We start from the raw sequence: 288358 nt of genomic DNA, 5'->3' as shown, positions 1-288358 counted from the left end.
ATGTTGTAAATGCGTTTACCGTCACTAAATAACTCAATTAATTACAGAAAAAGTACGTAATTACGGCTAAGACATGCACCCCCTTTACCTGAGGCTCCCAAAACCGTATTTCGTAAACCAGTTTCCCAATACCGCTTCTGGGTGGTCAGTAAACACTTCAAAATTGATTCTGGAAATCCGCTTCTGGTTGTTGGTTTTCCGATTCCGCAATCGATTTTCGCGCCCATGTAAACCATACCGGTCTTGAAACGTGTTTGGGCTGTTAGGTTTCGTCTTGTTTTGACAAATTTTCGGCTGTTATGGACGGAATGGCTTTTCGTTCAGTGAAGGATAAGTATAAATCTTACATTGACGCTATTTACACCTCGTCTAATTGAAGAAAAATAGCGATTATGCTGACTGGGCTAGCAAATCCGCTTCAGGCCTTAACATGTTAATGTCACAGCAAAAAACGTTTCCCGAAATTCGGTTTTCGTTTTGCAGAAGATTTGTCGCATGTAAACGTAGGGACGTATAGCTTCGTCTTACTCTAGTCTGCCAGTAACAGAGCGTTTTCGATCACATGACTAAAACTTGATATTTAATAATTTTTAAGCATTAATTACATAAAAATAAGAGCTATTTTGTGAGAATATTGACTGTAAATGCGATTTGAATCTTACAATCACCCCCAATAGGACCAATCTGAACCATATTTTTAACAGAAAAATAGCCTATTGTGTGCACCTGTCCTACGGTCCTTCTTAAAAGCAGGAATGACCCGCACTTTGCCGCCTGCTGTGACCGAACGGTTCCAGGGGCTTCAGTCTGGACCCGCGCGACCGCTACGGCCACAGCTTCGAATCCTGCCTCGGGCATGAGTGTGTGTGATGTCGTTAGGTTAGTTAGGTTTAAGTAGTTCTGGGTTCTAGGGGACTGACAACCTCAGATGTTTTAAGTCCCAAAGTGCTCAGAGCCACTTGAACCATTTGACCCGTGCTTTCTTCCAGTCACTAGGTACAGTCTTAGACAATAAAACTGACCGCCGGCCGGCCGCCACGGAGATAAAGTCCGAGTCATTCACTTAAGGTGGCCAATAAAACTGACCGCCCCTGACAACTCGTAAGTCCGGCCATCCGCACAATCTGGCAACACTGTAAGATGCGGAAGTGTTAGGAGGAAGTGTTGTCTACTTCCGAGACGTTGTCGGACTATGTGAGCCCGTGGTCTAGTGGCAAGCGTCGTGAGTTCTGAGCTTATAGTCGCCTGTTTGCGTCCAACTGTAATTTTTTTTTTTTTTTTTGCCACAGTCGGTCTAAAGTTATGAGTCTGAGTGAACATCGAAGATAATTCGCTTCACATTCTACCCACCAGCAATAACAAGTATTCCAGAAACAATCCCGCAGGACAGCTCGTGGCTACGCCGCGATCATAACAGCTAACGCTCGAACGTTTCCTCGCGCTGCAGCGGCTACCGGCCACCGGCCAGACGCCACCCGCCGCGCCGCCTGAAATCCGGCGCCGCCACGCTGTCAGTGCATGTATCAACTGTCATTTTCGAATTTGAAGTTCTAGTTGTCATCTTGCAGTTAAGCATTGGATTTTGCATACTTGAAAATCATGAACTACGGTTAAGCATTGTAAAATTGAGTCGCAAGTGGAAATAGGTGTAACATCTGCAACACAACGTTTACTTTTGGTATAACAGAGGGGTGAATGCAGAGGAGGCAGCTAGAAAGATTTGAATTGTGTGTGGAGCGAGTGCTTTTGGGAAAAAAACACTAGAAAAAGATATTCTTGTTTCAACAAAGATCGTTCTGGCATGAATGATTTTCCACATTAAGGAAGTCTCGACTACTGATATATGTGATAGATCACCATTTTACCATCATGCGACATTTGCATTCAACAGGCAAAGTTCAGAAGTCTGGTGTAGGAGTACTGCATGCTCTAATTCGAAACAACAAAAGTCAACGGAGTGACTAATATTGAACGTCATCAGGTCGCTCATTGAGCATTCGTATGCAGTACTGTTACTGGTGACGTGTTATGATGCCTTTATCATTAACTTCCTAAGAAGAAATGAAAGGCTGAGCCCCTCCAAAAGACATAAACTCGAGCAAAGAGTAGTGTGAACATAATATTTTACATCTGATAGCTCCAAAAGTATGTTTTGGGCTACGAATTCTGCCCCAAGGGCTGTGTGCAACACAGCTGGAATTTGTTGCCAACAACTGAGACACCTTTCGGTCACAGCGTAAGAAAATCGAGCAACACAACTACATCACATGTGCTACTGCATGATAACTCACTTCTTGATTTGAGAAACAAAACTATCCAGGAGACTGAAATTAAAGTCGTCTCTCAGGCACTTGTATCGATAGAGAAGTCCTCTCTCAAGCACTTGTCCCTCTCGTCATATATTCGTAAAGTTTTACCTTTCCCGCTCTTGAGCGATCAACCGTCAACGCAATTCATTTCTAGACGAAAATACTCTTAAAACTACTCTGGTATAATGATATCGTTGGAACCAGTGGGTTTCTACTGGCATAGAATTTGTAAACAACTTAAGCATTGTCAGATCGTTTTAGACATCGTGAAAGAAAATTCTTTTGCTGAATAATTTCTCTTTGATGATTACTGTTGCGTTTAGTAAACTAATGGAAAATCCAATTAAAATATTCACTGTACTAATACAAATTAAATTCAGCATACTACAGAAACATCACGACGGCAGACTATCTTAATAAAGCATTAAGTATCTGTAAGACGATTGAGGCTATTTTAACACGAATTAGTAGGACATTACCGACTTATGACTTCGAAAAGATCTGTATTTACTTCATTTCCTGTATCATTCGCAATTATTATGAAAATGTGGCATTTCATAGATATAATTACGTATTCACAACAACAAAAAATATGTCGTCATTATGAATTTGGCAGTACCGTAAGGTTTTCGCTCTGACACTAAGGGTTACTGAAAGTAGCAAGGCGCATTTTGCTAAGCGCTGTCTTACGATTCCCTTATTGCGTTTGTATCTGCCTGCTTGAAGCTAAGCTACAAAAGAATTAAAAATCTGGCTTTCAGCGAGTCTCGAAAGGCGAACGAAAGCAGCTTGCACCTGGTGGCCAAACATGTTTCTTGGGAACAGGCTACTTCCTAAAGTGGGAAGACATTCTTTTGTGGTTGAATTGTTGGCAAATGTCAGTCAGACGTGTGCCGTTGGTCTAAGCGTTTCGGTGTGTTGAATTTGTACCAATGATTTTTCTACAGGTTTTTTCTGTCCCAAATAGAGAGTTGAAGTCTCCCATTAGTATTTTCACGTCATCTTGGTGAATTTTGCTCATAGTATTTTCGAGTGAATATCTTTTATAGGGGCTCTGAATGAGCATAGTCATAAGTCGATTGTTGATGGATGCGATTTCTTTGACAGAGTTGATGATAGATCGAGAAATGCAGTGCCGAAGATTGGTACGCCTTTCGCTACCTTTTGTTGTATTTTTCTCTTGAAGATGCAATGGTTTCCGTGATGCAAGTTTTAATTGTCAATTAATCGTGGTTCTCTGCCCGCATCTCGTGGTCGTGCGGTAGCGTTCTCGCTTCCCACGCCCTGGTTCCCGGGTTCGATTCCCGGCGGGGTCAGGGATTTTCTCTGCCTCGTGATGGCTGGGTGTTGTGTGCTGTCCTTAGGTTAGTTAGGTTTAAGTAGTTCTAAGTTCTAGGGGACTTATGACCACAGCAGTTGAGTCCCATAGTGCTCAGAGCCATTTTTTTGAATCGTGGTTCTTGAAGAGCAAGGATGAGAATTTTTTGGCGGTCGTTTTCTTTTGTGAGATTATTGAGGTTTCTTGTTTGGATCAATGTATCGATGTTTAGTTTTTAAATGAATGTTTTCTGCTTGTAGGGAAATTTACCAGAGATCTTCGATATTCTTTGCCGCGCTAACCTGGACTCCCCAGAGTGCGAAAATCCAACTGCCGCCTATCGGTGGCCAGGTTGTGTACCACCTGGGATAAAATTACCTTTGCTTGCACAGTTAATGTTTTCTTGTGTTTCATTGGTTTGGCCTGGGTGATACCGGGACCAGACAGGACCAGAGGGTGTTGAAGCCTTTGGAAGCAAATATTTTCAGCCAAGCTTATTGAGATAACAGACGGTGACCAGAGTAGCGGTGATTTTCAATCAGATGTGTCTGGATTTTGGGTTCAACGGATTGAGTAGCCGTCCAGGACTGTGTTAGTATTTGGTTCATCCCAAGTATTTGATTTCCTCGGTACCACCCACATGGGGGAGGGTTTTCCCTCTCGGCCACACGGGACTTTTATTATTATTATTATTGTCATTATATGATCAGCAAATCTGATATGGAGTATCTTCCCACCACTGAAATAGATGTGTATTGTTCGATTCCATTTTTCCATCAGATGAATATAGGTTATAATTACGTTACATTGCTGCTAGTCGACATATTTCTCACTTTTTCTTAGACAGTTGCTAGCTGTTACTCCATCATAGGAATTTATGTGCGCAGCATTGTTGCAATACAGACGTTCAAATTATCAGATTTCGGTAATTTCATTTCGATACAAGATCGTCCTAATCGGATTCAGCCAGTCAGTCTTAATTTGGATATCCGACTACAACTCTCATGATATGATAGACTGGGTGAACCACATTCTTAATCGGACTGTTGAATCCAGATCACTTATCTATGACAGGGCCTGAATTCTTAAACACTGTGGAAAATAATAATCCAATGTGCTTATTACAAATACGTTATTTAAATAACAAGGTCATGGCCATATGTCCCTACAAATGCAAGCGACCTTTGGACGAATATAGAAAACGTATGGTGGGAAGTAAACCATCACGCTACACTGTCGACGACTTAATGAAATAAATTCCCCTACGCCGTCGAGAAATCTTACGTAATGATCGTGGGTGGGTTAGTTACTAAAAGTATACTCGTCCACAAAACCCGTGTGGACAATTATCTGATAATCGGTCTAGCTTTGCTTTGTCGCAGCTCTTTAGCATACAACAAGTCCATTTACTTTCAGTCCCCTCCTTCCAATTCTTGCAATGTAATTTAATTGAACAATCTCACCCACTCGACGCCAACTGAGGAACTGACTGGTGCATGTGTTGTTCAACACACAGTACTTGTCACCCTCACATGAATCAATGACTGTTTGTGTGTGTGTGTGTGTGTGTGTGTGCGTGTGTGTGTGTGTGTGTGTGTGTGTGTTAACGCACAATCTGAGTCAATACTATTAAAATTAGAGAGACAACCAACAATAAATATTGCACCAAATATGACTAAAGTATTTTAATGCGATGGGAAGTTACAAATTGAATTTTTACCCATCCCATGTCCTGCGTATTACGTTAAGTAAGATGTATTAACTCCACAGTGTCGTTGGCAGAGACAGTGCGCTCTTGTTGTCGAGGCTCGCGACAAGTGCAGCGATTAGCAGTGCCCAATGCCGCCGCGATTTGTTTATGTTGGCTGAGCGTGGACACTGCGGCAGACGCTTCGCCCTAAACAGAAAGAAATCACCTTGGCTCTGGCTGCAGTGAGCGGATATCACTGCCTGCGTGTTCTTATCGTAACCAACGTGAGACTCCACTCACAGGTGCCATGGAGCAATTGCAACGGGTATCATGTCATTAGTCATCAGAATATTAACCAGTGATGAAATGTCCACTCTATTTGAATCCCAAGAAAATAGGAACCTTCCCACAAAGGAATGTGAGGTGATATCAAAATTTATCCAACACACAAAAATTAACTGCAGAGCTTTCATGTATGCAGTAATAGCACACAAGGAAATATTATGTCTTGGAAGCGTATATTTCATTTCCTCTTCTCATATTAACGCCCTTGTTTTAATATGAAGTGAGAAAATAAACACGAAAAGTTAAAGTTCCTGAGAAGCATAAAAGTCATCTCATATCACAACTTTTGTTTTAGTTTGAAGTAAAAAAATAAAGTTTAGAGTTCTGAAGCATAATATGACACCAGATTCTTATCGTAGGCGCTATCGGAAACGCCAAAAGCAGGGAGCTGTCCATTCTTTTGTCCAACAGTCTGTTTCCTTTCATGTATTACTCCCGCTAGGAGATTCTTATTTAAGGACTTGTGGGAATCAAGTTCTTCAGCAGAACAAGCCTTATGTTATTGTGCTAATTACGGTATGGAAAAAATGCAACAAAGACGAGTTCCGCTAGAGCAGTGAGGATATTTGCACATGTGTGTATTCAGCAATGACTGCCAGCTGCCACAATACTTCACAGAATCCTTGCGGCAGGCAACACAACTGTGCGTGCAGACCTCATTCATTGAGACGTCAGGAGATGATGAAAACGTCAAATTAACGTCGCTTTCCGAGTCGTATTCAATCCAAAATGAGGTGTTATTAAGGTAGTTGAGCGTTCTAGCAATTACACTTTTATGATTCCCATATGAGTATCTCGATAGCCAAAAGACCCCATTAGTGTGAAAGTATCGGAACTGCATTAATATCAGACTGCAAGAACTTGAGACAATACGTGGAATCTTCTCTTCGCTGGGTGACCTATTACTGTTATTAAGCATTCTCTCCGTCTTGGTCGTAATGCAAATGGAACTTCAGAGGCGCTTTCCGCTATTCTTGACAAACATCAGCAACCTGTAATCACTGAGAGTCACAACTGCGTGATGATAATGGTTCAGGTTGTCAGTAGTTGTGGTGGTGTTATGCTGTCAAGCTGCATACAGTAACGTTAATGGTGGCGCACATAATTTAGCGCTGACTCGAAATGGTTCAAATGGTTCTGAGCACTATGGGACTTAACTTCTAAGGTCATCAGTCCCATAGAACTTAGTACTAATTAAACCTAACTAACCTAAGGACATCACACACATCCATGTCCGAGGCAGGATTCGAACCTGCGACCGTAGTGGTCGTGCGGTTCCAGACTGTAGCGCCTAGAACCGCTCGGCCACCCTAGCCGGCTTAGCGCTGACTACCTACTTAAGTAAAGATAGTGATGTGGCGTCATCGCTTGTCTTTATTTGGCCTCAGCTTGAGTAATCCGATTCAACGAACATAGTACTCCAATCGCGGGCTCCTAATACAGTATGACTGCAGAGATTATCGTGCTGGTATTACATTAATTCTGCAACGAAATGCTTAACAAATCTTACCCTCAGCTATGCAGCTGGAATGACTCATTACACAAGTACTCCATGTTGCACTTGGTTAAGTGATCAGTTCGCTGCAATCCTGCTTGTCCGCGCGACTGCTTCGGTCGCAGGTTCGAATCCTGCCTCGGGCATCACACACGTGGTGCCCTTAGGTTAGTTAGGTTTAAGTAGTTCTAAGTTCTAGGGGACTGATGACCACAGATTTTAAGTCCCATAGTGCTCAGATCCATTTGGGGCCAATCCTGCATTTTACTGTTCGTAAATACTCGTATACTTAAGAAATGGTTCAAATGGCTCTGAGCACTATGGGAGTTAACTTCTGAGGTTATCAGTCCGCTAGAACTTAGAACTACTTAAACCTAACTAACCTAAGGACATCAGACACATCCATGCCCGAGACAGGATTCGAACCTTGCACCGTAGCGGTCGCGCGGTTCCAGACTGTAGCGCCTGGAACCGCTCGGCCACCCCGGCCTGCATACTTGTATACTGACCATTCGTTATTTGACTAAATATGAACTACAACCTAATTCGCATGTATATGACATCGGTTAGCGCCGGCACAAAGGTATGGTGCAAATGGCTTGAGCACTATGCGACTTAACTTCTGAGGTCATCAGTCGCCTAGAACTTTGAACTAATTAAACCTAACTAAACTAAGGACATCGCACACATCCATGCCCGAGGCAGGATTCGAACCTGAGACCGTAGTGGTCGTGCGGTTCCAGACTGTAGCGCCTAGAACCGCTCGGCCACCCTAGCCGGCTTAGCGCTGACTACCTACTTAAGTAAAGATAGTGATGTGGCGTCATCGCTTGTCTTTATTTGGCCTCAGCTTGAGTAATCCGATTCAACGAACATAGTACTCCAATCGCGGGCTCCTAATACAGTATGACTGCAGAGATTATCGTGCTGGTATTACATTAATTCTGCAACGAAATGCTTAACAAATCTTACCCTCAGCTATGCAGCTGGAATGACTCATTACACAAGTACTCCATGTTGCACTTGGTTAAGTGATCAGTTCGCTGCAATCCTGCTTGTCCGCGCGACTGCTTCGGTCGCAGGTTCGAATCCTGCCTCGGGCATCACACTCGTGGTGCCCTTAAGTTAGTTAGGTTTAAGTAGTTCTAAGTTCTAGGGGACTGATGACCACAGATTTTAAGTCCCATAGTGCTCAGATCCATTTGGGGCCAATCCTGCATTTTACTGTTCGTAAATACTCGTATACTTAAGAAATGGTTCAAATGGCTCTGAGCACTATGGGAGTTAACTTCTGAGGTTATCAGTCCGCTAGAATTTAGAACTACTTAAACCTAACTAACCTAAGGACATCAGACATATCCATGCCCGAGACAGGATTCGAACCTGCGACCGTAGCGTTCGCGCGGTTCCAGACCGTAGCGCCTGGAACCGCTCGGCCACCCCGGCCTGCATACTTGAATACTGACCATTCGTTATTTGACTAAATATGAACTACAATCTAATTCGCATGTATATGACATCGGTTAGCGCCGGCACAAAGGTATGGTGCAAATGGCTTGAGCACTATGCGACTTAACTTCTGAGGTCATCAGTCGCCTAGAACTTTGAACTAATTAAACCTAACTAAACTAAGGACATCGCACACATCCATGCCCGAGGCAGGATTCGAACCTGGGACCGTAGCGGTCGCTCGGCTCCAAACTGTAGCGCCCAGAACCGCACGGCCACTCCGGCCGGCCACAAAGGTATGACTAAGGGTTGGATGCCGTTGAAGTCCTGTTGCATTGATGGCAAGACAAATGTTCGCAAATCACCTCTACTGCCTCAACAAACAACTGCATCTTAAATATCGAAGGACCGACGACCACACTGTCACAGCGCGTTGAAATACAGCAACTTTGGCAGATGAAAATTTGTGACCGACTGGGCTTAGAACCCAGACCTCCTGCTTACTAGACAGACGTTCTGATCACTGCACTATTATTTTTTTTAAATGTTTGAGAAGACTTTCAGCACCAGGTAGGCGGAGGCAAAGACGGCAGGGGTCGAAGATCCGAGGCCTGGCCACAATGCCTCTCCCATACCTGGCACTGAGCAGCTGCATTATTCCCATGTATTCCATGTTTGCACCCGTACATTCTTTTAAATTGTAGAACAGAATTTAAGTAGTAATTTATGTAAAATAAATTACATATTGCCGCCTCCAATGGCGTGCGTTCCTTGTAGAACATAACTTATAACAATGGAAAGGGTGACGTAAAAATACATAACAAACGTTCATTCAGAAATATGTGTTGTGTGGTCTTCAGTCCTGAGACTGGTTTGATGCAGCTCTCCATGCTACTCCATCCTGTGCAAGCTTCTTCATCTCCCAGTACCTACTGCAACCTACATCCTTCTGAATCTGCTTAGTGTATTGATCTCTTGGTCTCCCTCTACGATTTTTACCCTCCACGCTGCCCTCCAACGCTAAATTTGTGATCCCTTGATGCCTCAAAACATGTCCTACCAACCGATCCCTTCTTCTAGTCAAGTTGTGCCACAAACTTCTCTTTTCCCCAATCCTATTCAATACCTCCTCATTAGTTACGTGATCTACCCACCTTATCTTCAGCATTCTTCTGTAGCAGCACATTTCGAAAGCTTCTATTCTCTTCTTGTCCAAACTGGTTATCGTCCATGTTTCACTTCCATACATGGCTACACTCCATACAAATACTTTCAGAAACGACTTCCTGACACTTAAATCTATACTCGATGTTAACAAATAATGAGGATCTTGCGGCCCTTGCCACCCGCAACTTTGAGATGAAGCTGAAGTTACTTCCGAGGTCAATCACACAACACATCAGCTGGTATCCTTCCTGGCACTATAACTGAAACTTGGCAACAGCGCAGAATATGTTTGGCAACTCTGTGACCGGCGAGCTACTTCCTTGATGGCACAGAACTATCCTGCTAAATTCACTTGATATTATCGTGTCATTTCAATTGAATACTAAAAGTGATTTTGTCTTGAGACGTGACATAAGGATATCAGTTAATGCTTTTGAGTCAACGAAAGTGGTTCCACACGGGAAACACAACTATTCTCGTCTCTTATGTTGCGATTTATTTGCCATAGCGGCTACTGAGCCAATAAGTACGTGAAAGACCCGTACCTGTTCGCTAGCTCGTGGGTAACGTGCTTGCCTGTCAGGTGCACGCTGCCTTTGTTCGCCTTTCGAGACTCGCTGAATGCAAGATTTTTAATTCTTTTGTAGCAGAACTACTAGCAGGCAGATACAAATTCAATGAGGGAATGGTAAGACAACGCTCTAGCAAAATTCGTCTTGCTACTTTTAGTAATCCTTAGTGTCAAAGCGAAAAACCTTACGGTACTGCCAAATCCATAATGCCACTTTCATTTTCTGCCAACATACTTTTTTGTTTTTGTGAATACGTAATTTTATCTATGAACTGCCACATTTTCATAATACTTACGAAGCAAATCATGTGAGGTAACACTTCACCAACTTGTCGGGAAGGTGGAGAAAGCACTACCCTTTCTGGATGCTCTCTGTATCTTCCTGGATGTCGAGGGGGTTCTAGTAATACGACCTTCGAGTGAATGGTTAGAGATGAAGAACCTAGTGGTGAATGAACTCATAGATGACCTGAATGCGGGAGACTACTCTTGAAAAGAATAAGTAGACGATTTATTCACAATAAGACTTAGAAAATTTGATAGTATTGTTAAACCTGTGTGCACTGAACATTGTGAAAAAGTATTTTAAGACAAGCTGCACGAAAATTGGTGTAGTATTATTTATGGGGAAGCATGTCCAGCACGTATACTGAAAAATTATGTTTCTCGATGAAACTTTAGAGAGGGTTGTAGTGTATCTAGAGGTAGCCCTGGATGGAAAACTATTATGAACACCTCACATAAAGAATATATTCCACTGCGAAAGATAATCTTATAAGCACTAGAAGCTGCTGTAGGATAAACTGGGGTCTAAACCCAGTACGTACTGGATATACACCTCTGCAAAAATACCAATGATAATTTATTGTCATATAATATGAACACAGTCGAACAGAAGGTGGCTGCTAGGGAGTCTGGCAAAGTGCAGAGACTGGCCTGCTTTCAAAAACAGGCGGAATTAGCAGGACATCCACTCTTGGGATGGATATTAGGCTAGACATGCCCGCCTTACACCTGTGGCTTAAATGGAGGCCACAGCAGGGACATAAAGGCTAAAAATTGTAAATAACTGGATATAGTTAGAATATACGGAATCCCAAATCAGTATGGCGATGGCTGGGGAAATGCCGACTAACTATACAACAACTTCTAGCTGTTTCAATAAACCTTGCCATGTAACAGTTGGAAGCAGGGAGCAGTGGAAGAACGAACCACTACACCGTTCAGGAGACATAATATAGTGGTATACTGACAGGTCGAAAACAGATGAAATCACCGGGTCTGGTGTACTGCCTAGAATCTCCTTAGGGAAGATGGCCACAGTATTACATAGTATCTTCTATTAGCATGTACACGGAGGAGAATTAGAGTAGACCCTACAAAAATCGTAGCATCTACTTTTATTCAGACAGCCAAGCAGCTCTGAAATCTCTATCAGCCCGTACAACTAGATCGTAGGTCGTTGCAGAATGCCATGAAGCATTTTCTGTCGGACATGTACGAAAGAACAGACACCACACATATATCCATATACAGAGTGTTTCAGGAGGAATATTAGATATTTTAGCAGGTGGTAGTACAGACGAATTGCATAAAAAAATTCCATATAAATGCGTCCACTTTTTATTGTGTACAGAGATACAGCTGAGTACGTAACCATAACAAACTCAAAGCAAAGGCAACGGGGACATTCAAAGATGATTTTCAAAAATTCCCCCACCAACTACAATGCGCATTTGACTTCTCTTGATAACACCACGTGTAGGTCGTCTTTGCGTTCTTTTATGAGGGCTGCACTATTCATAATCCGAACGATCAAATCGGCTCTTGGGTTTACTTTTTCTTTGTAGACTTCGCCTTTAACCATCCCCGCAGGCAAAAATCGAAAGAGATAAGGTCCGGGGACCTTGAAGGCCAAGAAATGTGCCCATATCTAATGATCCATCTTCCAGGAAATGTTAGATTTGGATAATGTGTCACCTGACGACTAGAATGTGGAGGAGCCCCGTCATGCTGGAGGAACATACGCATTATTGTAGCCAAATGAACCTCTTCCAATGACGCTGGAAGCTCATTTTCAAGGAAGTGTAGACAACTGGGACCTGTAAGGACCAACATACGAAACGAAAATGCATTGAACCCAGCTATCTGTATGTTCAATAAAAATTGGACGCATGTTATATGTCATTATTTCAACAATTTGTCTATACTACCATTTCCTAAAATATTTACTATACCTCCTGAAACATCCTGTATAATTATTTGGGTCTCCACGGGTCATCGAAAGTTTTCAGTGCTAGACGCACGACATCGTCCGACCCTCGCGGGAATACAGTGTGGACGCAAGCTAGTGGAACAATGGCCGGGGGGTACCGCGCATGTCGTATGCGGCAAAAATGGGAATTCGCGTATGACGAGAAGCGTGTGTCGATAGGTGCTGCTGAGAGGTTGACTGCTGTGTCATCATAGTGTCCACCGTCGGAGGTTCGAATCCTCCCTCCGGCATGGGTGTGTGTGTTGTCCATAACGTAGGTTAGTTTAAGTTAGATTAAGTAATGTGTAAGCTTAGGGACCGATGACCTAAGCAGCTTGGTCTCATAAGTTCTTACCACAAAATTACAAAATTTTAATACCAAAATACTGCATCTCGGCTCTTAAACTAGTGCAATAGATGCGGACTGGTTAGATGTAACTGAAGAGTCTCCAACTCCGACTGTGGTTAAGAGCGAACCCCAAGCGCATGGCCACTAACAACTGGAAGCGGAATGTCATCCGAAACTATTTGAAGGACCACGACACGACCGGATCTTCGACACCTGCCCTCTTTGCATCCGCCTACCTGGTCCTGAAAGCCTTCTCAAAAATTAAAAAAAAATAATAGTGCAGTGATCAGAACGTCTGTCTAGTAAGCAGGAAGTCTGGGTTCTAAGCCCAGTCGGTCACAAATTTTCATCTGCCAAAGTTGCTGTATTTCAACGCGCTGTGACAGTGTGGTCGTCGGTCCTTCGATATTTAAGATGCAATTGTTTGTTGAGGCAGTAGAGGTGATTTGCGAACATTTGTCTTGCCATCAATGTAACAGGACTTCAACGGCATCCAACCCTTAGTCATACCTTTGTGGCCGGCCGGAGTGGCCGTGCGGTTCTGGGCGCTACAGTTTGGAGCCGAGCGACCGCTACGGTCTCAGGTTCGAATCCTGCCTCGGGCATGGATGTGTGCGATGTCCTTAGTTTAGTTAGGTTTAATTAGTTCAAAGTTCTAGGCGACTGATGACCTCAGAAGTTAAGTCGCATAGTGCTCAAGCCATTTGCACCATACCTTTGTGCCGGCGCTAACCGATGTCATATACATGCGAATTAGGTTGTAGTTCATATTTAGTCAAATAACGAATGGTCAGTATACAAGTATGCAGGCCGGGGTGGCCGAGCGGTTCCAGGCGCTACAGTCTGGAACCGCGCGACCGCTACGGTGCAAGGTTCGAATCCTGTCTCGGGCATGGATGTGTCTGATGTCCTTAGGTTAGTTAGGTTTAAGTAGTTCTAAGTTCTAGCGGACTGATAACCTCAGAAGTTAACTCCCATAGTGCTCAGAGCCATTTGAACCATTTCTTAAGTATACGAGTATTTACGAACAGTAAAATGCAGGATTGGCCCCAAATGGATCTGAGCACTATGGGACTTAAAATCTGTGGTCATCAGTCCCCTAGAACTTAGAACTACTTAAACCTAACTAACCTAAGGGCACCACGTGTGTGATGCCCGAGGCAGGATTCGAACCTGCGACCGAAGCAGTCGCGCGGACAAGCAGGATTGCAGCGAACTGATCACTTAACCAAGTGCAACATGGAGTACTTGTGTAATGAGTCATTCCAGCTGCATAGCTGAGGGTAAGATTTGTTAAGCATTTCGTTGCAGAATTAATGTAATACCAGCACGATAATCTCTGCAGTCATACTGTATTAGGAGCCCGCGATTGGAGTACTATGTTCGTTGAATCGGATTACTCAAGCTGAGGCCAAATAAAGACAAGCGATGACGCCACATCACTATCTTTACTTAAGTAGGTAGTCAGCGCTAAGCCGGCTAGGGTGGCCGAGCGGTTCTAGGCGCTACAGTCTGGAACCGCACGACCACTACGGTCGCAGGTTCGAATCCTGCCTCGGACATGGATGTGTGTGATGTCCTTAGGTTAGTTAGGTTTAATTAGTACTAAGTTCTATGGGACTGATGACCTTAGAAGTTAAGTCCCATAGTGCTCAGAACCATTTGAACCATTTCGAGTCAGCGCTAAATTATGTGCGCCACCATTAACGTTACTGTATGCAGCTTGACAGCATAACACCACCACAACTACTGACAACCTGAACCATTATCATCACGCAGTTGTGACTCTCAGTGATTACAGGTTGCTGATGTTTGTCAAGAATAGCGGAAAGCGCCTCTGAAGTTCCATTTGCATTACGACCAAGACGGAGAGAATGCTTAATAACAGTAATAGGTCACCCAGCGAAGAGAAGATTCCACGTATTGTCTCAAGTTCTTGCAGTCTGATATTAATGCAGTTCCGATACTTTCACACTAATGGGGTCTTTTGGCTATCGAGATACTCATATGGGAATCATAAAAGTGTAATTGCTAGAACGCTCAACTACCTTAATAACACCTCATTTTGGATTGAATACGACTCGGAAAGCGACGTTAATTTGACGTTTTCATCATCTCCTGACGTCTCACTGAATGAGGTCTGCACGCACAGTTGTGTTGCCTGCCGCAAGGATTCTGTGAAGTATTGTGGCAGCTGGCAGTCATTGCTGAATACACACATGTGCAAATATCCTCACTGCTCTAGCGGAACTCGTCTTTGTTGCATTTTTTCCATACCGTAATTAGCACAATAACATAAGGCTTGTTCTGCTGAAGAACTTGATTCCCACAAGTCTTTAAATAAGAATCTCCTAGCGGGAGTAATACATGAAAGGAAACAGACTGTTGGACAAAAGAATGGACAGCTCCCTGCTTTTGGCGTTTCCGATAGCGCCTACGATAAGAATCTGGTGTCATATTATGCTTCAGAACTCTAAACTGTTTATTTTTTTACTTCAAACTAAAACAAAAGTTGTGATATGAGATGACTTTTATGCTTCTCAGGAACTTTAACTTTTCGTGTTTATTTTCTCACTTCATATTAAAACAAGGGCGTTAATATGAGAAGAGGAAATGAAATATACGCTTCCAAGACATAATATTTCCTTGTGTGCTATTACTGCATACATGAAAGCTCTGCAGTTAATTTTTGTGTGTTGGATAAATTTTGATATCACCTCACATTCCTTTGTGGGAAGGTTCCTATTTTCTTGGGATTCAAATAGAGTGGACATTTCATCACTGGTTAATATTCTGATGACTAATGACATGATACCCGTTGCAATTGCTCCATGGCACCTGTGAGTAGAGTCTCACGTTGGTTACTATAAGAGCACGCAGGCAGTGATATCCGCTCACTGCAGTCAGAGCCAAGGTGATTTCTTTCTGTTTAGGGCGAAGCGTCTGCCGCAGTGTCCACGCTCAGCCAACATAAACAAATCGCGGCGGCATTGGGCACTGCTAATCGCTGCACTTGTCGCGAGCCTCGACAACAAGAGCACACTGTCTCTGCTAACGACACTGTGGAGTTAATACATCTTACTTAACGTAATACGCAGGACATGGGATGGGTAAAAATTCAATTTGTAACTTCCCATCGCATTAAAATACTTTAGTCATATTTGGTGCAATATTTATTGTTGGTTGTCTCTCTAATTTTAATAGTATTGACTCAGATTGTGCGTTAACACACACACACACACACACACACACACACACACACACACACACACACGCACACACACACACACACACAACAGTCATTGATTCATGTGAGGGTGACAAGTACTGTGTGTTGAACAACACATGCACCAGTCAGTTCCTCAGTTGGCGTCGAGTGGGTGAGATTGTTCAATTAAATTACATTGCAAGAATTGGAAGGAGGGGACTGAAAGTAAATGGACTTGTTGTATGCTAAAGAGCTGCGACAAAGCAAAGCTAGACCGATTATCAGATAATTGTCCACACGGGTTTTGTGGACGAGTATACTTTTAGTAACCAACCCACCCACGATCATTACGTAAGATTTCTCTAGGGCGTAGGGGAATTTATTTCATTAAATCGTCGACAGTGTAGCGTGATGGTTTACTTCCCACCATACGTTTCCTATATTCGTCCAAAGGTCGCTTGCATTTGTAGGGACATATGGCCATGACCTTGTTATTTAAATAACGTATTTGTAATAAGCACATTGGATTATTATTTTCCACAGTGTTTAAGAATTCAGGCCCTGTCATAGATAAGTGATCTGGATTCAACAGTCCGATTAAGAATGTGGTTCACCCAGTCTATCATATCATGAGAGTTGTAGTCGGATATCCAAATTAAGACTGACTGGCTGAATCCGATTAGGACGATCTTGTATCGAAATGAAATTACCGAAATCTGATAATTTGAACGTCTGTATTGCAACAATGCTGCGCACATAAATTCCTATGATGGAGTAACAGCTAGCAACTGTCTAAGAAAAAGTGAGAAATATGTCGACTAGCAGCAATGTAACGTAATTATAACCTATATTCATCTGATGGAAAAATGGAATCGAACAATACACATCTATTTCAGTGGTGGGAAGATACTCCATATCAGATTTGCTGATCATATAATGACAATAATAATAATAATAAAAATCCCGTGTGGCCGAGAGGGAAAACCCTCCCCCATATGGGTGGTACCGAGGAAATCAAATACTTGGGATGAACCAAATACTAACACAGTCCTGGACGGCCACTCAATCCGTTGAACCCAAAATCCAGACACATCTGATTGAAAATCACCGCTACTCTGGTCACCGTCTGTTATCTCAATAAGCTTGGCTGAAAATATTTGCTTCCAAAGGCTTCAACACCCTCTGGTCCTGTCTGGTCCCGGTATCACCCAGGCCAAACCAATGAAACACAAGAAAACATTAACTGTGCAAGCAAAGGTAACTTTACCCCAGGTGGTACACAACCTGGCCACCGATAGGCGGCAGTTGGATTTTCGCACTCTGGGGAGTCCAGGTTAGCGCGGCAAAGAATATCGAAGATCTCTGGTAAATTTCCCTACAAGCAGAAAACATTCATTTAAAAACTAAACATCGATACATTGATCCAAACAAGAAACCTCAATAATCTCACAAAAGAAAACGACCGCCAAAAAATTCTCATCCTTGCTCTTCAAGAACCACGATTAATTGACAATTAAAACTTGCATCACGGAAACCATTGCATCTTCAAGAGAAAAATACAACAAAAGGTAGCGAAAGGCGTACCAATCTTCGGCACTGCATTTCTCGATCTATCATCAACTCTGTCAAAGAAATCGCATCCATCAACAATCGACTTATGACTATGCTCATTCAGAGCCCCTATAAAAGATATTCACTCGAAAATACTATGAGCAAAATTCACCAAGATGACGTGAAAATACTAATGGGAGACTTCAACTCTCTATTTGGGACAGAAAAAACCTGTAGAAAAATCATTGGTACAAATTCAACACACCGAAACGCTTAGACCAACGGCACACGTCTGACTGACATTTGCCAACAATTCAACCACAAAAGAATGTCTTCCCACTTTAGGAAGTAGCCTGTTCCCAAGAAACATGTTTGGCCACCAGGTGCAAGCTGCTTTCGTTCGCCTTTCGAGACTCGCTGAAAGCCAGATTTTTAATTCTTTTGTAGCTTAGCTTCAAGCAGGCAGATACAAACGCAATAAGGGAATCGTAAGACAGCGCTTAGCAAAATGCGCCTTGCTACTTTCAGTAACCCTTAGTGTCAGAGCGAAAACCTTACGGTACTGCCAAATTCATAATGACGACATATTTTTTGTTGTTGTGAATACGTAATTATATCTATGAAATGCCACATTTTCATAATAATTGCGAATGATACAGGAAATGAAGTAAATACAGATCTTTTCGAAGTCATAAGTCGGTAATGTCCTACTAATTCGTGTTAAAATAGCCTCAATCGTCTTACAGATACTTAATGCTTTATTAAGATAGTCTGCCGTCGTGATGTTTCTGTAGTATGCTGAATTTAATTTGTATTAGTACAGTGAATATTTTAATTGGATTTTCCATTAGTTTACTAAACGCAACAGTAATCATCAAAGAGAAATTATTCAGCAAAAGAATTTTCTTTCACGATGTCTAAAACGATCTGACAATGCTTAAGTTGTTTACAAATTCTATGCCAGTAGAAACCCACTGGTTCCAACGATATCATTATACCAGAGTAGTTTTAAGAGTATTTTCGTCTAGAAATGAATTGCGTTGACGGTTGATCGCTCAAGAGCGGGAAAGGTAAAACTTTACGAATATATGACGAGAGGGACAAGTGCTTGAGAGAGGACTTCTCTATCGATACAAGTGCCTGAGAGACGACTTTAATTTCAGTCTCCTGGATAGTTTTGTTTCTCAAATCAAGAAGTGAGTTATCATGCAGTAGCACATGTGATGTAGTTGTGTTGCTCGATTTTCTTACGCTGTGACCGAAAGGTGTCTCAGTTGTTGGCAACAAATTCCAGCTGTGTTGCACACAGCCCTTGGGGCAGAATTCGTAGCCCAAAACATACTTTTGGAGCTATCAGATGTAAAATATTATGTTCACACTACTCTTTGCTCGAGTTTATGTCTTTTGGAGGGGCTCAGCCTTTCATTTCTTCTTAGGAAGTTAATGATAAAGGCATCATAACACGTCACCAGTAACAGTACTGCATACGAATGCTCAATGAGCGACCTGATGACGTTCAATATTAGTCACTCCGTTGACTTTTGTTGTTTCGAATTAGAGCATGCAGTACTTCTACACCAGACTTCTGAACTTTGCCTGTTGAATGCAAATGTCGCATGATGGTAAAATGGTGATCTATCACATATATCAGTAGTCGAGACTTCCTTAATGTGGAAAATCATTCATGCCAGAACGATCTTTGTTGAAACAAGAATATCTTTTTCTAGTGTTTTTTTCCCAAAAGCACTCGCTCCACACACAATTCAAATCTTTCTAGCTGCCTCCTCTGCATTCACCCCTCTGTTATACCAAAAGTAAACGTTGTGTTGCAGATGTTACACCTATTTCCACTTGCGACTCAATTTTACAATGCTTAACCGTAGTTCATGATTTTCAAGTATGCAAAATCCAATGCTTAACTGCAAGATGACAACTAGAACTTCAAATTCGAAAATGACAGTTGATACATGCACTGACAGCGTGGCGGCGCCGGATTTCAGGCGGCGCGGCGGGTGGCGTCTGGCCGGTGGCCGGTAGCCGCTGCAGCGCGAGGAAACGTTCGAGCGTTAGCTGTTATGATCGCGGCGTAACCACGAGCTGTCCTGCGGGATTGTTTCTGGAATACTTGTTATTGCTGGTGGGTAGAATGTGAAGCGAATTATCTTCGATGTTCACTCAGACTCATAGCTTTAGACCGACTGTGGCAAAAAAAAAAAAAAAAAAAAAAAAAAAAAAAAAAAAAAAAAAAAAAAAATTACAGTTGGACGCAAACAGGCGACTATAAGCTCAGAACTCACGACGCTTGCCACTAGACCACGGGCTCACATAGTCCGACAACGTCTCGGAAGTAGACAACACTTCCTCCTAACACTTCCGCATCTTACAGTGTTGCCAGATTGTGCGGATGGCCGGACTTACGAGTTGTCAGGGGCGGTCAGTTTTATTGGCCACCTTAAGTGAATGACTCGGACTTAGTCTCCGTGGCGGCCGGCCGGCGGTCAGTTTTATTGTCTAAGACTGTACCTTCCGTTGCTCAAGCCATCTAGGATATATTACTGCTAGAACGGGAGCAAGTTATTTCGAATAATCTTTGAACTCTTATAGGTATCTCATCTGATCCCGACGCCTTTACACTGCAAAGGGACTGTAGCTTTTTTTTTTTTTTTTTTTCCTATCGGTTATCTCAGTATCTTCCACTTCGACGTTCGGACGACTATTGGAAGGAAGGGCCCTGTTACGATCTTCCGCGGTAAAACAGTTTCGCCTTCTTTCTGTTATCTTTGGTTTTCGTGCCAGTGTGGTCACTGAGTAAATGAATAGACGATATTGACCCACTTACTGATTTTACATGCGAGCAAACCCTCTTGCGGTTTTTTCTCTGATAGGTTGACGAAGTTTCACTTTCAAAGTCGTTGAACACTTCTCTCATTGCTTTCTTTGTGAGAAGGTTCATGTTCTCGATTCGCTGGAGGTGGTAGAGATATTGGAGCACTGGAATCCAGTTAAAGGCCACAAAAGCTCTGTCTCGCTCTACCTTAGCGACCTTGTGCGTTATATTTATACAGATTGGGACAAAATAGGTGTTAGTAAACTTTTGTCTACTATGACATAATAAGGGGTGATATATTCCTTTTGTCGTATTTATGCTATATCAGACAAACTGAAATTTAATACAGAATGAGAGTGCAGCAATGAGAGTGTAGAGCATTGAACTGAGTTCCGTGAAGACTTTCTGAAGAACATTTTCAGCTGCACGAATGTCTCTGGAAATTGCTGTACGAAGATCATGGAATGCTGCAGGAACATATTTGAAGACTAAGCTTTAGATAACACCGTAAGAAATAATCACACGGGTTGAGATCGAGACTATGAGGGCGCCATTCCACACCATGTCCAATGAATGCTAAAGTGCCCCGGTCAGCGATCCAATGTCTGAATGTCGTCTGAAGTACGGTGTGGATGTGCTCCTGCAACCGTTACAGATTCACACCCTATAAAATTAAGGTTGTAGTCTCTCCACATTGGTGCAATGTCGAGAGGCGCTGGTAGGCTATAGTTAATGAAATTTATAGGAGCAAGGTGTCTTTCGGTCCTAGTGGTCGACGAAGAGGACAGCCTGTGCGATGGCCACTACTATGACGTCAACACTGACATGTTCTGAGGGAGGAAGAATGAATCTTCTTCTCTAGTACTACGACAAAGAAGATGCTACCAACATACTGTGTTCATGGGTTGTCGCAACTGCTTTTCCTTTGTCTTGGTCTACACGTAGTGTCTCAGTTTGGCTGTTGTTGTTGGGTTGATCACAATTCCCTTTCCACTCTAAGGACGTACTGTGTGTGCAGGGTAGATAATGAGAAAAGTAGGGTGTCTCCCCAATGGTCTCACGTACCAATCTTTTGTCTTAGCTTTGTTAACATTCTGTTGCCACTCCACTATTATCCTTCTGAATATATCGGCACGTCATACTGTAAAATAAAGCAAAAATTTTACGGCGTACTTTTTCCTGAGGAACCAGTCTCCAGAATGCGTCATATACTTCCTATGGTACCCTTGATACACAACAACACATCTTCAGAAACTGGTGGCGTCGACGCCCGAAGAACAAGTCCATCTAAACGTTTGCTCTCTTCTCTTATACATATTTTACAGTATGACGCAGCATTACACCAAAAACGGTTTTATTCAAGTGACACAGGAGCCTTTCACCTCATATTTTTCTACCAAATATACAAATTATTTGCGAAGCTACAAATCTTTCTCTTTCTGCATTAGCCTGATGTTACTGCAGGCCTCATACATTATGAATACTTGCTCATTGTTCGATCTGTCGATTTAATGGTATGGAAGAAAAATTTACGTACATCGAGTAAGCTGTAGGTCATATTCCTTTACACAGACACAAAGCCTACGACACGTGTGAAGTTAAAACGTGTATGGATACAGCCCTTCCTTGCATGCAGTACCAAGGGAGGAATTTTATTTTGCTAACAGGTACCGTCAGCTGATACTTCCATTATCCCTTGTTGGGGCTAAGCTGAAAGTGATCGAAGCTTTCGTGAAATTTTGTTTTTTTCTGTTTCAGACCGGAAATGAGACGCTAAACTAAAAAAAAAAAAATAGTCGTTCATGATCAAGGCGTGCGCTAGTTTGACATTAAGTGTGAACGCTTAAGTGCTTGTACAAGCTAAGACGTTGAGATAACCTTTGCCAGAATGTTAATTAATGTTTTTAGAGTAACCTCTGTTCGAGCTATGATCAATAAAATTTCAGGAAAACAATGCAGAAGTTTTCGTTAATTACAAACAAGTAGCTCCATGCAAAAAAATATTCTTAAGAAACAAGAATGCTGTTGACCCTTATGGAACCTTAGATAAGATGACGTTTCAGCTAGAAAGAAAAAGAATAATCAAAAGAAGACAAAGGAATAAAATTCAGCTCAGTTACTTTAACGCAGCAGCAACTGCAGCAGAGGAGCAATCGTATGTCGAATACTGAAATATACTGAAGTTCTTTCTTCCAATTACATTTATTGGATCACAGTAAAGAACGAGACTAGACCTGTTTATTTTGAATGTAAACGGATTGCGGTGAAATGGAAAACTTCAGCGTTTCGACACCTAATGCAGATGTTTGTTATCTGGAAGAAGATAAAACGAAAAATACAACTATTCAAAAAGCAGATAAAGATTCGCTTGACGCCTTCCTTAGAGACAATCTCCACTCCTTTCAAATTAACAATGACAGTGTAGACCGGATGTGGCCTGAATTCAAAGAAGTACGACGGTGGTTTGAAATTCAGAACGGAACAGAAATTGAGTACTTACATCACTGAAACATTTTTTAATTTTCAATGTGGTCTCCTTGTAGATCAATGCACTCTGTCCAATGATGTTCCAGTGCCTTGATCCCATTTAGAAAATTAGTTTCCTCCAGACCTGCAAAATAGTTGTCAACTCCGGCTATCAGTTCTTCGTATAAAGTGAATCTTCGTCCACCAAGAAAAATTTTCTCCTAAAACGGGCCAAAAATTGTTCCGATATGTCCATTCACAAGCGATTTCGATCCAGCGTCAAGGATCGCGGCACTCATCTTGCAGATATTTTTTTTCATTTCTAATGCTTCAGTTAAAATGTGATATACCCTTTCAGATGACATCTGGAAAGTGTGAGCAATTTTACGTTCTTTCAATCTGCGGTCCTCCATGACCATTTTGTGCACTTTTGCGGTGATTTCTGGAGTAGGACACATCTTAGCCGACCACTGCGCGGATCATCATCTGAGCTCTCCCGACCAAATTTAAATTCATTTGTCCATTTGGCAACAATTGAATATAAAGGAGCAGAGTCCCCCAGCGTATTTTGGAAATCGACATGAATGTCCTTTGCTTTCGTACATTTCTTTATGAAGAACTAAATCACTGCTCGAATCTCGATTATTTTCCATCTTCGCAAATCAGTATACGGGAAAAACAACAAGCCACATCACCGCCGAAGCTCTCTTCGAAGAGCACTGACGCAGCACGTATTTACAGGTAACAGTCCAATGAATATTAAGTGTACAACACGTTGCGCTAGTGCTGACCTCTCGTGATGATTCCGAGAACTTTACAAACCACCCTCGTAGTATCGAGAGCAATCGAGAGGTTCATTTCAAATAAATAAACAAACGACGGAGCTGATCCCCCTTGGTACAAAAGACAGGTAAGAACAAAGTTGCAGAAACAACGAAAAAAGCTTGCCATACTTAAACGAACGTAAAACGAAACTTTATCTCGAAACCTAGCAGAAAATGCAACGAGATTCTGGTCGTCTGTAAAGTTTTCTAGCGGCAAGACACAATCAATGTCTTCTCTGCGCGACAGCAACGGAAATACTATCAATGACAGCGCTGTTAAAGTAGAGTTACTAAACACAACCTTCCGAAATTTCTTCACCGAAGAAAACGAAGTAAATATTCCAGAATTCGAATCAATAACAGCTGCCAACATGACTAACTTAGAAGTAGATATCCTCGTATTAGTGAAACAACTTAAATCGCTCAATTAAAGCATATCTTCCGGTCCAGACTGTATACTAATTAACTTCCTTTCAGAGTTATGCTGATGCAATAGCTCCATACTTAACAATCACATACGACCATTCGCTTGATGAAAAATCCATAACCAAGACTGGAAAGCTGCACAGGTCACACCAATACTCAAGAAAGGCAATAGGAGTAATCCACTAAATTACAGGCCCATATCGTTAACGTTAATATGCAGCAGGATTTTGGAACTTATATTGTATCTGAATATTTTGAATTACCTCGAAGAGAGTGGTCTATTGACACACAGTCAACAAGAGTTTAGAAAATATCGTTCTTGTGAAACACAACTAGCTCTTTACTTACACGAAGTGTTCAGTGTTATCAACAAGGGATTTCAAATTTATTCCATATATATAGATTTACAGAAGGCTTTTGACACAGTACCTCACAAGTGCCTGGTAATCAAATTGCGTGCTTATGGAATATCGTCTGTTATGCAGCTGGATTATTGATTTCTGATCAGAGAGGTCACAGTTTGTAGTTACTGATGGAACGTCATTGAGTAAAACGTAAGTGATTTCTGATGTTCCCCAAGATAGAGTTATTGGCCCTCTGCTGTTCCTTATCAGTACAAAATGTGCTGGCGTAAGCTGTCGCTGGCATACCGGTCGGCAAAGATGAAGTGCAAAGATCGATTAATAGCCACTGGATCATGTGCACCTATCAGTAGAGAGACCAGAGACACACCCACAAGCAACAGTCTGCCAACGCCCTCTCGATAGCATGCATTTAGGCCGCTGCTGCTGACCAGGGAGCCTCACTCACTCAGTCATCCAGTTTGGCACCTGTCAGTTTACTCGCAGAGTGTGTTTAGTTCATCACAGGCTACGACAGTATATAGTGACCAGATTAGTGACCGTAGCAGGACTATTACTGATGAACTTGTACCACAAACATGGACTCTATTCAAGTTAAGTAAATGTCCAGTCATGGAAATAACGAACCACATTAATTTATGTGTGCATTTGTGTTGTAAAATGAGGATGCCGGCCACCCGTAACTACATCAGCTCCCTTGCTTCCTTGTGGTACAAGACATTGTAAACGATTTAGGAGACAATCTGAGCAGCGGTCTTAGGATGTTTGGAGATATACTGTCGTTTATTGTCGAGTAAATTCTTTAGAAAATCAAAAGAAATTGCAAAACGGTTTACAAAAGATATCTGTATGGTGTAAAAACTGTCATTTGACCCTAAATAACGAAAAGTGTGATGTCACCCACATGCTATCTGAAAGGAATCCGTTAAACTTCGATTACACGATAAATCAATCAGATCTAAAGGGCATAAACTCAACTAAATACCTAGGAATTACAATTACCAACAGCTTAAATTGGAAAGAACACACAGAAAATATTGTGGGGAAGGCGAACCAAAGACTGCGTTTTATTGGCAGAACACTTAGGCCCGTTTCACAGTGGGATACTGGTGACGGTCACCAGCAACGGTCACTGACAGAGATACATTCGACTGAACTGGAGCATTCTCACCGGAACATTACATTGCCTCACCGAGCCACTGTGACGCTACAGTGACTCACCTCCGCCACATGTGACGGACAAGGTCACTGTGTTCACAGCAGTCACCGCCGGACACGCATTAGTTTGACCTGGGGTGTTCGCACTGGGACGCAAATCACAGAGACAGCGCTACATATTTTCCAGCAGACAGTGACGCGAAACGACCATTGTACAGTACTTTATACTGTACCCATTGTAGCCAAGAGGTTAGATCTGATTAACACGGAAAATTTTATAATTGAAGTAGAAAATCGTCCTGCTATTTGGGATGTAAAAAACGATGACTATAGGAACAAAGTGGTGAAAACGAATACTTGGCAAGAAATTATAGCTGGCCGTTGTGGCCGAGGGTTCTAGATGCTTCACTCCGGAACTGCGCTGCTGCTACGGTTGCAGGTTCGAATCCTGCCTTGGGCATGGATGTGTGTGATGTCCTTAGGTTAGTTATATTTAAGTAGTTGTAAGTCTAGGGGATTGATGACCTCAGTTATTAAGTCCCATAGTGCTTAGAGCCATTTGAACCATTTGAAGAAAGTTTGTGGCTGGTTTCAATGAGAAGTGCATGGATGAAAAAAACTAAATGTGTATGTCGTATGTTCTTTTTTTCATATTTAATACCTTATTTTTTGGACCATAAAAGACTAGCGAAATTTAGTTGCTACGCCTGTAAAGGCTAGGAGGATAGTAACCTTCAAACACATTTACATCCCTCACCTCTCTTCTTTTGCATTTACCAGTATCAAGTGTACCTTTATGTAGTCTCAATGCGATAAGAAGGAACAAAATGGATGAGCATGGAAACCATGAACTCACCGCTACAGGGTGAAGGAAGAAGAAATCTAAAAAAATAATTATATTTCAAAATTTTCGAAACAAATTTAAGGTTGCGTCTTATGTCGTCTTAAGGCGCTCCGTCTTATGGTCCCAAAAATACAGTTAAAATATTATTGTCCATTCCTGTGATTTCTTCTTTCTCCTCTCCTAGCAGTTCATCAAATGAAGTTTTCGACATTCGAAAATACTAACAAAACTTCTTCTCATCTCGTCTCAGATCGACATAAAGAGTATAAAACAATCCTTTCTCCATCCGATCACGTAGCAGTGGATGTACGTGTAATGAACGTCTTGTCTTCATTCTACTCCTCCTCTTCTTGCTTAGAAGTACCAACAAAAGTTCCTCCTCGCTCGAGTCCAAAAATGTTCAAATGTGTGTGAAATCTTATGGGACTTAACTGCTGAGGTCATCAGTCCCTAAGCTTACACACTACTTAACCTAAATTATTCTAAGGACAAACACACACACCCATGCCCAAGGGAGGACTCGAACCTCCGCCGGGACCAGCCGCACAGTCCATGACTGCAGCGCCCTAGACAGCTTGGCTGATCCCGCGCGATCCACTCGAGTCCATTTCACTATGTAATCAGTAGGCAATAACTGCGGTGTCGGACGCCAGTGATCTAGGAGTGTTCATCACAATTACCGGTTACTGTCACTGGTGACTTTCGCCAGTGACCAGTACGAAACGGGCCTTAGAATTTACAACAGATCTACTAAAGACTACACTACGCTTGTCTATCCTCTTTTGGAGTACTGCTGCGCAATGTGCGATTCTCACCAGATAGCATTAATGGAGCACACCGAGAAAATACGAAGAAGAGCAGCACGTATTGCATTATCAGGAAATAGAGTGTCACAGACATGAGATTGGATTCTGGATGGACATTACTAAAATAAAGGCGTTTCTCGTTGTGGCGGGATCTCCTCACGAAATTTCAATCTCCAACTTTCTTCTCCGAATGCGAGAATATTTTGTTGCCGCCGACCTACATAGGGACCTCAGCTGTTTTTGCGCCCTCAAACAATACAAAAACAACACATAGGGAAACAATCATCATAACAAAGTAAGGATAATCACAGCTCGCACAGAAAGATATAGGTGTTCGTTTTTTCCAGCGCTGTTCGAGAGCGGAATAATAAGGAATTGTTGTGAAGGTGGTATGATGAACCCACTGCGAGCCACTTAGGTGTGATTCGCAGAGTATCCATGTACATGTTGATGTATATGAAACGCTGTAGTATTTCTGTTAACATCATGACTCTGTCACAACATATATCAGCAATTTCTATCCGAAAGTGACGAGTTCTTGTCAACTCACATATCAAGGTACACTTCCAAAAGTTGTTCCCAGCTAGTGCGACATCGAGCTGCTCTCTGGTAGATGATCCGAGCGACTTCTACACTCCTGGAAATTGAAATAAGAACACCGTGAATTCATTGTCCCAGGAAGGGGAAACTTTATTGACACATTCCTGGGGTCAGATACATCACATGATCACACTGACAGAACCACAGGCACATAGACACAGGCAACAGAGCATGCACAATGTCGGCACTAGTACAGTGTATATCCACCTTTCGCAGCAATGCAGGCTGCTATTCTCCCATGGAGACGATCGTAGAGATGCTGGATGTAGTCCTGTGGAACGGCTTGCCATGCCATTTCCACCTGGCGCCTCAGTTGGACCAGCGTTCGTGCTGGACGTGCAGACCGCGTGAGACGACGCTTCATCCAGTCCCAAACATGCTCAATGGGGGACAGATCCGGAGATCTTGCTGGCCAGGGTAGTTGACGTACACCTTCTAGAGCACGTTGGGTGGCACGGGATACATGCGGACGTGCATTGTCCTGTTGGAACAGCAAGTTCCCTTGCCGGTCTAGGAATGGTAGAACGATGGGTTCGATGACGGTTTGGACGTACCGTGCACTATTCAGTGGCCTCTCGACGATCACCAGTGGTGTACGGCCAGTGTAGGAGATCGCTCCCCACACCATGATGCCGGGTGTTGGCCCTGTGTGCCTCGGTCGTACGCAGTCCTGATTGTGGCGCTCACCTGCACGGCGCCAAACACGCATACGACCATCATTGGCATCAAGGCAGAAGCGACTCTCATCGCTGAAGACGACACGTCTCCATTCGTCCCTCCATTCACGCCTGTCGCGACACCACTGGAGGCGGGCTGCACGATGTTGGGGCGTGAGCGGAAGACGGCCTAACGGTGTGCGGGACCGTAGCCCAGCTTCATGGAGACGGTTGCGAATGGTCCTCGCCGATACCCCAGGAGCAACAGTGTCCCTAATTTGCTGGGAAGTGGCGGTGCGGTCCGCTACGGCACTGCGTAGGATCCTACGGTCTTGGCGTGCATCCGTGCGTCGCTGCGGTCCGGTCCCAGGTCGACGGGCACGTGCACCTTCCGCCGACCACTGGCGACAACATCGATGTACTGTGGAGACCTCACGCCCCACGTGTTGAGCAATTCGGCGGTACGTCCACCCGGCCTCCCGCATGCCCACTATACGCCCTCGCTCAAAGTCCGTCAACTGCACATACGGTTCACGTCCACGCTGTCGCGGCATGCTACCAGTGTTAAAGACTGCGATGGAGCTCCGTATGCCACGGCAAACTGGCTGACACTGACGGCGGCGGTGCACAAATGCTGCGCAGCTAGCGCCATTCGACGGCCAACACCGCGGTTCCTGGTGTGTCCGCTGTGCCGTGCGTGTGATCATTGCTTGTACAGCCCTCTCGCAGTGTCCGGAGCAAGTATGGTGGGTCTGACACACCGTTGTCAATGTGTACTTTTTTCCATTTCCAGGAGTGTAGATGTACAGTCGTGGACAAAACGAGCGAGACCCCTCGCCTTTTCGTTATGCTGATCCGCACAGCTTTAAAGTCTGCTACACAGCATAACAGGCAAGGCGACGAAGTGCTACCAACATACTATGCAGGTTCGCTTAGCTGCTGTGCTGAGATAGCTAGCACTGGAGAAACTTGTGCTTCGAAGGCGCCACAGCATCGTCTGCAACCACTTCGTGGGGAACGAAATACCTCAAGTATAAGCCAATGTGTTGTATTCACATATCTGTGACTATGACTTGGATCTAAAGTGTGGTTATGGAATCTAACATCATGAATAAAGACAAGGGGAAATGAATTAGGCGTCCTTCCTCTTCCGTAACATCAAATGTACTTTAGTTATTCCATCTTAAATGAACTGCGCAGAAAATCATTCACCAGAAGTGAATAACTTTCCAGCAACACCAGATGATATCAACAGTTTGGCGGCGCGGGTTAGCCGTGCGCTCAACGGCGTCATATCGCGGACCGCGCAGCTGCTTGCGCCGTGAGTTCGAATCCTTCCCCGGGCGTGGATGTGTATTAGGTTGGGTAGGTTGAAGTAGTTCTAGGTCTAGAGGACTGATGACCTAAGCAGTTTGGTGGCATAGTTATTAGAGGCATTTTTTGACTTTTCGCGTAAATTTTCTTCACATAAGCGGCCGTATCTTTAGATTGCGTTGATATAGGTCACTTTTTTACACGACCAAGGGACCGTATACCGCAGGAAGTGCGATAGATTTCCGCTTATTATGTCCACCCGTACTCGAGGTAAACGGGTTTTAAGGGTTGGGTAGACAGACGGACGGTAAAGAAAGTGAGACTAGTAGGGTTCCATTTTTACCCATTTACGTGACGAAATCCTAACAACGAAAATAGCTACCACAGTTACTGGAGATGAGGGCCGCATAATAATTTCCCCTACTTTTTATTCGAAATGTTCCAGTTGCAGTCGACACATGAGCTTATTAATCGTAGCTACGCTTTCGATCCAAATCACGTTTACAGGAATGCAAATAAAATCCATTCGCCTATACACGTGGTAATTCAGATCCCATTGTTAATGCCACCGCGTTTTAGATGTGCGAGCGTTCCCATTGCTAGCTACCTTAAGGAATACTTCGGCTAATGAACGTTTTCTGTCTGTGGCACGTCTAATGGAGAAGTCGAAACATTGTAGAATACGTTTGACATCCACGTCGCCGTTTATTTCCTGGGGTGGTGCAGAATTATCCTACTAAATATACTCGCTAATAACAGTTTTTTGTTATTTCGATAAACATCCCGAATAACTGTCACATATGCGGTGACATGAAGGTAGACAATTCATGTTTTTGAGTCTAGAAATCTCTATGCAACAGAAAATGCAGATCATTTTGCCATTTTCATTGCGAAATTGCCTGCTTATTCATGTCTGGGGTAATAATAGAGGGCTGTTTGTCTGGGTTGTCTGCCAGTGTAGTGAAAGGTGTTTGCTACTGCAAGGGAGGTCTGGTTTGTTTTCGGTTCTAATCTCGATGGAGGCAGACAGACTATCAGTAAAGGAATTTTAAGAAATTCTCGCGCCCCCAATACGTTTTATTGCTACCTTTATTCTGTACCGGCGCCCTGTGGCTGTCGATATGAAACTCTTGTAGAATTTCATACTTGTTACTGCCTACTTTTTCTGCTTCTGTCAATAATTGAATTGACTTAAGTGTGGCACTGAATGATTTTTAACTGAATTTCGTTATGAATCTTTACGCATTGCTAAATTTGCGCACTTGCATGGTAGGTCAGCAACGGTAATCCAGTATGACTGGTCTGAACGTTGACACAGACCGTTTCGCGGCCGAATGCGCATAATATTTTGCTAATTCGTAACTATCTGGGGTACTTTGTCTTACTAAAACAGTTATGTTATCTCGATAAGCTAAAATTCATTTTTGTTAGTACAGTTCATACTAATTAGCGTTTCTTCTTTCATTTATATCTTATATTTAGGTGTTGTGGTTAACACACTAATCAGCATTAATATAGTCTTACACATGACTGAAAACAGTCTGACAAATTTCGTATGGTTTTCCAATTTCACACCTCTGCATAGTACGTTGGTAGCATTTCGTCGCCTTGCCTGTTATGCTGTGTAGCGGACTTTAAAGCTGTGCGGATCAGCATAACGAAAAGGCGAGGGGTCTCGCTCGTTTTGTCCACGACTGTACTTGTGTCATCTGTTTGGCTGCCTTCCCCTATATCTTCTTCTGTTTTTCGACTCCAGTGTAGTAATAGGTTTTCTTCCTTGCTTCTGTGCCGGAAGGGGTGGCCACGCGGTTCTAGGCGCTACAGTCCGGAACCGCGCGACTGCTACGGTCGCGGGTTCGAATCTTGCCTCGGGTATGGATGTGTGAGATGTCCTTAGGTTGGTTAGGTTTAAGTAGTTCTAAGTTCTAGGGGACTGATGACCTCAGAAGTTAAGTCCCATAGTGCTCAGAACCATTTGAACCATTTGAACCTTGCTTCTGTCCCTGTGTCCAGATCGTGTATGACTTGGCTCTTTCAGTCTTTCTCTGTAATTACGTAGCTCTTCGGGCAGTTCTGGGCTGTCCTTTGGTGAATTCAATAAATGTCTGGGTCTCAGAGACATAGGTCAGCACTGGTGGAACACGTTAGTCGCAAACTACTTTCTTCATGTCTTTTTGCATCTTTGATCTGTAAATTTGTCATTAGAGCTTCGTACATTGTAAGATTTCAGGCCTTACATTAGGATAGCCAATAACAGTTTAGCCAAGATGGAACCGTCTTGTTTCTTGAAACATTTCTGTCGTGGAGGTCAACTTACATGTATAAACTGTACGCTTAAACTTTCTCAGCAGTTTGTCTTTGTAAGTCTGGAGCGGCACACGACGAGGTGGCAGGCGCCCTGCTGGACTCGGAACAAGCCGCAACTTGTTTGCTGTCCGTGCGCTACGACTCCATGGAGCAGACCGTCGCCAAATTGTCACGCACAGTTAAGAGAGCAACAGTGCCCAAATTCGAGGCGTTGCGGAATGCGTAGAGACAACGATAGCAGCACGTTGCTATTTGGCAAGGGATTGTGTGGAGGGGGTTTAAACAGTAGCACAGTAGCATGTGTAGCATGGTTGCACCAAGCCAGCGATAGACGATAGTGGTCTGAAAAATACTTGCATTGCTTTTTTCTAATGCCTTTGAGATCCCATTACACCATCATTACCTAGCAGACTTCTTATTATGTCAATAACAATGGATTGTTAATTTTAATTTTAATAATGAACAGCCTCAGTTGCACCGTTTACCCAGAATTTACCTAGGTTTCAGTCGGGATAACGCAGCCTTCTTCAGAATAACAGTATCTATCGTTTGACAATAGTGGACATCGTCAAGCTAAAACTACAAATTCATAAATTATCGTCAGACTGTAAAACTTATCTGGCACTGCTTCGGCCCCACTTCGCGACCGCCATGCGGCAGCCACACGAGTGCTGTAATGGAACACAAGCTTTAATCCGTCACGGAATAACTTCCATAAGATTAGAGGCAGCCGTAGCGGGCACAAATTGTAGAAGACAGAGATTGGAATATATACAACAAATAACTAAGGACGATGAGTGTAAGTACTACTATGGGGTGGAGAGGTGGAGACATCGTAGATAGCGGCATCAAACTCGTTAGCAGACTGACGACTCAAATACAAAACGCAAAAAAGGCAACAAACACTGACATATGTTGAGCGCTCTCACTTAGCTCTAATGTTGACTGATGTCCAATGAATGGTCTGATAGGCGAAGCGTGCAGCAGTTCCGTGACGTCAATGAGACATTCTCAGCATCATGTAAGACTTCCAATTTGCAACTTTCGTGCAGCATGTGTCTTAAATGAACAACGTTCTATCAGGGATAATATTTTTTACTGTTTAGCAGAGCAAGCTTTGCCAAGACACGGATCTAGGTTCGAATCCCTATCTGGCACACAATCTCCAACGGAGAAGAACAATGAATTCATGTCGCTGGACCGCTTCCAGTGTGCGAAGTGGCGCAGTGGTTAGCAAAATGCACTTGCATTAGGAAAGATTGAGGTTCAGTTCCCTGTCTGGAAATCCCGATCCATGTTTGCCGTGGGTCCTTTGGATCTCTTAAGGCCAATGCTGGGATGGTTCCTCTAGAAAGGATACGGTCGAGTTCCTTCCGCATCCTTTCCTAATCCGAACTTGTGCTTCACCTCTAATGACCCAAGTCTTTCTAATCTTTCTTTGTTGCGCCCCCATGGCTGTTACAGCCAAAGTGCTGCGAATACACAATCTGGGGACGTTATCTGTACCCTAAGGAGTGCAATAAAGGACCCACAGTCCGTCTACACCTTCTAAAAGTGATGTCTAGTGTATAGCTCCTCTGGTATGGAAGAAGATGTGATCCCAATCTCCAAAATTCACGGTCCATTGCCAGGCTCCTTACAAGGAACTATGCTCCTTGTAATGACTCTGAAGTATGTAAAAATTACTTGTGACTAAGTATCATGTTCGCTTCATGAGAAAGGCTGACCATCAGAAAGAGAGCATTACTCCCTACACAGTGCCTCTGTCTCCACACAGTGGTAATTTTTGGCTAGCACGCTCTTGCAGCGTCAGGCAAGAAAAGTCATATGCGTGTTAGCCTTTGTTAGACTCAAAATAGCTCACAAAACGCGAATGCAGTTCCACATTGGACGAATTCCTTGATCCATTCCTATGATTCCTTTTGAAAACGAAGTGATGGAAGGTTAAAGTTAAACAACTTGTCGACAGTGTAGTCTTGATAGACGAAACACTTGCTCAGTGCCACGAGGTTGAAACCAGAGATCGGCTGCGGCCGTATCCAAAGACTCATTTAAGCATTCGCCATAAGTTATATAGAGGAACCACGAAAAATTCTCATCTGGATGGCCGGAATATAAGCCTTGTGCTTGCTGTGGCTTACACAATGTTGACGTACAGTAGAGCCGATACAAACTTGCAGTTCACGACACTACTGATTAACAGTTAAATGTAGTCAAGAAATGAGAGCAAACTTCCTTCACAGGATGTCGGAAACCCTATAGAACAAGGTAAAGCTTAATTAAAAGACATTTGGCTTACAAAAGCCTCACATATTTAGCAGTGCTGTGGACATTTTCTATGCGCTGATTCAAGAGCAGTGGTTCCCATTCCTAAGTATACTGACAGGTTTTTGGTACCCAAAAACTGTGTTTTGGATGATTGGATAAATAGTTTTGAAACCAGGAAGATGGTACTTCTAGGTAAATGCCTAGAGAAAATGCCGTTAAAATTGAGCAATTTGCTGCCTCTAGGTATTCAGATATCCCCTGCTGACGTGGGAAAATGATGAAAAACGCTTTTTTCCAGTTTTCTTAAGAACCGATCATAGAAACGGTGCGTCCACAAACCACTAAAGGCGCACCGTAGACCACGTCTAATGCGAAAAGAACTAATAGATTTGCTTCAAGTGCCTAAGATGAAGGAAGTATGTAATATTGAAAAATTGACCCTGTATATAGAATAGTTACAGAAAGACGATTATTCTGTTGTGTATACAACACTCTTGACCCATTCTTTCTATCTCCGACAGAACCCGAGGTACAAGCCCCTGAAAAATCCCGTTTTTATGCGAGGTGTTTCGGAAGATATTGTTAGAAGGATGCTGTCGCATGCGTATCAGTATGGTGTTAACCATTGACGAAGATGCTCAGCACCGTACGTCGACGACCCCTCCATCAATATCCAGATGTCACTCGTTTTTCTGGGTGTTCTCAGAGAAATAGGTTGACAGTAAACCAATACAAGACGAAAGGGTTGAGGAATGGCAGAAATGAGATTGGGAACAAATTTCACATCAAATTTAGTGACCGCACAGCAGACGAAGTAACGGAACTACGCTACCTTGGAAGTAAAATAACGCATGGCGGACGAAGCAATGAGGACTTAAAGAGGCAACGCTAAAAAGAGCATTCCTCGCCAAAAGAAGTCTGCTAACAACAAACGTGGACGTTAATTTGTAGAAGAAATTCTGGAGACTGTACGTCTAGAGCAACGCATTGGACAAAAATGAATCATAAACTGCGAAAAACAGTAAAATAAGAGAATAGAAACTTTTGAGATGAGATACTACAGAAGAATGCTGAAAATTAAATGGACAGATGAAATAAGAATTGAGACGGAAGTTTTGCCCAAAATCCTCGAGGGAAGAAATATGTGGAAAATAAAAACTAGAAGAAGGCACACGATGTTAAAAGACCAGGGAATAACCTCCATGGTACTAGAGGGGGCCTTGAAGGATAAGAAAATTTGGAGATTTGTGGAGATTGGAATATATCGAACAAACAATGGAGGACGCTATGGCCTAGCCATACTATGAGACGAGGAGATTGGCACAAGAGAGTAAATTGTGGTGGGTTGCATCAAATCTCTCTAAAGATTAAAAGTCCCTCTCCCCAGAAAAAGCCCAAAAGAATTGCACCAACTGACATGTCGCAGCAGTAAGGCACTGAACTCATATTTGGGAAGACAGTAGTTTCTGTGCTTTCGGTAAATCTATTAAGGCAAAGATCGGGATGGTTGAAAATGTTCCTTTCATCTGTCCTCGAACTGTTTGCAGCTGTAGCCATATTCTATTTATTTTTGACGATGTAAGTCGCTAGAAACAAATTACGCTATGCTCTGCTCTATAGTTTTAATCAGAAACGTTTAGTGACGGACCTGGATAAATTCTCTGCTCTGCCACATCATTTAATTAGTCTAATAAAGGGTCGTCAGCCTCGCCATCACCTGCTATATAGGGTCAAACTTGTATCTTCTCCGAGGTCAAGCTCTCCAGCTACCTACTGGGTGGTTTTACAGTAATTTAACTGACGGTGTTCTGAGTGCTGAAGTGTGGGTTGTATACATTGCAGGATGATGAAACATCGTAGGTATGTTCATTAATCGGTGCACTCGCGGAGTGTGCTGAAAAAAATCATAGTTCCACTATCTGCCACTAGGTGAAAATATGGCGCTATAGGAAAAGGAAAGGAACACTCACACACATGATAAGACGGTTCTAGCACGTTTATTAGGGCATGGTCACAAGTTACAATATGTATAGAAAATGGTCTCCCAATTCAGCAATGTGCTGCATCTGTAATGTGACATGGCCGACTGTCGCTGATGTAATTACAGCGATATCTCGTCATATGGTATTCTTCAGTTCAGAAAGAGTCAGATAAATTCCTGATAGACACGGTATTTCAGATATCGTCAATCCAGAAGTTACATCGGTTTAGGTCGAGGGTTCTAGAAAGCCACAGATCTTCAAAATGACTAGAGATGATGAGGTTTCCCGAAGCAAACCTGGAAGCGACATGTGGTGTCGCCCCTTCTTGCATGTAAATAGTGGTGTGGACAAAGTTGCGTTCTTGCAAAACTGGAATCACGTGTTCCATAAATAGATCCTTCTTTACATCGTGCAGATCTCACTGTACATCCGACTGGCCTGGGAGCAATCATCTCCTTGAAGAAAAACGGGCCGAGAATGAAGGAGCTTGTGAAACCACACCACAGTCGCACAAGCTGACGAGGGCACCATAGCAACTTACCCTCATCGATTTGATTCATATTGATATGGTGTGTAGGGCATGACAAGCACTTCAACGTATGTAAACAGGAAGGCGCAACTCTCAACAGATTTTGAGAAAATCGACTTTGGAAATTGTAGGCATGGTTATATACCTTGAATGGTCGCTCGTATTCACAGAGTCCGCAGCCTAGCGAGTAAGCGCTTCATTTCGTAAGTGTGAGGTCTCTGGATCGAAACCTGTCCGAGTTGGGGATTTTCTCTGCCTGGGGACTGGGTGTTTCTGTTGTCCTCATCATTTCATAACTATCATCATCATTCGCGACTGTGGCTAATTGGACTGTGCGAAAATTGGGACTTTATATGGGCACTGATGGCCGCGCATTTGAGCGCCCCACAAACGAATCATCATCATCATCTCGATCGAAACTCATAATTGGTTATTTTTTCATTCATACATTATTCTAACAACAGATTCATTACGAGTACAAACTACAAATATTCAATAATTCATTTATTATTTCCTTAATTTTACCCTTAAAAAAGGAGAATAGAAATAAAAAATACACAAGAACTTTCAATTAAATCAGTATCGTCATTTTATTTATACTACTGTATCACCATTTGTGACGAGCTTACTGCGTAACCTTGGAACACTGCACGAGTCAGGATCATACTAATCGTAAAAACATGATAAACAATAGTTACAGCGACATACAGCACATAGGGGTGACCACCAAATTTTTGCATGTGCATAGTCTTTTTCATGGTGTCTGCTGCAAAGCAAACTAGGTTTATATTCATAAACGGTTCTCGGCCATCACGCAATTTCACAGCGTACCACGCATATCGAAGAATATCACCGAATTTTGTTGCAGACAGCTAAGTTGTACCAGTATAGTAATTTTTAGCAGTTTTTCATAGAATCTACTCTCTATTCCATTCGATGCTGTACGCGCGATTTTATAGCCGTTTTATGTTTCTTCACCTACATGAAAAGTAAGCGTCGCAAGGTCTGGACCAGCGGAGTAGATTTTGGAGGAATTACTTCAATACTGCACATTGGAGACCCCCTCCATCGAGGAAAGCTTCGACGTACAAACCCACGTTCGTTTGTCCTCTCCATGAATTGAGGTGTAAAGGAAATTTATGGTTTTCTCTGTCGTAGGGCTTCAAGACGTCACTTACAAAATTATTGTATAATGCTGTATTGAGTCTGCTGGACTTTGAAGATGTTACCGTAACATTAGATATGCATCTAATGTTTTTTTCGCCCTTGGTCCAAATGAGCCAACGGTTTCTTACGAGCCTTTTCTCGGCACGAAGAGTATGAAAATAATAAATGAATTATTAAATGTTGATAATTTGCAACAGTCATAATGAATCTGTTGTTAGAATTACATGCAAATGAGAAAGAAAAGTTCTGTCCATTAGTTCCAATCCAGAGACCTCGCGCTTATGGAACGAAGCGTGTACTCAGTAGGTTGTGGACTCCATGAACACAAGCACTCATATAAAGTATAAAAATACGCCTAAAACTTTCAACGCCGATTTTCCCGAAAACGGCGGAGATTTGCAACTTCTGCTTACATACACTGCTGGTCATTAAAATCGCTACACCAAGAAGAAATGCAGATGATAAACGGGTATTCATTGGACAAATATATTATACTAGAACTGACATGTAATTACGTTTTCACGCAGTTTGGATGCATAGATCCTGAGAAATCAGTACCCAGAACAACCATCTCTGGTCGTAATAACGGCCTTGATACTCCTGGGCATTGAGTCAAACATAGCTTGGATGGCGTGTACAGGTACAGCTGCACATGCAGCTTCAACACGATATCACAGTTCATCAAGAGTAGTGACTGGCGTATTGTGACGAGCCAGTTGCTCGGCCATCATTGACCAGACGTTTTCAATTGGTGAGAGATATGGAGAACGTGCTGGCCAGGGCAGCAGTCGAACATTTTCTGTATCCAGAAAGGCCCGCACAAGACCTGCAACATGCGATCGTGCATTACCCTACTGAAATGTAGGGTTTCGCAGGGATCGAATGAAGGGTGGAGCCACGGGTCGTAACACATCTGAAATGTAACGTCCACTGTTCAAAGTGCCGTCAATGCGAACAAGAGGTGACAGAGATGTGTGACCAATGGCACCCCATGCCATCACGCCGGGTAATACGCCAGTATGGCGATGACGAATACACGCTTCCAATGTGCATTCACCGCGATGTCGCCAAACACGGATGCGACCATCATGATGCTGTAAACAGAACCTGGATTCATCCGAAAAAATGACGTTGTGCCATTCGTGCACCCAGGTTCGACGTTGAGTACACCATCGCAGGCGCTCCCGCCTGTGATGCAGCGTCAAGGGTAACCACAGCCATAGTCTACGAGCTGATAGTCCATGCTGCTGCAAACGTCGTCGAACTGTTTGTGCAGGTGGTTGTTGTCTTGCAAACGTCCCCATCTGTTGACTCAGTGATCGAGACGTGGCTGCATGACCCATTACAGCCATGCGGATACGACACCTGTCATCTCGACTGCTAATGATACGAGGCCGTTGGGATCCAGCACGGCGTTCCATATTACCCTCCTGAACCCACTGATTCCATATTCTGCTAACAGTCATTGGATCTCGACCAACGAGAGCAGCAATGTTGCGATACGATAAACCGCAATCGCGATAGGCTACAATCCGACGTTTATCAAAGTCGGAAACGTGATGGTACACATTTCTCCTTCTTACACGAGGCATCACAACAACATTTCACCAGGCAACGTCGGTCAACTGCTGTTTGTGTATGAGAAATCGCTTGGAAACATTCCCCATGTCAGCACGTTGTAGGTGTCGCCACTGGCGCCAACCCTTGTGTGAATTCTCTGAAAAGCTGATCATTTGCATATCACAGCATCTTCTTCCTGTCGATTAAATTTCGCATCTGTAGCACGTCATCTTCGTGGTGTAGCAATTTTAATGGCCAGTAGTGTATGTTGAAGTGCTGGTCGTGCCACTCGCATCCTGTCAGTGTGAATCGAATCAGAGAAGGGAAGTTTTTAGGGTCCTCTTATGAGTGCAATGGATGTTCCTGTAAGGGTGGCGAAGTAGAACCCCCATATGCAACAGTTCTGTGCATTCATGGCGCAGTGCAGAGTAAAATGTGCCTCATTCATCCAAAGAATATCCCTCAACCACGTGGCGTCCATTTCCATGTGTTCTACAAAACAAAGGGCAGAGTCATGACGTTGTTACCTATCTTGGAGCCTCATTTGATGGACACTCTGAACCTTGTAGGGATGCCAGTGTAAAATGCGCCGCAGAATTTTTGGGCTGTTGACCAGGGGAGAGACAAACTCCGTGACACAGCACGAGCATGGGCTGCAGAATGTGAGGTTTGTGTTGCACTGCTGGCTATAGCTACAGCAACAACTGCCATGGGAATGGGCCTCTTCCCTCTCCCTGCTATACCACCTAAGTCACGGTTTCTTCACGTTTCTTGATCATATTCTTTAGCCCATTTATTGACATGGGACCTCTTCACAGCTGTTTCTGTCGGCGGTATCCCTGCAGTGCAGCACTGATATTGCTGCCGTTCTGACAAAACAACTTTACAAACAGTGCACGATATTTCTTCTCAATAGCCACTGGGTTCTGTATGGAAAACTTCAACCTCCTTAGCCATTTACACCAAAAGTCACTTCACAAAAAAATGTCGCCAAGTGACAAACAGTATACTATGGTCAAAACAGGAACATTTCACATTGTGACTGCTTGCAGAGCCATATTTTCACCTGGTGGCAGAAAGTGAAAGTATTATTTTTTTGCATGGTCCATGAGCACACTGTTTCATTCACATACCTATGACGTTTCAGCTTTCTGTGATGTATACAGCCCACAATGCAGCACTCGGAACACTGTCAGTTTAAAACTAACGACCCGGTATGAGTGAGTAGAAGAACAGAGGGAGAATTGGGGCACATTGCAGGTTGCCTACATCAGGGGCAAGTATATACTCAGTGACAAACCTATTGTTCTCCTTTGACTGACAGGTCCTCAGACTATTGTGTGCTGCTACGAGTGTTATGACCCCCTAGGGATAATCCGTCCTTTTGATTGACAAGTCCTTAACATATTTTTCAGTTAAGTGGTTCTCCAAGAAACCCCCACCCCTCCCCCTCCTCCTTCCCTTCCCCATCCTTCTCCCTCATCCCTCTGAGTACTCCCTCGTCAATACAAGCACACTTTTGATATCAATTTGATTGACTAATTAATTAACTCGATCAGTTAATTAAACCTTCCCCCTAAGCCTTCCCCTTCCCTCTGAAACCTGGAAACTGGCAGAAAAATACTCAATGATTGGCCATTTGGCGGGAAATCGATTGCCTTGTGTGGAATACCATTCAAACAATTTCTGGTAGACAGCACAGTTTATTGAAACAGTTTATGGGATATGAAGCAGTTTACTTCATATAGTTTATTTATTTATGTAAAGAATTTGGTAGGTAACTGATTGCAGTGTATGGAATATTGTTTAAGCAATTTGGACACTGTGTGGAATATTATATATTTAAACAATTTATGGGATACAAGGCGGTGTTTGGACTATAGTTTATTCATTTATTTAAAGAATGTCAGGAAATTGACTGCAGTGGGATACTGTTTATTTAAACAATTTATGGGATACAAGGTGTATACGGAATATAGTTTATTTAAGGTATTTCTCAGGAAATTGATTACAGTGTGTGGAATATTTAAACAATTGCTGCGCTTTTTCATTCCAACTGCGTAAGGAAACATGTAATTACACTACCAGACACCGCTTAAACATATCTGAAAAACGCTCACGTCTCGCTACCCGCACAGGCTGTCCAGAGTTGAGGCACACTGGAGGGTCTTGGAAACGCCAGCAGGCTCGCCGCACCACTGTCAGTTGTCAGCTGCTCCAGAGCTACACAAAGTATCGCGCTAATATCTGAACAAAAGCCTCACTTGGCGGCAACTCGTTGATATTGATACCTGCGAAATTCCTGTTGAAGTATTTGCTCCCTCTCTCTCTCTCTCTCTCTCTCTCTCTCTCATGGAGCCACGTCATGTCACATGCCACTGCTGGGCCTGCAAGTGCTGTCGGTCACAGTTGGAGTGACTGTAAAGAAAGCAGCGTTTACCTGATAAACCCCAGCTGTGGATGTCTTGGAAATATTCCCTCACTCTTGACTAATTAATTAAATCTATACGCTTTCTGTGGGACACTTTTCCCGTGCTTCACATTGTTGGATACTAGGACTGGAATATTCGGTGTGATTCGGTCCAGCAACCATACAGTTTCCAAACACTACTGGATTTGTTCCCCCTTGCCTCCTATCGATGGATACTGACACAATTAGGTCACTTGGTAGGAAGTCCATTACGTTGGAGGTAGCTGAAAATTTCTAATTAATTTGGGGGGGGGGGGGGGAGAGGGGGCTGGACAGTTGAATGCTTGCAAAACAACTATTGGAACAGTAACTCTATCAATCAGAAATTAGACATCGCGAATGTGTTTTTAAAGCAAGACTTCCTAGATTGGTCCTCTTCGCTGTATTCAGAAGGAGGAGGAAGGGCCTCTCATGTGATGGGATAGTAGCAACAAGAACAAATACCTCTGCAAGACAGAGTCCGCTGCAGTGTATTGAGAAACTCTAAATATGACACATTTAAACCACGATGTGGTCCGTAGCAGTAGTTGTCATGGCTAGATATTGGAGATCACTGAAACACTCACACAGTCCCTGCACTCATGTCCTGAGGTCCACAAACAGCGTGCCAATCCTCCTCATACACCATTAGCGGCAACGCTCTGAGGTCAGTGAAAACTACTGCTGCGGCCACAGCTTGTGTGACAGAGTGCATGGCCATGGAGGGCATCTGGAGATAACTGGAATGGTAGGAATTCGGATATTATCAATATGTCCAGTGCAAACACCCGCCATTTTAAATCTTCTCCTATGTAACACACGAGCGCTTCTATCCCCCCTCATTCAGCACACTGGTCGCTTTGCTAGCACCCACTGCTGTAGGAAAGATCAGACAGGTGGCACATTCTTGGTACCTAACTGCTCGTCACAGGCTGTGCTAGTCCGAAACTTCTGAAACTTCTGGTCGCCGAAGCCTAGAGATCACTGCTGCAGACAGCCGCAGCGCACAGCAAAACAAATGCTGCGAGCTGTAGTGCACTGCGAAACAAACAGCTGCAGCTTAGATGTATACAGTAGTTCTAACCAATTCCACCTCGACATAGACCCCCCCCCCCCTCCCCCCCGTCAGCTTACAAAATCCACTTTATTCAATTCGAGACAGAGATGTTGTTCGCCATACAGCTCGAATTTCTCACACAGAAACCAGATTTTTCCCTTTTATTCAGGTTATTTTCGAAGAGGGAAGAAATCAGAGCATACACGCTTTTTCACATCGCTAAAGTATCATTACTTGTTGTGAAAGTCCTGTAACAGTATGGCATAGGCTATATTTCATCTTAGTATTCTCTCATCAGGTAGAAAAAAATCTGTTCTAATCAGCTTAATATCTGTTACATCCTGCATCATGGAACTAGAATATTAAATTAATTTGTGGCTCATGACAGAGTGCTCAGATCTACATTTGTCACAGGATGCGTCCTTACTTTCAAACTCCCTTAAAGTAACCAAATGCTTCGCCACATACGATGTCTCTTAAGGTAACACCACAGAGAAATTGTAAATATCGGGTTTATACTACGTATCATTTTATAAATTCAGTAATACATCTGATTTTATTATGATGGTCGTCTCACCGTGTGTAGGAAGAAGATTGAAATTTCGTTGAAAGATATGAACACAACGAAAAAATGCCAGATTACTTCTCCCATGAATCATATCCGTGGTACTACCAGGTAGAATGACATTGATATAATAGTGATAGGTTAATTTATTAAATTGATCATGAGTCACTTTGCATGGCGAGTAATTTTTTTTTCCAATAGTCAGTGTACACTCACCAGGTGGCTGAAATGGGAATCATTGGAGAGAAAACGATGTTCTTTTCAGGGAACACTATGGAGAACTGACGTTTGAAGTGACAGCAAAAGGATTCTACCGCTGGCAACATACATTTCGTGTAAGGATCGCGATGTTGAAAACACAATGACCATGTTATTGTCACCCTGCATAAAAAGCACTCTTGAATCTACAGGCACACTCAAGATTCGTTGATAGTGTTAGGCTTTCTGGTAGAAATGCTATCTGCGATTTGGAATCAAGTCTGTCCATTCAAGCACATATTTGCTTTGGAACCTATGGAGACGTCTTTTAATGATTACACTCGCTGGTGAAATATATTCGTGCCACTCTCATATCTCGAAATGAGTCAATTCCTGCGCAGTTTTTAGACAACTCTCTGCATCTTGTAACTGTTTCTCAGTCTCTGCTCTGCCCTCCCTGTAGCTCTGTCCACGTGACCGATCCAATTTATGTCAGAACTGAACGAAAGTCAGAGAGCGATATATCCAAGACCCTCTACATCCCGTTGACAAACAGGATGAGCTAAGTTAATGAAACAGGACTGTGTTTTGACCACTCAGTGGAAATGGAAACACACTGTCGTAGCTCTGCCAACCGTGTATGATGTGTAAGGCCAGCACCCAATGAAGCTTTCTCGTGCAACACAAGGTAGTAGAAAAGACAATGCAAGCAGTTACGGCGGTGTTTCTTATTTGGAAAATGAGGAAGACTCCACATCATACAGGAACTGCAAGAAGGACAAGGGTTTTGCTACTGCATTGCAGTGTGTCTCCAAACAGGTACTGCAGTCAAAAGGGTGCATTCGTGTCTGTCACCCAAACATTCTCTCTACCCTCGTTATTTCGTACCATCCAATAGAGAAAAACTATTAACTATAAAAACTTCACTACTGTCACTCAGTAGAGAACTTGATGAGATATTACCAAGTCCCTGTGTTTTGATATATCTAAATCTACATCTACATGATTACTCTGCAATTCATATTTAAGTGCTTGGCAGAGGGTTCATCGAACCACAATCATACTATCTCTCTACCATTCCACTCCCGAACAGCGCGCGGGAAAAATGAACACCTAAACCTTTCTGTTCGAGCTCTGATTTCTCTTATTTTATTTTGATGATCATTCCTACCTATGTAGGTTGGGCTCAACAAAATATTTTCGCATTCGGAAGAGAAAGTTGGTGACTGAAATTTCGTAAATAGATCTCACCGCGATGAAAAATGTCTTTGCTTTAATGACTTCCATCCCAAATCGCGTATCATATCTGCCACACTCTCTCCCCTATTTCGTGATAATACAAAACGAGCTGCCCTTTTTTGCACCCTTTCGATGTCCTCCGTCAATCCCATCTGGTAAGGATCCCACACAGCGCAGCAATATTCTAACAGAGAACGAACGAGTGTAGTGTAAGCTGTCTCTTTAGTGGACTTGTTGCATCTTCTAAGTGTCCTGCCAATGAAACGCAACCTTTGGCTCGCCTTCCCCACAATATTATCTATGTGGTCTTTCCAACTGAAGTTGCTCGTAATTTTAACACCCAGGTACTTAGTTGAATTGACAGCCTTGAGAATTGTACTATTTATCGAGTAATCGAATTCCAACGGATTTGTTTTGGAACTCATGTGGATCACCTCACACTTTTCGTTATTTAGCATCAACTGCCACCTGCCACACCATACAGCAATCTTTTCTAAATCGCTTTGCAACTGATACTGATCTTCGGATGACCTTACTAGACGATAAATTACAGCATCATCTGCGAACAACCTAAGAGAACTGCTCAGATTGTCACCCAGGTCATTTATATAGATCAGGAACAGCAGAGGTCCCAGGACACTTCCCTGGGGAACACCTGATACCACTTCAGTTTTGCTCGATGATTTGCCGTCTATTACTACGAACTGCGACCTTCCTGACAGGAAATCATGAATCCAGTCACACAACTGAGATGATACCCCATAGGCCCACAGCTTGATTAGAAGTTGCTTGTGAGGAACGGTGTCAAAAGCTTTCCAGAAATCTAGAAATACAGAATCAACTTGAGACCCCTGTCTGTGTGCTGGCATTGACCATATGTGATGATCCCAATAAATATACAAGTATTGGTCCACTGGAGCAGGCAACCAGTGATCTAAGTCGCTTGCACAGACCAGTATAAAGTTTTGTCGCCTTTACTATAGGAGGACCATATTCTACAGTCTATCAGTCACAAATAGGGTCCCTGTGTTGTTTTATCATAAGCCATTTGATTAATCGCTTTTTTGCTATAACAACATCAAAGCAGTGTATGACTTCAGCTGTGTACACAGCCATACATTTTGTTTCTTTTTTCGACCATAACTCTGAAGTCTATGTCAGGTGATAAACTGACATTAGCACATTCGATCCATTGGCTCTCACAGAAAACTAAACATCACATGGTGTAAATATGCCACTGCTGCTCTCACAACATACAGGATTACTGAAATAAATGACAGAGGCTGTGTTTCTTATTGACAAAAATGTAGAAGACATCATGACATATGGAAATTGGAAGAGTTTGCAGCATTGTGGTGTGATTCCAAATATCTGCCCAAAAGTGATTGATGACTTCTACATTTAATCTGATCTTTCTTAGTGATGTGGTAGCAGTCGTTTTAGTGTTCCATGTCAATTGATTCCTCATATTGCAGTCATGTATGCGATCACTGTTACTGTGATGGCCATCTCCTGGAAGGTGTTGCTCCCACCAAGTCTCTCCTTCCTTCTCAAGCAAGTGATATCAGTCAATCATTATGTGGTAATCAACAGCATACTAGTGGACAGATGGGATGGAAAAGACACAATTGATATGGGGTGATTTACTGTAATACGCACACAGTTGGTAGTGGGATCAATTTTACCAATTTTTCTGTAATTTCAGTGCTGACCAGTGACATGACAGCATGCGTCCCATATATATATATATATATATATATATATATATATATATATATATATATATATATATATATATATATATATATATAAAAGGATGATATCACTTACCAAACGAAAGTGCTGGCAGGTTGATAGACACACAAACAAACACAAACATACAAACAAAATTCAGGCTTTCGCAACCAACGGTTGCTTCATCAGGAAAGAGGGAAGGAGAGGGAAAGACGAAAGGATGTGGGTTTTAAGGGAGAGGGTAAGGAGTCATTCCAATCCCGGAAGCGGAAAGACTTATCTTAGGGGGAAAAAAGGACAGGTATACACTCGCACACACACACATATCCATCCGCACATACACAGACACAAGCAGACATTTGTAAAGCAGACATATATATATAGGGTGGTCCATTGATCGTGACCGGGCCAAATATGTCACGAAATAGGCATCAAACGAAAAAACTACAAAGAACAAATAATGTCTAGCTTGAAGGGGAAACCAGATGGCGCTATGGTTGGCCTGATAGATGGCGCTACCATAGGTCAAACTGAGACCAACTGCGTTTTTTTAAATAGGAACCCCCACTTTTTATTACAAATTCATGTAGTACGTAAAGAAATATGGAAGTTTTAGTTGGACCACTTTTTTCGCTTTGTGATAGATGTCGCTGTAATAGTCACAAACATATAGCTCACAATTTTAGATGTACAGTTGGTAACAGGTAGGTTTTTTAAATTAAAATACAGAACTTAAGTACGTTTTAACATTTTATTTCGGTTGTTCCAATGTGATACATGTACCTTTGTGAACTTATAATTTCTGAGAATGCATGCTGTTACAGCGTGATGGTTGTCAGGATAGATGTCAGAAGCAGAAAATTGTGGGAGGTGCAATAATTAAAAGTAATTAAGCTTGAATGGACCCTATTTATTCATTAAAGATGGTACATGGATGCCTACGTGGGACTGAGCAGCCCCAAGAGGGGTTGCTGTCTCTTCATCAGGAGGTATGAGGAGAGACGCAGAGGATAGAGATGCAACTACTCGGGGCCGAGGTCTCAAGCTAAGAGAGCGCAGAGCTGTTTCCAAGCCGCCCTCGCTGCTCCTGGCCGCGTCCCCACGTGATCACACGACTAGTCTCTGATTGGAGGGTTGACTCCACCAACATGCCTTGCTAGTACATACCCTCATCAGCACAACCAACTCGTGGGACTAGAGCCTGACCGAGGAGTATATGGCAGGAATGTGCCGACCACGGTCGGCCAGCACCTTCCACCACAGTATGCCCAATCCGGCTACGGCCGTACATTATGAATGGAAAAAATTATTTAATAAAATTTTATCGGCAATGATCCCTCTTGGAGGTTCTCCTCCCTGCACAATGATTACCTGTAAATACCACATTAATGTAATAAATGCTCAAAATGATATCCGTCAACCTCAATGCAATTGGCAATATGTGTAACGACATTCCTCTCAACAGCGAGCAGTTTGCCTTCTGTAACGTTTGCACGTGCATTGACAATGTGCTGACACACGTTGTCAGGCATTGTCGGTGGATCATGATAGCAAATATCCTTCAACTTTCCCCACAGACAGAAATTCTGGGACGTCAGATCCGGTGAGTGTGCAGGCCATGGTATGGTGCTTCGACGACCAATCCACCTGTCATGAAATATGCTATTCAAAACCACTTCAACCGCATGCGAGCTATGTGCCAAACATCGATCATGTTGGAAGTACATCGCCATTCTGTCATGCAGTGAAACATCTTGTAGTAACATCGGTAGAACATTACGTAGGAAATTAGCATACACTGCACCATTTAGATTGCCATCGATAAAATGGGGGCCAATTATCCTTCCTCCCATAATGCTGCACCATACATTAACCCCCCAAGGTTGCTGATGTTCCACTTGTCGCAGCCATTGTGGATTTTCCGTTGCCCAATAGTGCATATTATGCCGGTTTACATTACTGCTGTTGGTGAATGACACTTTGTCGCTAAATAGAATGCGTGCAAAAAATCTGTCACTGTCCCATAATTTCTCTTGCACCCAGTGGCAGAACTGTACATGATGTTCAAAGTTGTCGCCATGCAATTCCTGGTGCATAGAAATATGGTACGGGTGCAATGGATGTTGATGTAGTATTCTCAACACCGACATTTTTGAGATTTCCGATTCTCGTGCAATTTGTCTGCTACTGATGTGCGGATTAGCTGTGACAGCAGCTAAAACACCTACTTGGGCATCATCATTTGTTGCAGGTTGTTGTTGACATTTCACATGTGGCTAAACACTTCTTGTTTCCTTAAATAACATAAATATCTGGTGAACAGTCCGGACACTTGGATGATGTCATCCAGGATACCAAGCAGCATACATAGCACATGCCCGTTGGGCATTTTGATCACAATAGCCATACATCAACATGATATTGACCTTTTCTGCAATTGGTAAACGGTCCATTTTAACATGGGTAATGTATCACGAAGCAAATACCGCCCGCACTGGCGGAATGTTACGTGATACCATGTACTTGTACGTTTCTGACTATTACAGTGCCATCTATCACAAAGCGAAAAAAGTGGTCCAACTAAAACATTCATATTTCTTTACATACTACATGAATATGTAATAAAAAATGGTGGTTCCTATTTAAAGAAACGCAGTTGATACCCGTTTGGCCTATGGCAGCACCATGTAGTGGGACAACCAGAGCGCCATTTATTTTCCCCCTTCAAGTTAGATGAGTTTCGTTCTTTTGCACATCGATTGACACCATGAGTAAGATTAATGCAAATATAGTACCATCCCACTTCTGATTAGCAGCAAATTAAATCAGTGACAGTGTTGCAGGGAGGGTTGATCGAAGATAATGCAACACTGTCACCGATTTAATTTGCAGCTAATCAGAAGTGGGATGATACTATATTTGCACTAATGTTACTCATGGCATCAATCGATGTGTACAAGATCCCTCCAGATGCACACAGGTCGAGGAGGTTAGCACCCCTTAGCAGTGTATAGTAGGTATGAGAATTCTGTGGTGGTATTCACCAGTTTATTGTTTCTGATAGTTGTATTGTGGGCAAGCATTTGTCCAGCCTCTCCTGCAAATTGTTTAAGGACTTAGCATGCAACTAAGCTGAAATCTGAATTTTTCAGCTACCTCTAACATAATGGACTTCCTACCAAATGACCTAAGTGTGGCAGTATCCATCGGTAGGAGGCAAGAGAAAACCAATCCAGTAGGGTTTAGAAACCAGGTGGTTGCAGGATTGAATCCTGCCAATATTCCAATCCTAGTATCCACCAATATGAAGCAATGAAAAACTGTCCCACACAAAGGGTATTGATTTAATTAGTTAGTCAATTAATTTGACTGAGTGAGGGAATATTTCCAAGACGTCAACAGCTGGGTTTACCAGGTAAACACTGCTTTCTTTACAGTTCAGTCTGACCTCACCTGACAGCGTATGCAAGCCCAGCAGTGACATGTGACATGAGTGTCCCCTTGAGAGAGTGAGTGAGTGAGAGAGAGAGAGAGAGAGAGAGAGAGAGAGAGAGAGAGAGAGAGAGAGAGAGAGAGAGAGAGACAGCATATGTTTCAACAGGAATTTCTGACCGATGGCACATGCAGGCCCGACAGTGGCACGTGACACGATGTGGCTCCATGAGAGAGAGAGAGAGAGAGACAGAGAGAGAGAGAGAGAGAGAGAGAGCATGTATTTCAGCAGGAATTTTGCAGGTATCAACATCAAAGAGTTGCTGCCACCTGACACTTTTGTTCTGGAAGTAGCACGACACTTCATGTAGCTCTGGAGCAGTTTACAGCCAACAGTGGTGTGGTGAGCCTACTGGCATTTCCAAGTCCCTCCATGCACCCCCGCTCTGGGCAGCCTGCATGGGTGGTGAGACGTGAGAGAATTTTTCAGATGTGTTTAACCGATGTCTGACAGTGATATTCCATGTTTCCTTATGCAATTGGAATGAAAAAGTGCAGCAATTGTTTAAATAGTCCACACACTGCAATCGATTTCCTGGGAAATACCTTAAATAAACTGTACTCCACATACACCTTGTATCCTGTAAACTGTTTAAATGAATAATATTCTGTGCATTGTCTAGTCTACCAGGAATTGTTTAAACAATATTCCATACACTGCAATCATTTCCCACCAAAATGATTAAGTAAATAAACTATATTACATGCACTGCCTTGTCTCCCATAAATTGTTTAAATAAACAGTATTCCATACATTTCTAAATTGCTTAAACAATATTCCATACAGGGCAATCGATTTCCCCCCAAATGGTCGATCAATTGAGTCTTTGTCCCACCAATTTCCAGGTGACAGAGGAGAGGGGGAGGGTTGGTGGTTTCCCAGAGGGGGAGGGGTTAATTAAGTGATTGAGTTAATTAATTACTCAGTCAACTTGATATCAAAAGTGTGTTGGGGAGGATGTGGGGGAGGGGTGGGGGAGAGGTGGAGGGGGGGGGGCTCTTGGAAAAATACCTAACCAGACTATAGGTTAAAGAAGTGTGAATGAAAAGGATGGATTATCCTCTTAGCAAAACAATACGTTAAGGACATGTCAATCAAAAGAAAACAGTAGGTTTGCCCCTAAATGTGTACTTGCCTCTGATGTAGACAACCCTCAACGTGCGCTGATTCTCTCTATGTTCCACTACTTGAGTGGAGTTGAGGAAGTAAGTTACACATAAGCAACTTGTATTGAATGCTGCCCTACACTTCAGACTGACATAGATACATGACACTATTTTTCAACATAGTCGTGAAGTCTCTGTAAACCATTGTTCAGTCCCTCAATGATGAAAATCCACTCCTCAGTCGTGGCGCTATTGGGGAACCGATGAGTGAATGTCCTCATTATTGAAAAATCTTTACCTTCAGATGTTCTTTCAGCTTGCTGAAACGATGGCAATGACACTGTGCAAAATCTGGATTTCATGATGAGTATCACCCTTGTCCATGCAGTCTTGGTCGAATTGTTAGCACCCTTTCACAATGGCTGGATATAACATTCAATTCAGTCCATGTATAGCGAGAATTTACAGTGAATTTTTGTGCAATTTTGACATTTTGTCTATGAGGATCGTAATGCCCCACATGCTTCAACTTTGGGCTCCCAACCTGTGTTGCACCTGTTTTCCATACTGCAGCAGAACTGCATCTGTAGGAAACACAGTACGTGTACTCTCTTCTGACAATGTGCCACTCATGTTGCATAAAGTCATAGTGAGGGACACGTGTATCTTGTTTTCTGAGGTCCCTAAGTAAATTCTCATATGAAGACTTTGAAATCCAACCACTGGACTTAAATATACACATTGCCAATAGCTGACACACGACCTCCTACTGACTCCTAGGGACTTCTGTCAATAGTCTCCACCACATCAAAACAGGAATACAGTTCACAATTTCCTCTGCCTTTAATTTCTACAGTATTAAACTGTACTAAACCAAAAGCTAGGAGGAATTAGAACTCATGTATTAATTATGTGAAGATTATTGAAGGAAATTAGTTTTACTTAACTTACCAGTTGTAGACCATTATAGTTTTCTTCATCTCATTGGCTCTGTTGTCTAGATGATAAAATTATTTCAACACATTAGAAATAGCTAATTTGGTTTTGCATCTGTGCATGATGTTAATATGAATAATAAAAGTTCATATCCAATTTATTCAGTGATTTTGGTACAACTTCATTTTTAAAGAGCATTTATCCAATCAACAAGTATGTCTTCTCTTTAGCTTGCAGGCAGATACACATACCAAGTACAGACAATAATAACTCAAGCCAAAACAGGTTAACTCAAGAAGAAAAGAGACATAAAATACTTGCAGTACAATGATCTTGTAATATATTGATTCTATATCCACAGATTTTACATGTGATTAATTGTTTCTCTTACAAATTCTTTTACCTGATTACTCAGAATAAAAAACAGGTATAACGATGAAGTCAATATAATTATTAATTCCAAACCTTTCTTCAAATTTTAGAAAACAGCTTCTTAGTGTATTTGGTTTTTTCATTAAGAATAATTCATTGCACTTCTTTATAATTGAATAAGGATAACATATACCTTACCTTTGGTTCACTTAAAAATATATAGAACAAAGTTATTATAATCTACAAAAAATATTTTGTGTATCAAGTACTGTGATTCTTTGATCATACTGAATACCTTAGTTTATAAAGAAAGTGGTCTGCTGAAGTACTGATCAATTCCATTTACAAGTTCAACATCAGTACATCAAAAGACATGTAAGAAAAACACACTTAAATTTCCATGGAAACAAGTGAAATATAAATGCTTCATTTAAATCTCTATAAGGTCTCTTCATTCAGTAAACCTCTATCTCCAGCTACTAATGGCTCCACACTCTGATATATGACTTGTCTTCTTATCGGGCTACACAGAATTAAAAACACACACACGCACACACACACACACACACACACACACACACACACACACACACACACACACACACACACACACACACACACACGGGGACATACTCCCAAGTCTGGTAGTCTTTTCATATTTGAAAAGTAGCTTTGCTCCTCACTAAGCACCAGAGATCACAAATGCACTCTACGAACTCCCTTAAACTCTCCAACAGGGCCTCTGACATCATCTCTGAACTGAACTCACCATCTCTGTGTGCTCGAAGACATGACTCACGAGTCTCTACTGCTGCCCTTATAACTGACAACACACTACTCTAGTCCACTGTTGAATTCAACTAACTGTACTGTGCCAGCAAGGAAAGGAGAGCAAGTGCATGAGTTCACGAGTATAAATGAGGACTTGTGGTTGCTGCTACATGCACATGGTTGGGGATGATGACAATCTATATGTGGTATTACTTAAAGTCCCCAGCATGGTTTTATGTCTGGAAGTGAAGAATAATCTCAGAAACTACTGAAGGGAATCTGATACAGTTTCACTAACAGATAGACTGACTCATGAGGATGATTTGTGTATTTAATATATTGCTGCTTTGCCTGACAAGTTGTCCAGCCATAGATAATTAGTGGCACCCATACGAAAGTGGGGTAGGTCTCTGATTATTTACTGATACTGATCTGTTAGCAGTGAGTAGTGAAGATTGTTTGTTGTGTGTGTGTGTGTGTGTGTGTGTGTGTGTGTGTGTGTGTGTGTGTGTGTGTGTGTGTGTGTGTGTGTGTGTGTGCCGCTATTTCGGTTGCAATGAGTTCATTTATCCATTGCCATTTTTATTCATAGTTCACTGTTACTACCTGAGTTTACATATTGTCATTTTGTAATTTGGAGATACTGGATTGAGCTGTGAACATGAGAAAATGGAGTGCCATGTGGAGAAATCAAACATTCTGATGTATTCTTCTGTTTGAGTTCAGTAGAGGGGTGGCAGCAGCAATGGCAGCCAGAAACATTTGTGCCATATATGGGGATAGTGGCATTGAACGGAGCCCGGCAAGAAAATGGTTTTCTCATTTTAAGGACAATCTTTTTGGCACTAGTGGCTCTCCATGTTTAGGAATACATTTGGTGTTTGATGATGATCATTTAAATCCATTCATCCACAATGATTCACATCACTCTACTTGAGAACTGGTAAGTTTCATGAACTGTGATCATTCCACAATTGAGCAAAATTTGCATGCATTGGGTGTATGGGTATCATATGCTCTAAGCCAAAATCACAAAAATCAGCAGGTGGCCATATGTATATACCTCCTTCCTTGTCATCAATTGGCTCGTGAACAGCACCAAATTTTCCTATCCTGTACCATTACTGCTGACATGACACGGTGTCTTTATGATGATATAAGGAAAAGAAAGGAATGGCTGAGCCCAAAAAAAGTAGCAACTCTCTGTAGAAAGACCTGCAAGCATCCACAAAAGACAATGGTGGAAAAGCAATGGTGTTATGTACTACAATTGCAACCCCAAGGTGTATCCACCATTATTGACATTTATTGTCAATAACTGAGATGGAGTGCGGATACCATCCAAGAATAATGACCTGGAAGGCTGCATAAAATGATGCTACTCCACAATAACCCTTGCCTGTATTCTGCTAGACCAATAAAAGACACTATATAGGAGTTAGGTCAGGAAGTCATTCCATACCCACCTTATTCACTTGATCTTGTGTCCTCTGATTTTCATTTTTTCCAGTCTCTATTGGACAACCTTCAAGTAATTTCCTTTTTGGATGAAAATGTGCTCCAAACATGGCTTGATGAGTTCTTTGCCTCAAAACCACATGATTTCTACAGTTGCAGAATTGAAAAGTTATATCTGCATCAGCAGACTGGTGTAAATGATGAAGGAGAATATATTATTGAACACTAAAATCTCTATTGAGTGTATCTGTTGTGTTTATTAAACTATTACACACACACATAAAATATGCTCTCTATTCATAGAAAGTACCTACCAAGTCTGAGACAATGGTGCAAGGAAGAAGTGGTTTCACTGAGTAGTGGCTAAGTACTAACGTAAATTTAGAGCGGTTGCCAAAAAATTACAGATAATGAATTAGGAATTTGATGGTAAGTTCCTATGGGACCAAACTGCTGAGGTCATTGGTCCCTAAGCTTACACACTACTTAATCTAACTTAAATTAGCTTACCCAAAGGACAACACATGCACCCATGCTTGAGAGAGGACTCAAACCTCTGAAGGGGCAAGCCACACAAACCGTGGCAAGATGCCTAAGACTGCGTGGCTAACCCACATGGCCTACGAATTAGGCATTTCTAAGAAAGTTTTGGAAAGATCATTAAATTTAAATTATGTAATGTCGTAATACAGGGTGTTTCAAAAATGACCGGTATATTTGAAACGGCAATAAAAACTAAACGAGCAGCGATAGAAATACACCGTTTGTTGCAATATGCTTGGGACAACAGTACATTTTCAGGAGGACAAACTTTCGAAATTACAGTAGTTACAATTTTCAACAACAGATGGCGCTGCAAGCGATGTGAAAGATATAGAAGACAACGCAGTCTGTGGGTGCGCCATTCTATACATCGTCTTTCTGCTGTAAGCGTGTGCTGTTCACAACGTGCAAGTGTGCTGTAGACAACATGGTTTATTCCTTAGAAAAGAGGATTTTTCTGGTGTTGGAATTCCACCGCCTAGAACACAGTATTGTTGCAACAAGAAGAAGTTTTCAACGGAGGTTTAATGTAACCAAAGGACCAAAAAGCGATGCAATAAAGGATCTGTTTGAAAAATTTCAACGGACTGGGAACGTGACGGATGAACATGCTGGAAAGGTAGGGCGACCACGTACAGCAACCACAGAGGGCAATGCGCAGCTAGTGCAGCAGGTGATCCAACAGCGGCCTCGGGTTTCCGTTCGCCGTGTTGCAGCTGCGGTCCAAATGACGCCAACGTCCACGTATCGTCTCATGCGCCAGAGTTTACACCTCTATCCATACAAAATTCAAATGCGGCAACCCCTCAGCGCCACTACCATTGCTGCACGAGAGACATTTGCTAACGATATAGTGCACAGGATTGATGACGGCGATATGCATGTGGGCAGCATTTGGTTTACTGATGAAGCTTATTTTTACTTGGACGGCTTCGTCAATAAACAGAACTGGCGCATATGGGGAACTGAAAAGCCCCATGTTGCAGTCCCATCGTCCCTGCATCCTCAAAAAGTACTGGTCTGGGCCGCCATTTCTTCCAAAGGAATCATTGGCCCATTTTTCAGATCCGAAACGATTACTGCATCACGCTATCTGGACATTCTTCGTGAATTTGTGGCGGTACAAACTGCCTTAGACGACACTGCGAACACCTCGTGATTTATGCAAGATGGTGCCCGGCCACATCGCACGGCCGACGTCTTTAATTTCCTGAATGAATATTTCGATGATCGTGTGATTGCTTTGGGCTATCCGAAACATACAGGAGGCGGCGTGGATTGGCCTCCCTATTCGCCAGACATGAACCCCTGTGACTTCTTTCTGTGGGGACACTTGAAAGACCAGGTGTACCGCCAGAATCCCGAAACAATTGAACAGCTGAAGCAGTACATCTCATCTGCATGTGAAGCCATTCCGCCAGACATGTTGTCAAAGGTTTCGGGTAATTTCATTCAGAGACTACACCATATTATTGCTACGCATGGTGGATATGTGGAAAATATCGTACTAGAGTGTTTCCCAGACCGCAGCGCCATCTGTTGTTGAAAATTGTAACTACTGTAATTTCGAAAGTTTGTCTGCCTGAAAATGTACTGTTGTCCCAAGCATATTGCAACTAACGGTGTATTTCTATCGCTGCTCGTTTAGTTTTTATTGCCGTTTCAAATATACCGGTCATTTTTGAAACACCCTGTATTTCTTCAATATCTGAGTAGTATAGACATTAATTAATCTATGTCAGAAGTATTTAACAGATCATTGTTATTGTGAACCAATAAAATGTCATCCACAACATTAGGATACAAAAGACTGCAACATTCAGTAACAACCAAACCTGCTACAATGATGTTCCTTTTCCTAGATCCATTTGAGGTTGGAATATACCATACGCTCTCAGATAAACCTGCCAGAGATGGTAGCATTGTTTCATTTTTCCCTCAGCCAAGAAAATAAGTTACTTCCTCTGCATTTTTTTTATTTTTATTTTTTATTTTTTTGTAGTGGCAATTGAGAGGTGCAACATTTGTAGTGTTTGTTTGCATGGTCCAGACTTCTTGCATACCTCTGCAACTCCAATGGCTGCAGCAGTTTCAATGGGCCTTGTGTACTTTCATGTGAACCATGAGTAACTGGAGAGAACAGATGCCAAAATGTGTAGCAACATTCACTCGTAACCATATACCATGAGCAATGAATATTAAGGTGTACATAGTTGGTCACTCACATAAAATGTTTGCACACAGAACATCAACTCCTTGGGAAACATTATCTCTGTCTTCAGTGCTCAGCATCGAAAGCTCGCGATATGGGCAACACAAAAGTGTTGTAAACTTGTGGTACAAGTGCAGTTTAATCTTAGCATTACTTCCATGCATGTAACTTCTGCAACTTAATTTAAGTATTGCCATTGTATCACTTTGTAATTCATTTGGGCTCAAGTGCTCATCAAGAAGCTTATGTGGTGAAAGACGTACTAAATGTAGAGTTGGATAGTTGATACATTCTAGATCATTATTAGTTTCTTTGAATGGCCTGAGGGACGTGACAAGTTCATTTAGGGTATGCTCATATACATTCTGAAGTCTATCTAACTCTTTTTGTCAGAGAAATTCCTTAACCTCGATCAAAGTATTGCGTTCTGAAACTAGCACGTCTATCAAATTGTTTCATCAGACTTCGATCTCTTGTTTCAGTGGTTTTGTGAGTCTCTTTGAAAAATCAACTCTTACAATATGCCACTAGTGCTTTACGTGAGTTTATTGTCTTTCCTACATGAGTTACTTCCAGCTGCAATGTTCAAAACTCCGACTTAAAAGTGTGTTGCAGCAAAGTGCTAAGTCAATGACAAGCACAAAGAAGTCTAGTGATGTCTACCAGAGCTGCCACAGAACCTTGATCTTTTAACAAAAGGTGCTCAGTTGTCAAGAACTCTAAATGGCAAAGAAGCTCTGATAAAACATTAACTGCTGTTTTTTCCTCATCAGAAAATGGGGTGATAAATGGAGCTCCGTTCTCCATATGCCATGTTTTGCTAATAGTGCTTGCAGTTACTGTAGTGTACATTATTTTATGTATATTCTCCATCCACATCCCAGTTTGAAAAGACACTCCTTTATTGATAATAGCAGCAATAATCCATGGAACCAGCACCTTTCTAATAGCATCTGTGGTTGCAATTACTCTATTCGTAACCATAGTCAGATGAGGCTGTATAGCCTACACATCAATGTCACAATCCACTTAAGCTCCTACAGCTATGAGTACGTGGACTAGCTCTTTGAAACCATAGCCATGAACCGTACTGGATGGTCTAATATCTTTGCAGCACATGAGTGCCACTGAATAACAGATAGGGATCTGTATGGTTGCAGGGAAAAAGGAGTGACATTGATCTGTGCTCAGTTTGCTTTTGATGGAACACTTATGTTTCCTCATTATGGAAATGGAATAAACAAGAAAGCAACCATTTTGTTTGCACTGTACAAACTTTGTATATTTTCTGTCCGCAGTATACAAAACAGCATCAAACTGTTTTCACACATCACTCTTTCTCTTCTGGAGCACATTTTAAATGATGTACAGTACATTAGATCATGTAATTTTTGTTCTACATCCTCTACAGTTTCAGAAGCCACAGCTTCGGGAGAGACAGTCATTTTCGCACAGCACAGCAAGATCGTGCACTCAACTTCTGTATTATGTCATGAATAGACTTACACTCCTGCATGCTTCAGAAAGAAGGAAAGAGTTGACGAGTGTGAAGCAACCACAGCATCATTTTCTCAAACTCATCATGCTCGTGGAACTACAGGGGGGAAGAAGATAGCAGGTATAATACTGAAGTAGCAGTGGTGCCTTGATTTCTAGGGTACGCAGTCCACTGTACGTGGGTACGTACCCACTCTGTTTCTGATCTCCCAACCTGAGTCTGTAATAGGACATCCTTTCCTAACATAACCCTTTTTTATATAGAAGTAGCCGACACCAGGATTAATCTCGAAGGTTGGCATAGGTGAACATTCTCGGCTGTTTGACTGAAAGAATTTCATTTGATTTTGTATACAATGGATGATGTTTCAGGCTACAATGTATAAAAAGAAATTAATTTGTTAGTACTCTGTACATACAGTTAAAATTAATCTTCTTTTAAAAATATTTGAAATTATGAAATTTCTGGCATGCTTAAAATTCATATTATTAATTGCACAATCTAACACAAATTATTAAATTTATTTCTGGATTCGTTTATAAGATAATGATATAAAGTGGTAAAGATTCTACTTTTGTCAAGAAAGTTTGTAAACTCCTTTGTTTTGTATACTCTTTGGAATACTGGGAGTTTGTCAAAATATAGGGAGTAGTGGGCATGCCTCTGATGGTGACAGACGTATTCAAATGATCAAACTAAAATGTCATTTGGAATATTAAGTGGAAATTGTACAAACAGTGAGATGTTTAATAATGTGACAAAGGATAAAATTCAAGAAATATACAGGTAAATCTTCATCAGTTATTTAGTCATCAGGAACCCACAACATTAAATCAAAATTTCAGCTCAAAGATTGTACCTCTAGACACAAGACTTGGGGCCAACAGCAAGAAGAAAAAATGAAGGTAAGTAAGAAGTTTCTCTTTTGCATATCTTATGCCTCTCAAAAATTTTGAAATTAATGAAGACACTAAGAAAAATTTAATTGTGATGTGTGTGGGAGGGTAAGACTACAAGAGTGTATGTCAGCCATGATCTGTTGACTTATAATGATGTTTCGTCTGTTGCAGAAGAAGAAAGGACAATTATTTCTATATTTGCAGTTTTTATATATTAATTAAGTCCCAGTCACTCAACAAAAGAAGACCCGAAAGCTGCCCAACAAAGTCAGATCAACAGTGACAAGATAATATCAACAATGACGGACCGGATGAATTGAAAGAGGACTTCATGACTATGATGAGGGACATGAATAAGAAAAAAGATAAGTACAGACTATTTGTGAAATTTATATTTTTTGGTGGACCCATGTGATTGTTATGAAAATGAATAGAGACAAGGGTAGTGGTGATGAAATGAAAGCTGTAGGACGTAGCCTAGACATGTTTGAACCAAGCAAAAGTGTGGTCAGCAAAGAAACAGTTAAAACTGACGTTATACAGTTGATTTTGGCAAAACTGAGTGCAGTTACTGATCAGTTAATGGAAATATGAACTGAAAACAATGATAAAATGGACAGGGTACAATACCAAATAGACCAACTTAGCAATCAGGTTTTGGAATTGAAAAATGTGTTGTCAGATGGATTAAAAAGTGTGAATGAAAAAGTCGATGTATTAGAAAATAAATTTATTGTTTTGGAAAATGAGTTAGTTGCACAATCCACAAATTAGGATAAGAATGTTAATGACATCAGAGTCCAACAGAAGGCCGTAGGGGAACAGAACTTCAGTAGTTTAGATTAAAAAATTTCAAATTAATGATAACTAAGGTAAATGTTTTAGATAAAAAAAATTCAGTAGTTCAGGAAAATTGCATTCACAACAATCTGTATTCAAATAATGATACTGCGTGGTCCAACATTCCAGTCAAAAGTTTTCCATCAGACAATTTATATCCAGTTGATTTTCTGCACCACTGTAGAGAGAGTTTTGTGTCAGGCATGAGTGATGACCAAAAGATTAAATTTGTTAAAAGATGTCTTGAAGGTGAAGCTCTCTCATGGGTAAATCTAAATTTAAGTCAGTGAGAAACATACCAAAGCTTCAAAAAAAGTTTTTTTTTAATAAATTTTGATTGGAAGCTGAACAAGGTAGCATTAAAAGTGAATTTCTGAATGGTCCAAATTTTAGGAACAGGTATGGTAGACTGAAAGAGTTTTGTAAGAATCAACTTAAGAAATTAGTGCACCTTGACAGGCCATTAGATGAAATGACATTGATTGATGCACTAAAAAGGAGATTACCAGAGAGGTTGCAGTGGAATTTAGTACACCGACTTGACAATTGCCTTGAACAATTTTTACAATATGTTGATAGGCTGGATATGACAGTAGAAAGAAGCATGCACCATAACAATTTAAATGAAAGAGATCACAATGGTGACAACTACAGAAAAAGAGATAATGGTAATTTCTATCAGGGTCAAAATGGTAATAGAGACAGAAATTTTGAACATCAGCAGAATAGAAATAATGGGGATAAACATGAGCAGTGTAATAGGAGAAACAATCATAGAGGCAACTATTTGGGAAATGGCAGTGTGCCTCAATGAAGGTCCACAGTTTTGGGGTTAGAAAACACAACAAGTACAGGACCCCCAATTTACACTTACACTTAGACAATAATAACACTGTTAATAATGTAGCACAGGTATCTGAAGTTGAACAGAAGGAACATCAGATTTCTCACTTATGTTTTGATCAAAAGTTTTGGAATACTATGTTTAATTGTAGTGATGTAGATACTAATCACAAACCAGGAAGTGAGAGTACTGAGGATTTTGAAGTACTGTGTACTAATGATTTCTTCTCTTGGTAGAAAACAGTATTGTTGATATATGTAAAACAGATGATGACTGTATTGGATTTTTTTTATGCAGACATGAATGAGACCTGTGAAATGACTGAGGTTGGTAAGTCTGAGACTGATAGCTTACTGCAAATGAATGTAGGTGAGGTGTGTGACTTTAATGGAGATTTGTATTGTTACTGATGTTAATGATCAAGTAATTTTGGAAGAATATGATGATACTGGTGATGATTACTATCAGGTATTTGTGAAGTTTAAGAATAATGAAGTTTCAGAGTTATTTGTGAATACAGGTAAGGTAAGTGATGTTCGTGATGATGTAAGTGAGAGTCATAGAAGACCAGTCCAGTCAAAGCAGTTTTTCATAAATGTCATGCAGAGTAATGATTCAAACAATAAAGGTGAGTTATCTGCAAGCCTAGAGAAGAAAGGTGAAAGTAATTTGCTTGGGACCAGATTGATAATAACATAGATAAACATGCATTCTGGAATAACTTAGCTGTGGTTAGTTCAAATCGTATCCAAATTGGTGGAATGAAGTAAAAGAAGATCTAAGTAGGACATATAATTTTGACAGTAATATATTTTGTGTTCCTTCTGTAATAAGTAATGTTAGTTGTGCTATGGAACCCATTCAGCATGTTCAATCTTTACCTGGCAATGTGAGTAACCAAAGTAATGCTATTGCGGTGCCAATGAAATCGACACCAACATCGATATGCACCCATCTTTGGACTCTAAGGATTATCTTTGGCTCTTCCGTCATGTTCAGTTCAATTCTTTGTGATCCTTGTATGTGTTAAGGTTAATAAATGAACTACTGCTAAAGGGGTGTGATTATTGGTGCAATCAACCTGAACACACTCCTCACTGGTGACCCTGAGTTGTAACGTCTTCTGTTTTCGCTGTTTTCCTGTGTCCACAACCTCCGCGTTGGTTATTTTCATGTGTATTACATCGACACAGCATTCGAACAATGACTTCAGCCCAGCGCCTAACACCAGATTTTGTGATCGACATGCATCATGTTATGGGCGATGTACACCTGCCAGGACTGCATCACGATGCCTCTCACTCGTTGATTCTGCCGATTTTGCTGGGCGTTTTCGAGCCTGCAACAATAAGTGAGGTTAGGAGTGTGCATGATTCCGGCTGTCAAATGCCTTTGTTCCCACCACATGTGTCATCCCTCATCGACTGTGCAGTTACCTCTTTTGGATCTCTGTGCAGTGCGGGACCAATGCAGATTTCTGCAAATGCTTCGTCGGACAACCTACTACCGCCAGGACAATGATTTGCCATGCTGAAATCCGTGCAGTACAATGCGGATACCTGCCACGTGGCTTGAACTGCTTCGTTCACGGGTGAACCTCCTCAGCGTCCGACCACACTCACGCCTGCCTTGGTTCAGCATCAGCACATGCCTTCCTACTTCAAAACCTCGGCCTGCAACAGGAATAATATCTACATCTACATCTACATCTACATCCATACTCTGCAAGCCACCTGACAGTGTGTGGCGGAGGGTACCTTGAGTACCTCTATTAGTTCTCCCTTCTATTCCAGGCTCGTATTGTTCATGGAAACAAGGATTGTCGGTATGCTTCTGTGTGGGCTCTCATCTCTCTGATTTTATCCTCATGGTCTCTTCACGAGGTATACGTAGGAGGGAGCAATTTACTGCTTGACTCTTCGGTGAAGGTAAGTTCTCGATGATCCTGTAACGAAGCGCGCTGCTCTCCGTTGGATCTTCTCTATCTCTTCTATCAATCCCATCTGGTACGGAACCCACACTGCTGAGCAGTATTCAAGCAGTGGGCGAACAAGCGTACTGTAACCTACTTCCTTTGTTTTCGGATTGCATTTCCTTAGGATTTTTCCAATGAATCTCAGTCTGGCATCTGCTTTACCGACGATCAACTTTATATGATCATTCCATTTTAAATCACTCCTAATGCGTACTCTGAGATAATTTATGGAATTAACTGCTTCCAGTTGCTGACCTGCTATTTTGTAGCTAAATGATAAGGGATCTATCTTTCTATGTATTCGCAGCACATTACACTTGTCTACATTGAGATTCAGTTGCCATTTTCTGCACCATGCGTCAATTCGCTGCAGATCCTCCTGCATTTCAGTACAATTTTTCATTGTTACAACCTATCGATACACCACAGCATCATCAGCAAAAAGCCTCAGTGAACTTCCGATGTCATCCACAAGGTCATTTATGTATATTGTGAATAGCAACAGTCCTATGACACTCCCCTGCGGCACACCTGAAATCACTCTTACTTCGGAAGACTTCTCTCCATTGAGAATGACATGCTGCATTCTGTTATCTAGGAACTCTTCAAGCCAATCACACAATTGGTCTGATAGTCCATATGCTCTTACTTTGTTCATTAAACGACTGTGGGGAACTGTATCAAACGCCTTGTGGAAGTCAAGAAACACGGCATCTACCTGTGAACCCGTGTCTATGGCCCTCTGAGTCTCGTGGACGAATAGCGCAAGCTGGGTTTCACACGACCATCTTTTTCAAAATCCATGCTGATTCCTACAGAGTAGATTTCTGGTCTCCGGAAAAGTCATTATACTCGAACATAATACGTGTTCCAAAATTCTACAACTGATCGACGTTAGAGATATAGGTCTATAGTTCTGCACATCTGTTTGACGTCCCTTCTTGAAAATGGGGATGAACTGTGCCCTTTTCCAATCCTTTGGAATGCTATGCTCTTCTAGAGACCTATGGTACACCACTGCAAGAAGGGGGGCAAGTTCCTTCGCATATTCTGTGTAAAATCGAACTGGTATCCCATCAGGTCCAGCGGCCGTTCCTCTTTTGAGCAATTTTAATTGTTTCTCTATCCCTCTGTTGTCTGTTTCAAAATCTACCATTTTGTCATCTGTGCGACAATCTAGAGAAGGAACTACAGTGCAGACTTCCTCTGTGAAACAGCTTTGGAAAAAGACATTTAGTATTTCGGCCTTTAGTCTGTCATCCTGTTTTAGTACCTTTTGGTCACAGAGTGTCTGGACATTTTGTTTTGATCCACCTACCGCTTTGACATAAAACCAAAATTTCTTAGGATTTTCTGCCAAGTCAGTACATAGAACTTTACTTTCGAATTCATTGAACGCCTCTCGCATAGCCCTCCTCACACTACATTTCACTTTGCGTAATTTTTGTTTGTCTGCAAGGCTTTAGCTATGTTTATGTTTGCTGTGAAGTTCCCTTTGCTTCCACAGCAGTTTTCTAACTTGGTTGTTGTACCTCAGTGGCTCTTTTCCATCTCTTACAATCTTGCTTGGCACATACTCATCTAACGCATATTGTACGATGGTTTTGAACTCTGTCCACTGATCCTCAACACTATCTGTACTTGAGACAAAACTTTTGTATTGAGCCATCAGGTACTCTGTAATCTGCTTTTTGTCACTTTTGCTAAGCAGAAAAATTTTCCTACCTTTTTTAATATTTCTATTTACGGCTGAAATCATCGATGCAGCAACCGCTTTATGATCACTGATTCCCTGTTCTGCGTTAACTGTTTCAAGTAGTTCGGGTCTGTTTGTCACCAGAAGGTCTAATATGTTATCACCACGAGTCGGTTCTCTGTTTAACTGCTCAAGGTAGTTTTCAGATAAAGCACTTAAAAAAAATTCACTGGATTCTTTGTCCCTGCCACCCATTATGAACGTTTGAGTCTCCCAGTCTATATCCGGCAAATTAAAATCTCCACCCAGAACTATAACATCTACTCGAAATATTTTCCAAATTATCCTTGAGGTGCTCAGCCACAACAGCTGCTGAGCCAGGGGGCCTATAGAGACATCCAATTACCATGTCTGAGCCTGCTTTAACCGTGACCTTCACCCAAATTATTTCACATTTCGGATCTCCGCCAATTTCCTTTGATACTAATGCACTTCTTATCACTATAAACACGCCTCCCCCTTCACTGTCAAGCCTGTCTCTGTGGTATACATTCCAATCTGAGTTTAGGATTTCATTACTGTTTACATCTGGTTTCAGCCAACTTTCTGTCCCTAGTACTATATGGGCATTGTGACCGTTTATTAATGAGAGCAGTTCTGGAACCTTTCTATAGATGCTCCTGCAGTTTACTGTTACCACATTAATGTTGTTATTCCCTGTTGCATTTTGCCTACTCCTACTTTGCCGCGTCTCAGGAGCCGTCTTGTCGGGCCTAGAGAGGGAATTCTCTAACCTAAAAAACCCACATGTGCACTCCACGCGTACTCCGCCACCCTTGTAGCCGCTTCTGGCATGTAGTGCACGTCTGACCTATTCAGGGGGACCCTACATTTCTCCACCCGATAGCTGAGGTCGAGAAATTTGCACCCTAGATCTCCGCAGAATCGTCTGAGACTCGGGGTTAAGCCTTCTACTCGGCTCCAAACCAGAGGACCGTGATTGGTTCTTGGAGCGATACTACAAATAGGTAGCTCAGATTCCACCCTGCGAGTGAGGCTTGTTATCTGGGCCAGACCTCCACCTCTGTCCCACTGCTACACCTCAGTGTTTTGTGCCACGACATTCACCTTGTCCGCACACCGTTTTGAGTGGAGTGACTATGTACAGTGAACATTCACACATTCTGTCCCACGTTCGACATCATTTCCCACACTGTGCTTCTGTACAGCCCACACCTTCGCAGCCTCCCTGCAACACAGGTGGCCCCGGCACTGATCATACGTCAAGCTTTCCGTGGACTAACACACATTCTCAAACTTTGAACTTTTTCTCACCTGTCGGCCCCACTGCTGGCTCCAGTCGAACTTCCACTACCATTCTCGGCACATCTCGGTGCCTCATACGTGTCGCTCTTCCATGACGCATCAATCCGAACACACCCGCAACATATTGAGCTTCCGCAACCGCAATTGACACATTACGGTGTCTCACCCACGTCAGCCTTCCGCGTCGTGACGGATCGCACTCAACCACATGTCACCTTCTTGCTGCCATCCGAACAGCTGTTGGTGCCACATCTCCTGGAGGCGCACTCTCCTGGAATACTACAGCCACAACAGCTTGATTCAGGCAGTGCCCCGACGAACTCAACATTCTTCCGAACATTCTACAACGCTTACCGATGCTGCTGCCGTTTAATCCCAACAGAGCTACAACCTGGTTCAAAATTGTGGACGAAATGTTCTACCATTACAAACTCGACAAGTCAACCAGGTTTCTGTGCCTCATCACCCACCTGCACGACCAGGAGGACTTGATTGCTGACCTGGTTGACACCCCGGACTCATCTACCCGGTACACTCTATCCAAAAAGACAGTTTTACGTCAGCTAGCACACTCAGCTGAGGCAGCAATACAGCAAGTGCTCCACGTCAAGCAACTAGGCAATGACAAACCTTCCCAGTTCTGGAGATGGCTACGTGTCCTGGTCAGTGCCGATCTACTCTCTGACACAGCTCTCCTCGCCATCTGGTCAGATAAACTATCTCCTCACATCCGCTTTGCTCTGGCTCAGCGGTCTCCCGAACCTGTCAAGCAAAGAATGACAATTGCTGACAAGCTACACGATGCATCACTGCTCTATTTCGCCAGCCTCTGCCTACCTGACAAGTCTCAGGTTCAGTTTCATTGTCCTGCGGCTGGACGCAGCCGGGGCCGCACTGTGCCGACCATTCCACTCGCACCGGGCCACTCGCACCAGGAAGCAGTAAAAAAGCAACTGGGGCATCACCGGCTCTGACCACAGTCAGGCCCCCTCCTGCAACTGAACCTGCTGCAGCCACCGAACCTCAGCCACCACCACTGGCAACAAACGTTCCGCAGGAAATGCAACCGCACTACCCATACTGTTACTTACACACACTGTTTGGTGAGGCGGCACAGAACTGCAGACCACCCTGCTACTTCTCAAACGCCAATCGTTTCAGATGTCCAGCTATCATCACGACTGACTAGGGCAGACAATTTGAGTCGGCCCTGTTCACTGAGATTTGTAACATTTGTGGCATCTGGCACATCCATACCACAGCACATCACCCGCAAAGTAACAGGCTAGTCGAGCATTGGCACCGCACTTTCAAGGCGGCTCCTCAATGCTACGACTCTCTATGGATGGAGGCCCTTCCCCTTGTGCTTCTCGGCATTCATGTGATCTATAAGGAAGACCTCAAAGGCACAATAGCCAAGTTTGTATACGGCCAGAACATTGTTCTCCCTGGCGAACTTGTGAGCCCTTCCGCTTCTCTCCCTCAGTCTGACCTATCTTCCTTCATGGACCGCGTCAGACGCCACTTCATCAACCACCATATCCCCCCACCCGCCAGACATTCCTGCCCTAAGGTTCATGTCCCGAAACCTCTGGACAATTGCAAGGACATCATGCTCTGACATGCACTGTCCGTGCTCCCCTCCAACCCCCATATACCGGCCCGTACCGCATTCTCCAGTGCTCAGCCAACACCTATGACATCCAGATGAAAGGTTCAGCTGTTACAGCCTCTCTCAACAGACTTAAGCCTGCTCATGTCGAGCCTTCTTCTACCTCCTTCAGGCTACGACCACGCCACTCACTGTCGACACTCTGACCACTCCCTCCACATTGGACTTACACACTCAATCGAGTGACTTCCAGCTCCAATCATCGAGCTCTCCTCTGACCTCGCCCTCTACTCCGGTATCACCCACTCCATTGAGTGACCACATGTTTCCCACGTCGAGCTTACCTACAATCATGCCCTCGCCGCCGGGCCCTTCGCTGATCCCTTTGACCTCTCAGCCCTTCACCGATCCCTTCGACCTCTCCACTGTCACCTGCCTTGCCCTGTCGAGGTTTCTCACGCCCACCCATCTCGATTGTGCCCTCGCTCGAGGTGTTTGTGCCTGTCCCCCCCGGACATAATCCATGACATCTTAATAATACTGCACGACTATACACTGTTCATCCTGTGTTTCTCTTCATCCAGTGCTCATGACACAACCTCCGCCATCCCCTGCCACCTGGTGAAATGTGTTCCCCTCCCACCCGACGTCGACCCGGACTTGCTTCATGTGTTCGGCACGCCCACAGGAGACACCATCATCGTTACTCCATTCCACCCGCAAACCGCCGGCCTACCTGTCACCGCACGACCAGCACGCCCAGTACGATGCCCAGCTCGCTTCAACGACTTCTAGCTTTGGTGGCTGAACCTTTCTTCACGACATCTACCCACACAGCTTCCCGACAACGCTGTCGAGCTGACCGTGGTCCGGCTCCCACGGACCACTCCTGCCGATGCCATAGTCACCCCCCAGCCTTTCAAGAGTACTCCATACTGCGGGGTGGGGGGTGGGGGGGTGGAGGCTAGCAGGCAGGCATGGGGGAGGGGGGGGGGGGGGGGAGGCGGCGGCTATGTGGCGCCGATGAAATCGACACCAACATCGATATGCATCCATCTTTGGACTCTAAGCATTATCTTTGGGTCTTTCACCATGTTCAGTTCTTTGTGATCCTTGTATGTGTTAAGGTTAATAAATGAACTACTGCTAAAGGGATGTGATTGTTGGTGCAACCAACCCAAACACACTCCTCACTATCATACCAGTAAAGTTGATAAAACCCTGTACGAATAGTGTGGGTGTAGCATTTCATGAAATTGAACGTGATCTCTCTTACATGAAGTGTCTAATAAAAGAGATGATGATTTAGATTTTGGATGTCCTTACATTAAGATTAAGATTGATCAGTGGGAAGGGAATGGTTTGATTGGTACAGGTAGTCCTATTTCTGGTATATCTGAACAACTTACAAACAAGATTGAATATAGTAATAATTTTGTGGAAATGTCCATTGTAGGTATAAAGATACAAGGGCTACAGGTAAGCAAAGCAAATTGGTAAAATCTCAGGTACTTCTAACATTTAGTACAGAAGGCAAAATCTTTGAGCATGGATGCTTAGTGATCCCTAGTCTGGAAGAAAATATAATTCTCAGTATGGATTGGATAGTGAAGGTTGAGCCCTTCTTTTGGATGGAATGCTAAAGAATTGTTTATGTTGGAACCTAAAAGTAATACTTACATGAAAACTAATTTCTGTATTTTCAACTGTGGGAAAAGTTGTAACTATTTGCAAAACATTGTGAACCAAGGTGAGTACCTGGTGTTTGATGATGATATAAATTTTGATGAGACTGAGGATCAAGGTTTTGAAAGTGTAGTAGATTCTAAAGTAGGGGAAGCTGCAACTCTTAATGACCTACAAAAGACACAACTTAGGAATTTGTTATTGGAATTTAAAAATGTGTTTAGTGAAAAACCAGGGAACGTGAAAGATTATCAGTGCATACTTTACCGTAAAGATTGTCAGGCTTTCTGTCTCAAGGCATATAATATACCGTTTGCAAAAAGGAACGATGTAGAGAAAGAAATTCAGAAAATGGAAACATGAGGTGTAATTGAGAGAAGTAGGAGTGCTTACAATAATCCTTTCATTGTGGTAAGTAAGAGAAATGGTGGAGTGAGCATTGTTTTGGACTCTAGTCATCTTAATAAATTTATTATTAGAGAGAGTGACCATCCTCAGAACATGGACAGGCTGTTACACAAATCTGATTATGTAAAATACATGAGTAGTTTGGACTTGACCTCTGGATTTTACCAGATCCCACTGGAAATTAATTCTCGAAAGTATACAGCATTTTTGTATATTAGTAAGTATTTTCAGTATTGTGTGGTGCCATTTGGATTAAATGTATCTGTTGCTGAATTCATATGAGCTCTGGATTCTGTCTTAGGAAGTGAAGTGAGTTCAAAATTAATTGTGTACATTGATGACATTCTGATTGCTGAAAAGACTTGGGAACAACATTTGAATCTGTTAAGAGATGTGTTTTCAAAATAAGAATCAGTAGGCATGACTTTGAAAATAGGTAAGTGTAAATTTGGTGTGGAAGAAGTTAAATTTTTAGGACATGTTATATCTGAGAAAGGAATTGCATTTGATGAAAAGAAACTTGATCCTGTTGCTAATTTTCTTCCTCCTCGCAATAAAAAAACAGCTTAAATCATTTTTTGGGTCAACTGGATTTTATAGAAAATTTTGCAGCAGCCAAACTTCGAATGCTCCATGCTTGTGTGAACTTTTGAAGAAGAATATCATTTGGGATTGGAATCAGGAGTGTCAGGATGCTTTTGATGAGATCAAACGACAGTTGTGTCAAAGTCATCTATTGTTCAGACCAGATTTGTCTCTTCCTTTTTGTATTATGACAGACAGTAGTGTTATTGGACTGGGTGCTCATTTGTTTCAAGAAGTTAAAGTTTATGATGTTTTTGAACATAGATTTCTGGCATTTGGTAGTAGAGTATTGCAGAAACATGAAAAGATATACACTGCAACTGAGAAAGAACTTTTAGCTGTACATTGGGCGTTCAAAAAATTTAAAAATCATTTACTATGTCATAAAGTCATCATCTATACTGATCACAAAGCATTGTGTTATCTTCAGGTGTGTAAACTGTACCATGTTGTTGTTGTTGTGGTCTTCAGTCCTGAGACTGGTTTGATGCAGCTCTCCATGCTACTCTATCCTGTGCAAGCTTCTTCATCTCCCAGTACCTACTGCAACCTACATCCTTCTGAATTTGCTTAGTGTCTTGATCTCTTGGTCTCCCTCTACGATTTTTACCCTCCACGCTGCCCTCCAATGCTAAATTTGTGATCCCTTGACGCCTCAAAACATGTCCTACCAACCGATCCCTTCTTCTAGTCAAGTTGTGCCACAAACTTCTCTTCTCCCCAATCCTATTCAATACCTCCTCATTAGTTACGTGATCTACCCACCTTATCTTCAGCATTCTTCTGTAGCACCACATTTCGAAAGCTTCTATTCTCTTCTTGTCCAAACTATTTATCGTCCATGTTTCACTTCCATACATGGCTACACTCCATACAAATACTTTCAGAAACGACTTCCTGACACTTAAATCTATACTCGATGTTAACAAATTTCTCTTCTTCAGAAACGATTTCCTTGCCATTGCCAGTCTACATTTTATATCCTCTCTACTTCGACCATCATCAGTTATTTTACTCCCTAAATAGCAAAACTCCTTTACTACTTTAAGTGTCTCATTTCCTAATCTAATCCCCTCAGCATCACCCGATGTAATTTGACTACATTCCATTATCCTCGTTTTGCTTTTGTTGATATTCATCTTATATCCTCCTTTCAAGACACTGTCCATTCCGTTCAACTGCTCTTCTAAGTCCTTTGCTGTCTCTGACAGAATTACAATGTCATCGGCGAACCTCAAAGTTTTTATTTCTTCTCCATGGATTTTAATACCTACTCCGAATTTTTCTTTTGTTTCTTTTACTGCTTACTCAATATACAGATTGAATAACATCGGGGAGAGGCTACAACCCTGTCTCACTCCTTTCCCAACCACTGCTTCCCTTTCATGCCCCTCAACTCTTATAACTGCCATCTGGTTTCTGTACAAATTGTAAATAGCCTTTCGCTCCCTGTATTTTACCCCTGCCACCTTCAGAATTTGAAAGAGAGTATTCCAGTTAACGTTGTCAAAAGCTTTCTCTAAGTCTACAAATGCTAGAAACGTAGGTTTGCCTTTTCTTAATCTTTCTTCTAAGATAAGTCGTAAGGTTAGTATTGCCTCACGTGTTCCAACATTTCTACGGAATCCAAACTGATCTTCCCCGAGGTCCGCTTCTACCAGTTTTTCCATTCGTCTGTAAAGAATTCGCGTTAGTATTTTGCAGCTGTGACTTATTAAACTGATAGTTCGGTAATTTTCACATCTGTCAACACCTGCTTTCTTTGGGATTGGAATTATTATATTCTTCTTGAAGTCTGTGGGTATTTCGCCTGTCTCATACATCTTGCTCACCAGAGAGTATAGTTTTGTCATGACTGACTCTCCCAAGGCCATCAGTAGTTCTAATGGAATGTTGTCTACTCCCGGGGCCTTGTTTCGACTCAGGTCTTTCAGTGCTCTGTCAAACTCTTCACGCAGTATCTTATCTCCCATTTCATCTTCATCTACATCCTCTTCCATTTCCATAATATTGTCCTCAAGTACATCGCCCTTGTATAAACCCTCTATATACTCCTTCCACCTTTCTGCCTTCCCTTCTTTGCTTAGAACTGGGTTGCCATCTGAGCTCTTGATATTCATACAAGTGGTTCTCTTCTCTCCAAAGGTCTCTTTAATATTCCTGTAGGCAGTATCTATCTTACCCCTAGTGAGACAAGCCTCTACATCCTTACATTTGTCCTCTAGCCATCCCTGCTTAGCCATTTTGCACTTCCTGTCGATCTCATTTTTGAGACGTTTGTATTCCTTTTTGCCTGCTTCATTTACTGCATTTTTATATTTTCTCCTTTCATCAATTAAATTCAATATTTCTTCTGTTAGCCAAGGATTTCTATTAGCCCTCGTCTTTTTACCTACTTGATCCTCTGCTGCCTTCACTACTTCATCCCTCAGAGCTACCCATTCTTCTTCTACTGTATTTCTTTCCCCCATTCCTGTCAATTGCTCCCTTATGCTCTCCCTGAAACTCTGTAAAACCTCTGGTTCTTTCAGTTTATCCAGGTCCCATCTCCTTAAATTCCCGCCTTTTTGCAGTTTCTTCAGTTTCAATCTGCAGTTCATAACCAATAGATTGTGGTCAGAATCCACATCTGCCCCTGGAAATGTCTTACAATTTAAAACCTGGTTCCTAAATCTCTGTCTTACCATTATGTAATCTATCTGATACCTTTTAGTATCTCCAGGATTCTTCCAGGTATACAACCTTCTTTCATGATTTTTGAACCAAGTGTTAGCTATGATTAAGTTATGCTCTGTGCAAAATTCTACAAGGCGGCTTCCTCTTTCATTTCTTCCCCCCCAATCCATATTCACCTACTATGTTTCCTTCTCTCCCTTTTCCTACTGACGAATTCCAGTCACCCATGACTATTAAATTTTCCTCTCCCTTCACTACCTGAATAATTTCTTTTATCTCATCATACATTTCATCAATTTCTTCATCATCTGCAGAGCTAGTTGGCATATAAACTTGTACTACTGTAGTAGGCATGGGCTTTGTGTCTATCTTGGCCACAATAATGCGTTCACTATGCTGTTTGTAGTAGCTAACCCGCACTCCTATATTTTTATTCATTATTAAACCTACTCCTGCATTACCCCTATTTGATTTTGTATTTATAACCCTGTAATCACCCGACCAAAAGTCTTGTTCCTCCTGCCACCGAACTTCACTAATTCCCACTGTATCTAACTTTAACCTATCCATTTCCCTTTTTAAATTTTCTAACCTACCTGCCCGATTAAGGGATCTGACATTCCACGCTCCGATCCGTAGAATGCCAGTTTTCTTTCTCCTGATAACGATGTCCTCTTGAGTAGTCCCCGCCCGGAGATCCGAATGGGGGACTATTTTACCTCCGGAATATTTTACCCAAGAGGACGCCATCATCATTTAATCATACAGTAAAGCTGCATGTACCATAGCAGAATTTATCTTTGGTCCTTGTTTTTACAGCAGTTTAATTATGAAATCAGATACATTAAGGGCACAGAGTATGTTGTTGCGGATGCTTCATCTAGGCTACCTTTAGGAATTGAATCATCTAACAGTTTTGGAGAAGAAGAAAAAAAGTTTAAAATTATGTACTTGAAAGTTGTGAAAGAGAAAAAAGAGATCTTGAAAATTTGCAAACACATCCGTAGGTATCAAAATCATGATCAAAATTGGAAATTGGTTAAGGGCATGTTGGGTAAGAAAGCAGGAGGAAAGACAGAAAAGTTTTATAAGGTACACAAGGGTATTTTATTCAGGAGCCATAAGACTGATGCAGAGTATTGGAAACTACGTTGGCCGGAACGGTGTACTGATACTTTAATTACTTGTACACATGAGAGTTTGGTCATTGTGGATCAACCAAATGCACACAAAATATTCAGGAAAACATCTATTTTTATAACATAGGAAGAAGAGTCAAGAAGATGATTGCCAGCTGTGACCGAGACAGATGTCAAAGAGTGAAGATAAGTAATCAAAAAAGTGGAGGCCAAATGCAAAACATACTGCCTAATAGTAATCTAGATCTCATGTCTGTGGATGTTTATGGACCTTTACCTAAATCTACGAATGGTTTTTGTTATGTTTTTGTGGTGGTTGATGTATTTTTAAAGTTCATAAAGCTGTTTCCTCTCAAGAAAGCTACCAGTAAACAAATCATCTCTAAGTTTGAAAACACATATTTCATCAGGTGGGTATACCAAAGACAATTTTATCTGATAATGGCTATCAGTTTGCATCACAAGCTTGGAAAGATTTTGATGATCATGAAAAAATAAGGCATATTCTGACCTTGGTGTAACCCAACAGAAAGATATATGAGAGAGACTGGAAGACTGTTTAGAACATATTGTAGTAAGAATCATAATAGTTGGATAGATTATGTCAGTGATTTTGAGGATATGATGAACAGCTTACAACATTCTTCAACAGCTTTTTCACCATTTTAAATCACAAACGAGCTAACTTTATTTCTGAAAATGTTGAGTTTCCACCGTGTAAAATTCTGTCACCATAAGAGAGGAAGGATTGTGTTAGGGAGACATGACGGTAAAGGTAGATTTTCTAAGTTTAAGATAGGAGATCTTTTGTTGGTGAAAGACAAAGAGAAATCTAAAGTGTTGACATCTGAGATAAAGAAATTGTTCTATATTTATATTGGACCATTTGAAATTCTTGAAAATCCACATCCTAATGCATACAGACTTGTGTACTAAACCTTAGGAGTTGATTGGATTACACACTATCACAGAACTGAGAGCATATAGACATGAACCATAAGTATCTAATTTTTGTTTGTTTGTTCTTTTTCTATTGTCATGAATTTAGTATGTAAGATGATATGATTTCTAAAGTTTTGTCTTATCTATTGACTGAGTTAAAAATCTATGGTACACTATATAGTTGTGTTCTGTAATAGATGTGTCTTTAGAATTGATACAGATTAGATAAGATTAGATTAGATTAATACTTGTTCCATAGATCATGAATACAACACTTTGTAATGATGTGGAACGTGTCAGGTTAATAAAAGATACCTGTACAAGATATTACATTACACAAAATATTGCATGACACTAATGTTTAAGTTGTCCCCCCCCCCTTAATTTATATCTAAAAATTCAGCCAATGAGTAGAAGGAGTTGTCATCTAGAAATTCTTTTAATTTATTTTTAAATGTTAGTTGGCTATCTGCCAGGCTTTTGATGCTGTTTGGTAGGTGACCAAAGACTTTTGTGGCAGCATAATTTACCCCTTTCTGTGCCAAAGTCAGATTTAACCCTGCATAGTGAAGATCATCCTTTCTCCTGGTGTTATAGCTATGCACACTGCTATTACTTTTGTACTGGGTTGGATTATTAACAACAAATATCATAAGTGAATATATATACTGTGAGGTTACTGTGAGGATCCCTAGCTCCTTAAATAGATGACTGCAGGATGACCATGGGTGGGCTCCAGCAATTATTCTGATTACACGTTTTTGAGCAATGAATACTTTTCTACTCAACAATGAATTACCCCAGAATATGATGCCATACGAAAGCAGTGAATGAAAGTAGGCATAGTAAGCTAATTTACTGAGATTCTTATCACCAAAATTTGCAATAACCCTAATAGCATACGTAGCTGAACTCAGACGTTTCAGCAGACCATCAATGTGTTGCTTCCAGTTTAACCTCTCATCAATGGACACACCTAAAAATTTTGAAAATTCTACCTTAGCTACAGACTTCTGTTCAAAGTCTATATTTATTACTGGAGTTGTGCCATTTATTGTACGGAACTGTATATACTGTGTTTTATCAAAATTTAAAGAGAGTCCATTTACTGAGAACCACTTAACAATTTTGTGAAAAACATCATTTACAATTACATCACTTAGTTCTTGGTTTTTGGATGTTATTACTATACTTGTATCATCAGCAAAAAGAACTAACTTTGCAACTTCATCAATGTGGAATGGCAAGTCATTAATGTATATCAAGAACAGTAAAGGACCTAAGACCAAACCCTGTGGGACCCCGTACTTGATAGCCCCCCCCCCCCCCCCCTCCCCCAGTTTGAGGAATCAGCTGTTGTTTTAACATTACATGAACCACTTATTTCAACTTTCTGCATTCTTCCAGTTAAGTATGAATTAAACCATTTGTGCACTGCCCCACTCAAACCATAATGATTTAGCTTATCTAAAAGAATTCCATGATTTATACAATCAAAGGCCATTTAGAGATCACAAAAAATACAAATGGGTGATGTCCGGTTATTCAGAGCATTTGATAGTTGATCAGTGAAAGTGTGTATAGCATTTTCTGTTGAAAAGCCTTTCTGAAAACCAAACTGACATTTTGTTAGTACTTTATTTTTACAAATATGGGAGGCTACTCTTGAATACATTACTTTCTCAAAAATTTTTGATAGAGCTGTCAGAAGAGAGATTGGGTGGTAGTTGTTGACATCCAACGTATCCCCCTTTTTATGCAATGGTTTTACAATGGCATATTTCAGTCATATATGCCAAGAGACTAAATGAGTAGAACTTTTTGCAATTTGAAATGGGGCAATGTTCATAATTTATACTCCAAAAATTAGGAATAGTATCTGAGCATATCTGTGTGTAATACCTTAATAGTAGATTTTTTTATTGCATTTGACTCAATTTATTAATGTTTCATATGTAAACACTTTTTAATTTCATCTGACATAAATCTCATATAACTGACTTTGAGAAGTTACTAAGGGAAACATAACTCGTGTGATGTGAAAGGGAGTTTTCAACAGCATATTTATTACAAAAAACAATGTTTCAGGATCTGCTGTGAATGCTAGACAAGAAGTTACCTGTCTATTGGAGCATGTGACGAGAATCCTAAGGAGGAAACTGAAAGATGTGGGTGGATCCACTCTCCACTCTTCTGGATGGCTGTACCCTGCTGGACCAGTCAACTTGCAAGAGACTGTGGGTGCTGGGTAACATACTCAAGCATCTGTCAACTGCATCTGTGTTGTGTCTAATATTTGTGAATTGTTACCTAAGACTGCCAAAGGTAGTGTTATTCTGCATAAATGCATGGCTTTTTTTTTAAAGTAGGTGGATTGACTTTCCAATACACTATATAATGTTAAATCAGTATGTATTTTATTTTATTTTTTATCATTTGTAAGTGAATCTTCAAGGTCTTTGTGTACATAGGTTAGTTTGTATGAACAATTGGCAAATAGTGCAGAAGAAATTTGCCAGTATAGACAATATAATGAGATGTATACATGTCTGCTTTCATGCACTGATTTTAGTTCTCAAGCTACTGATTTGTGTCATCATTCAAAGCTATTTATGACTATGTTTACCTGAATTTATCATGAGTATTGCAATATTGTATCTTTTGGAACTTGAGTTGTGGACAAACTCATGATTAACTGTGTTTCGGGTACCCCTGGTCATTGTGACTCTGTGTGTGTGTGTGTGTGTGTGTGTGTGTGTGTGTGTGTGTGTGTGTGTGTGTGTGTGTGTGTGCGTACTCAAGAAGAGCATACAACCTATTATTGAGGGTAGATACTTCTTACAACTACTCTTTGCATATAATTGAACCTATTGATATGACTGTGAACTTTATTTGTTTTGTTGTGTCAAAACTTTTTTTTGCTGGTTTATACCCAGTGTGGTTTGGATTCATGGATTGATCCCCACACAGTAAGCTTAGGCCCTAATATTTTTCTGTTATTTTGTTCCTTCATGAGTCAACATATCCTTGAATACTACAATTTATGTGACTGACTGATTCCTGCTTGTGGTTGAGTATATTCTTCTGGTCTGTGCCCATTGCTGTGAGTTTTTCGAGTTGGCTCACTCATCATACACTTAGGCTCTGAAATTTTTCTCTTCTCTTTTGAAGATTTTGAAGGTTTGATTGTATGGATGTGAACTTACAATTTATAATTCTAGTAATTAATGTTGCCTCTGTAATTTATTTCTACAGTTTAGTAGTGTAATGTTGTAGTTTTGACCTTGCATTATTTGTCTTGTGACAGTGTGTTCCACAGATCTAAAAATCTAAATTCCATATCCTGATATATGTTTAGATTATGTTTTCTGTAATATGTTATGCATCAGATACTTCTATACATCCATCTGTTGTCCTGTGCATCACTTTGTAAACCGTTTGGCAAACATTATAGTCTGAAAATATTGTAAACATACTGTTTGCAAATTTTTTGAGGGGTGATATTGTTATGGGATACCCTTTTCAAACATAACCTTTTTTTTTTATGGAAGTAGCCGATACCAAGATTAATCTCGAATCTGGTACAGGTGAACATTCTCAGCAGTTTCACTGAAAGAATTTCATTTGATTTTGTATATGAAGGATTATATTTCAGGCTAAAATGTATAAAAAGAAATTAATTTGTTAGCACTCTGCACATAAAGTTAAAATTACTCTTCTTTTAAAAATATTTGAAATTACGAAATTTCTGGCTGGCATTCTTAAAATTCGTATTATTAATTGCACAATCTAACACAAATTATTAAATTTATTTCTGGATTCATTTATAAGATAATGATATAATGTGGTAAAGATTCTACTTTTGTCAAGAAAGTTTGTAAACTCTTTTGTTTTGTAAACTCATTGGAATATTGTGAGTTTGGCAGAATATAGGGAGTAGTGGGCATGCCTATGATGGAGACAGATATATTTATATGCTCGAACTAACAATGTAATTTGGAATATTAAGTGATGTTTAATAATGTGACAAAGAATAAAATACAAGAAATATACAGGTAAATCATCATCAGTTATTTAGTCATCAGGAACCCACAACGTTAAATCAAAATTTCAGCCACAAGAATGTACCCCTAGACACAGGACTTGCAGCCAGCAACAAGAAGAGAAAATGAAGATAAGTAAGAAGTTTCTCTTTTATATATCTTATACTTCTCGAAGCTTTTGAAACTAATGAAGACACTAAAAAAAAAAAAAAAAAAAATTAATAGTGATGTGTGGGAGGGTAAGATTACAAGTTAAACACTTTAAAATGTGAACTCCACTGTAGCACCCTCAACTTTCATACCTCACACTTCAAACCCCTTCACCAAATCATTGCCATTGGCCATTTCATACTCCAGCTGATCTTCAGCAATCTCTATAGAATGGATGTTGGAAAACACTGCCTCACTAAGGCCACACCACCTACACCACCACCCATTAAAGAATGAAAGAGATAGACCGACCCTTCACCTTCTGACTGAGCAAAGCCCCTTTCCCCCATCTATAGGAAACTGGCTCTGGCATCCACAGCAGCACATAAAATGATCCCACAACCATGGCCAGGAAATGATGCCTCAAGCAGCTCCCATTTTATGGTGACGGATAAAATAGTTCCTGATTGGGATAGTGCAAATAGTAGAGCTAGAAAGCCTATGTAACATCAAATACATATGGTTACCTGGTGGTGATCAAGAAGCCACATATAAACGTCTGTAAAATGTTGTATGAAGAGGAAAACTTGGCATATGATTCTAAATTACATGCTATTGTATATCCAGGCTGCCATGTCCAACACGTCACCAGCCATATGCGAGTATGTGTGTACCATAGGTTCTGTCAACTCAGGACTGCTAGCAACGTGGAAATCAATGGAAAGAGTCCAGCACTGACACAAGCAAGGTGGGCTGTTTTTACCTGAACCTCCAGCAGCTGTCACCATACCATGTGGTATCAGCCACACTGATTGTGTCATGTGTGTCATGATAAATAGTGCCGTAAATGCTGGCACCACTTCTCTTCCACAAAATCATGTGCCTGCTGAGTGTTGTGCCAATATCCTTCCACTGGGAGGGTATTTAGGATGCCACCTGGCCACTCTACAACCAGTGCACACTTTGGGCTTACACTGGTCATGCTTAGCAACCCAGTAGTTGGAATTCAGCCTCAGCTTCTGACTAACTGGACATCATCTCTGACATCCTTGAGCTAATCCCTCATTGGACTTTACTTTAACCATGCTCGAGTTCACAGTCTCACTGAACTACAGTGACAATGAAAGACTTCCAGTCAAGAACATTCTAGTCCAATGTCAGTGTTGACTTTCAGCCAAACCTGAATACCTGGGTACATCCACTGAAGCTCCCCTTAGACACAAATAGAAAGGTGGTGATATTGGACTTTCTTATGCCTATGATACTTTTTCTTTTCTCTTCACAGTTATTTTGTTGCCACCATGGGCTCATCATCCTCAGTGAGGATGACATTGTGGTCGGATGGTCCCGATGGGCCACTTGTGGCCTAGAGACAGAGTGCATGGGCTCAGCATTTTTCAGATATGGTGTGAGCAGTTAAAACTCCAGGAACAGCAGCAACACTTGCAGCAGGAGCTGATGCAGGGGCTGTTCAGACAGCAGTTAGAATTACTGCATTATTACTCCAGTTTGATGTCATGCTGGGCGCTTGTGGAGACAACTTCTTCTCTGCTGCCTCTGACACTGTTTGTGGGTTTCAGTAAGTCTACAGACTGTGCAGGGTTGTCTGAAGTAGTGCTGCATTCACTACAAATTGCTGCCACCTGTGCCTCCACTGCTGCCTCCACCATTGGCCCAGCCACCGCCACCACTGCCACCACCTCCCTCCACCACCAGGCCTGTTAATGCAGCCTCAGCCACTAGCGACCATCAGTTCTCCCATTTCTCTGGCCACACCTTTTTCCTCTTCTCAAGATTTGTTTTCTGTCTTGCTCACCACTACATTTCATATGGCCACTGTATATACACGATCCAGGGATGCTTCCCTTCCATTTGCTAATGACATTGCTTCACATTCCACTGACTCTGCTGTTCACCAGTCGTTCTTCTCTGTGCAGAACCCTAAGGATTCTTGATTACTGCTCTGTTGCCTTTTGTAGTGCCCTCCTACCCATTCATCGCTGATATTGCAACCACACCTCTGGTTCTCCTACCACTCTACTGGGATCTTTCCCTGCTGGCTGTGGGTCTCACTTTGTCTGAGTGTGATACACTTGGCACACCTAGGCTACCTCCATTGGGTGCTTCTTAAGGATCTTGCAATCCTGATAGTGCAGACACTGAGTCTTCAGCAGTGCTCTCCAGCCGTCTGGTTTTCAGCATACCATGGACACCTATTCTGCCCCATGGTTCCACTCAGCAGCTGTCCTCACTCAGCCATTACATCCCCGGCAGCTGCCGCTGGTCAAGCTTTCCCTCCCACTGGCTGTTGCTGCCTCCTTTACATCTCCAGCAGCTGTTGTTAGTTGAGCCTGTCTCTCATCAGCCATAAATGGCCTACCGGCTGTTGCATTTCCAGCAGCTGCTGTTGGTCAAGATTTCCTTCCCATCATCTACTACCACACTGCCAGTCCCTTTGCATGACCAGCAGCTGACAACGGTCGAGCTTGATACCCGTAAGCTGCAGAAACTGTCATTGCACACACCAGTGTCATTGGTTGGGTCCTCTCTCCCATCAGTCACCAACACCTGATGATTTGCCTCTCTGACTTGTCGGCACTACCCCAATTTGGGCAGCTGGCATTGGCTGAGCCGCTCTTTGACCAGTGCACACTCCAAGCTTATGACAACTGCACTTAGAAGCCCATCAGTTGGAGTTGACACTCAAATCCCCCCTTGCCGGACCTTGTCTCAACTGCCCTCGAGCACAAGCCTTCATCTAAACTGTCCTTGAGTCCCACCTTGCTGGACCTCATCTTGCCCATCCGTGATCTCTCACCTCACAGGAACTCATCTCAATCATCCTTGAGTTCATGCCTCACAGCAATTCCTCTCACCATCACCAAGCTCACACCTCAATGGACTTCACTTCAATCATCCTGAACTCGCCATCTCACTGGACCTCAATACAAGTGACAGACTTCCAGTCAAGAACATTTCAGTGCAACGTCAATGTTGTCTTTCAGGTAAACCAGGCAGTGTGGTCTCACACTCCCAGAAACTATGCGATAGTATTTTATTCATTAGACTTAATAAATATGTCACTGTTCTTGGACATCTGCATACATCAATTATCCGTGATCTCTCACCTCACAGGAACTCATCTCAATCATCCTCAAGTTCATGCCTCATAGCAGCTCCTCTCACCATCACCAAGCTCACACCTCAATGGACTTCACTTCACTTCACTTCTCTTAGCTGCAACTAAAAACATATACTATGTGATCAAAAGTATCGGGGCACCTGGCTGAAAATGACTTACAAGTTTGTGGTGCCCTTCATTGGTTATGCTTGAATTCATTATGGTGTTGACCCACCCTTAGCCTTGATGACAGCTTCCACTCTTGCAGGCATATGTTCAATCAGGTGCTGGAAGGTTTCTTGGGGAATAGCAGCCCATTCTTCATGGAGTGCTGCACTGAGGAGAGGTATTCATGTCAGTCAGTGATGACTGGCACAAAGTTGGCATTCCAAAACCTCCCAAAGGTGTTCTATATGATTCAGGTCAGGACTCCATGCAGGCCAGTCCATTACAGGGATGTAATTCTCATGTAACCGCTCCACCACAGGCTGTGCATTATGGACAGGTGCTCAATCATGTTGAAAGTTGAAAGATGCAATCGCCATCCCCAAATTGCTCTTTGACAGTAGCAAGCAAGAAGGTGCTTAAAATAACAATGTAGGCCTCTGTTGTGATAGTGCCATGCAAAAGAGATGCGAGCTCCATCCATGAAAAACACAACCACACCATAACACCACCACCTCCAAATTTTACTGTTGGCACTACCCACGCTGCCAGATGATGTTCAACACTGACTACTGTAAATGGCAAATGATGTAGCTGACAGTTGCATTTCACAGTTCTTTACTTTCAGTGTTCACAACCCCCCAACATTACACAATTAATATGGCCAGTTCACTATTGGTTAACTTTTGATAAGCCTCATTAACAATTTGCAGGCATACATCGGCATACTGCTACAACAGTTTACCATTGAACATCTATGAGCAGTAAAAACATAGCCACACGGTTCTTGCAGAATAATACGGTTTGTGTGGCTCTAGTGAGCAGACACTGTGATTGTTTTAACACATGGCCTACTGTGGAACACTTTAATTAATGTCGTGTGACTAGGGCCTCCTGTCGGGTAGACCATTCGCCTGGTGCAAGTCTTTCGATGTGACGCCGCTTCGGTGACTTGCACATCGATGGGGATGAAATGATGATGCTTAGGACAACGCAACACCCAGTCCCTGAGTGGAGAAAATCTCCAGCCCAGCTGGGAATCGAACCCGGGCCCTTAGGATTGACATTCCGTCGCGCTGACCACTCAGCTACCGGGGCCAGACTGCGGAACACTTATTTCATGGTTAAGTTGATGCATTGTTGTTGATCTAACCAATACAGGTTTCTCATCTCAAAATGGGCCATGGACTGACTGTCTCAGGACCAAAGATGGGGCCTTTTTGTATCCTCACAATAATAGGTACTAAAGCTATACATAGTTTGATGTTTCATTTACAGAAATTACAATTAAAACATAACTCATTCCATTAACTGAATATATAGAAAAATTCCTTCCTCTTAATGGTTTCTTCTACTACAAGGGTTAAGCCAGATTATTTGTTTAAATGATGAGTTAACAGATATAGTTATACAAACAATACTTTTGACAAAACTGGGCTGGCCTTGCTAACCCTTTTTTTTTTTTTCGAATAGAACCAAATAAATACTTCTAGTACTACTTTTTCCAAACGTTTATAATTATTATAGAATTTATATTTGTTTATAAGTCAACAATAGGATCTAAGTCATGAAACAATTACTGATTTCACCCTATAACAAAAGATATTAACTAGGAATAGTCAAAATAAATTAGGAAATTGATGACATACACAAAACCAAGCACAAAATTAGATCTGGTGCAATATTCTTTAAAATTGAGGGTCAACCTTTCTCTTTTCTGAAAATGCAGATTACACTCATGTATGTTAATGGTTATTAATCAAAAATGAAAAAATGAAATTAAGGAGGCAGATGGCAAAACAAGAGAGGAAGTAAAAAGATCTCAGCTTGCTTCTTCACTATGTCTGATGACCATAAGGGAGACTCCACTTACTGTGCACCAAGTACTTTGTAAGCCCTTCCTGTCTGCACTTGTCATCTGAAACCAAATAATGGTCTCTATTCAACATCCCACAGCATCTTTTGGAGACTGACAGCATCAAGACTAGAAAATTATCATCCCATGCACAGACAGCTGTTAACACCACAATGCAAATGGCTGTGTTTGGTGCCTAGCTGGGACTGGGAAGCAAGGACTGGTGATGAATGGTATTGCATAGTGTTTTGCAACCTTGGTAGAGGTTCCATTACTCCAAAGTTTTGGTGAGGCACCATGGTGTTACTCCTGGCATCATGGTGTGAGAAGAAATTGGGTGTGACTTCTGGTTATAGCTGGTAGTGATTGAGAAAACTCTTATGGTACAACTCAATGTTACAGAAATCCTACATTCTCATTTATTGCCTCCCATTGAAGAATATTGAGATGCCATTTTTCAATAGGACAATGCTCTCCCACACAAATCACATGTCTCCATGAACTATGCCAGTATCCAGGATATTGAGGACCAGTTATAGCAGCTGTGTACCAGCTTGTCTGAGGAAAGGATACAACAGCTCTAAACACCCTTCTCAACCAAATCAGTGCATGCCTCCAGGGAGGGGGGGGAGGAGGGGGGGGGGGTAATGTCATACTTATAAATGGGGTCATACTGCCAAGTTCTTTGTAAATTTGGCTCAATATTGTAGCCACTGAAATAACATCAAAAATTGGTACCCTCTCAACTTGTGATGTTTCCTTTCATTTACTCTTCCCCTTCTGGGTCTTTGCTTTTTTGGTCAGACAGTGTAATTTACGAAAAAAGAACAAATTAAGAAAATGATGAGATACACTAATTGTTCTTCAACAGTGTACCTAGGTTTACTCACACTAGCCATGGCTTCACAAATGAAACAAAACAATACAATACTGACAATAATACATTTCATCAGCTTCAGAGAAGGTACACCAAAAACAACTTCTTATTTCTACAGTAGTACAAGGACAACTGGGCTACAGGAGCTTCTTGGGCACCCTGTACAAAAAGTGTATACCACTTATTATAATTGTATCAGTTTGTCAAAAAAAAGAAATGTGAATTTCCTTTTATTACAGATACAGTCACATTGTACTGTGATTCTGTCTTAAATAAGAGGAAGTTGACGCTATGTCAATCACTGATCTCCTTTGGGGGAATATTGGTTTCTTTTTTCAAAAAAGTAAGAAAAGTTCACATCTACTGTCATGTTGATTCTGTCCCAGACATCATTCCTCAGCAAGTATACTCTCTTTTGTTTGTGGGGAGGGAGTAGAAGCACTTTGCTACATGCAGCCTTCATGCTAACTTCTGTGGACCTCTGGTGCACATGTGCACATGCACAGACCAACACATTTGACCTTGGAGGGTCAGCTCTCATTCTCAGCGCCACCCACAGCTACAGCCCCTGAGTGGCCACCATACTGGTGGTCACCACCATCTCTGCAGCTACCACCATTACTGCAGTTCGCAATGCAGCTGTTGATAGGTAAGCTAATCTGCTACAAAATACCAACAACAAATTCTTGCAAAAAACATATTAAATGTTATTATTGATGGCAAATTTTGGCGCTAATTAAGCACAAAGAAATGTACTAATGTGCTCCATGAAGAAAAGTACCTAAGCAAGGCTCTCCATGAGGCTCTAATGTTTGAAATTATGTAGCCTGTATGTAAGCAGAAATCTTTGTTCTTTCTGATATGATCAAAAGCTAGGAAAAGATGAATGAATACTGAAAATAGTCAAATAGTTTCTTTTTTTAAGTTATTAGTTTTTTTTTAATCTGTGAAAGACAATAGTCATTTGTTAGTGCCTACTACTAAGTCTGCTGTGGTCAGCAGGTTCCCTACTTTACTAAAAAATGACTGTACTACTGGTTTTTAGAGTTCATGTGAACTGCTAGTGTAATTGGTGAATGAGACCACAAATCCTACAGTACACCAAAACCTGCAGAGCTCCAAGTACCATTATCATCAAATGGGTGTTATTTTACTGTCTGCTATAACAGACTTTAATTGGCTTCTGTGTATTACTTGTCCTATTTAACTTTGCACTGCTATCGTATTTTCTCATTTTAAGTGTCCCAGCTTCATGTATCATTTACTCTTTACAAAAAGAAGAAGTGTTGTATTGAACAAGGATTCTAAAAGGGAATTTTGGCTGTTTCAACTCATTTGACAGGATAGAGAGAGAAAAGAATACCGGCTCATTGCACGAAATTGCAAATCAAAAGAAAGAAGCAACATTAGATGTAAGCGTAGGCTTCCGCGGCCGTTGTCTTCTTCAATAAAATTCTTCAGGGTATCAGACCGCATCGTCATAATTTTAAATTGCGCCAACGTTTCGGCCAGCGTTGCAGCTAGCCTTCATCAGGGCCTTACGTTAACGTAAGGCCCTGATGAAGGCTAGCTGCAACGCTGGCCGAAACGTTGGCGCAATTTAAAATTATGACGATGCGGTCTGATACCCTGAAGAATTTTATTGAAGAAGCAACATTAGAGTTCAACACATTATCAGTGATCCAGTCAATGGAGACAATACACACATTCAATTGAACAAACACAGGAAATTAAATAATTCACATTGTATTCAATGGAACAATGCCAGCCTTCAGGGAAAGTAAAGGAAACCTAGTGCAGGATGGGCATAAGTGATCTTGAATACCACTTCTCCCCAGTATGATTCTAGGCCAGGCATGTAAGCCAGAGGAGTTGGTTTTAAAAATCAGTTGGGCTAATGTGGTATAAGTTTCCCATGTATAACCTAAACAATGGAGCTAATTCCTCCTGGGGACATTGCCTTATAGTAGGCACCTTCAGTGCCAGGCAGGAGGGTTTGCATGCCTCGATGAGTGAAGAGCTATGCCAGTTGTAGCATATCTACTGGCAGGGTCACCCAAGCTGGACTGGCCTCAACTGAGGAGCCAGATGAAGTGTGTCCCACAATATAGGGGGGGGGGGGGGGGGTGCTCTATAGGCATAGGGAAGCCAACCTCCTTAGTGGAGTAAACCCTAAAGAAATCCAGGTCCTCCAAGATGGGGGTTGGGTGTGGGGCCAATAACCCCACACTATAAAAATGACATATTACAGAACCTCAACAAGAGCCTCAGATGATGGATGAGACACAAAAAACATGACTTCAGAAAAGAAAAAGGACAAAATATTTGGCAATAGTAACATGGAAAGTTAGAGATGCACTGACTGCCAGCAAGGAAACAATGGGAATCCAAGAGAGATGGACTAAGATGCAGAAAGCGATGAAAGAGGCAGCAGATGATATAGTTGGGATGAGAAGAAATGCTAGAAATGAGTGGTTTGATGACAAACACAGGCTAGTAATAGAATTTAAAAATGCAGCAAGACTGAGAATGATACACAGAGAAATGAGAAGAAACATGTAGGTGTCAAAGAATTAAGATACAATGCCCAAAGAACATGCAAGAAAAATAAAAAGGAATGGCTGAAATCAAAGTTTAAAGAGATAGAAGGATTAAAGGAACAGAATGAAATGAAGAAATTCTATCATGCCATGGGAAAGATGAGAAAAAATTTTCAACCCAAACAAAATGCATGCAAACACAGAAACAGTGAGACAATAAGAGATGAACAAGAAATATTGCAGAAGTGGGCAGATATTTTGGAAGATATGCTCAACAAGAACTCAGATCAGGCCTCAAGAGGTACACAGGAACAGAAAGAGAACATAGAGGCAAGAGAAATTGAAAGGAATGAGGCACAAAACCCAACAATGCTGGAAGTGTTGCATATGCAGATGATATTGCCATTGCGACCAGGAATGTAACAGCACTTAAGGAAATATATGTACAAATGGAAGCACAAGGAAGAAGAACTGGACATACTGTAAATGAAAGCAAAACACAATATATGGTTATGTCCAATTCTAAAGCTAGAACAACACCACTGGTCCTGAAGATCTCTGATAAATGCTTCAGAGATGTTAGATGCTTCCATTATTTAGGTGTCCTCCTAACCAGTGATAATAGGACGAGACAATGTATTAGAGAACGGATACAAGCAGGAAACAAAGCCTATTATGCAAACCTAAAGATACCAAAGAACTCTCTAATTATGAGAACAACTAAGTTGAGAGTATACTATTCCCCTGTGCGACCTGTTGCCACATATTCATCAGAAACATGGACAATGATAGAGGCAGACAGTAACAGCCTAAGGGCATTTGAAAGGAAAATCTTATGAAAAATCTATGGGCCTGTGATAGATGCAGAAGGTTGGAGAATGAGATACAACCATGAAATACGAGAGCTTATACAAGGGAAAGATGTAGTGAATTTTATCAAATCTCAAACAATACATTGTTTAGGACATATGGAGAGGATCACAGAAGACAGGGTGCCCAAACAAATAATGAATGTGAGACTATATTCCATCAGAATGAAGGACAGACCAAGAGCTAGATGGATGGACAATTTGCTGGCTGACCTTGCCGAGATGGGAATCTGTGGATGGAAGAAAACAGCTGAGAACAGAGAGATGTGGAGGAAGATTGTTGAGGAGGCCAAGGCCCGTAAAGGGATGTAGTGCTGAAGAAGAAGAAGAAGAAGAAGAAGAAAAAGAAGAAGAAGGATGGAGCTAAGGGAACAGTCAACATAATCTCAAAGAATTGGAGTACCTGTGTGAGTGGTACAGAATACGTATAAGTGTTCAAAATGTAATGCTTAAACAAGTTAACCAGTGTGATGATAATGGTACTATAGGTCTACCATTCTTTGCCTTAGTACTGAGAGATGAAATGTTGTTGTTGTTAGGAATGTAACCAATAGCATGTAAATCCCCCTTATGTATACTGCCTGACAAAATAAAAAGTGAAGCTCCAAGAATACACATTTTGATGCCAATGTAACTTCATACACATACACATACACAGTATCAGCAGGTATGCAAATGGTTAGATTTACAGTTCTGTGTGACATGTAGAATGGCTTCCAGAGTGCCTTAGAGTTTCTCATGTTTACCAGACCTGGTAGAGTATATAAGGATCATGAACAGCATCAGATACTGAATGGCCACTGTGAAGAATATGGAGATGCAAAGTTTTCATGTCAAGAAACATCATCAGTGCCTGACTGAATTTGAAAGAGACCTTATTGTGGGTCTCCATTTGGTTGGCAGATCACATCATGCAATAACCAGATTTTTGGGGCATTCAGATGTGACAGTGGATCGATATTGGAGTGCTTAGGAGTGTGAGGGCAGGCACACTCTTGTCAACATACCCATCAGTTACATCGAACCACCACAAGGAAGGATCACTGTTTTGTGCATCAGGTGCATCATAAGTCCGTCACATCTTTGCTTGCCATCCAAGAACAAGTAATGGACTCCCCAAAACATTCTGTGTCACCCCGTACCATGGGCCAGAGACCAGCAGCAGCCAGCCTAAGGAATTACCATCTCATGTGTGTGCTGCCATTAACACCACAACACAAATGGCTGTGTTGAAGTAGTGCTATGTTTTGACTTGACAATGCTCATCCACATGTGGCACGTGCCTCTATGAACTGTCTGCAAAATTCTGAGCAACTTCTGAGGCCTGCAAGATCATCAGATCTGTCTCAATAGAACACAAGTGGGACCAGATTTAATTCAAATCTGTCCCATTGACATTATCATCATATAAAAGACCAGTTGTTTGCATCATGAGACAATATTGCTTTATAACACTATTCTAAATCAAATCAGTGCATGCATCAAGACCAGACAGGTGCTAAATCATGCTGATAAGTGAGCTTATGCCACCAAGTTCTTTGTAAATTTGATTCAATTTTGTAATCACTGCAATAATATCACACACTCTCTCACTTTGTTTCTTTCTCACCTCCTGGGTGTTTCACTGTCTATGTCAGGAAGTATATTTTTATACATGTTCTGTTCATAAATATTCACTCAAACTTTGGCAGCTAAATGAGTGAAGGTGCTCATTACATCAAATACACAAGTGGCTATCCAATAAAACCATGAACCTGTGCTCTGTATCCTATAATTATAGGGAACTACATTTAATAACTGTTCAGTAATAATAAGAGACACTTTAAACACTGTCTATAGCACTTAGTGTAATTATATGGCCCCTAATCAGTCTTACTCAGCTCAACAACACACTTGGAGCTGAATTACATAGATCAGTTTCTGTCATTAAGGTCATGCTGGGAAAAATATTAATTACACACCTCAAAAAAAGTTTTGCATTACCTCGGTTCAAGAGTTCTGGAACCTGTAAAGGAAATTGGAATGCAGATCAACATAAATATCATTTTTGCCCTTTTTATTGCTGATGAGAACCACACATTGCCTGTTGTACCACCATCCAGTGAGACCTTCAGAGGTGGTAGTTCAGATTGCTGTATGCACCAGTACCTCTAATACCCAGTATCACATCCTCTTGCATTGATGCATGCCTGTATCCACAAATTCATCAAGGCACTGTTGGTGCAGATTGTCCCACTCCTCAATGGCAGTTTGGCATAGATCCCTCAGAGTGACTGGTGGGTCACGTTGTCCATAACAAGCCCTTTTCAATCTATCTCAGGCATGTTTGATAGGGTTCATGTCTGGTGAACATGCTGGCCACTCTAGTTGAGCGATGTCATTATCCTTAAGGAAGTCATTCACAAGATGTGCATGATGGGGGCACGAATTGTCATCCATGAAGATGAATGCCTCGCCAATATGCCACCAATTTGATCGCACTATCGGTCAGAGGATGGCATTCACGTATCATACAGCCATTATGGCACCTTCCATGACCACCAGCGGTGAACGTTGGCCCCACATAATGTCACCCCAAAACAGCAGGGAATCTCTATTTTGCTGCACTCACTGGACAGTGTGTCTAAGGTGTTCAGCCTGACCGGGTTGACTCCAAACACGTCTCCGATGACTGTCTGGTTGAAGGCATATGCGACACTCATCAGAGAAGAGAATGTGATCCCAATCTGAGCGGTCCATTTGGCATGTTTTTGGACCCATCTGTACCACGCTGCATGGTGTCATGATTGCAAAGATGGACTTTGCCATGGACTTCAGGAGTGAAGTTGTGCATCATACAGCCTATTGCACACAGTTTCAGTCATAACATGGTGTCCTGTGGCTGCACAAAAAGCATTATTCAACATGGTGGCATTGCTGTCAGGGTTCCTCTGAGCCACAATTCTTAGGTAGCAGTCATCTGCCGCAGTAGCAGCCCTTGGGCAGCCTGAGTGAGGGATGTCATTGACAGTTCCTGTCTCTCTGCATCTCCTCCACATCCGAACAACATCGCTTTGGTTCACTCCGAGACACCTGGACACTTCCCTTGTTGGGAGCCCTTCCTGGCACAAAGTAAAAATGCGGATGCAATCAAACCATGGCATTGATTGTCTAGGTGTGGTGGAGACAACATGAGCCATGTACCTACTTCCTGGCAAATTGACTAGAGCTGGTTGGCTGTAGGACCCCCTCCATCTAACAGGCGCTGCTCATGCATGGTTGTTTACATCTTTGAGCAGGTTTTGTGACATCTCTGAACAGTCAAAGGGACTGTGTCTGTGATACAATATCCACAGTCAATGTCTATCTTCAGGAGTTCTGGGACTGGCGTGATGCAGAACTTTTTTTTATGTGTGTATTTTGTGGCGTCACACTTGTTTGTTTGAGATTTCTTCCAGTATCTAAGATTTAAAATGTGGTCACATATGTATGGGACAACTTCGTAACTACTTTCGCAAAAATACTTTCCTTAAATTCTCTTTTATAAGGGCCGTTTTTTTTTTTTTTGTTTCTTTTTTCAAGCTCTGATAGGCCATAAATAAAAGACAAGTTCATAGAAAACAATTATTTTACTACCAAAAGTTCTGCACACTTATGGTTTCTTTTCAACATAATCCTCAAAAATATTGAGACATTTATCATACCTGTGGACAAGCTTTGCAATACCCTCTTCAAAAAATGTTGCCTTCAATGATTGCTAATGAGCATTGATATTGTTTTGAAGATCTTTGTTGGTTTGAAAGTGCTGTCCTCCTAGCCATGTGTTCAGTACAGGGAAAAGTGAAAGTCACTGGGTGCCAGGTCAGGACTGTACGGTGGATGATAAAAAATGTCCCATTGAAATTGTTCAAGGAGCCACTGGGTTGTGCCAGCAGTAAGTGGATGAGCATTGTCATGGATCAACACAATTTCTGAAGTCTAATGCAAATTTGGTCATTCAAAACAAACGAAGAAGAATGCTGACTGAAGACATGGCTAGGAGGGCAGCACTTTCAAACCAATGAAGATCTTCAAAACAATGCCAATGCTCATTTGCAATCATTGATGGCAAAATTTTTTGAAGAGAGTATTGCAAAACTTGTCCACAGGTATGATAAATGTTTCAATCTTTTCAGTGATTGTTGAAAAGTAACCATAAGTGTATAAAAGTTTAATAATATAATAATTGTTTTCTATGAACTTGTCTTTTATTTATAGCCTATCGGAGGATGACAAAAAAATAAATAAATAAATAAAAAATACCAGCCCTCAAATCTCCTCGTCTCAAAACACTTATTATTGCTTTATAACTATTCCTTCCTTAAAACTAACTTTTCATCCACACACATGGGCTGCAGCATGAGCACTATGCTTTACCTCTCACCACCGACAGTCTGACTCCCTCTAGCCACTTGGAGCACATTCCTTTCGACTTGGGAATTCCAGTGTGACAGTACAAAAACTCCAATGTCCAGAATCTTCTAGAATATCAATAAATACTGCAACCATCAGAAAAGAGCTACTAACACTGATTAATAGTAAGGGTATTGATAAGAGTATTGCTATAGCAGCATGGGCATTTGCACCCAAGTATTTACACGCATGACACATTTGGCATCATAAGACATATTGTGGGCTGGTCTCCCATCAGCAAACAAAAAATATTCCCCCAGAATAGAACCTAGTGGTATATGTGCACTGCAAGAACTATATTCTTGTGAAGCTTCCCACTAGATAAGGAAACCATGTGTAAAAGGTCACTGCCATCTTTGGAGATGTGTTGGCTATGCACCATGCAATTTTCGAGTAGCTGGCTCCACTGACTCCAGCTTCTTATCACTCACTCCCAACCACTCATCTTTCTGCTACAGTATGACACTGTGACAGCATGCAATGAAGGACATATTGGGTCACAGTATGAATCATACAGGCTTTCTTGACTCACACACCCACTATGTCATTTCCATTCATCTCTATGTGGCCTGATTCTCAACTGAATGTCACATTCTTCCCTGAACTACACAGGCAGTGAAAGAAGGATTGTGTAGTCTAGACTTAGCTTATATTCTCATCTGCTCAAGTAACTTACAGTTTAATGGACTTCAGAATGATCGATGCTCCCTCTCACACCGGAAAAACTAATTCTAGGTTTCAGAACATTTTAACAAGCTTTGCTGTACGACTACCTTGAGATGAATCTGTAATAAATGTAGAAATGATGAATCCTGCTTGCTGTATTGGATTAAAGTTCATTGTCTCACTCAATAGTAAGAAAGGAGAAGAAACCAAAGTCTCTTTTTTTCACAAGCTCAGTGTTGTTTCTTTTATGAAGAGAATCCAAAGTTGGTACTCATATCACCCAGATAATATCATTCTTTTTATGCCATTAAGATTTTACACATAGTACATCCCAAAGAAATGATTAGGATATATTAATGGAAATTTTTAAGCATTTTTTATGAGAATATTATCCCTTTTCTGAATTTATTTGTTTGATTAAAAAAAGATGGTTCTCCAAATCATTCCACTTGCTAGGAAAACACCAATATGAAATTTTACGCAACACCAACTATCTGTCTCAAACCATCAATGCCTTTGAAATCTTTATGTACACAAACTACAGGACCAACAGCTAGGTTTAAACTCACTGCTGTGAGAAAAAGGGTTTCATGTATGTTTAGTTCAAAAGATATTGTGAACAATCACAGGGACAGAAATATTTGTTTCAATGCAAACTTTATTCATCAGTCACATTCTTTGGCCACTAAGGTCACTGGACATTACTCCACCACTGCCACCACCACCACAACCACCACCATCTGAGGACCACATGCCAGTTTCTGTTCTTTACATCTTGTTTTCTTTTCATTCACTTCCAGAATGCCTTCATGCATTTACTAAGTTTCTTTCTGTTTGCTGTTTCTTCTCCTTGTACATTCTTTCTTTATAAATCTATCTTCACCTACTGAGGATAGCTTGTTGTTGACTTTTTTTGCCATAGCTACTTGAAGATTTGTCTGATTAACCAGTCACCATCTGTTCTATAAAAATGACAAAAAAATAACAATCTCACCTTCTGTATTATTTCTGTATATTTTCTGTTGTTTCCAACGCTATTTCTTAATTTTCAGAAGTCTTATCATTTTCTTGTGAAGCCAGTATTTTCCTTGTAGTTCTTCTTCCTTATTATTATTAATATTATTAGGTGTGGATGGATGAAGACAAAGACAGCAGAAAAAAAGAAAACACAGGAGCCCAATTACTCGCATGAAATTAGGGGCAGTGCTGCGCTCATGAAATTACATGACAGTGTCATTAGAAAAACTGACATACTTTTGCAAAGAAACCAGAAAATACCAAAGTTAAGGATACAAGTCTTGAAAATTTAATTTTTTTCCTGTTGGTTTTCATTGACAAATTCTTCAAGCAGTTATTTATGTAGGTTTGGTCTTTTTTTTAATAACAGAGTAACAACTACAATATACAAATTTTAAGTCAAAATTGTCTTTTTATCGACTCCCAAAATAAACACAGCAGTGATAAAGTTAATTACCCCCAGGAGATATCACATTATACCATGTAACACCACTTCTAGCTCTGATAATGGCCTCAGTTTGGCAATGAAGGAGTCCACAAGTTCCTTTGCATATGCATATCCAGCTGAAGACTCACACTGATTAGATCAAATAGAGGTACAACATAGTTGTTATATTTTACTTATAGTTCCCATTGCTCCAAGACATTTTCTGTATCAATATGATCAGCTGGTTCAGCAATCCAGTTGACATGAAATAGGGTGCCCAAGCGTTTATCAAATGAGGGACATATTTGTACAGCCCTGTGAACATGTCTGTTATCATCTTGGAAGATGGGATTGTCCAAAGCCTGCTCATCTTGAAGATATAAAGGAAAAGGCAACACACAATCTCCAAGAATGTTGAAATAAACATGTTGGTGCATATTCACAGTAATCTGAATGAGTTTGCCCAAGACATGACACAAAAAACACCTCAGATATCACAGAACCACATCCTGCCTGAGCTTCACCCTCCACACACTGTGGCTTATACCCTACATGGGGCTGATGATGCACTCGATACCTTACATAATTTTAATAGATGTATCATCGTGACTCTTTGGACCACATTTCATGCCTCCAGTTAGCTAGTGATCAGTATCTGTGTTGTATGGCCCATTGAAGACAAGCAGATTCACCTACTGCTATGAGCAATGGCCACTGCCTGAGTACCTAACTCCAAATGTCCATTGTGTGCTGTTCTCTTTGCAACATCCACATGAAAGTTGGTTGATACGAACCAGAATTTAGTGGCAGAAGAAATTTCAGTTGGGTTTGTAACAAACTGACACTGACAAGGCACTACACTCATCTCTACTCCTTGTTGGTAAGGATCTTCTTAAGATCACAGTTTTTGCACTGTGTTAGACAGATATGGGTGGTTCACCATTCCTTGTAAAAACATTGGACAGTCCAACAGTGACACACCAAAAAATCTGGCATTTCATTCACGAAGCAGTCATGGGCATTTCCAAATGTGATATCTCCATTCTGTCACTCTGTCACTCTGCCACATCTCCACTCCAACCATCTCTGATAACTAAGAGAAATACAGTAAAACCAGCCACTTTTTTTTGCAGCTTAAGAAGTCACTTGTGGATGATGTATTTCTTCAAGTAATTCAATTGACAGCCACGGAGCTGAACTGTCATTAACACAGATAAATTAATGGTAATGTACTTCTTCCACAGACCAAACTGTTGCATAAACTCCACGTCACTGCCATTACTTAGATGAGTGATGTGGAGTCAGACAAATGCTGACTACTGGATCTACACTATCTACTGTGTTCCAAACTTACCAGTGTGCTCTTTTAAGTAGATGATTACTACAGTGTTATTCATAGTTTCATCCAGAGTTTTAGAAAATGACTGCACAAAAACTACAAGAAATACAGAAAACAGACACATGTAAGTGGATAGAGCATCTCTCCAAGTTTTTAACTCTCATTACTTGTGCTCAACATAGGCACCAACTGTGATGTGGTGAATGACAAGGTGTTTGTGCAATTCAACTGCCTGGGAAGGAGCTACAACAGCAGCTCGTTTTCGAAATTGTTCATTGGGCTGCCTACTTGCAGGGATGAAGTAATTTGATGTGGCAGTCTGGTGTGGATTATTTCTCTACATGTTCTGACATGCTTCCCCCTCTTGTGGTGCACAAAGAACTATGTGACAGCATTTATTATGAATCAAAACTTGGAGAGATGTTATCTACTGATGTGTCATTTTTCTGTAGGATGGTTGGTTGGTTGGTTGGTTGGTTTAAAAGGGGCGGGAAAGAGACCAAACTTCAAGGTCATCGGTTCCCTTGTAGTTTCTGCACAGTTTTCTTCTGAAACCCTGGAGGTATTTCTGAATAACCTTGTATCATTTTCAGTGAGCTTATAAACTATCCTTCACGAAATAGCTTGCACATTATTTATACAAGCTGTGACACTTTCTGCTGGAACTGTCATACAAGGGGCAAGCACTGAGCTGCTGTTGTCCCTGCTGTTTGTAGACTCATCAGTTTGATTTCTGAAGCCAGTCTGCCTTCTGGGTAGTATGCCATCAGCAGCTGTGAAATCTTAATGAATACTGTATGTTGCTTGCTTAATAATGTACAGAACACCACAATTTTGGTTTCACTTTTTCGCATATTTATTATCCTTGATGTCCTATTTTTGAGACAATCACCAGTTTATTAACCCTGTAAGATGAATAGTACATAAACCAGGCTGGATCTCACAAACAACCAAGGGACCCTTGGCAGAATCCATCAGAAAAATTACAATGTTACTGAAGCATAGTTTTTAGAGTTACTGTCTAAGAATCAATAGTAACATTACCAAATCTGCAAAACAAAATGACTGAGTGTGGCAAAGAACATAGTTCATATTTACACCACAGTTCACAGAAAACATACTGTCATGGAGGATTTACCTACTGGCCATAAGAAAATGTCCAATAATGGAGACAAGATAGTTGTGACTGAACAATAATTTATTGTAATCAAATGACACAAATGCATGACTGCCCAGTCACAAGTCTCACACCACACTGAAGCATTTGTTTATTGCACAGATATTCCTGTTTAGCAACCTACTCTCTCTCTCTCTCTATCCAGTGATGCTTATGCCTCTGAGCAGCACTATTGATGTTGATATCCCCACACTGCCTTTCAGTAATCCCTTGAGGAAAGTTACACAGCATTATTTCATCTAGTTCAGTCCTTAAAAAAGTCTCCATGCTCAACAATCACTTGTTACAATTACAATGATTTTCTGATCTTCCTTCCAACCACAACATAATTGCATCAAATATTCACACAAATTTGAATTAAAGAAATCACTTTTAAGTTCTTAGGCACTAGAATTGCAGACTTTTTGTGGCTACTGATATACATATTTTAATTGGTGATTCACACATCACTGTTGCCTACTTTGGGTGATGTCCAGCTATTTAAAGACTGTCATGTGAACAAACTGTTATTTTAAAAACGACATAATCATTTTAAAAACTGCTGGTTGGGGTGGACTATAAGTATTAAGCATAAAATTGTTTATGAAATATGGAGTGGTCCAGAAATTTAGAAATGTTTATGAACCCATTTTATGCAATTATGAGTACAAACACCATATTGAAAATTACAGTAAATTACACAAAATTCTTAATTAATGGCTTAACCAATTAATGAAATATGCCATCCTGTGCAAAAAACATGGTCAATGAAAGTATAACATCAAAGGCTGGTATCCAACAAACACAAAGGCAATATCTGCAATGGAAAATGTAAGTGCTTGTGAACTTTACAGTTAGTTATCTTACAAATTCATTAGTTTCATACAATCTGAACTACATTCCTGAAAAGTCTTTATAATCACCAGTGGCAATAAGCTCATATACGTATTACTTAAGACATACTGCAGTAAAAAGTTAAATTATTCATATCTTTTGATTAGTAACACTCTCACAAACTACATACATTACAAGAATCAATACAGTAAAAATAGCAATCTGAACAAAGAATCTAACAGATAATAATCAGCCTAAATAACACTTTGAAATATTTATGTATATGCCACATATAAAATACGTAACTATTAGGTCTATCATACAATGGAAAATATAGGATGGAATGAAACAATATTATGAAAAGGAATTACTGGCCGAAAGCTTTATTTGTGACAGTCTTTTTGTTGTGCCTATCTGCGACTCAACATCTCTGTTGTATGGTAAGTATTAGGTCAAAACTTTGCTTCCACCATTTTTTCTGTAAGTTTGCGGCTTTATTGCGAAAAACTTACAAAAAAAAATTATGATTCAGAGTATTGGCTATCTCTGGCCACTACTTTATCCCATCTTTTGGGCAGTGTAGATGCCCTGTAGTGGAAGAACAGGGGGTCTTTTGAGGAGACCTATGAATTGATCCAATTTTGCACTTGTTCATATGGCTGGAGATGCTGCTCAGCCAAGCCATGTGCCATTGATTGAAAAAGGTGGTAGTCAGAGGGAAAATGTCTGGAAAATACATCAAGCAGGGTAGGACCTTCCATTCCAATGTGTGGCGGTTATCGACTGCAAGAGTCGACCGCCTTATCTTAGAGAACGAACTTCTTTGAAAACTGTTGAGCTCAGTGTGTTCCGAACTCTGTATTCGAGCGGATGTGTTTGAACTGACATGATCAAAATAAAGTTAATTCATTATAAACAAGCAAATACTTAATGTTGAGTTCCATATTACTGAACATAACATCTCGATCCCCACACTGGTGACCCCGACGCTCACGAACGCCATTTACGATGCCAGAAATGTGTACTGGAACATTACCATGGACAAACAATGCAGCAACCCTTTGTCGGATTTCTACATCCATCGACTTTGCATCACGCCGCATCCGGATGCAGTGTACAGGAAGTGTAATTTGCATGTAAATTCCTGACTCTTATGTGAATTGTGCTTTTTGGTAACTTTTGTTACCTTCTCATACATCGACAATGCGACCGAGGTGCACGCGTCGTCTGTCGAAACCCACTCAACGCGTAGGTAATTTCACTTCCGGACAGTGCAGTGCTCCTTCGCCAATTAATTTGGACAATTTTGACTTGCTTTTGTGTTATGCATTAACTTTGTGCAGTGCTTTGATACCAGACAATCATGCCAAACAATGGACTGCAACAAACGGGGACTATGTTGCAAATCCCAGTTCGCACGAATTCTGAACTATGGCTAAATTGCATTCCTGGTTGAATTCACAGGAACAATTTCATCAAGGACATCCTACTGATCTACAACAATGCACCAATTACACTGATGACAATGCTGGACGTTTCTCAGTGTAACACTGGATGTGCCACGCCTCCCTCTATGCAGCACCTGAGCCGCACCGACTCTGTGCGACTGCTACCAACAACGATGTCACAGCTGCCGCCTGATGGCTCACAGACCTCAACCCAATCAAAACAAACAGCTGTGCGACATGCGATCCTGCCACGGCTACCGCACCCGCATTTTGTCAACAACTCGCCGACACTATGCACGCTTACCGTCTGGCCGTTCACTACTCGATCACACCCACAACTTGTTCACCCACCCCAGAAGACGATTGCAGCCGTATCAATGCTTCATACAGCAGTGAATGTGTTCTCACTCCGCCTCCACCGAGTACTGAGTTTCACATTCGCGATCGCATGCACGATCTCTTCTACTCGAACTGTTACATCAACTGTTATGCCGACCTTGTCTTGTGCGCCAGGTTACCCTTTGATAGAGACAGATTCTGATTTCGACCCCATCTTATTCAGTGATACACAGCAGACTGCGTCACGACATACATTTTCGCCTGAACAACTGCAACAGCTATGTGAGCAAATTGCAACATACAACTTGTTGGTACAAGATCAGTTACACATACTGCAGCAGACACTGACCGAGCACGACATGCAACGAGATGCTCCTGTCATTGTTCCACCTCCGACTGCTGACGATCCTTTGCCGTTACTACCAGCTACAACTAATACCCTGACGATCACGCTACATGGATCTATGTCCCAGATGTTACAACTGTCATCATCACGCTGCTTCAAGTGGAAATTCTACGTTACTGATGTAATACAAGCAACTTATTTACGCCACTGCCACCTTTCCTTGTAGTTCCAGACACTTCGTTTCTGTACCACGGCATAACCAGCTGCATTCCAGTGCCACTTGCTTTGCCACTCTCTTCACTACCTCCGCAATGTACAACCAACACATCTGCCATTTCTGCTTCGACGAGTGAGCATCTTTCCACTCCGACACACGACCGTGCTGCAGTTTCGTGTGAGCAGCTTGCATCCTTATGACTCGACTGCAGCACCGACAGCGACAGCACACACACAGCTCCAGTTCCATCAAACTGTGTCTCCTCTCTGCCATTGACCAGTAGTTCATCTGCCAATTCGCCGTCTTCATGTTCACATTACATCTCATCGCCTTCCTGCTCTGACCATGGTTTCGCCGACCACGTCCACCTTCAACCACCTCTCGCCTCTCACATCTCGTCATTGCCATGCCTTCCGTCTACATCAAAGTCATCTGCCACCAAGGTCAGTCATGTGCAACTTGCTGTTTTCTCCCCTGTTGCGACATCAAGCGCCTCTATAACTCCGTCAGTACCACGAGAGTTGCTCATGCGGAATCTCTAACGCAACCTGTTAAACCACAGTATGCTTGCTCCTTTATGTCATACAGCCAATAACAAACTGTTACCAGACACATTGCACTTACCGCAGCACTCGCCGGCAAATACTTTGGCAATACATCGCATCACATCTTCGACGCACTATGCGCCTTTGATCGGACCAAAACCCCGCTGCGCCGCACGGCCTCGGCAAGACGACGTTCTCCCCACCGACACGCCGCCACCTTCTGCTTCCACCGTGCCATCAGCAGCATGGCACAGTCAACCTGTGGACACCTTCCGTGCCTCCTTCCCTCTGCTGGTCGTGCCTACCAAGACATTGAGAAACGGTCCGATCGCGTCTCGCACTTTCGCCTGCCACGACACAACTGGTCACTCGCACCTGAAGCCAGCTGGGTGCGCACACACCTCTCATCATCCTTACCATGCTCCACACTACCGGCGGGGCTCTGTGGTGGTTATCGACTGCGAGAGTCGACTGCCTCATCTTTAAGAATGAACTTCTTTGAAAACTGTTGATCTCAGTGTGTTCCGAACTCTGTATTTGAGCGGATGTGTTTGTACCGACATGATAAAAATAAAGTTAATTCATTATAAACAAGTGAATACTTAATGTTGGGTTTGATATTATCATATGTAACATCTTGATCCCCACAAATGGTTTCAAATATGTTTCGAAATGAGTTGAGAATTGTCATGCTGAAAAATCACCTTTCCATGTTTGTCTCTATATTGAGGCCACTTGTCTTTCAGTGCCCAGCTAGAATGCATCAGTTGCTTTTGATAATGGTCTCCTGTGACTTTTTCCATCCGTTTCAGTAGCTTCGACAACCTTCTCTCTCCCACCACCATGCAGGTCTTTGACATTAAGATCACTGTTCTTGAAGCACTGAACCCATTCTCTGCATGTTCTTTCACTAATAGGTTTTTCACCATGTTTTACTCAGCACTGAATGTGACTCAGCCGCAGATTTCTTCAAATTATAGCAGAAAATTAAAATCCTCTGTCTATGCCCATTCATACTGACCAATAACTAGGTGGTAGTCACACCAATGTAAAAGGCCAAACATCAGTTACATAACAGGGGGTACACAATGTGTTATTTTATAGGTGGCTCTCCCTTTAATAGGTTATGTTTTACCATTTACAGGGCTGGTATAGGTGGTGGTGGTGAGAGAGTTCACAAGGCAAGTCTTTTACTGTAGATCGTCACAGGGGTAGGAGACATAGGATAGGAAAATGAGTGCAGAAGGAGCATGTGGTCTGACCCTCAGCTTTTCTTCTCACAAGGGAACCTCCCCATTGCACCCCCCTCAGATTTAGTTATAAGTTGGCACAATGGATAGGCCTTGAAAAACTGAACACAGATCAATCGAGGAAACAGGAAGAAGTTGTGTGGAACTATGAAAAAATAAGCAAAATATACAAACTGAGTAGTCCATGCACAAGATAGGCAACATCAAGGAGAGTGTGAGTGCAAGAGCATCGTGGTCCCCTGGTTAGTGTGAGTAGCTGTGGAATGAGAGGTCCTTGGTTCAAGTCTTCCCGCGAGTAAAAAGTTTACTTTCTTTATTTTCACAAAGTTATGATCTGTCTGTTCGTTCATTGACATCTCTGTTCACTGTAATAAGTTTAGTGTCTCTGTTTTGTGACCGCACTGCAAAACTGTGCGATTAGTAGACGAAAGGACGTGCCTCTCCAGTGGGAACCGAAAACATTTGATCGCAAGATCACAGGTCAACCGATTCCTCCACAGGAAAACACGTCTGACATATTCAATATGACTCTGGTGATGACAGGTGCATCACATGACAGGAATATGTTGTCAACCCACCTAGCTTGTACACTTGGTGAATGGGTAAAAAGATTCTTCTACCTTTCCCAATTTAGGTTTTCTTGTGGATGTGATGATCACTCCCAAAAAAGTGATGAAAACATAAGAGTTTGTCCCATAAACTGCAACAAATGAATGCAACAGTTTCACAGTCGCACAGTTTTCCCTGTGCTCTGTCAAAACATATGTTTTTAATGTTTTCAAATTTTTCTGTTTGTAGACCGTCAAATCCTGCATATGTCCAAGCAAATCTGAACATGTCCTGGAATTTTGGAGAGCGGAGTTGATTATGTGTGAGTGCCTGAACTTTGATAATTGACACACAATCACGTAAACAATACTGCTCTGTGTACCTGAGCAGCTTCGCAAAATCATAGAATCTTTTCACAAAGTATTTCCCTTGCCGAAAACCAAACACATCTAATGATTGCACAAGAGGTGTACAACCTGGAAGAATGGTAATCACGTCTACTCCCACACTAAAATTGTCTGAAAATAAAAAATTAAACTTTTCACTCAAGGGAAGACTTGAACCAAGGACCTCTCGTTCCGCAGCTGCTCATGCTAACCACGCAACCACGGCACTCCTGAGCTCACGTTATCCTTGATGTTGCATATCTTGCGCATGGACTACTCAGTTTGTATATTTTGCTTATTTTTTTTCATAGTTTCACACAACTTCTTCCTGTTTTCTCGACTGATCTGTGTTCAGTTTTTCAAGGCCTATCCACTGTGCCAACTTATAACTAAATCTGAGGGGGGTGCAATGGGGAGGTTCCCTTGTCAGTAACAATTATTCATTTGTTTAATTCCTTTTAGTTTTCCACATCTTTTTATTTTCTGACCCATCTATTTTCCCCTCCCTCTGACTCTACCATGTATAATGTACTTAGCATTCCACACTTATTAACTCTTGCATGATGTGTGGTCAGTAATCTCTTTCTTACTTATTACCCTATCTTCCACCTTCAAACTATCAGGTTTTCAAATCTTATCCTTTTGCAGTCCCCAACAATCAATTTTTTCCTCTCATTCTGTTTGGTAAGTCTCCCCTGATCCAGAGTTCAGGGTGACTTTTCTATAATCCTCCCTGTTTCCTGAACCACATCACTCCTTTTCCATCATCCTTCCACTTCAACCCTTTTTCTGAGAGGAGGAGTCACTGACTCCAAAAGCTTCCACATTTCATAACTTTTGTATGCATTTGCTCCTGCCACCACTTTATTATAGAATTTTCACTGTTCCTGCGGAAGGCATTATTTAAAATGTTATATGTGAACTTCAGTGTCAGTCTTCTACAGTGGCTGCTCGAGTTTGATCACCTTCACTGGCGTTCCAAACAATGACTTTCATGTAGCCAATAAATGGTTCTTTTAACCTAGAAACATGTGTTTGTCTATGTCATTTGGTACCTGTACCTGGTCATAATGTTTTCATCTATATTGTATTACAGACTGTATAAGAGAGGAGATCAGCCCACTCATCTTCTTCAGGTGCTACTATGTGCAATGATTTTATCTTGGAACTCTTCCATTTGGTCCATGTTTGCATAGAAAAACAGCAATATCAGAAATTGAGTCTGCCTTGATGCAAGACACCTTTATTATCACAAACTAGTTTTGGCAACAAATATCACCATCATCAGTGGGGTTTTAAAATCTAAAACATGCAGAAAATAGCATGGATATACAAACACAGTAAAACATTATTACATTTTTACTATTCATCTTTTGAAATATAGTTTTCTTTGGATACTTTCATACTACCTTATTTATTGTATGTTACAGAAAAAAAGAGCACAGAAAATATGTTGCAAACAGCGCCAATAATTGCTTAAAACATGCTGTAACATACAATAAATAAGGTAGTATGAAAGTATCCATAGAAAACTATATTTCAAAAGACATATAGTAAAAATGTAATAATGTTTTACTGTGTTTGTATAACCATGCTATTTTCTGCATGTTTTAGATTAAAAAAAACCACTGATGATGGTGATATTTGTAGCTGAAACTAGTTTGGGATAATAAAGAAATAAACAAATAACAAGGTGTTTTGCATCAAGGTGGACTCAATTTCTGATATTACTGTTCTACTACGTGCACTCACTAACTCCAACCAGCAACTGGACTATCTGGTTGAAGTTCAGGCAGTAAATATGCATAGCAACACAACTCACAGCACCTGAACCAATGAATGGGTTAGTCCTTGAAATATTGTTCACTGGCACTCAAAAGTACATTAATTGACTGTTTCTCACTCACTGCATTCTCTATTGAGAAAAATTCTAAGTCCAGCCCACAGAATGTGTCACTCATCATAATGGCGCATTTAGGGGACCTTAATTCAAATATTTCTGCTCTTTGGTTAAACGTCGGTGCCAGAAATCTGCTATGGATGTCATTTGCAGGAAAAATAACATCTCCCTGGCCAATGGTACTCAGTGAAAGAAGTGTGTATTGCAGACTTACGTAGTGAAGCAGGAAGGCAGGCTTATCTACATTCTCAGGTGAGAGGGATCACCGGACACGGTGGTGTAAACTTGTCTGTGGTAATGTTTGGTATAAAGCCTACAAGATACCTGGAGTAGTTGGGGAACTGCAGTGCCTCTGGGAACTCTTGAGACTATTTGTGAACTGCATGATGTAGCATCCCTTTTGAAAAGTAATATTTGTGGTTTCTGGACAATGGCTATTACATAAATTCACCTGGGAGGACAAACCACAGTAGCAAAGTAAAAGGAAGTCAAGTGAGTAGTGGGAGCTTAGTTTTATTGATTTTGCCGAGACAACAAATCAAAAGAGTAAGAAATCAAAAAGTGTGTTGTGCCAAGGGCACATATGTGAAGCGCTGGCAGTTGGAGTTAGAGGGCTGTGTGTGGCCCAAGGATGGACAGTGAGTGAAGCTGTGGTGAGAGATTATTTACTTACTTATTTATTTATTTATTCACCCACTTTTAAGGATTTGCATGCAATTAATCTCACTGTGAGTAATTATAAAAAATATCTTTCACACTGGAATTGACATGTTAGAAAAAACATAGTCTTTTATGTGCAGTAACACATATTATACGCTAAACTACACACAGTAAATTAACAAATGCATATACATGGCGAATCACCTAAAACTTGCACTACAAATGTTGTGAAAATGGAAAGTGCTATTGGTGTGCAGTTTTAATAGGATGGATTTGTTGTCAGGGCTCATATTGTCAGCCAGTAAACAGATTTGACTAATAGTTAGAAATTGTATTTTTTTGTCCAAACATACACTTCTGTAAATGAAACAATGCCTATTGAGATTAAAAAACTAAAAATAAGATAAATTAGAATGTCAGTTGTGTTTGTTGCAGGATTCTAGTGTGAATCATTTTTGAGTATTGTATTTTGAAAAACCCTCATACTTGCACTCGTACAATACTCATGGTAGTGCACACTAAAGAACAACAGAAGTGCATACACTAGTTGTGTGGATTCTGAGCAGTAGCAAGACAGTTGACTGGCACATGTTGTGTTCAAAACAACCATCAGCAGCAGCAATACACATTTATAGTCTGGTATGGAATGACTGCTGCACATGTGCTAGCATTTCAGTGGAGATGTCCAAGCAGGCTGCAGTAATACGTCATTGCGTATCATCAGGTTTAGTTGGTATGTCTTTGAAGACAGTGTCTTTCAGCTTCCCACCACAGAAAAATGTCTACAGGTGTCAAATTCAGGGAACGGGCTAGACAAAGTACAGATCCTCTGTGTCCATTGCTTTGGAAACAATTCATTATGACATGCTGCAGCACTTCAGGCACTATGGGCTGGAAAGCCATCATCTTGCTACCACAGGTTCCTCCTAGTCTGCAGAGGAATCTCTTCTAATATCAGTGGAAGATGGTCTGTTAGCATGCTGAAATACTTGTGTGCATTGTGTTCCATCTATGAAACATGGGCTATGAGATGATGGTTCACTATCCCATACCACACATTTAAACTCCGTGGATGCTGATATTCCACTTGACAAAGTCAGTGGGGATTGTCAACAGACCAATAGTGCATGTTTCAACAGTTTACCTGGTCTTGATTGGTAAATGTGGCTTCATCACTAAACAAGATACATGATACGTCTGAAGTATCCTGTCTTAGTGCCCATGTACAGATGTTTACATGATTCTCATAACAATTTCAATGCAGCTCTTTATGGAGAGAGATGTGATAGGGATGGAACCTGCATCAATGGAAAATGTGTAGAACACTTGTCTGACTTCTGCCACTTCCTAATGTGATTGCATGGGAGCTAACATGTGGATCAACTGTGACAGCAGTGTCGTTCTTTGTTTCCTTCTGTTATGTTGTCTAGGTGTTACACTACCACTTTTACATAACTGGTTGAAGAGGATGATAAATAGTTGCTGAGGTGGTTGACATCTGTTAGGATATCTTGCCACATACACTGTACAAGAACAAACTGCATTCTTCCTACATTCTCCACACAATGAGCATGTCCACTTTTTCTGCATTGGTAACTTCCATCATCCACTACTAACCTATTTGCTTGGTCAGTTACACATTAATTGACTAGGAAGTTGCATTGCACTCAGGGAACACACAATCACACTGTACGCAAACATAATAACATTGTACCTACGATCTACACAGAATGAATGGCACAAGCAAGTGTCCGTGTGAGAACTTTTCAAAATATTACATCTTATAAAGGATTCACCCTAGAATCCTGCAACAAACACCACTGGCATTCTAATCTACCCTACTTTTAGTTTGTTAATGGCAGTAGAATTTTAAAAAAGTGTATGTATGTACAAAAATACAATTTCTAGGTATTATTACAATAAGTTTGTTGGCTAACAATACGAGTCCCTATGTACCAATTCATGCTGTGAAAACTGCACATCAATAGCACTTTCCATTTGTGCAATATTTGCATTCCAAGTATTAGGTGATTCACCCTGTAAATATATAAAAGAATACTATACAAAAACAAATAAATAATTTCTTGAAAGTTTGTGCAGTCAGGCTTACAGATTAATTAGTAATTTAAATCATCATACAATGTAGGCTTTCACGGCCAGTATTGTCTTCACTTAAAACTTCCAGGCTGATAGGCTGTGGTCGAAGTATAAAACTCTCCCCTGACGTTTCGTCTCTGGCTGCCAGAGACATCCTCGGAGGTACAGTGGCGAACTGCGAAGAGAACTCGAGGAAGCACTGATTATATAGGCAGTACAGAGGGCGCCACTGTCAATCACGTGGCGTCGGCTGTGAGATTGTCTCTGGTAATGCCAACATGCACAATTGAAAGTAATCAATCATCACGCTTGCGGTGCAACGCTGACATCCAAATTTCATCCAGTTTAACACCTTCGTCTTTCCTGTTAAAATTATTATGGTGTTTATCAATCTCGATAGCCTCTCTATACATGCGTGCATAATAATGTGAGGTTTTGGATATGACGCTCGTCTCACTGAATTTTATTTCATGATCACCTTCCTGGTAAACATGTTCCGCTATGGCCGATTTATCCGTGTGACCCAGGTGGCAATTCCTCTTTATGTTCAACAAGACAGATGTTCACACTTATCTTTGTGGTACCGATATAAACCTGTCCACAACTACAAGGAATTTTGTATACCACCGTTGTAACCAAAGGGTGTTGTGCATCTTTTGCCGATCTTAAATATTCTTTTATTTTCCTGGTGGGTCTGAAAATAGTTTCCACCCCATGCTTGCTTAAAACTTTCCCAATGCGATCTGTGACCTTACTAATGAACAGAAGGACTTTGCCCTTGGGCGACTGTTGTTCATCGTTGCTCCTGATTCTCTGCCTAGACCGAAGTGCTCGATCTATATCCTTGCTAGAATAGCCATTCTTCATGAAAGTTGACCGTAGATGTTCAATTTCATCTTTTAAATAAACAGGTTCACAAATTTTGTACGCCCTGTCTACCAGGGTTTTCATTATACCTCTTTTTTTGTCTAGGGTTTGAATCTTTATGCAGATAATGATCAGTATGTGTGGCCTTTCTATACACCTTATGGCCCAACATTCCGTCCCATCATTTAATCAGAGATACCTCCAGGAACTTCAATTGCCCATTCCTTTCCGTTTCCATAGTAAATTGGATTTTCCGATTAATGCTGTTTAAATGTGTCAGGAAGGCATCTAACTACTCTGCTCCATGTGGCCATACTACAAATGTGTCTTCGACATGGCGATACCATCTGGCTGATCTCTTACTGGCAGTCTGCGATGCCCGTTGTTCAAAAGTCTCCATAAATAAGTTAGCCACAGCAGGACTAAGAGGACTGTCCATGGCCACCCCGTCAATCTGTTCATAAAAGTTATTATTGCATTGAAAGTAGGTTGTGGTGAGGCAGTGTCAGAATAATACCACAATATCAGTAGGAAAAATATTGCTATGCATAAGATAGCTTCGTTTACCAGAATCATGGTAAATAACAACACAATATCAAAACTGACGAGGATGTCATCCGAGCCCACGCTCATTTCCTTTAACTCGTCAATGAAATGAGCTGAATTTTTAATACGACTGTTTGTCCTACCAACATAAGGTTGCAGCAATGAGGCAAGGTGTCTAGCTAACTTGTGTGTTGGTCCACCTATATCGCTGACAATTGGCCTCAATGGAATCTCAGGTTTATGCACTTTGGGTAAGCCATTAAGTCTAGGTTGGTACGCTTCTGTTTTACAAAGCAGCTTCTTATCATCAGATGCGAATGAAGATGCTTTCAACAGTCGATTGGTCATTCTTAAAATCTTCATAGTCAGATCCTTCTGGAGTTTTTTGTAATTGGAGAGAACCAGGAGCAGAGCAGAGAATCAAGAGCAATGACGACCAACAGTCGCCCAAGGGCAAAGTTTTTCTTCTGTTCATTAGTAAGGTCACAGATCGCATTGGGGAAGTTTTAAGCAAGTATGGGGTGGAAACCATTTTCAAGCAAGTACTGGGTGGAAACTATTTTCAGACCCACCAGGAAAATAAAAGAATATTTAAGATCAGCAAAAGATGCACGACGCCCTTTGGTTACACAGGGGGCATATAAAATTCCTTGTAGTTGTGGACAGGTTTATGTCAGTACCACAAAGAGCAGTGTGAACACCCATCTCGTTGAACATAAAGAGGAACTGTCACCTGGGTCACGTGGATAAATCAGCCGTAGTGGAACATGTTTAACAGGAAGATGATCATGAAATAAAATTCAGCAAGATGAGTGTCATATCAAAAACCTCGCATTATTATGCACGCATGTATAGAGAGGCTATCAAGATTGATAAACACCATAATAATTTTAACAGGAAAGATGAAGGTGTGAAACTGGATGAAATTTGGATGTCAGCATTTCATCGCAAGCGTGACGATCGATTACTTTCAATTGTGCATGTTGGCATTACCAGAGACAATCTCATAGGCAACGCCACATGATCGACAGTGGCGCCCTCTGTACTGCCTATATAATCAGCGCTTCCTCGAGTTCTCTTCGCAGTTCACCGCTGTACCTCCGAGGATGTCTCTGGCAGTCAGAGACGAAACATCAGGGGAGAGTTTTATACTTCGACCATGGCCTATCAGCCCGGAAGTTTTAAGTGAAGAGGGAATTTAAATCATCTTTTGCACTGTTTTCAGATTCAAGTGTGTGTGAAGCCTTTTCTTTCAACCATTTCTGGGTTTTACTTTTGAAGGCTTTTAGTGAGACCTGATGTATCAGTGAAGGTGATTTATTAAGAAGTTTCATAGCCATATATTCATAACTACATTGTTTTTCTTACGTCTAGTTGTACGTGTATCTATTTTTAATATTTGATGAGTATTTTGTTGATGTACAGACTGCTTTAGGCTATACCTGTTACAGTTTTGTTTTCCCTCTAAGAAATGACTGTATAGGAAGAATGATGAAACTGTTAGTGCATTTAACTGTTTGATATAAGGGCTAGAACATATTTTAGTTATGAAAAGTCCAGGTAAGCCCCTGATGGCTTTCTTCCACCAGATAAAATTTGTTTGGTCCCAGAAGAAGTCACAGCAAAAGATAGTGTAATAGGAATTAAGCAACAGTTTCTTTAGGAACCCAAGTGCAGAGTTTACTCAATAGACAAATAACATGACAGCTTCTAGCATGTATATTCTTTATGACCATTTCAAGTTAAGTTCAAATCCAGATATACACCAAGGAGTTTAACACATATACACTCAATGTCATCACTGGATAAACATAACATTCTAAGTCTTTTTGTAGTTCACATAATTCATTAGCTTTAAACAAGGTATTTGGTAATTTAAGTCACTCTTTGTTTTTTTATTTTCAGTTTGTTCACATCATTTTCAAAATTATGAACATTGTGTCATCCGCACAAAATACAGATTCACATCGCATGTTACTTGGCCGGGTATTTGCAAATATAGCAAATACTAGTGCTCCCACACTGATCCTTGGGAAAACTCTTGATTAACGTGGAGGAACTGCGACTTTTCATTTTCTTAGTTTACAATTTTTTTTCTGTTCATGAGGTAAGATTTAATGACGGAGAGTTCCAAGTCCTGGATGCCTTAACCATAGTTTGTCCAATAATATTGCATGGTTTACTGAGTTAAATGCCTCACTCAAATCAATTAGTTATGCTTCAGCAGACAGTTTTGATTCAAAAAAGAGTTTACAATAGAAACAACATATTCAACAGCTTTGACTGTTGACAGTTGAAACCTGAAACCATACTGGGACTTAGTCAAGATATTAGTACTTGACAAATGCAGACATATTCCTTGTTGTATGACACATTCAATTATTTTGGGAAATATAAGAACCAGGAAGGTTGAACAATAAATTGTTATTAATACAGGATTTCTCACTCTTTTTGTTTAGAGGAATAACCACTGTCTGAAAAAGACATTCTGGAAAATTACTACTAATAACGTACACAAAGGATGTCATATTAGCTTCTTTATATTTTTAATTACAACGTTTTGCAAGCCATAAATGTCCTGACTTAGAGCAGATCAAGTTTGCCTTTGATTCAATATCATGTACTTCTACATCTTTCCAGGTACAAATTGTTACTGTGATTGCATATTTTTTATAGAAAATAATAAGATAAGCAAGATTAGGATCACGTTTTGACTTCTAATTACAAGGAGCTGGGGAAACTGGCCTTTGTACCAGCAACAAATAAGAGATTAAATTAATCTGAAGTACTATTAACATCATCTGTAGCTTTTTCACACTTTCTACTTCTACCAAATTCTCCATTTATGAAATTGCAAGGACCTTTACATTTATTATGAGAGTTTTCAATGTAGTCATTTTCCCTATATTTGGCTAATCTGTATTACCTTTTGAGGCAGAGAGATACAGTTGAGTTTTCATCACAAGAAGGGAAATGTACAGTATATTGAGTAAACATAGAGGTTTATGGAATTGTTTGCATTGTCTTATCAAACCAAACTTAATTCTCAGTGTAATGCAAACTGTTAATAAATCTCCACATTGCCTCAAGATTTGGTGATCTTGTTGTTGTTGTTGTTGTGGTCTACAGTCCAGAGACTGGTTTGATGCAGTTCTCCATGCTACTCTATCCTGTGCAAGCTTCTTCATCTCCCAGTACCTACTGCAACCTACATCCTTCTGAAGCTGTCTAGTGTATTCATCTCTTGGTCTCCCTCTATGATTTTTACCCTTCATGCTGCCCTCCAGTACTAAATCGGTAATCCCTTGATGCCTCATAATATGTCCTACCAACCGATCCCTTCTTCTAGTCAAGTTGTGCCACAAATTTCTCTTCTCTCCAATTCTATTCAATACCTCCTCATTAGTTATGTGATCTACCCATCTAACCTCCAGCATTCTTCTGTAGCACCACATTTCGAAAGCTTCTATTCTCTTTTTGTCTAAACTATTTATCGTCCACGTTTCACTTCCTTACATGGCTACACTCCATACAAATACTTTCAGAAACGACTTCCTGACACTTAAATCAATACTCGATGTTAACAAATTTCTCTTCTTCAGAAACGTTTTCCTTGCCATTGCCAGTTTACATTTTATATCCTCTATACTTCGACCATCATCAGTCATTTTGCTCCCCAAATAGCAAAACCCCTTTACTACTTTAAGTGTCTCATTTCCTAATCTAATTCCCTCAGCATCACCAGACTTAATTCAACTACATTCCATTATCCTCGTTTTGCTTTTGTTGACGTTCATATTATATCCTCCTTTCAAGACACTGTCCATTCCGTTCAGCTGCTCTTCCAGGTCCTTTGCTGTCTCTGACAGAATTACAATGTCATTGGCGAACCTCAAAGTTTTTTATTTCTTCTCCATGGATTTTAATACCTACTCTGAACTTTTCTTTTGTTTCCTTTACTGCTTGCTCAATATACAGATTGAATAACATCAGGGATAGGCTACAACCCTGTCTCACTCCCTTCCCAACCACTGCTTCCCTTTCATGCCCCTCGACTCATATAACTGCCATCTGCTTTCTGTACAAATTGTAAACATCCTTTTGCTCCCTGTATTTTACCCCTCTGCCACCTTGAGAATTTGAAAAGAGTATTTCAGTCAACATTGTCAAAAGCTTTCTATAAGTCTACAAATTCCAGAAATGTAGGTTTGCATTTCCTTAATCTATCTTCTAAGATAAGTCATAGGGTCAGTATTGCCTCCCGTGTTCCAACATTTCTATGGAATCCGAACTGATCTTCCCCGAGGTCAGCTTCTACCAGTTTTTCCATTCGTCTGTAAAGAATTCGTGTTGGTCTTTTGCAGCCATGGCTTATGAAACTGATAGTTTGGTAATATTCACATCTGTCAACCCCTGCTTTCTTTGGTATTTGAATTATTATATTCTTTTTGAAGTCTGAGGGCATTTTGCCTGTCTCATACATCTTACTCACCAGATGGTAGAGTTTTGTCAGGACTGGCTCTCCCAAGGCTGTCAGTAGTTCTAATGGAATGATGTCTACTCATGGGGCCTTATTTCGACTTAGGTCTTACAGTGCTCTGTCAAACTCTTCACGCAGTATCATATCTCCCATTTCATCTTCATCTACGTCCTCTTCCATTTCCATCGCCCTTGTATAGACCCTCTATATACTCCTTCCACCTTTCTGCTTTGCTTCTTTGCTTAGAACTAGGTTTCCATCTGAGCTCTTGATATTCATGCAAGTGGTTCTCTTTTCTGCAAAGGTCTCTTTAATATTCCTGTAGGCAGTATCTATCTTACCCTTAGTGATATACGCCTCTACATCCTTACATTTGTCCTCTAGCCATACCTGCTTAGCTATTTTGCACTTCCTGTCGATCTGATTTTTGAGACGTTTGTATTCGTTTTTGTCTGCTTCATTTACTGCATTTTTGTATTTTCTCCTTTCATCAATTAAATTCAGTATCTCTTCTGTTACCCAAGGATTTCTACTAGCCCTCATCTTTTTACCTACTTGATCCTCTGCTGCCTTCACTATTTCATCTCTCAAAGCTACTCATTCTTCTTCTACTGTATTTCTTTCCCCCATTCTTGTCAATCGTTCCCTAATGCTCTCCCTGAAACTCTCTACAACCTCTGGTTCTCTCAGTTTTTCCAGGTCCCATCTTCTCAAATTCCCACCTTTTTGCAGTTTCTTTAGTTTTAATCTACAGTTCATGACAAATAGATTGTGGTCAGAGTCCACATCTGCTGCTGGAAATGTCTTACAATTTAAAACCTCGTTCCTAAATCTCTGTCTTACCATTATATAATCTATTTGAAACCTGTCAGTATCTCCGTGCTTCTTCCATGTATACAACCTTCTTTTATGATTCTTGAACCAAGTGTTAGCTATGATTAAGTTATACTGTGTGCAAAATTCTACCAGGCGGCTTCCTCTTTCATTCCTCACCCCCATTCCATATTCACCTACTACGTTTCCTTCTCTCCCTTTTCCTACTATCGAATTCCAGTCACCCATGACTATTAAATTTTCGTCTCCCTTCTCTATCTGAATAATTTCTTTTATTTCATCATACATTTCATCAATCTCTTCATCACCTGCGGAGCTATTCGGCATACAAACTTGTACTACTGTGGTAGGCGTGGGTTTCATATCTATCTTGGCCACAATAATGTGTTCACTATGCTGTTTATTGTAGCTTACCTGCATTCCTATTTTTTTTTTTATTAATTATTAGACCTACTCCTGCATTACCCCTATTTCATTTTGTATTTATAATCCTGTATTCACCTGACCAGAAGTCTTGTTCCTCCTGCCATCGAACTTCACTAATTCCCACTGTATCTGACTTTAACCTATCCATTTCCCTTTTGAATTTTCTAACCTACCTGCCTGATTAAGGGATCTGACATTCAATGCTCCGACCCGAGGAATGCCAGTTGTCTTTCTCCTGATAACAACATCTTCCTGAGTAGTCCCCATCCAGAGATCCGAATGGGGGACTATTTTACCTCTGGAATATTTTACCCAAGAGGACGCCATCATCATTTAACCATACAGTAAAGCTGCATGCCCTTGGCAAAAAGTAGGGCTGTAGTTTCCCCTTGCTTTCAGCCGTTCGCAGTACCAGCACAGCAAGGCCGTTTTGGTTAGTGTTACAAGGCCAGATCAGTCAATCATCCAGACTGCTGCCCCTACAAGCTACTGAAAAGGCTGCTGCCCCTCTTCAGGAACCACACATTTGTCTGGCCTCTCATCAGATACCCCTCTGTTGTGGTTGCACCTAAGGAACGGCTATCTATATCATTGAGGCACGCAAGCCTCCCCACCAATGGCGAGGTCCATGGTTCATGGGGGGTTGGTGATCTTATATTCTACTAAAAGATAAAAGGGTAATGATTTTGTGTGTCAATGAACTTGGGTTAAGTGAAGATATAAAACTATACGGGCCGCCCTGTTTTAATTTAGATACAAGTTACTGCACATCCAATAAATGTTATTTGAGGTACATCAATATGTTCTAGTACTGAGCTTGGCTTGATGTGCATTATGCTCACTGTGAGATGTAGCAAGTTTGGTGCCACCCATCTTTTATGTTTCCCTCCACCAATAATTTACATATTTGTTTAGAAATTCATCATGTTTCCAAAATAGACATTTAAGTAATTTACAGTGTGGTCAGAAACAGTCTGTAAATCTTGTAAGGGTGTTGCAGGGGAGGTTATGCTGACAAATAACTATTAAGAAAAACAGTTTGATACTTGTATCATTTCTGAGTTATTTAACATTGAAGTTAGCTAAATTCAAACACTTGCACATGCTAAAATGCAATAATACACAGACACTTGTGGGTTCACGTGTTTTGCCACTTGCTGAAATGCTCTTTACCAGTTAAAATGTACCTTTTTTTTTTTTTTTTTGGAACTGATCAATTTAATTTAGGTGAGCAAAAGTTACATCTGTTTGGTTTGAGGAAACCAAATGAACATACTGGGTGATAAGGCCTCTGTCAGGATGCTTGAATTTGTGCGCACGATAACTGGGCCAGGAGAATTTCGGGAGAGGAGAATGTTTTTTAAGGATAACTCCCATCTGCACAGTCCAGAAAGGTTGTTAGTGGGGGCCAGGATCTAGATGACATGGAATCATGCAAGTTATGTTCAACTACATGTTGTGTCACAGGGTGAACTACTTCACTTTTGGCGGGGGCCGTTTATCCTGATGGACAGTTGATTGGTAGCCATACCAATACAAAAGGTTGTGCAGTGGTTGCAATAGAGCTAGTATGCAACATGGCTGCTTTCACAGGTGGTCCAGCCTTTGATGGGGTCAGATAAATCTGTGACAGGATTGGAATAGGAAGTTCTGGGTGGGTGGATAGGACCGGTCTTGCACTTAGGACTTCCACAAGGATATGATCCATGTGGCAAGAGTTTGAGATTAGAGTGCCATAGGTATGGATAAGATGTCATGGATGATACAACACCATTTTATGGGGGAGGGGGGGGGGCGAAGGACCTTGGGTAGACTGTCCCTCATTTCAGTACATGATGATAGACAGCGAAAGCCTTGACAAAGGATGTGGTTCAGTTGTTCTAGTGCAGGGTGGTATTGCTCATGAAGGGAACACACTTTTGTAACTGGCTCTTGTGAGTGGTGGGAGACAGAGGGTGTGTGGGGAAATAGCATGGGGAGTCTGTTTGTGGACTAGATCTGTGAGATAATGCCTGTCTGTGAAGGGCTTCATGAGACTTTCTGCATACTAGAAAAGGGAGTTCTTGACACCACAGATTCATTATTCCCAGGTGGCCAGGCTGTATGGGAGGATCTTTTAATGTGGAAGGGATGAAAGCCATGAAAATGCAGGTACTGTTGATGATTGGTTGGTTTAACGTGGGCAGAGGTGTGGATGGAGCCATCAGAGGTGAGGAGGTGGAAGTCCAGGAAGGTGGCACACTAGGTTGCAGAGGACCAAGCGAAGCGGATGGGAGAGAAGGCATTGAGGTGTAGAGGAATGAGGATAGGGTGTCTTGGCTCTGAGTCCAGGTAATGAAGAAATCATCAATGAAACTGAACCAGACCAGGGGTATGGGGTTTTGGGAAGCTAGGAAGGTTTCCTTTAGATGATCCATAAACAGATTGGCATAGGAGGCTGCCATACAGGTGCCCATGGCTGTGACACATATTTGTTTGTGTACCTTCCCTTCAAAGGAGAAGTAGTTATGTGTTAGGATAAAGTTAGTTAGCTGAATGAGGAACCAGGTAGTGGGTTTGGAGACTGGAGGACATTGGGAAAGATAGTGTTCAATAGGGGCAAGACCATGGGTATGAGGGATGTTGGTGTATAGGGAAGTGGTGTCAATGGTGACCAGCAGGGAACCAGGAGGTAAAGGGGTGAGGTTGGTGGAGAATTGGAGAAGGAATTGGTTGGTATCCTTGACATGGAAGGCTAGATTACAAGCAACTAATTGGAGGTGTTGGTCAATGAGGGTCAAAATCCTTTCACTGGGTGCACAAAAACCAGCTAAAATGGGGCCTCCATTATTGTTAGATTTGTGAATTTTGGGGAGCATGTAGAAGGTGGTGTGTGGGGTGTCATAGGGTAGGAGGAGAAATGGATTCATGTGAGAGATGCTGAGAAGGGCCTAAGTCTTTAAGAAAGTATTGGAGGTTATATTGGAGGACTTCTGTAATGCAATCAATCTGGCAGAGTTTATAGGTGGAACAGTGATTCAGTTGGCAGAGGCCTTCCGCAGGTAATCACTGCAACTCATCATGACAGTTGTGGAGACTTTGTCAACAGGGGGACGACTAGGTCAGGATCTGTTTTTGAGACTGTGTATGACTGTCCTTTCCTCCACTGGAAGGTTGGTGTTCTTAGGAAGAGACCTGGGGAGGGCTGGTAGGAGAAATTGGAGGTAAAGAATTTCTGGAAGGTGACCAGAGGGTGGGCAGATGGTAGGAGGGGTTGCTGCATTCATGATGTGTTTTGTGTCCAGTCACAATAATCCAGTGACAATTTTTGGTGGTCACTTTTAATGGGAACCTGTACATAATATCACTGACTGTGTTGATCTCTAACAATGACCTATCATAGCAGTATTGTTTAATGAGAAAAAAGTCTTACTGTGCATGTCATGTTTGTTGTGGTGTTGCGTGATCCATTAAGTGACTAGATCGACTGATAATTTGTCATATAAAGACATCTGTGGCAAATAAACTCAGTGTTTGGTTACTGCACTCAAACTATATTGTAGGGTATCTGCCTGCTGTAGTATTTGGCTATCCATTTACCTGTATCAAACCAAAGTATGTGAGACCTGAACTAACTGTAAACAATAGTTCAGACAATATCAAAACAATATTAAAGGGTCTGAACTTAAAGTTTTGGTGTGGACTACATTATTGACAATAGCCTGCTTTCACCACAAGATTTGTAGCCAATTTTCAACAGAGGAACTAGCTACTAAGGACCTCTGTGAAATCATCATGGTATAGAACTCATGCAAAACAGTGTACTTACGAATTGTTAAAGTTGCCGTGAACTGTTTATGTACAATGGCAAAGTGATTATTGAGCAGTGAATTATATTTACATGTGGGACAAGTGAACTAAAATTATGTTTAAACTATGGATAGAACAGTGCATGAACAATTATGAGAACAGAGCAAATTTTATTATTTGAAATATGGGCATCAAGGAGATGCCATTACATGGAGAAGACTTTGACCAATAGGAAGACAGGCCTGCCTGGAGTCAACATCAAAACTGTTTTGAGTAGCAGCTTATTAGGTGGAGCCTGGATGACAACACTGCAGATGGACATGGGAATACAGAAAGCATATGGCAACTACAATAGCAAAAGGATACAAACATTATGAGGAGGAGCAGTGACACAGCAACAGTTTCAAAGGCAGTAGCTTGGGTGATGAATTTCTAAGAAAATTTGAAGCACTTTTGAAGGAAATATTTGACAGTTTGAGAAGGACTTTAGAAAAGATATGAAAGAAAGTTTTAATAATTTACAGTCAGAAGTAGATCGAATGGACAGCAACCACAGCAATACAAAATCAGATGTACAGAATGTAAACAATAAATTAGACACTTGACTTAATCATATGCAGTTGATTGAAAATGTAACTGAAAACAAATGTAACAATGAGATAGAAGCTGCTGAATTTTCTTACAACAATTTAATAAGAATTGTTTTTCTGCTGATAGTAATGAAATGGTATTCGAGACAAAGCAAATAGATACTGCTGATATTGACTAGTTAGGAACAGAGCACAAAAACACAGAGTACATAAAAACTAATGGTGAAGGTAGTGATCGAGTTGCAGATTAGGCAAAAGGAAGTAAAGATATGGGTAGTAGTATGGAAGAGTGGGGCACAGAGTATGAGCAGATGAGGAATGAATATCCTAACGGAATACCAAAAATGGTGATGTATGGGATAAGAATTTGTGCAAGAACAAACAAAGCATGGGTGAGATAGATGATATAGATAAGGAGTATTATGTGAAACCTAAGCAGATAAGGAAGGAATGTGAGTGAATGTCAGGGTGAAAGAGAGGGGAGGAGAGAGATTAGAGTTTAGGGTGACAGAGAATGCATGTCGCTAATAAGTGACATGGGTGTAAGACAGGTGCAAGCAAGTGAATCTGAGGTGGATGAGGTTGAAGTGGCACAGGTGCAGATAGTGAATTAAACTGTTGTAAAAACAAATAATATTAAGCAGCGACCTAATGTCAAAGGAGAAAGTAAGTCATTAGTGATTAACAGTGATGTAAATGAGGAGCAGTTAGTTGAGACTAAGGTAGATGTTTTAGTGGAAACAGAGTGTTTATCAGTAGCAAATGAAATGGTCAGGCAGGCAGATGAGCTTACTAAGGAAAAGGTGTCCAAAACTTTGACAATTAGCAGTAATATAAATGAGTTATCAATAACTGATGTGGAAGCAGACAAGATCGACCAACAGTATAGGGAATTACGTGAAACTGTGAATAAATGTGACACAAAATTGTGAATGGTTTTGTGGAACAGAAAGTTGTGGATGTGAATGTTGACATCTTTGTGGATGTTGAGGCAGAGTGTAGACAAGTAGTGAGTGATGTTCTTGACAAAGTAGATAATAGTGTGTATGGATGCAAGATTGAGAAAGAAGGTGGAGATTTGATGATTAGCGGTAATGTAAATAATTTGCAGTAAAGTGAACCTAAAGTAAATGAGATTGAAAATGGAACTTGTCAAAGTATTAAATGAATTGATTAACCAAGTTGATGATCTGGGGGTAGTGCTGACAGATTCTGATATAAGTACAGACACATGTGATGGTGATAGTGCTGGACAGATGTCTGACACAGGCAAGGGGGCTATTATCAAAATGTTTTTGTTGATGTGGAAATGGAGTGTGTACAGTTAATAAATTAATTACTTGTCAAAGTTGATGGTTTTGCAGAAGCAAAGAGCAGGACTTGTCTAATTAATAAAAAGATAACTGAAATGCAATTAGTTGAGAACAATATAAGTAATGTTGCACTGAAGTGTGACTTGCTGAGAGGAGAAAAGTTATCAAAGTAAAGAAAACTGTTCTCAAGTTACCAATGACTGATACATACAGAGCATTAGAGACAAATAAAGAAATGAATAGTTTGCAAAGAGTAGTTTTTGGTGAGAATGCACATTAAGTTATTTTCTGTGTAAAATGGGAGAAAGTAACTTTCAATAGAAATTTTTAAAAGATAAATTTCAGTGCCTCTGTGCAAAGGAAAATTTGCATTGAGAAAGTACAGGAAGCAATTTGAAGTAATAAGGACCAGGAGTTAATTTTCAATGCACATGTCAAAGAAATAAATTTCAGTGTGAATATAATGTGCAACGCATTTGTGTTTTACAGGAGTTTGAATATTCAGATTTTGTGTGTGTGTGTGTGTGTGTGTGTGTGTGTGTGTGTGTGTGTTTTTTTTGCATTGATCTGACAAATGTACTGAAAGATACATGGTGATCTGCAATCAATAGTGCAAAACTAGATGGAAAGGCATGGTGTCAGATTAATTGTGAACCAACCTATAAGTGGGGGCTTCATTATTTGTTAATGAAACCATTACGTGACAATAATGCTTCCCCAAGCTGTGTGGTTTCATACTTATTCGAAAGCCTCAATCTCTTTGACTACTCTGTCAGCAACTTGTAGGTCGACCAGTAAAGGCATTCAGCTTTTCAATTATCTAAGATATAGGAACGTGCAACAGTAAGGTTTGTTTTGTAGTTACATTATACCGGATTAATGATCACAAGTAATGAAACTATTAGAGGATGAAAGCAAGGACAGAATACAGTACATATATGGTATTTGCTAAATTTTGTGACGGGTTACCTTTCTTTGGTTTCTAAGTATAGTAATAATAATGAGGATTTTGTTTCAGCACCAATAAATTTCTTTCACCCAAAAGGTAATGTAAATACGAAACGGAACAGGCATCAGAATACAAAAATGTGGAAATATTTAAAAGTAATACTAAAGATCCAAACTAACTAGCAACCAAGGCACTAGTCACACAACATTTACTTTATGAAATCTATAAAAGTTCTGTATAGCAGCACAAGTAGAGAAATAAAAGACATATTGAATACTTGGTTTAGAACTATTTGTGGTAACACACAAAAGTTTTGTGTTCAGTGCAATCATTTATGGAAAGGTTTATCCTTAGTGAAATGGGTCACATTATAACTCTTCAGGCATCAGTAAAATGGGATAAAGTTGAGATACAGCTGCCTGTAGTACGTGTTGAAAGACTGTACCTGTGTTGCCTTTTAGGTCTGAGTTAAAAGTAATATGATGGGATGTAATAAAGCAATGAAGTCAGTAAATAATATGTAATCTGTCATGTTATGAAGAGTATGGTTTGCCTATATGATGACACTGAAGTGACAAAAGTCATGGGATAGCAATACGCACATATACAGGTGACAGTAATATCATATACACAAGGTATAAAAGGGCAGTGCAGTGGCGGAACTGTCATTTGTACCCAGGTGATCCATATGTAAATGTTTCGGCGTGATTAGGGCTGCACAATGGAAATTAATACACTCTGAAAGCAGAATGGTAGTTGGATCTAGGCACATGGGACATTCCATTTCGGAAATTGTTAGGTACTTAAATATTCTGAGACCCACAGTGTCAAGAGTGTGCTGAGAATATCAAATTTCAGGCATTATCTCTCACCAAGGACAATGCACTGGCCATGGCATTTAATAACTGAGAACATTGGCGTTTGCATAGAGTTGTCAGCACTGATTGACAAACAATACTGCATGAAATAACTGCATAAATAAATGTGGGATGTATGATGAATGTATCAGCTAGGAAAATATGGCTAAATTTGGCGTTAATCGGCAATGGCAGTAGGCATCTGACACAAGTGCCTTTGCTAATATGGTAACATTGCTTGCAGTGCCTTGCCTGGGCTTATGATCATATCATTTGCACCCTAGATGACTGGAAAAGTGCAGGCTGGTCAGACGAGTCCTGATATTAGCTGGAAAGAGCTGATGAATGGTTCAAGTGCGGCACAGACCACATGAAGCAATAGGTTGTCACCAAGGCACTGTGCAAGCTGGTAGTGGCTCCATAATGGTGTGGGCTGTGTTTACAAGGAACAGACTGGTTCAAATGGCTCTGAGCACTATGGGACTCAACTGCTGAGGTCATTAGTCCCCTAGAACTTAGAACTAGTTAAACCTAAGGACAACACAAACATCCATGCCCGAGGCAGGATTCGAACCTGCGACCGTAGCGGTCTTGCGGTTCCAGACTGCAGCGCCTTTAACCGCACGGCCACTTCGACCGGCGGAACAGACTGGGTTCTGGTTATGTTTGGCTACTTGTAGACAATTTCCAGCCATTCATGGACTTCATGTTCCCACACATGTCATCAGGTCTCAATTGTTCATGATTGGTTCGAAGAACATTCTGGGCAATTTGAGTGAATGATTTGGTCACCCTGCAAACATTTACGGAACATATCGAGACGTTAGTTCATGCACAGCATCTTGCATTGGCAACACTTTTGCAGTTATGTAAGGCTGCAGAGGCAGCATGGCTCAATATTTCTGCAGGGGACTTCCAACGATTTGCTGAGTCCATGCCACATCAAGTTGCTGCACTACGCCGACCAAAAGCAGGTCCAACATGATATTATGAAGTATCCCATGACTTCTGTCACCTCAATGTATAGTTTGTTAATGCAGAATGTTATATTCTAGGATTATTTTGTAATAAACAGAAAAATTGTGTGTTTGTAGCCATTAAATGGCATGATGAAGTATAATGGTTAGGTAATAATGTGAAAAATTATCAAGTATATGATGAAATATGTGAACTACAAAGATAATGATGCATCAACAATAAGCAAAATAAAAGTAATGACAAATTTGTGAGGCAGGATACACACAGTTATGGAGCCTGACCTTGCATTAGAGCCAGTGAATGCACTCCTCTAAAGAGTTTGTAAGGAAAGTTATGATGGAAATAACAGACATGAGGAAATATGAAGTGTTTATTGTGTAAATATGTATATGGTTTATGGATAATAAAACATTTTTATTAATTATTAGGCAACATATTAGTATTTGGTATGTGAATTATGACACTGAAAATGAAAAGTTAGCTGAAAGAGTAATATTTTGGTAAAGTACTAATTGTGTACTGCTGCATATGTTATTTTCTTGCTATTAGAAGTTGCTGTTTGTGTTCTGGGCAATGACTGTTCATGGTACTGATAATATTGAGTAATGATACAGTGAAGAAGTAATGCTTTGTTAACTGATTGACTTACTGAAATTTGTAAACAGTAATATGAATATTCTTACAGCATATGCCACTAATGAGATAGGAATTTTGAGCAATATTAAGTAACATTTTCGAAACTTCATTGAGACTGGTTTTTTGGTTCAGTGAAGTTTAGCATTTTGCTTTGAATGATTTAACTTAAAACAGCTTCCATTCCCTTAATTATTAATTACATGATGATGTTATGATAATGGTTCTATTTGTGTGTGTTACACAGAATATGTACTCTGTCATTTCAAATATATGACAGAATATTTTAACATATGCCACAATTGTTAAAATCAATTATATAACTTGCATCAATTGTGGGAAGGAGTGAAGTAAAGATTACCTTGGATTATCCAGTATGTGCCTGGAAAGCAATTAGTTATCTAATAGTTATGAAAAGACTGTAAATATTTCTTTCAGCTAATCCAAAGCTAATGTCGAATCAACTTTTACCAGACTCCTTTGTATATATATCTAGGTACATAGTTAACTTGGAAAAGTCGCATAGAAGTTTTCACGAGTTATTTATCTAACAAAAAAATTACACCCGTCTACTTCCAAAAAACTGCTGATTAACTCCTATTATGCCTTCTTTCCTCATCATCTAAGCTGTGGCAGTCTTCTATGCAATAATTGTCTAGGGGCTACAAAAATTTTTATTTGGCAGAAGAAAGCCATCAGAAGCATCTCTGGGATTACCAAAAACAATAGATCATGTAGGTCTTATTTTCACAGAATTATGGAAGACAATCCCATTTCTTTTTGTATAAACATGTCTTTTGTACACAAATGAAAACTTTAACAATTGCAATCTTAGGCAGTCCATTCATAATCATAAAACCCATTGAATATTAAAGGTAGACATACCTACAACCTAAATTCAACACAAGGTAGCTACAAATATGCAGGAATAAAACTTTTCAAAACATTATCTGTGCAGGCACATGCTGCCTCTCTTAATATCTTTAAAAATAAGACCCAAAACTACCTTAACAAGAATGGTTTCACTCTTAGGAATTTAAAAACTCTTCAAAAGTAGGCCTCATTTACTAAACAATTCAAAATACTGTTTGTTTGTATCTTCTTTCTATGCTTTTTGTCCCCTCTGGTATCTTGTTATATGTATATAGCACATGGGCCAGTAACTACTATTAACCACCAATGGAAATTTTTGTGTGTGCGCTCTACACTTTTACTATGTGAAATATAATAAGTAACATAACAAAGTGTGGAGAAATCTTTATATATCACCTGTGTTGTTTTATCACATATGTTCTTTTATTACAAGTAGTACCATAGTGTCTGTAAGTATTTTTCTAAACAGGGGAATCACACTTCACAAAACATCTTGTAGGCCCTTCATTATTTGTATGACACTGACTGCACGCAAATGCTTAAGGATGGATGGATGGATGGATGAATGAATGAATCACATGACAAACATTTTATTGCAGGTGTATGTTTGTAGCCGGCCGCGGTGGTCAGGCGGTTCTAGGCGCACAGTCTGGAACCGCGCGACTGCTACGGTCGCAGGTTCGAATCCTGCCTCGGGCATGGATGTGTGTGATGTCATTAGGTTAGTTAGGTTTAAGTAGTTCTAAGTTCTAGGGGACTGATGACCACAGATGTTAAGTCCCATAGTGCTCAGGGCCATTTGAACCATTTTGTATGTTTGTAAGTTACTGGTGTACTGAAGTAGGATAAAATTTTTACAACAAGAGAAAGGACATTTTATGCAGAACCATTAAATGAAGTATTTTTTTGTATGTTATATGTAATGCTATTTTCAAATGTGTTTCAGTACATTTTGAAAATTCTGTAATTCTTTATTGTTTCCCTGTAATTTACATTTATGGCCACAGACAGTATTCCAATAATCAGAATATGTGATATCTTTTATGAAAACTTTATTTGGAATTTTATGGTACATTTATTGTTTATCAGCTTTCTGTTTGACCACTGAATTGTCCAGTTAGCTGTTTTCAAAAACTATCTAGTTAACTGAGTGGGGATGGTTGACATGGTTGAGGTCGGGAATTATGAGTTGTTTCAAGCTGAGTCTTCCGCATCAGTTGTTTCCCTCTGCTAGCGTATTTTCTTCCCTGATTAACTAGAGTTCCAAAACAGACATTTATGTAATACATAGTAGACATACGAAAACTTCAACCTAATGGCCAGGCTAAGTTCAATGTACCTTTATTACACAATCACACATCAGGTTATTCTGAATCATTGCTAGTTTGGCTTGAAAATGTGTTAATTAGAAAGTATCAGTACTTGAAAATATTCATGCAGTGTGATTGTAGATTTTATATGAGTTAATAACCATATTTCAATATAATGACCTATACTACTCTATAGTACAATACTCCAGCTTACAAGCAACATATTTTTATTTTTTTTTTTTCGTGAAATTAATTTGAAATTCAGAGAGGCGGCCACTTTTCATTATAAATTCTAACATAACTATTGTGAGATTCCATATCTTGCTTACATACTTCTGTTGTCTGAATTTTTCTCAATAACCTTACATATATAACTAATTAATTACATCATTAATTAACAGTTTCTAATATACTAATATAGTTTTTAATATGGCATATATTCATACAAATGAGGGGACTCACATTGTAGATGAAAAATAGTGTCCATGAATTTTTATAAATTTATAACTAGCATCATTTTCCGTAAGTCAAAATCACTTCGTTATTTTAAATTTTGGACATCTGCAGCCAAATTTCAACATTTTGAATGAAATGGTCCATGCCCACTGCAAAATACTTTTAATAAAAAGTCACAGCCAGTTTAGCATCAATTGAAGATGCATCCTCAGGTCATCTGCATGAAATTAATAGGGATTTTTTTAAGAATCCTTAACAATGGTGTGAAAAACAGAGTCATATTAAAATGGAGTGTTATGTAGGAATACTTGAAGAATACTCACAGATTATTTTTACCAAGTTGTAGCAGAACGGCAACTGCTTTAGCGTCACCCTCCATCATTCACATCTGGTTATAAACAAATAGGGTCAATCCATATGAAGTGGTCCAATAAAAATTAAGTTGGTTGCTTGACCATTTTTAAATATTTTAATTTTTTTATATGTTATTACCTTATAACAGAAAAGTTCAAAGTTTTTTAAAAAATTTTACCTTTCACCTTCACTGAATGGCGGCCATTTTCGTTTGTAAGCGCGTGACGATGTTTCAGTTTAGAGACGTTAGCAAAAATATTAATATCTCTGCAATAGTTACAACATTGCACTTGACATGATTGTTTTTAGGAAAGTGTCCTCTACAACATTGCCTATTACACAAAATAACATACATTCAAAAATAACCAGTCAAAATTGCCTTCAAAGTTTGGTATCCAAATTTTCAAAAATCCACTTTTTAGGCCCAAAAATAACAAACAAGGAGTGATTTATGAGTCTATTTTTTTCCTATAGTTTTATATCAAACATTACTAGCCTCATATAGAGCAAGAACACTTACAAATGTTTCCTTAATTTTTATGAATTTTTGAAATTCGAAAATTTTCATTTTTGTAAAGTTTGATTTTTGCACAGTTTGTACACCTATATGATAGGTATTGTAAAAATTTCAACATAGATATCTGACTGCAAACAAAGATGTGAATTTTTGAAAATGAGGAGATAATTCACATTACTCTACAACCGTTATGTCTGTTACCTATTCATGTGTGATATTTGCGGCATATAATGAATTATGATTGAAGTAATGTACTGAATTATATACAAAAAGTGGAAACATAACTGAAATTAACATTTATATTATTTTGACATAGATAAATAAATATTTCCAATTAACATCCTTCAAGATGTGACTGTTCCTAAACCTGGTAGTGAATGTTAAGAACACTTATTTCTTCTGACAGAATAAGACCTCCCAGTTGCTGTGGTAAATTCAAGCACTGTAAGTTTCCTTAAATTATTTTTCATTGGTATCCAAACTTTGTCACTAGTAGGTTTCTTGAATGATGTTCTTGGGCCAGCAAGGTAGTAAAAATGCACAAAATCATCATTGTTTTCCAAACTTATTCTTTCAACTTCTGCAAGCCACCACTGTCCATCATACACACATGCCACTATATCACTCAATGTTAAAGACAGAGATGTAATTTTACTTACTCAATGATCCTCATAAATTTCGGTTTCTGATGTTACATAGCATCGAACTAAGTTTTCTGCAATTCCAAGGAATTTGTGGAAAGCCTTGTTCCATTTATTGCTATACAGTTTTCAAATCTGGTTTGAAGTGTTGTTTTCATATGCAGAACAACTTCTTTTTTTGATCAGAAAATAGGTAATGCCTTTAATATTATCCTTGCAAAAGGCATATATGTCCCGTATTGTGAGAATTTGGTCTGTGGTTGGTCTTTGTAGGCTAGCTTTACTTACTTCACGTTTTGTTGTATCTCCTATTCCATCACATGCATTTTTACTATGGCAAGATGCAAGAACAAGTGCCATTCAGCATCCAACCCCAAGTCTACTTTGTGGTTGCATTGAAAAATTCTTTTTGTTCTTATACTGACTACTACTTTCAGCTGAAAAGTATATCAGCTTCTAAACATTGGGAATATTTTCTTTTATATAATTTATTACATACTTTTGAAACAACCATGTACAGACAAAGTGTTGTGCTCCAAGTAGTCTGATAGAATGCAAATTGAAGAACTGCAAATTTCATCTTTTTCATTTTTAAAGTACAGAATAAATGGATTCACTGTCGACTGGTCATTGACCCAGTGGTACACTTGTATTGCATCCTGAATCACAAATGTAAAATTTTCTGCAAAATCAGCTAGCATTATGCATTCAGTTTCATGAAGTTGTGCTTTTTTGTCCTTCAAAAACTTACTTTGGATTTTAGAAACATAGTGTTGACTTTTGAGTTTTTGTAAGTTATCAATTAAAGATTCCATATACTCTTCCTGAGATTTAATCACTGTTATCATTTCTGCCCTGCCAGTTGTGACCCACTGTTTGAAGGTTTAATACTTTCTGGCATTTACTCATCATATTCATGAAACAATTCAATAATTGTTTCCTTACCAGGGCATTTATTACACAAACTCGTCACGCAGTCATAACTGTTAGTGTCACAGACCATTAAATCTAGTAACTCTTTGTAGTTAAGATCAACGAGTTTTGCACCTGCAATCATCAGTTTGACAGTTAATATCAAACAAACACATACAGAGTGTCCCCCTGAGGATCCAGCCAAAATACACCACTTAGGGCAGAGGTCACAAAATTGTGACCTTCCGATTTTGCATCCAGGATGAGAATTTTTGAAAGCTGCATAAAGTTCATTTAAATTTGACAGCACTAGTCGTTTCTGCTTTGTTACTTTAACTCTATTTATAACAACTCTTTTGCTGTCTTTGCAACCTGGGCACATTCTACTGTTTTCATCATCTTCAAAAAACTGCTGGATCTTTTTAATTGTTTCTTCACTTATACCTACTCCTTTCTTCTTTCCTAAAACTGGAAGAATGGCTTGCTCTTTCACTAAGTTTCGGGTTAGTTTAACCAAACGATGAGAAACGTTGAATTCATGAACTATTTTTTCTCTTGACCATGAGTCAGGGAGCAAACTTAAAATTTTAACTTTTTCCTCTTTACATGTCACTGAACATTTTTAATTTTTCTATTTAACTCAAATATTCAGTGTCAGATGATGCTGGTGGTAGGTTTTCTTCTTCTTTAGAAGTAATGATGGTATCTATTATTAGAGCATGATTCCAAGTCTTTTCTAATTTTGTCTGAGATTTGTTGTACCTTATTTTCAGTAACTGCTTTTCTTTTCTGCTACTTAATTTTATCATTTTTGAAGCAGGAGATAAATGTCTAACTTAGAAAAAGCAAAATCCAATATGCTAACAGCTTCCTCATTAGGAATATAAATGTAATTAACAATATTACAAGATCCTGGTTCTGGATTCACAGCAAATGTTTTTGAGTAACAATTTGGGCACAGGGAATTTCCTGGAATCACATTACATTACACTTGAGAAGCTGTTTCACTCTCACTTAACAAGGCCAAATGTTCAAACCTTTAGTAATAGGCTTTTTATGAACTTTAAATGGAACACAGCACTTTCTTCCAAAAATGTGGTTGTACTTCAGAATATATTTCTTCTCATGATACTCATACACTGACGTTACAGAAGAACTTACTCGAAATTTAAACAAAGTTTGTCTAACTTCTTCAAAGTCAATAACATTTTTCAAGTTTTTTGAAACTGAACTGTAAACCGTTTTGTGACACACTTCACTTGCTATCTGTCCAACAGAGCACTGTTCGTCCACGTTATTGCATTCCAGTTAATCACTCGAAATTAATAACAAATTACATATAGAACAAAGTACATAATACATTCTACACTCTCAAAGTATGCACATCCACTCTAACAGAGCTTTCAGAACAGACTGACTACAACAATGCCACACCCAGCAATAATGTACTTCTTTATTGACAATAAACCTAAACATAAATGAGCATTTTTATTACCATAGAACAAAAGCAAAAGGTTGTAATGTTTAATATTGCATTATTAAAAATAAATAAACTAAATGAATATTGGGTGATAGTTTTAACTAAATATATGCCACAATTAAATTTTATTACAATGAAATAATAAACCATTTAAATAGGCAACAGCCAGAAGCTCAGTTGTAATGTGAATTAATTCGTACCTTTGTTCGCAGTCACATGTTGTTGTTGCGGTCTTCAGTCCTGAGACTGGTTTGATGCAGCTCTCCATGCTACTCTATCCTGTGCATGCTTCTTCATCTCCCAGTACCTACTGCAACCTACATCCTTCTGAAGCTGTCTAGTGTATTCATCTCTTGGTCTCCCTCTATGATTTTTACCCTTCATGCTGCCCTCCAGTACTAAATCGGTAATCCCTTGATGCCTCATAATATGTCCTACCAACTGATCCCTTCTTCTAGTCAAGTTGTGCCACAAATTTCTCTTCTCTCCAATTCTATTCAATACCTCCTCATTAGTTATGTGATCTACCCATCTAACCTCCAGCATTCTTCTGTAGCACCACATTTCGAAAGCTTCTATTCTCTTTTTGTCTAAACTATTTATCGTCCACATTTCACTTCCTTACATGGCTACACTCCATACAAATACTTTCAGAAACGACTTCCTGACACTTAAATCTATACTCGATGTTAACAAATTTCTCTTCTTCAGAAATGCTTTCCCTGCCATTGCCAGTCTATATTTTATATCCTCTCTACTTCGACCATCATCAGTTATTTTGCTCCCCAAATAGCAAAACCCTTTTACTACTTTAAGTGTCTCATTTCCTAATCTAATTCCCTCAGTATCACCAGACTTAATTCAACTACATTCCATTATCCTTGTTTTGCTTTTGTTGATGTTCATCTTATACCCTCATTTCAAGACACTGTCCATTCTGTCCGTTCAACTGCTCTTCCAAGTCCTTTGCTGTCTCTGACAGAATAACAATGTCATCGGTGAACCTCAAAGTTTTTTATTTCTTCTCCATGGATTTTAATACCTACTCTGAACTTTCTTCTGTTTCCTTTACTGCTTGCTCAATAAACAGATTGAATAGCATCGGGGAGAGGCTACAACCCTGTCTCACTCCCTTCCCAACCACTGCTTCCCTTTCATGTCCCTCGACTCTTATAACTGCCATCTGCTTTCTGTACAAATTGTAAATAGCCTTTCGCTCCCTGTATTTTACCTCTGCCACCTTCAGAATTTGAAAGAGAGTATTCCAATCTACATTGTCAAAAGCTTTCTCTAAGTCTACAAATACTAGAAACGTAGGTTTGCCCTTCCTTAATCTTTCTTCTAAGATAAGTCGTAGGGTCAGTATTGCCTCACGTGTTCCAACATTTCTACGGAATCCAAACTGATCTCCCCCGAGGTCGGCTTCTACCAGTTTTTCCATTCGTCTGTAAAGAATTCGCATTAGTATTTTGCAGCTGTGACTTATTAAACTGATAGCTCGGTAATTTTCATATCTGTCAACACCTGATTTCTTTGGGATTTGAATTATTATATTCTTCTTGAAGTCTGAGGGTATTTCACCTGTCTCATACATCTTGCTCATCAGATGGTACTTTTGTCAGGACTGGCTCTCCCAAGGCTGTCAGTAGTTCTAATGCAATGTTGTCTACTCACGGGGCCTTATTTTGACTTAAGTCTTTCAGCGCTCTGTCAAACTCTTCACGCAGTATCATACCTCCCATTTCATCTTCATCTACCTCTTCTTCCATTTCTATAATATTGTCCACAAGTACATCGCCCCTGTATAGAACCTCCATATACTCCTTCCACCTTTCTGCTTTCCCTTCTTTGCTTAGAACTGGATTTCGATCTGAGCTCTTGATATTCATGCACGTGGTTCTCTTTTCTCCAAAGGTCTCTTTAATTTTCCTGTAGGCAGTATGTATCTTAACACTCGTGAGATAAGCCTCTACATCCTTACATTTGTCCTCTAGCCATCACTGCTTAGCCATTTTGCACTTCCTGTCGACCTATTTTTTGAGACGTTTGTATTCCTTTTTGCCTGCTTCACTTTCTCCTTTCATCAAAGGATTTCTACTAACCCTCGTTTTTTTACCTACTTGATCCTCTGCTGCCTTCACTACTTCATCCCTCAGAGCTACCCATTCTTTTCTTCTGTATTTCTTTCCCCCATTCCTGTCAATTGTTCCCTTATGCTCTCCCTGAAAATCTGTACAACCTCTGGTTCTTTCAGTTTATCCAGGTCCCATCTCCTTAAATTACCACTTTTTCGCAGTTACTTCAGTTTTAATCTACAGTTCATAACCAATAGATTGTGGTCAGAGTCCACATCTGCCCCTGGAAATGTCTTACAATTTAAAATCTGGTTCCTAAATCTCTGTCTTACCATTATATAATCTATCTGAAACCTTCTAATATCTCCAGGGTTCTTCCATGAATAATACCTTCTCACATCATTCTTGAACCAAGTGTTAGCTATGATTAAGTTATGCTCTGTGCAAAATTCTACCAGGCGGCTTCCTCTTGCATTTCTTAGCCCCAATCCATATTCACCTACTACGTTTCCTTCTCTTCCTTTTCCTACTGTCGAACTCCAGTCACCCATGACTATTAAATTTTCGTCTCCCTTCACTACCCGAATAATTTCTTTTATTTCATCATACATTTCATCAATTTCTTCATCATCTGCAGAGCTGGTTGGCATATAAACTTGTACTACTGTAGCAGGCGTGAGCTTCGCGTCTATCTTGGCCACAATAATGCGTTCACTATGCTGTTTGTAGTAGCTTACCCACACTCTTATTTTTTTTTATTCATTATTAAACCTACTCCTGCATTACCCCTATTTCATTTTGTACATATAACCCTGTAGCCACCTGACTAGATGTCTTGTTCCTCCTGCCACCGAACTTCACTAATTCCCACTATATCTGACTTTAACCTATCCATTTCCCTTTTTAAATTTTCTAACCTACCTGCCCGATTAAGGGATCTGACATTCCACGCTCCGATCCATAGAACGCCAGTTTTCTTTCTCTGATAACGACATCCTCTTGAGTAGTCCCCAACCGGAGATCCAAATGGGGGACTATTTTACTTCCGGAATATGTTACCCAAGAGGACGCCATCATCATTTAATCATACAGTAAAGCTGCATGCCCTCGGGAAAAATTACAGCTGTAGTTTCCCCTTGCTTTCAGCCGTTTGCAGTACCAGCACAGCAAGGCCGTTTTTGTTAGTGTTACAAGGCCAGGTCAGTCAATCATCCAGACTGTTGCCCTGCAACTACTGAGATTTGCTGCTGCCCCTCTTCAGGAACCACACGTTTGTCTGGCCTCTCAACAGATACCCCTCCGTTGTGGTTGCACCTACTGTACGGCTATCTGTATCATTGAGGCACACAAGCCTCCCCACCAACGGCAAGGTCCATGGTTCATGGGAGGCACAGTCAGATATCAATGTTGAAAAACTGTAAAAATTTCACAGTCAGATATCAATGTTGAAATTTTTACAGTCTGTTGCTATCATATGGGTGTACAAACTGTACAAAAATCATATTTTTATATTCAGTGGCACCTGAGATAACTAACCCCAAACTTTATAAAAATGAAAATTTTCAAATTTCAAAAATTCATAAAAAATTAAGGAAACATTTGTAAGTGTTCTTGCTCTATATGAGGCCAGTAGTGTACAATATCTAACTACAGGAAAAAATAGACACTTATTAATCACTCCTTGTTTATTATTTTTGAGCCTAAAAAGTAGATTTTTTGAAAATTTGGATACCAAACTTTGGAGGTCATTTTGACTGGTTATTTTTGAATTTAGTGAAATAAACGATGTTGTAGGAAACGTGGTTCTGTACTGAAGAGCCTAGAACCGCTCGGCCACTGTGGCCGGCGAAGATCAGATGGGTAGATCACGTAACTAATCAGGAGGTAATGAATAGGATTGGGGAGAAGAGGAATTTGTGGCACAACTTGACTAGAAGAAGGGATCCGTTGGTAGGACATGTTCTGAGGCATCAAGGGATTGCCAATTTGGTATTGGAGGGCAGCATGGAGGGTAAAAATTGGAGAGAGAGAGACCAAGAGATGAATACACTACGCAGATCCAGAAGGATGTCACTTGCAATAGGTACTTGGAGATGAACAAGCTTGCACAGGATAGAGTAGAATGGAGAGCTGCACCAAAACCAGTCTCTGGACTGAAGACAACAACAACAACAACAACAACAACAACAACATCAACATCTTGATTCATAATCAACTGCAAGTGGAAATTTTCAGAAAAGTGATCCATTATGCATGGTTTGCTGCAAAATTATTGCCCTTGCCTGAAACCTTCACCAACGTAAAAGACATTTTTTCCCAAGGGAGAGCCATGTGAAGAACTGTCACTGTGGCGAACCTCCCTTCTACATCTACATGACTACTCTGCAATTCACATGTAAGTGCTTGGAAGAGGGTTCATCGAACCACAATCATACTATCTCTCTATCATTCGACTCCCGAACAGCGCGAGGGAAAAACGAACACTTAAACCTTTCTGTTCGAGCTCTGATTTCTCTTATTTTATTTTGATGATCATTCCTACCTATGTAGGTTGGGCTCAACAAAATATTTTTGCATTCGGAAGAGAAAGTTGGTGACTGAAATTTCGTAAATAGATCTCGCCGCGACGAAAAACGTCTTTGCTTTAATGACTTCCATCCCAACTTGCATATCATATCTGCCACACTCTCTCCCCTATTACGTGATAACACAAAACGAGCTGCCCTTTTTTTGCACCCTTTCGATGTCCTCCGTCAATCCCACAATCCCACCTGGTAAGGATCCCACACCACGCAGCAATATTCTAACAGAGAACGAACGAGTGTAGTGTAAGCTGTCTCTTTAGTGGACTTGTTGCATCTTCTAAGTGTCCTGCCAATGAAACACAACCTTTGGCTCGCCTTCCCCACAGTATTATCTATGTGGTCTTTCCAACTGAAGTTGTTCGTGATTTTAACACCCAGGTACTTAGTTGAATTGACAGCCTTGAGAATTGTACTATTTATTGAGTAATCGAATTCCAACGGATTTCTTTTGGAACTCATGTGGATCACCTCACACTTTTCGTTATTTAGCATCAACTGCCACCTGCCACACCATACAGCAATCTTTTCTAAATCGCTTTGCAACTGATACTGGTCTTCGGATGACCTTACTAGACAGTAAATTACAGCACCATCTGCGAAAAACCTAAGAGAACTGCTCAGATTGTCACCCAGGTCATTTATATAGATCAGGAACAGCAGAGGTCCCAGGACACTTCCCTGGGGAACACCTGATATCACTTCAGTTTTACTTGATGATTTGCTGTCTATTACTACGAACTGCGACCTTCCTGACAGGAAATCATGAATCCAGTCGCACAACTGAGACGATACCCCAAAGGCCCGCAGCTTGATTAGAAGTCGCTTGAGAGGAACGGTGACAAAAGCTTTCCGGAAATCTAGAAATACAGAATCAACTTGAGATCCCCTGTCGATAGCGGCCATTACTTCGTGCGAATAAAGAGTTAGCTGCGTTGCACAAGAACGATGTTTTCTGAAACCATGCTGATTACGTATCAATAGAGCGTCCCCTTCGAGGTGATTCATAATGTTTGAATACAGTATATGCTCCAAAACCCTACTGCAAACCGACGTCAATGATATAGGTCTGTAGTTCGATGGATTACTCCTAATACCTGGTGCGACCTGCGCAATTTTCCAATCTGTAGGTACAGATCTATCGGTGAGCGAGCGGTTGTATATGATTGCTAAGTAGGGAGCAATTGTATCAGTGTAATCTGAAAGGAACCTAATCAGTATACAATCTGGACCTGAAGACTTGCCCATATCAAGCGATTTGAGTTGTTTCGCAACTCCTAAGGTATCTACTTCTAAGAAACTCATGCTAGCAGCTGTTCGTGTTTCAGATTCTGGAATATTCCATTCGTCTTCCCTGGTGAAGGAATTTCGGAAAACTGCATTCAATAACTCTGCTTTAGTGGCACAGTCGTCGGTAACAGTACCATCGGCACTGCGCGGCGAAGGTATTGACTGTGTCTTGCCGCTTGTGTACTTTACATACGACCAGAATTTCTTCGGATTTTCTACCAAATTTCGAGACAATGTTTCGTTGTGGAACCTATTAAAGGCATCTCACATTGAAGTCCGTGCCAAATTTCGCGCGTCTGTAAATTTTAGCCAATCTTCGGGATTTCTTGTTGTTCTGAACTTCGCATGCTTTTTCCGTTGCCTCTGCAACAGCATTCGGACCTGTTTTGTATACCACGGGGGATCAGTTCCATCTCTTACCAATTTATGAGGTATGAATCTTTCAATTGCTGTTGCTACTATATCTTTGAATTTGAGCCACATCTCGTCTACATTTGCATAGCCAGTTCGGAAGGAATGGAGATTGTCTCTTAGGAAGGCTTCTAGTGACACTTTATCTGCTTTTTTAAATAAAATTATTTTGCGTTTCTGGTGGATTTGGAAGAAACGGTATTGAGCCTAGCTACAACGACCTTGTGATCACTAATCCCTGTATCAGTCATGATGCTCTCTATCAGCTCTGGATTGTTTGTGGCTAAGATGTGAAGTGTGTTTTCGCAACCATTTCCAATTCGCGTGGGTTCTTGGACTAACTGCTCGAAATAATTTTTGGAGAAAGCATTTAGGACAATCTCGGAAGTTGTCTTCTGCCTACCACCGGTTTTGAACAAGTATTTTTGCCAACATATCGAGGGAAAGGTTTAAGTCCCCACCAACTATAACCGTATGAGTGGGGTATTTATTTGTTACGAGACTCAAATTTTCTCTGAACTGTTCAGCAACTATATCATCGGAGTCTGGGGGTCGGTAGAAGGAGCCAATTATTAACTTAGTTCGGCTGTTAAGTATAACCTCCACCCATACCAATTTGCACAGAGTATCTATTTCGACTTCACTACAAGATAAACCAATACTGACAGACCCAAACACTCCACCACCAACTCCGCCTAATCTACCTTTCCTGAACATTGTCTGAGACTTCGTAAAAATTTCTGCAGAACTTATTTCAGGCTTTAGCCAGCTTTCTGTACCTATAACAATTTCAGCTTCTGTGCTTTCTATTAGCGCTTGAAGCTCAGGGACTTTCCCAGCACAACTACAACAATTTACAACTACAATTCCGACTATTCCTTGATCCAAGCACGTCCTGTATTTGCCATGCACCCTTTGAGATTGCAGCCCATCCCGTACTTTCCCGAGGCCTTCCAACCTAAAAAACCGCCCAGTCCATGCCACACAGCCTCCACTACCCGTGTAGCCACCACCTGAGTGTAGTGAACTCCTGACCTATTCAGCAGAATCTGAAACCCCACCACCCTATGGTGCAAGTCAGGAATCTGCAGCCAACACGGTCGCAAGACCGTCTGAGCCTCAGATTCAGACCCTCCACCCGGCTCTGCACCAAAGGTCCGCAGTCGGTTCTGTCAACGATGCTGCAGATGGTGAGCTCTGCCTTCATCTTTTAAGCAAGACCGGCAGCCTTCACCAAATCAGATAGCCGCTGGAATCCAGAGAGAATTTCCTAAGATCCAAAGCGACACACGTCATTAGTGCCAACATGTGCCACCACCTGCAGCTGGCTGCACCCTATGCTCTTCATGGCATTCGGAAGGACCCTTTCCACATCACGAATGACTCCACCCAGAATGCACATGGAGTGCACACTGGATTTTTTCCCCTCCTTAGCTGCCATATCCCTTTAAGCGATACTCATGGTTTTCCAAATACCTGTGTTTTAAATGTTTCTATGATAAGTACAACCCAAGGAAACGCAAAATAAAATAAATAAAAACAATCAGGTTTCAAACATGTGGTGCAAAATTAAAAGTTGTGACGCTATCCACTGGTCACCATTTTGTCTGTGGATGCCACACAGTAAGAGGCACATAAAATACATTGAAATGGAAGTATCTATGAATAACCTAAGACACGTGTTTGCTTATTTGGACTCCTCTTCCACTCAGCGAAGCTCCTTTGGGCAGAAGGGTTGAAGAGGTAGAAAAAGGAATGATGGAGAATGACTAGTGAGGTTTAGGAAATGGAGAGCGCTCAGAAATGTCGTCAAGAACCATGGGTCCAGGGAGATTAACTGGACAGAAAGAACAGCTTGTTATAATCATTCATAACAAACAGAATGTCAAAACTTGTACTGAATAATTCAAACAATGTTGGAAGGAGAGAAAATTTTAGTGACTGGGGAAAGATCATGAAGGGAGGGAGCACTACACAGTTCTGTTTTGGACCCGCTCCTATTCCTTAAATACATGAATGACCTTCCACGTAACTTTGATCAAGCAGAATTGGTAGTTTTTGCAGACAATATCATTGCTATAATAAATTCATTAGAGAGGAAGCAACATATGAGATTGTTAAACATGTTTTTCCAAGATTTACCATGTGATTCTCTGAAAATTGACTCTCACTTATTTTCAACAAACATACAGTTCTGTTCTGCAGAACAAAAAAAAAAGAGTCATACCAACAATCAATGTACCACATGAATAGTAGTCTGTAAACAGGGCACAATGCTCCAAATTTTTGTGTGTACATATTGAGGAAAACAAACTGGATGAAGCTGATTACTGAGCAGCTCAATTAAGTAAAGCTACTTTTGCTCTTTCTCCAGTTGTGAGTCTTGGAAACAAACACATCCTCCTGTACGTATTTTGCACATTTCCTCTTAACCCTTAACATTAAAGCCCAAGTTATTTCGTTTTTATTATTTTAATGGAAGCTTAAAATGTAGAGTACACTTTGGCCAACTTAAGAACAGACCTTCAAAAAAATAAAACCCCACTTATATCTGTTTCAACAGTGATAGTTATGTTTGGCTGTTATAGAACATGTGGTACTACCTATTTAGCCTGTCTGTCATTATTAGGTTGAGGTCGTTGCCACTAGATGATATCTTTCTGTGTGCAGCTGTGGATACTCAACAACAAAACACTTGTTTTCAGAATATCCTGCATTGTTGTTTAGGCAATGCTTATAAAAAAGGACTGCTACAGTGATTGACATTGGATTTAGCAGCTCAGAAAGTGAAGAAGAATGTTACTTCATTATAGACTGAAAGTGACGACAGTTCATCAGTTGAGTGACAAGTGCTCACCAGTGGTACAAAAAAAAATACATTTACTGTGCTGCATCCAGCTCCTCCATGATTTGTGTTCACAGAACAATGTTGTGAAATACTTGGCTAGAGGTCATAGTTACACAGAAACTAAAAAATGACTTCAATTTTCAGGGTATTTTGCTCGGAGTCTACTGCATGAGTATACCTGAGATTTTACACTCATATTCAGAAAAAAACCCACCTTGAATGGCTCAAGATAGGACATTCATATTCACATGACACACACATTAGTATGATCTGCAGAAATGATCAGCACTTCAGTCACCTCAGCTCAGCATGTGTCTTGTTGCCTAGAAGGCAAAGGGTACACCAAAGGCCCTGATAACTTGTTCCATGTATGATAGTATCAACGTGTATAATTCATGAATGGCATACTGTGTGTAGCCATCCAACCAGCATTCACCTGGTTCCAAAGTTCATATGTGGTGGTTGACACTGGGTCACAGTGCTGCACCTATTGTTTCACCATATCTCTCATTATTTTCAACTGACAACAAGTCTGGTGATCTGGTGGGCCAGGGCAAAAGGTTGACACCCTGCTACACCAAAAAGGCACACGTTCATGCAGTGATATGTGGTTGTGCACTGTCTTGCTGAAAAACGGCATCTGGGGTTTTGTGCAAAAAGGGTATGGCTACATGTCGTAGGATGTCATTCACGTAGGTCACACTTGTCACAGTGCTCTGGACATGCACGAACTATGATTTGTGGTTGTACCCAACGCCCCCCCCCCCCCCCTCCCCCACAGCATACAGTCTCGGGTTGGCACTGTACGTCTTGTGTGAATGCAGTCACTGTGATGCCACTCCCCATGTCTGCAGTGAACCAAACTGCGGCCATCATTTTCAAACATACCGAATCTGGATTCATCCTTAAACACTATCTGATCCATTCCTGTCCCCATTGATGTGGTTCCATACACCATTGCCGCCTAACATGTCTCTGCACATTTGTCAAAGGTAGGCGGAGAAGTGGACGCCGAGTACGTAATCCATACTGTAATAAATGGCAACGGGCTGTCATCCCTGATAGTGTACGAGGTGTTAAACTTTTCCACTGTTATGTCAGGGCCAAAGAGGATGCAGATCTGTCCTGCAATGCCGTTTGGATGAGATGTCAATCTTCTTGAGGAGGGGATGTGGCGTGGGTGTTGGGGGTGGGGGAGGGTCATGGTGGTGCAACCTGACACATCTTGTATTCTACGCCCGTGTGTGGAACATTCTGCACACACCCATTGTGCTGGAGATACACTTTGTCCCACATGAGCAGCAATTTCACAGATGGATGCATCACATTCTCTAATGCCAATAATGCACCCTCTTTCAAACTTACTGATTTGATGGTACAGTTTGCACAAATGTCTGCTCACGTCACACTGATCCATTACCTTCGGTTTATAGCGACAATGAGAGCTGCACATCCATTTTACCAGTAAGTGGTGTTCCGCCACCATATCGACATTGACCTTGAAGCCATGTGCTGACGTCGTTAGATGCTAATGTACATGCCCTATGAATAAGAATGTCTGGTCTCTAGTTATTCAAGGTGTTTTTTCTGAACACGAATGTATTATAGGTGATTTTGTAACTCATTATTGTGAGTTTTAAGAGCTGTCTTTATATGTCTGTATGCAGTGTCATACATTATAAGATGTTTCAATTAATAAAAAGTATTTTTGTAACAGTTTGAAAACAGAATCATTGAGTTAAGATGTTAATGTCTTACTGAATAATTTTCAGGGGTAGCTTATCACTTAGAAAATACTGATTGCACAAAAGTGGGCAGCAAGACAATGTGGTGTTCACTCACGGTTGTCACGTAGATTTCTCTTCAAGGAGTTATAACAACGAAAATAATTTTTGACAATATACAGTAAATGCATAGACGAAAAAAATCTACTCCCCAAGTGGTGGCAGAACACACCTATAAAAACAAGGGTTAGATATGCAAGCTTTCACAGCCAGCGGCTCCTCCTTCCGCAGAAGGGTTGCAGTGCAAGGAAAAGGAGTGAAGGAAGAGGACTGGAGAGGCTTAGGAAAAGAGGCAGTCTTCGGTAAGTCACCCAGTACCTGGGACAGGGGAGACTTACCGTACAGGATGAAAAGGAAAGACCTCTTTTTTTTGGCAGCTGTCAAAATGTAAGTACTGTTGTTTGTTAGTAGATTTAATATGGACATAAGTGTGTAGCTGGCCATCTGTGAGGATGAGATCAACATCAAGGAAAGTGGCATGGGATTCAGAATAGGACCATGTGAAGTTTAATCGGGAGAAGGTATTTAGAGATTCGAGCAATTTTAACAGGTCAGCCTCACCATGAATCCCATGTGGCAAAGATGTCATCAATTTATTTAAACCAAACCATGGGCTAAAGGCTTATGGATCCCAGGAAACCATCCTCCACGCAAACCCATGAGAAGGTTGGCATAGGAAGGAGCTATCCTGGTTTCCATGGACATACCCTAATCTGTTTTTGTCTGCCCCTTAAAGGTGAAGTAAGTGTTGGTAAGAACAAAGTTGATTAAGGTGAGCAGGAAGGACGTCAAAGATTTGGAATCAGATGGGTGCTGACTGACTGAATGTTCAACAGCGGACTGACCATGTACACGGAGAATGCTGGTGCAGAGGGAGGTGACATCAATGGTGATGAGCTAGGTGTGTGGTGGAAGTGGGACGTTCACGGATTTCAGACAATGTGGAAATGGTTGGTGTCTTTAATAGCAGAAAAGTCTCTGTAGTATGGGTTGCAGGTGTGGATCAACTGAGGCAGATATACATTCGGTAGGTGCTTTGTAGACAGGAACTATAGGATGGCCAGGATGATTGGGTTTGAGGGTCTTAGGAAGAATGTAAAAAGATAGGGGTGCAAGGTTTGGACGGAGTGAGAAATTATATGGCTTGAGGTGTTAGTTGTAGTGAGGGGCCTGAGGTTCTAAGGAGGGACTGCAGGTCAGTTTGAATCACAGGGATGGAATCTTGAGGTTCTGTATGTAGAGGTATGAGACAGCTGCCGTAGGCCTTCACTAACATACGAGTACTCCTGTCAGTCAAGAACCACGGTGGTAGATCCTTTGTCTGCTGGGAGGATAATGATGGAGTCACCAGCTTTCAGGGAATGAAGAGCTGGGAGTTCTGCAAAGGACAGGTTAGAGTCATGTTATAGGGACCTGAGGAATGGTTCCTTCTCACCCCATTTGTTAAGTTACCTCTAACCTCTGGCAACTTTTCTGAACACAGCCCCCTTTTTCTAAACTTCTCCAGTCCTTTTTCTTCACCCCTCTTCTTTACACTTCAACTCTTTTGCTGGAAGCCACTGGCTCCAAAAGCTTGCATACCTAAAACGTTTTCTTTTTATGTGTGTTCTCCTGCTGCCACTTGATGAGTTTTTTCCTTCTTCATGAAGTTAGCCATTTTAACTGCATCGTCACGCTACATTTATTCACTAACGAAACTCATAATAAATAATCCACCACAGTTTGATAAGAATAGTAGCACCTACAACACTAGAGGGAAAAATGACATTTATTACCCATTATTAAAGTTGTTAGTGGCTCACAAAGTAGTTCAAATACTTGCTCAATCACATAAAATGACCCACAAGTTGTGAATCTAACCTAAAAGTCATTTCTACTGGACAACTCTCATTCCACGGACAAATTTTTATTTAAAAGCTTGTAGCATGTAGAAAAGTACTAGTTTCTGAGTGTAGTTGCACGAGTAGGAGTAAGGAATAATATGTTCATTAATGTTAACACCAATCGTGTATACATATCCTGTAAACTAACTTGTTCTACTCTCTCTCTCTCTCTCTCTCTCTCTCTCTCTCTCTCTCTCTCTCTCTCTCTCTCTCTCTCTCTCTCTCTCCCCCCCCCCCCCTCCCTCTCCATTGCTCCAACATAATGAAAATAATTAATAATTAATTCCTGACATCTTGTTAAGATTTACAATACAACATTGATATCAAACGGGGGAAAATGACGATGCCCTGAATCAATATGAAAGTTAACCAATACATGGAAAAAAAACTAAAGTTCTCAATTAGATACAATAATTTATTTTCCATCTCAACAACAGGCACTACAAAATATCCGATATTTAAGTCTTGTTGAAACTCAAGCTACAGAAGAATAGAACTTTTAGAAAGCTCTCAATGTATATATTATAAATAGTTACATAGGAATGGAGGTATCACATTTGTTGATGTGACAAAGTGTCTAGCTGCAAAAATAGAAATGAACGCACCCACTAATGCCGGAGACTTACCCAGTAATTATTGCTTCTTGAAGCGTACCACAATAATGCCACAATTATGCTTGACACTAAAGTTTGCATGATTCAGGCTCCTTCCAAGCATTGGAAAATTTATATAAAACTGATAGCCCTACTACAACTGATACAATTTTAAGGGCTACATTGGTTCAGAAAAATCAGTGTCAACTGAATAAATAGCTATACTATCACCAGTATCAATTTTTACATCTAGCACTTTACAACAACATTTAAGTAACTATGTCATTGTCATCATTGCCATTATTGCCATTATATTGTCGTCATCACCACCATCGCACTGACCAGTATAACAGAGATCAGTAGAAGTTGTTCCTGGTTTTGTTTTGTTTCGTTCAGTCATCATCAAAAATTTCTTATAAAAAGGGAGGCACTGCATCATTATAACCCATTTATAATAAAATGGGAAAGATAATTACCTTACAATAATTTATTGTGTACAAATTACTGCACATAAGCTGTATCACAAATGTTCATATTACAAATATAAAACAAATGGTTCACTATATACACAACACTTGTAATATGCACTAGTTACTGTCCTGCAACTGTCTACTTGCTGCACCAATAACAGTATATTTCCTTTACTTTCCTGCTGCTACTCTCTTCATGTGATTAAGGGCACTGCCTGCCTTGAACCACTGTATCTGCTGTTCATTCATTGTGTGATTCAACTGTATCTGCTCTTTCTTTCCATCTGCATGTTTCACTTCTGCTGTTACAGGCTGAAACAAACAGCAATATTTACAATTCTGCAGGCATTTAAATATTTTTGAAATGTGTCAATACAAAGAGACAAAAATGACAAATAAATACTGCTGCTAAACTATCATATTTATATGTACATCCTGCAAAACACTGAAGTGCATGTTAAAGAGTACTTCCCACTTATCGCATTAGGGTTGCCTTCTGTTCCATTCACTTATGGAATGCATAAAGAATAACCTATAACCTATCCAGGGTGTAATTTATTTATTAATTTAATTCTGGCTTTCAGTTGCAGGAGAAATAGCCTAAGATGGTTTGCATGAGAAGTTTTGTGATTGATATCCTTCGTAGACTTAGTTTATTTTCCAGGTAACCAACCAAATTGAATGCAATCATTCAATTTCATGCCTTAACAAAGGGTTATTCCCAGGTATTTGTACAAGTTGACTGATTGCAACATCAACGAATGACAATTGGAGTCTAAAGATATTAGATTTTTGCGTTTTGTGAACTGCAGAATTTTACATTTCTGAACATTCAAAGCAATTTGCTGGTCTCTGCACTACTTTTTAATCTTCTTAATATCTGGCTAAATATTTCTGCAGCTATTCTCAGAGAGTACATTATAGGTAACTGTGTAATACAAAAAAATGTGAGGTTACTCTTAATACTATCTTACAGGTCAGGAAACACTGAAGCTGCCTGACTGACTTGACTCATGGCTTTCAGCCACATGAGGTAAGTGGAAGTTGGGATTCACGTAACCGATGTTTTCAGAACCCATGCTGGCCTGCATGTAGGTCTTTCTGATTGATATGCCATTCTCTCTGACCTTACAATATGTTCTAAAATCCTGCAACAGACGTACGACAAGGACACTGAAAGATAGCTTTGTGAATAACTTCTGAAATGTTTCTTATAGACAGGTGTGAGCTTTGCCTTTTCCTACTACTACATACAAACTTTTGGTTGACGAGTCTTTGGTGTATTATGGTTGAAGAGGGGGCTTAAGTCGGTCACATATTTATATCACTACGTGACTAACCCAAGGCACAGTAAACTGGTCCCAGTTGCAGATTGCCTACATAACAGCTTCCATGGGATACACGAACTTTATTTTCAGTACGTCATAATTCTTGACCAAATTTAAAATGCCGCCATAATCTACTGATTAAAGAGTTATAATTTTACATTACAGGTTTAACACAGCTAGACAAGTATTGCCTTTAGAAACTGTGCATACGTCTCACAACCAACAGCATGCAAATGTCCTGACTACATTCATAAAATACTTGAGAATGAAAGGATTTATCAAGTTCAAACATACTGAAAACACACCTACACAGAACTCTTTCTTGCTTTACACTTAAGGTCAAATATTTAATGCATTAACTCACTTGTAAAGTAATCAGACTTTTAAAACTGTTTTATACCTGGGAGCTTTACTGGCTCCGTATAGTGTCTGACAGGGAACCAGTTGGAACCTAGAGCTTGGTTCAGTTTTAGCAATTTCAGCTGCTTCTCAACTGACACAAATTAATCCCCTTTGCAGTGGTGTGGTAATTAAATTGTGACACTACGAATGGAAATTCATGCTATGAGGGGAAGTCAAACGAAAATCTTAAATATTTTTTACTGAACAAAAATGGAATAGAAACGTATAATTTTTGGACATAATCTCCCTGTCGTACAACAACCTTCCTCCAATGCATAGGAAGTACATCGATTCCTCTAGGGGGAAGGGAAACTTTTGAAATTTCTTCCCTCCCATCATCTCTCTGAGAGGTCCAAACATGTGGCAATCACTCAGTGTGAAGGCTGGTGAGTCAAGTTGGATGTGGCAGAATATAAAAGTGCAGGTCATCGATGGTTGCAAGTGTTGCATGGGCAGTACGAGGCCAAGTATTATCATGTTGCAATATAACACCTGTAGTCAGCAATCCATGGTACTTTGATCGTAATGCAGGCTAAACCAAATGACTGTGTCCAAAACTTCTTGGGTTTTGGTAATGTGGAATGGCATGATTCCTTGCCTGCTCTCTCGTTTTGATTTGGTGGTAGTGTAATTACGTTTCATTTCCTGTAAATGATTCTCGCAAAGAAGCCATAACCATCAGCTTCTGAGTGCCGCTCAAGTTCTTCGCAGATGTCAACTTGTTGCTCTTCCAGTTCTAGAGAGAGGTGCTGTGGCATCCATCTAGCAAACACTTTGAGAAACTTGAAGACTTCATATTTACGGCTATTTCATTCATTGTCACATGGCGTTTTTCCATCACCATGGCTTCAACTGCCACAGTAGATGGGTGTCATGATGTGCTATGCCAGACGTGAATGCTGAGTGTCTGTCACAGAAATCGTGCCATGTCTGACTTTTCTACTCTACTCGCACACTTTCAGCAGTAATGGACATGTGTCCCCGTACTAGAACTTCATTTTCTGATGGATTTCAATAAGTTTCATACCTTTGCTGCTCAGAAAAAGTATGACAGAATGCTGCTCTTCCTTGGTGCATGTCACAAGCTGGGAAACCATTTTGAACAGGTATTAAGGACACATTTCACTAGTCTGTAGCATGTTGCCACCTGTAGGGCATGTCTTACATCACTTTGGATAGTGCCACTAACTTACACAACAATGGTACAAAATATATATTTTTAATTACAGGTTTAATGTTTTCACCTGACTCCCCCTTGCAAAATGGGGCATTTGAAGAACAGAATTCAGAATTTCTGCTTTTGCTTTGCTATCCTGTGCTACTCAAGAGAGTCTGGACATTAAACTTGGTGCCACTCATAGCCTTCACATATGATCAGAAATTTTTAGATTTTGTGAGAGTTCTTTAGAAACGATTCTGTCACTGAAGTCTTTACAATTTCCCCTTTACAGAGCCAAACATGTTCCTCCAAGCAATGCTCCATCTATACTTCTGTGCTTTCTCTTGTACCTAGTGGCAGACAGCACCTTAATCTTGCTGGTAATGGGGATGAGAGTAATATTCCCCCTTCTCACTGGACCCTGCTTTCTGTGTACTGTCATCTAGTGACCACGTTATCAACAAGATTATAAAGCCTAATCTTCTACCACCCATCCCATTGAAAGGATCCCTTGACATTGACATACCACTCACACACCACTCTCAGTCAAGTGTATGAGTGGTGACAAATTCTGTATTTCCTGTTATGTGGACAGCATAGTACCTTAGCTGCATTTGGTAATGCATAATGGGGATAGATCTGATGTCAACAATTACCGTCCAATCTCCCTTCTAACAGCTTTATCCAAAATTTTTGAGAAAGTAATGTATTCAAGAGTAGCTTCACATATCTGTAAAAATGAAGTACTAACAAAATGTCAGTTTGGTTTCCAGAAGGGTTTTTCAACAGAAAATGCCATATATGCTTTCACCAGTCAAATTTTGAATGATCTGAATAACCGAACACCACCCATTGGGATTTTTTGTGATCTCTCAAAGGCTTTTGATTGTGTAAATCATGAAATTCTGCTAGACAAGCTCAAGTATTGTGGCATGAGTGGGACAGTGCACAAATGGTTTAATTCGTACCAACTGGAAGAGTGCAGAAAGTTGAAATAAGTAGTTCTCGTAACATGCAAAGATCTGCACATTCCTCAAACTGGGGAACTATCAAGAATGGGGTTCCACAAGGGTCAGTCTTGGGTCCTTTGTTGTTCTTATTATATATTAATGACTTGCCATTCTATATTCATAAAGAGGCAAAGTTAGTTCTCTTCGCTGATGATACAAGTATAGTAATCACACCTGAGAAACAAGAATTAACTGATGAAATTGTCAATACTGTCTTTCAGAAAATTACTAAGTGGTTCCTTGTAAACGGACTCTCACTGAATTTTGATAAGACACAGTACATACAGTTCCGTACAGTGAATGGTATGACGCCATTAATAAATATAGACCTTAATCAGAAGCATATAGCTAAGGTAGAATATTCCAAATTTTTAGGTATGTCCATTGATGAGAGATTAAATTGGAAGAAACACATTGATGATCTGCTGAAACGTTTGAGTTCAGCTACTTATGCAATAAGGGTCATTGCAAATTTTGGTGATAAACATCTTAGTAAATTAGCTTACTACGCCTATTTTCACTCATTGCTTTCATATGGCATCATATTTTGGGGTAATTCATCACTGAGGAATAAAGTATTTATTGCACAAAAGCGTGTAATCAGAATAATAGCTGGAGTCCACCCAAGATCATCCTGCAGACATTTATTTAAGGATCTAGGGATATTCACAGTAGCTTCTCAGTATATATACTCTCTTATGAAATTTGTTATTAACAACCAAACCCAATTCAAAAGTAATAGCAGTGTGCATAACTACAATACTAGGAGAAAGGACGACCTTCACTATTCAAGATTAAATCTAACTTTGGCACAGAAAGGGGTGAATTATACTGGCACTAAAGTATTTGGTCACTTACCAAATAGTATCAAAAGTCTGACAGATAACCAACAAGTATTTAAGAAGAAATTAAAAGAATTTCTGAATGACAACTCCTTCTACTCCATAGAGGAATTTTTAGATATAAATTAAGAAAAAAAGAAAAAAAAAATATATATTAAAAAAAAAATAAAAATAAATAAAAAAAAATAAAAATAAAAAATAAAGAAAAACAAAAAAACACAAAAAATAAAATTGTTATATTAACTTAAGTATGTTGTTAAATTAACCTAATATGTCATGTATTGGAAAATTCGACTCGTTCCACATCATTACGAAATATCGTATTCATGATCCATGGAACTAGTATTAATCTAATCTAATCTAATCTATCCCTGGTACATGTCTCGGTATGTTTCTTAACACACCCATTTGCAGTATGTTCCAGTCACTTGATTTGAAAATGCTTACAGACAGCAACCATTTCAACTCATGCCCAAGAATAATATTCATAGTGGGGCTGCACTGTAAACAACTATAAATTTATTTTGTTGATTATCTTAATTTTGTATCAGTTATAACACAAGTTCCTGTTAAGAACTGATTCAAATACACATAACGTTTCTGTGTGATATACCTCCTTTTGTTTATGAGTATGTAGATATTCTGAACATGCTGTTGCCTACTAACTGCAGTTGGCCAGGTTTATAGTACCGAAACAACTTAACAACTGTTGGTACTAACGCCATTAGACATACTGAAATAGCTACTTCCATCAATCACCATCCCATGGCTCTTTAGAAAGTGAAGTAGAAGTAGTAGTAGTAGTAGTAGTACTACACTCCACTAGTAAGATGCAAGCTGCAGGAGGTTTAACAGACTGGAAACCTATTTAAAGGGTGCAACACAAAGTGTGCTTGAATTGTGATTAACTAGCTATCTTAGATGTTTATCTCCTAAACATATTTAAGACAATATCTTAATTCTGCAGGTTAATGCAACTGATGAATAGTTCACTTTCACTACAAATTTTACATCTCAATACAAGCTAGTAAATGTATTACTCAATACATGGACATCTTCCAGAGATCAAAAATTTTGTTTTTTGTTGATTATGATTAAGTTGTAGGTTATTATTTTACTGATGTACAAATATTTTTAAAAAAATGTGTTTAGAAATTATTTCTACAAATATAAAAAAAGTAAAATAATAAAGTAGCTCAAAATAAGAATCAAACCACTAGAAATTGTGTTGAACATATTCTGTTAAATTTTGAAGTGGTCTTATGAAATTGTTAAATTTATTATTATTTACATAAATTTTTGGGTTATAATTTGAAAAGCATCCTTTGTGTGTGTGTGTGTGTGTGTGTGTGTGTGTGTGTGTGTGTGTGTGTGTGAGAGAGAGAGAGAGAGAGAGAGAGAGAGAGAGAGAGAGAGAGAGAGAGAGAGAGAGAGAGATTAATATGACTGCTTGAATTGCATTTTTCTCCCATGTGCAGTAAATGGGATAAATAGTGAATATAAACTTCTATTTATCATCTTACTTATGTACAAATATAAAAAATATTTTTGTAACATTGCTAGTATTCCATCCTGGATTTCCCATTGTTTAAATATAAACTCCTGCATCTTTCATTACTAATATTAATACACAGTAAGAAATTAGCTCAAAAAATCTTTTGCATGACACGGGAACAATTTATACCTCATCAAAACAACCATGCCAATATTATGAAGAAGATATAATGGAGATCATGAAATAGGTTGAGTTCAAATAATTATTTACAACTTTATGATTGAAATTTAGGTTCAAGTTCTAATATGTTATCTTTCTGCTTCCGCTCTTTAAGAAGTTGAACAGTGAGCCAAATTAGTTCACTATTAAACTTAGGTTTGCAACAAACAATTTTTTGCTGTCCATACAAATGACTAGTGTTAGAAGTTTGGTTTAATGAGGAAGAAATTATAAAAGTAACTAAATCCTTACCTTTCCTGGTGCAAGATTTTTAAGACCAAGAAGTGAGATCTTATCTGTAGGTTGTATCTTGTCATAGTCTGCAGGATTAGCAAATGTGAGTGGCAATAGACCCTGCTTCTTCAGGTTGGTCTCATGGATACGAGCAAATGACTTTACAATGATGGCTCGACCACCCAGATGGCGGGGTTCCAGGGCAGCGTGTTCCCTGCTGCTTCCTTCCCCTGAGAAACATTTAATGTCAAGTCATATAAGGAATAGCATTCTATTTAATTTCTAACACAGAAGACGTGCTTACCCTCTCTCAAACTTTCTTATCTAATATGTGAACACAAAAATGGCAAGAACAGATACGTTTGACACCAGAGATTTAAAATTACTTTGCTGAAACAACAAGCTCTGGATTATGTCACAAGTTCGACATAGACTGACCAGTTTATGACATAGTAGTATATGGACTACCAAAATGATCCAATACTGTTGGAAACAATCTAGCAGGTACACATATCACTGTGAGGAGACAACTCGTTTCGTTTAGCAAAATGAAATTTTCATGGAACACTATGAATACTGATAAATAAATGCTGTGTACAAACTCTTGGAGCTGTTGAGAGATCCCACGGCCATATAACCAAACATGACATCCTTTCACTGTGTTCTTGTCAGTCAATCAGTATCCATTGTTTACAGTAAAGCTTCAGTAAAAGTCCTTCCATTTATGCTGTCATTACAACTGCACAATCATTTTTCATACCTCTATTCAGAATTATTACCTACTGAACTGAAATTAGGGAACTTGGGAGCAAGATTGCCCCATGGTTCAGACTATTCTGTGTGAGCACACCATCACCCCCATAGCTCACAATTATTGATTTACCTCCGTTTCAGCAAAGACATACAGTATAATGACGTTATCCTCAACTCGTTACATATCTGGAAAGGAGTGAAATATTAATCACGGAAAAAAGCAAAATAAATATGACAAATGGAAATTATGATCTCTGTCTCACTTCTGTTTTCCCTCGTGAAGGAAAAATTATCTTGCCACCCCTCTCCTCTACGAAAGGGCAAGAAGAGATTGTTACAGTGTAATGTGAAGGCTCCTGTATGCCTTGTGATGACAGAGAGAAAACAAACTATGTTAAGGAAAAATAACTGGAGTGGATGGAAGTCACTGCAACAACTCATCACCAATTGCTGCTTTAATGCCAATCCACAGCACAGTGTAAATAACGAAGTCGGAAAAGAAATGGATATGGTTTCTCGCGAAAGAGTTCCTGGCTATTATTGTTTATCTCCAGAATTATCTGGGGCACCACTGACTTTTACTTCACAATTTAATAGCTATCAATCTTCTTTTCTTTTTTCTTTTTACACACTGTATATCTTGCCAGCAATACACTATGGAATATGTTATATGTGAACTAGTAGTCCACTTGATTCTTTGACAGCATTAAGGTTTTTTGGGGACAGTCAACTATATATGTCCGTGCTTAACTGATTAAGTGTTGTTCTTCCACATTACTCAAGTTCTGAGTTGAACATCCATAGCACCTAAACGTTTAACACTACTCACTGCTTTCCTTCCAACTACGCTTAGCAGCACAGAACTTACTTCCTCCTGGGAACTGCATCCTAACATCACAACCCATCCGAGTTCTAAGTGACACTATAGGCAACAATATGGGAAGGTTAGATTGCTACTCACCACATATAGGTGGTGTTGAGTCACAGACAAGTGCGATGAAAAAGAACACTAGAAGTATTTCAGTTTTTGGACAAAGTCCTCCTTTGGAAATAGAAACGCATGCACACAAAAACACATATGTCCACGGTCACCAAGCATTAAACCCCTACTGCAAGTGCCTCTGATGTGAGTAACTGTCTATTTGGGGAGCAAGGAAGATGTGTGGAGTGGGGATACAGAGGGATAACAGTGTAAAGATGGGAGTAGATGCTAGTTGCTACCTGTGGGAACATGCAGGAGGATAGGGCTGCCAGATGCAGTGTTGGGAGTAGGAGGAGGAGGCTAAAGGGGAGGAAGGAAAGGACAATGTAGGTGCATTGGCAGAACAGAAGTACTGGGCGGGAGCAGGGGAGGAGGTAGGCAGGTGGAGAACATGGATATTCTCCCTGGTCTTCCAACTGTGTACCCCCCCCCCCCACCCCCTTCTCTGCTCACTTGCTAGTACTACACATGCCTTCTATCCTGTTAATGCACCCATACTGTCCTTTCCTCTCCATAAACCCCCCCCCCCCCACACACACACACACAGCCTCTCAATACCACACCCAGCAACTCTATCCAGTCCCCAGCACATCCCTGGACACACCAACAGGCACCACTAACAGCTTCCCCTACTCCTACCCTGCTATCCCTTCCTTCCCCAACCCATACCTATTCTTCGCTCCCACTCTACCCACCCCATCTAGATTCTTGTTAATATCAGGTTATGTAGCAGCAGCACTTTAGTGCCTGGAGACAGCGGCCATGTGTGTGTGAGTTGTTCTAATGTGTATGTGTTCCCTATGTCTGAAGAAGGAGTTTACGCTAAAGCTGAAATATTTCTAGGTTCTTTTACACTGCCTGTCTGCGACTCAAGGCCTCTTCTATGTGGCGAGTAGTTATCTATCCTTTCGTACTGTCATACCAGTGTTTCACATGATTGCTGTAAAAGAGTCTTAACAAGGTACGAAATACCAGTTAAGAATACTACTCACCGTAATTCTCATCTCCAACAGCTACCCATCTTACACCCTTCGCTTTGTAGGCTCTCGCAACATCTGGGACTGGTCCCCATTCACCAGTAAGTTGATTTTTCACTTTGTTCATTTCACCATTATCAGCATTCACAGCTCTAAAATTCAAGAAATAATCAATCAACCAACCACTAACTTATGTGCTTCATTACAACAACACTACAAAAGTAATTTATAAGGGCCAACCGCAAGTGAAGAACATTCTGCCATACCGAGATATTCTTTAATAATAATACAGAAACTGAATGGACATGTTTTGGCACATACTTTGTCTACTGTTTCACATTGTTGCCTCCGATATTAAGACACTTCTTGTACCTTGACACCACTTTGTGTATACCCTCATTATACCACGTGGCTGCCTAGCTATTCAAGAAGGCCACTACAGCATCCTTGAGGTCTTCATCATTTGTGAAGCATTTACCAGCAACGTTTCCTTCAGTTTTGGCAACAGCAGAAAGTCCGAACATGCCAGGTCTGGACTGTATGGAATATGTTTGAAGATGTTCCACTGGAATTTCTCATACAGGAAGGCTTGTGTCTGCTGGGCAGTACACAGACATGCAGTGTCATGCAACAAAACAATTCCATGTGAGAGCTTGCCACTTCAGCAGTTTCGGGAAGCCCAATGAAAACATTCAGGGGTATCACAGTGTACGTCACTGTTGACTGTTGTGTTGTAAGGCATGAAATCGATGAGTAGTGACCCTTCACTGTCTCAGAATACAGAAGCCTTGAGTTGTTGAGTTGATTCAGTTTGTCTGAACTTGTGTGGCTCCTTTGGTGACTAACAATGATGCCACTCCATAGACTGTCACTCCATTATGAGGGTGTTATGAGTAACCCAGAGTTCTTTTCATGTAATGATCTGTTCAATGAACATGTTGCCACCCCTTTCTTAATATTCCCAGAAAGCTAATGCAGCTTCTATTCCTGCAGCTTTCTCATCAGCTGTGAGCATCTGTGGAACAGACCATGCACAAATTTTGTGGCACCCCAAGTGCTGACTGAAAATTTCATGCACAATTGAACGTTTCCTGACATTCTTCATGCATGTTGCTACTTGTTAATCATCAATTATCTTAAATGATGCAAACCATCTTGTGTTTCAGCCCATCTGTGATGATGAAGGGCCACCCTGATCTATCTTTATCATGAATATCTGTTCTCCCATTCTTAGAGATTATGCATTGCTTTTCGATACTGGTTACATTCATTAAACTTTTGCAGTAAATGATAAATCTGCAATGAATGTCACAGGGTCTAATATTTTCCACCTGCAGAAACTGAATAACACCTTGTAACTCTCAGTTGGTGAGATTTACAGTCAGCATAGCCATGATCACAGCTATCTCTGCACTTACCGTGTAACCAGGTCCTACTCACAACCACATGCAGTGACTGTCCACATCACAATAAACACCAAAAACAATGAGCGCCCGCTGCAACACAGATGCGTAGACTGTGACACAAATATTCTTTAATTTCTGGATGGCTCTTACACCAAAGGTTCAAAAATATAAACCAATGCTTGTAATATTTTTATGTAGTCATTCAACTTATTGAGAACGTATAAAAAGACCAAGAGAAGTGCTTTAAAGAATTTTTTAAGTTAAACTTTTATGAGGCTTGTTTGAGAATAATATATATAAACTCTGCTTACAGGAGAACATTTATACAAAACTCTTCTCCTGTTACAACATTACCAAATGAAGATACATTACAGTCATTATCATTCAACTCAGCTTGCTCAGAAATTGACATCACCTATTTTATTGTGTGCTCCCACAACTCGTTAATTGATACTTACATGTTTGGTTAAGTTCATAAGCTTCTTGTGTAACCAAGATTAATATTGATCTTGACATTTTATGCATCATTGATGAGAAATGAACAACAATTTGCTGCTTTCATCTATTACGGTCCCTTTCTCTCCTTTCACAGTATTGCACAGGGTGTTACAACATAGCTACTATAATTTACTACAAAAAGCACTAAAGTCATGCATAATCTGAAATGCAGCATGAAGCATGAATTACTGCACGCGTGCGAAAGCACACACAGTAGTTACTGCTCTCCCCCCCCCCCCCCCCCCAAAACATTGAGAGGATATTTAAAGTGTGAGAAAATGTAGGGATTAAAACATACTGATATGTGATTCATCCTGAAATAATACTGTTTATGCACCAATAAAATTACATACCATTATCTGTTTTAGTACTGCATGAATATGTGTGTGTGTGTGTGTGTGTGTGTGTGTGTGTGTGTGTGTGTGTGTGTGTGTGTTTTAAAGTAATCTGAAAATGATTGCTGGTGACAGCCAAAATCTGTAATATTGTGAAGTTACTGTGCAAACTTGTTAATGAATAAATTAATTTTTTTAGGGCATTACCACAATTTCCCAACCAACCTTGATTATTGAGCTGCTGTCTTTTCTGAAAGCTTGTTTTAATAGAATATCTGCTTTATATTCTTATTTTTCCTCCAGTTTTAGAAAGAAAGCTAACTTAATGATCTATGAATATCTTACCCTATGAACATGTTATTCGAAATGTTATCGAGATGGCCACGATATTTCAGCCATGGGCCTGCTGCAGAGATGTGATCAGTTGTGCACTTGCCCTTTACCTGTAACAATGAAAATTGTGTCTTTAGCCTATATTGATATTAAGGTCCTTGTTTGATTACAAAAGCAGAAGCTAGTAGAGAAAACAAAAATAATACAGTCAAGCAAGGACACTAGTGATGTATTCAAAATGGTGAAATTATGAAGAGAGAACTGCACAAAATAATACTTCAAGTTAATGCTTTATAAACTGTCAAACTTCAAATACAAGAAATTTATTTATTTATTTATGCACGTTCCACCCCCCTAAACCACTGGACCAATTTCAACCAAACTTTGTAAACATGTCACTTAATGAGTGGAGATAAACACTGTGGGGTACGACCTACCTAACATCAGATGGGCAGGGGTGGGGTTGAAAAGGAGAGGAACAGAGAAGGAGAAATGAACAGTTGGTGTGCCGATGGAAAGCAGTGCACATTGAGCATGAAGCGAAGCAAATCATGAGGAAGTGACAGGACAAAGGGGGCAGAAATGGGTGGAGGGTACGGGGACAACAGTAGGTTACTATAGCCTTGGATGACTTTTGGGAGTGGAGAATGTGTTGTAGGGATAGCTCCCATCTGCAAAGGTCAGGAAAGCTGGTAGAGGTGGGACAATCCAGATGGCTCCAGTTGTGAAACAGGCACTGAATGTGGGCATGTAATGTAAAGCTGCATATTGAGCCACATGGTGATCCATTTTGCTCTTGGTCACAGTTTGCCAGTGCCCATTCATGCTGGTGGACAACTTGGTCATACCAACATAAAAATCTGAGCAATGATTGCAGCAGAGTTGGTATGTAACATGGCTGCTCACACTGGTGGGAATAGGAAGTGCTGGGTGGGTGAACTAGGCAGGTCTTGCATTTGGGTCTTCCACAGGGATATGATACTTGTGGCAAGGCATTGGGATTGAGAGTAGTACAGGGACAGACTAGGATGTTGTGGAGGTTAGGTGGGTGACAGCATGCCACTTTAGGAGGGCTGGAAAGGGTCTTGGGTATAAACCCCTGATGAGAGATGTGGTTCAGTAGTTACAGTCTTGGATCACACCATGTGACAAAGGAGACACTATTTTGTAGCTGGTTCTTGGGGATGGTGGGAGGCGTAGGGGTGGTTGTGGACCTGATACAGGAAATATGTTTGAGGATTAGGTCTGGGAGATAGTGTATCTGTGAAGGCCTTTCTGTAACATTCAGCATACTATGCAAGGGAGCTCCCCGTTACTGCAGATATGCTGTTCCCAGGTGGTCAGGTTGTATAGGAGGGAGTTTTTTGGTGTGGAAGGGATGACCCCTATCTAAATGCAAGTTGTTGGTTGGTAGGTTTAACATGGACAGAGGTGAGGATGGAGCCAGCAGAAAGGAGGTGGTCTGTGTCCAAGAATGTTGGGTTGAGGCTGACCAAGTAAAAGGGATGGGAGAAAAGGTGTTGAGGTTGTAAAGGTATGAAGATAGGGGGCCCAGGTTCAGATCATTAAGATATCATCAATGAACCTGAACCAGAAAAGAGTTAGGGGTTTTGGGAGGCTAGGAAGTCTCATCATCATGCCTATCTGCAACTCAATGTTTCATCTTTATTGCGAGTAGCAATCTATGGAGGAAGGTTCAAAGATTTTAAACAGCTGCACTGTTGTTTGTAGCAACACTGTGACTACACCACAAGAGAAATTATTGTGCGTGTTGGAATTTGTGCAAAATCAAGTCACTGTTCAAGTGCAACGTGCATTCCAACATCAATTCAGCAAGAAGTCATCTCTGCATAAGCAGATTTATGACTGGTATACAAAATTCTTGGAAGTTGGTTGCATACGAAAAGGGAAGAGCACTGGTTGGCGATGCACGTCTGATGAAAGTATCAAGCATATCCGAGATGCGTTCACGACAGGTAGGCGAGGAACTTCAAACTTCCTCAAATGAATCAATGTTTCATTTACTGGGTAAAGCAAACTGCCATAATATAAGAAATTGCGGGTCACAAATCCTGGCATCATCGTTGAACATGAAAGAGATTCACCAGAACTGAATGTGTTTCATGTTGTTTCTGTTCACAAAGTTTATGGACTTTTCCTTTTTGCAGAGTAAACTGACACAGGAATGTAATACCCGGACATGCTGTGAAACTTGTAGTTTCCTCACTTTCACGAAGATTTCAATAATTGCATTTTCATGCATGATGGCGCTCCATTTCATTTTCACCTTGAGGTACAGTTATATTTTAACAACACCATCCCACAACACTGGAATGGAAGAAGTGGACAACAAGATCTTTTTTATTGCTTTTGGCTTCCCAGGTCACCAGACCTCATACCTAGCTTTTTTTTCTGTGGTGGTACATAAAAGAATCCTTGCCCCACCTATGGTAGCTGCTCTTCAAGAACTGAGAAACTAAATTGATGAAGCTGTCCATTCAATAAACACAGACCTGTTGAGATGATGTGACTTACCGAACGAAAGTGCTGGCAGGTCGATAGACACACACACAAACACAAACATACACATGAAATTCAAGCTTTCGCAACAAACTGTTGCCTCATCAGGAAAGAGGGAAGGAGAGGGAAAGACAAAAGGATGTAGGTTTTAAGGGAGAGGGTAAGGAGTCATTCCAATCCCAGGAGCGGAAAGACTTACCTTAGGAGGAAAGAAGGGGTATACACTCGCGCGCGCTACAAAATAGTGTCTCCTTTGTCACATGGTGTGACCCAAGACTGTAACTACTGAACCACATCTCTCATCAGGGGTTTATACCCAAGACCCTTTCCAGCCTTCCTAAAGTGGCATGCTGTCACCCACCTAACCTCCACAACATCCTAGTCTGTCCCTGTACTACTCTCAATCCCAATGCCTTGCCACAAGTATCATATCCCTGTGGAAGACCCAAATGCAAGACCTGCCTAGTTCACCCACCCAGCACTTCCTATTCCCACCAGTGTGAACAGCCATGTTACATACCAACTCTGCTGCAATCATTGCTCAGATTTTTATGTTGGTATGACCAAGTTGTCCACCAGCATGAATGGGCACTGGCAAACTGTGACCAAGAGCAAAATGGATCACCATGTGGCTCAATATGCAGCTTTACATTACATGCCCACATTCAGTGCCTGCTTCACAACTGGAGCCATCTGGATTGTCCCACCTCTACCAGTTTTCCTGACCTTTGCAGATGGGAGCTATCCCTACAACACATTCTCCACTCCCAAAAGTCATCCAAGGCTATAGTAACCTACTGTCCCCGTACCCTCCACCCATTAAAGTTCCATTTTGTTTAAAAGTAGACAGGACTGTTGTGATCAAATCTTCTCTGTAAATATTTTGTATGGTATTCCAATGGCCCATTTCCAAGTTAGTCCACAAGAATTGTCTCCACCGCCCCCCCCCCCCCCCCCCCAATATCTGCTTCAAAACTCTGCATTAACATATCTATCCATGTAACCTTTCAATTCTTTCTTCTGTGATCACATTCCTCTGTTCCAGCTCACTCCCACCTTGATTCAAATTATTTCTGCAATACCTTAAACCGAATACCATACTGGTTGTAACTTGTGCTGGGTATTTCTTGTTATGTTCTTTATCCGTAACCTTTTCTAGTTCTTGAATCTTCTAACTGACGTTATTGCCCAGCACTGGCATTCCCAAAGCAAGAACTGTTCCCATCTCTTCCACGTTAGGTTCATTTATTATCTTGTCAGTGAAACAATAGTTTCAATGCTCTTTCATTTCCTTTCCTGGTAAGGTACAGTGTATGATATTACAAGCAGTCAAGTCAGTGTTACACCAGTCAATATTCCAGCCATTTAAATGGTGTAAACCTGTCATATCTGTTAGGGCCATGTCCAAATTTGTCCCACCCTTCCTTTGTAAGTTCAAAGAGTTCAAGATACAGTCATTATTTTTCAAATGAGTTCAATGATGGTCTCTTCCAGTTCCCTTCTGCTCAGTATGGCACCTCAGTCCCAATACTGATTTTGCATATGTATGTATGTATATCTAAAAATAAAGATGCTGTAACTTACCAAACGAAAGTATTGGTATGTTGATAGAGACAATAACGAACACACACACACACACACACACACACACACACACACACACACACACACACATTTCAAGCTTTCGCAACCCACGGTTGCTTCATCAGGAAAGAGGGAAGGAGAGGGAAAGACAAAAGGATGTGGGTTTTAAGGGGAGGGTAAGGAGTCGTTCCAACCCGGGAGCGGAAAGACTTACCTTAGGGGGAAAACGGGACAGGTATACAGTCCGCGCGCGCGCGTCTACACACACACACACACACACACACACACACACACACACACACACACACACACATATATATATACAGACACAAGCAGACGTATGTATGTATAAATAAGAGACTTCAACTTTGAGAATAACAAACTTCCTGTCAGGGAATAACTGCATGGAAATGGTTGCTGAACTAGTCAAAATTCATTGAATCACAGGAAGACTGCAGATAGAGATGATTATAGTAACACAATGTTGAAATTGTGAAAGATTAGGTTGCTTGCTACTGTTGGCTAACTGTCTGGAAAACACAACAATGAAACAGAAAGCTGTCATCACCAAGATTTACAGTGTGACCCCCTTCTATGATAATATGAAGGCATAAGGCTGTTGTTGGCTTCATGATTTATTAATTATACATGGGAAGGAAGGGAGGAAGATGGAGGAGCAGGGTGGCAAGCCAGGTTTTTCTGCCCACTAACAGCTTCAATAATGGAAGGAGTAAAAGTAATGACTCCTCATATATTTGAGGCATTCAGTGGTCGAAACAAACTTAACAATTTGTAAGGTTCCAGTCAAGATCCTCTTCCAGATTTAGCTAGCACAGGAACCCCCCCCCACACACACACAATGTCAAAGAGGAGAGTGTACGATAAGCAAGAACAAATGACAGCAACTCTATGACATTAACAATTTTTATTAGTAGTGTACACAAAAAAGAAAGAAAAACAGTGTCAGAAATTTTTTGCAGTAAAGGACATACCACGAGGAGAAATTCCACTTAAAGAAATATGATCAGTCCAAGCAAAATTCCATACTATAGAACACTGTGTTCACACATATTATGTTTTACTTGAACACTACTTCATGTTTACCTGTACAGCTGTCTTAAATTATTTTCTCGGAGCTAAGACAAAAGCTCTGTCATTGTTTACTCCCCACCGTACTCTACTATTATCACAGAAAATACAAGTAAAATATTTCAGTATTTCCTTCAGTGTGACTGAGTGAGAAGGCACAGTGATTAGCACAGTGGATTCGCATTTGGGAAGATGCTGGTTCTAATCCACCTCCGATCATCCAGATTTAAGTTTTCTGTGATTTCCCCAGCATCACTCAAGGCAAATGCCTCAACAAAAACAATTCAAGCTTGTGCTCTGTCTCCAATGACCTCATTGTCGATGGGACGATAAACCATAATCTTAGTATATAACACTATGAAGACAGCATTCAATATTTTGTTTTTGTTTCATTAATCCAACACATGTTACAAGCACATTTTCCGTGTGAAGTTTTATTCACAAGGGTAGATAATTTGACAGGAAAACCATACCTGAACTCAGTCACATTAAGAGTCTCTCTCTCTCTCTCTCTCTCTCTCTCTCTCTCTCTCTCTCTCAAGAGAAGTCAACCAATATTTCTGTATGTTTTGTGTATCATTTAATTTTGTCATTCTTCTGTTATGTGAATTACTAGTATAACATGTCAAAGGACAAAATAAATTTTTGCTAGTTATTTTGAAGATAAAGTCCCCCTCCGTAGCGTTACTGCCTACCATGCAGGGGGGCCCAAGCTTGATTCCCGGTAGGGGACTGGGTGTTGTGTGACCATCATTATCTTCATCGTCACTGACTCACAAGTCGCCGATGTGGCATCGTCTAAAGAGGACTTGAAATACGGCGGCCGAACTCCCCTGAATGGGTACCACGGCCAATAATGCCATATGCTCATTTCCATTCCAAGATAAAGCATTCATCTTTACAGGACAAGTGTACATAACTTTTTTTAAACTGTCTCAAAGGACAAGTGAAAGTCAAACATTTAATATGTGGTGAAATGTGATATCTGCTGAAATGTCATATGTGCTGCTATCACTTTCTTCCCAAGCAGTTCACAAATATTTCTAGAACTTTCATTGCATGTTTGGAACTGGCCAAAGATCATGTGAATACAGCAATGAAATAACAACATGGGCACAGTTAACATTTTAATCTAGGTGTTAGGCATTAGATTATCATTGATATGTGCAATTACCTTATGTTGCTATCCACATTGATGACAAGTGGAATTCTGCGAGAGATTAAGTGGGTACGTGATTCAGTACACCAATATGGCCTTATGATTAGTTTTCAAGATTTCCCGTAAGCCATTTCTCATTGATTTTTCCTATTCTAAAATTGTTTATTTTTGGATTAAACATCAGAAAAAGTAAGAGTGCATATTGCACTGGCAGAGACAAATGTCACCCATTATCAAGTGTTAGTTATCTTCAGGTGTCTACATCAACAACCTTCACAGAAATTATCAATGATACAATGTAAGCCATATGCAGATTACACAAGAACTACTTCCATACCTTGATGAGTATTGTCATGTCAGTGAGGTCCTTTCCATCCCAAACATCAAATGGTTCTAGAAGTTGCAGACGCTGGCTCTTAGGATCAACATTAACCTTCAATTTGCCACCATCTGCTGGGGGAGCTTGGTATGTGTCCTCACCCGGGTCAAAGCCTTTCGTTGGTAGTTCATCAGCAAAGGGATCATCCAGCTTAAATTCCTTGCCTGGGAAAAATAATTTCCTTTTAAGAAAATTAGCAATAGCACAAATTTAAAAAAAATCCACACACAGAAATATAGCACATCCACTCATAAACACATGCATGTACAATTGCTCACACAGCAAACCATGGCAGTGATTCTAATTTAAAAATTGATTAAGTGCTCACAAGGGGAACCAGGATCAATCTTCACTTGGGAGAGATTCCCTACACCTCTGACCTGCATTCTGAACCTCATTTTCACTCTCAACTACTTGCTAACAATATTATGACTGAATGTATTTTGGCTAAGTGTGACAGACAGATGGATGTTGTCATTAGTAGTGTCATGTGTAGGGAAACAATATATGGTGTACAAGAAAGATGGACTTAAAAAGTTGCTGTGGGAACATTAAAATTCTGATTGGCTCTACTTGGGGGCAAATTTATACCAGAGATAAATAAGACAGTTCACCCAAATGCACTGGTCCTGGGAGCAGAACAAAGGGGCACGTTAACCACTATCTGGTGGCTCTGCTGAGGACGACGTTGGCAGCATTCACACAGAATATATGCTACTAGTAGTTTCTGCAAAGAGCTACAGACTGTAAATAATGACATGTGTACTACTATCTGTGAAAGCATCCGAATGTAAATAATGACGTGTGTATAAAAGAAGGTAGCAGCTTAGAAATTTACTACAATAAATAATATTGCCAAACACAGTTACATTTCATATGTGTATGATTAGGGTTTTCCCTTTAAAATAGTAACTGGATGATTGAGTAAAATTTGTACGTTTTGAGTGAAAATATGGACAAGGAAATTAAAGTTCGGGCACACAACTGCGCAAATAAAATTTCTTCCACTGATATTTCAGCCGTGTATAGTCCAGCCATCCTCAGAGTGAGTCACAAGACTGATGACAAGGTGCCAAGAGCAGCCTTATATGCTCCACCATGGCAGTACGTGCCTGCGAGTCACAGACACTGGTCAGCAGCAAAGAGATACGCTTAAACATGCGCCGCCTGTGGCGAAGACCTATAGACATTCGATTTGCTTATTGATGTATGTTCAGCAGCAATGACACAATAACGGCTTCTCTGTAATTTAATTATCCCAAGAGCCGGATTCCATTTTTTGTCCAAATTAAAACCATTACCACTTTTTTTAAATTATTACTATTAACTAATCCAATCTCTATCCAACCCTTCCTTTTGGGATTCTGTCTTCAAGGAAGCTATAGAGGTTAGATTAGCTAATAATAATTTAATAAACAGAGATAATGGTTTTAATTTGGACAAAGCATGGAATCCGGCACTTGAGATAATTAAACTGCTGAGAAGTCGTCACAGTGACATCGCTGCCGAATATACATCAACAAGCGAATCGAATATCTGTACGCCTTTGCCAAAGACAGTGCATGTGAAAGTGTATCTCTTTGCTGCCGACCAGCGTCGGTGACTCGGCAGGCACGTACCGCCGCTGTGGAGTATGTAAGGCTGCACTTAGCACCTTGTCAGTCTTGTGTCTCACTCTGAGGATGGGCTGATTATATGCAGCCAAATATCAGTGGAAGAAATTTTATTTGCACAGCTGCATGTCTGAAATTTAATGCACTATTCATTACACCACAAAAAGTTGAAAATGCACAAGGATACACATCTCTAGATGAACATTTCTTGAAGCAGAATTATATGTTGCTATTATTCAGCCAAGTAGTTGTTACCAATTTATGCACAATATTTCAACGACTGGGCAGTCACTGAAACAACAACTCAGTTGTACAACTACAAGCGCATTACTAATCAATAATGTCTAAGAAATCTGAGAGGTCACAGAGACTTAACTTTTCAGTATGTTGAAATAATGACAAAAATTCTGTACTTGAGCTTTACTCCTCTGTGCCCTTTTTCCCTTTTTACTATTAGAACACACAAATTATTAAGACGTCTGTACAAATTCGATCTGTGCCTATCAATGTGGTATTTAATAACTCAGAAGAGCTGTCTTCATGATCCCTTGTACAGGAAGAGCAACTACAGTTTCTGTTGCTTACAACATTAACAGATCTAATAACACTAAAAAACATACCATCTGATCCCTTCAAGGTATCCTTCGTAGGGTCAAAGTCAAGGGTGCCTGCAATGGACAGAGCAGTAACAAGCTCAGGTGATGTCACAAAGGCATGTGTTGCAGGATTTGCATCATTTCGTCCAGTGAAGTTACGATTGTACGAAGAAACAATTGTATTCTTCTCTCCCTTTTTGACATCTTTGCGATCCCACTGTCCTATACAAGGTCCGCAGGCATTGGCCAAGACTGTGCCTCCAAACTGCCTTAGTGTTTCTGCCTGAAAAATTAATAATCATGGTATTAAACATGTCAGTTACCAACAGCAAAATTGTCTAGGCCAATAGGGCTATCGGAACAAAAATTAGTCCAGCAACACTCAATAAACAAATAAATATTGCACTTACAAGTCTTCACATTCCACTGTGGACTTTGAAGTATCATTAGTGAAGCATACAATACAATGAGAATATTTTGTTCCCTTGTTAAACAGATGATTCAGTCCCCAAGATTTCTCATTGTTATGCATAATGGCATACTAACTTTGATTTTTTATTTTCAGTGGAGGGCAAGCAAACCACTTCATGATTGTTGGGGGGGGGGGGGGGGGCACTAGCAAATGTTTTCAGACATTGTTGAATGAGAAAGGGGGTGGGGGGGGAGGGGGGAGGGCTGGCAATAAACCTCACAGGTTTCATCTAATGTGAATTAAGACATATATACTTCAGGACACCCATTAAATAGACAAGTTTATCGGTAGGGTGTGGAAGGTTAGGCAGTCAATGTTATGTTGCTCTATAAAGGAAACAGTTCATTAATATTATGTAAAATAAGGGAAATGCAACCACTCACCTATAGTGGATCAGAGCATGGAGCACAGAAACACACAAAAGAAAACAGCATTCAGACTAGCTTTGGAATATTACGTCTTTTCCTAGCAATAATACACACGCTCCCAAACATAACCACACAGACACCCAAACGCAAACTCCCATGGCAAGACTAATTATTGATAATCTGTTACTGAAATCAATTGCCTGAACTGATAGGGAGAGAGTAGGGAAGGATGGGGTAGTGGAAAAAAGGCAAGTCGTTCCACAGACACACGCCAGCCACCTTCTGTTGCACAATATGAACACCCATGTTATATCGGCCGCCAAACTAAATAGAGCCGTGCTACGACTCCCTGCTCTTGCAGCGACACCACATTTTTGAAGATTTTTATTCCAATGTGGTTTTAACATACCCTCCTCTATCAATTTGTGTTGTCCAGTTTGACTGTTAGCAGATCATGCATGTTTGTTTATGATATCATTGTACAATCGCATGTGTTTCCTACTGCTGTGTGTATAAATTTGCAATCAAACTTACTTACTGACAGGAGCATCTGCTATTTTCTGCAACTTTAAAAAAAATTTCAGAACTTCCTTTGTACCTTTCTATATATTACCTACCACCATAAATTTTCACCTTCTCATTTTCCGTATTTTTTAACAAATTTTCAGTTACTCCTTCTGATGCCAGACCATCCAACCATGAATCTCTGCTCATTCTACCTGTATCAATTCTGAAAACTTTCCTCTACCCTTAAAAAACTACAATGACACATCCTCTTTCTAAAGTCCTGTCTGGCACATGGTATACCAATTAAAGGACTTACCATAAAAACGGTCATCGCAGGGCGTCTCATATCCTACAGCAGGAGGCTCCACCTTTCTCAATGCCATCAGCCTCCCAACCTCACAAATCAGGTCCTTCATCATCATACAATCCAAGCTCAAACCACAATTTAGAGTATACACACTTTTTGCAAAATCATTTAACTCTGTGACCTCAACAGTTGGAATAGCACTCCCACCACCATTCCCAGCTACTCCAGTCCTATGCCCACATGGGACTACCTACAAGCACGAAAAAGCCTACCCCTCTGATCCAACGCCCCTGCCAACCCTCATAGCTCCCTGACCATGCCTTGCAGACTTACTCCACCTTCCATATCCCCAAAAACTTCCATCACTCTCCATGAAACTTGGTACTCCTGAACATCCATCCCACAAAACTGTTGTCAACCTTTCTGCCAGAAATCTGATCCCTCAAGAAATCCCAGTATTTTCTAATGGCCTCACCTTTAGCCCAAATTTAATTTCAACCACACTGGAATTGTAGAAAGACCTTCTTTCCTTTACTCGTTCTTTGCAGGGAAAACATTTTTTTGGCACGCATCCCTATTCATAACAGCCAACTGAAACTCCATATACAGCTCTGTCTACAGTATTTACAGCCTCCCTACAAACCTGATCTTTCCACAAAGTCATTCTCTGGTTATCTTTAAGGAATTCTCAATTTAACTGGCCTCACCTTCCTTTCCTAGATCCCTTTTAAGTACATTACCACTTTTGTGGAAAACACTGCTATCTGTAACCTGAAAAACAATACTGACATTTTCCTTTTCCCATGACCACAGTGGTCATGAATCATAGTTACTGTGTGGCTGAGGGTCTCCACCAACTTTCCAACACCTCTCCATACAAACCTTAAAACCATGATCCAATCCCAAAGGTCTAACATGACCTCAAGCAGTTTCTCAATGCCTTAGGTGCATTTCAAAACCAGACACCTGAATCCACCTCCCTTCTCACAGCTACAACACCCTACACTACTACCTTTTAACTACTGTCCAAACTTTGGAAAGCAATCCCACAGGTCTGCCTACTGGTCACCCAATTGCAGCCGGCTACAATGCTCTCACAGAACGAACGTCTGCCTTTGCTGACCAACAGCCCCAAACTATTGTCCGTAGTCTCCCATCCTACATTCAAAACACTGTGTCACTTCCTTCACTGCCTCTCCATAATCCCACCAGACTCCCTGTTTGTCAGTGTGGAAGCAACATCCTTTTACACCACCAGCCCCCGTGCACACTGCCTTTCCCAAGATTGTCCTCATTTCCTCCCGATACCAAACCTGTCAAATTTTTCCTAATCCACCTGGCCATCCACATTCTGACCCACAATTATCTCATTTTTAAAGACAAATCTACAAAGAAACCCGTGGTACTGCCATGGGTACTTGCATGGCACCACCCTATGTCATCTTATTTATGGGCTACCTGAAGGAACCCTTCTTATGCAGTCAACATCTAAAACCTCTTGCCTGGTTCAGAGTTAGAAATGACATTTTCACGGTTCAGACTCACAGAATGGATAACATTTGCTCTTTCTTACGTAACTTTAACACTTATTTCCAAACCTGCTTAACCTGATCCTTCTCAGCTTGTCAAGCCACCTTTCCAGATATCTACCTCCACCTTCAAGATGGCTCCATATCCAGTGCATCAACCACCAACAATACATCTATTCCATGTCAAAAAGTGTCTTCTTTACAGCCTCGCTATCTGTGGACACTGCATATGCAGTGGAAAACAGGAGCTGCCAAAGTGTGCTGATAACTTTACCAGAGCCTTCACTTATGGACAACATCCTATCTATCTCCCCCATAAACAAGTCTCCTGTGATATCTGCTTCTCAGACAACAGTAAACCTTTTAACCAGCAACTGACCAGCACTCCTCAGCTCACTCAGTATCACCCTGGCCTTGAGAAGCCCCACCACATCCTTCACCAGGACTCTACCTCTTGTCATGGCCTGAGATATGGGATATTCCACCGAAACTCCTGCCCAAATCCCCCAAAGTAGTGTTCTGCCACCCATGCAATCTACAGAATACCCTTTTCCATTCCTGTTCCAGTCCTACTAAAAATCCTGGAACCTATGGATGGTCCTCTTGTCATGGAGCCAGGTGCAAGACCTGTCCCATATGCCCCCCTACCACCTCCTGCTGCAGTCCAGTTTTCCGGTTGGTTGGTATTATTTTTAAAGGGATCAAACTGTGTGGTCATCGGTCCCTTGTTCCATTGAACCAAGTCCATGGCACAAAATGGAAAACAAACAGTACACACCACAGGAATTCTAGATTGGAAAAAAAAAAAAAAAAAAAAAAAAAAAATCACGAAGCTGAACACACTGGGGGCAACAGGAGACAAGAAAAGCACAGACATGCAAGAAACAGACAAAAGAGCTTAAAACAGTGCAGCAGATGTCCCGGGCTGGCTGATCATGAGGATAAAAAAGGGTGAGCCAGCCACTAAGCAACACATTAAAATTTCCAAACTAAAAGTACTAGGGTAGAAAGCACAGGGAGACAAAGGACAAGAACTAACGCCTAACACGAAGAATAAAAACCAGCATCACGTAGAAAACATAAAACCAAGTTAGCCACGGAGGCATTGTCTCCTAAAATCGAAGGAAGTGTGTCAGAAAGATTAAAATTCCGTCTCAGAATGGCTAGATGTGGACAGTCCAACAAAATGTGGACTACTGTCAAATGGGAACCTCAGCAACAACAAGGTGGGGCCTCACGCCAGAGAAGATAGCCATGCGTCAGCCAAGTGTGGCTGATGCAAAGGCAGCAGAGGACCACAGAGTCCCTGCGAGAAGCCTGCAGAGAAGACTTCCACTCATTTGTGCTCTCCTTGATGGCGCAGAGTTTATTGGGCATAACTAAGTTGCACAATTCAGCATCTCAAATCCCGAAAACTTTGTGGCGTAACACCGATCGGAGGTCAGGTTTGGGCAGACCTATCTCCAGAAGCAGCTGACGAGTGGTCTGTTTGGCCAGCCTGTCAACAAGCTCATTTCCCGGAATTCCGACATGCCCAGGGGTCCATACGAAGACCACTGAACAACCAGACCATTCGAGGGCATAAACCAACTCCTGGATAGTTGCTACCAGAGCATGGCGTGGGTAGCACTGATCAATGGCCTGTAAACCACTGAACGAATCACTGCAGACCAGGTAGGACACACCGGGGCAGGAACGAATATGCTCAAGGGCACGAGAGATGGCCACCAGCTCAGCAGTCAAGACACTGCAGCCATGCAGCAAGGAGCGCTGTTCGATATCCGCCGAGTGAGCATAGGCAAAGCCTACGCGACCATCAACCAGTACTTCAGAACCCTGGGACGTGTCAAGGATCGATAGGAAGTGACTGTGGAGTGCCTCAGGAGGAACGGGTCCTTATGGAAACGCGATAGGTCCAGTACTTCAGAACCTTGGGACGTGTCAAGGATCGATAGGAAATGACTGTGGAGTGCCTCAAGAGGAACGGAGTCTTTATGGAAAGGCGATAGGTCCAGCCGTAGTTTCAGTCGTGGCATACACCATGGAGGTGAATTTTATGGATCCACACGGGACGCTGTAAAGGATAGGACTCGAGTTCAGACAATAGGGAACAGACACGTACAGCGATCGTTATCCCTGACTGAGGTCGCCGTTCTGGGAGATGAACCACTGTGTTTGGGAATAAAAGATGGTAATTCGGATGCTGAGGCGAGCTATGGACATGGGCTGCACAGTTGGCGAGCAGTTGGTGGCACCTGATGTGCAATGGAGGGACTCCAGCCTCCACTAGGAGACTGGCCACTGGACTAGTTCAAAACGTGCCCGTTGCTAGACGACCCAACAGTGGTGCACAGGATCACGCAACTTCAATACTGAGGATGCTGACGAGCCGTACACTACACTCCCATAGTCAAGTCGTGACTGAACCAGGGCTTTGTCGAGCCGCAGCAACGTAGAGCGATCTGCCACCCAAGTTGCTCAGTCAGTGGAGGGCGTTGAGATACTGTCGCACTGTCGCTTAAGCTGACTAATTTGGGGGAGCCATGTTAGCCTGGCGTCAAAAACCAGTCCTAAAAAGCGATATGTTTCGACTATCCATAGTGGATGGCCATCAAGAAAAAGAGAAGGGTCAGAATGGACTGTCTGTTGCTGACAGAAGTGCAAAACATAGGTCTTGTCGGCAGAGAAGTGAAACCCATGACTGCATAGTCCGAATGGCTCCCTGTAGTCAACATTCAGCAACACCAATGGTTGACGAACTCAAGTAAATGCAGAAATCGTCAGCATATAAGGAGGGTGACACTGACAGCCCTACAACTGCTGCTAGGCCATTTATAGCAACCAAAAGCAATTGAACACTCAATCCAGAGTCCTGTGGGACCCCATTCTCTTGGATATGGGAGGAGATAAAGGAGCCTCGTCTTGAACACGGAAGGTACGGAGGGAGAGAAAGTTTTGTACAAAAATCTGGAGCGAGCCACGGAGGCCCCACTCATGCAGTGTGGCAAGGATGTGGTGGCACCAGGGTCGTGTCGTAGGCCCTCCACGAGTCAAAAAAGACGGCGACCAGATGTTGGCGCGTGGAAAAAGCTGTTTGGACAGTAGACTCAAGGCACACCAAATTATCAGTCGTTGAGTGGCCTAAGCGGAAACCACCCTGGGATGGAGCCAGAAGACCCCGACACTCCAGGAGCCAACACAACCTCTGTCTCATCATTTATTCGAGTAATTTGCAGAGAACATCGGTGAGGCTAATGGGGCGGTAGCTGTCCAACGCTGCAGGGCTCTTCCCAGGTTTCAACACTGTGATGATGATGCTGTCCTGCCACTAGGACGGGGACACTCCCTCGTCCCAGATGCAATTCAAGATAGATATAATCTGACACAACGAGGCCACAGGAAGATGTTTGAGAAATTGGGAGTGAATTCGGTCAGGGCCAGGAGCTGTGTCAGGGCAATGGGCAAGAGCGCTGAGGAATTCCCACTCAGTAAAAGGAGCATTGTACGGCTCAAGGCGGCGCGATGTAAGAGACAAATGCTGTCGTTCTGCCCGCTCTTTCAAGGAACAAAAAGCCAGTTGATAGTTTGCAGATGCAGAACTCTACACAAAATTCTCAGCAAAATGCTCTGCTATTTCACTGAGTCAGTGCACACTGCCCCATTTTCTAAAATCCAAGGCACCCCAGCGGGGTCGGGTAACCATAAATGTGGCGAATCCGAGTCCACACCTGGGAGGCAGGGGTACAAGAACCAATGAAGGAAACTTATCTTTCCCAGCACTCTTTGTTCTGTCTTTGTATCAGGAGGCAGGCACGGAGCCGCTTAAAAAGAATGAGACACTCCAACAATGGGCATAGCCTATGTCGTTATAGGGACTGTCTATGCTCTTCGATGGCCTCAGCGATTTCTGGCGATCACCAATGCACAGTTTTACGCCGAGGGCACCCGGAAGAAAGAGGAACTGCACGAGGCCCCGTCTATGCTCTTTGATGGCCTCAGCGATTACTGGCAATCACCAACGCACAGTTTTATGCACAAGGAGTTATGGGTGTTGAAGTCCACCAAAAGCAGGAATTGTAGCAGGAGTTGTGAGATCAGAGCAGCCAATTCATTAAGAGGTACTCCCACCATCCGGAGGAAGGTAGACATTGCAGACGCTAATATCCAAGGCCGTCCTTATCCTCATAGCAACAGCCTCTAAAGCTGTATGAAGAGGCAATAATTCAGAATACACAGAGGTAAGGACATACAGATATACTCCACCTGACGCCCTGTTACAATCAGTCCAGTTTTTATAAAACCCCTGATAGCCACAAAGGGCAGGAGTCCGCATTGCTGGGAACCAGGTTTCTTTGATGGCAATAGAGAAAGCACGTGTTGAGCTTAAAATCTGTCTTAGTTCAGCCAACTGGTGTGGGGGGAGGGGGGGGGGACAAGAACAAAAAACATACCGCCAAAATTCCACTGGAGGATAACGCTTTCTGTGTTCTGGGAAGGCATGAAGGGACGTAGAATGCAGGTTACTCCCTAGGGTCAGCTGCTGCCACCGGCGGAGGGCTAACGGCTAGGTGCATTGCTTCAGAGGCATCAGCGAGAGCTAGGCCTCGGGGGACACTAGAAGCACCACCTCATCCTCAGAGGCTGAACTGGTGGGTGGTAGTGGTGGGACTACCGGAACCTCTTTCAGTGAAACAGGTTGTTTCTTTTTCTTGGACTTGTCCTCCCGCTGCTCTTTCGGAGCTTGCTTGGAGGGCTTCCCTGAAGCAGCATCAGGTAAGGACGAAGAGCAGGAAACCCTTCAACCTGCAGCCTGTGACTCCTTGAGCCACTGGCTAACTTCCACTTGTGCACTGTGTGGGGCCCTGGAGGGTAGAGCTTCAAGGGACCCTGTACGTGGGAGAGCGGCCGAAGAAGGGGGGCACTCCTTCAGCTCAGATGTGGGGACTGGCAGTCCCGATGGTCGGGAGAGCGTTGCTCCCGAAGATGGAGTTGCGGGAGCAACAGTGATAGGTGGAGCCCCCACTCTTAAGCGGGCACGTGTGGTCTTGTGGCCCAAAGGGCCAACCACAAATGGCGTCACTGAGGAATGTGAAACATGTGCGGCTGCTACAGCACATTAAGTTTCCACGCAGACTGGGTTTAACCTCTTGAACTTTTTCTTAGCCTTTTTTGTAGGTCAGTCGGTCCAGGGTCTTGTATTCCATTATTCTTCTTTCCTTCTGAAAAACTGGACACACTGGTGAGCAAGGGGAATGCTGTGCCCCATAGTTGACACAGACGGGAGGGGGAGTGGATGGTGCGACAGGATGAGGATATCCACAATCTCGGCATATAAGGCTGGAATTACAGTTGGAAGACATGTGACCAAACTTCCAGCACCACATAGGGGGAGGGATGTATGGCTGAACAACACACTGGTACACTATCACCTTGACCTTTTCAGGTACGGTGTCACCCTCCAAGGCCAAGATGAAGGCACCAGTGGCAACCCTATTGTCCTTCGGGCCCCTGTCTACGCACCAGACAAAGTGAATACCTCGTCGCTCGAGGTTGGTGTGCAACTCATCATCAGACTGCGGAAGGAGGTCTTTGTGAAAGATAAGACCCTGGACCATGTTAAGAGACTTATGGGGCTTTATGGAGACAGAAACATTACCCAGGTGGTCACAGGCGAGGAGTGCCCTTGACTGGGCAGAGGATGCTGTCTGTATTAGGACAGACCCAGAATGCATCTTGGACAAACTGGCCACCTACTCATACTTGTCTTCTAAATGGTCAACAAAGAACTGAGGCTTCAAGGTGGTGAAAGATTCCCCATCAGATCGTGTGCACACTAAAAATCGGGACAAATATGGCTTGTGCCTTTCTGTAGCCTGACGTCCCTCCCACAGTGTGGCCTGGGAGGGGAACGACTTCGGATCATATTTCCCAGCACTGAATTGATGCCTTCCACACTTTGAGACTGCTGGTTGAGGGCCGGCAACAGATGACACACACTGCTTCATTGCGGGTCATCCACCCTGATGCCACCCACTACGACCAGGGGCTCTCCCCACGGGCACCACCCCTCCACAGCAAAGACCAACTGGGAGGATGGCCTTTTCCGGGAGTCCTGAAGCCCCAGGTAGACAGGCATCTACCCCTCAGCATACGTGGGGAGTTAGCAGCTCAGGCACATCATCAGCAGTGTGATCTCTGCGTAGTCAGGGGGTTACCACCAAGAGGGTACATGACGACTCCACCACAATGGGCTGGCTACCATGCTGGATTTTGGGTGTCAAATATTTATTTGTATCGTGAGTGCGAAGAGGGAAGCGCACAACGGAGGGAAAGTATGCTAACTGGGACACACTGCGGTCGAAGTGGCCCGAAGCTCGGTGCAAGTCTGATTCCATGACGATAGCAAGCGTGCCAGGTCTTAGGGCATGATGGATTTATGATGCACCATGTAAGGCGCCCTTCCCCAAATGGTACGCACTACCAGAAAATTTTGAAAAGTGGAGGTCGAACCCCTTAGGGGACCATCACATTAAGGCCGGAACATTTGAGACTCCTTTTAGTCACGTCTTACGACAGGCGGGAATATCAAACGCCTATTCTAACCCCCGAACCCGCAGGGGGGTCATTTTCTGTTGAGAGTTCTGTATTCCATTGCGTCAATCTGCTACAAGTCAGTGGTTGCCTTTCCCTTATTTTTTGTACTACTCCATCAAGGAATTTCTAATACTGTTACGTAGTTCATTAATATTAAAAGTCAGAAATATGGGTCTGCTTTGCTTGTTGGAAACATTTCCATTTCGTTTATTTTTGAAAAAGATATCAATAGCTGGGGACCCATTAGTTCCACTCTTTTCTGATATCAATTATGGACAGTAGTTGGGATTCACTGCAGAGCTCGATAATCTTCCATTCATAAAATAATAATAATAATAATAATAATAATAATAATAAGAACAATAATAATAATAACCAACATCAACGTTGCCGTCATCATTGTTGTAGATATTAAAAACACTGCTTATTGCTTCTTAAGGGAAAAAAGGAAATGATAATTCTTTTTCAAAAGAAGGGATTTTTTAATTTATTTTTAAGAGGCCAAAAATTTAGCTACTTTTCTTTCCACAGTTTGCAAAATAAAACTCTCACCACACCCATAAGATTAATTTTCTCAACAAGTTTTGATGAAGACCAATGAGGAGTAGATGGATTTGACTCGGCGGTGTCACTGTTGACCTAAGGCAAGTTTTTAGACGTCACAAGGTGCTGAATGACCTCTCAGAGGATGCTGACGAAACTGGAACTCTCAATCAGAATGATCAGGCAAATAACTTCCAGAAACCTTGCATTAACCATACAATATCCGTAATCAGTTGTCTTCCAATAGAGAATATATTACACAGTAATACACGACTTGTAATGGTTCACACTATTTTGAGCTGTGCATGAAGGCTGTACAGCCATGTGTGTGTACTCCAAGCAACTACAGCATTCCAGTTGTATAGGTGGAAGATGTGTTTGGAAAGCTGCAACAAATCTCTCTTCAATATAGGATAGATACTTAAGATTCTCTTAGTTGGAACCTTTCACCAGTCTCATTCAGAAAGAGAACACGAATTTCAAATGCATCTTTTTTTAAATCTTTATTCAGGAGACAATTCTGCAAGAACAGCTGATGTTTCTGTGTGTTTCAAGCTCACTGGTATTTTTCTTGACCTTGACGTTTTTGGGTATTTCAGATTTACGTTCTTAGAATGATCTTCAGCTTTCTGTAGAAGCATATCAAACGCTTCTGCAATCCTAAGATTAACAAGAGCTGCTTTTAGAATGTCTGTAGAATGTTTCACTAACACTGCATTAAAATTTGGATTTTGTAAAGATCTAATCAGTTCTTCGCACACACCATAAACTTCGACATAAACAATTTTCTCCAATTTTCCATGCCATTTCAGTTGTAAAACTCACCTAACCGTGTTAAGTAAGCCCTTATGGCAATTATACTAATCAAGAATGTGTTTTATGATCTGAAAATGGCCCATGTGCAGCTAAAACTAGTAACCACATTCCTTTTTTTGCAATCTTGACTAAGCTAGATTTTAAGAAGGATTCCCTCCACGCACTTTTTCTTGCCCGACATATCAACAGCACCATTAAAACAATGGGCATATAGAAATCAGTTCTGGTTAGAGTATTAGAAAGGTGTATTTGCTGCCAGTGTCTTTCCTCTTGTGTCCAGTGGACTGTATAAACCCAGAAAAAATTCTTTTACTTCGAACGTCTCAGATAAGGTGCAACATCATACACGTTGAGTGGACTGCTTCTGACCACACACATCCATCACTGAATCTAGCGCAATTCCTTAATATGCACTTTTTTATTTTTGCAGAATGTCTCAAATGAGTCATAATTATGAGTATTTCATTTTGTATCGCTGGCACTAACCAACTCCCATGGTGTATTCAGTTCTGGTAAATCATTCATCTTCTTATCAAAAAGTGTGTCCTGAAGTTTCCACTGATTATCCCATTACACCTCAGTGTGTTTTCTGTTCTATCAAGGAAACTTAGTTAACTGATAATTGGTAGTAAAGCAGTTCTAGCATTCTCCTGATCAGCCAGCAGAGGTCACACAAGATGGCCACTTGCAGGTGTGCTTTTTTTCCCTCTTTGCTGAAATACTGCGACAGACTCTTGATGGAAAGAGATTCTTCTCGTGTATTTTTAACTTTTATCCAGTTACAGAAACCTTTTTAAAATGGGTGTTTTTTCAGTGGTGTTCTATTTCTCACTCTGAAGGTAGACCTGATGTAAAGATCTTCCATTCCTTCACAGAAACTATTAACAGGACAGGACAGGACAGGACAGGACAGAATGTCGTCGAGGTAGAAGTTATTAATTGCATCTTTGCTGATACAACCACAATTTTTATTGCTGGTTCTCTCTGTAGATCAAATACACCTCTAAGTTAATTTGGGGGTGGGGTGGAGGGCAAACAGAAACTACCCCCCCCCCCCCCCCCCCATCCCCTCAGTTGGTTTTTCTTGCATCGATATAAAATCCTGAAGTGAAATCAGTGCTAAATGAAGAATCAGCCATCACTTCATTCAGTGTACTTACTAGCATGTGTTTATCATGGTCAATAGCAGTAATTCTGACGTTCAAGCAACTGCTTCAAAATATAGCTTTAATGTCTCATCTTCCGCGGGATTCGGTTTTAGTTCATTAACTGGACCCTACACCGTAATTATGAAAATAGGCTAAATCATATGATGGAATGCAAATTACGAAGACGTGTCCAGCTGATATCTTTGTTTTGCTTTTATGATGCTTGTGTATTTATGGCTATTAATCTGCTTATGAAATATTTAATTACAACATTGTCACAAGACAAGCCTTTATAATATAACATTGAGCCCTACTCACAATTCCATCCCTCTCAATTGTTGCCCGCACTTGTTCAGATCCAGGTGTTACATTGAATGGAATCTTTGACTTGAGTCCATGTTTTAGGGCTTGCTTGACAATACTTGCACATCGGCCCATGTCCTCATAGCTAGAATTTGTGCAACTCCCAATGAGACCTAGAAAGAAGAAGAGTGAAGTATCAACATCAAAATGGCACACGAGTGAATGTAGTCCAGGGTACAAAATTTTCCATGTGAAGTTCTATAATGACAACTTTTTTATTACTTTTAGATCATTTACTTCATTTCTGATACTTCATAATACTTCTGAAAGGTATAACAAGTTGTTAATTCTTAAAGACTACATACTAAATGGTTCTAAAGAAAACTTCCGAACACCCAACATAAATAGAGGCATAGTATGAAGACAGAAGCTGTTCCTTACTGACCTAAAATTTTAATTTGTGTAGTCAGTAAATTACTCTTTATAGTGTAGTGCACTACTCCTCTTTGCGCACATCCCACTTCAGCTGTGGATACAGACATTCATAGTAATACGACAGGCACATTCATGTTACTTTTTCACTTAGTCCACAGAGCAAAAAGTAAATATTTTCATTTTTGCTTTTATTTCGTAATAGTATGGTTTTGTGTAACTGAGCAGACTTATAACCACTCTGCTTTCACCCTCACTATTTTATCATACGAGGGTAGTCCCAAAAGTAAGGTCTCCTATTTTTTTCAAAGTACATAGACCTGTTTATTTCTACAATGGTTCACATCAGTTTACAGCTTGAACATTTAGCTATTTTTCATCACAATCACAATTTCTGTCGATGTATTTTTGTAGATGCTGTGGCAGTTTTTGTATGCCCATGTCATACCATCTAGCTGCCATGCTGTTCAGAAAGTTATGAACCTCTTCTTTCACCTCATTGTCAGAGCTGAATCGCTTTCCGGCCAAATGTTCTTTTAACCAAGGGAACAGGTGATAGTCACTGGGCGTAAAGTCAGGACTAATAGGGTGAGTGGGCCATTATGTTCCACTGAAACTGTTGCAGGAGAGCAATGGTTTGCTGAGCGATGCGTGGGTGAGCGTTGTCATGGAGAATGTGTAAGTCCTTGCTCAACATTCCTCTTCTCCAGTTCTGAATTGCCCGTTTGAGTTTTTTCAGAGTCTCACAGTACCTGTCAGTGTTAATTGTAGTCCCAGTGGGCATAAAGTCAACTAACAATACCCCTTTCTGATTTCAAAAAACTGTTGTCATATCTTTACCGGCAGATTGTGTTTGTTGGAATTTCCGTGGCTTTGGCGAAGGAGGATGCCGTCACTGGCGTGACTGTTGCTTGGTCTCAGGTGTAAAGTGGTATGCCCAGGTTTCGTCACCTGTGACAATTGAGTCCATAAAGTTGTCCTGTTTGGCTGCAAGGCAGTGAAGAAATGCGCGGGAAGCATCAACTCGTTGCCGCATGTGCTCCTCAGTCAGCATGCATGGCACCCACCTTGCGCACACCTTCCGGTGTTCAATGTTTCTGTTAAAATTCTGTGAGCGGTGCTTCAGTAAACCTCAGAAACCAACGTGCAGAGATCATCCAGGGTGATCCGCCGTTCTTCACGCTTGCTTTGCTCAACCTTCAACACTGTCTCCTCAGAAATTGATGGTCTCCTACTCCTTTGTTCATCGTGAATTTCGGTCTGACCAACTGCAAACTCTCTACGACACTTACGAACATTTTTGACATCCATGCGAGACTCATCATACACTTCCATCAACAGGCGGTGGATTTCAATCGGCGCAGTGACCTTTGCATTCAAAAACTGAATAACTGCACGCAGTTAACACTTGGCACTAACATCCAATGCGAGCTCCATTCTAAACGGCTGCCAAGCCAAGACTGAGCGCCTCAGCGCGGCGTGCGCATGTTTACACACAGCTCGTGAAGCACTCTTCATAACAGTGTGACCAACTGCCACCAAACAGAGTTCTGTACTTATAAAAAAATAGGAGACCTTACTTTTGGGATTACCCTCTTAAATCATAACAAGAGTGGTTCATCAGCAAATGTTAAATTTGCCAAAGTTTACAGTTTCATATTCCTAAGTGAAGCACCGGGAACAACATATGTAAAATTTTCTGTGTATGGCGAAGCAGCTCCACTCACAATTGCGAAGTGAGGATGGCTAGCAGATGTTCAGCTCAGAAGTACAGGGAACCAATTCCATCTGACTCAAAGAAGTTCAAGGATTTGCAAAATTTACTTCAGTTCATCCAACCAGTGCACCATTCATTTTATAATAGTACTATGTGCAAAAAGAATGGAAGACATAGAAAGTGGTGGTGACTATGACTGCACTCTTAATGTTGACTTAATCTGTGCTTATGACATACATTTGTTTCATATATCATGAAAGCAAGGGGAAACTACAGCCGTAATTTTTCCCGAGGACATACAGCTTTACTGTATGATTAAATGATGATGGCGTCCTCTTGGGTAAAATATTCCGGAGGTAAAATAGTCCCCCATTCGGATCTCCGGGCGGGGACTACTCAAGAGGACATCGTTATCAGGAGAAAGAAAACTGGCATTCTACGGATCGGAGCGTGGAATGTCAGATCCCTTAATCGGGCAGGTAGGTTAGAAAATTTAAAAAGGGAAATGGATAGGTTAAAGTTAGATATAGTGGGAATTAGTGAAGTTCGGTGGCAGGAGGAACAAGACTTTTGGTCAGGTGATTACAGGGTTATAAATACAAAATCAAATAAGGGTAATGCAGGAGTAGGTTTAATAATGAATAAAAAAATAGGAGTGCGGGTTAGCTACTACAAACAGCATAGTGAACACATTATTGTGGCCAAGATAGACACAAAGCCCATGCCTACTACAGTAGTACAAGTTTATATGCCAACTAGCTCTGCAGATGATGAAGAAATTGATGAAATGTATGATGAGATAAAAGAAATTATTCAGGTAGTGAAGGGAGACGAAAATTTAATAGTCATGGGTGACTGGAATTCGTCAGTAGGAAAAGGGAGAGAAGGAAACATAGTTGGTGAATATGGATTGGGGCTAAGAAATGAAAGAGGAAGCCGTGTGGTAGAATTTTGCGCAGAGCATAACTTAATCATAGCTAACACTTGGTTCAAGAATCATGAAAGAAGGTTGTATACATGGAAGAATCCTGGAGATACTAAAAGGTAAGATAGATTACATAATGGTAAGACAGAGATTTAGGAACCAGGTTTTAAATTGTAAGACATTTCCAGGGGCAGATGTGGATTCTGACCACAATCTATTGGTTATGAACTGCAGATTGAAACTGAAGAAACTGCAAAAAGGCGGCAATTTAAGGAGATGGGACTTGGATAAACTGAAAGAACCATAGGTTGTAGAGAGTTTCAGGGAGAGCATAAGGGAACAATTGACAGGAATGAGGGAAAGAAATACAGTAGAAGAAGAATGGGTAGCTTTGAGGGATGAAGTAGCGAAGGCAGCAGAGGATCAAGTAAGTAAAAAGACGAGGGCTAGTAGAAATCCTTGGGTAACAGAAGAAATATTGAATTTAATTGATGAAAGGAGAAAATATAAAAATGCAGTAAATGAAGCAGGCAAAAAGGAATACAAACGTCTCAAAAATGAGATTGACAGGAAGTGCAAAAAGGCTAAGCAGGGATGGCTAGAGTACAAATGCAAGGATGTAGAGGTTTGTCTCACTAGGGGTAAGATAGATACTGCCTACAGGAAAATTAATGAGGCCTTTGGAGAGAAGAGAACCACTTGTATGAATATCAAGAGCTCAGATGGCAACCCAGTTCTAAGCAAAGAAAGGCAGGCAGAAAGGTGGAAGGAGTATATAGAGGGTTTATACAAGGGTGATTTGCTTGAGGACAATATTATGGAAATGGAAGAGGATGTAGATGAAGATGAAATGGGAGATAAGATACTGCGTGAAGAGTTTGACAGAGCACTGAAAGACCTGAGTTGAAACAAGGACCCGGGAGTAGACAACATTCCATTAGAACTACTGATGGCCTTGGGAGAGCCAGTCATAACAAAACTCTACCATCTGGTGAGCAATATGTATGACACAGGCGAAATACCCACAGACTTCAAGAAGAATATAATAATTCCAATCCCAAAGAAAGCAGGTGTTGACAGATGTGAAAATTACAGAACTATCAGTTTAATAAGTCACAGCTGCAAAATACTAACGCAGACGAATGGAAAAACTGGTAGAAGCGGACCTCGGGGAGGATCAGTTTGGATTCCGTAGAAATGTTGGAACACGTGAGGCAATACTAACCGTACGACTTATCTTAAAAGAAAGAGTAAGAAAAGGCAAACCTACGTTTCTAGCATTTGTAGACTTAGAGAAAGCTTTTGACAACGTTAACTGGAATACTCTCTTTCAAATTCTGAAGGTGGCAGGGGTAAAATACAGGGAGCGAAAGGCTATTTACAATTTGTACAGAAACCAGATGGCAGTTATAGGAGTCGAGGGACATGAAAGGGAAGCAGTGGTTGGGAAAGGAGTGAGACAGGGTTGTAGCCTCTCCCCGATGTTATTCAATCTGTATATTGAGCAAGCAGTAAAGGAAACAAAAGAAAAATTCGGAGTAGGTATTAAAATTCATGGAGAAGAAGTAAAAACTTTGAGGTTTGCCGATGACATTGTAATTCTGTCAGAGACAGCAAAGGACTTGGAAGAGCAGTTGAACGGAATGGACAGTGTCTTGAAAGGAGGATATAAGATGAACATCAACAAAAGCAAAACGAGGATAATGGAATGTAGTCAAATTAAATCGGGTGATGCTGAGGGGATTAGATTAGGAAATGAGACACTTAAATTAGTAAAGGAGTTTTGCTATTTAGGGAGTAAAATAACTGATGATGGTCGAAGTATAGAGGATATAAAATGTAGACTGGCAATGGCAAGGAAAACGTTTCTGAAGAAGAGAAATTTGTTAACATCGAGTATAGATTTAAGTGTCAGGAAGTCGTTTCTGAAAGTATTTGTATGGAGTGTAGCCATGTATGGAAGTGAAAGATGGACGATAACCAGTTTGGACAAGAAGAGAATAGAAGCTTTCGAAATGTGGTGCTACAGAAGAATGCTGAAGATAAGGTGGGTAGATCACGTAACTAATGAGGAGGTATTGAATAGGATTGGGGAGAAGAGAAGTTTGTGGCACAACTTGACTAGAAGAAGGGATCGGTTGGTAGGGCATGTTTTGAGGCATCAAGGGATCACAAATTTAGCATTGGAGGGCAGCGTGGAGGGTAAAAATCATAGATGGAGACCAAGAGATCAATACACTAAGCAGATTCAGATGGATGTAGGTTGCAGTAAGTACTGGGAGATGAAGAAGCTTGCACAGGATAGAGTAGCATGGAGAGCTGCATCAAACCAGTCTCAGGACTGAAGACCACAACAACAACATCATGTTAAAACACACTTACTATTTATCAGCAGTTACTTGCTATCTAACACGTAAGAATTAATAAATATCATTCTTTACTGATGTTTTATGCCAAGTTCTAATGTAAGAAAGTGCTAAGCCACCATTATTTGTGCATGCCTTCATTTAATTGCAATTTACGTAAGGTTTTTACTATAAACATGCCATTATACCAACTGAAAATATGGAATAACTGACATAAACCAACATTAGATACTTAAAGTGAAATACAAAAATCTGATTTACAGAATTTTTTGAAAAAAAAAATAAAAATAAAAAAATGCATTTTTCCCAGAGAGACAAAAGTGTGGGATAGCCCATCTTGCTCAGAGCCCTTCACATGTTCTAGGATTAAGTTTGAGGCCCTATTGATATCTTCATGATGTTAGTTACCTAATTCAGATACAATATGGTAAACAGTCTGGTGACTAACATGATTACACTTTGTACAATTATTGTACGAGGGCAGTTCAATAAGTAATGCAACACATTTTTTTTTTCTGAAACAGGGGTTGTTTTATTCAGCATTGAAATACACCAGGTTATTCCCCAATCTTTTAGCTACACAATACTATTTTTCAACGTTATCTCCATTCAATGCTACGGCCTTGAGCCACCCTGAAATGAGGGCCTGTATGCCTGCACGGTACCATTCCACTGGTCGATGTCTGAGCCAACGTCGTACTGCATCAATAACTTCTTCATCATCCGCGTAGTGCCTCCCACGGATTGCGTCCTTCATTGGGCCAAACATGTGGAAATCCGATGGTGCGAGATAGGGGCTGTAGGGTGCATGAGGAAGAACAGTCCACTGAAGTTTTGTGAGCTCCTCTCAGGTGCGAAGACTTGTGTGAGGTCTTGTGTTGTCATGAAGAAGGAGAAGTTCGTTCAGATTTTCGTGCCTACGAACACGCTGAAGTCGTTTCTTCAATTTCTGAAGAGTAGCACAATACACTTCAGAGTTGATCGTTTGACCATGGGGAAGGACATCTAACAGAATAACCCCTTCAGCGTCCCAGAAGACTGTAACCATGACTTTACCGGCTGAGGGTCTGGCTTTAATCTTTTTCTTGGTAGGGGAGTGGGTGTGGCGCCACTCCATTGATTGCCGTTTTGTTTCGGGTTCGAAGTGATGAACCCATGTTTCATCGCCTGTAACAATCTTTGACAAGAAATTGTCACCCTCAGCCAATGACGAGCAAGCAATTCCGCACAGATGGTTCTCCTTTGCTCTTTATGGTGTTCGGTTAGACAACGAGGGACCCAGCGGGAACAAACCTTTGAATATCCCAACTGGTGAACAATTGTGACAGCACTACCAACAGAGATGTCAAGTTGAGCACCGAGTTGTTTGATGGTGATCCGTCGATCATCTCTAACGAGTGTGTTCGAACGCTCTGCCATTGCAGGAGTCACAGCTGTGCACGGCCGGCCCACACGCAGGAGATCAGACAGTCTTGCTTGACCTTGCGGCGATGATGACACACGCTTTGCCCAACGACTCACCGTGCTTTTGTCCACTGCCAGATCACCGTAGACATTCTGCAAGCGCCTATGAATATCTGAGATGCCCTGGTTTTCCGCCAAAAGAAACTCGATCACTGCCCGTTGTTTGCAACGCACATCCGTTACAGATGCCATTTTAACAGCTCCGTACAGCGCTGCCACCTGTCGGAAGTCAATGAAACTACACGAGACGAAGCGGGAATGTTTGAAAATATTCCACAAGAAATTTCCGGTTTTTTCAACCAAAATTGGCCGAGAAAAAAAAATGTGTTGCATTACTTATTGAACTGCCCTCGTATTTAATAATGATACTATATTTGTTCTGTTTCACCATTCACTTTTGCTTAAGGTGTGTAACACGGAAGGTTAGTGTTTATGCTGTTTAGTTTCAACTCTCAACATTTCCATAGTAAAAGTACTTACCCACTCTAATGTCCAAAGGCCATCCTTTCTCCTTAGCTGTTTGACCAACTTTTGAAATAGGATGACATAAATCTGGGGTGAAGGGTCCATTGATGTGTGGTTCTAGTGTGTCCAAGTTCAGCTCTATTGTCTGCAAAATGAGGAAAAAAATCTGAAGTAAATTATGTATTAGATGGCAATTTATATACACATAAATAAATGGCAAACACTACTTGAACAACATGTAATAGAATAATAATGGTACATTTTCTGATCATAACATGGGCTGAAAGAGAACAAAGTACATAACAAGAAGTAATAAACTAACACAGACATGAATGAATTTACCGATTTGTCTTGAAATTGTGAAGGAGAACCAAATAAGTGTGTTTCATAGTGGAAAGAAATGTACAAAGATTCAAAAGTATTACGTTCATGTGGGAAATATAGTTATCGCAAAGAATAAACATTTAATTAGTATTTTCTAGCTATGTAATGATACAAGAAATGGGTCGCAGGTTCGAAGTTTCAGTCTTGCAATTTGATAAAATTGGCAGTTTCTTAAACATAAGCAAAGTACAAACAACCTTCTGGGAAGAACAACCAAACCTAAGAGACACTGTTTGTAACATAAAAAACACTCAATAACCATTCAAACTATTATAAACATTATAACAAATAAAACTTATAACAATTAAGAGAGTCAAGAATGATAAGGTGTTTCCAAAACCCGGATAGCTGTATGAAGGTGCTTTAGTCACAACTAACGTTTTTCACATCAGCAGACTCATCTTCAGGTTTATCTGCCAAAACTACAAATCCCTTTGGGGGGAAGGGGGAGCGGCAAGGTGCGGAGTATCTGGCCAGAGAGGGGGGATGCGATGGAGCACCAGCCAGAGAGCTGGGGGGGGGGGGGGGGGGGGCAGCCAGAGAGAGAGAGAGAGAGAGAGAGAGAGAGAGAGAGAGAGAGAGAGAGAGAGAGAGAGAGAGAGGGGGGGGGGGGGGGGGGGGGGGGACAAATCGGCCGGACAGAGAGAGTGTCAGACAGAGTGGTCCAACAGAGAGAGGGGTGGAGCACAGACAGACAGAGAGGGGGGAGGGTGGAGCACAGACAGATACTGCCAGACAGGGGAAGAAGCAGATGGCAAGAGGGGGAGGGGAGTGTACGGACAGTTGTCCCGCCTGGAGGAGCCAGCTGTCCTGACCATGACACGTGGTGCGTGTAGGGCACAAGTATGGGTGTAAAGTCACCTTCTCGGCCATGGAGGCTGTTGATAGAATACAGTTGATGGACAGTTTGAGGTTGGAAGGGGTAGACAGAAAGAGAGGGGCAGTGAGCTCTTCACATGCCAGTGTGTTACCTAACTCGACTGAGGATGAAGCAATGCTTTCAGAGTCCCCTGCTGTAACCAACATGCTTCTCACACAGATCACCGTTGTCCAATGCAGACTGCACCCCCCCCCCCCCCCCACCCCCCCCACACACACACACACACACACACACACACACACACACACACTGTCCACATTACACTAAATGATTCTCGAATTTATATTCAACAACAACAACATAAACAGGATGGCAGTTATACGAACTGCAATTACCTAATTTCTTGGCATACAGAGGCCTGTGTCCAACCTTTAATCCTGTTAATTGTACTTCACAGAACAAAGATCAGCAAAGGTGTATGCACACTTCCATCAGACACAGCCTGGAAACAGGTCACCTGGACTGATGAATCAAAGTAGACATTAAAACATACCAATGACACGAAAGAAAATGTCCAAGAATGAGTTGTTGATGCATTTTGCTTGCCAACAGGACAACACTTAGTAGGGGTGCTCCTATGTGGGTGATGTTTCAACTAGAATGAATGTGACCCCCTGAGAGCTCTGTCATCCTCTTGCAGCTATGCTCTAAAGAGGAACCTACTGTTGCACCACACACGTATATACAGGGTGGTTATAAATGAATATCAGGGTTTTAACACTTTATAATATTTATTATATTAAACTTACAGTTATAAATGATATGTCAAATGAAAGAGCAACTCTAACAGTTTTACCAAGAACCTTATAAGTGTTCAATGTGAGCACACATCAAGTCTATAGCAGAGTTCTCCCAAACATTGACAAGTGTGTCATCAGTGATTGTAGCAACAGCTGCTTCAATCCGGTTTCTTAATTCAGGGAGGTCTGCTGGTAGCGGAGGCATGTACACGTGATCCTTGATGAAGCCCCAAAGGAAAAAATCGCATGGCGTTAGGTTGGGTGAACGCGGAGGCCATGCAAAGCAAGCCCTGTCATTGGGCCTCTTGCGGCCTATCCAACACTTGGGTACAGTGAAGTTTAAACCAACGTTTAGCGGATTGTGGCAGAAACATTGTGCGCTGCGCATGTGCATTGGTGCCAAACACAACTGTTTGAGTTGCTCTTTCATTTGACATATCATTTATAACTGTAAGTTTAATGTAATAAATATTATAAAGTGTTAAAACCCCCAATATTCATTTATAAACACCCTGTATATTCGTCCAATGATAGCTGCTGAAATGCAAATGCATTTACAGCTAGGCATGCACTGCTTCCAAATTGGGTCAAAAATGGTTCGAGAAATTGAGGTGTAAAGATGTGTGTACTTGCCCCAATTATTTGATCTAGCTGAGCATATTTATGACAACAAGTAAATGATGATCACTTTTGGGATTGCTCCAAAATATGGACAGTGGTTGAGTTGTAATGAAGCAATGTGGTTTCCAAAAACTGAGTATCTTATGGAGTCCACACAAGGATGCACTACTGCTGTTATCAGGACAAACGACAATTTCAGCCTACTTAACAGGTAGACAAACAGTTAACGAGTAAATGCTCAGCTATATACGAACAAACTTCACTTAAGCCACAGAACCAAACTGTCTGGAAATATGAGATCAGCCTGTAATTAAAAATGTACATGGTGTAATCAAAAAGCAATTGAAACTTTTTAATTTCACAGGTTTTACACACCCGATTTTCAATTTTTTTCTCATTCACACACTTTTTAATGTAGATTTGCATTTTCAGTTGTTTTGAATATTTAGTTTATTGTTGACAGTTTAATAGGTTATACATGTTTTTGAGTGCTCGGGGGATTTTTACTTTCAAAAATGATGGGTCAAAGAATTTGCCTTAAATTTTGCTTGGAAAATGGAATAAAGTACAGCACAGCATATGAAATACTGACTGTGGCTTTTGGTTTGTCTACTATGGGCAAGACAAAAGTTTACAAGTGGTGTAACAGTTGTGGGTTGACAAGACATTTAAGATGACAACCGCCAAGCAAATCAATTACTGATGACAATATGGAAGAAGTAAAGAAAATGGTGCTGGAAAATTGGTGAATCACCATCCAGGAGGTTGCTGATGATGTCGGCATATCCTATGGCTCATGCCAAGCAATTTTTTTTTTTATTTTTTGGGCATGAAATGTGTAGCAGCAAAGTTTGTCCCAGAATTTTAATTTTGACTAAAAAGAAGTCAAACATCACGCAGGAATTGCTGAATAAAGTTGACAATGATCCAGAACTTCTAAAGATGGTTACAACAGGTGACAAAACATGGGCAATACAGATATAATGTCTAAACCAAGGCCCAAACATTCCAGTGCAAACTGCCTGAAGAGCAAACACCAAAAAAATTTGGCAAGTTTGATCACATGTGAAGGTGGTTCTCACAGTTTCCTTCGATTACTTTCGGATAGTGCATTGTGAGTTCCTGCCTTCTAGTTGTACAGCCAATAAGTAACACTACCTGGAAGTTTTGCACCATTTTCATGTAGCAATCCAAAGAAATTGACCACAATAGTGGTAAAACAACTCGTGGAGATTGCGTCATGATAATGTTCCCAATCTGATCTCAGTTCTTATTCATGATTTTTTGGCAAAAAACAAAACTGGTATGTTGTCTCAGCCACCATATTAACCAGATGTGGACCCCTATGACTTTAACAAAAATCTAGCTATCAGCACACAAAACAACATAGTATCATACTAAATTTGAAGAGTGTGTGTGTGTGTGTGTGTGTGTGTGTGTGTGTGTGTGCTCTCTCTCTCTCTCTCTCTCTCTCTCTTTCTTTCAGTGTATTAAATTTACACAGCAGCTTAAAAATGGAACTTTAGTGCTGGAATAAATATGAATGATGAGTCAGATTTCAAATGAGTGATCAAGTAGCTTTAGACCAAGTCGAATTTCTGAAAGTGTTTCAATATTCACTTCCAATTTGAGTACATACAATGCCTCTGTTCTTAATGTTAGTGCTGACTGCAAATATGACATGAATCAGTGCACTGTTTATTTTTATTATTGGCAATTCATTTTAATTTCCTACTTGTCAACAGTAATAAATTCATGGATTTTATTATTTGGGTGTCACTGATTTCATATCATCTAGTATGATTATGTAAAAGTTTTATGAACCTCATGAGGGTCCATGAAGAAAAACGGGTTGTTAAAATTTTTTACTGGACAGCAGCTATTAGAGGTAAATCAAGACCTTCAAATACCTTACAAGCAGTGGGATACCACTTTTTTAAAGCTGGTCTGATGGGTTATTCTGCCGTAATTATACAATTTATGTGTGTCTTAGGTATTTCCCTGTTACAAGTATATCTACTCTAATGTGCAAGTGGAGTAATCACCAGACGTATGATGTCTAATTACAGTTAAACATCGCAAAATCACTTAAGTCACTGGCATAGATTTAATTGATGCTATAGATTACACATTGGAAGTGACCTTTGTTCATACACTTCACTTCATGGACAGTAAGATAATATCTGACCATGATAAAGGTACATAAGCTTAGTGTGGCGAGATTCTGCTAGTTTCTTAGATTCATTTAATTTGTATATACCAACTTTTTGTTGGAAGTGGGGAAAGTATGATCACTCAGTTTTGTTAATTTAACCTACAAACCTTAAATGATCCCTGCCAACAGCAATGACAGAGCATTGTTACAATAAAGTGTGTGTGGGGCTCGAGGGAGGGAGGAAGAGGAGGAAACAGGGAGAAGAGAAAAGGGGGGGGGGGGTAATTATACCTGATCATAAGGTGCTCCAGGATCTGCAGAGAAAAGTGACTTAACATATTTGTCTGCCTCCTCAGCGATATCCTTTCTATTTGTGGCTACCAAATAGTCTCTCATACGCCGATTATATGGGAAAATTGAAGTGGTTGCACCAATCTCAGCACCCATGTTACAAATAGTGGCCATACCTGTAACAATGTAATACCTGTAATTAGCACATAAACAAAGTTCTTGAAGAGTTGAGGGAAAAACAAACATCCCCGATTTCAATAGAGGAATGAAAATATTTTTCATCACAAATATTCATCCTACAGTCCAATGACTTGCAAACAAGGATGACTTGAAGGAAGGTGTAGATGAATAATGTAACTGTAGTATGTATTCGTACTGAGTCAATATCACAACTTTGAAGTTGACAGTGCTATATGATATAAATGTTTACATCCATAACATTTACTGGAGTACAATTTTCTTGCCCATGGTTTTCAAAGGAACAAAACTTAATGTATAAATGAATAATCAGTGAGCATAAGGCATGGCAAAACAAAATACCAATGTGGTCAATCAAAGAGAGGATGTTAGATGCAGAAGTGTTGAGATCAGTGTCCAGAAGGCCACTTACAAACTGAACTCTTCTCTAATGGAAGATGCAAAAAATTCTCTCTCTTACTTCAGCTTTAACTGTTTCTCAGTGCTATCAGTTTCCAGCTTGCCACCATATTTATTTACACAACTATTTCCACATAATTAAAGTTCTTATGGTGTGAAATAACATTAAGTACTGCAAAAACTGGAAAACCATTACAAAGGGCCATGTTAACAGCAGTCATGAGTTATGGTGGGTGGCTAAAATGGCAAAATAATAGTTTATTCTCAATGGGCAATAACAATACATGCTTGTGACTGTTGTGACAAATCTAAATTTGTAACATGAGCAATTACACTTATGTAAGTGTATGCCCATGAAATGAAACCTTATTTCTGGATAATAACTTTGCTTGTTCATGGCATAGCTCTGATGATTCATACCTAGCCTAGACAGTGGGCTATACTACAGCTCCAACTACTATCAAAATTTTATTATTTTGAATTTAATGCATTTATTTGAACAAGACAAGTAAATACATAAGTTGTATATACAAAGTCTCAATATGGAGATAAGGATGAAAACATCATATTAACATTGAGCAATTTGTACTTTCCACCACGCAAAGGACATCTGATCAAGAGCTGCAGAATAATAATAATAATAACAATAATAATAAACAGTTCAGGGAATTGCATCTGTATAATCCTACCAGGCAGAGGGAACATACTGTTTTACGTGGAATACAAAGCAAATGTCGTTCATGGTGAATCTTCACATCGTTAAGAAGTGACAGTTCAGAGTGATTACTGGATACTACACACCATCCTCCTATTGACCACATCATACTTTCCACAATGGTACATGCCAAAATCAGTTCAATATCACGCACCAGTGCAGTACACAAGTTGGTGTATCTTCCTAATTGACATCTGTCTACAAATGCTCAACTTTCACAACTACTCACAAAGAACTGAACATCACAGTATTACCTAGCTCAGCAGTCAGTTTTGGCAATCACCTCATTGTCACTGACACTTTCTTCCTCAAATTTAAATATATTACATTCAACCTGATGTTTTCTTGAGCAAAATATCCGACTAGTAGAGAAGCAGCATTGTTCTTAATTACTGATTGTAGCAGGTGAGACTCCAATTTTTAGATATATTTTCCGCTCCAATTTTTAGATACATTTAGGAGTGTTACCTGCTGCAATATACACACATTACTCACCAGTGCACGAAATTGAGTCCACTCCAGGACCATGGTACTCCACAATAGCACCAGTGCCGCCTTTCACAGTGAGTATTCCAGCAACTTTCAAAATGATATCTTTGGGTGATGTCCATCCCTTCAACTTGCCTGTGAGATTTACTCCAATCACCTAAAAATGTGATAATGTATAACTCTACAGTATACTGGTAACATATAACATTACTCAATACTGAACATTTCCATACAAAAAGCCATGAAGTGCAAACTTCAGTAAGAAAAGTAACAAAGTTTTAATAAGCAAAGGAATTGTAGGCAGAGTAAATAAGAAGTTTACACATATCTTTCACCATAAACAGCAAAATCAATTTCTTTAATAACTGCAGCAGCAGGCTATTATTCTCCATAGTGTAAGGCTCTAAATGCAATATGCCAAATATTTTCTGTTCACTACTCAACCAGTCCTTTTGAGTAATTTCAGAGCTTACTTGTCATGGTTTACTGAACAGTATGTTCATTGTTCCACTTCTTATTGCATAGAACGTATCCATATGTTGTGCTGAATACGAAAATGCTGTATTCTAGCCCGCCTATTACAACATTTATTTACTAACACTAATTACACTCCTTAAAGAATTTGCAACTGAATGACCCCATTTTTCACCATAACAAAAAAATGTGCCTCCTAATTACAAGAAAGCAAAGGTCACACTCATCTGCTAGAAGGGTAGCAGAAGTGAACAACTGAACTATCATCCAGTATCATTGCCCTGTTGTAGAGTCTTAAAATACAGTGCTGTATCTCTACAAGAATTCTCTCTTCCATGCCAATGAGTACTGATTTTTACATCATCTATAATGCAGAACCTGATTCGTACATTTCTCACAGGACATCCTGAAAGCCATCACCCAAGCCCATGTGGTAGATGCAGAATTTCTCTACTTATAAAAAGGATCTGACTCCATACAAAACACTTCCAGATGAAAGTATGATCACATCTGTTTCAACCAAAATTTATGACTTCAGTGAGGATTTCTTGGTGGGGAGAAAGTAAAATACGAGGCATGACCATAAAATAAGGTCTCCAATTATATTTTCACATAGGAAACACCTTTATTGGCAATTAATGTTACGTTGATGGAAAGGTTGGACTTGCAGCTATTTTTCAACATTATCACCAATGCAACTGAAGCAATTCAGATGAGAGCAGCATTTACCAATAGGTTTGAACAACATCTAATTGTTATGGAGATCTTGGAGGGGAGGCAATGTTCTTTTTGAGAAACAATACTGAGAAAAACGTTAGAACGTTCAAAACAGGGTACTAGCACAAACAGGCAGCCTGGGTGGCTGACTAAAGGGATAAGAATATCTTGTAGAACAAAGTGGCAATTATATCAAAACGTTAGAAACAGTCAAAATCTAAATGCAGCAGCCCATTACAAACAGTATTGTAAGGTGCTTAAAAAAGTTATTAGGAAGGCAAAAAGTATGTGGTATGCAGATAGAATAGCTAAGTCCCAGGATAAAATTAAAACCATATGGTCAGTCGTAAAGGAAGTGGCTGGTCTGCAGAGACAGGTCGAGAATATAGAATCAGTGCGTAGTGGGGATGTCCGTGTTACTGATAAGTCGCAAATATGTACAGTACTTAATAATCACTTTCTGAATATAGCAGGTGAACTAAATAGAAACCTAGTCCCAACAGGGAATCATATAGCGCTCTTAGAAAAAAGTGTTCCGAGACTGTTACCTGAAATGCTCCTCCATGATACTGACAAGAGGCAGATTGAGTTAATAATTAAATCACTAAAGACCAAGAACTCTCATGGATATGACGGGGTATCTAGCAGAATACTGAAGTATTGTTCCACGTATGTTAGCTCAGTACTTAGCCATATCTGTAACTTTTCCTTCAGGAGTGGTCGGTTTCCTGACCGATTAAAGTACTCGGTAGTGAAGCCACTTTATAAAAAGGGAGACAGGGATAATGTTGACAATTATAGACCTATTTCTATGCCATCGGTGTTTGCTAAAGTTATCGAGAGGGTTGTATATACAAGGTTACTGCAGCATTTAAATTCACATAATTTGCTGTCAAATGTACAGTTTGGTTTTAGAAATGGCTTAACAACTGAAAATGCTATAGTCTCTTTTCTCTGTGAGGTTTTGGACGGATTAAATAAATGGTTGCGAACGTTAGATGTTTTCTTTGATTTAATGAAGGCTTTTGACTGTGTTGACCACAAAATATTACTGCAGAAGTTGAAACATTATGGAGTAAGGGGAGTAGCTTACAATTGGTTCGCCTCCTACTTTAAGAACAGAAAGCAGAAGGTAATCCTCCGCAATATTGAGAGTGGTAATGATGTTCAGTCCCAATGGGGCACTGTTAAATGGGGCGTTCCCCAAGGGTCGGTGCTGGGGCCACTGCTGTTTCTTATTTATGTAAATGATATGCCTTCTAGTATTACAGGTGATTCAAAAATATTTCTGTTTGCTGATGACACCACCTTGGTAGTGAAGGATCTTGTGTGTAATATTGAAACATTATCAAATAATGTAGTTCATGATATAAGTTCGTGGCTTGTGGAAAATAATTTGATGCTAAATCACAGTAAGACTCAGTTTTTACAGTTTCTAACTCACAATTCAACAAGAACCAATATTTTGATCAGACAGAATGGGCATATTACAAGCGAGACGGAACAGTTCAAGTTCCTAGGCATTCGGATAGATAGTAAGCTGTTGTGGAAAGCCCATGTCCAGGATCTTGTTCAGAAACTAAATGCTGCTTTATTTACCATTAGAACAGTACCTGAAATAAGTGACACTTCAACACGAAAAGTAGTATACTTCGCATATTTTCATACGCTTATGTCGTATGGTATTATTTTTTGGGGTAATTCTTCTGATTCAAAAAGGGTATTTTTGGCTCAAAAACGGGCTGTTCGAGCTATGTATGGTGTAAGTTCGAAAACCTCTTGTCAACCCCTATTCAATAGTCTGGGAATTTTGACATTGCCCTCACAGTATGTATTTTCTTTAATGTCGTTTGTTGTTAGCAATATTAGCTTATTCCCAAGAGTTAGCAGCTTTCACTCAGTTAATACTAGGCAGAAATCAAATCTGCATGTGGAATGCACTTCCTTGACTCTTGTGCAGAAAGGAGTGCAGTATTCTGCTGCATCCATTTTCAATAAGCTACCACAAGAACTCAAAAATCTTAGCAGTAGCCCAAACACTTTTAAGTCTAAACTGAAAAGTTTCCTCATGGCTCACTCCTCCTATTCTGTCGAGGAGCTCCTGGAAGAGCTAAAAAATTAAGCAAATTCCAGTGTTACATTCTTGATTTTCTTTATTTAAACTAACGACTTGTCGCTGAATATGTTTCTTATATTTCATTTTATCTGTTTCTACAATCGTGTTATAATTTCATGTATTGACTCGTTCCATGACCATGGAGACTTCTCCTAAATGTGGTCCCACGGAACAATAAATAAATAAATAAATAAAAAAAGCTGACTGCCAAACTGTTCTACTGCCACCAACGTACATTGTGTTTAAGGACCACAAAGATAAAATATGAGAAATTAGGGATCGTACGGAGGCATATAGACAGTTGTTTCTCCCTAACTATTTGCTAGTCGAACAGCAAAGGAAACAACAAGTAGTGGTACAGGGTGCCTTCAGCCATGCACTGTATGGTAGCTTGCAGGGTATCGACAAAGATGTAGATGTAAATTTACATGTCCTGTGGCATTTTTTGTATACCCTTGCCACAGAACTCTTCTGCCACATTGTGTAAGTAGGACTCAACCTTGTTTGTCAGCTCTTCATTAAACTGGAAATGCATTCCATCCACAAGTGATCTCAGCTCCAGAAACATATGAAAATCACTAGGTGCTAAGAAGTCTGGGCTGTAAAGGGGGGAGGAGAGGTCAGAATGTCATGTCCAAATTGGGCCTGGAGATTGATTGTTGCATGCCAATCTTCAAGCATTTCTGTCTTCATTTTTGCAATTATTTTGGCCAAAACCAAAGGGCAACCAGAAGGCTGTTGGTCATGGACGTTTTTATGCTGAATGTCGATTCTTGAACTCTCTGACCCACTTTCACATTTTTTTATGTCCATACACTGTCCATAGACTTTATATAATAGATGATGAATGGCAATGGGTGTAGTGTCCGGATCACTGGATGTAACTTACACATGGTGAAAGAATCCAAGGGGAACCCATTGCGAACAGCTGCCCGTCAAAACTGAGCATCTCAGTGGGCTCAGATTGGTGAAAGATTGAAAGGGGGAAGGTTGGGGCGCCAGCCAAGCTACATTCCAGTGTTGTCGGATCTCATGTAAAAGTGTTCCTCACAGCTTCAGCATCTCTGAGGCCTTATTTTGTGGACACACCTTGTATCCTGGATGGAGGAGAAACTGCAGTCACGCCCCAGTAACGCATGTTGGATCATTATTATTCATGTTTACATTAATGACCTGGCAGTTAATGTTAATAACAATTTCTTACTTTTTAGATGATGCAGTTACCTATAATGAGGACTTGGGAAAAAAACCCTCTGCAAAAATATTCAGTCATATCCTGACCAGTTTTGAGAGGTAAGTGCTTTAAATGCCAGAAATGTAAAGTTGTAAAAACATAGTCACCTATGAGTCAAAATCAAAATCCATAAAATCATACCAATACTGGATTGGTCGGTTGGTTTAAAGGGAGGGGGGAGGAAGGAGACCAAACTACTTGGTCATTGGTCCCATACCAATACTGGAGTGTAACAATTTGTAGGTATATGAAATTGAATCTTCAGACAAGTTTAATAGTAGGGAAAGCACATGGTAGACTTTACTGGGAAAATGCAGTAACATCTATAAAGGAACATGCCTACAAAACAATTGTGCACCTATCCTAGAACAACAATGAAGTGTGTGCAAATATGAAGCACACCCATAAAGTAAGTTCCCATTCACCCCACAGCCAGTGAACTGTATGTTATGCAAAGCAACTGCATGTACACAATATAGTATTGACATGGCATGGAACCTGCACTGAAGGAACTTCTGGAGGCTCATATTCCAGCTCCCAACATGTGTTAAGTGCAGTCACTAAAAGTTTTTGAATGCACAGAACACAGCACCACTCTAAATTCATAGTCAGCTGTTCCTGGTCTATGAGGATAACGTCATGAGCAACACAACAATACACCATCAATCATTACAGGCGACCTTATGTGGGGACACATTGTGGAGAACTGTCACTTCACAATCAAGGGACTTGACAATCTGAACCCACAGATGTGCTGTGTGTTGTATGAAACTGTCAAGGAGTACATGTTGTACTGGAAATTACATGCCATGTGGGGGTCATAGCTAAATGCTCCAGAACACAAAATAATGCGCGTGGGGGTATCTCTGACTTTTCTGCAGTGGTACCACGATGACAGTGATGAACTTCTGGATCATTTCACCACAGGCGTTGAGACGTGTTGCACACATTACCCCAGAAACCAAGCAGCAGTCAATGCATTGGCATCACAGTCGCTTTCCCTGCAAGATGAAGCATGAGAAGTGCTGTGTTCAGTGTTCTGGGACAGACAGATGGGGACTTCTAATCATATTCCTGACCAGATGAGAGAATTACTGCAAAACAATACAGATATGATGGACCATTCAGAACAGACAGCGTGCAATGTTCAGTGCCGATGTTGACTTGCTGCATGATAATGTTGAGCACAGCACAGCTCGACAGACAAGAGAGCTATTGCAAATGTTTGGCTGGGAGGTGTTTGATAATCCACCTTACAGTGCAAAGCTAGCTCCCAGCGAGTTCCATCTGATTTGGAACCTCAAAAAACTTTTGTGCAGTGGGAGTCAACATTTTCACACTGACGGAGAGGCAGAGATGTCGTCACACAGCGGTTCCAATCCCAGGTGGCAAAGACGACACAGGGATACTAAAGTTAATCCCATATTACGACAAATTTCTGAATTCCAGAGGTGAATATATTGAAAAATAGCTCAACATTTCCTGTATCTGTTCTAGTAAATATTTCAATTAAATTATGTTTTGTCTCTGTTCATGACCCCCATGGAAACTTACTATATGAATATGTCTCTTAGATAGAAAAGGAAATATGGAACATATGCAAAGAAGGGCAATAGGGATGATCACAGGTTACTTTGGGCCACAGGATAGTCACAGAAATGCTGAAAAATCTCAACTAGCAGATGTTTGAAGTCATGCTGACTATCCTGCAAAAGCCTACAGTCTGTTTTAATTACTTGATAGCTGACACTTCACAGGCTGGAGCTGGTTTCCTCCAATCGGAGCGCTCAACATCGCACCTGAACCATTTGCAATTGCCAAACTGCCCCAATAAATGCTCAGGTGACTCCCACTGTGACTAGTACCACAGCGCGCACAGCCACACAAATGCAACGGTTGGCTAACACGGCAGAGTTAAGCGGTGCTTGGAACTTAGTGCTTGCGCATTCCGCAAATATCAGAGCACCACGAGGAAATCAATCGTGAAACATTTTTTAATTAGATCAAAAATATGTTGGTGCCCCATACCATTCAGTTTTAAAGGATAAGACTTGAACCCTGTTCCGAAGGAAGACACTATTTAAGAGTTATGACAACACAGAGTTACTCCACATGATTCACTAAAATAAGTACACTACTGGCCATTAAAATTGCTACACCACAAAGATGACGTGCTACAAACGCGAAATTTAACCGACAGGAAGAAGATGCTGTGATATGCAAATGATTAGCTTTTCAGAGCATTCACACATGGTTGGCACCGGTGGCAACAACGTGCTGACATGAGGAAAGTTTCCAACCGATTTCTCATACACAAACAGCAGTTGACCGGCGTTGCCTGGTGAAACATTGTTAGGATGCCTCGTGTAAGGAGGAGAAATACATACCATCACGTTTCCGACTTTGATAAAGGTCAGATTGTAGCCTGTCGCGATTGTGGTTTATCGTATCGCGACATTGCTGCTTGCGTTGGTCGAGATCCAATGACTTTTAGCAGAATATGGAATCCGTGTGTTCAGGAGGGTAATACGGAACGCCATGCTGGGTCCCAATGGCCTTTTATCACTAGCAGTCGAGATGACAGGCATCTTATCCGCATGGCTGTAACGGATCGTGCAGCCACGTCTCGATCCCTGAATCAACAGATGGGGACGTTTGCAAGACAACAACCATCTGCACAAGCAGTTCAACGACGTTTGCAGCAGCATGGGCTATCAGCTCGGAGACCATGGCTGAGGTTCCCCTTTAAGCTGCATCACAGACAGGAGCGCCTGTGAAGGTGTACTCAACAATGAACCTGGGTGCACAAACAGCAAAAAGTCATTTTTTCGGATGAATCGAGGTTCTGTTTACAGCCTGATGTTGGTCGCATCCGTGTTTGGCGACATCATGGTGAATGCACATTGGAAGCATGTATTCGTCACCACCATAATGGCGTATCACCCGGCGTGATGGTATGGGGTGACATTGGTTACCCGTCTCGGTCACCTCTTGTTCGCATTGACGGCACTTTGAACAGTGGATGTTACATTTCAGATGTGTTACGACCCGTGGCTCTACCCTTCATTCGATCGCTGCAAAACCCTACATTTTAGCAGGATAATGCCACGACCCCATGTTGCAGGTCCTGTGCGGACCTTTCTCAATACAAAAAATGTTCGACTGCTGCCCTGGCCAGCACGTTCTCCAGATCTCTCACCAATTGCAAACGTCTGGTCAATGGTGGCGGAGCAACTGGCTCATCACAATACACCAGTCACTACTTTTGATGAACTGTGGTATCGTGTTGAAGCTGCATGGGCAGCTGTACCTGCACACGCCATCCAAGCTCTGTTTGACTCACTGTCCAGGCATATTGAGGTCATTATTACGGGCAGAGGTGGTTGTTCTGGGTACCGATTTCTCAGGATTTATGCACCCAAATTGCGTGAAAATGTAATAACATGTCAGTTCTACTATAATATATTTGTCCAATGAATACCCGTTTATCATCTGCATTTCTTCTTGGTGTAGCAATTTTAATGGCCAGTAGTGTACAATTATTAGAATTCATGTCATTTCACACACCAGAATTCCCAAAATATGTTATGAATGAGGTAGTTTATAAATATGGACAGAGAGTCATAAGACTATCATCTTATTGCCCCTTTAACGCTACAGAACTTATTTGGGCGCAAGGGGAAGAATATACTGCTCGCGAAAATAAAAAAAAATATTGTTAGTGAAGTTGAGAAACTGACTATTTAAGGCCTGCAAAACGTCACCAAACTGGACTGAAGAGCTGTTGTGATGGGCAAAGCGACTGATTGATGAAGCACGGAGTAATGATTGTCTTCTCAAAGACAACGTAATGGAACTACTTATTACTTCCAACTGCTCACACACTTCAGTAAGGTCCAGTGATTCTGACACGAGTGGTATTCACACTCTTTTGGACAGCGCCGCTGTCTACAGCTAGCAATCTGTGATGGTATGTACACAAACATTTCCTTACTTTTAAACAGTATACACTGTTTCTATATGGCATTCCTGTGCATCCTATAATGTGTCATGAGTCAGCTCCTGAAGCAAGTGTGAGGATAGATACAGGTAACCAATGAAATCAAGAAATTAGTTTACTTTTGGCACTTATTTTTCTCCTGAGTTTGCTCATAGAGGTTAGCGTTTATCTTTATAAAACAAAGTGTGATGAATAGTTTTGCCAGAAGTTGTTGATCATCATTTTCTTGGATTCATTGCATATCACGAGGTTGTGGTTGTGTTAGCAGTTCAGTCCCTTAAAATCAGCTGTTGAGACACCATCTTAGTTTTCTGTCTTACCTCACGATGGCCACTGCAAGCACTGCTTCACGTTACACACAAGAAAAGGGAACACGTTCAATAATATTGTCAATTCATCACTATATTGGCCACCTGAGAGCATGTATTGATGTATCATTAATACCAGAAATACTGATGAGCAGTATTGATGGCCCCAGAAGTATTCTCAATGTGTACAGAACGTGTGGGGTCAAGCATTGACGGTTTGACATTGCTCGCCATTACAGTAGCCCCAAATGGCAAACATCAACTACCAAGTAATTTTAAACTGACAATACTCACAAAGTTTTATGAACCAGTATTAAGTGAGGTATCTGGGAATATGGTATAGCCTTCTCTCACTCCCGTATCACCCACATAGGCATTTAAGACGTAATTTTTCCCACAGTCCATACATAAATAGAGTGGAATGTACTCTCTGCCATGGCTTTCATAGTGGTTTGCAGAGTATGGTTGTAGATGGGACATGTTGTTGTTGTTGTGGTCTTCAGTCCTGAGACTGGTTTGATGCAGCTCTCCATGCTACTCTATCCTGTGCAAGCTTTTTCATCTCCCAGTACCTACTGCAACCTACATCCTTCTGAATCTGCTTAGTGTATTCATCTCTTGGTCTCCCTCTACGATTTTTACCCTCCACGCTGCCCTCCAATGCTAAATTGGTGATCCCTTGATGCCTGAGAACATGTCCTACCAACCGATCCCTTCTTCTGGTCAAGTTGTGCCACAAACTTCTCTTCTCCCCAATCCTATTCAATACTTCCTCATTAGTTATGTGATCTACCCATCTAATCTTCAGCATTCTTCTGTAGCACCACATTTCGAAAGCTTCTATTCTCTTCTTGTCCAAACTATTTATCGTCCATGTTTCACTTCCATACATGGCTACACTCCATACAAATACTTTCAGAAATGACTTCCTGACACTTAAATCAATACTGGATGTTAACAAATTTCTCTTCTTCAGAAACGCTTTCCTTGCCATTGCCAGCCTACATTTTATATCCTCTCTACTTCGACCATCATCAGTTATTTTGCTCCCCAAATAGCAAAACTCCTTTACTACTTTAAGTGTCTCATTTCCTAATGTAATTGCCTCAGCATCACCCGATTTAATTTGACTACATTCCATTATCCTCGTTTTGCTTTTGTAGATGTTCATCTTATCTCCTCCTTTCAAGACACTGTCCATTCCATTCAACTGCTCTTCCAAGTCCTTTGCTGTCTCTGACAGAAGTACAATGTCATCGGCGAACCTCAAAGTTTTTATTTCTTCTCCATGAATTTTAATACCTACTCCGATTTTTTCTTTTGTTTCCTTCACTGCTTGCTCAATATACAGATTGAACAACATCGGGGAGAGGCTACAACCCTGTCTTACTCCATTCCCAACCACTGCTTCCCTTTCATGTCCCTCGAATCTTATAACTGCCATCTGGTTTCTGTACAAATTGTAAATAGCCTTTCACTCCCTGTATTTTACCCCTGCCACCTTTAGAATTTGAAAGAGAGTATTCCAGTCAACATTGTCAAAAGCTTTCTCTAAGTCTACAAATGCTAGAAATGTAGGTTTGCCTTTCCTTAATCTTTCCTCTAAGATAAGTCGTAAGGTCAGTATTGCCTCACGTGTTCCAGTGCTTCTACGGAATCCAAACTGATCTTCCCCGAGGTTGGCTTCTACTAGTTTTTCCATTCGTCTGTAAAGAATTCGTGTTAGTATTTTGCAGCTGTGACTTATTAAGCTGATAGTTCGGTAATTTTCACATCTGTCAACACCTGCTTTCTTTGGGATTGGAATTATTATATTCTTCTTGAAGTCTGAGGGTATTTCGCCTGTTTCATACATCTTGCTCACCAGATGGTAGAGTTTTGTCAGGACTGGCTCTCCCACGGCCGTCAGTAGTTCCAATGGAATATTGTCTACTCCGGGGGCCTTGTTTCAACTCAGGTCTTTCAGTGCTCTGTCAAACTCTTCACGCAGTATCATATCTCCCATTTCATCTTCATCTACATCCTCTTCCATTTCCATAATATTGTCCTCAAGTACATCGCCCTTGTATAGACCCTCTATATACTCCTTCCACCTTTCTGCTTTCCCTTCTTTGCTTAGAACTGGGTTTCCATCTGAGCTCTTGATATTCATACAAGTCGTTCTCTTATCTCCAAAGGTCTCTTTAATTTTCCTGTAGGCGGTATCTATCTTACCCCTAGTGAGATAGGCCTCTACATCCTTACATTTGTCCTCTAGCCATCCCTGCTTAGCCATTTTGCACTTCCTGTCGATCTCATTTTTGAGACGTTTGTATTCCTTTTTGCCTGCTTCATTTACTGCATTTTTGTATTTTCTCCTTTCAGCAATTAAATTCAATATTTCTTCTGTTACCCAAGGATTTCTACTAGCCCTCGTCTTTTTACCTACTTGATCCTCTGCTGCCTTCACTACTCCATCCCTCAAAGCTGCCCATTCTTCTTCTACTGTATTTATTTCCCCCATTCCTGTCAATTGCTCCCTTATGCTCTCCCTGAATCTCTGTACAACCTCTGGTTCTTTTAGTTTATCCAGGTCCCATCTCCTTAAATCCCACCTTTTTGCAGTTTCTTCAGTTTTAATCTACAGGTCATAACCAATAGATTGTGGTCAGAATCCACATCTGCCCCTGGAAATGTCTTACAATTTAAAACCTGGTTCCTAAATCTCTGTCTTACCATTATATAATATTATAATAATAATTTAGTATCTCCAGGGTTCTTCCATGTATACAACCTTCTTTCATGATTCTTAAACCAAGTGTTAGTTATGATTATGTTGTGCTCTGTGCAAAATTCTACAAGGCGGCTTCCTCTTTCATTTCTGTCCCCCAATCCATATTCACCTACTATGTTTCCTTCTCTCCCTTTTCCTACACTCGAATTCCAGTCACCCATGACTATTAAATTTTCGTCTCCCTTCACAATCTGAATAATTTCTTTTATTTCATCATACATTTCTTCAATTTCTTCATCATCTGCAGAGCTAGTTGGCATATAAACTTGTACTACTGTAGTAGGTGTGGGCTTCGTATCTATCTTGGCCACAATAATGCGTTCACTATGCTGTTTGTAGTAACTTACCCGCATTCCTATTTTCCTATTCATTATTAAACCTACTCCTGCATTACCCTTATTTGATTTTGTGTTTATAACCCTGTAGTCACCTGACCAGAAGTCTTGTTCCTCCTGCCACCGAACTTCACTAATTCCCACTATATCTAACTTCAACCTATCCATTTCCCTTTTTAAATTTTCTAACCTACCTGCCCGATTAAGGGATCTGACATTCCACGCTCCGATCCGTAGAACGCCAGTTTTCTTTCTCCTGATAACGACATCCTCTTGAGTAGTCCCCGCCCGGAGATCCGAATGGGGGACTATTTTACCTCCGGAATATTTTACCCAAGAGGACGCCATCATCAAGTAATCATACAGTAAAGCTGCATGCCCTCGGGAAAAATTACGGCTGTAGTTTCCCCTTGCTTTCAGCCGTTCGCAGTACCAGCACAGCAAGGCCGTTTTGGTTATTGTTACAAGGCCAGATCAGTCAATCATCCAGACTGTTGCCCTTGCAACTACTGAAAAGGCTGCTGCCCCTCTTCAGGAACCACACGTTTGTCTGGCCTCTCAACAGATACCCCTCCGTTGTGGTTGCACCTACGGTACGGCTATCTGTATCGCTGAGGCACACAAGCCTCCCCACCAACGGCAAGGTCCATGGTTCATGGGGGGGAGATGGGACATATTTGTCAGATGGGACATATGACAAATTTTACTTTCTTATATTACACTCAATCATTGCGTGTTTACAACTGAGCACTTGCCATGGAACACTATCTTGAAGGACTGGCTAAAAAGAAAGTTTAACAGTGGAAAAACCATGATGAAATAAGGACAATAATATGAAAAGTAAAGAGTGCTACTTACCATGTTGAGGAGTTGCTCCAAGTCATGCACATGCACACAAAAAGACTGCTGAACATCGATCAACCAGAACATTATGACCACTTGCCTAACAACCAGTACGTCCATCTTTGGCACAGATAACAGGGGAGACCCATCATGGCATGGAAGCAATGAGGCCTTGGCAGGTCGCTGAAGGATGTGTTCAGATCTGGAGAGCTGGGGTAGCCAGCACACCAATTTGAACTCACCATTGTTTTCCTGAAATCATTCCATCACATTCCTGGCCTTGTGGAATGCCACTGCCATCGGGAAACATCATCATGAAGGAGTGTACATGACAAGCAACCAATGTACGATACTCCTTGGTTGTCATGGTGCCCGTATGAGCTCCACTGGGCCAATGGATGCCCACGTGAATGATCCCCGGAGTAAAATGGAGCTGCCAGCAGCTTATCTCCGTCCCGAAGTATAGGTGTCAGTGGGCCCATTCTCCTGAAAAATAATGGATTCGCCCTCTCCTACTGGAATGATGATGAATGTATAGGGATTCATCAGACCATGCAATGCTCTGCCACTGCACCAGCGTCCAGTGCCAATGGTCACATACCTGGTTCAGTCTTAGTTGCTAATGTCATTGTGTTAACACTGGCACATGCACGGATCACCAGCTGTGGAGGCCCATCATTAAAGAGTGTTTGGTGTACTGTGTGTTCAGACATACTTCTGTAATCTGCCCAGCATTAAAGTATGATGTTAGTTCACCACAGTTCGCCATCTGTCCTGTTTTATGAGTCTGCCCAGCCTACAACAACCAACATCTGTAATGAGGGGTGGCCGCCCAGCCAAATGACATCTGGACGCGGTTTCACCATGAGTTGCAGACACTCATCACCGCACTCCTAAACCTCTGGGCCATCACAATTTGCCCTCTGTCAAACTCAGATTGCACGCCTTTCCCATTCTACACATGGTCAGCATGCTCATTGATACTACCACGCACTGTGAATGTGTCTGACAGACAGTCATTCCTCATCAAGTGATGCTGCCATCGTCAGGACAGGTTTATATAGATAGTAGATCGGTGATTATAATGTTCTGGCTGATCAGGGCACATGTGAGCTTACAGGCAACAGGGCATCTAATACAGCTTGTGTGAATAGTGTTTTTTAATGTTAGGAGAAGGCAAAACTCTATGTATAGCAGTCTCTTTGTATGCTTCTCTGTGATTCAGCATTTCCTTTATGTAGGGTCAAATCCATACCAAGTGGTCCAAGAAAAAAATAATTGGTTGCTTGAACATCTCAGGAAAATTTTATGTTTTCTGGGTGAATTCCTCAATGTTTAGTAGTTATAAAAATATTTTTTAAGAAATCTAATATTTATTATTTTAAAATGGCAGCCATATTCATTCCAGGTCGCATACTTTTTTTTCTATTTGCAAGCATCTACATTTTTGACAATTATTCGGTAGTGGATTGTCCTAAGCCTTTCAGATAAAATGCATTTAGTTCAACACACTCTGGGCTACATATTAACATCATTATTCCTTAGCTGAATGTATTCTTTAATATATTTTTAATAGTTCAAAGTTATCAGTCACCAATTAAAAATCTCAATTTTTGAACAGTAGTTTTCCAAGGAAAGTTTAATTTCTCAGCTTTAATATTATTTCTGCTATTACACTGTCTAATATAGTTACTTTTTATGGAGTATCACTGGTGAGCAGCTTACACTTAAGAAAATACTCTATTTTAACAAATGGATTTTTTTTTAATTTTTCCATTTTGTGGCCTGCAATATCTTTGTTGGTGGACCAGATAAAAATCTGAAGATTTCACAGTTAATAGACCATTAAGATAAACTTCAGTATAAATTTCAACTTCGAGATTAAATTGGAAGTTATTGGGAAAAAAAAAAAAAATATATATATATATATATATATATATATATATATATATATATATATATATATATATATATATATATATATATATATATATATATATAAAAAAACAAAGATGAGGTGACTTACCGAACAAAAACGCTGGCAGGTCGATAGACACACAAACAAACACAAACATACACACAAAATTCAAGCTTTCGCAAAAAATTGTTGCCTCATCAGGAAAGAGGGAAGGAGAGGGGAAGACGAAAGGAAGTGGGTTTTAAAGGAGAGGGTAAGGAGTCATTCCAATCCCGGGAGCGGAAAGACTTACCTTAGGGGGAAAAAAGGACAGGTATACACTCGCACACACGCACATATCCATCCACACATACAGACACAAGCAGACATATTTAAATATGTCTGCTTGTGTATAAAAGCCACACAGTTGACATTAAAAATAAGTAGCTTTATTTCAATTAAAATGCATTGTCAGTTACTAAAATATGCTGACAGTTCTGGGTGTGTAATACTTGTAATATTGCACTTTAGCGCACTTGAGACAGATATGAGCATCACTTCCAACGTTTTGATGGGCCAGGTTCCTCAGTGTCACCAGAAATACCTTGAGTTACGGACTCAGGGTCCGTACATAGAGTTGATCCCAGATTGACCTCTTCTTTAAACAGCGAGTCAGCCTCAGCAAGCTCGTTGATTTCGTCAGCGGTTTCCTCAACATCCTCCGTAACACCTTCTTCACTGTCTTCATATAAAAATTTTGGCATGTTTTCACAGTTGACCCCAATACATTTCTTGCAAATTGAAGAACATTTCAAATCCGCTTTTCTGCAGGAGCACACTCCGCCACAGTTCAGCTTGCATGAGCATGAAACAATGTGAAGAAGTGCTTCAGGTATTGGATCTTGGCTCATTACAATGTGTATTGGACCACGGTCACTGTGATTCCAGCCTCATTTCTCAGGAGGTTCCCAGTTTCCCATCCAACTTTGGACTTGTTGGTAAGTCCGCAATGAATGATGTTGTGCAGCATCTTGTGTAGGTGGCAACCATGCAAGATTCAGTATGCTTTTTGTGGCAGACTTGGCTAATAGCTGGTACCGCAAATGGTCTAGTGTGTGGGAACTGCTGACACCTCCACTATACAATGCGATAGTAACCTGTTCTCCTGCTGTTATTATTTCTTCACGGGTAGAATGTGGTTTATTGAACGTGCAAAGGGCTGAGGTTAGGTGTTCATTTTTCCCAACAATATTGCAGCACTTAATTTTTCCTTGACCAAAAAAAGCGGATGTTGTATCACATCCGCTAAAGGCGTGAGTGAACAGAATATATTCACTGTCCAACTTGTAAGATGCAGTGGAAAACCACTTGTCTTCTGCATTTCCTCTTCCTGGCTTTAAGAAAAATAAGTTTTCAATGCCTTGTCCCAAACCGGTCATGAGCACAAGCAGGTCAACATCTTCTCCTACAATGACAACACTTCCAAAATCTTTGGTTCTTGAAATGGCAGATGTTACAATCATAACGTCAGCATCTTCTTGTGCCTGGTGCACTTCAATGCTACACTCCAGAAATTCCTTTTTAAGAAGTGTGATCAAACGCATCTTGTTTCGTTCGTTGTACAAGAACTTGTCCTGAGGGACTTGGTTCACCGTCTCTAATTCAACCACAACGTCAACCGAAGAATGTTTTTTGGACCTATGAATCCTCTCAGAATTCTTTGTGCTACATTTGTCGCCCTCACATGGATATCCATCAAATACAAAAGCAAATTGAAATCCAAAATGACGTTGCAGGTAAGAAACATAGCTTTGGGCTATTGACTTGAAGCAAACATTTCGAGTCCAAGTCTTTTTGTGGATAAGGTACCCTCCATCAATGACAAAAAATTTACTCGGTCCACCTGACTTCACATCTTCCACCGGAACGAAGGCATTGTAGAATGAAGATTTTGTTCCTTTTCGCATGCCTTTTTCTGAGAATAGGGACATTGGGTAAGGAGCAAGTTCATATTTCAGAAAGGCTTTTAACTCTTCTTCACTTTGTTTCATTAAACAAATCCTTTGGAAAAGAGTTAAAGGATCAACAAGAGTAATTTTAGTGCTCCCAGCTATCACAGAATTGAACGCAGAAAGGAGAGTCACAACTTTATCTTTTCTACGGAACTTTACATCGTGGAAATTGTCACCAGCTATTCTTTTCATGCCTTTTTCCCCCTCTTCGTGACACATATGACAATTAACATCCTCTGTTCCGACGGCACCACTGCTGATAGACATTATAAAATCACTTTCAGGGAAGGGAGGGTGCACTGAAAACCAATCACGCAGCTTACGCAAGTCTATGCCATCTCGTTCGATACGAGAACTTCTTGCATCTACATGCTGTTCTGGTGTTACTGCGCTCACTTTGCAATACAGGGTGATTCAAAAAGAATACCACAACTTTAGGAATTTAAAACTCTGCAACGACAAAAGGCAGAGCTAAGCACTATCTGTCGGCGAATTAAGGGAACTATAAAGTTTCATTTAGTTGTACATTTGTTCGCCATTTCAGCCAATAAAGTTTTTGGTCCCTTTTTCTTCGAAGGTGCTACTGTAACTGGACTACAGTATCTGGAAATGTTAGAGAATTGGCTGTTCCCTCAGCTCGAACAAGAAGCACAACAATTCATATTTCAGCAGGATGGAGCGCCACCACATTGGCACTTATCTGTCCGTAACTACCTGAACGTCAATTACCCGAGGCGATGGATCGGCCGCCAGGCAGCCCGTGACAGAGCACGTCATCACTGGCCTCCAAGAAGCCCTGATCTTATCCCCTGCGATTTTTTCTTATGGGGGTATGTTAAGGATATGGTGTTTCGGCCACCTCTTCCAGCCACCATTGATGATTTGAAACGAGAAATAACAGCAGCTATCCAAACTGTTACGCCTGATATGCTACAGAGAGTGTGGAACGAGTTGGAGTATCGGGTTGATATTGCTCGTGTGTCTAGAGGGGGCCATATTGAACATCTCTGAACTTGTTTTTGAGTGAAAAAAAAACCTTTTTAAATACTCTTTGTAATGATGTATAACAGAAGGTTATATTATGTTTCTTTCATTAAATACACATTTTTAAAGTTGTGGTATTCTTTTTGAATCACCCTATACAATTCAATTTCTTCACAAATGTTCTGCATGTGAATCATACCCAATGTCCATCTGGTTAATACACTATCCGTAATTCCTCAGCCAGAAGTAAGTCCTCCAGAACTCTTCATGGTTCTCATCAATGTTTGTTCTATAGTCATGTCAGAAGGAACCCCTGACCAATACTTTTCTGATAGCCGGATTGTAAAATGTCCTTTCGCTGTTAACTTATCATATTCTGATAAACCCATTTGTTCTCGAGTCTCAACATATCCTGTAAGCAGAGGTGGCCACTTTTATCGTACATAAAATGTCCAGCAGAATGGAAGTAGGGAAGCATTTTTTGCACGCTTTCAAGATGAAGTTTCCAATTGCCTGATTGATCCGCTTCAATAAATTGTTTCATGAGAGTGACCATCTTATAGTACTGAACCCATAATTTTGCTGTGGGTCCCTTACTTTCAATCGTTTTCAGGGCAGTTACAAATTTTTTTATGTCTTGTTCCCTAAGAACACTGGTATCCTGGCCAACTGACAGTTCTGACTCACCACAAGGAGAAGACAAGTCATTCAATGTCCCACGTTCATCTTCTGTTAGCTCAATGCGATCCCACACTCGACAGGCCAAAGCAAGGTGGCTCGCACAGCCCTGGAATATGCATGTCCTGACAAAATCTTTTCAATGCTGTTTTCAGTGAATATTACACCAAATAAGTCCTTTAATCCACTTCCACCCATGATCATACTGATACATCCCATGAACGACATAAGGAAATGGAAACTTCCAAGTCGGACCTCCACATTATGAAATTCAGGAAGGTCAATTTCCACAATATCCCTTGCCTTCCAATACAGAGGCTGATCAAATGTGACAAAGCATGTAGTCTGATGCTGTCTTTTACATGCATCTCTAGCTATGGTCAGAGCAGTATATATGGTGTTATAATAGGTTGGTGATGAATTAAGAAATGGAAGACACTTTATTTTAGAACGTTCATATTCTTTGCCTGCCGCCAAGCGTTCCATGTATCCATTCCATCCTGAAACAACTGCATTCTGAGACCATTTGCAATATAACCACGTAATTTCCGCTGTTGAGATGACGATCTCACCTTTTGCAGGAGCAATTATGTCCAAATCTTCAATTTTTATAGCCTTCAGCCCTCCAACTTGTGTTCTGTGGAATGTCTGTATGTCATTTTTTCCGGCTTCACTAACAAGTTAAGCTGAGGGACAATGATTCAACTTTTTAATATTTTTCTGAGGAATCAAGGCATCATCATGAGGAGTAACACACACTATGCCTCCCATTGCATGAAAAGTACCAGTTCCATCTAGGGTGTTTACATTGAAATCTGCATTATCAAACACAAATTGGCAAAATGCATCACTTCGTTGTCTTTCATTGTCAAGCTGAAGGATTGAAGACACTTCCAATAGGGCAGCTTCCATGTAACATGCTGCAAAGCCAAGGGAAGACAAAACCTGGATGAGATGTTCTGAGCCAAACTTCTGGTACAAGTATGCACTAATAGTAGTAAAAAGTGATGAAATAAATGAATGTGGCCTCGCAGCACTTATGAGTGCATGAGCAAGAGAAACACATATTTTCCCCCATTTTATGGGAGACCGCTTGTGTTTCAAAATTATAGTTTTGAAGAGCAATCTTACAGATTCTGGTAGGACAGACTCTACATCGCATAAAAAATTATCAGAGGGAGGGTACTATTTTACATCGTGCACTACTGATCTTATATCGTCTAATATGATATTTGCAGCTGCTTTGACGATCCTTAGTCTTTCTTGCTGAGGATCTGAATTTCTTTTGGTGTAACAATTTTCACTGAGTAGTTGGTGCCCAACATTCTTGAAACATACGACTGCTATCACTACATCGTCACCATATTTCTGGAAAAGGTGATGTGGGTATTTGCTCTAACAGATCATCCATAGAAAACTAACATTCTTCAGTATTGGTTTCCAGGTAGGCAAATATAGCCTCCATGCCTTCATCTACTTGTGTTGCAGGTCGGTAACTTCGTTTCTGTCAAACATGGTGAAAGAACTTTCTGTAGCAAAATCTGCGGTACCACCCATTTGCAGCAACCAAATCATTTACATTTTGAATCCGCTCTATCACTTGTTGACCAAATTCATCACCACGTCGTTTAGCCTGTTCTAATACTGTCGATTGCACTTCCAATTTCACTACTTTGCAAACAAAATTTCGTTTGGCATAATGGCAATCTTAACAGCTTGGTTAAAAAGTCATCAGAGTTCTCTTTTGCACATAAGAAGCATTTCTCTTTGAAATTGAACTGACCTTTTTCCTCCGACTGACGTAGCATGCCTGTTGGTTCCTGAGGATGTCGAAGGCTAGCTGCTACCATTCTCTCATTAATGTACTTCTTGTACCTAATAACTTTATTGATTGTGTTTTCATCTACCAAATTAGATGCACTTTTCTTTTGTAATGCTGGTAAAATTCCCTGTTCTTTTACTAATTGCCTTGTTAACTTAACAAGACGTTCTGACACATTAAATTCATCACCAGCTTTTGCTGTACTCCAATAATTTGGCAGTAAACTGATAATTTTATCCTCTTTGTTTGAAGTACTGCATTCAGTTTTTAGTTTTTCTATCAAATCATCATACTCAGCTGGTGAAGTTTTAGAACTTCCATCTGTTTTAGTACTAATTGTACTTTGAAATGAAACTTCCAAATTCTTTTTGACTGTAGCTGCCACTTTCTCAATTTCTGCATTCAATGAACTTGGTCTTTTATCTTGACTTAGTTTTCTAATTTTACTAGCAGGCAATATACCAAGGATTTCACAAGCTGTATCTACTTTTTTAATGGTTGCTGGTAAGTCACAAAATTCTGTATCTGAGGTTTCTCTATCCTTTCTCTTGTGAATTACAAATATCTTAGAATAACATGTTGGACACAATGATATTCCTGGTATGAGATTGACAAAAGGGCATTTATTTTTAGAATAATGATCAAATGTTATTTCTTGCAGACCTTTTGTTATAGGTTTCTTATGTTTCTCAAAAGGGCCCATGCAAGACTGACCAAAAAGGTGATGACATTTTTAAGTATTTCATTTCATGATACTTGCATGTTGATTTGACCTCTGAGCCGACTAATAAGTAAAACAACACTTTTTCTTCTTCACTGTAATCTTCGATTAAAGTAATGTCTTTAGGACACACTCCATACACATTTTTATGACATGTTTCATTAATAACAACACCAATAGAACACTGAGGCACCATTTTTCAACTGCACACTTCAAGAACTTCTAGCTAAATAAGTGTGAGTAGACAATTGATGGTGTAAGGGTGAAGACAACAATCAGACTTGTATAGGCTTGCAGATGCAATTGTTAGCCTGCTGAAGCAATTACCACAGCATTGTTTCAACAAATAATCATTAGCTGCTGTAATGTGGTGTGTTACATTATGCAATTGGTATACTTTATTTGATTAGCCTAACAGATATCTCAGATTTAAAGAACGTGTTTTTGACTCGTGTTTGTAATCTTTTTTCCATAACTTAAACTTGAATCTCGAAGTTGAAATTTATACTGAAATTTGATATCATAAAGGTCTATTAACTGTGAAATTTTCAGATTTTTATCTGGTCTACCAACAAAGATATTGCAGGCCACAAAATGAAGAAATAAAAAAAAGAGAGTATTTTTTTTTTTTTTTAATGTACGCTGCTCACCATTGATACTCCATAAAAAGTAACTATACTACACAGTATAATAGCAGAAAAAATATTAAAGCTGAGAAATTATTCTTTCTTTGGAAAACTACTGTTCAAAAATTGTGTTTTTTTTTTAATTTGTGGCTGATAACTTTCAACTATTAAAGAATACATTCAACTAAGGAATAATGATATTAATATGTAGCCCAGAAATTGTAGATGCTTGGAAATAGGACAAAATGCATGCGGCCTGGAACAAATTGGCCGCCATTTCAAAATAATAAATTTTTAAAAAAATATTTTTGTGACTACTAAACATTGGGGAATTCACACAGAAAATATAAAATTTTTCTGATGTGGTCAAGCAACCAGTGCTGGACCACTTGGTACGTATTGGCCCCATAGCAAGTAGCAATCTATCCTTTCCATAGCTTTGTGCCTAAAGAGAAAGCTTTTTTTAAAAAAAGGCACCTTTATTACTACATCATATTCATCATATACACAGATGACAAAAAAAGGAACATATATATTTCTGAAACTTACCTTTGGACATTTGAGTTCCCATGGAATATTTGCCATAACATCAACAGCATCAGCTCCACCAACTCCAATACACAGACAACCAAGTCCACCACCATTTGGTGTGTGAGAATCAGTACCAATCATTAGCAGTCCTGGGAATGCATAATTCTCAAGAATAATCTGCAACAGAATGTAATTAAATGTCACAAGATTCTTCAAAATTTCCCAGTAATCCCCCACAGTATGTAATAGCATATATATTTGCCATGACCTAGAAGTCTGATAGGACTACCAGAAATTAAGCAGACATACTTCTGTTAAAAGAGCTTAGTGAATGCTCTGTCAGTTGATGTGAAATATATAGTAGCCCAACAGTAAAAATCATGGAAATGTGCAAACACCTTAACTGTTTAATGGTTCCCAATCTGTACTTGAGCAATGTGCCACTTTCCCACCATTTTTAATAAAGTATGGAGGAAGATCATCTCAAAAATAAAATGACAAATTTACTGAATGAACATAAGAACTATAAAATCCCTCACTTTTGAGATCATGAAGCAAAATATTCATCAGCTATTTAACACATCTGTAATCTTTCCAGCTTAACAGACAGGGGACTTTGATTTCCAGAATTATGATCCTGTTTTGTGGGCAATTGCTCTGTGGAGGACAACAATGAAAATAGGCTAAAGCTAATGTTATGTTTTGTGCTGCTGTAAGATAATGAAAAATTTTTTAGTGTACAACATCTAGCAACACGAAAATATTATTTGGAAGATAATGCGACAAACAATGCAAAATCAGCAGTTTTTAACAAAGTAACATGACATACATTATTATTACAAGGGAACCTCCCCATCACACCCCCCTCAGATTTAGTTATAAGTTGGCACAGTGGATAGGCCTTGGATTACAAGGGAACCTCCCCATCGCACCCTCATCAGATTTAGTTATAAGTTGGCACAGTGGATAGGCCATGGAAAGCTGAACACAGATCAATCGAGAAAACAGGAAGAAGTTGTGTGGAACTATGAAATAAATTTGCAAAATATACAAACTGAGTAGTCCATAAGCATGATAGGCAACATCAAGGACAATGTGAGTGCACGAGCGCCGTGGTCCTGTGGTTAGCGTGAGCAGCTGCGGAGCGAAAGGTCCTTGGTTCAAGTCTTCCCTCGAGTGAAAAGTTTACTTTTTTTTATTTTTGCAAAGTTATGATCTGTCCATTCGTTCGTTGATGTCTCTGTTCACTGTAATGAGTTTAGTGTCTGCGTTTTGCAACCGCACCGCAAAACCGTGCGATTAATAGAAGAAAGGACATGCATCTCCAATGGGAACCGGAAACATTTGATCCCAAGGTCATAGGTCAACCGATTCCTCCACAGGAAAACACATCTGATATGTTCTATACGACACTGGTGACGGCATGTGCATCACATGACAGGAATACGTTGTCGGCCCACCTAACTTGTACACTTGACGAATGGGTCAAAAGATTCTTCTACCTTGGCCGATTTAGGTTTTCTTGTGGATGTGATAATCACTCCCAAAAAAGTGATGAAAACATAAGAGTTTGTCACATAAACTGCAACAAATGAATGCAACAGTTTCACAGTCGCACAGTTTTCCCTGTGCTCTACCAAAACATATGTTTGTTTAGGTGTTGAACCCCATACTATGGCACAGTTATCTTGCATCGGACGGACGGACAGATAATTGTCTGAAAATAAAAAATTAAACTTTTCACATGAGGGAAGACTTGAACCAAGGACTTCTCGTTCCGCAGCTGCTCACGCTAACCACGGGACCACGGCGCTCCCAAGTTCAAACTATCCTTGATGTTGCATATCTTGCGCACGGACTACTCAGTTTGTACATTTTGCTTATTTTTTTTGTAGTTCCACACAACTTCTTCCTGTTTTCTCGATTGATCTGTGTTCAGTTTTTCAAGGCCTATCGACTGTGCCAACTTATAACTAAATCTGAGGGGGGGTGCGATGGGGAGGTTTCCTTGTTAGCAACATAATATGAAATAGCTGGTTTTAATGAAATGTTGCACAGAACGGCACTTTTCCCTATTGCCACATAAAAAACATCATACATCTGGGGATGTCAGTGCTAACTAACAGCTAACGTTTGGATTATATTGACTTTTTCGCCAGGGCCAATGAGAGCACATAACTTAGTTTAATGCAATAGTTCATTTTTTTACACTAAGAAATGAGACCAGAGGTATTTTGTATCCACTCATTGCCAAAGTTAGGGATTCAACAATATTTTGTGCAGTAGCATTGTGGTAGCCATGGTTGAATGATGTGTTTTATTATTGATAATGCAGATTTCTGAGGCAATACCACTACTGAACATGTAAATACATTACACAATTTAAATTCTTATTACACAAAATTTCATTTCAGCATTTGTCATACAGGTAAGAGCATGACGAACTCTGCACCTGTCACACTGTGAGCACAGTTCTTAATGCAAACTTACTTCCAAAAATATTATTTAATGCCACTAGAACAGTTTTGGTATTGTTTCGAAAGACATTGCAAGAGTTTCTTGCATTCACAGAAAAAAAAACCTGTACAACTATTTACCGAGTTGCAATTCATCTCGCTACACATTTTACAGCCCTGTAGCTGTTCCCAAAGATGTTCAAGTGTATTGATGTTTCCTCAACAATTCTCATGAAATCTCATTTGAGAAATTCTGTGTCTACTCATCGTACCCTATGTGCAAAAGCACTTCCCAAGTGAAAATGCCATAGCATGCAATGACTGCTGAAGACAGTGCATGGGTATTCGAAACCGAATGGTTTTATGCATGTAATAAATCAGCTCTATTTTCTTTATTCACTTTTATTTTTGCAAATACTGCAACAGCAGAATTTCATGGGAGCATAAAGACACTATTCTGAAACGTGCAGAGTGAAGAACATAGGAGCAACAAAATGAAGCAGCGCAGTTTGCCAGTGAATTGGCAGTCATCAATTAGTAGCAGTTCTGAAGCTGTGAAGAAGAAAAGCAACTGGGTATCTGGCCCAAAAAGACAGTGGAAACTTTTTTGAAGGCCAACATTACTCTCAACAAACTGGGAAACTAAGATTTTCAGCAATGGCTGAACGAATCATTGATGGTGAGCAGCACTTTGTTAGCAGTAAAAATGTAGTTTGACCTCCATGCTTAAAACTTGATATTCAATAAAATCATGTATTTTGCTGTAGTACTGTACCAAAATAGGTAACTAGTAGAATAATTATTCCACTTTAGGCATGGGCAACATTTAACAGGTAAAAATAATAAGAGAGACTATTGTGCCTCAATACAATGACAAACAATGCTATCGTGGAGCAGCTAGCAGGTAAAAATGTCATTGAGCTGTCTCCACACTGCATTTGCAACATGATTTGAAACATTTTTGGGATGGTGTTTCCTGCCAATATTTTGTGGCCAATGTTTGCAATACGTTCAAAACGTCTTTTGAAACATGGAAACAGCTATCCATAACAATGTCAGTATGAATCAAAGGAAACAGCCACAGAAAAAAAGGGGGGGAATTGCTATAAGACCTATGTGCTACTTCTGTATAGAGCAAGGACATCTTTATAAGATGCCAGTTGGGTGGGTAATTTCACAATCTCAGTGTTCTGTCTAGATACAACAGAGTACAAACAGGACTCTCACAGATCCTGCATTCCCAGTACAAACGGAGACAGTCATGTGATCTGTGGTAACACAAAGGAGAGAATATGTAGGGTGAATTCTGCACAAGTGTTTCAGTCTTATTTTGTCACTGTATCAACCAAAAATTGAGTATTCACTATTATGTTCAAAGTTAAGGTAGGTAGCCTGTGTTAGCCATTGCCAAATCATGTTAACGTTAAAACCGTGTGATGTTCTGCTTATTTTTGTCTAATGAAATTTGATACTTACAAAAATTCAAGCAATTGGCTGAATTTTATTTCTTGCAGCTAAGTGTATTTTTTAATACTTTCCTTAGTTGTACATTAGCAAACTCAATGCTTTAACTCCCAGTGATGTAAATGGGCAACTTTTCCGATTAAAATCATCCCTAGATTTTCAAAGTATATTCTTCGGTACCAATAATAATTATCTTCCTTTATTTTGCAAATTTCTGAATTATGAATGTCACACTTGGCTGTCCAGTCTTGCAGTTTCTCAAAGAGCTCCATGAGCCAAAAGAAACTAGAGACTCCGTGAGCAAAGAGGTACAAAAAATTATGCTTGCTTGTCTTTATTAGTATTTTATACTGCACCGTTAATATTCATTCATAGTTATTTCCCGTGGTACACTTTCTTTTAGGCTTAAAAAATAATTTGCAAACTTGTCAGGAACACACCTGTTTCAGTTAGAAGCTGTCTGTGGCATGTTCTGGAGTTCAGTAAAATTTGATGCAGTGTCATCTCATCTCCACGTACCAGGTATCATCTCACCTGATGATAAATCATATGAACTGAAGCTTCCTTGTGGGGAACATTGGTTCCTTGCTTGAGCAAGTCACTTTAATAAATTATGACACACACAGATGTAAATATGACAATTTCTGCCTTCTCATGTAGCAACAACACAGGTTTTCAGAAGACATGAAAAACTGAAGCCATAATACCAACTGTGCATTCTGCAACCATTCTAGCTCTATACAATCAGTAATTAAAAATTCGTTCCTTTGAACCTTTGACATACATTCGTGGGTATAGTTTTGTGTTTTCCTATCTGATGCAGAAAAATATGGTAGGGTCAGTCAGCTTGTGGCAAGTTCAATATTTTTTTGTGAATATGTTCACACTGATGGTTGCATTCTGTTTGAAATTCTTGCATGGCAGCCAATATCTGGGTATGAAAAGTTGTAGCTGACATCAACGACAGTAAGCAGGCCAACGCTAAATGAACATTTTTAATTGTAAAATTTATTTCCACAAGCAACAAGATGCTGTGGGGAGAAATGAAGTACCTGTGAGAACAGACATGCCATTTAACACCAATCTTTTTCAGTCCAAAATAAAGCTGACTTCAGGTTTTGGAAAGTTATATAGTGGGAAGAGGTGGTGATAAAGCTGCTAGATGTTCTACGTCATCTCTTCCAGGGAAAAAATTAAAATAATAAGGTGAGAAGCAATATAGCTGCAATGTATACTTCAACTTGCTTTCAAAAGCATTGCAAAATCAGAAAAATAAGGATACTGGAAATGTTGCACCTACAGCCAATATGTAGCATGGATGTTGAGAAAATTGTCATAAATACAGTGCTGAAAGATGTTTCAGGCAGAATTAGCTTTCTGCAAGAATATGGAATAAGCATGTATCGTCATGTAGAGTGCATCAACAGATGGTATTGATTCCCCAGTTATATTTGCTGGCAACACAGTCAAGGAAGACTTGCTTTTTGGTGTGTTTGTAGTTCTCGGAAGGAAAAATGTAAAAATTTGATAAAGTGTTATTAAACAAAGTTTTACATTTAGTTATGTTTACATAATCCTACAGGACTTCCAACAGTCATCAACAAACTTCAGGTATTATATGAGACATGGCTTGCTTCAAAGAGTGAAATAAATTCATAAGGCTTTGAATGAACCTCCTGTCGCCAAGAAAATGAAGATTAACAGCAAGTCTTTGGTTGACTGGAACTGCTCCCTGAAATGTAAGTCTTTTTCAACACACGATGGTACCACATTTACCAGAATTTCAAAGTCTGTGGATGACATCCAAGTGAAGTTACAAAAATCGGACTTTTCTCCCTTATTCAGTTCCATAGAAAGTTATTCCTGCAAGTTGCTCTGCAGTAGTTCTTCATCCAACAATGATGGCTTGTTCTTTCATTTGCATGGACCTTCAAGTACTAAGAGTGCAGTGCTACATATCAACATAGTTTCCTCATACCTAGATATAATGTAGCAGATAATACATATTCCACACAAGAAATAGCATTACACACTATGTGAATACACTATGGGAAATGATTGCTGCCAGTGTGGACAGTGGCCTTAACAAGGAACAAAGTTTCAAACTTGTTGCAGAACACCGTTGGAAACATGCTTGCAATAAAAACATATCTCCAATAGCAATGCATATATGGATTTCAACTGACAAGAGCACTCTTGGGAGAGGCTGTTGTGTTTTCACTGTACTGTTAAGAACTGAAAAAGTGTTCAATGTGCAGAAACTTTTTGTTGCAAGTATACAGGTCCTTGAGACAGCAAATGCAGTGTAATGAGCTTGTGACATTTGAGGGCTTTTCAGAACTGTATGATACCATAATATTAAAGCAGTTCTGTGCGATAGTGCTAGATACATAAACAAATGTGTTGACTATGAAAAGGTGTTGAGTGCTAGACACACACACAACCTGACTGCAGATGTTTTTTGAGGGACTTAGTAAGTTGAACACAACAAAAAACAACTCAAAGAGTAAAGAGTGCTTTCTTGAGTGCCAGGAGGAGGAAATATTTTTGTTTGCTGTTTCTGAAGGAAAGGAATAGAGATGCAGTTTCAACTGACTAGAGCTCTTGGCTGTCCACAGACATTTACTTGGAAGAATGTTTTGTAGAAGTTGAATTCTTCTGCAGAACTAACATGAGGAAGCTGTCCAATGCACACACACTGAGTATGTCCATCTGCTGTATGATGCAGTTAACTGGATTCTTATGGATGCCAAGATCGTTAAAGAATACACCAGTGACTTCATTAACATGCCTATCTTCTTGGAGACTTCAAAATATCTCATTTTGCATTAACTTTATTCAAATCTAGAAGAGTTTTAAGAAGGTTTTAGTATTGTGGTGCAAAGGATTGTTTCATGATGAAAAATAAGATACAAAAATAAAGAGACAAGTGTTTCATGTAGACGTTACGGTTGGATTGAAGCACACTTTTTTAAGATGAGGGTGTCAACTCTCATAGTCACAGATCCAAATATATCTGTCTTCAAAGCTCTATACCAACGGTAGACAATGAAAATCTCAGAACTCTATCTGTCTCTGAAAACTCAATTCCTGTAGCCAGAATCTTCATTATCAAGAGAAATTTGAAAGTGTGTGGATTTCTCTAATCTGTCGACAACTAGGCTTCTACTACACAGTTACACATGGAGAAACATCCTTTATTTATTTATTTATTTATTAAGAAATCAGTTTTGCTTAAATATGAAATTTAACAAAACAGAGTTACAAGGTTTTTCATTACCTACCATCGATATTTACGTGTTAACTCCAGGAGAATAAGCCTGAATCCCATTAATGTAGGCATAGCAAGGATCTTTCAGTCAGTACCTGGAATGACTGGCCTCAGTAGTGCAGATACTCTGAAAGGGTAATCTCTTTGTAATATTGCTGAAAAGCATACCACATGTCCGTGCAGACAAGAAATGTGAATATACTAAATGTCTAAAGCCAACACCAGTTGGCAATCAACAGTTTGCAGTTGTGGAACCAAAAGCTATTTTGTTTCTGTATTCCCATTTTGATAGTGACAGATCATTTTCTAATGAGAGCAAAGTGTTGGCAAATTGGCAACACAATCTCTCTCAAGGTAACCAAGAAATCGTGACAATTCTGTCATTTGAAAAACTGTCTGTAGCATTTTGCTGACAGCCTATTTGCTTTGATGTGTTATTTTTTCTTTCGTTATGAAGTTTAATGTCTTCTTTTTTTTCCTTTTTGTTCGGTCCTGAAGTCTGTTTAACGTAAATAAACAAAATACATGTGGCAATTTAAATATAATGTAACTGACTGTACAGTTTCATTTTAAACGTGACACCGACAAATGGTTAAAAAGGACAAAAAGAAATACCTGGAAAGAAGAACAAATATGAAGCAAATGCTCCAAAAATTAATACCAAAATCTGCAAAAAAAAGAAATAGCACTGAAGTAGTCCATAAAGTAAAATTATTTTTTCCTCTTCCTAATAGCTTGCTTATGACCGAAAAATGTGACAAGCACATTTTAGTATAATTAAAATGCTCAATGAAATACGATAATGTGTGTTTGGAATTTCATTCACAGGAGTAGAAAAGTTTTATAATTTTGAAATGTGAACCCAGCAATGCTTCGAAATTAGACCATTGCATGCCAAGTGTTATAATTTCAGAGAAGTTCTCGCATGAACACCCTGGGTGTTGCTGAATTTTTCTGTGAACAGTCGCACATGTTTCCAATGAACATTGACAAAGTTTACTTTCACTAATTTAATATGTGCAGAGATATATTCATATAATGACGCCAAAGTGCAGCATCAACAGTGCATCCATGATGTTTCAGCAACTTTGACACACAATATATCTGGCAATATTTTCTTGGAAGAAATAAAACTATGTTATCTTGTACAACTTCTTGTGGTATCTTAAGCACAGTAATTAAAAATAATGAAAAACATTAATTCACTGAGTGAACTGGACGTGGATAATTTGGAAAAAAAGTGTAGCATTTCATATTTCTGAAAGTAACTGCAGGATAAACCTGAAACTTTGCAGATAACAACTTACCAAAACAAAATTTGATTCTCCAACTGCTTTCCAATTAGTTTACTAATTTTGGGCAAAGTTGAAGATTTTTCTAAAAATCGCCACAAATGGCTATTTTTGCCCCAACTTCACAAAACAGGAGCCTTCTGCAAACTCCATTTTCCATTAGAAAAACCATGTTCTAAACCACATAAAAACTGTGTCTGGTCTTGCAATGTGACCATATGGGAGAAAAAGTGGAGGTGCACTGAAAATGTACTCATATTCTGCTGGTACTCAAATTATAGATCTGAAATCTTTTATTATATTCTACAATTGTTCACTAGGGAAGGATCTGAAGTCAGAAAAGCTGCAAGGAAGCAAATATATTTTTTGACATCTGTACAGCATTCAGCTCTGCAGAATTCTTTTTATAAGGAAGAAATAGAGTAAGAAGCCCAATAAAAAAGATCAATTTTCTCTTTTCTTGTGTGTCTAATAATTTGAAGTGGCCACATTTGCAAAGTGAAATTTTTTCGCTTCCATCTTATCAAAATTTCTTCTCAAATCATACAGCCAGTGGCATCATATGGCTGGCAGTATAGTTTTCCTCAGCAGCCTGAAAGAGACCTCTTCTAGTTTTTGCCTCTGGCACTTATAGAAACGTACCATCAGCTTGGGATCCTGTGTAAAGAAACCCTATCAAGTTTGGGAACCTGTCCTAAAGAAACTCACCTGTGACTGCTGTTGCAAGCTATCAGATGTGGTCCATATGGCAATACATATGCTGGTTTTCTCACTTTGAAAGAACACAGCAGGGGTTAGGCCACCATGGACCATAGCGAAATGTTTATACAATTCTTCATGAGTACACTAATGATCTAGATTAACCGCAAATTATGTTACAACGAAGTATGCTTTATCTTAAACCAGCACTTCAATAGCACTACACAATAAAAATACATACCAATAATTCTTTACAACATGAATCCATTCTAAAAAGTGTCAGGAAGCCTGCTGTGAACTTCACCAAAATTTACGCAATATAACAGTGCTGAAAAACCTGCAGGCTATTTATATGATGTGTGCTGCAGCTGTTATGCAACAATTTTACTACCATTACCTCCACTGCCTTGGCAATGCACCGTTAAATTGTGAAGTTTACAACCAGTTTGAGTCTGTGGTTATCGCAAAAAACCTTCAAATATCTCCTGATGGGTAGTGGCAAAAGACATGCATTTTTTTGAAGCCTTTCAAGTTATTTGGACTTTATATCAATTCCTAGTTATAAAGACTTTTTTATACTGCCTTACTCAAGCAGTACTATACAATTATGTAACATAAGAGAGTTTGCAGGACACTTATGGTAAAAATTTGTCAAAAAACAGACATTTTTGGTGTTTTAGAAGAAAAATGGTCAATTTTCCATAAATTTGGGAACTACTGGAAAGCAGTACAAGAATGAAATTTGACATTCTAAGGCCTTGTATTGCTAAGTGCACGGTTTCAGGTGTATCCCGCTATTCCTTCCGTCGATATAAAAAGCGGAAACTTCACATTCTTGTCAACTGTCTATTTTTTTGGACACTTTTGCTTCAAATTATGCATATGCAAATCACTGAAGAAATCTTTTTTTAGTATTTCACTTAAGAGTACAAAAAGTTGTACAAGATTACCTAGTTTCTTTCTTTTTTTCCGGAAAATATTACCAGAGCTACTATAGCTCAAAGCTGCCGGGTGCACTGTTGATAGCTGCACCATGGCGTCAAACAGATAACTATACTTCTGAAAGTATTGAATTAATGATTTTGAAATGATACCACTGTCCACTGGGAATGCGCGATTGTTCACACAAAATTTCGTCAAAATCCCTTATGGTTATGTGGGACCTTCTAGTCCGCTTGGCATGCAATCACCAAACTGTTAAATATGTTTGGGAACTGGATAGACGACCTACTCTGGGTATACCTATACATCTTGTTGGGACTGTTTATTGGTGTGACTTCATTCACTTTGAACGTATAGAACTCTAAACTATAAAAGTAATATAGAATAAGACTGAAAAAAATGACTGCTTTGTTTTTGGTTTTTGTTTTAAGATACTTAAACTTTTTTGTATGCAGTACTATTATGAAACTTCAGTACACACAACTCTTTTTGTTTTTTGGATGCTGTGTGGTAAGAGTATAAGGTGGTTATCCGGACTGGCAGTTCATGAAAGGGGAACATATAACTGATCATAAGAGAAACACACTAATCACAAATAAATTCCAACATACTTTAGTTTCTGACCTTGAACCTTGGATATTGTTACTGCAAACAAAACCTCGATTGGGAATTGAAGTTGCTGAAAATGAATAGGTAAATCAGTTTGTATCACCCATCATCACATCACCAGATACTTAACCTGTGAGGATAGTGTCTTCAATGTCACTACTTCGTGTAGTTTTAATCTGCAAATGGTACCATTAGGAAGCTTAGAAGGAGTGAAATTGCATACTAGAATTACAGGAACACTGACTAAACACCAAACTGTGTGGTGGAAAGCCAGCTGGATTCATTTAATTTAGGAATTCTAGTGGATATTGAACATCTTCATGGGAAACTACAGTATCAACTGACTGGTATTTCATATGTTCTCCCAGTGGCATAGCGTGAGGGGAGACTTTGAGACTTAGTTTCCTCTGTATTCGTGCTTGAAAAAGATTCAATAATAATTCATAACAAAAATATAAACAACTTTCTACTAAGAGCACTAAATGTGCGAAGACATCAGTTTTGTAGCCCACGCCGCCGCACCCTGAGTATTGGTGTATCTGCCTGCTTGAGACTTGACTGCTCTCAGTCTCTGCCTCCCTTCCCTTACCTGGCTGTGTGCGCCTGAGCGTTAGTGGCATTCTCGGCTCCCCTCCACTTTCCCTTCCACGAAGGCCGATGCGCTGCACTTGCTAGCAGGTATCGAGACTAGTCTCTGCTGCTGCTATGCTGGCTTTTAACACTGAAGTGAATAGTTGCACGTTTGCGTTCATAGTCATTTTTGTGTGATTTTAGTGCATATTTTCATTGTGTCGTCAACACGAGTGAGTCAGCAACTGAACACCTTAAAATTTTTTATTAAAAACACCTTTTTCTACATTAACGTACGAAAAAAGTGCGAATTGAAGGACAAATGACCTACTCCTATACTCAGTGTAGTTTTAAGTGAAGCCAAACAGAAACACACTTTTCAGACAGCCTGGTACAAAAAATATGCTTGGATGATTGCAAATACAGTTAATAACAGATTATATTGTTATATATGTCTTCTGTTTGGTGGTGAAAAGGAATGATGCAACGAGGGCATTTGTACAATGAAGAACTTTGACAGGAAAACACAGAAGCATCAGATATCAAAACTTCACCTGCAGAACAAAGAATCATTTCAGTTATTGGGCAAAAGTAGAATTGAGCACGCCCTTTCTGAAGCCGCTCGTCTGACAGCAATAAAATGCAACAAACAAGTTGCATCCAGCAGGAGAGTATTGGCTCGTCTTATTCAGGCAATTGTATTTCTTTGTAAACAAGAACTAGCCTTTTGCGGCCATCGAGAAGACGGATCCTCCAGCAACAAAGGTAACTATCTGGAATTGTTGGATTTACTAGCTCAAGGAGAGCAGTTAATCCGAGACCATCTGTCATCATCTCCAACCTTTAAAGGAGCTTCTCCAGATATAGAGAATGATGTAATACAAGTGATAACTTTGGCAGTTAATGAGAAAATAAAATCTGAAATTCAGTACTGCAATTTCATTTCAATTCAGGCTGATGAAACATTAGACGTGTCATGCAAGAGTCAAATGAGTATAATATTCAGGTACTGTATTGCAGACAGAATTGAGGAAAGATTCGCTGGATTTTACGATGTTTCTGGAGATAAAATTGTTGAAGGTTTGTCAAACATTATTCATGCAGTATTGAAAGAATGGAATGTGGAAGGAAAAGTAGTTAGTGAAACATATCATGGCGCTTCAGTAATGACGGGCAAAAAAAGAGGACTACAACAATTGGTGAAACATTCTGTCCCTATACGCTGTTTATTCACTGTTACGCGCACCAACTGAATTTGGTACTTTTACATGCCTCCAAAATCATACAAGTACACATGTTGGTAAGTGATCTAACTGCATTCCATTCGTTTTTCAGCAAATCATCAAAACGAATTGTATTGCTAACCGAGAAAGGATTTAAACTGCCACCTGCAAGCAACACTCGCTGGAACTTTCGTTCCAGGGCAGTTTCAAGACCATCTAGTCAGTTCTCAGGGCTATATAGCGTTTTTAATTATATATTTGATGATACAGACTCTCAGTGGGACCCAGAATCTTTGAGCTGTGCTGTGGGTATGAAACGACAGATGGATGATCCTACGTTTGTCTACTTGCTTTGCTTCTACCGAGGGTGGTTGGTTTATGTTGATCATCTCTTTAATGTTCTTCAGTCAAAATCTGTCAGTATAACTGCTTGCCATGACGAAATAAGAACTGTTTTGAGAAATTTACGACTATTAAGAATGGAAACATTCGTTGATGAATGCATTAAATGCAGCTTGTGTTTGAATGGCAACTTATCATTCTGTGACAGTCAACAGACATCTCTCAGGGCACTAACTTACGAGATACTGGATTTGCAAATTGTTCAGATGGAAAGAAGGTTTCCCCAAATTCAGTTTGTTGAACTTCTGAACGAAAAGTGTTTCCCGAACTATCAAAAAGAATTCCCAAAGTTGAAACTGCTTCAATTATTAGAACAGTATTCTTTTTTCAAGAACAACTTGAAAATGAACTGTGTAACATAAACGCTGATGAGAAAAAACACTTATCTCCAAGAATCCTCTTAAAGTACATTATCAACAATGATTTAGACTCTGTTTATGAAGAAACTTCGAAGTTTCTGCATTTGGCTTTGACCCTACCCGCAACTACAGCAAGCGGTGAATGAAACATGAATGCTCTTAAACGAGTGAAGAATTATTCATTACGCCAAGAGAAGTTGAAAATGCACATCAAGTGAAGAATTATTTAGGGAATTCCATTTCCAACATGCGGCTGTTGAAGAAATTAGGCAGCGATTAAACAATCAACTTAAAATAATAAGATATCAGAAATAAAATGACAATATACAAGAGCATATTTTTTAAGACTTATACGAAAACAACTGTATTGTAGCTTCATTATGAAACAAAAAAATGTGAAAGCCACAACATTTTCTGTAATTTTAATGCCCAACCTCAGCACGAATGGTAGAATGAGCTCTCCTACATTCAGTACTTTTGATACTTAACCTTCACCATAAGCAAGGGTGACTTAATATTAAAAGCTGTGTGTTTCTCATGCTTCTGTGGTGAATTATGTATTATCACAGAACATAAAAAATATAAAAAAAAATAAAAATAAAAAAAGACCAACACTAAGAGCTGCAAAGTTAACCAACCTGATGAATAATCCCAGAACCAGGTTTCCAGAAACCAACTCCATACTTGGCACCAGCTGAACTCAGGAAGTCATATACTTCTTGGTTGATATCCTTGGCTCTTGCAAGGTCTTTTACACCACCAACCTAAAAAAAAAAAATCATACATTAAATCTAATTACTTATATTTAATCAATGCGAAAGCAGAATTATTCCAGTGCCCCCCAAATTATAGCAATAGTAGATACAACAATATCAAAAGATTCTCTCTCTAAGTAAATGTTTTATTAATTTGGTAATGGGAAGTCTTGTGGAATGTAAGTAATTTAGGAGTAAACTTAAAAAGAGGCACTGAGTCGTTGAAAGGTGCATAAGAGATTTCTGCTAGTTTTAAGATGAAGAAGCGCACACCAGGCATTTGGGTAGACAGCTGGCTGGTGGGCATAAAATGCTGTGCATAAAGTGCAACAGAATTGATGCACGACATTACTGCTGACGTATGACATGACTAACTTCACAGTTGGCCCTGCCTCTGATTGGACAGAATAAGCCTGTGATGGGACTGACTGACGTGAGATGTGCTTTGTGGATGTATCTGACAGGTCTTGCCCGTGCTGCTTCTACAGGGATAAAAATTGTGTGGCAAGCGGTTGGGTGTGGGAGTGGCGTAAGGATGGATTAGGATATTGCACAGAGTAGGTGCGCAGAGGAACAATCCACCAACAGTCTTGACACCTCCTAAAGGAGTTATTCCACCACCCAGTGAATCTATGCAATATCTTAGTCCCTATGCCACACCCATTCCCAACATGGGTTACATTTCTAAGCAAGACCCAATTGTAATATCTGCCCAATAAACCTACATAGCACATCCTTCTTCATACCTATCATAGGTTTATCCTATCCAATCAAAGGAAGGATCACCTGTGAAAGCAGTCCTGTCATACACTAGTTCTGTCACAATTTCTGCATAGCATTTCATGTGGGGTGACCATGAAACAGCTGCCCATCAGAATGAATGGCAACCATGAAACTGCAGCAAAGAGCAGGGTTAATCACCCAGCGGCAAAACATGCTGCTGAGCACAACTGGCTCTATTTCAATGGCTGCTTCCCACCAATCTTTGTCAGCATTTTTGATTCACAATTCTGCCAAACAATACATCACTCCTGAATTTAATTGTATATCAATGCATTTTTTTAGAATTCTCTAAAGCTACCATTGTCCTTTGCATAATCTATGAACAATTTGTAATAAATCGGCATCTGTGATTTAATTACTGTAGCAGATATTCTGACGTATCATGTTACATCTTAGTTTTCCCTTAAAGTGTAGCAGTTCTATATATCATCTACACTTATAATAAATTAACTCTGTTTGCAAGTTTGCTATATTGCTACAATTAACCTCAAAAAGTTTTAAGAAACTAGCAGTTTTTACTACAGGTTTTTGTGTTGCTGTAACAGAAATCTTGTTTTGTGTATTTTCTTAAATTCTTGTATGGAACTAGCACCTTTTTAGCTCAACAGATTAAAAGATAATCAGCAGGCTTAAATTAAAGTTATTTGTTCACTGCTTGTAATACATTGGACCAGCCAAAATGCAGCTCCAACTGTGAATGCTGTTCTTGAACACAGGATGAACTGGCTGATGTTTGTAAGCAGCTGGAAATCATCCTGACTACTGCCAAATGATTGAGAGTCGCTGGGAATCAGTGTGTTGGAAGGGCTCTCGAGAGTAGTGTACCTGTGACACTGGTATCAGAAGTAACTCAAATATTATCCTCTCCGGTGGATCCTGTCTCCTCAGTAGAAAGCACAGGATTTGTCACTGCTCATCCACTTGACTGCAAGTGGTGTATTAATGGTAGATATAGGCGTCCTGTACAGGGTGGGCAGTGACCAGGGAGGACTCCTGGTGTTGCACCTGTCCCCCTAAATAAGTTTGAGTTGCTGTCTCTCACTGAAACTGAGCCAGTCGGACTCACTTCACATGTTTTGGGGAAACCTGTCTTGTCCGGTGTCAAGAGGAGGAAAATGCAAAAGTGTAGAGGCTTATTAATTGTCAGCAGTTCAAATATACGGCAAATGATGGTACCCTTTAGGGAAATGGTAGCAAGGGACAGGATAGGACAGCAGGAGCACTCAGTGTGTGCCTGTGGGTCTCATTCAACATGTTGAAGAGGTTATTCCGACAGTCATTGAGGGAACAGGGTGCAACCAACTGCAGATTGTGGTGCACAGTGGAACAATATTTTTGTTTTTTAGAAACCATAGTTGTATGGAGATAAACAGCGATTAATTTACTTATAATCAATTATTCAAAATGACAGTCACTATCACATTATTTATTTTGCCGCCAACCGGTTTCTACCCGCCATGGGGTAGACTGGCAGAGAAGGTTGAGATGACCAGCCTTGTGTGTGGAGTTTCAACGACGTTAACAATTTGCAGATTGTCTCAGAACGGATTGTGGTCCTTTGGTTCTGAGTCAAGTGGAAGGACTGACTCAGAAACTCCAAAGGTTCTGTGACAAGCTAGGCTGCAACTTCCTGGACTTGGGCCATTGGGTTGAGAACTGAAGGGTCCCCCGAAATGGGTCAATTGTGCACTACACATAAGAGGCTGCTACTCAGGTAGCAGACTATGTGTGGTGTGCAAACAAGGTTTTTTTCTGTTCTTTACTGTTTACACAGGCAACTCTCCATGCAATCCAGATAATGACAGCTGTAGGAAACCCAGAAATATCTGTTTAAGATAGAAAGAAATTGCTCCCACAGGTGAGAGTATTAAAATCCTAATGGTAAATTGCAGAAGTATTCACAATGAAATGCTGGAGTTTGATATGCTAATGAAAAAGAAGTGAAACTCAATACTAGATACAGAAAGCTGGTTGCAACCTCAAATTAATAGCAGTGTGATTTTTGGTGAAAATTTAAGTGTGTTTCGAAAGGCTAGGCAAAAGGGAAATGGAGGTGATGCATTTGTTGCAGTAGACAAGAAACTTAAATCCACTGAGATAGAAATTGAAGCTGCAAGAGAGACTGATTAGGCAAGACTCAGTATTAGGGATGGGCATAAAATGATTATTGATCTTCCTATCATCCAACTGACTCATCCCCTGATGTAATCAAAAACTAGAGAAATGATTTAGGAAAACGACAATTTTGTTAGTGGTGTGCATTATAAGACAACCTGTGAAACTGTACTAAATGCCTTCCCTGAAAACCACCTAGAACAGATAGTTAGGAACCCCACTCATGATGGAAACATATTGGATCCAATGGCAACAAACAGACCTAGCCTCTTTGAGGACATCCACATTGAAATTGGTATCAGTGATAATGATGCAGTTATGGCAACAATGATTACTAAAGTACAAAGGACAACTAAATCAGGCAGAAAGATATACATATAGTTTCAATGAATTAGCTAAAAAAATCAATAGTGTTATATCTCAATGAGGAACTTGAAATTTTCAGCACAGGTTGGGAACATGAAGTACTCTGACTCAAGTTTAAAAGAATAGTCGACCATGCACTGGATAGATATGTACCCCATAGAACAGTTCATAATAAGAGGGAACCTCCATGGTATACAGTCACTGTAAAGAAACTTCTAAAGAACCAGAGATTATTGCATAATAGGTGTAAAACACATTGTTCTGCTATAGTTAGAGAGATGCTGAATGAAACACTTTTGGCTGTCAAGAGAGCTATGTGTGAGCCTTCAATGAGTACCATAGCAGATATCACATGAAATTTCACAAAATCCAAAGAAATTCTGGTCATATGTAAAGGCTGTTAGTGGCACCAAAGTTAGTGTCCAGTCCCTACCAAATGAGACAGGAACTGGAATGAGGGTAGCAAAGCAAAAGCTGAAATGCTTAACTTCATTTTCAAATGTTCCTTCACAAAGGAAAACCTAGGATAATTGCCCCAATTTAATCCTCATACCACTGAAAAGATGAATCAAATAAGTATTAGTGTCAGTGGTGTTGACAAACAGTTGAAATTGTCAAAGTTACCAAGCTCCAGGGCCCGATAGAATCCCTATCGGACACTACACTGAATTTGCAACTTAATTAGCCCCTCTTCTAACTATAACCTATACTGTAGATCTCTCAAACAAAAAAAAAAATCATGCCCAGTTCTTGGTGAAATGCATGGGTCACAAATGTCTCCATGAAGGGTAGCAGAAATGATACATCAAAGGAAAGGCCCAATATCCCCAAGATCGATTTGTAGTAGAATCTGGGAACATATTCTTAGCTCAAACATAATGAGGTATCTTTAACAGAATGACCTCCTCAATGCCAACCAGCATGGATTCCAACAACATTAATCATGTGAAACCCATCCACTTTTATCACATTACATACTGAAAGGTTTGGATCAAGACTGAGGTTGATGTAATAGTTCTTGATTTCCAAAAAACATTTGACTCCGTACGACACCTAAGCTTATTGTCAAAAGTACGGTCATATGGGCATCAAGTGAAATTTGTGACTGGATTGAGGACTTTTTGGTAGGGACGATCCAGCAGGTTATCTCGGATGGAGAGTCATCGTCAGATGTCGAAGTAACTTCGTGTGTGACACAGGAAAGTGTTGGGGTTGGGTTGTTTGGGGGGAAGAGACCAAACAGCGAGGTCATCAGTCTCATCAGGTTGGGGAAGGAAGTTGGCCATGCCCTTTCAGAGGAACCATCCCGGCATTTGCCTGGAGCGATTTAGGGAAATCACGGAAAACTTAAATCAGGACGGCCGGACAGGATTGAACCGTCGTCCTCCCCACTGCACCACCTTGCTCGGTGCAGGAAAGTGTGTCAGTACCCTTGCTGTTAATGTTGTATATTGATGACCTTTCAGACAATATGAATAGTAACATCAGGATTTTTGCAGATGATGCAGTTATCTGTAATGAAGTACTGTCTGAAAGAAGCTGCACAAGTATACAGTCAGACCTTGACAAGGTTTCAAAGTGGTGCAAAGATTGGTTATTTGCTTTCAATGTTCACAAATGTAAAATTGTGCATATTACAAAACGAAAAAAAGGAGTATCCCATGACTAACATCAATTAGCCACTGTTGGAAACAGCCAACTCACAAATACCTGGGTGTAGCACTTTTTAGAGACATGGAATGGAATGATCACATAGGCTCGGTCGTGGTTTATTGGTATAATACTGGGGAAATGAAATCAGTTTACAACGGAGATTGGTTACGAATCATTTGTGTGACCCATCCTAGAATATTGCTCAAGTGTGCAAGATTCATACCAAATAGGACTAAGAGGGGATACTGAACTTACACAGAGAAACACACCACAAATGGTCACAGACTTGTTCAATACATGGACGAATATCACAGATGTACTGAAGAAACTGAACTCACAGACTCTTGAAGACAGATGTAAACTATCTCAAAAAAGGTCCGTTAACAGAGTTTCAAAATTCGGCTTTATGGTGACTCTAGGAATATAGTACAATTCCCTACATCACTCACACAGGGATAGTGAAGACAGTATTAGAATAATTACTGCAAGCACAGAGGCATCCAAACAATTATTCTTCCCATGCTCCATATGTAAATGGAACAGGAAGAAACCCTAATAAAACTGGCACAATTTGACGTACCCTTCACCATTCACCTCACAGTGGCTTGTAGAGTATAGCTGTAGATGTAGATGTGAACTCACTGCTGAGTGCCTTGAAAAAGCAAAGCACGCAGTGAGAGCAGGGTACATGGGAGGCTGTTCACTGAACAAAACAGGCTGTGACATAATAAATGTACTTTAATAGAGCTGTGGTGGTTCTTATCAACAAGTACGAACTGCGGATCGTAAGATTATCAATAGAGATTACAGTATTTACTTTTTTTTATGTAAGAATAGTAATGTCTGCTGCAAATATCTTAGTTCTAAAAGTGATGAATTCAGTGGTGTTTCACCTTCAAAAATCAGATTAGTATTACTGGGGAAATTACAATTTTTTAAGTTAGATTAATCTAGTTTACACATATTTTACTAATCTATTATGTCCTCATTCACAAAATTTTTATTTTCTTATTACTGTCTGAAGTGTTTTGGAGCTACAACTCCATTTTCACCAAACAGTAACAGAACAACACTTATTAGTTTTTAAACAAGGAAACTTTCTCAGCCAGGACGTACGAGAAAAGTGCTACAGATATAAAAGGAATAAAGCACTGAAACTTTATCTGCATTTGACCATGTGATATCCATATTCTGGATTGGTGAAAAACTTCCACATTTGCATTTGCTTTCTCTACGATTTGGCATGTTTATGACAGTACTCATGGTGTCCACCAAATCTTAATTTTCAAATTAAAGATTTTTTTTTTACAGGTTAAAGTTAATATTTTCTAGTCATAACTTCACTTATATTTACTCAATGAGGTTAACAAACATACTACACTGGACAGAACAAGTTACGCATTTTAAAACTATATGTCGTCCAAGTTGATGGCAACGGCCTTGCCGCAGTGGATGCACCAGTTCCCGTGACATCACCGAAGTTAAGTGCTGTCGGGCGTGGTCGGTACTTGGATGGGTGGACATCCAGACCGCCATGCACTGTTGCCATTTTTCGGGGTGCACTCAGCCTCGTGATGCCAATTGAGGAGCTACTCGACTGAATAGTAGCGGCTTTGGTCAAGAATACCATCATTACGACCGGAAGAGCTGTGTGCTGACCCCACGCCCCTCCTATCCGCATCCTCCTCCGAGGATGACACGGCAGTCGGATGGTCCCGATGGACCACTTCTGGCCTGTAGACGGAGTGGTTTTATGTTGTCCAAGTTTAACTATGTCATGTTCTGATGTACACCATGTGCAGTGTAAATGTGTACAGATCTGTAGTTAAGCTGGATAGATCACATGAAATGTTATGCAGCAGGTGAGGATGGCTTTATTGATCATAAAGTATACTTGATGTTTTTCAGAATAATTTCCATCTTCATTCCTAAAGATGTAAATAATTCTGAAATGAATTCTGCATACTTTGTGAGCAATAAAGTCATTTAACACTGCCTGTTTATACTGGACTTCTTATGATCAACTAATGATTCTAACAGCCAGCAAATTCCACAAGTGATAAAGGCAGACACATTTAAATACACATTCACATCTAGTGAACTAATGACCATAGAATGTTGTAGTTAATCTTTAAACATAGCTAAGTTACATCCAGAAATTTCTCATCAAAATTTTTCGATGTAACAATAACCTAAAATTGGTCTACCAAAGAGTGACTTCTCTCCTTTAAAAAACAGAGTACTTCATTCCTCAGTTCAAACATTCTTTTCAATACTTTACCCCTTGAAAGTCATCGAGCATTACTAAAAAAAAAAAAAAAAAGAAAGAAAGAAAGAAAGAAAGAGCAACTTAAAAAGCCTCAAATTTATAGTTTTGCCTTAATAGAGTGGTGTTTGAAAAGTCCGTGCAAAGTCCAAGAGATGGCACCACCGGCGTGTATCGAGGTCATGTTTAGTTAGTAGCATCTTTGGAAAGAACGAAGAAGTTTCAGTCATATTGGTCTACTTCTTTGTGTTTGGCATTCGTGTGAATGAAGGAAGTTGAGCGATTGCCAAAAAATGGACAAAAAATAATTTTGTGTGGTGATCAAACATTACTTTATGAAAGGTAAAATGCCTCGGGAGACTAAAGAGAAGCTTGACAAACATTACAGTCACTCTGCACCTTCGATTAAAACAGTTTATAAGTGGTTTCAAAATTTTCGGAGTGGCCGTATGGGCACAAGTGATGCTGAACATTCTGGACACCCTGTGGAGGTTACAACTCCAGAAATCATTGATAAAATCCATGATATGGTGATGGATGACAAGAGTTAGGTGTGCGAGATTGTTAGTGCTGTGGGCATCTCGAATGAATGGGTACATAAAATTTTGCATAAAGATCTGGACATGAGGAAGCTACCCACAAGATGGATTCCACGATTGCTAGCGCTTGACCAAAAACAGAATGAAGTGAAGTGTTGCAAGGATGGTTTGCAGCTGTTCAGGAAGAATCCGCAGGACTTCAAGCGTCGTTTCATCACTGTGGATTGAAACATGGATATATTACTATATTCCTGAGACCAAAAAATCATCTAAACAATGGGTTACCAAGGGAGAATCTGCACCCAGACAGGCAAAGACCATTCCTTTGGCCAGAAAGGCTATGGCGACTGTCTTTTGGGATTCGCAAGGGATAGTCCTCATCAACTATCTAGAAAATGGTAAAAATATTACAGGTGAATATTATTCATCATTACTGGACCATTTGAAAACTGAGCTGCAAGAAAAACACTGGCAATTGGACCGCAAAAAAGTCCTTTTCCATCACGACAATACACCAGCACACACCTCAGCAGTTGTGGTCCCAAAATTAATGGAAATAGGATTCCAACTCGTTTCACATCCCCCCCTCCCTATTCTCCAGACTTGGCTCCCTCTGACTACTATTTGTTCCCCAATTTGAAGAAATGGCTGGCGGGACAAAGATTTTATTCAAATAAGGAGGTGATTGCAGCAACTAATAGCTATTTGGGAGACTTGGACAATTCCTATGATTCGGAAGGGATCAACAAATTAGAACAGTGTTGGACAAAGTGTATAAGTCTAAAGGAGACTACACTGAAGTAGTTTTTATTTTTGCACGGACTTTTCAAATGCCCCTCATAATATTAACTGTTTGTATAATCATTTGCAGAACTTCATGAGGGGCTGGACCACGTTCTTTAGCGGCCAGAGCCTCCTGATGTATCATGCAGCGAGTCCATACAGCATCAGGAGCTAAAACTTTAAGTTTCACTTGCAATCCACCATGAATTCCAGACATTGAGCGAGCTCCATCTGTGCATACTCCAATGCACCTAATCCATGATATACCATTTTGATTTTAAAAAAGTATTGAGCATGTCAAAAAGGCTTTCAGCTGTAGCTATTTTTAGTATCAGCTCACAGAAAAGAAATTCCTCTATCAAACCAACACAAGCAATCAAACGATCATCTTTATGAATATCAGTTGCTTCATCCACTTGAACTGCAAAATAGCTGTTGCACAATTTATCGATTAACTGTTCGAGTAAATCGTCAGAAATATCTAAAATTCTTCTATACACTGTGTCATTAGAGACAGGAATACTTTTCAACTGTTGAGCAAACGAGTCACCAAGCATTGTTGATACTATATCAAATCACTGCTGGTAAAATCAGTTTCTGCAACTGTATGCAGTTCCTTGCATTTAGCAATTCAATGAGAAATCTGGTAAGAGACTAAAAGGGCCTTAGATGTCACATTCATCATTCTAGCGAAGTTCTTCTGGGTAGATAATAAAACATTTAGTTTACGACAAAAAAATCCTTTGGGGTTCCCGTTACCTCATGATGTTTGGTTTCAAGATATCTCTTTAACTTGTTACGTTTCATGCTACCAGCAGCTACAATTGTTAAACTACACACTGCAGACTTTCTTCACCATTGATTGTAGTTTTTGTGAAGCGTAGCAATAAATAGTTTGCATCATACCTCCTCATTTTCACCTTTGAAGTATCTCCCTCCCCTCCGCCACTTGACGGACCACTGTTGTCTTTATGTTTGTCACTAGTCAGGAACTGCTTCATACTGCAGTCAAGTCTTCCTCACAAAGTCTATAATTATAGGACTATAACTATAGTTGTCACTACTGGGATGTGTTGAGACACATGAGCCAAACCTTGCACTGCATGGGATAGTTACGAAAACAGTAATGGCACAGGTTACAAAGGGTATTCCGCCGAATATCTAAAGAAGCAACACAACCTAGGAACAAAGCCTACTCAGCTCGCATGTGTAGGAAGTTGCACAGCTCAGCCAATCGTTTCAAACAATGCTAAAAATGTGGCTGGGGTTACATATTGTCATTGACCATGCCTGGCGTTAACTCCGAAGTCTGGTGAAATTCAAACCAGATCAACGGCATGTCATTTGTTTGACAAAAGATAAACCTAACTGTTTGTTGCTAAGAACATATCCCCCCACCCAGCATAACACGTTCCCCCTTGCACGTGATTTGGGTCACACCCCACAGTTTGAGAACCACTGCTCTAAAGCTAACTGTACACTGTAATAAGTCATATGCCAAGGCTACCTGCCATGTATTTCTGCCGATTTCTTTCCATAAAAACTGTGAAATACAGCTGAAATCGCCATTGTGGGATGAATGCAGTGATTTCCAAAACCAATGCAACTAATTCAAAGAATGAAGCAAAGAACAGATTAATTTAAGAAGAAGAAGAAACCTTGAGAATCAAAATGAGTAACTGCTCTCTAAATACTACCGTACTTAAAAGCACTGAAAATATGGAAAAGAAATGAATACCAGGAAAATCAAGCATTTAGAAATAGAAGTTTTGAAATGGAGAATAGCAATGGCGCACAAGTTTTATGACAACAACACAGTAAATAAAATACCAGTATTTAGTAGTGGCTCCTTTTTTATGAAGGATGACTTGGGCATAGGAGTTGTAGAATATAACTTTCAATGCAATTTTTTTTTTTTCCACCTTTGTAACACTGCCATGAGAGCCAGAGTACGTTTTTCCGCTTTTCTCCAAAATCTTTTAACATCAACTCAGCCGCATTGGCACCTGGGCTATACATATCTTAAATTACAGAGATATCCAAGATGAAGAGCATAGCTCACTGATGTTGGATAACCAACAATTATTAATAACTTGTTTATTGGAAACTGCATTCTCTCTTAATGAATTCTTCGATCTTTTCTTCACGGAATTAATACCCTCTTTGCTTCTTTAAATTCAATTCAATTCAATTCAATTTGGATAGCACTTGGTATGCTATGGTTATACTTTAATGTCTCAGATGACAACATTCTTGGTCACATTTTAAACTTAACAGTTAATGTGGACTTTTTAAGCTATTTACCCCAATATATTATGAAACAACATTTACATTACATTACATTTTTCAGTTTATTCTATTCTGTCAGTCTTAACACAATACACACGTACCTGAGCTTCTATAAGATGGTCACAGTGTATTGTTGATGGGACAGCAACCTTTGGCAGACCTGATGAGATGAACTGCAGCATTGCCATCTGTGCAGTAGCATCTTGCATTGCGACACGGTCCGGTCTAAGCCTGAGGTAACTTGTGCCACGCACAATATCCTGCTTGTCCGGTTCATCCAAATGAGAATAAAGAACCTTTTCTGACAATGTCAGAGGGCGACCCAGTCTATTGTGAAACCAAAGTACAATGATGCATTATTCATTGTTTTAATATCTTAAGCATCTAAACAGAATACCACCTATATGCACTCAACCTTACTGCAACATTCCTAAGAATTTGCAATTTAAATTATAGATGTGTCATATGAACATAAATGAATTTCATGTTACATACTATTAACACTGCAAATTTCAAACAAAAAAAGTCAGCTTTATATTTTCACTTAGCAATAACAGAAGCCAAACAATCAACAGGTGGATACTTACCTCTTTTTAACAATACTAAGGTTCTTCTCAAGTTTTTCGTAGGGCAAGTAACTGTCTTTATCGAACCTGCTCATGGCGACTTTCCGAGCCGCAGCAGCAAGCGGCGAAACATGAAAGCATCGCCGTTGAATTTCTTGTGCAGCAACCAGCCATGGTGTTCCCTACATTGCAAATGTAGCAATTGGTAACAAACACTAAAACTGCTCATGTGACACAAAGTTATTTCACAGCACAAGCACAAATGCACAATATTTGTGCAAATAAGGTTCAAACTAATGTTCGAAACTACTTGCTACTAAAATAGTTACAGTAATTAGAAGTGTTTGTCACAAACTTTTTCCTAGTAAAAAAGCATATGGCATCAAGTAACAGGGATTTTGAAATTGACGCACTGACTGATTTAGCATAGTTGAAACAATGCACTGTTTCTTTGTAAAAGGCACGAGGAGGATAGTGAGAATTAGAGGAAAAGAAAATGTTCATAATAAAGATTATTCAAAATGCTGCTTGTAAGAGCCTCAAACAAACCAAACAGTTTATGATTCCACATTCCTGGTGCAATAAATATTAACGTAGGCCTAACTTTCTATTTTGGAACTAAAGCACTGCAGTAGAAACTGAGGTTTTCTAGTCATTTAAAATGAATGGCAGGGTGAGACTTTCCAGGGAGGGCCGACAAAAGAAACCTTTACCTCTAAGTGTATGACTTAGTCTGATTTAAATATGAAAATAATTCTTCACAAGATGCAAATGTCAAACTAAATTACACAAACAGAACATAGCCTGGATATTACATTGGAAAGAAAAGAGCAGCTATGAGATACAGGATGTTTAATGATGTATTGCTGAAGAGAAGAGTCTGGTGATAAAAGGCTGATAAGGAAAATACATACTTTGGGCAAAAGAGGAAACAAGCAATATGATGGCCACTTCAATAATAATAAAATAATAATAATAATAATAAAATAATAATAATAATAATAAAATAATAATAAGAAGAAGAAATTAACACAACTAATTGAAATATCCATACCCAATACAGCAAATATACAGAAGAAAACAGGAGAAAAAAATTGAAAAATACATCCAACTGGCTGAGGAAGTCAAGGACATGTGGCATCAGGATAAAGTTGACATTATACCAATTATACTTTCAACTACAGGAGTCATACCACGCAATATCCACCAGTACATCAATGCAATACAGCTACATCCAAACTTATATATACAACTTCAGAAATCCGTAATTATTGATACATGTTCAATTACCCGAAAGTTCCTAAACGCAATGTAGCATATACCGTACTGTTAAAACGAAGTGACGCTTGATCAAGGTCCGCGTCACTTTCATTCCGAACCAGACCTAAGGTCTGAGAAAGGAAAGATAATAATAATAATAATAATAATAATAATAATAATGAATGGAAATAATAAAATAGCAAATTTCTGGTTAAAGAAGTTCACCTCAACACATTCACATCTAACTAAATTATTTAACAGTTACATTGCAGACCCATACACATTCCCTGATACACTTACACACGGAATAACATATCTGAAACCTAAAGATCAAGCAGACACAGCGAACCCAGCTAAATATCGCCCCATAACATGCCTACCAACAATATACAAAATATTAACTTCAGTCATTAAACAGAAATTAATGACACATACAACACAGAACAAAATTATAAATGAAGAACAAAAAGGCTGTTGCAAAGGAGCACGAGGATGTAAAGAGCAACTGATAATAGATGCAGAGGTGACATATCAAGCTAAAACTAAACAAAGGTCGCTACACTACGCATACATTGATTACCAAAAAGCTTTTGATAGTGTACCCCACTCATGGTTACTACAAATATTGGAAATATACAAAGTAGATCCTAAATTGATACAGTTCCTAAACATAGTAATGAAAAATTGGAAAACCACACTTAATATCCAAACAAATTCAAATAATATCACATCACAGCCAATACAGATTAAGCGTGGAATATACCAAGGAGACTCATTAAGTCCTTTCTGGTTCTGCCTTGCTCTGAACCCACTATCCAACATGCTAAATAATACAAATTATGGATACAATATTACTGCAACATACCCACACAAAATCACACATTTGCTATACATGGATGATCTAAAACTACTGGCAGCAACAAATCAACAACTCAACCAATTACTAAAGATAACAGAAGGATTCAGCAATGATATAAGTATGGCTTTTGGAACAGACAAATGTAAGAAAAATAGCATAGTCAAGGGAAAACATACTAAACAAGAAGATTACATATTGGATAACCACAACGACTGCATAGAAGCGATGGAAAAAACGGATGCCTATAAATATCTAGGATACAGGCAAAAAATAGGAATAGATAATACAAATATCAAAGAAGAACTAAAAGAAAAATATAGACAAAGGCTAACAAAAATACTGAAAACAGAATTGACAGCAAGAAACAAGACAAAAGCTATAAATACCTATGCCATACCAATATTGACCTACTCATTTGGAGTAGTGAAATGGAGTAACACAGACCTAGAAGCACTCAATACACTTACACGTTCACAATGCCACAAATATAGAATACATCACATACATTCAGCAACAGAAAGATTCACATTAAGCAGAAAGGAAGGAGGAAGGGGATTTATCGACATAAAAAACCTACATTATGGACAGGTAGACAATTTAAGAAAATTCTTTCTAGAACAAGCAGAAACTAGCAAAATACACAAAGCAATCACCCACATAAATACATCGGCTACACCACTACAATTTCATAACCACCTCTACAACCCTTTAGATCACATAACATCAACAGATACAAAGAAAGTAAATTGGAAAAAGAAAACACTACATGGCAAGCACCCGTATCATCTAACACAGCCACACATCGATCAAGATGCATCCAACACATGGCTAAGAAAAGGCAATATATACAGTGAGACGGAAGGATTCATGATTGCAATACAGGATCAAACAATAAACACCAGATATTACAGCAAGCATATTATTAAAGATCCCAATACCACAACAGATAAATGCAGACTTTGCAAATAACAAATAGAAACAGTAGATCACATCACAAGTGGATGTACAACACTAGCAAATACAGAATACCCCAGAAGACATGACAATGTCGCAAAAATAATACATCAACAGCTTGCCTTACAACACAAACTTTTAAAACAACACGTTCCTACATACAAGTATACACCACAAAATGTACTGGAGAATGATGAATACAAATTATACTGGAACAGAACCATTATAACAGATAAAACAACGCCACATAACAAACCTGACATCATACTCACCAATAAAAAGAAGAAATTAACACAACTAATCGAAATATCTATACCCAATACAACAAATATACAAAAGAAAACAGGAGAAAAAATTGAAAAATACATCCAACTGGCTGAGGAAGTCAGACATGTGGCATCAGGATAAAGTTGACATCATACCAATTATACTATCAACTACAGGAGTCATACCACACAATATCCACCAGTACATCAATGCAATACAGCTACATCCAAACATATATATACAGCTACAGAAATCCGTAATTATTGATACATGTTCAATTACCCGAAAGTTCCTAAATGCAATATAACACATACCGTACAGTTAAAAGGAAGTGACGCTTGATCAAGGCCCGTGTCACTCCATTTTTAACCGGACTTAACGTCTGAGAAAGTGAAGGAAATAATAATAATTAATAATAATAATAATAATAATAATAATAATTATTATTATTATTATTATTATTATTATTATTATTATTATTATTATATTATTATATTATTATATTATTATTATTATTATTATTATTATCTTCCCTTTCTCAGACGTTAAGTCCGGTTAAGAATGGAGTGACGCGGACCTTGATCAAGCGTCACTTCCTTTTAACTGTACGGTATGTGTTATATTGCATTTAGGAACTTTCGGGTAATTGAACATGTATCAATAATTACGGATTTCTGTAATTGTATATATATGTTTGGATGTAGCTGTATTGTATTGATGTAATGGTGGATATTGTGTGGTATGACTCCTGTAGTTGATAGTATGATTGGTATGATGTCAACTTTATTCTGATGCCACATGTCCTTGACTTCCTCAGCCAGTTGGATGTATTTTTCAATTTTTTCTCCTGTTTTCTTTTGTATATTTGTTGTATTGGGTATGGATATTTCGATTAGTTGTGTTAATTTCTTCTTTTTATTGGTGAGTATGATGTCAGGTTTGTTATGTGGTGTTGTTTTATCTGTTGTAATGGTTCTGTTCCAGTATAATTTGTATTCATCATTCTCCAGTACATTTTGTGGTGCATTCTTGTATGTGGGAACGTGTTGTTTTATAAGTTTATGTTGTAAGGCAAGCTGTTGATGTATTATTTTTGCTACATTGTCATGTCTTCTGGGGTATTCTGTATTTGCTAGTATTGTACATCCACTTGTGATGTGATCTACTGTTTCTATTTGTTGTTTGCAAAGTCTGCATTTATCTGTTGTGGTATTGGGATCTTTAATAATATGCTTGCTGTAATATCTGGTGTTTATTGTTTGATCCTGTATTGCAATCATGAATCCTTCCGTCTCACTGTATATATTGCCTTTTCTTAGCCATGTGTTGGATGCATCTTGATCGATGTGTGGCTGTGTTAGATGATACGGGTGCTTGCCATGCAGTGTTTTCTTTTTCCAATTTACTTTCTTCGTATCTGCTGATGTTACATGATCTAAAGGGTTGTAAAGGTGGTTATGAAATTGCAGTGGTGTAGCCGATGTATTTATATGAGTGATTGCTTTGTGTATTTTGCTAGTTTCTGCTCATTCTAGAAAGAATTTTCTTAAATTGTCTACCTGTCCATAATGTAGGTTTTTTATGTCGATGAATCCCCTTCCTCCTTCCTTTCTGCTTAATGTGAATCTTTCTGTTGCTGAATGTATGTGATGTATTCTATATTTGTGGCATTGTGAACGTGTAAGTGTATTGAGTGCTTCTAGGTCTGTGTTACTCCATTTCACTACTCCAAATGAGTAGGTCAATATTGGTATAGCATAAGTATTTATAGCTTTTGTCTTGTTTCTTGCTGTCAATTCTGTTTTCAGTATTTTTGTTAGCCTTTGTCTATATTTTTCTTTTAGTTCTTCTTTAATATTTGTATTATCTATTCCTATTTTTTGTCTGTATCCTAGATATTTACAGGCATCTGTTTTTTCCATCGCTTCTATGGAGTCACTGTGGTTATTCAATATGTAATCTTCTTGTTTAGTGTGTTTTCCCTTGACTATGCTATTTTTCTTACATTTGTCTGTCCCAAAAGCCATATTTATATCATTGCTGAATACTTCTGTTATCTTTAGTAATTGGTTGAGTTGTTGATTGGTTGCTGCCAGTAGTTTTAGATCATCCATGTATAGCAAATGTGTGATTTTGTGTGGGTATGGTCCAGTAATATTATATCCATAATTTGTATTATTTAGCATGTTGGATAGTGGGTTCAGAGCAAGACAGAACCAGAAAGGACTTAATGAGTCTCCTTGGTATATTCCACGCTTAATCTGTATTGGCTGTGATGTGATGTTATCTGAATTTGTTTGAATATTAAGTGTGGTTTTCCAGTTTTTCCATTACTATGTTTAGAAACTGTATCAATTTAGGATCTACTTTGTATATTTCCAATATCTGTAGTAACCATGAGTGGGGTACACTATCAAAGGCTTTTTGGTAATCAATGTATGCGTAGTGTAGCGACCTTTGTTTAGTTTTAGCTTGATATGTCACCTCTGTATCTATTATCAGTTGCTCTTTACATCCTCGTGCTCCTTTGCAGCAGCCTTTTTGTTCTTCATTTATAATTTTGTTCTGTGTTGTATGTGTCATTAATTTCTGTGTAATCACTGAAGTTAATATTTTGTAGATTGTTGGTAGGCATGTTATGGGGCGATATTTAGCTGGGTTTGCTGTGTCTGCTTGATCTTTAGGTTTCAGATAGGTTATTCCATGTGCAAGTGTATCAGGGAATGTGTATGGGTCTGCAATGTAACTGTTAAATAATTTAGTTAGATGTGAATGTGTTGAGGTGAACTTCTTTAGCCAGTAATTTGTTATTTTATCATTTCCAGGGGCTTTCCAATTGTGTGTAGAATTAATTGCTCGGGTGACTTCATGTTGCAAAATTATCACTTCAGGCATTTGTGGTATCATCTTGTATGTGTCTGTTTCTGCTTGTATCCACTGTGCATGCCTGTTATGTTGTACCGGGTTTGACCATATGTTGCTCCAGAAGTGTTCCATGTCTGTTATATTTGGTGGATTGTCTATTTTAATTTGTGTGTTATCTATTGTTTGGTAAAATCTCTTTTGGTTTGTGTTGAATGTTTGGTTTTGTTTCCTTCTATTTTCACTTTTTTTGTATCTTCTAAGTCGTTTGGCCAATGCTTGTAATTTCTGCTTCTTTTCATCTAATTGCTCTATTGCTTCTTGTTGTGAGATTTTACCTAACCTTTTTCGTTTTTTGTCTGATATTTCATTTCTTATAAATTGTGTTAGCTGTCCGATGTCTTTTCTCAGTTTTTCTATTCTGATCTGTAGCCTGTGTTGCCATGCTGGTTTTGTGGGTTTCTTCTGTGTATTGGTTTGTTCTGATCTCTGCCTAGTGTGTATATTTAGTGTAGTGAGTGCTCCTATATAAACCAGTAGTTGTAACTCTTCCATAGTTGTATTTTCATTTATTTCGTTGTGTATGATTGTGTTGATAGTTTTTATTGTTGTTTCGACTTGTGGGTTATTTGGGGGTCTATGCAAGAATGGTCTGATGTCTGTATTTGTGTCTTTGTATTCTATATATGTCAGCTGAAATTTCTCTTCTATATCTAACACGTGTGTCTCTTCGTGTTCTATTTGTGCTTGTTCTGGTGGCTGTCTTAAGATTTCGTTTTCCTCTGATTGTTTAATTGATGCGTGTTGGTCTTTGTTTGTTTGCTCTGGGATGTTTGAGTCCATTACTGCATTTTCTTCTTCTTCTGATTGCACATTATTTTGTTCCAGTATTTGTTGTACTTGTTGTTTGATGTTTTCTAATTCTGACTGGGGTATCCTGTTATTTTTTATTATTACACGGATCTGATCAGCTAGTCGTTGTTCTGTTAAAAATTTTAATTCCGGGTATCTGGTAATAAATGTTGTGTATACTTGTGATCTGTATCCAGTTGTGTTGGTTCCTACGTTTGTTGCTTGGTAATAACAGAACATGAGGTGTCGATTAACTTCATCTGACCATCTCATCCTCTGTCTTTGTTTTCCTTCTAGGGTGGTTGCAGGAAGCATATCCTGCAAAACACCTCTATTTGGATTTAAATCATTTTCCAGTTAGCTAGCAGTGTCGTTACCATTGTGGGCGGGCATAGGGTTCAAGCGTCGTCCCCGACCATGACGGCGCTTGTCCGAGGCTTCTTTAGTTCTGTCCTGAACCAAGTAATCACACTAAAAGGGGGGTTAGCCCTATTAGTGGTTTGTTCTTTTCGTCGCCTTTTACGACTGGCAGAACATACCGGAGGCCTATTCTTTTCCCGGGCCTTATTATTATACACACATTAGTAACTTCCCGGCAGATTAAATCTATGTGCCAGACTGAGAATAACTTGGGACCTTTGCCTTCTAGGGTAAACGTTTGGGTAGCTCAGCCGGTATAGCACTTGCCCGTGAAAGGCAAACGTCCTTAGTTTGTGTCTCAGTAGGGTAACAGTTCAAAACTGTCAGGAAGTTTCATATCAGCACCAGCACAGCTGCAGAGTAAAAGTTTTATTCAAATATATAAAAGTGATACCTACTTTTATGCAAAGAATTTGCAGTCTACATTCTGAAGCTAACTATTACCTGAATCTTTTATTTTAAGTAAAAAAGAAAATTAAATACTCATCAAGCTCAAGGTTACTATTAACACTACAGTACTTTATTCTACATTGGAAGTTGTGTATCAAAGGAATGTCAACCTCGGATACAGCGTGTCATCTCAAAGAATAAACACTGAACTGTGGATATTTGTAACACATGCAAGGAATCTAATCTCGAGCTGAAATAAATGTTCAGACGAGTATCTAACACCCAAATCTTTGTGCACGAACATACTACCTGCAGTGTCCCAAGTATGGTAGGGATCAAACTTAATGGGTTTATTCTCACTAAAACTCAGCCTCATTCATTCAATATGGTATTATGGTAGCAATTTGCGTGGAAACACTCCAAAATATAACCTTAACAAAATTGACATCCTGCAGCACCATGATATTATACTTGTTTTGGCACTATGAAATCCACTCTGACAAATGTACTACTGATGGAAGCCAAAGAAACGCCACTGTAAATTTGTATATCTATTAACTCAGGAAATTAAATTTTGCAGGGCACTTTTGTCACTGTTCCCCCTTCAGTGATTTCAGTTGTCCAACAAAACAAGCAGTACCAGGGATACACTGCGTGGCAAAGAAATACCTCTATTAACCTGCAGTTTCAGTCACACTAAATACATCATTCCACTCATATTGAGTTATGTGACACCTCTGATGTTAAGACTTTAGTGTTAAACCCCTCGCTACAAACCATCCATACCACGTCAACCAAGGCATTCCTCCACTTTTATCTCTGAAGACCAAAATGTAATTCAACACACCTTAGAGTGCCCAGTAAGCATCTCAATATATAATTGCAGATGTAAGTCGAGAGAAGTAACAGGATTTGCATACTTGTGCCCCATTATGTGAACACCCTCCTCCCTCAAAATGAGCAACTTTAAAGTTGAAGTTCTGGGAGTAAGAAGCACTCAGATATACAATGCATAATATCAGTGATAGTCCAATAACAGATTTGCAGAATGACCTCAAAAAACTAGAACGTCAATCCTGGAACTTGAAAACAATCTATTGGCTCTTTGATGTAAAGAAACTATCCAGTGATCAAATGATTCAAACTATGCAATTTCTCTGGGTGACAGGGCATTGTGGTATGAGACAGCTAAATTGTTAACCAATTAGCAAAGAGTGGCATCGCAAAAGAAATACCTTTCATTGTACGTCTACCTTATACAACAATCAAAGTTTAAACATCTCCATATTGCGAATATCCCCCCCTCAGAAGTAGCAGATCTAGACAAGTTTCTGTTCGGCTGTTCCCACTACACGAGTCACCAGGCAACTATCAAACCAGGAATCCCCCACCCACAAGTGTTACAAATCTTGCCTGACAAACAAAAATTTATGTCCTCATCACAATATACTTTATGTAGCCATCATTGCCAAATGTATATGTTGGCGTGCGGAGGAGGAATGTTGGACGTGGATAGAAACAGTCAGGATGCACCATATTAAAACTTGGCCATGATCTTCAAGTGTTTTAATATTCCCAGCTACAGTGCCATGTTCCTCACTGTCTGCATCACAGGATCCTGCAATGCTGAAGACACCACTTCGCTGTCTGCAAAGGAGCTTGGCGCAGAATGGCTACCTCTGCAACCCATACAATGTACTGCAGCGTGCCAGCCGTGTACAGCCGCAGGCGTTTAGACATCAGAATGTGCCGGCATCCAACTCAGCGGTCTTTGCCCCCATTGCCTCAGTGCTGCTCGCTGGAGAGCCGCACGGTGGCCCGCTGTGTGCTTCTTCGCCATCGTGGTTAAGACTGCGGTGACAAGCAACTGCGATCTGACAACCAAATCAGCAGCCCTCACCTTGGGATGCCTCCGGCACGTGTTGGGAGCCAAAAAGACTGCCCGTGGTAGCCGTCAAGTGGCTCGCCGCTGGCTGGCTATGGACCCTCGTTGGCCTCAGACAGTTGAACCAGTGACCTGCTGTGGACTGGAATGCTGGTGCCCCATCTGCTGCTGAGTGTAGCCGATGATGCGACATGTCCCGCTGTTACAGGAGAGCTGCCACACTTTAATCCCCTTCGTTAGAAAAACTGGCACCTATTTATACGCGGATGTGTGCTCTGTTTTGCTAACATGCCGCTCCGCTCCGAGTCATGTACTCCTAACACCTAGGCAGGTGAGTGGGCCCCTTCTGCCTGTAACTTGCGCTATGCAAACTGCTGCGTCTAATCTTTTCAGCAGTTCTATGGCCTCCATCCTATTTCGCAACCACTGGTAAGCATAACTTACTTTCCTACCCCTCCACCAATACCTCTCTGCCACTCTCCTAATCGTTGCTCTACTCCTACCATAACCAGGTAACACATGATCAAGTGCTTCTTTTAAAACCTCATCTCTCAGCTTTGCTGGCACTACTACCCTTGGCTCTATCTTCGTTTCCCTGCACAGAAGACTGTCGTACATATTAAATTGTGTCTGTGTCCAATACAATTTACAATTGTTGTCCACGTCCTGTAATTCTTGCTATACTGCTAGGTCATAATCTACGACTTCTACTTTTGCCACCTTTCTTCTCAGGGCATCCGCATTACTGTGCTTCTTCCCAGGCTTGTGCACCACCTCGTAGTCTAATTCACGAAGCCTCACAGCCCACCTAGCGAGTCTAGTGGACGGATCCTTCAACCCCAACAACCACTTCAATGCAGCATGATCTGTCACTACCCAATAATCTTCTCCCATATAAATAACATTTAAAATATGTGAGTCCATAGATTATGCTAAGCATCTCCCTCTCTATTGTTGAGTAATTCCTCTTTGCTGCATTCAACTGCCTAGACACATGGGCTACAGGATGTTCTTTCCCATCAATTTCCTGACTAAGAACACACCCTAATGCTTGATTCGATGCACTGCATACTAGAATAAATTCCTTTTCAAAATCTGGAGAAACAAGAACTGGACTTTATGTTAACATTCTTTCAGTTTGTCAAATGCTTTCTGACACTGTTCTATCCACTCAAATTTCACACCCTTCCATAACAATTGCAACAACGGCTGTGCTAAATCTGCAAAACCCTTCATGAACTTCCTTAACTGTTTTCAGCTCCCGAAAATCCCTTACAGCCTGTACCAACCTCAGATCTGTTCGCACTCCATCCTTACTGATGATATGACCTAAATATTTCACTTCTTCAAATGCAAAATGACATTCTCCAGGCTTAAAGTCAAACAAACTGCTCTTAACCTCATAAAGACTTCCCTTAACTGCTGTCTATGCTGTTCCATACTACTTGAAAACACTATAATATCATCCAAATAGAAAAGACACTGCCGTGGTTTCAAACACCTCAACACACTGTCTAGCAACCTCTGAAACGTTGGCAGAGAATTTTTCACACCAAATGGCATTCTGATGTACTGGTAATGGAGTAGAGAAAGCAGTTTTTGGACGATCCTCTGGAGCCACCTCAACTGATGGTAACCACTTGTCAAATCCATCATAGAGAAGTACTGGCACTGTCCTAAGTGATCCAAAGTCTCTGATATGTTTGGAATGGGGTATGCGTCTGTTACTGTCTTATTATTGAGGTATCGGTATTCACAACAGAACTTTTATTTCTTAGTTCCAGCCACAGATTTTTTAGTCACGACGACAATGCCCACTCCCCAGCAACTATTACTATGCTCTATAATACCATCTGAAAGCTGCTGATCAATGAAATCCCCCACAATTGGCTGCAAATACCTCGGTATTCTGTATGGTTTATGGTAAACAGATGCTTCATTCCCTGTTGGTATCCTACGTTGAACTAATGGAGTTGCTGGTAAGGGCCCTCACAGAAAAAACAAATCCTTAAATTCCCAAAACAATTCTTCCGTATGCTCTTTCCTCCTCCTCTCAAATGCTTAACTTTGTTATGCAATGCAGTTCTATCGGCAGTTAGTGGTTGATCGCTACACCTAGCTCTCTAACACCAGTCTTCGTCATCTGGTACATCCAAATTCACTACTAAAACTCCTTTCCACAAATTCACGTCTACAGCGCTAAAATTATCCACAATCACAGGGACTACCTGCCCATCGTTTCCCTCTTGTATGTGTACAATACTATGTTTCACAAAACAACCTAATGGATCCAGAACTTCATTATTCTACAATGGTTCAATAACACATACCGTAACCACAGATAGATTTGACTCCACACTTACCCAAAGTGACTTCCCGGTGCCACCACACACACACACACACACACACACACACACACACACACACACACACACACACACACAACGAATTATGCCTTAATGCTCATGTACAAGGTTCAATTGGTTTGTTCATTGCATTGAGTGCCCCTCGCAACAGCTCTGCATCAACAACAGTTTCCCCTAGCTGAAATATCATTCCACCAAGTTCCACAGTTTGTTGCCCAAGGTCAATTTTGGCATGATGTTGATGCAAGAAATCTACTCCTAGGGTCATGGCATAGCCCTTGGTTACCCATGGAACTACCTCCAAGCAAGCATCAAATCGGACTTTCCCTATGTGAAAGTTGACTGTCACTGACCCCAAAGGTGTGACCTTATCCCCCACTCCATACAACCTAAAACGTGGTGGGTCCAACTTCCTTTGTCCCATTAAACTCTTAGTAGCCACTGAAACTTGCACCCCAGTGTCCAACAAAAACTTTTTAGTTCCTACAGATCCTACCACTGAACATTCCACCTCTGCATACATATTTGTAGCATTGAAATTAAACGAGAGCTCCCTTAGGTGGGTCTTGGGACCCCTCAGCCATTTTAAACAATTGTCCATCCCTACTAACTCCACTTCTCCACCCTGCAGATTTCCAACCCTTCCTCTATTCCTTGGTGACTGGGTACATTGCCTCTGCACACGTCCCATACGACCACACTCTTACATACCCACTCTAAACACTGTTTGTCTACGACGTACTCCCATTGCCACGTCTACATTCCGTGCCATATGCACCGGTAACCCCCTTAAAAAATACATCAAGTGCCCTTTGCTCGGCCTCTTGCAACACAACACCATTCGCTTCATCACTCTGACCCAACTCTTAAGTATACTCATTAATGTCTCTTATTCTGTCCTCAAATTCCTCTAATGGCCTCACCTGTCTCTTCGCCATTGTACTCAACCTCTCCCTAAAGTACCGAGCGCTATTCTGTTTCTTGTACCTCTGTAAAAGCACCTCTTTCAATTGCTTGAACTGTCCTGCCTTCCTTAAGGCCTGAGGACACCACTTATGTCTTCGCTTCACCCGTTAATCTAATCTTGGCTACATGTAACAACTGTTCAGACCAATCTTTCATCACAGCTGAAGTTTCCAAGTCCTCCACAAATGAACACATCCTCATATGCCTTCCCAGAAAACGGAATAATCAAACTCATGGCAGCTGGATCAATCTCCTGCTGCGGCACGCTAGGCAACAACGACTGATGCGATGCGGTTTCCCGCTCACTCTGAGATGTTAATTCACTTCTCAACTGCGTATTGTCCGCTGTTAATTGTGCTACATTTTCCAACAAAATCTGTACCGCTTCTGGTTCCAACATTTAACTACAGAAATAAACTGACTTCCTACAGCTCAGTATATCATCTTCTGTTTAAGAGGAGATAAATAAAACATCATACTCAACCAAATACAAAAGTAATTAAATGCCATGAATGAAGAAAATTCTTACTGCCCCAAACACACTAACACTTACTCTGACAACACAAAGAAAGAAAGCGTCCCACACTCGAAAAGAAAAACTGGTCAACACACCACATTTTGTGACTGTAATGCAGGTGGTGGGCTCTAACGTCATACTGCACAGACGACGCCCACTATTCTGACACCAAATGTAGCCATCACTGCCAAATGTATATGTTGGCATGCGGGGAAGGAATGGTCGATGTGGATGGTAACTGTCAGGACGCCGTATAAATACTCAGCCATGATCTTCAAATGTTTTATTATTCCCCGCTACAGTGCCACGTTCCTCTCTGTCTGTGTCACAGGGTCCACCAATGCCGAGGACGCCACTTCACTGTCTCCAAAACAGCTTGGTGCAGAAGGGCTACTTCTGCAACACGTGCAACATACTGGGGCGTGCCGCCCATGTACAGCCGCGGTGTTTTGATGATGTCAGGATGCGCCGGCAGCCGGCTCGGTGGCCTTCGCCCCCGTTGCCTCAGAGCGCTGTTCGCTGGGGAGCCACAGGGCAGCCCACTGCCTGCTTCTTCACTGTCACGGTTAAGATCGCAGCAACAACAAGTGCCTGCAATCCGACAGCCAAATCTGTGGCCCTCGCGTTGGGATGTCTCCAGCATGTGTTGGGAGCCAACAAGACTGCCTGCAGTAGCAAGCCGTCAAGTGGCCTGCTGCTACTGACACCGCGCTGGCCTCAGACAGTTGAACCAGTGACCTGCCATGGACTGGACTGCTGGTGCCCCATCTGCTGCTGAGTCTACACTCAGCAGCAGATGTGACACGCCCCGCTCTCAAAGGAGAGCTGCCACACTTTAATCCCTTCGTTAGAAAACCGGCACCTATTTATACGTGGAGGTGTGCTCTGTTTTGCTAACACACCACTCCGGGTCATGTACTCGTAACACCTAGGTAGACCAGTGGGCCCCTTCTGCTTGTAACTTGCACCATGTAAACTGATGCATTTACTGTTTTCAGCAGTTCTACGGCCCTGTGGCCTCCATTCTACTTCGCAACTGCTGGTAAGCATAACTTACTGTTAACAGGCCTGCACCTGGCTGTAATTTGTGCGCTCAGAAGCACTGCACCGAATCTAACTTTTTCCTATCTTAAACGGTGGTGCCACTACGCAAGAGATGGACAATCACCTCCAAGTTCCAAGAAGTGAAGAAACTGTACCATAGTAACATCAATATCCAACTGACTATGGGTACACAACACCAACTTCAAACAGGAGAGGAAACTTTATGCATTATTTTTATAATTTGTTATTTGTGTAGTGTTCATCTCTTGCCCAATTAGTTATTTAATTATAATGATGAACCCCCTAAAACTTACTTTTCTTCTTTCTCAGGTGGTTACATTGAGATGTGCTACACTTTGTTACCATACTATGTTTTATAATTATATCAATGTAGATTACAGTATAATCATGAGAAAGTCAGGGCCATCATTGATGCTGTACAATTAGCTTTAATAAGGGTAATTAACTATAAATACAGGGGCTGGGCAAAAATATGGAAATATAAGAAATGTATGCCTGAATACAGATGCTAACCAAGCCACCAGGTCGCGCTGTTGTATTTGACCATGAATGGCATCTGTGCAATGCCCCAATACTTTGCAAGTGTCAGTACTGCTCACAAGAGTGTCCTGTAAAGTTGTGAGTGCAGTACACCAGAGCTTCATGAAGTCGAACATAGGCTCGTATGGCGAGTGTGTCTAACCAAGGTAGTATACGTATTTCATGGTTTAAGAGGCAGTTATCCCACTTTTAGGAGAAGTGGAAAAACAGCAACTGCTAAGACGCAACACCGATGAAAGTGTGTGTTGAGTGAATGTAACACACAGTCATTGAAGATGATCGATATGAAAATATGATGACAACAGCTGCAAATCTCACTGAATAACTGAGGGTCATTGGAAGTGTCTGATTCAACTTGTGTGCTTTCCCCGTGACATAATGGTATTGTGGTGTGTGATGTCACTATGACACAGTGTTTCCGAGTTTGTTTGTGTTTGTAGATGTCGCGCTTACGTATTTGATGGTGCCCTCTGGTGATGGATGTTGACGTGTTGAGAGTAACGCCTGGTACTGAGTTCATGTGAGTTTATTTGAGTCTAGGTAGTCAGTGCTGTAATGTGGATTTGGAAGTGCCTGCTTTATTTTCAGTGAGTTATATTTTTTTCCTTTTGTTTATATGTTTGACATATTTGTTAGATCTGACTACCTTGGTGTGTGTGTGTGTGTGTGTGTGTGTGTGTGTGTGTGTGTGTGTGTGTGTGTGTGTGCGCGCGCGCGCGCGCGCGCGCGCGCGCGCGCGCGCGCGTGTCGGTGAATAATATTTGTTTTGGTTTTATTCTATAGTTATCGTGATGTTTTGTGTTTTATATTTATGGTATTTCAGTTGTGTTTTAATTGATATAGAGAATATGGGGGTTTCTGTGTTTTTGAGTTATTCCAAGTTTTGTTTTTGGTATTAGCGGTTTGCCAGTAGGTATCGTGACCCATGTTTAAGCTATATACGTCAAGGTAAATGTCCAATTCCACTTTTCATAGTTGGGGGTGTTTGTTTATTTTTGGTGGGCTTCAATTGAGCTGTATTGATCAAAGGAAGTGTTCGATTCCACTTTTTGGAATTGCAAATGTTGGCTTTTCTGGTATCATGAGCTTCGTTTGAGCTATATGGATCAAGCAAAGTGTTCAGTTGCTCTTGGTTTTGTGCGTGTAGCATTTAAGATATATGTTAAGATTTTCTTTTTATATAATATTTGTTTTGGGATGGTGCGGTGTTTTGTTATTTTTATATATTTAGCTTGTCAGAACCCCAAACCCCCAAACTTCCACGGTTGTCCTGTTAGTTAATTTTATTGTTGAGGTGAGACACTTGTGGCATTTTTTCCTTTTCACGTCATGCATCAAAAGGGTCAAAACAGGTGGCTGGAAGTGGAAGCTTACATAATGCCAGAACTGGAAGTTGCACTTGTGAACCCTGTTGGCACCAAACCAACATGATGGGAGCTCCATAAGCAGGAAATTACAGAATGAGCTGAAATTGCAAGACTACTCATCAGTTATGCAAATGCCTGTAAAGGGAAAAGGTGAAGATGAAGCCATAAAACCTGTAATATGGAGCAAGGGAAGAAAGCCATTTGGTCAGATGAACTGTTTCACACTGTTTCCAATTTCTGGCTGAGTTTATGTCCCAGGGGTGAAACATCTCAGTGGTATGGCGATTTAAGTAGTCATACCATGGCATTCAATGGGCTCCACAATTACTCTCCAGTTTTGCATTAGTGTCAAGGATTATGTGACAGTTATAGCTAATCAGGTCCATCTCGTGCTACAATGTTGGTTACTGTAACTGTTGAGCTATGTTCCAAGATAACAGACAGGGACCCTGGCCAAACAGCTCACATTGCCCAAACAGCCACATCTCTCCTGGCCACTGCAGTTGCCAGAATTCCTTATTATTGAGTCTTTGTGGTCGGTCTCCTTTACACAGAAGGCTGCTATCCACCTCCACCATCATTATCAGAACTTGCCACTACTTTGCAGGAAGAATGGTTTGATTTGATTTCTTTATTAATCCGAGAAAAAATTTTTGCATTGTGTGGATTTCATCATTGAATAATAGACAATTTAACAGTTTAAATTTGTTTCTTACACTATAGTTGACAGTGGAATTTTCTTATAATCTAATTTACATTTTTTCAGTCTTATATATAATCTAATTTACATTTTTTCAGTCTTATATAATTATTATTTCTCCATATAGTTTAACACAGAACTTTCAGATTTTAAGTAACCTTTTTCAATTCTAATACTCCATTACTGTATAGTAACTTATTCTGTAAAAATTTTTCTAGTTTTTCTTTGGAGGAGGAGATTGTGTCTATGTCTTTTAGGTTTTGCGGTAATTTACTATATAATATTATATAATTTGATGACATTGTACAGTAGTCTGTTGCATTTTAACTTTATTTTTTCTATCCAGATGCAAATTATTGCAGTTCCTAGTTTCATAACCATGTACAGAACCATTGTTAACATAGTGTCCAATATTTTTTTTAATGTACTTAACATTCTGAAAAATATATTCACATGAGAGACAGTTAAGATTTCCAGCATTTTAAAAAGTTCAAGGCAGTGAGCCATGCTGCCACTCTTGGTCATTACACGTACAGCTCTTTTCTGTAATTTGAATATAGCTTTCATATTTTTCCCGTTCACTCCCCAGAATATTATTCCATAACTAATAACAGAATGGATATACCCAAAGTATACTGATCTAATACATGAAATATTGCATGCTGAGGTAAGATTCCCTTGGAAACCACGAAGGACCCCATTCTTATCCAGTCTGAGATGACTGGAAGCTGCTTTGTCTGCCAACGAGTTCCATCCACAATATTAGGCATAGTAATGTGTCGAGTTTCCAGTGTTTCCATATTTTTTTACCAACCCTTGTATAACTCACTTACTGAAACATAGGCTAGATAGTACAGTATGGCTACAGCAATCACTCATATTTACTTATTTGGTAACACTATTATACATTTTCTGCCACTGTAGAACACCAAATCATACTACCAAAACCATCAAATTTTGCATTTTATCATTTAAACTAAACACTGAAACCACAAATTACAGCATGTTAGCTTCAAAAGCACCGAAATCAAGACTGACTGCTTGATTTGCTTCTGTCAGCTAAACACAACTAGCACAAGATACATGATCCAGTCAGACAATCTCAACCTATTCAGAAATAAAGAGATACATATTTGGCAAGCAACTAAGTAAACATTGCTGCTGCTCTTTTGACACACAAATTTAAGCTGTGCTCTTGTGTACCATCATAATACCTTCAGACAAAAAGCCAAGTACTTGTCAGTCCAAATCATATGTGAAGGCACAGCTTATTCTATATATCTGTGTGTGCATGACAAAAAAAGTCATATTGCAATCAGCTCACTACATCACGTCCTGTGCTTTCTGCGATTAACTGATAGATGCAAATCGAGCAGCTGCTACCTTTGGGTTGTGTTGTTTTGGGGAAGGAGACCAGACAGCGAGGTCATCGGTCTTATCGGAGTAGGGAAGGACGGGGAAGGAAGTCGGCCGTGCCCTTTGAAAGGAACCATCCCGCCATTTGCCAGGAGCAATTTAGGGAAATCACGGAAAACCTAAATCAGGATGGCCGGACGCGGGATTGAACCATCGTCCTCCCGAATGCAAGTCCAGTGTTTAACCACTGTGCCACCTCGCTCGGTCCTGCTACCTTTATTTTAGTGCCTTTCAAGCTGACATGCTGAAACTGGTGATTTTTGTATTAGTATTTGCATATTACAAAAATATGCTGTTTAAATTATACAGCACATCAAAGATCTTTCCAACATGTTTTTAGTACAGTTAGTTGTGCTACAGTAGCACAACATACAGTAACATTATAAAGGATGATTTTTTCCACTGTGTACAAATGCTAGGGGTTGATCGACAAGAGGATATAGAACAAAAAAGGTTTAGTGAACTTATGTTTGGAAGTGCATGGTTTCCAGGCTAGAGACCATTTACTCAATCATACTTTGTTGCAGTGACTGCAGTCTAATATGTGCTGCAACATGCAGATACAGTTACAGTATGCATGGTATCCTCCAAGAGGGTGGTACTGTTCCTCACACATCATGCCCTAGTGCCCTTTCCTGCCATAGTAATTGGTAATGTGTCCAATTCACTTCTCTTGCTGACTCATCTTATAATGGATTTGATACTGCGTTGTATACAATGGTTCTGTATACAAATCGAAAGCTTGTCAACAAGGTGTTTACTTACGAAAAGGCAAATGGCAAAGGACGGCCGGCAGCAAGGTAATGTCAGGAAACCCATACCCGCTGACAACCACAGCATTCAATGTTTACGACAGCATTTTGCCATTTGACTCCAACAGGGTCATTTCAGGATTCAGGAAATCATTAAGAATGTACCCGAAATGTACAGACACCCGATCTGGAGCAAATTTTGATTAGCACAGTTGAAGGCGACCGCTGTGTCAGTGCCATGCAGTTTGCCCTCCACTGCAGGATACACCAGACATCTCTATGGAACATTCTCCATGACAATTTTTACCACCCTAATCACATACACTGAGTGCAGGACTTACTAGTGAGACTTTCCACATCGGGAGCAGTTCTGTCAGGGTCATTCCATGTCAATTCAATGCACCTCTCAACCTGACCCTCTCAGATTTCTTTCAAATTTGGTGCAGTCAATGACCCAGATGAGAGATGGAAAAATACCAATTTGCAGATGTATATTACAACTGTGAAGAAAGTTACAGGTGTGGAAAGTTTGGAATTTGTGCTCAATTTACATGTATATGTCATAACATAAATGACTGTCATTCTGGTTCTAATTTAGTTACAGCAATGAAAATGGTACCATTGGAAAGTTAACAAATAGACCTTTACATTGATATGCCACACGGCAGGTTTCTGAGAATTTTCATACTAAAGGTCATTGACTGTGACCTTTATCTCAAAACACCCCATCTTCAATTGTTTTGAAAAAATATATTTAATTGCTCCAGTATGTTACTAGAAATACGGTAAATATCAAGATGGCACACCAAAGGCATCGTGCACAAAAAAATATTTTGTCAAGTTAAGTGCACCATCCAACATGCAGTAAGCAGCTATGTATCCAGTTTTCTTCTGTAACACCAGCCAATAGCAGTTACTTTTATTCAGACCTGTTCTTTAATATTTCTAGCTGTGAACAGCCAATGAGCGACACTTTTATTTCAACCAATCAACATCAGGCTGTTTTAGTTAACAGCCAATCAGAGAGACTTATTTAAACTAGTCGCCATTAGTCCACTGATCTCTATATATTATGCAATATGTTTAGGGAAGAAGGTCATGCAAGAGTGCAGAAGAATTTAAGGAATGTTCAGGAGTGGATGATAAATATTCTAATGTATTGTTAGGTAGAAAAATTTTCAGTAAATGTAGGAAAAAATCTCAAAAAACCCAACAATCACTGCAGATGTTGCCTCAGTTGTGCCAGGTACTTCCAGAGAAGATTTAAGTGAAGATAAGTATACTTATGTGGCACAACTGGAAAAAGAAGAGAGTGAAAATGGAGAAAGTGAAATTATCATCCACCTGAAAGATAAGTTTCACAATTCAGACCGTATGTGCGACAAAACACAAATTCTAACTGTACTTCCAAAGAGTTGGAGTATATGAAAACTATGAAAGAATTTTCTGCTTCAGATTACATGATACGGAGAGCAAAACAGTTAGTAGCAGAACATGGTATATTAGTGACAACAAATCCAAAGCCAGATAAGACATTATGCGAGAAAACTGTTCAGAGTGTGTGTGTGTGTGTGTGTGTGTGTGTGTGTGTGTGTGTGTGTGTGTGTGTGTGTGTGTGTGTTTTTTAACGTGATCATGACGTGAGCTGGATGATGCCAGGAAGAAAAGACTGTGTCTGTAAAAGAAAATGGAATTACAGTACATAAACAAAAGCAGCTAGTATTGCACAACCTTAAGGAACTGTATGCATATTTCAAAGATAAATACCTAGATATAAATATTGGATTCTCCAAATTTTGTGAGTTGTGGCCAAAGCACTGTGTTCTTGCCAATGCCAGTGTAACCCATGCTGATCATGTGTGTGTGTGTGTGTGTGTGTGTGTGTCTTGCACCAGAATTTCAAGTTAATGATTGGAGGTTGTAAACTTAAAACACTAACAAAGAGTGAAAAAATACATATTACCATCATACAAGCACTGTGTAGCATTTGGTACATGTAATACTGCACTATCAGCATGTTGCTTAGGTTCATGTCCTTACTGTCCAGGTGTGACAAGACAAATTGATGTCCAGGTGTGACAAGACAAATTGATTATCTGTATGGTCTGTTTGGTACGAACTGCATTGATGAAATTGCATATACGTGTTGATTAACTACAGGCACAGTAGTTACGGTAGTTCTGAGGCTATAACAAAGTCAACAGACGATTTCATTGAGGTGTTTGCATCGAGGTTACAACAGCTCCTACCGCACTCATTTATCTCCCAGCAGCAGTCACATTTCTGTAAAATCGCTAAAGAAGGTCTCAAAGTAAATGAGTTTCTTGTTCTTTGTGACTTTGTAGAAAATTTCTCCTTCACCATTCAGGATGAGGTACAACGATTCCACTGGAATAATTCACAGGCTACAATCCATGCATTTGTTGCTTACTACAGAGACTCAAGCACTAATGAAATACGACATGTATCTTAAGTGGAAATATGACTGCCATCAGCATAATACAGTGTATGTTTATTCTTTCCAAATAAATTTCATGAATTTCTTAAAATGTCAGTTTTGAAATTCAAAGCACATTTATTACTTTTTGGATGGATGTACTGCCCAATACAGAAACAGAAAGAACTTTATGAATCTGTCCTACCATCAAGAAAATTTTGATGTTACAACAGAATGGCATTTCTTTACTACAGTGCATGGTAAAGGACCTTGTAATGGGGTAGCAGGGACTGTAAAGAGATTAGCAAGACTTGCCAGCCACAAGCAACCTTATGAATATCATATTTTGACATCACGACAGTTGAGTGGTGCACGGAAAATATTCCATCATGTGTCTTCCATTATACATTGATTTCCCATATTTCCAAAAAAAAAAAAGGCCGATTCCAGGTACTCATAAACTTCATTGTGTAATACCTGTTAACAAAGGTTTAGTAATGACAAAGACATATTCTGCTTCTTTAGTGAGTAGAAAACAAGTCAGTGATTGCTACGGTCAATGAAATGCTGTTAACAAATATACATGGATTTGTTGCCTGTATTTATGACAGTCACTGGTGGGTTACAAACATGTAAAGAAACAGATGACATAAAGGTCAACCTCTTGCATCTACATGGACCATCTCCGTCATTTGTGTTTCCTGCAAAACCAGGCACTTGTGTCATCAGAAAATGTGACATTATCACAAGAGTGGATCCAGTGACACCAACTGGAAGCACATACAATCTCCCTGCATCAGATCTGGTGAACATTAACAATTTAGTTGGAGAATTATGAGGAGAGATCTAAACTTTTCATTGCCTTTTCATTACAACTGTAATGTAAATAATTCATAATACCACTATAATAATGTAAACCATATTTCTGTACAATATTACTTATGGATTGTACTTTATAATAATTTGTGTTTCATATATGTGTTACCTTCTTCATTTTGGTAGTGTATTGATGCTGACAAAATGTTTTTTTGGTGTGCCATCTTGATATTTGTCATATTCATAGCAACATTCTGGAGCAATTAAATATATTTTTTCAAAAAAAATTGAAGATGGGATTTTTGAGATATTCAAGGTCAATGACCTACAGCATGAAAATTCTCAGAAACCTGCCATGTAGCATATCAATGTAAAGGTATATTCGTTAGCTTTCCAATGGTACCATTTTCATTATTGTAACTGAATTAGAACCAGAATTAAAGTCACTTATGTTGTGACAGACGCATGTTAATTTCACACTAATTCCATACTTTACAGAGCTATAAGTTTCTTCACAGTTGTAACACACACCTGTAAACTGGTATTTTCCCATCTCTTACCTGGGTCATTGAATGCACCAAATTCGAACGAAATCTGAGATGGTCTGGTTAAAAATGTTACTTTACTGCGTTGAATTGGCATGGAATGACCCACCACTGATTTCTTCACCATGCAACCACGATTTGTGTCAGCTATGCTATTCACAGATGAGGCCATGTTTACACTGAGTGGTATCTTCAACTTTCATAACAGGCATCTGTGTGATAGAATGGAGAACCCCCATGGTATGGTGACAGAGAATCATCAGCATCAGTGCAGCCGGGATAACTGGTGACAGTATTTTGGGACCCATCTTACTTTCTCATCACCGAACAGGCTGGAACTATCGACGTTTCTTGTGGGTGACTTTGACTGCCTGCCTGCTGGAAGAACTGTCATTGTTGATTCAAAGGGTTATGTGGTTGCTACATAATGGTGCTACAGCCCACTTTGCCATTAATGTTCAGACAAATCTCAATTGTGCCTTCCCTCGTCAATGGATTGGATGATGAGGTCCAGCTACATGGCCTGCTCACTCACCAGATCTCAATCCGTGTGATTTCTGGTTATGGAGGCCACCTCAGAAGTATTCCAGATGTGGACACACTGAAGCAGCACTTTCATGTTGCCTTTGACACTGTTCGGATGCAGTCTGGTCAATGTGAACATGTGAGACAGACCATGCTATGGCATGAGTTGAGGTACACAGAAACCATTTTCAACACATACTATAACAGTGGCTTCATGGTACAGCATGTATTAGACTGCAATCTCTGTAACAATGTATGACTGAGTAAATCGTCTCTAGCATGCATTTCAGGATTTTTTGTTCCATATCCTCTCACCAATCAATTCCTTGAGTTTGTATACAGCAGAAAAAGAAATCACCCTGTATAAAAAGTTTACAAAAATGGTATACAAGTCCAATTTTCACACAAACATGTGTTTATGATAGGACATGTGGTTGGCTGTAGTCTTCCTGAAGGAATTATCCCAGTACTTGCATGAAATGAAGTAGGAAAACCTAAATCAGGATAGTAAGACAGAGGAAACTCCACCCTCACAAGCACGAAGTAAGTTTCTGAACTGCACCAGCTCATATGGTTGATCCCTACTGAAAGCCCTACAATGTTCTTTTGATCATACAGAATTTCCACCAAACAAATAAAAACATAGTTTTGCACTGCAGACACTATGAGACCCACTGGTGACTCCAGGACCACAAATATGTAGGTCTTCATGTCCTCCCTTCAGTATGCCTGGAAAACTGTATCAACCCACCTCTGACTAGTGACAAGTTCAACTCCACTATAGACTTTGGCACATTTTCTTGTAATTTTGTATTGTAATGTGACAAGGTGGTGGTCTCTTTCATCACTAATCCCTACTGTACTCAGAGTCCTAATTTTTAATTGTGAAGTATGCATTATTTATGGAGTAGTTTCAGCTGCCTTTTTAAACAGATGTATTTTAGTATACTTTTTGGGCAATGTATCACATAATTTTATACCCAAATAGAAAATACTATTTTGAGTTTGCTCATTTTTCCTTGGTAAAACCAAGTCCTAATTGGTTCTTCTTCCATGATTATTTATACAACTATCAGTGAACACTAATGTTTTCCCTGATATGCACAACAGATTGACATACGTGCCCACTTTATGCAATAAGGATATCCATTTTTTAAAATCATTATTACAATGAGCAAAACCACCACTTTCTGTTACTATTCTTACGGCCTTTACCTGCAATTATAAAACAGTATCCGTAGCTAAGAACTGATTGTATGTAGGAATAGGTCACCATAAGGTAATGGCTCTTACACTGTTACTAGAAACCTAGGAGCATTACATGCTGCCGACATTAAGGATGTCAGTATCTTTGTGTTCATTCAATCTTAACTAACGTCGGCCATCCCTAAAAACTGCCCCCCCCCCCCCTACAAGCTAGACCTACTGTCTATACTTTTGCCCCCTCTTTGTGCTGAAGTGTTTACTATTTGTCTTGTTTATGTTCGAAGTTATTTTTCATACACATTGCCCACTGTAAACATCACTGAGGGTTTCCATTTGCTTCCCCCATTAGGGTTCTGGCATTCTGTCAGTGATTATGAGGCTGCTCTCATCAGCAAAAAGAAATTTTTCTTTGTGTCTTATACCATCTGGAAAGTCACTGACATATAATAATACTAGAACTGGGTGCAATACACTATCCCGTGGCACACCTACATTTATGTGTTTGTCTGAGAACATTTTCCCAGAAAATACATCGTCTGCTAACATGTGAACAATCTCTACCTCTTGCTGCATATTTTTCTGGTAAGACTGATACTATTCACTTGCTATTCGCCTTACACCTAATGCTTGTTCTTTGTTTACCTGTATTATATGATCCACAATGTCAGAAGTGTCGCACAAGGCTTCAAGTACCACTTTTATGAACTCTGTAATGACTGATATTTTACTTTCCCACTTCAGTCCCCAATTGAGCTTTGTTAAAACAGTTGCAGTTATTCAAGTAACTCATTAGTATATATTTAATGACCACTTTAATTATTTCAGAACTGTGATAGTAGTGAAAATGGCCTGTGGATTCCTGCACTCTGTGCACAACTTTTCTTTAGTAGCAGCCTGCTTTTGGTATCCTGGAAAAATACCTAAGCTAAAGGATGCATTAATTACACAATGATCTTTACCAATCACTGATATATATTCTTCGCGGGATCACACAGCCCCACATGCCAAATAGTAATATAAATGTATAGGATACTAAAGGGGAAAATTTTCATTCAATACAAAAAGTATCCATGATATCTCAGTTTATTTCGTGGACGCTACCAACATGTTTAGTATACGGAAAAGGTGAATCGTGACACGATTACAGGGCCACCGATTCCAAACTAGTTCTACGAATATACTTAAAAATAATATTGCACGAACTGTATCGTCGAAGGCATTTATAATGCGAAAGCCGGCACTCGCCTTAACAGAACACACACCAATAGGTTTATCAGTCAACTGGACATGAACTAAATTTGAGCGCTATCTATTAACCATACGGGTTAAAGTTCAAGTACTATCACTTTTTTATTTCGCATCCGAAACATTAGAGACTACCAAGTGAAACGTTACATCAACGATTCTACTGATTTGGTATGCAACAAGAGCTTTGTATCCAGCCGATTCGGAATTCATGTAGTAACACCATTATTAGATTGTGAAAAATACACTATCACCTGCTGTCTCGAAAGAATTTATGCTTATAATATTAACAAAGACTACACTACAGGCCGGTAGCCGGTAATTACTCGTGACCTCTAGTTGAGAAATTAGGTCGTCTGCTGGTAATTTTCAGTACACACAGTTACCCGTGTAGATGACGTGGGACTATGACTTTTGCAAATGGTCACAATACAATACTTCACATTTTCACAATTAAATCGTAAAAATACCAAAAACAATCAGGTTTCTATACCTGGCTATGAAGAACCCGAACACAATACGCCATCCCAGCAGCAGACGAAGACAGTAATATCTGCGACTATACCTCGCAATATTGCCCCTCTGCATTAAATACTGGGGTGGGGAACTTGATCTCTGGAACAATCACGATGCGTACGACGATGCTGCGATTAGCGAAAATACCGATTTGATTAAACGGAATTTTTATCAAATTAGGGGTACAGGAAAAGAATAGGTAAGAGTTATGTATGCTGTGAGATGTAGGATTCCATTTTGTTTAACTCTGTTAGTCGACTAATGAGATAAAATGAATGTAAGACGTTCTGTAACTTGCTTTAGATTAGGCATGCAGGGTAACAATGTGCTAATGTATGCGGTTACAGGGAATGAATGTACTTGTCCAGTGTTGTGTATTATGTTTTAGATTCATTGTGGGTTGTCAAACAATGTTAAAGCAAGTAACAGAGAGTTCTGCTTTATTCTGCATTGTTGGTGCGTACTACAGTCCGATGAATCCGCAGAAGAGTGTCGCAGAGATACTGAAGGAACTTAATTGGCAGACTCTTCAAAACAGACGGAAATTTTCCCAAGAAAGTCTATTAACGAAGTTTCAAAACCGGCTTGAAATGATGGCTCTAGGAATGTACTACGATCCCCTATGTATCGCTCACATAGGGATCGTGAGGAGGTGGTGGAGGTTAGTGTTTAACGTCCCATCGACAACGAGGTCATTAGAGACGGAGCTCATGCTCGGGTTAGGGAAGGAAATCGGCCGTGCCCTTTCTAAGGAACCATCCCGGCATTTGCCTGAAGCGATTTAGGGAAATCACGGAAAACCTAAATCAGGATGGCTGGAGACGGGATTGAACCGTCGTCCTGCCGAATGCGAGTCCAGTGTGCTAGGGATCGTGAGGATAAGATTAGAATAATTACTGCATGCGACAGAGGTATTCAAACAATCATTCTTCCCGCGCCCCGTACGAGAATGGAACGGTGAGAAACCTTAATAACTGGTACAATGGGACGTACCCTCAGCGATGCAACTTCCTACGGTTTGCTGAGTATAGATGTAGCTGTACGCTTTATAGTTGACACGTCAAGGGTTGTAGCTTGTTCCTCCAGAGCTCTCAGCGTCATGTCCGAAGCGTTCACTGTTGCCAAACGACAACAACCGTTATTTCACTTGCTCTTCTTGGTCGGGTTTTATTTCTTGATTTGTTTGGATCCTGAATCTTGGCTCTGGCCCTTTTATTTCGTATTTCATCGCAGGTGATAATCACACTAAAAACCACACACACAACGATGCTAACGAAATACACACGTATCATGCATAGTACTAACCGTAAACTACTGGATACTTCCAAGAGTCATTTATGCAGTTACTGTAATCACAGGGATCGGGTTATATTAGGTAAGCTTCACACAAAATTGCGTGCAACCGAATTTTTGAAAGCTATCAATTAAACGTTTCACTGGAGCACCAGAGTTATATATTGTTGTTGTTGTGGTCTTCACAGAGTCATATGTTGTTGTTGTTGTGGTCTTCAGTCCTGAGACTGGTTTGATGCAGCTCCCCATGCTACTCTATCCTGTGCAAGCTTCTTCATCTCCCACTACGTACTGCAACCTACATCCTTTTGAATCTGCTTAGTGTATTCATCTCTTGGTCTCCCTCTACGATTTTTACCCTCCACCCTGCCCTCCAATACTAAATTGGTGATCTCTTGATGCCTCAGAACATGTCCTACCAACCGATCCCTTCTTCTAGTCAAGTTGTGCCACAAATTTCTCTTCTCCCCAATTCTATTCAATACCTCCTCATTAGTTATGTGATCTGCCCATCTAATCTGCAGCTTTCTTCTGTAGCACCAGATTTCAAAACCTTCTATTCTCTTCTTGTCCAAAATATTTATTGGCCACGTTTCGAAAGCTTCTATTCTCCTCTTGTCTTAACTATTTATCGTCCATGTTTCACTTCCATACATAGCTACACTCCATACAAATACTTTCAGAAACGACTTCTTGACACTTAAATCTATACTCGATGTTAACAAATTTCTCTTCTTCAGAAACGCTTTCCTTGCCATTGCCAGTCTACATTTTATATCCTCTCTACTTCGACCATCATCAGTTATTTTGCCCCCCAAATAGCAAAACTCCTTTACTACTTTAAGTGTCTCATTTCCTAAAATAATTCCGTCAGCATCACCCGACTTAATTCAACTACATTCCATTACCTTCGTTTTGCTTTTGTTGATGTACATCTTATATCCTCGTTTCAAGACACTGTCCATTCCATTCCACTGCTCTTCCAAGTCCTTTGCTGTCTCTGACAGAATTACAATGTCACCGGCGAAACTCAAAGTTTTTCTTTCTACTCCATGGATTTTAATACCTACTCCGAATTTTTCTTTTGTTTCCTTCACTGCTTGCTCAGTATACAGATTGAATAACATCGGGGAGAGGCTACACCCCTGTCTCACTCCCTTCCCAACCACTGCTTCCCTTTCATGTCCCTCGACTCTTATAACTGCCATCTGGTTTCTGTACAAATTGTAAATAGCCTTTCGCTCCCTGTATTTTACCCCTGCCACCCTCAGAATTTGAAAGAGAGTATTCCAGTCAACATTGTCAAAAGCTTTCTCTAAGTCTACAAATACTAGAAACGTAGGTTTTCTTTTCCTTAATCTAACTTCTAAGATAAGTCGTAGGGTCAGTATTGCCTCACGTGTTCCAATATTTCTACCGAATGCAAACTGATCTACCCCGAGGTCGGCTTCTACTAGTTTTTCCATTTCTCTGTAAAGAATTCGTGTTAGCATTTTGCAGCTGTGACTTATTAAACTGATAGTTCGGTAATTTTCTCATCTGTCAACACCTGCTTTCTTTGGGATTGGAATTATTATATTCTTCTTGAAGTCTGAGGGTATTTCGCCTGTCTCATACATCTTGCTCACCAAACGGTAGAGTTTTGTCATGACTGGCTCTCCTAGGGCTGTCAGTAGTTCTAATGTAATGTTATCTACTCCCGGGGCCTTGTTTCGACTCAGGTCTTTCACTGCTCTGTCAAAATCTTCACGCAGTACCATATCTCCCATTTCATCTTCATCTACATTCTCTTCCATTTCCATAATATTGTCCTCAAGTACATCGCCCTTGTATAGACCCTCTATATACTCCTTCCACCTTTCTGCTTTCCCTTCTTTGCTTAGAACTGGGTTTCCATCTGAGCTCTTGATATTCATACAAGTGGTTCTCTTTACTCCAAAGGTCTCTTTAATTTTCTTGTAGGCAGTATCTATCTTACCCCTTTCGAGACAAGCCTCTACATCCTTACATTTGTCCTCTAGCCATCCCTGCTTAGCCATTTTGCACTTCCTGTCGATCTCATTTTTGCTACATTTGTATTCCTTTTTGCCTGCTTCATTTACTGCATTTTATATTTTCTCCTTTCATCAATTAAGTTCAATATTTCTTCTGTTACCCAAGGATTTCTAGCAGCCCTCGTCTTTTTACCTACTTTATCCTATGCTGCCTTCACTACTTCTTTCCTCAAAGCTACACATTCTTCTTCTACTGTATTTCTTTCCTCCATTCCTGTCAATTGTTCCCTTATGCTCTCCTTGAAACTCTGTACAACCTCTCGTTCTCTCAGTTTTTCCAGGTCCCATTTTCTCAAATTCCCACCTTTTTGCAATTTCTTCAGTTTTATTCTACAGTTCATAACCAATAGATTGTGGTCAGAGTCCACATCTGCCCCTGGAAATGTTTTACAATTTAATACCTGGTTCCTAAATCTCTGTCTTACCATTATATAATCTATCTGAAACCTGTCAGTATCTCCAGGCTTCTTCCATGTATACAACCTTCTTTTATGATTCTTGAACAAAGTGTTAGCTATGATTAAGTTGTGCTCTGTGCAAAATTCTACCAGACGGCTTCCTCTTTCATTTTCCCCCCCCCCCCCAATCCATATTCACCTACTACGTTTCCTTCTCTCCCTTTTCCTACTACCGAATTCCAGTCACCCATGACTATTAAAGTTTCGTCTCCCTTCATTATCTGAATAATGTCTTTCATTTCATCATACATTTCTTCATTTTCTTCGTCATCTGCAGAGCTAGTTGGCATATAAACTTGTACTACTGTGGTAGGCGTGGGCTTCCTGTCTATCTTGGCCACAATATGCATTCACTATGCTGTTTGTAGTAGCTTACCCGCACTCCTATTTTTTTATTCATTATTAAACCTACTCCTGCATTACCCCTATTTGACTTTGTATTTATAACCCTGTATTCGCCTGACCAAAGTCTTGTTCCTCCTGCCACCGAACTTCACTAATTCCCACTATATCTAACTTTAACCTATCCATTTCCCTTTTTAAATTTTCTAACCTACCTGCCCGATTAAGGGATCTGACATTCCATGCTCCAATCCGTAGAACGCCAGTTTTCTTTCTCCTGATAACGACGTCCTCCTGAGTAGTCCCCGCCCGGAGATCCGAATGGGGGACTATTTTACCTCCGGAATATTTTACCCAAGAGGACGCCATTCTCTTTTAACCATACAGGAAAGCTGCATGCCCTTGGGAAAAATTATGGCCGTAGTTTCCCCTTGCTTTCAGCCATTCGCAGTATCAGCACAGCAAGGCCGTTTTGGTTAGTGTTACAAGGCCAGATCAGTTAATCAACCAGACTGTTGCCCCTGCAACTACTGAAAAGGTTGCTGCCCCTCTTCAGGAACCACACATTTGTCTGGCCTCTCAACAGATACCCCTCCGTTGTGGTTGCACCTACAGTACGGCTATCTGTAACGCTGAGGCATGCAAGCCTCCCCACCAACGGCAAGGTTATATGAAGTTATATAAAAAAGAGCATTCTGCAGTGTATTGGCCTAGTGTAATAGTTTGTGCATTAAGCTGGTATGTAGTAGGTTAAAGGTTCGAATCTCGCCAAATGGAGGAATTTTTTTTATTTATGTAAATCCAAACAAATGATTTTAATGATCATTTTTATTAAATGATTTAAATGTATTTTTTATTTCTAATACTTTTCCAAATCATTCTACTCATCATATCGACTTTTATATTTATCTGTATTTTTCTTCCTGTCATTCTTTTTTTGTTTGGAATCTACTTGTGTTGCCTATAATCTGCAACCAAGTCCAACCAGCGCTCTTCATTTGTTGGTAAAATAGCCCTCCATCTAACCAGTGTCAGGATAGTTTTGGGCAACGAATGACAGCGAGAAATTACAGTTTACTTTTACCGCTAAAACTGAAATTATGTTGTGGAAGATGGCTCCAAACTATCATATTATGAAATTTTTCTTCCTTGAGCTTGCTCATAGATGTTACCCTTAAATGCTGCGAACAAAGCGATCGTGATTTTAGTTCTGCTGCAGATTGTTATATCACCGTTTTCACGGATACGTTACATATAACGAGGCTTTGGCTAGGTTAGGACATGAGTTTGAAGTCAGGGCTACAAAATCGGTCGTCTGCTACAGTTCAGTCATTGGTCACTTAAAATCAGCTGCCAACAGAGCATCTCCCATTTCGGTCTTACATCACAGTGGCCACTTACAACATTGCTCCACGCTACACATTAACAGCATTTGTGAAGTGACCACCATATTTGTGTGCTACCTACAACTGAGCGGTAGCTGGCAGCGCATGTGGCAAAACCGTAGTGGCAAATGAGAGACATCAACTATCAAGTAACTCTTTTTATTTTATTTTTTATTGGTCCCGCAGATCATACATTTTGTACAGCAAAGCACTTGATGATATAGGATAAGTCAATTTGAAAATTGTGTTAAGACAGTGTATGATGAGAGATGATAGGACTGGCACATAGCTCACATAGCAGAATACAAGTTGGATATATAGACAAAACATAAAAAAGGTGGTGTGTGATGAGAGGCATAGTGAAAACTGTTGCTTTAGTTCGAGACAGTCTGTTTAAAAATGCAGATATTGTAAGTGAGTCATTTCAGTTTTAATAGTTTATTATTTGTCCTGGTTGATGAGTACTTCATCTGAGGGTGAAAGAGAGTCTAGCAGTCTTAGGAAAAGGCAAGTAGGGGCAAATGAGTAGTACAGCCATGAAGAAATTAACATTTCAGTTGCATGAACTAGAAGAAGAGTATAAGTTAAAGTGTTTCGAGGAAATAAGTTATGAAAAAAGAGCAAATAATATAAGAAAATTTAAGAATGAGGAAGATTGGAATGAACAATCATTGCATCTGACATTGCTCACTACAATACGTCCAGTGCACACAAGGCCATCAAGGAAGAATGAAGATGAAGAACAGCTTTGAGAGTGTAATTTCAATTACAGATAAGAGTGAATCTCGATGACACTGTAAATGAAATTACTATGTGCAGAAAAACCTTCATGCCAGTACTTGGTATAACAAGGCAACGATTAATGACAGTTCAGAAATTTATGAAGTTTAGTGAGTGTCTTTGTGATGGAAGGGGTGAGCATAGAAAATTAAGGAAGAAGTAGGAAAGGCAATTTATGATCACAAAGATTCATTTACAGATAGATCAAGTCGCTACAGTAATGTCAAGACCAAAACATTTAATCTTCCATGGGAACTTTTGGTGAAAGAACACATAAGATGTTCCATGAAAAAATACACAAAGTTTGACATTTCATATGCAATGTATAGAAAAGTATGCAACACCAAATACAACATTGCTCTTGGGTACCCAAGTAGTGATACATGCGCAATCTATGGTAAGTACACCGCTGAGATGAAACTGCTGAATGGAACATTATCTGAAATTTAGGTGACGGCGTGAAGAAACAAGTCTTGAAAGACACTAGCAAGATCATCATTGATCACAAGGTACACAAACTCAAAGCTGAAACATTTTATTCCACATAGAGAAATGATTGTATAAAAAGTCGAAAGCCTAATAAAACAGAAATAATCTACATTGAACACCAAAAACATTTATGCTTGCCAAACATGAGTACTAATGATGTCTGTTACAAAAGGTAGTTGTCTTTTCATATTCATCAGGTTTCAAGTGCAACTTCAGCAGTTTGCACTTACACTGAAGATACAGGAAGGGAAGTGGTCAATGAAGTTGTTTCCTTTTTAAATAACTTTGTGACAGAATTATTGGACAAGAAAGCCAAACATCTTGAATCTTTCTGCAATTCGTGTTCAGGCCAGAACAAAAATTACACTGTTGTAAAGTATTGAAATTATCTTCTGAGAGAACTGAAACTTTTAGTGAAAGTAGCTTTCTCAACTAGAGGACATTCCTCTTAGAGTCACGTAATTATATGAGATTGATTAATGCAAAAACAGTAACATAAGTTCCCATGGGCTGAGTGCAGAACATGACTGGAGCTCAATGCAAACCTAAGCCATTTGATGCTATGGTGGTCAATCAACATATGATCCAAAATTGAGAAAGGTTTTTGTAGAAGAAATATATTAGGATATATCCGTTCCTAACAAGGACAATCAGAGAGGTAGTCAGAAAAAAACAGCACTGCCTCGGTAAACATCAAGAAACATCCATTCCTAATAAGGCCTAGCAGAGAGGTAGTCAGAAAAAAAACAGCCCTGCCTCATTCAACATCGAGGAACTTATAATGGAGCTTGGATTTCATTGCTGGCGAGATCTCCACAGCAACTTCAAGACATTCACCACTATTCCTGTAAATGTTTGTGAAATGTGAGTTTCTACATATGTAGAACTTACAACCCTTTGTTGGTGATAATGGACCATCAGTCTGATGAAGATGCAAACTGTGAACCCACTATATTGGAAAATTCAGGATGTTCTGACGATTATGAACCATAAGAATCTGAAATGTCCGATTCTTCAGGAAATTTTAACAGTTTATAAATACATAATTTTCTTTGGCCATAACACAGTTCCATGTTGTACTTTGAAATGCAATACTGGTCGCCCTACACAAGCAATTTCACTGAGTAAACTCTGAAAAATAATAATAAACTTAATGCTCTACCTTAAAAATGTAGTAGTAACAGTCTGCAATTAACGTCTAAAAATAACAAAAAAATTGATGCCTAAACAAAGAAGTTGTAAAAACACAACATGAATTTCCGAAACGAAGTAAAAAATGGAAAAACATGAGAGTAAAAAACCAGAGAGGAAGAAGAAAAGAAATTCTGGCACAGCATACATAAATAAGGAAGTGAAAATCGTTTCGAAGAAGAAATTCAGTAACACAAGCTGTAACTGCGCCCCACAAAAGTGTGGAGAATTTATCTGAAAAGTCACACAGAAATCCCTTCGAAATGTTTTGGGAATTAGGTTCCTCTTCTTGTCAGAATGGGTGTGTGTGTACAGGATGACTAAGCAAATGAGCCTAAACGTGGGGTGCTAGAGATGAATCAAGATAGTCAGTGTCAACAACCAACCAGTTTTGCATTCATGTTGGTGGAACTACGATGGTGAGTCAAATGAAAACCTTAAATATCTTTTTAAAATATTATTTATTGTGCAGAAGTGGTACAAAGCTGTATCACTTTTCAATATAATCTCCCCGAAGCTCAATGCAAGTTCTCCAGCACTTACTGAGTGCATGAATTCCTTTAGAAAGAAATTCTTTTGGTAGTCTGCACAGCCACTCATGCAACATGTGGCGTACATCTTCATCAGAACGGAACTTCTTCCCTCCCATTGCGTCTTGGAGTGGTCCAAACATATGGAAATCACTTGGGGCAAGGTCTGGTGAGTATGGTAGATGAGGAAGACACTCAAAATGCAGGTCTGTGATTGTTGTATGGGCAGTGTGGGGCCATGCGTTGTCATGTTGCAAAAGGACACTTGGTGACAGCAATCCATGTCGCTTTGATTTGATTGGCGCAGATGATTTTTTAGGAGATCTGTTTATGATTCACTGGTGACAGTGGTCCCTCTAGGCATGTAATGCTCCAAAATGATGCCTTTTTCTTCCCAAAAGAGGGTCAGTATAACCTTCCCTGCTGATGGTTCTCTTCGAAACTTCTTTGGTTTTGGTGATGAGGAATGGCGCCATTCCTTGCTCGCTCTCTTCGTTTCCAGTTGGTGGAAGTCAACGCAGGTTTCGCCCCCAGTAACGATTCTTGCAAGGAAGCCATCACCTTCTTGTTCAAAGTGCCGAAGAAGTTCTTCACAAGCATCAGCATGTCGCTCTCTCATTTCAGGAGTCAGCTGCCGCGGCACTCATCTTGCAGACACTTTGTGAAACTGGAGCACATCATGCACAATGTGGTGTGCTGACCCATGACTAATCTGTAAACATGCTGCAATGTCATTCAGTGTCGCTCGGCGGTTTTCCTTCACTATGGCTTCAACTGCTGCAATGTTCTGTGGAGTCACAACTGGTTTTGCCTGACCTAGACAAAGAGGATCTTCCACTGAAGTCACACCATTTGCGAACTTCCTACTCTATTCGTAGACTTGCTGCTGTGTCAAACATGCATCACCGTACTGAACCTTCATTCATCGACAGATTTCGATAGGTTTCACACCTCCACTACGCAAACACCGAATAACAGAACACTGTTCTTCCCTGGTGCAAGTCGCAAGTGGGGCGGCCATCTTTATACTGATACTGCGACGGCATGTGTGCATCTGCACTATGCTGCCACCTACAGGCCATTCTGCACGCTGTTTGTAGCACCTTACCAACTTACAGGATAACGGCGCAAAATTTCGAGTTTTTATTACAAATTTAAGGTTTTCATTTGACTCACGCTCGTAGTATTAAAGTATGCACAAAATATTTCCTTAAAACCTTCCAAATTTCAGATGAGTGCCTGACCAACACTATTAAGAAATTGAAAGTAAGAGACTAACCAGGAGCAGATAAGCGAGAAAGTGGGGAACCCATGAAAATATCTCTGATGAGAGAATGATTGTAGTTCAGAATTATATCCCATCATTCCCCTCATATCAGTCTCATTTTACTAAAGCTGAAAACCCAGATATAAAGTATTAGCCCCTGACCTTAATGAATGCCTTCTATACAACTTATACAGAGAGTACTGCAAGGAGGGAAATATTTTACCTGTTGAAGAGCCCATTCATTACAGATGTTTCAATAGTGGCTTCAACTTGCACTTTCACGCACCATGTGAAGATACCTCATTATAATGTGGCACATACAAAATAAATTGTCCACTTTAGAAGACAAAAATGAAAAAAATTAACTTGAAAGCATAGTATGAATTTCATTTTCAAAGGACACAGGCTCCTTGAACAGCAATGACATTAGATTCTTAAAATTCAAAGACTGATAAATTGCTTTATGCCTTTACTTTTGACCCACAGAAAGTTCTGTCTTCCCCATATTAACCACTTCGATGGCTTATTATAAAAGAGACAAGTACTTACACAATCCAGGCTGTCATGAGCTATCAACTAATTTCGGCTTTATGTACACATGGGATGAGATGACTGCTTCAAGGGGTTCACAAGAAATAGGTTCTTGTGTTACAAAACGCATTACTCAATATAAAGACACGTTGCCATATGTAGTGACACTTGTAGAAATTTGAGATTTGAATTGTGTTATGAAAGCAGTGATAACGTACACTAAGGTGACAAAACTCATGGGATAGCGATAGATGTATATACTGATGGCAGCAGCATTGCTTACACAAGGTATAAAAGGTCTGTGCATTGGCGGAGCTGTCATTTGTCCCCAAGTGATTCATGTCAAAAGGTTCCCTACATCATTGTGGCCACATGACTGGAATTAACAGACTTTGAATGCGGAATGGTAGTTGGAGCTAGATGCATATGTAATTACATTTCGGTAACCGTTAGGGAATTCAATATTTTGAGAGCCAAGTATCAAGAGTGTGCCAAGAGTGCCAAATTTCAGACATTACCCCTCACAACGGACGGTGTAATGGTTGATGGCCTTTACTTAATGATAGAGAGAAGTGGCGCTTGCGTAGAGTTGTCAGCATTAAATGACAAGCAACATTGCCTGAAATAGCCACAGATATCAATGTGTGGTGTACGACGAACGTATCCGTTAGGACAGTGCAGCGGAACTGGGCTTTAATGGACTATGACAACAGACGACAGACGCGAGCGCCTTTGCCAACAGCACAGCATCATCTGCAACGCCTCTCCTGGGCTTATGACCATATCGGTTGGATCCTAGATGACTGGAAACCCGTGGACTTCTCAGATGAGTTACGGTTTCAATTGGTATGAGATTATGGCAAGGTTCGAGTGTGGCACAGACCCTATGAAGCCGTGGCCATGGACCCAAGTTGTCAACAAGGCATTGTGTAAGGGACTTCATGTTCCCAAACAACGATGGATTTTTTACAGATGACCGTACACCAGTCACTGGGCCATAATTGTTCACCAGTGGTTTGAAGAATATTCTGGACAATTCGAGCGAATAATTGGGCCACCCACATCGCCTGACATGAATCCCATCCAGTATTTATGGGACATAATCGAAAGGTTAGTACGTGAGCAAAATCCCGCAGTAGCAATACTTCCACAGTTATGGAGGGCAATAGAGGCAGCATGGCCCAATATTTCTGCAGGGGACTTCCAGTGACTTACTGAACCTATGCCATGTCGAGTTACTGCACTATGCGGGGCTATAGGAGGTCTAACATGATATTAGGAGGTATCCTATGACTTTTGCCACCACAGCGTAGAAATTATTGACCATAAATTTATGATTAGTGGTCACCAGTACCTCTCCAGTGTTTCAGGTCTTGTATCCATAGAATCTTATGCAAGAGGTAAGACCGTTTTTGTCCCTGCTGATCGGCGCTCCATAGTCTCAAAGTGAAGAAAAAAAGAAAGTTTGTTTTTGTAACAGCAGTATAAATATCAATTCAAGCTTAATCATGAAGGCCAATCTTCTTTGAAAATATTGCTCTGGAAAATATATAACTTGGACCAAGACCTGTGACTAAGCTCATCTTCTATGTTACATTCCACACATCAACCATGCTTACTTTCAGCAACTTACAACACTTGAAACAACAGAGATATACAATATACGCCTGCTTGAATTTGTTGATACGGAACATCGCTGAGATTTTTCATTGCAAAGAATGCATGTTTTCACTGTATTACCGTTACTTATTGAGTAAAATATATAATTTGTAACTAAAAATACGTTTTGTTCTTGTTTTTCTGCTTACAATATATATAGGTTTGTTCAAAGGCGAAGTGGTATAAGTCACTTAAGCCCACAGCACCTTTCTGTAGTGCGCAACAAAAAAGTGCTAATAATTTCTTGTGTAATTTATTATAATACGTGTAACAAAACCTTTATTTCAAAATACATAAAAGATGACTTACACCACTTTGATTTCAGCCCCCTCAAATATTTTGACACAAGGTGTTTTTAAAATAATACAGTTTTACTTGCAGTACCATCAATTGCTCTGTATCCAAGTAGCACTTTTCCCCTTGTGACACAGGACATTACTTTAAATATTATGCTAATAAAACTACGATTTGAATAGTTAGGGTATCAGTTTACATTATATTTAATGCATATAAAATGTTCCTCCAAATTACTTTAGTACTCATTATTTTTATCTATTAATACCCACAAAATTAATTTTCAAACTATAAAATTGCTTTCCTGAAAGTTTTGATAATATGGACAATACTGCAGTGCCAGTTTCTTTGGACTTTCTGTAGAATAAGCATGATTGTACAGAATAATATTATAGAATTACTTCTATTTTGGCACTTGCATTAACAGTGTAGCACAATGTCATTCGTCTACAATCTTTTGCATTAAAAATAAATTCATCTAATCTTACCATAGCACATTTTTTTGGTTTTTTTCTTTTTTACTTCTACATGTCGTAATTCATTAGCAAATTGTATTATCACATTTGTTGACGGTTATTTTTAGTCTAAAAACGAAACCAGATGGTTTCAAATCAGTTATAAATTGTGATAAAAATGGAATTCCAAGTCTGGAATACAAACAAGAAAATGTATTGAGCCAAAAGTTTAGTTAAAGCATAACGAATACACAGCTCAGAATATACCAATGAAACCTAAGGAATAGAATACCAGACAAAAGAATATTCTCCAAAAGCAATCACCGAAAAGGTAGATTCACAACAGACACAACATATTATGGTTATACTTTAACCCTGGGTTTTAATCTTACAATAATACAACAAGCAGCAAATGGTATGACTTATCCAGATAACAACCAAGAGGATCCACATGTAGTCAACAGAGTTTTGCTTTCACTTGAGACCTATGAGATTCATAGATAATTCATGAGAGATACTAGGTACTATTACCCTCTTCACATCGATTACTTAAGAGGTATAGGATGTAACACATAATGTGTTCTTTCAGTACCAAAATTCATCAACAGTTAAAAAACTCTTTTGATTAGAGCATGGCTGCCACAGCTGCTGGGTCAAATTTAACCTTCGCTTATTCTGTTGGAATGTAATTACTGCATACCTGTCGAAGTCCATTGAAAAGTGAAGCGTATTTAATAAGAGACATGACTGCACTGCTGGTCGGTTAAATTCACACTTATTCTGTTACACTGTAAGTAATCCCTTCCATGGCAGTTCTCATTACCTTCTGAAGACAAAATTAGTCTCTTGGCGTCAAAGGTATGTGAAAGTGACTAAGAAAATCAATTACAACCACATGAACTACACACAGTTGCTTCAATGAATCACACCCACAGTTTTTCCATGGCATATAGGCCTTATTTCTGTCTTCTAACGCAGTCTATTGTCACTAAGAGATGAACAATCAGTTATATTGGTGAGGTGGACTTAATTCATCATGCTCCCAGTCTTTAACTGTGAGTTAATTCTGAGAAAGAGTTTTCTGTTAACACTTCCTGTTTGCCTGCTTGTGAACACACAATAAAATCACTCAAATCACTCCAAAGTAGCTCTGGAGATCTAGCAAGGTCTAACAGAATTATACAATGTAATAACGCTACTCCAGCTTGTCAGTCAGAACCATTTAAGAGGTATTAATGTATCCTAAATAATTTTGAACATTACGGTATGTTGATAATTTTTAGTTTTGAACTGTCTAATTGCAACTGAATGAAACACAGTTTTTGTAGCAAACCTGTTTCACATTAATTTCTTTGCAAGCCTTCTTCAGTGGCTTAGAATATGTACATATTTTTGTTTATACTACTTAGGTTACATTTTCGGATAATGTATATATATATATAAAAGTTATAAACAATTCTGGTGGATGCCTTTTCTATGATGTAGTAATAATTTTAAATTATAACTACACGTTCCATGGATGTTGTTCTGCATGTTGCGTTTATGGTCCAAAATAAAAAATTATCAACATACTGTAATTTTACACACAGCTGAGGACGACAGGACTACACAAGTTTAATACTTACATTACTTTCCTTGTCCTGAATCAGTTGTCTTCCATGCAGTTTTTCTTTAACATACTATACACACAAATATACAACTGTATAATGGATTTCTTTGGACTCCAGGGGGATTAAATATGCTGTTGACCCTGATCTTAAGAGGCCTACCCAACTTTCAAATCTATTAAAACATCACAGAAGTAGTTATTTAGTGAAATTATAAGGATAGCCTACATTTTTTCCAGGTTTTTGCAAGATGAGGATAGGAAAATCTCACGAGAATAGTTAACAAGTGCCAAATATCTAGTAGGAAAATTTCAAGATGTAATAAACAACTCACTTGGGGTGTACAAAAATCCAAGATGACGTAAGTAGAGAACAAGAGATAAATGGAGGTATTTAACATGGTTGTCGAAGCAGCAGATTTTTTAATTTAAAAGTATCAGTTATCTTGCTGTTTACTAGGCTACATTCTGTGGATGTAATCCCATATAATATTAAGTTCTTGTTTATCTTTAGTACAATGAACAGTATAAGTTTCTGCAAGTTACTTCACTCTTTCCAATAGGGATCTTCATTTGTTTCACATCCCTGAAGATTCCCATTGTTGGCGGGATTTACAGAATACAAAAACTGAACGAATAAATTTTGGTTTGGAAACATATGCAGTGAAAGTTATAGAAGTTGATCGAATATATTAAGATAAAATTTTGGAAACAAATCAGGTACCTGTAAGCCAAGCCACTTGTCAAAGGTAAACATTGTGGACGGATTTCTCACACTGGTTTTGTACCTGGAAGAGCTGAAGTTCGAGTTCTGATACAGTAGTTTACAAAAATGATGGTATTCTTCAATTTGCTATATTTTATGACTATTGCAACAAGCGCGTTATTTCTAAGCATCATAATGTATTCCAAGTCATGAATGTAATCCCCTGAAGATGTGTTTTTCACAAGTTTAGCAATTTTAGCAATTTTCGGTGTTTCTGAATTTTTTTGAATTTTATATGGAAATTATTACATCCATTTTGCTATAGAGGCTGTGGTTCAATATAATTTATCACAAAGTACCGTATTTTCATCAGTTCCTTCCTTTAACATTTAATTGTAGTCTTTTTTTTGCAGGAGTGTCACATACACACAGGCAGTTGATTTTGTATTTCTTCAGTACGAATGTCAGGATTGAAATGGAGATTATTTACATATATTCACATTTTTCACACTATGGCATACAACCAGTTCACTGGCTTCATGCCATCCTCTAGGCATAAAAGTGGTACCCTTCCCAGATTCATGACAGTTAGGTTTTCCCTTGATGTCGCTGGTGGCAATCATCAAGAGCATTGGAACTTATGCAAATTTGACGTAGCAAGCTAATTGAGGACTTTTTAGCCAAATGAACACTATAACTGAGAAACTTACTAGATCATCGAATACAAGAAGTCACAAACTAGTACTGACGGTTTTATACACAGCTATTGTAAACTTCAACATAGCTAGTCAGCGAGAACAGTTGTTGGGACATTAAAAGAGTTCACCATATTCCAGCAGTAGCCAAACGTCACGAGAAATGAATCCGAACATTTATCATTTCTGATGATTGTGACTGTTTGTAATAAAATATGAAAAACTGACCAATGGTTGAAACCAGAGAGAGATCACAGGTCATAATACTGTTAACACCTATATCTAAAGTGAAGTATAAGATAAAAAATTAGTAAGAAAAACTTTTCTGAGATTGTTGTACAACTCCAAAACACATTCACTGCCAGTGGTGCCACTACCTCCCAGTATCAGAAGCCCTGACTTACAGAATGTCTGTAGAAGGGGACAGTTTTCGAAAACTGGAATAAGAAATGGGACAAACAAGAAACAGAAATTTTAGTCCTAACAGTAGGAACTTTGTAATGTACAAGATATTGATTAAAATTATCACCAATTTCACTGCAAAAAACTGAAATTTTTAATCAACAACGAGAAGAAACCGATTTCAGAAACAGATATAGCCCTACAGACCACTTACAAGTGGTGAATAAAATTACAGAAAAGATATGTAGGTATTAATGATCAATTTCACGTAGACCTACACCCTCACTCCACAAGCCAGATTGACGTTAACTATTAAAGAATAATTTTAGTACCACTATCATTTCCTCCTTTCCCTGTGCTCTTTGCAAGTGGTATGCTGCGTAACATGTATTGGTTATACTCCACATTAAGAATGAATGTGACTGAATTTCTCATCTTTTAATGAGTTGACTTACACATTAAACACTGTGTGATAATAGAGAGAAATACAACACAACACACCAAAATACATTACTGGCCATTAAAATTGCTACACCACGAAGATGACGTGCTACAGACGCGAAATTTAACCGACAGGAAGAAGATGCTGTGATATGTAAATGATTAGCTTCTCAGAGCATACAAACAAGGTTGGCGCCAGTGGCGACACCTACAACGTGCTGATATGAGGAAAGTTTCCAACCGATTTCTCATACACAAACAGCAGTTGACCAGCGTTGCCTGGTGAAACGCTGTCGTGATGCCTCGTGTAAGGAGGAGAAATGCGTACCATCACGTTTCCGACTTTGATAAAGGTCGGATTGTAGCCTATCGCGATTGCGGTTTATCGTATCGCGACATTGCTGCTCGCGTTGGTCGAGATCCAATGACTGTTAGCAGAATATGGAATCCGTGGGTTCAGGAGGGTAATACGGAAAGCCGTACTGGATCCCAACGGCCTCGTATCACTAGCATTCGAGATGACAGGCATCTGATCCGCATGGCTGTAACGTATCGTGCAGCCACTTCTCGATCCGTGAGTCAACAGATGGGGACGTTTGCAAGACAACAGTCATCTGCACGAACAGTTCGACGACGTTTGCAGCAGCATGGACTATCAGCTCGGAGACCATGGGTGCGATTACCCTTGACACTGTGTCACAGACAGGAGCGATTGCGATGGTGTACTCAACGACGAACCTGGGTGCATGAATGGCAAAACGTAATTTTTTCGTATGAATCTAGGTTCGGTTCACAGCATCATGACGGTCGCATCCGTGTTTGGCGACAATGTGGCGAACGCACATTGGGAAAATGTATTCGTCATCGCCATACTGGCGTATCACCCGGCGTGATGGTTTGGGGTGCCATTCGTTACACGTCTCGGTCACCTCTTGTCCGCATTGACGGCACTTTGAACAGTGGACGTTACATTTAGGATGTGTTACGACCCATGGCTCTACCCTTCATTCGATCCCTGCGAAACCCTACATTTCAACAGGATAAAGCACGACCGCATGTTGCAGGTCCTGTACGGGCCTTTCTGGATACAGAAAATGTTCGACTGCTGCCCTGGCCAGCACATTCTCCAGATCTCTCACCAATTGAAAACGTCTGGTCAATGGTGGCCTGGCAACTGACTCGTCACAATACGCCAGTCACTACTTCTGATGAACTGTGGTATCGTGTTGAAGCTGCATGGGCAGCTGTACCTGTACACGCCATCCAAGCCCTGTTTGACTCAATGCCCAGGCGTATCAAGGCCGTTATTATGGCCAGAGGTGGTTGTTCTGGGTACTGATTACTCAGGATCCATGCACCTAAACTGCGTGAAAATGTAATCACATGCCAGTTCTAGTATAATATATTTATCCAATGAATACCCGTTTATCATTTGCATTTCTTCTTGGTGTAGCAATTTTAATGGCCAGTGGTGTAGGAACAAATAGGGTTACACTCTGTCCAGAAAAAGGGGACTTGTTCTCTTTTTTCATATTTTGATTGTGTATGGCAAACGTTTTTATATTTGATAAACTGTTCTGTATTTTGCTCTATATGAATTTAATATTTAAAATTTTTCATTGATTTTTATTAGTTTCCTTAATTTCTCTATGGTTACAAACATACGCTTCAGCTTACTTTAACACTGACAAGTAACCTCAATTCTAAGATATGTGCACTCCTTGAAATGTGAAAGAAAATTTTACAAGCAGTACATTATTAACGTCAAAGATCCGGTTTATTGTTGCACACATGGTGCCAGACTATGATGTGAATAAGAAGGAAAATCGTTATTGCCATGTATCTTTGTTAAGTTTTTTTTTTTGTAAATAATAAATATTTCTCAAGCAAAACATCCGTAAACAGTGAATAATGAACTGTACGCCTACTTCATTGAAATTTTAATATGCCTACATATACTAACTGTAGTGAATATTTTGTCTTTAGAAGTGCTGGGAAGTGCCTGTAATAGTGAAAAGACTAGGAAGTGCAAATTTTTAGATAAACTAAGGCAAAAATATCCTTGTTGTAGAGAAGGGCATTGTGAAATTGAAGCAAAAGGTAAAATGTCTGACAGTTATATGAATATTGAAAACAAAGGTACATGTGATATTGAAAAAAACATACGAGTAACGAAAATCTCAAAAAAATTGTTAGAATAAATTCCACTTCAATAAATATATCATCAAATTTGTTAGGAAACGTTTACCAGTTCAGAAGAAGTTTAAGTTGGCGACTACAGCATTAACAATCTTTTATACCAATTGATTTAATCTCAAAGTTAAATAACGTACTGTTCTTGGACTCTTATATTGCTTAAAACACGAACTGTTGTTGGACGAAAAATATATCAATAATAAATGGGTACCTGCTTCCCTTCTATTGACATGTTTCATGAAGGTGTGGCACCTCAGGGTTTGGCTACTGGTGCGAGTAACCAAGGGTCTCTGAAATTATTTCTTGTAATAAAAAGCATTATAAATGGAAGAATAACCACACGAAAGACCTCGAAGAGTTGCACACCTGTGTTAATGAAAAATCAGAGACAATGTATGAATACATTTCTGAGATCTTACAAAAGCATAAAATTACTCAAAAATATAGTCAGTGTCAACTTTGATTGTCTTGATTCTCCTCAAGGAAACAACATATTTTCATCACTAAATGAACCATTAATAAAAAAAACCTTATAGAAGTTGGGTGTCTGGCGCATATTTTGCACAACTGCCTCTGGCTTGTTGCTGAGACATTACCAATCGACGTAGAAACCACATAACTGGAGATCTTGAATTGCTTTACTATCTACACGGTTAGGACAGATGAATTTAAGGAGTTCTATGAATTTGATCATTTTACTTACCAACAGTTTTTGACTTCTTGCAAAATTAGGTAGTTGAGCTTATTTCCTGCCATAGAGAGCCTGATTGAAATGTTCCCTGCTGTAAAGTATTTTCTCTCCCATTCAGCCAAATCTGTACCAGTAATTAGGAGATAATTATTTGAAAACGAGTTCTCATACCTCTATCTATGGTTTCTTCATTCGACGAAGATTGTTTTCCATTTTAATATCTCAGTAGTGAAAAGTCAAAATATTGCTGATATGGAAATACGTGGCACAGATCTGCCTGTTCTTGTTCCCCTAAATGACATCCTGAAAACTTAGTTCCTAGCACCAAAAATAAAATAAGTCTTTGAACTATCTTACCAAATCTATTTTCAACAAAGAATGTAACGTGTTTCATTAAAATGTGTACAGTTTCTGTAACACTTGCATTGCTATTCTCAGGGAGTGGTCCATGCTTGTGGACGAATTTAAGTGCTTCCAGCGGCTGAAACTTGACAATATAACAAATATTAGATATGATATTTTGCCATGCATAGAATACCCGCGAGTTTTAATTTTGATGATTCTAAGCCATTTTAATCAATTGCGCACTATACAGTGTTACTTCAGCGCAGGTAATTGCGGCACAGAAACAGATTTAAATTTGGATAAAAAGCTATGTAAATTCTTCAGCAGCAAAAATTGCTGCTTGTGCTGAATTTTTCTCAAAACTTTGAAAACGTGCCAGTTCTGCCTCTTCATTCTAAGTTACACTACAAACGTTTAAAGAGTGTTTCCTTACAATTTACATCTAAAGCCATACCACTGCAAAGTGCATGGCAGAGGGTACATATCATTGTACTGGATGACTACTTCGTCTTTTTCCCATTCCTCTCATGTATGGAGTGCGGAAAGGATGATTGTTTAAATGCGTGCTTTAAGTAAT

The 288358-nt window shown here is 40.2% G+C and overlaps 1 protein-coding gene across 1 annotated transcript; it reads right to left on the bottom strand.

Annotated features, from left to right (window-relative positions):
• Positions 1–145360: 145360 nt before the first annotated feature.
• LOC126457848 (probable aconitate hydratase, mitochondrial) lies at positions 145361–268057 on the bottom strand. Its single transcript, XM_050094488.1, has 15 exons — positions 267949–268057; positions 241265–241425; positions 240779–241004; positions 229767–229892; positions 215860–216018; positions 193777–193927; positions 191970–192145; positions 186914–187043; positions 179545–179702; positions 166967–167225; positions 164692–164897; positions 158015–158112; positions 155446–155582; positions 152737–152948; positions 145361–146341 (listed from the first exon to the last, which is right to left on the bottom strand). Exons 1-15 carry the CDS (start codon positions 267979–267981, stop codon positions 146201–146203), a joined length of 2373 nt encoding a protein of 790 aa, XP_049950445.1. The 5' UTR covers positions 267982–268057; the 3' UTR covers positions 145361–146200.
• Positions 268058–288358: the final 20301 nt, after the last annotated feature.

The sequence above is a fragment of the Schistocerca serialis genome, chromosome 2 (assembly GCF_023864345.2).
Source record: "Schistocerca serialis cubense isolate TAMUIC-IGC-003099 chromosome 2, iqSchSeri2.2, whole genome shotgun sequence".
NCBI lineage: Eukaryota > Metazoa > Arthropoda > Insecta > Orthoptera > Acrididae > Schistocerca > Schistocerca serialis.
This window is presented reverse-complemented; position numbering and strand designations above follow the sequence as displayed.

Excerpts from the sequence above, each read along its gene's own strand:
- LOC126457848 (XM_050094488.1), bottom strand. The coding sequence starts at position 267,981 with ATGGCGTATTGTGTTCGGGTTCTTCATAGCCAG. Across the intron at positions 241,005-241,264 it reads CTTAGTATTGTTAAAAAGAG|ACTGGGTCGCCCTCTGACAT; the intron begins GTAAGTATCCAC and ends GTTTCACAATAG. Across the intron at positions 167,226-179,544 it reads CAATTGAGAGGGATGGAATT|GCAGAAACACTAAGGCAGTT; the intron begins GTGAGTAGGGCT and ends TTAATTTTTCAG.